At 38.6% G+C, this 288,358-nt stretch overlaps 1 protein-coding gene, 1 long non-coding RNA gene and 1 pseudogene across 6 annotated transcripts; 1 reads left to right on the plus strand and 2 right to left on the minus strand.

Moving 5' to 3' along the window:
- Positions 1-46,773: 46,773 nt before the first annotated feature.
- Positions 46,774-223,767, minus strand: Agtpbp1 (ATP/GTP binding carboxypeptidase 1). 5 transcript variants are annotated; one of them, XM_048331509.1, is made up of 26 exons: positions 223,564-223,767; positions 207,458-207,522; positions 188,142-188,266; positions 179,037-179,104; positions 175,264-175,327; positions 168,339-168,485; positions 164,440-164,571; positions 162,206-162,299; positions 157,228-157,265; positions 152,675-152,883; positions 151,314-151,491; positions 140,549-140,646; positions 136,107-136,223; positions 122,761-123,467; positions 112,368-112,451; positions 111,027-111,113; positions 110,794-110,942; positions 98,984-99,071; positions 97,930-98,074; positions 93,920-94,073; positions 92,642-92,822; positions 90,728-90,857; positions 89,505-89,636; positions 85,671-85,847; positions 84,035-84,195; positions 46,774-46,916 (listed from the first exon to the last, which is right to left on the minus strand). In XM_048331509.1, the coding sequence occupies exons 2-26, from the start codon at positions 207,487-207,489 to the stop codon at positions 46,892-46,894; spliced, it is 3,522 nt and encodes a 1,173-aa protein (XP_048187466.1). In that variant the 5' UTR covers positions 207,490-207,522; positions 223,564-223,767; the 3' UTR covers positions 46,774-46,891. The 5 variants fall into 5 exon arrangements, with proteins under 5 accessions (XP_048187466.1, XP_048187452.1, XP_048187459.1 ...); XM_048331495.1 differs by lacking the exon at positions 46,774-46,916 and adding an exon at positions 65,153-66,304; XM_048331502.1 differs by lacking the exons at positions 46,774-46,916; positions 223,564-223,767 and adding exons at positions 65,153-66,304; positions 214,189-214,342.
- LOC125341297 lies at positions 125,767-125,867 on the minus strand (annotated as a pseudogene).
- LOC125340099 lies at positions 211,236-226,591 on the plus strand. The gene is made up of 3 exons (XR_007208681.1): positions 211,236-211,359; positions 211,727-211,729; positions 226,581-226,591. It is a non-coding gene; the product is annotated as an uncharacterized LOC125340099 (long non-coding RNA).
- The last annotated feature ends 61,767 nt before the right edge of the window (positions 226,592-288,358 follow it).

Genomic DNA, 288,358 nt, shown 5'->3' on the forward strand with positions numbered 1-288,358 from the left:
GTATGAAATCCTAAAAGAATGGCCTAAGATGACACTGAGGCTTCAGGCTCCTCTGATAGGCCCCTACTTACAATGCTGCCCTCTGCTTGCTGGAGGCTGATATTGACCAGATCCACCCAGACCATTTTCAAGCCCTAGACTAGACCCAGAGCCAGGAAATCACTGTGCTTCTCCATAACCTGAGTTGTTTTGCTAGTAGATGCTCAAAGTCCCTGCTTCTGCTCAGTTTTCTTTCCATTTTTCCCTGATCTTTCCTATTCTGCTTTACTCAGAGGATTATCCAGTTGACATCTGCTTTCTTTTAGCCTTAATTTTTCCTGTCTCCCTCTGTGGGAAATAGAACCAAATAATGTGGTTTGAGAGTGCAATCTCCTTGCCTACATGCATGGGCCAATACCAAATCATCATCAGATTGGATTAAAAGATTTTTCGCTGCCTCTCTTTCTGGCCATCTGTCTCCCTGACCAACACTAAAAAACAAATGAGGTATATTCAAGAAGGTTCCCCATTGCCAATGACTAGCTTCTGCATCATTTGATTGAACTCTATATACTGTTGACTTTAATCCAGGTGCAGTATAAATTTAAATGTCTTTAGCCTATTTCATCACACTCTATTATGTTTGAGATTTTTGTAATTCTTTTTTTTTTTTTTTTGGCCAGTCCTGGGCCCTGGACTCAGGGCCTGAGCCCCGTCCCTGGCTTCTTCCCTCTCAAGGCTAGCACTCTGCCACCTGAGCCACAGCACCCCTTCTGGCCGTTTTCCATATATGTGGTGCTGGGGAATCGAACCGAGAGCTTCATGTGTAGGAGGCAAGCACTCTTGCCACTAGGCCATATTCCCAGCCCCAAGATTTTTGTAATTCTTGATAAACTGGTATAATTTACTCCAAGAACACAAGAAAGTGGAAGAAACTAGAGGAGGCTAGAATTCTTCCAAATATAAGAATGTTTGGGGGCTGGGAATGTAACTCAGTGGTAGAGTGCTTGCCTAGCATGCTCAAAGCCCTGGGTTCGATTCCTCAATATCACATACACAGAAGAAGCCAGAAGTGATAGAGCGCTTGCCTTCAGCAAAAAAAGCTCAGAGACAGTGCTCAAGCAGCAGGTCTGGCAAAAAAAAAAGGAATGTTTGCTATAAAGGTCTTATCATTCATTTTTAATTTATGTCCAATAAAATGAGCTTTACCTATGCTTGTAAGCATTTAAATAATAAAGATTTGAAAAACAAGGATAAATAACTTCAGAAGATTATCCTGCATTGGAGAGCTCTTGTTTTATTGTGTGCTCTCTAGGAGCAGAAGAATGAAGAAATGGCTTACTATACTCCTTAGAGCCATCAGATTCTACACTACTTATCAACAAATACTAATTGGATCTATTAGCTGGACACCAGCGAGATAGTAAGATTATTAAGATTAACCGAAACCCTTGCTCCTAAGGAGCTTGCCATCCATCAATGGAATCTAGGTTGTGCAATTCTCTCATAGCTCAATTTATCAACAGGCAAAGGGATGTTAACCCTTTCTATTCCATTCCTGATCTGAGCTTCTCTCAGATTCACCTTGTAATATGGAAGTCAGATCTGGCCAGAGAAAGAGGGCAGAAGCTGACTCCATCTCCACTATCTCCCCAGCCCCATCTGCTCAGAGGCCCAGGAAGATTCCCTCTCCTTGTGACCAATAATGCCCCAAGCCCATTGAATCAGCATGCCAATTCTAGATTGGCGTGCCTAGATTCCTACAGGAAGGGAAGCCCCATCCCCACGTAATGGGAGTTCTTGAACCCCCAAGAGACAGGGGTGGCACATGGCCTATAGGTAACTGAACCTGTCAAGTGCTTGGAACTGGGAGCTTCCTGTGACCATGCCCCCTGACCTGACCCTATTTAGGGGCAGGCCAGCTCAGGCACCATTATGCCATGACACATGTTCGAGTTTTGTGTCTGTCATCCACATGGCATCCCAATTCAGCTCTCCATTGGAGCTGAATTGGTTTGTTGGTACTTGGAAGTCCTCCAGAAGTTAAGTCTCTGTGCCACTGTCCTGTATTGTGTTACAGGTATTTCTGAAACCTGGGACCAGTCAATCCAGAACTTCCCCAATAAATTCATCTTTTTACTTGAGACTGTCTCTGAGTGGTGGACTCTTGGAGGGATGGGGGATCGCCCCCTCCCTTGGACGCCATTACAACCTGCCATCTCAATGACACTGATTTATTCTAGAACGTTAGGCAGCAGAAATACATGGCCCTTCCTGAAACAATGATCATCTTTCTATTAACATCGTAGAAGGAAAGAGAATTTTTGAAAGTGTCCTAGAAATATCTCCGGTTATATAATAAATACACTTAGAGGTGATATAGGGAAGGAATCATGGTTCCAAACTGAAAAATGGAGGACCCATCTATCTCTTCTTGGCTGTAGCCAAGGCCTTTCTTGCCTGTCTAAGGTCACAAGGTTTGTAAGAACCAGAATGAGTGTCCATTCAAAACTGCACACCCTGAACTGTGAGGGTGTGTCATGCATCCTCTATCCTTCTTAGTCCTCTGAGAATTACATATCATTACTATCATGTTTAATTAATGACCACTAGCCAACATTCCAGTAGGAAAGAGCACACTCAAGATAATTCAAGAAATATTAAGTGTAAAAAACTATTTAAAATTATGTATGGAAATATCGAGGAATTGAGTGATCCCTAAAGCAAAGTTATGGCAAGTGGACACTGGAGACAGAGAAAGAAGGGAAAGGAGAGGATACTGATTTCAAGGAGAATGTCATGTGATCATAATTATCTGTCAAAGGGCAAAGCAGTGAAAGCCAAGCCCACACAAAGGAGGGAGGAGGAACTAACCAGGAGAATAAATATCCCAGCCTTGCTGTTCTTCCTCCTTCTCATTGGCTGAAGCCAAGCAGCAGCTAGAAGGAGAGGAAGCCCATTGGCCCAGCAATGTTATCACCATGAGGATGAGAGAAAGGTGAGCAGAGAAAATATTCCACTCAGTGCCTGAAGTAAAAAAGTGAGACCTAGGGCTGAGAATATGACTTAGTGGTAGAGTGCTTTCATAGTATGCACGAAGCTCTAGATTGCTCAGCACCACATATATAGAAAAAAGCCATAAGAGGTGCAGTGGCTCAAGAGGTACAGTGATAGCCTTGAGCAAAAAGAAGCCAGGGACAGTGCTCAGGCCCTGAGTCCAAGGCCCAGGACTAGCAAAAAAAAAAACCTCAAAATCTACTTCCTTGGTGTCCCTCAAACAACTTTAAAATGAACTCAAGCAAGCAGGGTGCTTAGTGTTCGATAAAATCCAGCACCCATTTATGCTAAAAGCCTTGGAAAAACTGGGATTCCAGGGAACATTCCTGAATATAATCAAGGCAGTTTATGACAAAACAACAGCAAGCATTACTCTAAATGGTGAAAAACTAATGCCATTCCCTTTAAAATCAGGAAGAAGGCAGGGATGTCCACTCTCTCCCCTGCTCTTCAACATAGTACTAGAATTCCTAGCCAGAGCAATCAGGCAAGAAGAAAATATAAAGGGGATCCAAGTAGGTAAAGATGAAGTTAAACTCTCTCTCTTCGCAGATGACATGATCCTATACCTAAAGAACCCCATAGACTCTACCCCCAAGCTACTAGAGCTGATCCAAAACTTTGGCAATGTTGCAGGATATAAAATAAACCTTCAAAAATCAACGGCCTTTCTCTATGCTAACGACCCAAAGACCGAGGCTGATATCAGGAAAGCAACGCCCTCTGCAATAGCCCCCCAAAACATAAAATACCTAGGAATAACCTTAACCAAAGAAGTGAAAGACCTCTTTGAGGAGAACTTTAAAAGCTTGAAAAACGAAATTAAGTCAGAACTAAAGAAATGGAAAAACCTCCCATGCTCCTGGATTGGGAGGATTAATATAATCAAAATGGCAATATTGCCAAAGGCTATCTACAAATTCAATGCAATACCCATTAATATCCCAACACCATTTTTTGATGAAATAGAGGAAGCAATCCAGAAATTCATATGGAATAATAAAAGACCTAGAATAGCAAAAACAATCCTAAGCAGAAAGAACAGTGCTGGAGGAATTACAATACCCAACTTCAAGTTGTATTATAAAGCTATAACAGAACTACACCTACTTAATCTTTGATAAAGGCGCTAAAACAATAGCATGGAAGAAAGATAGCCTCTTTAACAAGTGGTCCTGGCAAAACTGGCTCAACACATGCAACAAACTAAAACTAGATCCTTATATATCACCCTGCACCAAAATCAATCCCAAATGGATTAAACACCTCGAAATCAAAACAGACACCCTGAAAACACTAAAGGAAGGAGTAGGAGAAACACTTGGGCTCCTTGGCGCAGGACGGAACTTCCTTAACAAAGACCCAGAAAGGCTACAAATCAAAGAAAGGTTGGACAAATGGGACTGCATCAAACTGCAGAGCTTCTGCATGGCAAAGGACATAGCTCACAAGATAAACAGAAAGCCCACAGACTGGGAGAAGAGCTTTACCGGACATTCAACAGACAAAGGGCTCATCTCTAAAATATATGCAGAACTAAAAAAATTACCTTCTTCCAAAACAAAACCGCAAAGAACCAATAGCCCCCTCATCAAGTGGGCTAAAGACTTACAAAGAGACTTCGCTGATGAGGAAATGAGAATGGCCAAGAGACATATGAAAAAATGCTCTACATCACTGGCCATAAAAGAAATGCAAATCAAAACAACATTGAGATTCCATCTCACCCCAGTAAGAATGTCATATATCAAGAAAACCAACAATAACAGTTGTTGGAGGGGATGTGGCCAAAAGGGAACCCTACTTCATTGTTGGTGGGAATGTAAACTGGTTCAGCCACTCTGGTAAGCAGTATGGAGGTTCCTCAGAAGGCTAAATATAGAACTCCCCTATGACCCAGCAGCCCCACTTTTGGGTATCTATCCAAAAGACCACAAACAAAATCACAGTAATGCCACCAGCACAACTATGTTCATCGCAGCGCAATTTGTCATAGCGAGAATCTGGAACCAACCCAGACGCCCCTCAGTAGACAAATGGATCAGGAAAATGTGGTACATATACACAATGGAATTTTATGCCTCTATCAGAAAGAATGACATTGTCCCATTTGTAAGGAAATGGAAGGACTTGGAAAAAATTATACTAAGTGAAGTGAGCCAGACCCAAAGAAACATGGACTCTATGGTCTCCCTTATTGGGAATAATTAGTACAGGTTTAGGCAAGTCATAGCAGAGCATCACAAGGCCCAATAGCTATACCCTTATGATCACATAAGATGATGCTAAGTGAAATGAACTCCATGTTATGGAAATGATTGTTATATCACAGTTGTAACTACTTTCAACGTCCTATGTGTATCTGTAGCTTCTATTATTGATGATGTTCTTGTATCACCTTCCTGTGGTTGTACCTACACTATTGCTGTAATGTTATCTGAGTATATTGGAAACCGTGTATACTGGTATTGGAACTAGGAAATTGAAAGGGAATACCAAATTTGAGAGACAAAGGGTAAAAAAAGGCAAATAACTACAAAAGCAATACTTGCAAAACTGTTTGGTGTAAGTGAACTGAACACCTGGGGGGGCAAGGGGGAAAGGGGGAGGGGTGAGGTGGGTATGAGGGACAAGGTAACAAACAGTACAAGAAATGTATCCAATGCCTAACGTATGAAACTGTAACCTCTCTGTACATCACTTTTATAATAAAAATTTGGAAAAAAAAAAAAAGCAGGGTGCTTAGAAAACAAATGCAGAAAGTCTCATTTTTTCTAGCTATGTATCTTCAGATGCCAATTAGCATCCTTACCTTGTCATCTGAAAACATAAACATATTAGTAACAATTCTCCAAGTGCATTAATAATAAGGTAACAATTATATTAATAACTTTAATTTGATCTTTAATTTATACCTTTAATAATTTATTGTGTGAGCCATATAATAATTAAAGAATGTTATAAAATTCATATGATACATTAATGAACAATAAAATAAAGCACAAATAAAGTATCTAAACTTTATACTACTTTTTTTACTTTTCTTTTCTTATTTGATCTGAGACCAGGACTCAAACTCAGAACCTGAAACTTTTGCTCATTGGCTAGTGCTCTACCAACTAAGCCATGCTTCCAGCCCCATCTTTCTACTACTTTAAAAAATATTTTTTATTTGAGATTTATAATATGATGTTATAGGACACATGCAGATAGTAAAATGGTTACTATAGCAAAGCAATTTAATGTATTTAACATCTCACATGGTACATTTCTTGATAAGGGCAGTGAAAATCTACTTAAAAAAAACTAATACAGGGCTGGAAATGTGGCCTAGTGGCTAGAGTGCTTGCCTCGTGTACATGAAGCCCTGTGTTCGATTCCCCAGCACCACATATATAGAAAACGGCCAGAAAGTGGTGCTGTGGCTCAAGTGGCAGAGTGCTAGGCTTGAGCAAAAAGAAGCCAGGGACAGTGCTCAGGCCCTGAGGTCAAGGCCTAGGACTGGCAAAAATAAAAAACAAAAAAAACTAATACAATAATTTTGATGAACTTTAGTCCTCATGCTGTATTTTTTATCTCTAAATCAGTTTAAACTACACACACACACACACACACACACACACACACACACACATCTTTCCATTACCCTTTTCTTATTGGGAGCCATACATGTATATACATATATATGTATGTATATGTATATATACACATATACACGTGTATATTTGAGTACAGACATATATGTATACCCACACACATATATAACACATACAACTGAAATTATGCAATATTTTTCTTTATGTCTGACTTCACTTCCATTTAGTCTTCTTGGTTTATCCATGTTGTGATAAATGGCTGGATCTCATAGTTTAAGGCTAAATATTTCATATAGCTCATGAAAGTCTATTCATGTATCAATGCACACTTATTTCCATATCTTGGATATTGTGAAGAATGCCGCAATGGACCGGGGAATGCAGTTATTTCATCTCCTTTAGGTGGGCGCCCAGAAGAGGAACGGCTGAATCATGTGGTCCTTCTACATGAAAAAAGAAAAAAAAAAAAAGACAGCCTTTAGCCTTAAAGGCATGGTTCTGTTGGTAGAGTGCTAGCTAATGAGCAAAAGCATCAGGTACCAAGTTTGAGTCCTGGCCCATTATCTACAGAGAAAAAGACAGACTGGTAACAAATAAGTAACCTAATGATATACTTCAAGCTCCTAGAAATACAGGAATTTGCTGTACTCAAAATTAGCAGATAAAAAGAAATAAGTAAGATTAGAACCAAATGAGATAAAGACTAAAAATCTACTCAAAGATTTGATAAGCAAAAACTTGTTTCTTTGAAAAGATAACTAAAATAGAGAAACCCTTAGCCAATTTGACTATAAGAAGGAAGGAAAGGGGCAAAATAAATAAAACTAGATATGAAAATGAAGCTATCACAATAAATACCAATGAAATGGAAAATATCTTTTTTTTTTTTTTTTTTTTTTGGCCAGTCATGGGCCTTGGACTCAGAGCCTGAGCACTGTCCCTGGCTTCTTCCCGCTCAAGGCTAGCACTCTGCCACTTGAGCCACAGCGCCGCTTCTGGCCGTTTTCTGTATATGTGGTGCTGGGGAATCGAACCTAGGGCCTTGTGTATATGAGGCAGGCACTCTTGCCACTAGGCTATATCCCCAGCCCGGAAAATATCTTGAGGGAACATTTTGAAGCCCTGTACTCAAACAAAGCAGAAAATGTAGAAGTGAATACATTTTTGATACATTTGACCTACCAAAATTGAACCAAGAGGATATAAAACCACTTAAATAGAACTATAAAAAGCAGTAATAGGGCCTAGGAATCTGGCTTACAGGTAGAGTGCTTGCCTAGCATGCATGAAGCCCTGGGTTCGATTCCTCAGCACCACATAAACAGAAAAAGCTGGAAGTGGCGCTGTGGCTCAAGAGGTAGAGTGCTAGCCTTGAGCAAAAAGAAGCCAGGGAGAGTGCTCAGGCCCTGAGTCCAAGCCCCAGGACTAGCAAAAAAAAAAAAAAAAAAGCAATAATATTGAAACAATAATAGTCTTCTAACAAAGAAAAACTCAGACCCTGACAGATTCACTGCTGGGTTCTACCAGACTGTTTAAAAAAAAATGACACCAATATTTCTCAGTTTTTCACCAGCTAGAAATGGAAAGAATGCTCCCAAACTCATTATATAACTCCTATTTCACTTACCCAAAACTGGTCAGGAATGCAACCCCCACCCATGAAAAACCCAGAACTATAGACCAATGTCCAGATATGGTCATAAAAAATCTTCAGTAAAATACTTGCAAACCAAATTCAACAACACATCAAAAAAATTGTGCACCATGATCAAGTTGGTTTCATTTCAATTATGTAAGGTTGCACATGCACATATCAATAAATGTAATACAGTGCATAATCTGAATCAAATACAAGAATTATATATCATCTCAATTAGTGTGAACAAAGTCTTTGACAAAATTCAGCATTTCTTTATTTTAAAAATGCCAAAGAAAGGGCTGGGGATATAGCCTAGTGGCAAGAGTGCCTGCCTCGGATACACGAGGCCCTAGGTTCGATTCCCCAGCACCACATATACAGAAAACGGCCAGAAGCGGCGCTGTGGCTCAAGTGGCAGAGTGCTAGCCTTGAGCGGGAAGAAGCCAGGGACAGTGCTCAGGCCCTGAGTCCAAGGCCCAGGACTGGCCAAAAAAAAAAAAAAAAAAAATGCCAAAGAAACTAGGAATATAAGAAATGTACCTTAACACAATAAATACTACAGAAAACAAATCCATCAGCAAGATCCTACTACATGAGGAGAAACAAGTAAAATAATTTCCCCTAAAGTCAGGAACAAGACTAGGTTGTTTATTCATTCTAGACCAGCCTTTACAGTATTGCAACTCCTAGCCAAAGCAATAAGGAGAAAAAAGAAATTCAAATACCAAAAGACATCTATTATCCTTATTTGAAGATGGTGTCATTCTATACCCAAAGGACCCTGAGGATTCCCCACACCCCCCCAAAAAAAAAATAAAACTAAAGCTAATTGAAACCTTTAATGATAGAGGATACAAAATCAAGATTTTACCAACTCAGTGGTATGCTGAGATTGGTCTCAGAAAGGAGAAGAGAGGATGGAGACTGATTGCACCAAGGGACATTATTTGCATATGTGGACATGTCAAAACATTGTACATTTAATTGATGCTAAAAAAAAAAAAGAGGAAAAAAACACTTTCAAAACCTCTATGCTGTTTACCAGAATGGCTGAATTGATCTCTACTTTTTAAATCATTCCTTCTTTTCTTCTCACTGTCCCACATAATGTAAAAATAGATACTATTAGGCTTTGCCATTCAAGATAACCAACTAAATACTACTACTTACCTTGGCTCCCTCCCAGATTCCATTGAAATAATAAAAGAGGTACAGATTATTCAAATAAATCTATAGCAATTTCCATAAGACAGAACAGTGTCACCAGAAGCCTAGACCATAATACATTCCTAATAAGGCAAAAGGGAAAGAACTAAGGCCAAACTCAATTCATCTGAGGAACCCATGGACCCAAAGTCATCAGAAAACACCCCAAGCTAGTTTTAGCCATGTTTGTAATTCAGCATCTCTGAGTATTCCCAAGTGGCCACCCAGAGCCTGGAGAAGGAGCCTTTAGGTACCAAGAGCCCATGTTTGTCTCTGCCTTCTGAAATTACACTTCTGCTCAAGTAGCAGCCCAGGGTGGCAGCTAAGGCTCCCAAGGCTGACTTTTATTAGGAAGGGGGCTCCCTTGTCATCCAGTCCACAAACTACCACACACCTGCCTAGTCATAAACTTGGTCAAGGCAAGCAGCTCCTACTGGCCTGAAGTATTGGGGAGCATTTCAGCAGGGGACTTGGATTCTGAGTCTGTACATCAAGCAGGTAGGGGTGAATTTAAACACTGTGACATTCAACTTTCTGGCAGGATAATAGTGGGAGCATCATTTCTATTATATTATTATCTTGCATGGGAAAATGCCTTCATAATAACTTTTAATAACTTTGATAATCTCTTGTGATGGAGAAACATTTACCTGAAACTTAACATTTCCTTCAGCTCCTTTTCTAATGATTTCAAATAATATGAAATTTTTTAATGTTTCCTTTTTTAAAACACTATGTGTAGTGTAATGTCTTCTGAAATGATTTGTGTGTGAATATGCACACGTAGACATGGGCTTATTTGAATGTTCAGGAAATATTCACACAGGTGCTTTTAGGATAAATGGATTTGGTTTAATTTGTTATCTTCTTTTACTAACATTTTAAAAATTATGTTCATTTTTTTAAACCAGGTATTGATGGCTCACACCTGCAATCCTAGCTACTCAATAGGCTGAGATCTGAGGATTATAGTTCAAAACCATCCTGGGCAGGAAAGTGTGTGAGCCTTCTATCTCCAACTAACCACCAGAAAAAGCCAGAACCAGAGGTGTGACTCAAGTGGTAGAACCAGCCTTGAATGAAAAAGCTAAGGGACAATGTCCAGGCCAGCATAATATATACATACACATATATTTACATACATACATACATAAATACATACGGATTAATTTGTATAATGCACATGTATTACCATTTGTGAAGTATACTAAGACATTAACCTTACTGAGCTGAAACCTTTGGGAACTGGATCAGTCTTCCTTAAGTGGAAGGTAAGGGGCCGGAGTCTCCCACAGCTCCCACAGAATGAGGAGGAATGAGCTATGGCAAGAAGTTCAGGGGCCAGCAGCATGGAAACAGCATTGGCAGTCTAACACCGACTTTGTCCTCTTCTGTCCATCACAGTCACAGAGATGAACAACTCACCAGCAAGTGAGTTGAGAATGCAGTTTCTGAGAGCCCTAGGAATGCAGTGAACATGCAACTGCAGTGGCAGAAACCTGAGCTTCACCCATGATTAGCATCAGGGCGCCTGGGCCACATTGCCATGGAACACATTACAATGCCTTTCAACACTAAATGGCCGATGGAAGGCGCCATATAGCCTCCCTACTGCGCCAGAAAACTAGGGCTCCTTGATCACCAGCCTCAAAGCTCCAGCCTTCAGAGGAGCACCTGGAGGCCTGACCTACTAGCAAGTATAATTCTTAGGAAATTATAGAGCAGGAACTCACAAAGAATGGGTGGTTCTGAGAAAGTCAGAGGAATGGCCTCACGAAAAGACAATCTTCCTGCCAACCTGGAGTTAGGATTCAGCTTGTTGTATTCCCCTATCAAGGCCAAGTGATCTCATCTAGTCTTCTAAGCTGTTTTCATCCATTCTCTCTCTGGTGTGCTGATTTTTCAGCTCTAAAAATATAGGAAGAAAGTAGGGAGGGATTACAGACAGAGCTATATAGTTATAGGAAGGATTAAATACATGTATGTATATATATCTTTGATTATATTACCATATATCTTTAAATAGTTATGCAAATGTTTAACAAATTTTTAATTTTGCCTAGTCCTCATAATACATAGCCCTTCAGCAATTATTTCAGTTATCTACCAGCTGCCTTCTTCTCCCTTCATCTCACACAGTTCTAATCTCCTTAGATGTAGAGAACTGACAACACGGAAGTTGCTATTCCATTGAGAACACTCACTCCTGATTCCAGGACTCAGACCTGCAGGGATTAAGGCTATATGCCAGGGTATATTAAGCCTCTGTCACTGAAAACAAACTAGAGAATCAGGGTACTCAAGTGGCCATATGTGAAAGGGAGGTTTGGGGTGAAATTTGTCAGGATAAAGGAAACCCACGGGCATACCTACCTGTCCCACCCAGAGCTTCTGTCATCCCAGACTTGTCCACACAAGAATCTGAGAACCATGTTTTCACCAGCTGGCATGGCTTTCTGTATGTCTCCTTGACAAGGCTGAACCACACACACTAGAATTCTCTCCCTGCGAATTTCTCCAGAGAGTGGGCAACAAGTGAGACTTGTAGGGGAGAAATGGAGGTGAGAATAAGCCAGCCGCTGGCTCACATCAGTGGCACAAGGCAACAGCTGGACTGAAAAATTCTTCATTCTTCGTCTGAACTCTTCTTCACCCTCCTAACTCGGAGGCCAACATCACAGTACAGGACCTACAGCATCAAAGCCAAAGGCAAGGAGAGCTGAGAGGTGCCAGTCATTCCTATGGGCTCCTGCTTCTGCATGAGTCCACCTTACCCTAGCTGTCCCCATCCTACAGTCATCTCTCTCCCCAACCACCTGCTAGACAAAGCTGCAGCACCAGGTGTAAAGGCAGCAAACCCACCTGAGCCAATCACACAGCAGCCACAATTGCCATCCAGCCCTCTTTTGCAGATGAAAATCTTTCTCTTTAGGTTGCATCATCGCAGTTAAGCAAAAGGTTGAAAGTGGCTTGGTTAGAAAATCCAAAGAATGATCCAAATCTTGCAAATGCTCATGGAGGAAAAACAAAAAGGTTTATAACCATTGTAAAACAATGATAAATAAACTAATACATGGAAACAATGGAATGAGCTTTAGGATTAAAAAGAAATGAAATATCAGGGCTGGGAATATGGCCTACTGGTAGTATATGCCTTGTATATATGAAGCCCTGGGTTCGATTCCTCAGCACCACATATATAGAAAAAGCCAGCGGTGGTGCTGTGGCTCAAGTAGTAGAGTGCTAGCCTTGAGCAAAAAGAAGCCAGGGACAGTGCTCAGGCCCTGTGTGTGTCTGTGTGTGTGTGTGTGTGTGTGTGTGTGAGAGAGAGAGAGAGAGGAAGAAGAAGGAGGAGGAGGAGGAGGAAAGGAAGGAAGGAAGGAAGGAAGGAAGGAAGGAAGGAAGGAAGGAAGGAAGGAAGGAAGGAAGGAAAGGAAGGAAGGAAGGAAGGAAGGAAGGAAGGAAGGAAGGAAGGAAGAAACAAAGAAAGAAACAAAGAAACAAAGAAAGAAACAAAGAAACAAAGAAAGAAACAGAAACAGGGCTGGGAATATGGCCTAGTGGCAAGAGAGCCTGCTTTGTATACATGAAGCCCTGGGTTCAATTCCCCAGTACCACATATATGGAAAACGGCCAGAAGTGGCGCTGTGGCTCAAGTGGCAGAGTGCTAGCCTTGAGCAAAAGGAAGCCAGGGACAGTTCTCGGGACCTGAGTCCAAGGCCCAGGACTGGCCAAAAAATAAAACCAAAAAGCGAAAGAAAGAAAGAAAGAAAGAAAGAAAGAAAGAAAGAAAGAAAGAAAGAAAGAAAGAAGAAAGAAAGAAAGAAAGAAAGAAAGAAAGAAAGAGAAAGAAAGAAAGAAAGAAAGAAAGAAAGAAAGAAAGAAAGAAAGAAAGAAAGAAAGAAAGAAAGAAAGAAGAAAGAAAGAAAGAAAGAAAGAAAGAAAGAAAGAAAGAGAAAGAAAGAAAGAAAGAAAGAAAGGAAATATCAGAAAGACATGGAGGAACCTGGGTGCAGTGGCTCAAGCCTGTAATTCTAGCTTCATGGGATGCAAGGAGTAAAGGCTTATAGTTTGAAACCATCCTAAGCCCCTCCCCCCCCCCAAAAAGTTTATAAGACTGCCTCAAACAATGGCAAGCCAAGGCTTACTGGTACATCCTAGTGACACAAGGAAACACAAAAAGGAGGGTATCAGTTTCAAACAGCCGAGGCATAAAGCAAAATCCTACAGAAAAAATAACCAATGAGGGCTGGGAATGTGGCTTAGTGGTGGAGTGCTTGCCTTGCATGCATGAAGCCCTGGGTTCAATTCTTCAGCATCACATAAGCAGAAAAAGCCAGAAGTGGTGCTGTGGCTCAAGAGGTAGAGTGCTAGCCTTGAGCAAAAAGAAGCCAGAGACAGTACTCAGTCCCTGAGTCCAAGCCTCAGGACTGGTGATGATGATGATAATAATAATAATAATAATAATAACAACAACAACAACAGCAACCAATGCAAAAAGGTGTTGGCAGAGTGTTCAAGCAATAGAGTACCTGCCTAGCAAGTGAGGCCCCAAGCTCAAAATCCCACAGAAAAAAAGAGACAAGGAGAAAACTTGAATGCAAACCACTAAGTGAAAGAAGCCAATCTAAAAATAAGGCAATATCCCATATAATTCCAATTATTTGATGCTCTGGAAAAGAAAAAACTATGGAGACAGAAAGCCCAAGGATTGCTAGGGATTCTAAGAACAAAGGGTGAATAAGCAGAACAGAGAGGGATTTGGGAGCAGTGAAACTGCTTGGTATGCTGCTGAACTGATGGATACTTGGACATTTGTCCAAACTCATAGAATTCACAGCACAAAGAATGCACCCTAACATCACCACCAACAATGGGTGGCAAGGCTGTGTCAGTGGAGGCTCACCAATCCTATGACAAATGGATCATTCTGGAGGGAGGTGTTGACTAAAAACGATCAAACAAAAAGAATAAATGTTTTGCTCATTTTAGAGATTAAAGAAATGGCATGCCTAGCTGGTTCCAAATACAGAGAGGGGAAAAAAATGAAAGAATAAAGTTACCAAGAGAGATACTGGTCTTTGGGAAAGAGTTGATTAATATCAATGTTTCTAATCCTGGCACAGGCTGGACCCCCCCCCCCCACACACACACACAAACACTGTGTGTGTGACCTTGTCAGCTAATTTGCTGCCCTCCTGTCTATCAAAGGAACATTCAGAAAGGCCCTTAAGGGCGTCAATTGTAGAGAAAACAATCATCCTGCTTTGGGAGGACTTTACAGGAGAAAAAGCTGCTCACATAAAGGCAGACAAGGGAGCTGCTCTTCAGAAGTCTGCACTTTTAGAAGTTTGGAACAGGGAATGGTGGGATGGTCCTTCCGGTTGCAAACAGGGAAATACAAACGGGGGATTAGAGATTCCACTGTGAATCTATGTAGGCCAGAAGTGATTCTCCTAAAAAGTGCGTCATGAATACACTAAGTGACGCTAATACACTAAGTGAGCCACTGAGTGACTGTGAACAGCCTTTGGGGAGCTTTGTGAGGAGAGAGAACTGGATGCTGTGAATGGCATGGGGCATGTGGGGCACATCTACAGATGAGTGAGCCCAGGTCCTCCAGAGCCTTACTCAGGCTGGAGCCATGCTTCTCAATAAAGTCTGTTGAGATCTGAAGCTGCAAAGCACAATGGTTCAGAGCAGCTTTGTGAATGCACATAGAAGACTGGACTTTGTTCAACAGAGAAGTAATTTTGACTGAGCAGTGAGGAAGCCATGCTGTACATCCCATGTGGGGTTCTGTCTGTGGTCCTAAAGTCACTCTTGCCATGGCCATAGCCAGCAATGTGACCTTGGGGCCACCAGGTCACAAGAATGGATTGATACATAAGAATCACCTTTATGGAAAGCTCAGAGGAGACCATTTTGAATTCAGGAGAAAAGAGAGAGTTAGATTTTGATTGCCATGAAAGCAATTCGAAACAACTAGGAATGTGGAGTCTGTTCCCAGAATCACAGCTAAGGATCTATCTGCTAGACAGCCGATGGCTAGCTAGCAAGCAATTCACTTTCCATGTTAAAATTCACTTCAGACTAGAAAGGCAACTCAGGATCTGGCCAGGAAAATACAGCAGGGCAAAGGAAGAGCAGTTCCAAGACAGTTGAGAAGTTGGCAAAACTGCTATTATTTGAACATGGTTTATCCCTTCCAAAACCCAAGTTGAAATTTGCCATTGTAGCTATGCTGGGAGGTGGGTCTTTAAGACATAACTCAGTAGTCCCCAAACTATACTGGAGGCTGAGGAAGGAGGACTAGGAATTCCTAACTAGACTGGGGAACATAACAAAACCCAGCTTCACTCTTTGAAGAAAAAGAAAAGGAGGAAGAGGGAGGAGGGAGGAGGGAGGAGGGAGGAGGAGGAGGAGGAGGAGGAGGAGGAGGAGGAGAGGAGGAGGAGGAGGAGGAGGAGGAGGAGGAGGAGGAGGAGGAGGAGGCAAAAGAGGAGCTAGGGGCTGGTGGTCCACAATAGTTACTCTGGAGGCTCAGATAAAGGTTCCAGGCCAACCTGGGCAAAAAGTTCATAAGCCTCCATCTTAGTAGAAAAATAATTGAATATGATGGTCATCATAGTTATGGCAGAAAGTGTGACTATGAGGATCATAGTGCAGACTGGCCAGGAAAAAAGCAAGACCCTATCTCAAAAAATAAGCAAAGCGAAGGGGCTGCAAGTATGGCTCAAATAGTAGAATATCTTCTTGCCAAGCAAAAGGCTCAGAATCCACACATAAGTAGCATAAAAAAAGTGATCAGGTGGTTAAGATCGATTGTGTTCTCACAATGATTTCGTTGCCATATAATGAGACTGTCTTCAGTTTTTTTGTTTCTCCTGGCTATGCTGGATTGTCCTTTTACCTTCTGCCATGTTAAGATGCCCTCAGTAGATGCGGTCATTATGACCTTGAGTTTCTAGGCCCTGATATCATGAGCCTAAATAAGTTAATATCTCTTCTTCATAACAACCCAGCCTTGGGTATTTGGTAATCGCAACAGCAAACCGACTAAGACAGCAACCCAGGGAAAATGTTGCTGAGGTCAATCAAACATCAAACATCAGCTCCTATGTGAAAGAATATTCTCTGTGGCCACTAAGAAGGTAAATATAGAAGGCTTTAACATGTGCTCCATAAGTTCAACACCTAGAAACCACTTCTTGATGGACTCAAGGGAGAAATAAAAACTTATTAGACAACTTCAGGACAAGTGAGCAACCAAATGCAATTTTAAATTTAATGTCCCCATACAGAGCCAAAGGAGGGAGGGAGGAGAGCAGAGGAGAGGAGGAGGGGCAGGAGAAGGGGGGAACAAATATGAAGATGAAGACAAAAAAGAAGAAAGAAGGAAGAGGAGTATCAACAACGGCTTCTATTGTTGATGATCCTCTTGTATTCCCTTTCTGTGGTTGTACCTGCACTATCTCTGTATCTTATCTGAGTACATTGGAAACCGTGTATACAGGTATTAGAACTAGGAAACGGAAAGGGAATACCAAAATCAAGAGACACAGGGTAAAAAAGACAAACAATTACAAAAGCAATACTTGCAAAACTATTTAGTGTAAATTTACTGAACAACTCATGGGGGAAAGGGAAAGGGGGAGGGGAGAGGAGGGAATGAGGGAGGTGGTAACAAACAGTACAAGAAATGTATCCAATGCCTAACATATGAAACTGTAACCGCTCTGTATACCAGTTTGACAATAAAAAATAAAGAAGCCTTAAAATATACATATTGTTTCCTCAAATATTTTAACTGATGCATAATAATTATACAAAGTTATAGGGTACAATGTGCTATTTCAATACATGCATACAATATGTAAAATCAGATCAAGATAACTGAGGTAGCATTTGTGTATTTTTATTATCTTTAAGTATCTGTACCAAGAAGCTGTCATTTAACAAAGACTTTTATGAATACAAATATTTATCACTTCTTTGTGTGAGGCAGATTTAAAAACCTCTCCACTCGACATTTTGAAATATATTGTCAATGGTTGGGACATTAGAAGTTATTCCAGCTGCACCTCTGTATTCATCAGCCATCTGCTTTCCACCTCCCCTTCCCTGCCTCTCTCAGTCACCTCCCTTCCCAGCCTCTAATAGCCATTATCCCACTCTCCACTCCTATGAGACCAATGTATACATATACATAGGAAAATATAGTGTTTATTGTTCTGTGCCTGACTTATTTTCTCTTAATATAAATGTCTACCAGTTTCTATCCATGTTGCTGTGACAGGATTTCCTTCTTTTTATGGGTGAATTATATTCCATTGTGTGTATTGTCCATGTTTTCCTTATTCAGTTATTTAAGAGACACCAAGGTAGATTGCATCTCTTTTTATTGTGAGTCCATGCAAACCATGCATCTCACTGCACAATCATCCTCAGCCTCTCAGTTCCTCATCAGTAAAATAATGACAGGCCCACCTCTCTCCTAAGATTACTGGGGCAGCTGGAATTCTGTATTCAGGTCAAGCCAAAAGCAATAGCTGCTTTCTTTCCCTCAGAAAAACCCTAGCTCACTCACTCACTATATGTCTTCCTTTGTTGGGGTTGTACATAGAAACAAAAGCTTGTTTCATAGCAGGATTACATATGCTGTTATTTAGACCTGGAAAGTGAGTGGCAATATTCTTCGAGATGAGTTTTAAACAGGAATGATTACCAAGAAAGCAACTGCAACCACCTTGTGAGACATTTGATCCATGCTGCTCTCGTCTGTTTAGCTTTGTGTTCTGACCAGGAGACAGAAAATGTACCACAATGGTAGGTGGTGTGCCTAGACGGTTCAAGGCCCTGAGTTCAAAAGGCAAAACTACACACACACACACACACACACCAAGAAAAATGCATTGTGACTGTTTTATGCTCAGGATTACCATATACGTAACCCTACTAAATCAGCAGAGGAAACAGCTGGACTTGTTAACTCTACTGGATAGATAAGAAAACTGCAGCTCAGAACGAGTAAGTGGTCCAAACAAGGCCTCAGAAGGAGACCAAGTAGTTAAAGTTTCAGTTTCTGTCTGAAAGACTCCCCTATGATTCAGCATGTCTCCCCCAGGGAACTCCCGCTTCTGCCTCTGCACCATGAGGGCCATACAGACCCCTGTGTGGAGCCCGAATGAGCAACAGATACAACATGAACATCGACAAGAACATCTTCTGTGTGTGGATATCATGCAGGGCCTAGGGATGCAGAGATAAACAAGGAAATAAGCCTCTGCTCATGGCACCGAATTAGGTTTTAGATGAGGAACCTACTTGTGGTGATAAGAGAATGTAGTTAAGTCCTAAGCTAAGGGTCAGAAGACCAAAGGAGTTTGTAATGGAACTGGGACCTGGAAGTGCAAACCTTACAAAGAGCTCAGCCTGGAAAACTCTAAACTGCAAGGAAGAAAGAGGGGGGAAAAAAGTTGAACAAAATCGGTAAGACAGTAAAGTAGGAAGCTCTAGACTCTTCTATTTAGCAACAGTCCACAGACAAAATCCAGAAACAAACTGAAAAACAAGGAAAAAGAAAAAAATATAAGAATAACAGAAAACAAATTACAAAATAGTAATAGTAAATCTGTCACTATCAGTAATTACTATAAATTTAAGTTGATGAAACCCCACAATCAAAAAGTGGCAAAAAGGATTAAAAAAACAAGATCCAAATATTTGCTGTCCACAACTCATTTTAGATTTAAGGACAGAGATAGGCTGAAAACAAAGAATAGAAAAAGGTACTATATACAAATGATATACAGAAAAGAACAGGAGTGACTACATTTATGTCAGACAAAATAGATTTCAAGCCAAAAATTGTCACAACAAATAAAAGACAAACTGTAATTATAAAAGAATGAGCCCAAGAGAAAGATAACTGTGAATATATATGCACTTTTATAAATATACAGACAAGTATTAACAAGGCCAATGTGAGAAATAGATATAATGATAGCAGAAGAAACTCCAGTACCTCTCTGTTATTAGTAGACAGAACATCAAGTCAGAAAAATCTTTCTTTAAAAAAATAGGACATTTAAAAAACAATGTCAGGGCTGGGGATATAGCCTAGTGGCAAGAGTGCCTGCCTCGGATACACGAGGCCCTAGGTTCGATTCCCCAGCACCACATATACAGAAAACGGCCAGAAGCGGCGCTGTGGCTCAAGTGGCAGAGTGCTAGCCTTGAGCGGGAAGAAGCCAGGGACAGTGCTCAGGCCCTGAGTCCAAGGCCCAGGACTGGCCAAAAAAAAACAATGTCAAAGCCAGGCCCCTGTGGCTCACACCTGTAATCCTAGATACTCAGGAGGCTGAGATCTGATGATTGTGGTTTGAAGCCAGCCTGGACAGGAAAGTCTGTAAGACTCTTACCTCCAATAAATTACTCTGAAAAAGTTGAAAGTGGTGGTCTGGCTCAAAGTGGTAAAGCTCTAGCCTTGAGCACAAAGAGACTCTGGGACAGTGCCAAGGCCCTGAGCTCAAGCCCCAGAACAGGCAACAATAAAAATAAAATAAATCAAGTAAATACATTTAATAGGCATACAGACATTCCACCTAACAGCAGCAGAACACAAATTCTTGCCCAGCTCACACGGAACTTTCTCTATCATAGATCACATGTTAGTCACAATGAGTCTTAATAAGTCTTTTTTTGTCTTTTTAGCTTTTGGTGGGGGAGAGGGAAGAGAGGAGGAAGCTGAGAATGGAACTCAGAGCCTTAGCAAAGGCTCTTCCATTGAGCTAAATCCCCAGCCCCAACAAAGTTTTAAAAGATTGAAATTATACATAGTATCTTCACTGAACACAGCAGAGGGAAAACAGCAAAAGAAAAACTGGAAAAATACACAAATATGTGGAAATTAAACAAAACACTATTAAACAACCATTGGCAAGTGTCAGAATCAGGAAGAAAAATGAAAAATACCTAGAGATAAATGAAAACAAAAGTAAAACATAACAAACTTATGGAATAAGAGGAGTATTTACTACAATAAATGCCTACTCAGAAAAGAAGAAAGATCTCAAATAAACAGTTCAATTTTGTGTCTCAAAGAGCTAGAAAAAGAAGAAAACTATGCCCAATGTTAGCAGGAAATAGCAAAGATTGGATCAGAAATAAACTAAATAGAAAACAGAAACAATAAAAGATGAATGAAACTAAGAGTTGATTCTTTGAAAAAACAAACAAATTGACAAGCATTTACTTAAACTAATTGGGAAAAAAGGCATAAAACAAATAAAATCAGAAATTAAAGAGTAGACATTACAACTAATACCACGAAATTTTAAAAGTCATGAGACAGCTCCAAACAAGCATCAAATAACAACCATGAAACTTAAAAGAACTGGTCAAATTCCTAAAAACGTGAACTTTAAGATTAAACCATGAAGAACTAGAACCATCCTGAAAATTGAATCCGCAGTCAAAAGCTTAGCCACAAAGCCCAAACTGGATTGCTCCACCAGTGAATTCTACCAAATATTTAAAGACAAATTAGCACCAATCCTTCACAAACTTTTCCAAATACTAAAGAAGAGGGAATATTTCCAAGTTCATTTCATGAGGCTAGCATCTCCTTAAAGCCAAAGCCAAAGCCCCCCCCCCCCACAAAGCCACTAGAGAAGGAGACTATGCCAATATTTCTGATGAATATATATATACAAAAATCCTCAACAAAGTGCTAGTAAATGATCCATCCACACATTAAAAGGTTCTACACCATAACCAAGTGGAATTTTCCCCTAAGTTGGAAGAGTAATCTAACAAATCAACTAGTGTGATAAACCACATTAAAAGAATGATGGTAAAAAATTCACAGTCATCTCAATAGGTTCAGGAAAGGCACTTGACATTATTCAACATTGTTTTCATGAAAAAGAAACTCTCAATAAACTGGAAATAAAAAGAAAATGCCACAACTTAATAAAGACCATATATTAGAAGTGCACATCATGTTCATTGTGAAAAGCTCCAAGTTTGTAAATTAAGACCAGATCACCTCAAGAAAGCCCATCTTACTACTTCTACTCAGCTTGACTGGAAGTCCTCACCAGAGAACTTGTACAAGAAAAGTAGTGGGGTGTGTGTGTGTGTGTGTGTGTGTCTGTGTGTGTGTGTCTGTGTGTCTGTGTGTGTGGAGAGAGAGAGAGAGACAGAGAAAGAGACAGAGAGACAGAGAGACAGGTGCCAGTGGCTCACACTTATAATCCCAACTATCCAGGAGGCTAAAATCTGAGGATTGTAGTTAGAAGCCAGCCCAGGCAGGAAAGTCCATGAGACTCTTATCTCCAATAAACTATTCAGAAAAAGCTGAAAGTGGTGGTGTGGCTCAAGTGGTAGAGCACTAGCATTGAAAACAAAGAGGCTCAGGGACAGTGCCCAGACCAGGAGTTCAAGACCCAGGACCGGCAAACAACAACATCATAGAAAGCTTCAAATAGGAAAGAAAAAAGTAAAATTCTCCCTGTTCTTATATTCAGAAATAAGTATTTTATTAAAGAAAAACTCTTAGAACTATTAAATGAATGGAGTAAAGTTGCAGGATACAAAAAAATCAGCATATAAAAATCAGTTGCAAGGATTGAGGTTCAGGAGGGATGGGTGAGAATGTTAAAAGGGGTGACACTGATCAAGAGGCACTGGATTCATAAACTCCTCTGTTGAATGGAAGCCCTTTTTATAACCACCCAAAGAAAATAATAATGTATTTTTAAAAATTAGTTGCACTTTTATATACCATCAATGAACGATGTAAAAATGAAGTTAGGAAAACAATACTATTTACAATAACAATCAAAAGAATAACATAAACTTGATTAAAGAGATGTGAGACTGGTTCTGCTGGCTACAAAAGAAATTAGAAAAGACACAAATACATTGAAGGGCATCCTGGAAGCCTTAAAAACATTAAACTACCCATACTACTTAAAGCAATCTATAGATTCAATTCAACCCCTATCGATGACACTTTTATAGAGACAGAAAACAATTCTACAATATATGGAACCAAATAAGAACAAATGAGAAATCAATCTTGCAAAAGAAAAATAAAGATGGAAACATCACACTTCCTGACTTCAAACTTCATTACAAAGCTGTAGTTATCAAAATAGTATAGGAAGGACATAAACCAATGGAACCTAATGCATATCATAGAAATATATACATGTATACATACATAAATACACACATATGCATATATAAATATACGTATCTATACATATAGAAATATATATCTATATAATCAATTCCTCTTTAACAAGAGTGCCAGGATTAGGTAAGGGGAAAAGATAGTGTCTTCAACAAAAGATACTGGGAAATTGGGTGTCCAACACAAAAGAAAGCATCATACCATATACAAAGTGAATCTCCAGATGTACTAAAGATGTAAACATAAAACATGAACCTACAAAATTACCAGAATAAAATGTGGAAGAAGGTTTATAACACTAGTCATGACAATAACTTCATGAATATGGTATTAAGAACAAGGCAACAAAAACAAAAATAAACTATAAACTAGGAAGCCAGGCATCAGTGGCTGACACCTATAATTCTAGCTACTCAAGAGGCTGAAATCTGAGGATCGAGGTTTGAAGCCAACCTGGGCAAGAAAGTCTGTGACGCTCTTATTTCCAATTAATACACACACACACACACACACACACACACACACACACACACACACACACACACACAGTGGAGCTATGGTTCCAGTGATAGAGTGCTATCTTTGAGGGAAAAAAACCCTCAGGGACAAAGTCCAAGCCCTTGGATTCAAGCCCAGGACTAGCTCAAAAATAAACAAACTATGAGACTTCATTAGATTAACCAGCTTCTACGCACCAAAGAAACTATCAACAGAGTGAAAAGGCAGCCTGTAAAGTGGGAGAAAATATTTGCATCTTTTCAATTTCCACAATATATAAGGAAGTTCTAAAACTCAACAGCAAAAAAATACAATTCATCAAATGAAAAAATGAGCACTTGAGGGCAGGAAAGATGGCCTAGTGGTAGAGTGCTTGCCTCGCATACATGAAGCCCTGGGTTTGATTCCTCAGCACCACATACATAGAAAAAGCCAGAAGAAGTGCTGTGGCACAAGTGGTAGAGTGCTAGGCTTGAGCAAAAAGAAGCCAGGGACAGTGCTCAGGCCCTGAGTTCAAGCCCCAAGACTTGCAAAAGCCAAACAACAACAACAAAAAAAGCACTTGAATACATACTCCCATTAAGAAGATTTTATTTACATTTAAAGTAAATAGACTATGTTTCTTTGGTAGTAAAAGGAACATAGTGGGACTACATTAGGAGAAGAGTCCCAAAATCACATCCAATAGAGTCCTCTTGGAGGGTGGTTATTATGGTCGAAGACTTCTGTCATCCAAGAAGACTTTAGATAAAAAGCTTTTTCTTAAAAAAAAAAAAAAAAGACTCGGGCTGGGGATATAGCCTAGTGGCAAGAGTGCCTGCCTCGGATACACGAGGCCCTAGGTTCGATTCCCCAGCACCACATATACAGAAAACGGCCAGAAGCGGCGCTGTGGCTCAAGTGGCAGAGTGCTAGCCTTGAGCGGGAAGAAGCCAGGGACAGTGCTCAGGCCCTGAGTCCAAGCCCCAGGACTGGCCAAAAAAAAAAAAAAAGACTAAAAAGCTAATTTCAGGGGCTGGGGATATGGCCTAGTGGCAAGAGTGCTTGCCTCGTATACATGAGGCCCTGGGTTCGATTCCCCAGCACCACATATACAGAAAATGGCCAGAAGTGGCGCTGTGGCTCAAGTGGCAGAGTGCTAGCCTTGAGCAAGAAGAAGCCAGGGACAGTGCTCAGGCCCTGAGTCCAAGCCCCAGGACTGGCCAAAAAAAAAAGCTAATTTCATCTTTCCCCTCCTTCTGATTGCAAACTGAGTATGGATATTGTCATTTATAAGAAAAATCCTCCCTGATGGTGTGATGGGAACCCGAAGGTAATGATGGTGGTAAGTCCATCAAGACACAAGGCCCACCAAACACTCTTATTGTCATCCAATGAGAAAGAAATGCTCATCAGAGAACCAGCACATGCCTTCTACCCATACCCCACAACCTGCCCAGCCTCTCAGCTGCCTTGGCCCCCACTCTGTGTGGTTGTATGATCTGAGTCATTCTAAGGTACAAAATGTAAACATGGGAGTCCAGAAATACAAAACACATGCTTTAGGAAAGACTCATCTTCACTCTCATTTGAGGATTGGATAAATCAGCATCCTTCAAGCATAATAAATACTTCATACTTCCTCAAAAACAAGATGCAAAAATTCACTGAGTGTACTGAGGTTCATCTATTTGCACAGACATACAAACACTTCTATGCAGTTATACACTAAGAGACTGCATGTATATTGAACATTTACACAAATACTGTAGAGCTTCTAATCTGTGCCAAGGCTTGTGCTAAGATTCAAAATTGAATAATGCACAAAGTACCTTTCCTTGTGGTACTCAGGGTCCAGGACTCGATGCAGAACTACAGGCATCCTCAACCTGCTCCACAAGTATAATGGGCACTTTTCAGATTTGGAGACTGTTCAGAAATGGAATAGAGCAGCACTCTCTGGTGAAAGGTATGGTAGGCTAAATAATGGTCTCCAAAGGTGTCTGTCTACATACTAACCCTTGAAGTTTATACTTACGTTACCTTCATGGCCAAAGGTACTTTGCAATGTGATTGACTTAAAAGCATTTTGATATAAAAGATTATTCTGCACTACCCAGTTAGATCCAGTGTAATCACAAAGGGCCTTGTAAGAGGTGAGGAGAGTCAGAGTCAGATGAAGCAACAAAAGCAGATGTTGCAGGGCTGTGCTTTGAGGAGCCATAAGCCAAGGAATACAGGCAGCCTCTAGAAGTAGACAAAGCAAGGAAAGGATTGCTCACTAGATTTTCCTAAAGGAATGTTAACTACCCTACCAACACATTATGTTTACACTCTGACCTCTAGGACAGGAGAAAAATAAAATCATAATTGTTTCAATCTAATATGTGTGTCATAATTTGCTGTGCCCAAAACAGGAAACTCAGACAAATTTGAAAGAGAGTCCTGAAAGAGATTAGATTTGGAGTTTTAAAACAGTTCAATGTTTCAGGAGGCCAACACAAGGGCAAAGGCAGGAGCAGCTTAGCAGGGACCATTTTAACAGTAAACAGATGTATACAATCCACATGCTACAGAGATTTGGCTGTCATTTGTGTTTTGTTCATATGCTAAGGATGGAGATGAGGAGGAGAGGATACTAAGAAATCTGGAAAACTGTCAATTGGAGACATCAGTTATGGCTACCGTGACGCTGAGTGACCAACCACGCCACCATGGCTTCAAACATCAGCCATATGTCACTTCCCACAAACTAGTTGGTCGGCTGGGGATTCGGCTGACCTGAGTAGTTTCAGCTGGCTTAGATGGACTTGCTCAGGAGCCTGCAAACAAACAAACAAAACAAGCAACTCATGGAAAAAACAATGTTAAGTGAAGTAAGCAGGTTCAGAGAGACAAAGGGGGAATGCATGTTTTCTCACATATGTGAAAGGTAGATCTAAATTATAAACATATATACAGAGTCAAGTGCACAAATATATAAGCATATTTTCTAAAGTACGGTATTCACAGGGGAAGACTGTAATGGTGTAACTCCTTTTAACAACTAACTTATAGTTGAACAAAATGAATACCAAGAAGCTAAAGCATGTATTGTCAGGAGGTGGGGGGTGAAGTCCAAGTAAGGGGGTCAGACAAAAGGAGAGAGGAAGATGAGTGAATACAGTCATAATATTCAATGTACACATGTAAAAATGGAACCAGGTAAGTTGAGGGGAGGGGAGAGTTTGGGAGATATGGGAGGAAATGATGAAAGGGGTGACATTGATGAAGATACATTGTACTTACAAACTGACAGGTTGAATTGAAAATTCTTTGTACAACTACTTAAAGATAAGTAATTCAGGGCTGGGGCTATGGCCTAGTGGCAAGAGTGCTTGCCTCGTATACTTGAAGCCCTGGGTTTGATTCCCCAGCACCACATATACAGAAAATGGCCATAAGTGGTGCTGTGACTCAAGTGGCAGAGTGCTAGCTTTGAGCAAAAAGAAGCCAGGGACAGTGCTCAGGCCCTGAGTCCAAGCCCCAGGACTGGAAAAAAAAAAAGATAAGTAATTCATTAATTAACTTTATCTTTTCTTTTCTTTTCTTTTCTTTTCTTTCTTTTTTTTTTTTTTTGGTACTGAGTATCAAACCCAGGACGTTGCACTTGCTAGGCAAGCGCTTTGCAGTGGCAAAGCTACATCCCAGCCCCATTAATTAACTTTAAAAGTTGATGCAATCCTAAAAATAAGAACCCAAAGATGCATTGCATCATAAATTGAAATGACACCCCTTTGTAAACTACTTAAAGGTAATTTTTAAAACAAACAAATGAGTCAAATGAATACACACTTAGGAGATGATGATAGTCCCTCTGTACATCTTAATAATAACAATAAAGAATATTTAAATTCAGAATGTGGTGAGTATGGGTTAAAGCACACTTACTTTCTTTAGTTTCTCAATTGCAATGATGATTTCAAGTTTAGGATCTTTGTTCGTTTGAACTATCCCACCCATTTGTTCAGCTTAGCAATTACTTTTAATTCTTTTCATATTAGACTTAAATGGTAGTTAGGGGAAGGGAGTTAGCATAGCCTTTGGGTGGGGGGGGAGGTCAGGAATTTGCTTTGTTCACTGTTAGTATTAGGAATCCTAGATTGCAGAATCACAATAGTAATAGTAATAATAACAATAAGGGTCATTGTTTTTACTCTGTCTACATATGGAATTTCTATCTTCTAAGAGGAAATGTGACTTCACTTTGGTGCCAGTGTTCTACCTGTGCTACATAGAAGTTTGAAAAGTACTTAAATAGCTGGTTTTTACACCTTGATTTCAAGGTGGAGAGAAATTGGTCATGAATCTCTAATTTTGATCTCAGAGCAGTAGGTGCTTAATATTTTTGTTTCATTAAAGCCAATTTGAATATCATGGGTGCTTTTAATTGATAAAAAAAAAAAAGAATCCAGGAACCCAATCCATTGCCATCTAATTGCCCTTGGACTCTTCCCAGGGAATGGTATGGGGTTTTATGCAAAATTGCAAGCTACCATGTAACTTTTTTTTTAACCTCAACAAGAAGAAACTATTCCCTACCTTCTTCCTAAATTGTGCATTGTTGTGGTCCATAAATGTCAAACCTTTTCAAAGAGCTGTTTTATATAAGACAACTCAGAGCTGCAAATGTTACATATGGTAACTAAGAAATGTCTGTTGTAGACTGCCATGAATCTGAAGTTTGAACCTGTGTATTTCATTTTGGTATGCTAAAAAGTATGGAATGAATGTAAAATCTTTTTGTATAATATTATAATCTCAGTTCAAAATTCAGCTGACAATATAAAACCCAAGTGATTTCTATATATAGTAAATTGAACTATAAAGGCACGCGTGTGTGCGCACACACACACACACCATGAATAAAAACAAGGAGGAAAGAGTATGTCAGCTGTAGGCTGGTTGGTCCAGGCTGGCCTCAGCTGGGATGGTCTTAAATCTCTCCATGTGTCTCTCACATCCTTCCCATGGGTTGCCTAGACTTGTTCTCTCCTAGTGAGGATAGAAACCGAGGGAGCAGAAATTCACCAGCACATGGGCAGTCTTCAGTTTGCATGATGTTTGCTACTCTGGCAAAAGCAAGTCATACTATGTGTTAGCTGGCTAGGGCTACCAGAGGCAAGCACTGCAGAACAGGTGGCTTGAGCAAGAGCAATTTATTTTCTTCTAGTTCAATCTGAGCAGTGAGGAGGCTCCCTCAGACTCCCAGTTGTCATCCAAAATCACACACTGGAGATCCATGCATGTAAAGCATTTCAAGGTGCCATATCTTACAGAAAAGACAGTCACACCACTGAAGCTTTAGAGGACCTTTATTTTAGTATTACATGATAAAATAGGGAGAAAGAAAAGGAGGGAGAGAACAATTACCTCCTGGCAGAAATGCAGAAGTGGGAGCCAAGCTCAAAAATGGCAGCCTTCAGTGGGTTCTATATGCTCCAACCTGAGGGGGAGGGATGGGGGGAAGGCTGGAGGGGAGAAATATGCATCATCAAGTCCAAGTCTAACAACCTCTACATATTAGACAGTAGTTTTGGATGGCCAAGATGGGTGCTGTTTTTCATTCTAAAACTGGAAATGTGATTTAGGCCTCCCCAAACACAGGGACAACTGGTGAGCTGTCCCCAGATATGGTTCTCATTTTGTCTCCTTTACCCTTTCTTTAAACTTTGCAGCCTCTTACCCTCATCAAGGAGAAGGCAAGGGCAAAGAGCACTGTGTGTTCAAAAGTGAAGGGAAGGAGCTTGCTGCTCTAGTTTGGGTCTTGTTTGCTTGCATGCTTGCTTTATTTTTCAGTTTATTGTGTGTTCTGGGTATGACTCTTTGCATATTTATTCTTTTTCATTTCCCCTTACTCCCCACTCATCTACCCTTCTTCAGTTCTAGAGTCTAGAAATCCAAATCAAGATGTTGGCAGATTGAGATCTCCTCAGGGATCTCTCCCTGGCTTCTACATGGTGGTCTTCTCCTTCTACAGTTTCATAGTCTCCGTGTGTGTGTGTGTGTGTGTGTGTGTGTGTGTGTGTGTGTGTGTGTGTGTGTTTCCTCTTCTAAGGACACAGGGCATTGGTTCAGGACCCACCCTAAGATATCGTCTTAACTTAATGACCTTTCGAATGACACTACCTTCAAATATAGTCTCATTCCAAGGTACTGGGAGACAGGATTTCAACAGAGGAATCTGGAGGTCAGAGGCACAATTCAGCCTAACTCACATAGCCAAGTTCAGAGTTGCTCTAGGAAGATATAGATTCTGGGAGGCATGAAATTTAGTACCAACGATGTAATCAAACTACTACATGAGAAATTACGAATTTCAATTTAGATTCATTTAATGATAGGAAGCTTGAAGGTTGTTATTTAACTGGAGAGAATAATGACAGAAACTTGCATCTAAGGAAACTATCATTCCAAATATATTTCTTGCTGCACAGAACATTGATTTAAAAAATATTAGTAAGTGTGGATTCTAAATGTCATGGCTCTGATCCATCATACTGATTTGAGTTATCTATTGAAAACTAGCCCAGAACTTAGTGGCTTGAAACTTTTTGTTAGATTTCACAATATTATGAGCCAGGAACTGCGGTTGGACTATGCTGGGTACCTCAGAGAATCCAGAAAGAATGTTCCAAGGCAGAGCATGGAAAGTTTCCATCCCTGGAGCCCCAAACTGGCATGTATTTCAATGATGTTCTATTAGTTAAAGTAGTGTCAAGCAAGATTTCTTTGTATCTAAAAATCTGTGCTTCCAGATAGGTACCAGTGGCTCATACCTCTGAGCTAAGATCTGAGGATATCTGGTTTGAAGCTAGTCCAGAAGGAAAGTCTGTGAGATTCTTATCTTCACTTAACCACAATTTTTTTAAAAGATAGAGCTGTGGCTCGTGTGATAGAGCATTATATTTGAGGGAAGAAGCTAAGGGATTACACCTAGGTCTGTATTTCAAACCCCAATACCATCACAAAAATTAAAAAAATAAACTAACAGATAAAATCTATACTTCCCTGTGAAAACTGAGTTTATAGCATGACCCTTCTTGCACATGTCTGAGAAAGAGCTCTGCAAGAGCATAGTCACCATTTCAAACCTAGGTAATATCTTTCCACCAAGAACAGTTCCCATTACACAGTTAGTAATACTGAAGCTCAGTGTGCTCTGGCAAATTCTCTAGATCAGTTAGGTTATCAATGGTAAAATCCAAGATTGGAGCCCATGAGGGGTGCCACCCAACCAAGTTCACATGTTAACACCCTCATGCAGTGGCTATCAGAACTGGAAGGTAACTGTATTTGGATATAAGGTCTTTAAAGAGACAATTTGGGTAAAATTGGTTAGTCAATACAATTTGACCAGTGTCCATACTAAGAGAAATTAGGACAAAAATAAAAAAAAAAAACAACAGCAAGAATGCCCAGACATGGAGAGAGGTCTTGTGAGGGCACAGGGTGGAAAGCCACTGTGTCTGCAAGCCAGGAAGAGGGCCTTTCCCAGAAGCTGATGGAGCCAGTGCCTGGATCATAGACTTCCAGCCTCCAGAACAGAGAGAAACTTAAAATCGCTATTAAGATCCTCAGTCTTCCTGCTCTACCAAAATAGGAAGGACTGAGTTAAGTGTTTGTTTCCATTCTTTCTGGAAGCAAATTACCTATAATCAGTAACTCAAATATATTTTTTCACATTTTCATTCAGTGGTTGAGAAAATAAGGCTTGAAGAACAGAAGAATATGTTATTTTCTTTGTTAAGTATAGTTATCTTCCGATGAATTAACTACATAACTGATTTTTCTTCTATCTAAATTATTTTAATCAAAAATGAATGGCTTGGTTTAATAACTATTAAAATTACTGTTGGTTGTGGGGTTTGAACCCAGAGCCTGGGCACTGTCCTTGAGCTTTACCTAATGCTCTACCATTTTTAACCACAGTGCCACTTCTAGATTTTTGGTAGTTAATAGGAGATAAGAGTTGCCTAGATTTTCCTGCCTGGGTTACCTTTGAACCACAATACTCAAATCTCAGCCTCCTGAGTAGCTAGGACTACAAATGTGAGTCACCAGTGCCTTGTAATGGCTTATATCTTAATATATTTGATAAAATTTATGAGTCAGGATTAGTAAACCCAAATTTTTAGATATATAGAGAGATAACAGTGAGCAACCCTCCCACCTAGAATAACCTCAGTCTTGTAGTACTTGCTTCAGACATTCCTGATTAAAAATAATAATGATAATTAATAGTAATGCAGAAAGGAAATGAGAACAAGATGGAGGAAGAGAAAAGGAGGAACAAACAGGAAGATGCACATTTATTTCCTTCGGGCTTTGGAGAGGAGCTTGCATATTACAAATTAATAGAAGGGATAGAATTGTGAACAAAGTTCAACAAACCTTTCCGTGTGTGTGTGTGTGTGCACGTGCGCGCGTGTGCACACACGTGCATGCTGTTACGGGGGCTTGAACCTAGGGCCTTGTGTTCTTGCATGGCTTTTTTGCTCAAGGTTGGTGATCTACCATTTAAGCCACAGGTCCACTTTTGGCTTTTTGTTGACTAATTGGATTTGGATATAAGAATCTTTCATATAAGTCTGCCCAAAGCTGGCTTTGAACTGTGATCCTCCTAAAAAATCAGTCTCCTCAGTCACTCTGATCCCTACAAGGAACTGTTTGCATTATCAGCTCCTACATTCTTGCCCCTGGGGAGGCATCAAAGGAAATCATATTCATAAAAACTAGTTGAATTTCACTTTTTAAAAAAGGTTTCCAAATTAGTCCTAGGGGAAAGGCTCCTATCTGGATGTTTTTCCTAGCTTTGGAATCCTGCTTTTTTTTCCCTCCTTCACTACTTCTAGTTCTGACTTCAAACAACCAGGGAGGTGAATTAAATAGAGGACAAGCTCCTTTGTCACCATCAAAAGCAGATTCCACAAAGCAGGGAGCAAGCTCCCCATAGAGCCTGTGGAGTTCTTGCGGTCCTGTTTCCCACACTGTCAAAGGCTTTTCACCTGGGAAGGGGTCCACATTGGGGTGGGGGAGGCAGAGGCAGCAGCCCTAGTGTGTTCACAGATGGTTAGATTGTGTTTTAATGCCATCTGTTCATTAGAGAAAAGTAGAGCTTAAAAGAGTTTCTGTCAAAGGAGGGAAAGGACTGCGAACCTCACACCAGTAGCAGAGAAAGCAATGTCTTCAAAGATGAGATAAACTGTGGGACCATACAGCACTGCTGGAGAAGGGTGCGTTTATTTTGGAACCTTGAACAGGAGATTCTACAGTAACAGACAGGATAAGGTCGCTTACTGTCTTATTTGTTAGGTTTCGCTATATTTCTCCACTTTGAGATTCAAGATAGCAGCTTAGTCCCTGACTTCAGAGAAGGGTATGCCATTCACAATAGCAGGAGCAACCTGTGCCCCATTTGCCTTTTCTTTCCCTGACATCTGCACTCCTTGAGAAGGAGTCTGAATGTGGAAGCCCCAAAGGCACTCCTGAACTGGTATATACAATCTATTGGATGCCCATCTATAATACCTGTAATTGTAGTGCTGGGGATTGAATCCACTTGCTAAGCAAGAACTCTACCATCTGAGTGAGCTATGCTCTAGCCCCACAGTCTATTTGGGAGGTGAGGACAGGAGGCACTGTGGGGAAGTGAAAGAAGTCACTAGTGGGAGTGGAAGATTATGAAATGAGGGCAAGTGGGGAACTGGTGGAGGTGTTCCCAATGGAAGGGTAGATGAACCAGGGGCATTCTGTATGAAATTCCATGCATCAGTGGTTGAGGACTGCTCCTGGTGGGGCAGTACAGGCCAAGGGAGTTGCAGTGACCAGAGGAAAGCAGAGTCCACCTGCCCCTGCTGGAAGTGGCTTCCAAAAGCTTGGGAATGATGAGGACTGAAGGGATGTGGGTAGGGAATGTTTCAGGGATTATGCTGAAGGAAGGACAGAGATGAACACTCTAAAAGACTATGAGAGAGAGGAAGAAGATTGTTTTGAAAACAAAAGAATCAAGAAGAGATCACAAGTTTTCCAGGTGGGATAGTCACAACTTGGTGACATGTCATCCTTAGGCTTTAGCAGGTGACAGGACAGAATTGGTTAATCTATGCTCTTCTACTCTTGGGGCCAGGAATTCTTGATTCCTAGTGCTAAGGTCTAGCCTCTTTGTGCAAGCCACAACTGCCAATCAGCACAGTTGCTCAGCCAATCATAATAATCATCTAACCAATCCATACACATGTCTAACAGGTTAAAACTGACACTCAGCCAGTCAGAACCAACCCTGGACATGGACAATGGGTTCTCTCATTGTAACAGCTGATAACTCTAGCTATGGGTAAGTCAAGCCCTAAACACAGACTTGATGTCAATGAGCTTGGATTTCAGTGCCCAGTCTCAATTCTGCATCCTCCCCTTCTATCCTATTTCTTTTAGCAATGCAATGCCTTCATAAGGCCCAAGGCTCTTGGCTTCATAATTCTCATTCAAGAAAAAAACCATTTATCAGTCATTTTCTTTTTTTTAATTTAAATTATATTGTAGAGGTGGTGTATAAAAGGGTTACAGTTATGTAAGTCAGGTAGTGAGAGTACTTTTTTTTTAACAATGATCAGTCATTTCCATCATAATATAAATTCAAAGACTTCATAGCTTCAGCTCTAATGTAGGAAAAAAATGCAGGATCAGGCCTTTCCCCCTGAAATAACTCCATAGTGGCAGCCCACAGGGTAGGCCAAAGCGATCCCACTTCAAAGATTTTAGAGAGATTGCTATTGTCTGCCTTCTCAGATCTGTCACAGCTGTGACAGTCTTTATGTCCTTCATGTGTCCATTTGGTTATGGACTCTGGGTATTTCAACAACCTACCTACATGTAACCCAATAGCCAGTTAGGAACACAAATCTAGCTGAAGCAGAAAGTCCTGGTTTCACAGGTTGTTGCCAGCCAGAAACTATTATGCCTGTTCCCCCAGGAGGTGTGCAGATGAGGGAGGCAAGGGAGCCATCCTGTGTGTTCTTCTGCAGCAGCCTGTCTTGCTCTGGCCTCTCCTTTTAGTTCCTGCACTACAGCTCACCTGCAATGGCTCCTCCTCTGAAGCCACCCAACACAGCCTGTGCCAGTTTCTCAACCTTCTTACACCACCTCCTACCACCCTATTCTAGATTTTTAAATTCATTTATTTATTATCAAAATGGTATACAGAGGGGTTACAGTTTCATACGTAAGGCAGTGAGTACATTTCTTATCAGACTTGTTATCTCCTCCCTCATTTTTCTCCCACCTTCCCCCCTCCCCAAATCCCCCCTGCCACTTGTACAGTTGGTTTACAGCATATTGTCTTGTAAGTATGGCTTCTGCATTGGTTCACCTTTTATCCTTTATCTCTCCATTTTGCTGTCCCCCTTCCCTTCCTTAGTTCTGGTAAACGTATATAAAATACCCAGGGTACAAAAATCAGTTATAGTGACATCAGGGGTAAAACCATGGGGAAGAAAGACAAAAGAAAAAGGCATAATTTCACATGCTACATTGAAAATAACAATAATGATACACCATTTATTTCCATAATGTGGAGTTCATTTCACTTAGCGTCATCTTATGTGTTCATATGTACTAGCTATTGAGCTATTATGATCTTCTGCTAGGACTATCTGAGACATGTACTAATTATTATTACCAATGAGGGAAACCATAAAGTCTATGCTTCTTTGAGTCTGGCTCATTTCACTTAACATGATTTTTTTCCAAGTCTTTCAATTTCTTTACAAATGGGACAATGTCTCTCTCTTTTTTTCTTTGCCAGTCCTGGGCCTTGAACTCAGGGCCTGAGCACTGTCCCTGGCTTCCTTTTGCCCAAGGCCAGCACTCTGCCACTTGAGCCACAGCGCCACTTCTGGCCATTTTCTATATATATGGTACTGGGGAATCGAACCCAGGGCTTCATGTATATGAGGCAAGCACTCTTGCCACTAGGCCATATCCCCAGCCCCGGGGCAATGTCATTCTTTCTGATGGAGGCATAGAATTCCATTGTGTATATGTACATATGATCCATTCATCTACTGAAGGGCATCTGGATTGGTCCCATATTTTAGCAATGGTAAATTGTGCTGCAGTGAACATAGTTGTGCAGGTATTCAGGTCTTGCTTGTAACCCTTTGGATAAATGCCCAAAAGCAGGGTTGCTGAGTCATAGGGAAGCTCTGTGTTTAGCCTTTTGAGAAAGCTCCACACTGCTTTCCAGAGTGGCCGAACAAGTTTACACTCCCACCAAGAGTGTAGTAGTGTTCCCTTTTGGCCACATCCCCAGCATCTGTTGTTATTAGTTTTCTTGATAGTGGACATTCTTCCTGGGGTGAGGTGGAATCTCAGTGTTGTTTTTATTTGCATTTCTTTTATGGCCAGTGATGTTGAACACTTCATGTGCCTCTTGGCCATTCTTGTTTTCTCTTCAGAGAAGTGTCTCTTTAGGTCTTTAGCCCATTTATTAAGGGGGCAGATGTTTATTTGAGGATTTGTTTTGGGAAAACTTAATTTTTTGAGTTCTACAACATATATTTTAGAAATGAGGCCCTTATCTGTTGTATAGCCAGTGAAGATACAGCTAAAGGCTATCCACAAATTCAAAGCAATACCCATCAATATCCCAACACCATTCTTTAATGAAATAGAGGAAGCAACCCAAAAATCCATATGGAACAATAAAAGACCCCGAATAGCAAAAACAATCCTAAGCAGAAAGAAAGTGCTGGAAGAATATCAATATCAAACTTCAAACTCTATTACAAAGCTAGAGTAATAAAAACAACTTGGTATTAGCACAAGAACAGGCCTGAAGGCCAATGGAACAGAACTATAGGCCCAGAAAGGAACCCACAGAGCTATGGCTACTTAATCTTTGATAAAGAAGCTAAAAATAAAATAGGATGGAAGAAAGACAGTATCTTCAACAAATGGTGCTTGCAAAATTGGTTAAACACCTGTAACAAATTAAAGCTAGATACTTATATATCACCATGTACCAGAATCAATTCCAAATCAATCAAACTAGCTGGGCACCAGTGATTTATGCCTATAATCCTAGGTACTCAGGAGGCTGAGATCTGAGGGTAGCAGTTCGACACCAGTTTGGCATGAAAATCCCTCTTATCCTGTTAACCACCAAAAAGCCAGAAATGGAGCTGTGGCTCAAGTGGTAGAGCACAAAAGCTCAGGGACAATGCTCAAGACTTGAGTCAAGACTTGAGTTCAAGGCCCAGGACCAGCATGTAGGCATGCATGCACACGTGTGTGTGTGTGCGTGCACACACACACACACACACACACCAAACTAAACCACTGATTGCTATCCAAACACTCTGCTTGGTTAAATCTGACCTGTCCTTTAAGGCTCCGTGCAAAAGCCTCTACTATGAAGCCAGCCTCTTAACCCACAGGAAGCTCTTCTAGTTCTGGCCACTTGCCACTTGCCACACTCTAGGTGTTATCCTTAGGGATATGCTCACTTCTGTCCTGTACCCTCTGTGAGTAGCCTGTCCTGGTCATCCAGATGTATGCCTCACACCTCCCTGTGGCCCCTGCTGTGTTTGGGATCACCCTGATTCCAAAGCCCCTTCCATTTTCAAGTGAGGATCCAGCACAATGAGAGCAACATGTAGGAGGAATGTGTCTATCAGCAAATGTGTCCCTATGATGTCTGCCCTATCCCTGGCAAGCCCCAGGGGGCACAGTGTGGAGAAAGAACTGAACAAATTAACATTGTCTCTTATACTGTCCAGGATCTTATTTTCACCTATGGCTCCTTAAATATGATGCTCTAAAACTATATTCTTTAACTTCCCACACCAGACAGTCATTTCCTGCAGAGATGCATAGGACAGGCTAGCTCAGGGGTCCATAGATCCAGGATCAGTCTGACACATCATATGTGTGTGTGTGTGTGCACGCGCGCGTGTGCGTGTGTGCACACACGAACATGTGCACACACTTTAGACAGCTTGAATTCAGGGCATGGACGCTGTCCCTTAGCTATTTTGCTCAAAGCTGTCACTACCACTGAAGTCACAGATCCACTTTCAGCTTTTTGTGGTTAATTGGGGGTAAGAGTCTCACAGACTTTCCTACCTAGTCTGGCTTAGAAGAACAATCCTAGATCTCAGTCTCCTGAGTAGTTAGGATTAGAGGCATGAAACACCAGTGCCCGGCTGACACATCTTTATCTGGGCAATGCAGTAGTATCCCAAATACAACAGTTCCATCTTCTTCACCAATGTCAGTGAGTCACAGTCCCAGAAGTTAAATCCAGCCCATCTTAATAAAGTTTATTTTGTGGAACACAGACACACCTAACCATCTGAAAAGAGCTAAGACTGGAGTTGTATTCGAGGAAAATCTAGTGGAGCAAAACTGAGGTGGGAAGACAAACAGCTCAGGAATGGACTTGGTGACTGACACACAGAGGGCCACACTAGTGCTATAAGGTGAGGGCCCCCTGACTGGCCTAGCAGGAAGTGAGCCTGGGCTTCCAGCCCATAGCCTCCCCTCAGCCACACTGGCCAGCCCGAATATACCCTGCAAGATATCCAGATTTAAAAATACAACTTTCTCATTCTCTGGACTCCTTTCTCACCTAGATCACAATCGTCCCAGCGCTCTTGGATGGAAGCCTGTAGCCCTTTCCTGCAGCACCACCCAGCAGCTGACTCCTTACTGGGGGACATCTGCATGCTCACCTGTTCTTAGAGGAGACACATGGACACACCCTGAGCCCCAGAATTGTTCATGTATATTTCTTTTTCAGGTGCCCAACTTGGAACCCCTTCCTTAAATAGGGAAGCTTGCAGAATTCCAGACCATCAGACTTTCAGAATGATGGCTTCCAAAAATCCATCTATCACTTGACTACCTGCAACTTCAAGAAAATTAATTAAATCTTCTGAGCTTCAGTTTACTTTTCTCATAATGGAAAAGAAAACACCTATATATGAGGGAATGTCATTCTCTCACAGCCTGTCTTGAAAGCAGATCTACTTGCCCCCTATTATCCTACTTTTTTCCAGTTCATTCCATTTTTATTCCATTCTCATGGCAATAAAAATAAGAGATAAAACTGTAAATTTACACTTAAATTATACTGCAATATAAAACTTAGGGCGAAGTATAGTAGCTCACTCGCGTAATCCCACTACTTGGGAGGCACAGATTAGAAGGCTAGCTAAGATGTAAAAGACTCAATATCACCTAATAAACCAGGTATGATAGCTAACACTCATGGTACCAGCTATGCAGGAGGCATAGGTAGGAGGATATCAGTCAGAGCCCATCAAGGCATAGGGAGATCTTACCTGAAAAATAACTAACACAAAATAAAGATGAGAGTGTGGTTCAAATAGTGCCTGCCTATCAAACAAAGTCCTGAGTTCAATCCCCAGAACCCTAAAAAATAAAACTGGCATGGGAGTTCTATATTCCTGCTTCCTGTCTCTCTCACCTCAGTCAAATATTAGCCACCTATATGGAGCCAAATTTATATATGTCCAATAAACATACGTATGTGAACTTGGTTTAGATAAGAAAATTGCAAAATGTTATAATAGTGGGACTGAGCAGCCAAAGATAACTGAGCATTTGCCACAGATACTTTGTATAACTTTCAGGGAGACACGTGAAATTTCACTGTCAACTTTCCCACCCACAACAGTAAGAGACTTGAGCTAGATTCTCTTATGTCTGGATATATTATGGAATAAAGAGTTCGGGAAAAGGAAGTTGGTATAGAAGGATCTGAAGGATTTTCTCATCTGGAGCCAGTTAGCCATTGGCAAGTTAAAGCTAGCAAGCTAGCGGGCTTCCAGAAATCAGAAACCAATATTTAGATTTTTTTATTTTTTATTTTTTGCCAGTCCTGGGGCTTGAATTTAGGGCCTGAACACTGTCCCTGGCTTCTTTTTGCTTAAGGCTAGCACTCTACCACTTGAACCACAGCACCACTTCCAGCTTTTTTGTTTATTTCTTACTGAGGAATTGAACCCAGGGCTCATGCATGCTAGGCAAGCACACTACCACTAAGCCACATTTCCAGCCACTGATTTTTTTTTTTAATATATGTGTTTTCTCCACTATTACTTAGCCAGGTATAAACATAATGAGGTTTTCTCTAAACCTCTTAGAGACATTAGGTATTTATCAAATTAACTTGAACTCAAGAAGTAAAGCTTCCAGACAACTCCCAATCAAGTGGATTGCTAGTTAAAGATGGACTGGTCACACATCCAGGGATCAAGAACTTGACATTCACCTCAGCATGCTCTTACCAGCCATACTTTGTGTCCAGGGTTCAAGCAAGTTTCTTTGACCAATGACCTTTTGTTTTGGACTCCCCTGATGGCACCAACTACTCTGCATATACAACCTTGGTCTACACATAAAACCTTTCTCAAACTGATGCAGTATTCTGCATAAATGAGAATTAAGACAGATGTAATGATTTCAAATTTTAACTCTTTCTCCCACACAAAGACTTGCACATAACTAATCATAGCAGCATTACTCATAAAAATAAAACCAACTAAAAACAACTCTAATCTTTATCAAGTGGTAGATATAGTTTTTTTAGTGTGGTATATCCATCCAATGAACTATTATTCAGTCTAAAAGGAAACAGAGTATTGATACACACTATGTGGATATACCTTTAAAATGTTTTATCAAACAAAAGAAGCAGACACAAGAAACTTACCTGATTGTATTGCATCTCTATAGAATGTTCAGAAGAGGAGGATTGCAATGGTGTAATTCCTTTCAACAACTAACATACAATTTATCAAAATGAATACCAGGAAGCTGGAACATGTTGTCAAGGGGGAAAAGTAAGGAGGAGTAAGAAGAAGTGAGGCAGATAAATGGAGAGAAGAAAGGTGGGCAAATACAGGCATAATATTCAAAATGGAATTGAAGGGATGGATGGGGTTGGGAGAGATGGAGGAGAACAATAGAAAGGGTGACATTGATCATGATGCCTTATAGTCATAAGCTGACATGCTAAATTAGAACCTCATTGTCCAACACTTAAAAGTTATAAAAAAAAGTTTTTTTAAAAAAGGAAAAGAGGCCAGGTAGTATTGGTCCATGCCTATAATACTCAGGAAGCTGAGATCTGAGGATTTCAGTTTGAAGCCAGCCAGTGCAGGAAAGTCTGTGAGATTCTTACCTCCAAGTAACAACAAAAAAAGCTAGAAATGGATCTGTGGCTCAAGTGATAGAGTAAAAAAGCTGAAGGATGGCTGGGAATGTGGCCTAGTGGTAGAGTGCTCGCCTCATATGCATGAAGCCCTGGGTTCAATTCCACAGCACCCCATATATAGAAAAAGCCAGAAGTGGCGCTGTGGCTCAAGTGGTAGAATGCTAGCCTTGAGTAAAGAGAAGCCAAGGACAGTGTTCAGGTGCTGAGTTCAAGCCCCGGGACTGGCAAAAAAAAAAAAAAAAAAAAAAAAGCTGAAGGACAGCATCTAGGCTGGGGGTTCAAGCCCCAGGACTGGCAAACAAACAAAAAAAAAAGATAGAAAAGAAGAAAGAAAGAAAGGGAGGGAGGGAGGGAGAGAGGGAGGGAGGGGAGGGGAGGGAAGGAGAAGAGAGGACAGAAGGGAAGGAAAGAAAAAGGAAGAGAAGAAAAGAGGAGAAGAGAGGTAAATTAGAGACAAAGAAGACTGGTGGTTGCCTGGGGTATGAGGAAGGAGGAGGAATAGAGGAATAGGAATTACCAGTCAATATACAATGAGAGATCTTAGATGGGTGATAGAAATGCTCCAAAACTAACTTAAGAGGATAGGACTCTCTAAATTTACTTTGGAAAAAACCATTGAACTACACTTGAAATGAATGAATTATGTGATATACAAAATGTGCCTCAATAAATTATATTAATTCTAAGCTCCATAATCCAGTAGTAGAGCACATGCTTAGCATGTGTGAGGTCCTGAGTTCACTCCTCACCATCAATAAACAAAGCAACAACAAAAGAACTAATTCATAATTGTAAAAATAAAAACTCACAAGCCCATATTTACAAAATCTTTTAGGTAATAGCTCTGCCTCCAGCTTCAGTAGGTCCATGAAGTGAATGGCACTGAATCATCTCATTGTGGCCAAAAGTGTTACATTGTAGCTACAGAAGCTTTACATGCAGAGCTGAAACCATACAATCTACAAGAACTCCCCAGAAATCTTTGACCCACCTGCTGGATGTATTTGTACACACTGAGTTCTGATCCATGAGAATGGTTATCACATTCTCTTCTGTCTCTTTCTAGTGACTCCTAGACAAGAAAGGCAGAAAGAGACAGAGTTGGAGCGCTAGAGGTGAGCTCAGATAAGGTTCCTCTCAGTTCTGTGTGTTCCTCTCCTCGCACATAGTAGGACCCCTGGACTTGTGGGCTAAACAAAAGCCAGGGCATTCGAATGTCATTGGAAAATCATCATGGCCCATGCCTAGCACCTCCAAGTGGAGCAGCTGGCCAAGCCCAGCACCAGTGAGTCAAGTTTGTGTTTGCAGGGGAAACAAATGATTAAAACAGATCAAAGGCACGATGTGATAATTAGAAACATAGCTGTTCAGACGCTGCCGAGGATCACCACCCTCCAAGACGGAGAAAATGCAGCAGGCACTATTTTAAATCAGTCCTTATGCTCTTAACACCAGCTTGCCATTCCCTCCTCACTTTTGGATTTACTCTAATTTCTCTGCTGAAGAGAAATAACAGTAAAAGTAAAATAGCAGACAGTTTTTAATACATTTTAATTTTATTCAGGTATGGTGAGAACAGATTAAAGACAATTGCCCTTGAAGACACTTTGATACTCACAGATCCCAAGGGAAAACATCATGAAGCCACATAGAGGAAGCACCTGCCTCTGTCCACAGCCAGAGGGAGGAAGGGGAAGTGAGAACCAAACCCTTTATTGTGGTTTTTCCTAGTGGGCGATAGGTGATGCCGGGTAAGTTAGATTTAAGATTGGATAGATTGAATAACTTTGGCAAGTCCTAGGCTTTAAACTGTTTCTATTGTCTAACTTCTGATCATAGGTGATATAGGTGTTTCCAACTGTGAGGTAGCTGAGGGTATATACTCTGGATTGTTTGGTTTGTATGAGAAAATCACATGCTCTGAAAGAGGCAATAAGGGAAGCAGGAAGCCAGGTGAGGTGAAGACATACTATGGGGTTGTCTAGAATGAGATATATGCTGCACATAAATGCTGGGGCAGATAGTGAAACCTCAAGTTTACAGACTCTGTAAGCAGCATACTGCAGGCGTTTAAAAGAACTAGAATGGAGATGGATGGGATGGATGATGGATAGATGGCTGGATTAATGGCTGGATGGATAGATGGACAACTCACATGCTAACAGTTTCACATAGTCTAGAGATGTCACTGAAGCACTTCAGCTTTCCATTCTTTAGTTCTATGCACATTCCAAATGTAGAAGAAATCGGATTTGTCCATAAAACAATTCTTAGAAAAATCTGAGAAATAATCAATTTGCTTTCAGAGTCTGGCTCAAGTACATATACTTTACAGAATCCATTTATTCGTAATTTTTTCCTTTCTAGTTACATTTAAGCACAAAGTTCATATTACAGTTGTATAAAGGGAGTGTAACATTTTATATTTACCATGCTAATGTTCTGGTTTGGGAGAGCTTATTTGTGCTCATGGACTCTCAGATAAGGTATGGATGTCCCAGGTCAGAGATAACAGGGGAATGAAGGGAACTGAGCCTCTGAGGGGGTTCAGAGGCTTCAGAATTAACTAATCTGAGATACATACCTCAAGTCTCTGGAGACACTACCATCTCTCTCTTTCCCTCCTGTTACAAATATCACATTTTTGCCACCAATTAACAAATTTCCAATGATTTCCAATCTCAATGCAAAGAAAAAAAAACATTTCAAAAGGAAGCTTTACTAAAACAAAGCAGAAACCCAAGTCTGAAACACATCTCAGGAACCTCTCTGTGTATGCCTCCACTTTGGGTGAGATTTATGTGACTATAAGGGAATTTAAACTGTTTGTCACCACCAATCTTATTTAAAACATCTTGCTAGTTCACATAATCCAAACTAATACAAATCTAGATGAACAGAAAGGGGGAAAAGGAATACATTTTTTTTAGAAAAATAAAATAAAAAAGAAGGTAAGTCACTGCCACAGCTGAAGTCCGATTGGGGCATTTGGATCTGTCATTGGAAGGAGGTGGCAGCTCAGAAGGCGGATGAGAAGCTGAGATTTCCATGGCTCCCATGAGCAAAGCCAAAGGAGGCTCACATAGTCTGGACTTAAGCTGAATGCTAATGAAGAGTGGGGAACTAAAACACATTATTACAGTCAGTACCAGAGAGATGTTATCCATTAAACAACCCAGAAGCCTACTGCTTATTTCATAGGCCCCAGATTATTAAGAATCCTGCTGGAAACATTGGTGGTTCCATGTTCTAAATGAAGTTTGGACCTGCCTGGCAATGGAAGATTCAAGTCACTTCAGACTAACCTTCCATTGTTTCTCCTCAGGGCATCAGAAACCAGACTGAGTACAAGAAACACTGGCAAGAGGGCTCCAGAACCTGAGCAGCCAGCCCAGCCTTTGGTTATGGGAAATACAAAACCTAGTACAAATGAGAAGCTCTAGTGGGGGGCTTTCAAGACTCAAGTGCCATGGTGGTTCTTCTCCCCAGCCCCAAAGACCAAAGTCACATCTTGTGGAGTGTTGTGAGTTCACTCCGTACTGCTACAGATTGTATCTGCAATACCAGGCCAGCTCTGAAGGTACCACCTTGTATTTTCTTTACCCTGCCGAAGTGGAGGTGTGGCTCAACTGGCAGAAAATTAAACTTGTGAGAAAAAGCCAAGCAAGACTGTGAGGTTCTAGGTTCAAGCCCCAGTAACAGCACAAAACAAAAAACAACCTTTTTGCCCTGCCACTATCCCTGGGCCCCTCAGTATCTCCTTTCTGGATAAAATTGCTAACATACAAGGCAAGTGTACATTTCTTTTGCTTTCTGTAGGCTCCTACAAGCAACATGGCTTCTTTTTTTCTTCTTCAGGAATGGAACACATTTTGTTTGGCAAGGATAAGTGGTTTCTCAGCTCCCAGAGCTGGTAAACAGATGTAGAAAAAGGAATGGGGCCTCATTCACCCTCTCTTCTGGGATATGCCACCTGTTTCTGAGTCCTATAAGACAAATTCTTGTGACAACTGTCCTTCGTCACCCACCTCTCAGCCATCTATCTCCACAAGGCAGGTTGCCCAAGCAACATTACTCTACTTTGGTCCTGTTTTGCCATTAGACTACATTCCCACTTCCCAAACTCCAGCCCCTCACTTCCACTAATATCTGGGGCCTATATCTTCCAGAATTTTTTCTTTCTTGGTTTACTTGAGGATTTTTTTTTCTTTCAATCCTTAGCACCTGCCAAAAATAGAGTCCTAGGTGATTCTGGTCAAGAAGCCAGGACTGAGACTCAGAATGAAGAATTTGTAGTAGTTGTTACTCTAAAATAAGGTTTTGTACATACATTTGCATAGAGACTAGACATGAAAAGATATAAGCCAGGAGCCAGTGGCTCTTGCTTGTAGTCCTGGCTATTCAAAAGTCTGAGATAAGAGGATTGCTGTCTGAAGCCAGATCAAGCAGGAAAGTCCATGAGACTCTTATCTTCAATTAATCACCTAAAAGCTGGAAGTGGTTCAAGTGGTACAATGCCAACCTTGAGCAAAAAAAAAAAAAAATCTAAAAAACAAGTGCCTAGAGCCTGAGTTCAAGCCCCAGTATTGACAGCAGGAAGGGAGGGAGGGAGGGAGGGAAGGAAGGAAGAGAGAGAGAAGGAAAGAAGGAAAAGATATCATGGATTAAACTTCCTGAGGTGTGACAATAATGTTGTTTATTAGGAAATTTTAAATACACACACAGATCAAGACAGCTGTTTTCCTCCATAGAACATGTATGAGTGAATCTAAATTGAGGCTCTTACACATGTTTAAACTTTTTTTCATATTCAAGTAAGAAAAGCAAGAAACTTAATAAAATTCTTTATATTACTACCATTTATGTTAGTAACATAAATAAAACTTTCATTAAAGTTTTTCCATGTCAAGACATGCTAATGGTTCAGAAATCTGAGAGAAAATGGCCCCAGAAAATGACAAAGAGCTGTGTTGAATGATGCCTCCAGGAACATACTCTGCTGCCCATAGTGAGGAGGGGACATTTACACAGAATTGGGGACAGGCAGTTCAGGAAGACTGTTTGAAGGCATTTCTCAGCAATCCCACTACAGAGAGTTTATAACTAAGCAAATAAGAAAACAAATGGATAAGACATAGCCAGGCCTGCAATCTTACTCAGGAGTCTGAAATCTGAAGATCTGGTTCAAAGCCAGCCTGGACAGGACAGTCCTTGTGATATCTCCACTTAAGCACAAAAATCCAGAAGCAGCAAAGTGGCTCAAGTGGTAGAGTACTGGCTTTGAGCAAAATAGCTAAGGGACAGCAGCCAGGCCTTGAATTCAAGCCTCCCTACTGGCATTAAAAAGATGTTTTTTATACATAAGGACATTCAAGACAGCAGAGCTTTTCAAAGAAAGAAAAGGGAGGGAGGGAAGGAAGGAGAAAAAGGTAGGGAGGGAAGGAGGGAAGGAAGGAATGGTCAACTAACTGTTCCTCAACAGGGATTTATATGTATATATAGAAGAATGACAATGTTATGAATTTATAATTTTATAAAGAGCTAGAAGAGAGGAAATTAGAGGGTCCCAGCACAAAGATATGATATATGGTGAAGGAGATAGAAATGGTAATTACCCTTATTTGATCACTATGAATCATATATATATATATATATATATATATACACACACACACACACACACATACACACACACATATATCCAGTTATTACATGGTACCCAATAAATACATACAACTACTGTTTCAATTTAAAGGAAAGAATATGAAACAATTAAGCAGTAAATGTATATATGTTAACTTGCAGAGATAGCCATGAGTAAGATGGATAGGCAGATATATGCCAACAAGAAACTATAGCCCCTGTGGGGCTTCTGGATTTTCTGCTTGTTTTGGTCTTTAGTTCTTGTTTCCCTGTAATTAAACTGGTCACTTACTACTTTTGTAATTAGGGGAGAAAGGTTATTTCTGTTGGGGGAACTAAAAGATACATAAGTCCTCTCACTCAGTGTAAATCCATAGGGACACTTCAAGTACCAGGTGACCCAGCCTGTGTCCTAGAAGAAGAGAGACCCAAGGACACAGATACAGGGACACGGCCACCAGGCCGCCTTTCAGGGACTGAGGAGTTAATTGTGTGTGCAGTCTTGGGCTTCTCTGATCTTGCCAGGCTACATTTCATAGTTTGATTGAAATTGTGCCATCCAGTCTGTCTCTCCACAAACAAATGGAATATTCTGAGCTGCCAGCATTTGGAGGCACACAGCTTGCATCTTTTTATGTAGAAAAATAAACATTGTGTATCATAACAACCAAATCATGATGGATAAAACATGCCTAGGATGGGGAAGCATTTGCATGGCCCAGGCTTCCTGGACAGTGATGGAGAACAGACACCAGCAGGAAACACTTGGAAAGTGTGTGTGTGTGGACATGCCATCCAGGAGGACACTCTTATCTGGTCACATCCCCATCGTTCCTGAAAAACACAAGCATGTGTTGTTTATTGCAATGATGACATCCAATTCCCTCGGTGCTTGCAGTCATGACTCCAGTGACTCAGGCTTGTTCCTTTCCTGGACATCCTCAGTGTCTCTAAGATTGACTGAAAGAATCTCAAACCATTCACACATGGTTTTCCAACTCAGTAACTAAGATGGCTGCTTTCCTGATGAGCCTCAAATTGTGGTCCCAGGACCAGCAGCATCAGCACAAGTGGGGAACTAGGGAGAAAGAAGAACAATTAGGCCCCACCCTAGACCTGCTGAAAAGAGATGGGCACAGGGAAAAGAGTGTGTGCCAGAAACCTACAAACTTCACAAACTTTCCAGAAGTTTCTCAGTGAGTTTTACTTACATATCTTAGGCCAGAACTTTATCCTAGCCTACAGTCTCTACTCACTGCAAGGCAGACTAGGAAATGTAGTTTATTAGTAGGGCCCCTGAACAACCCAATCATTGCCTCCAGTAAACCAGGTTTCTTTTAACAAGGAAGGAGGGCATAAATACTGGGAAGCAGGGAAACACAAGTGCTTGACACTGTTGTTTTGTGTCTGTTTCATCCTTCTCTCTCCATCCCATGTAGCAAAAGGAGGAGGTTCCATAGTCCTTGACTTTGCTGCAGGTTAAGTCTAGTTCATCCCTGCCCACCTTCAGGGTAAGGGCAGAGGGAGGTTCCACCCCCACCCACCTCAACCTGCTGCTCTGCCTCCTCCCCCTTTCTTCTCTCATCTGAATAATGGTCCCTCTGTTTGAGTCTTTTATTGCTGATGCTGAAAACATGTCTCTACCCTAAGGTAAACTGCCTTTCATCACAAGAGAACTTTCTTTTTTCACTTATTATAAAGGTAATGTACAGAGGGGTTACAAGTTCATAAGTCAGCTAAAGAGCACCTTTCCTTTTGGACAATGTCACTCTGTCCATCCCTCTCTCCAAGTTTTTCCCTCCCATCCTGCCCCAAAGTTGTATAGTTCATTTTCAACATAGTCTAGTGAGTACCACTGCTGTATTTTGTTCACTCTTTGTCTCTCCATTTCTGTACACACCTTACCCTCTCAAAGACATATAAATGAACAAACAAGACAGAAAGAAAAGAAAAAGAAAACAACAACAAAGAAAACCCTCACAAGCTGGGTGCCAGTGGCCCATGCCTGTAATCCTAGCTACTCAGGAGGCTGAGATCTGAGGATCGTGGTTCAAAGCCAGCCCAGGCAGGAAAGTCTCTCCAATTAACCACCAGAAAACCAGAAGGGTACTGTGGCTCAAGTGGTAGAGTGCTAGCCTTGAGCTGACACCCCCCCCCTCAAAAGAAATACCCTCACAAGAGCACTTTCTACATTTGGGAAATAGTCACAACTTCATTCTCTCTCCCTCTGTGCTATGGGGACAGTGCTGTTTCCCGTCACCCTCTGGAGCCCTCTGCAAGGCTTGTTCCTGGCTTACCTGAGACATTTCTCCCTGTCTTTATAGAATGGTTCACCATTGTCCTTGCAGAAAATCAGCACTTGTTAAAGCCTGAAAGGACATCCCTGTGAAAGGACATCCCTCATGCTCTTGCCAACCTTTGCTGCACAACAAATCACCCCAGAACCTGATGGTTTCAAACAATATTTTGTTCTTTCTTATACCTCAGTGGGTTTACTGGACTCAGCTAGCTGTTCTCATTTGGGGCCTGTCCTGCAGTTGTAGTCAGATGACAGCTGGAACTATACCATAGAAGAATTAACTAGTCTCAATGGCAGATGGCTCCTCCCATGGCAAGTGTATGGGGCTAGAGGTCAACTGAAAGCTGGGCTGGAGTGTCCCAAGTGGCATGGACTCCTCTTGGGCTATCCTCAGATGTCTCAGTCATGTTGTGTGGGTCAAGTCAGTCATGTAGCCCAGTTTCAGAGAAGCCTTCCTGATACCAGTCCTGCTAGAATCCTGAATTACCCAGCTTCAGGTATTTTGTTACAAAGACACCCTTGTTCTCATCCTTCCCTACCGAATGTCATTTTCTGAAGAGTGATGAACTCCAGTCTCAATAGAAAAATGAATAAATAAAACAGAATCCACAGCTGTAGTCTCTACTCCTTAATCAAACAGTTCTGTGACCTTCTCTGTGCTTTATCTCACTCAGGTCAAACTCAGTGGGGGAAATTTTTTGTCACATTTATTCTCCATGTTTCAAAAATGGGGAATAGTAAAATATGGTAATGAAAAAAATCAAAGGGGAGAAGGAATTAATATTTGCTTGTCCCTTACATATGTGACATATTATATCAACTGTGTTCATTATCGATATTCATCATCCTCTGAGGGAAGTATGACATGATGAGAATTGGCACCTATTCCAGATCTATTACAAGTAGCATTGCAATTGAGCTACTTTTTAAATGAGAGGTAGACAATCAGAGAGGGTTAGTAATTGTCCAAGTTCCTAACAGCAGTGGAAAATCCTAATGTGATCACTTTTTCCAGCTGTCTATAACACAGTCCATCTGCTGGTTGTTGGGACCTCCCTCCACCAACCCTGGACTCATGAGGCCTCTCTCTGCCAATCACACCTACCCAGGGCTCACCCTCATTGATGTAGGCTCTTGCTGTGCATAAGTTTTTGTGTCTGTCTGACAAGCCACAGGATAGAAAGCTGCTACTGGCACTTTAGTGGCAGTTTCCTGGAAGGAGAGATTTAAAACTCAAGGATTTTTGAATGATCTCAATTCAGAGGAACAAAGGAAAACAAGAATCCTTCAGCTGTGGTATACTGGAGTATCTGGACACTTTTCCCCGCATGTGACATCATTTTTCTTCCAGACTTCAATGCTAAAAATAGTCCAGCAAACCCTTTGAACCACTGTCTTCCTCAAACACAATATGGAGTGTGTGTGTGTGTGTGTGTGTGTGTGTGTGCTTACCACTTTGAAGAAGGGCCTTTTGTGACATGAGACATGTTGACAAGTTGTTCCAGGGGCTGACTGATGCTTAGCAGGAACCACAGACTTGTTGGACTTATGCTACACACACACATACACACACACACACACACACATACGCACACACACAAGGCCTGACATGATACAGCCATTCCAAATTCAGCACAAGGCCTGGTCTTAAAGTTCCTATTTTTGCCCTGGCAGAACTCAGTGCCTTCTGTTCTCTGCTCTTACAGGTGAAGTAAGCCTTATCTGTTCCAGTGTCTTAATAAGGGCTTGTCCAACTAAGGCTTTATTTTCTGTGTAATAGATCCCTTCAGAGAAAGTGAGGACGTTGGCTTTGAAGCCAAAATACTATGTGGGGCATAGGAAAGTGCTGGAGTTTGGATGTGGTTTGTCCCCCAAAGGTTCATGTGCTAGAGGCTTTGTCTCTACTGTGGTGTACTTGGGAGCTGGAACCTTTCAGAGGTGGAGTATACTGGGAGGTCCATTAGATCATGGGGCTCTACCCTCTTGAATGGATTAATGTTGTCAGTCCTGAAAGGAGAGTGTCAGGTATGGCAGGAGTGGATTCATTTTCTGTGAATGCTGAATGTTATAAAAGAGCAAACTGGAACCTTCTTAAACTCTTGCTTCCTTGCTCATATATTTTCTCCTGTCTGTACAAAAATTTTTCCCTTTCCATTTCTCTGCCATATCATATAGCTAGGGGAACCTCACCCAGCTACCAAAACCTGCACTAGACTGTTTGGATGTTCCAACACCAGAAGTATGTGCCAAATAAACTTCTTTACTTTGTGAAGAACCCAAGCTTAGGTACTTTGTTATAGCAACAAAAAATAAACTAGGATGAGGAACTGGCCTGTGCATCTTACAATTTAGATCTTTTTGATTGAACTGTAATATTCTGACTAATGTCAGCTGACTTCCTCTCCTTCAGAAAACTCACACTGACAATAACCAGGGCAGGAAGTGCCATGATTAAGTATCATAATGGTCTTCTGGATGCCTCTGACAAGGCTCCACACACAAACTCCACACACAAAGTCCCTTTTCTCTATTTATGCATACATGTATGTATGTATATATGTATGTATGTATTTTTGTGGCTGTACTAGGGCTTGAATTCAGGGCCTGGGCACTGTCCCTTAGCTTTTTCCACTCAAGGCTACTCCACTACTTGAGCCACATGTCCACTTCTGGCCTTTTAGTAGATAATTGAAGATAAGAGTCTCAGATTTTTCTGCCCCTGCTGGCTCCATATCACAAGCCTCAGATCTCAGTCTTCTTAGTAGCTAGGATTACAGGTGTGAGCCACCAGTCTTACTTTTTTTTTTCCCCCAGGAAAGTGTTCCTCCAGTCTCTTTGGATGATAGCCTTGCACACTCATCTGCACAGCTTGGTTTTGCAGTCCCTCTAGTGGCACCAACTTTCACAAACAGCACTTGTCCTGTTGCTCTGAGAAGGCTGGCCTCCCACTGAGCTGTTTACTGAAGTGAGATACTAAAGAACAATCTAGAGCCTAGCTGCCTGCTACAGAACCCTTCTCTGGACCCACCAAACTTATTCATCCTATTCTGCAGAGCCCTGGGTTCAGGGAGAATTGTGCATCTGTAATCTCATAAGGACACAAAGTAAGAACACACTTGGTAAAAAACAGTTTGAAAAATCTAACCATCCTACATTAAATTTTAAGATATCCAAAATCACTCCAAGAAAAAGGCACACTGAGATGGATTAAAAAATAAAGAGAAAAAAGAATATGCACCGGAGAATGCTATGAAATTGTATAATTACCTCCTAAAAATGTCCACACTTTGTAAATAGCTCCATACAAATCTGGAAACCAAAACTGGCTCTGCTACTTGGGCTCAAGTAGGTCAATTTCCCAGTGCACCTGGCAGTCATAAAGGACAGCATTTGGCTGCTCAATGAGCTCATCTGTTATATTTGTAATCCCTTTTTCCCCCAAACTCAGACCAAACTATTACTCCACCCCAGCCATTAACCACAGAAAGCCTTAGGATTCCAACTATTCTCAACAGTTTGTGTCTTTTTGGTGAAGAAGCTACATTTTCCTCCATTTTATATTCTCCTAACCAGAAATAAAAGTACAATAAACATTTCCTCTGCTTTCACAAGAAACCTCTCACCTTGGGTCTAAAGCCCAGCATGAGAATGTTTAACCCAAGCATCATGAAAGGTGGTTGTTTTCCTCATTAAAGCATCTATGGCACAGCTTTATCAACAATGTGTGGAGCTCACTGTGAAACAGCTACATGATGGCCTGGAGACTGGCACCTGGTCATTTTTTTCTCCTCTTTTGTCTCTACTCCTCACCCTTCCCTGTCTCCATAGCTTTCCACAGCAACCTAAAATATGACCACAAATCTAGCAGATAAAAAGCAACATAAGGAGCTGGGAATATGGCCTAGTGGTAGAGGGCCTGTGTCACATACATGAAGCCCTGGGCTCAATTCCTCAGCACCACATATATAGAAAAAAGCCGGGGGCTGGGGATATAGCCTAGTGGCAAGAGTGCCTGCCTCGGATACACGAGGCCCTAGGTTCAATTCCCCAGCACCACATATACAGAAAACGGCCAGAAGCGGCGCTGTGGCTCAAGTGGCAGAGTGCTAGCCTTGAGCAAAAAGGAAGCCAGGGACAGTGCTCAGGCCCTGAGTCCAAGGCCCAGGACTGGCCAAAAAAAAAAAGTTAAAAAAAGAAAAAAGCCGGAAGTGACACTGTGGCTCAAGTGGCAGAGTGCTAGCCTTGAGCAAAAAGAAGCCAGGGACAGTGCTCAGGCCCTGAGTTCAAGCCCCAGGACTGGCAAAAAAAACAAAACCAAACATAAAGCAACATAAGTGTGTCACCTCAGTTTTAAGTCAGATGCCTAGGCACAATGTGACATGGCTGATTCTTTGTGAAATTGTACAAGATGGCTGAACTACACCTCTTTCCAGAGGCTCTGGAGACGAACTCACTTCCTAATCCATATTGTTAGGAGATCAAAAATTACAGTCTCCATCCTTTATTGATAACTGGCTTGAGTGTTACGAGCTTTTAACCCCCATCCTTTTCCCCCTGACCCCTCCTCCATCTCTGACCCTGACTTTCTGCCTCATCTTTCTAATGGAATCATTAGGTCCATCTTTGTAGATCTGGATTATTCATTTTAATGCCTTCTTATTACTAGCCTTAGTCCATCTGCAAAGCCCCTTCAAAGCTGTATCCAGGTAAGTGTTTGCAGGAAAACCAGGGATAGAGATCTTTAGAAGTCTGCCTAGTCATTTACTGAACATTCTGATTTTTCACAGCTGATATTCCTTCTTCAGCTTGATAGTGATCCAAATAATTTTAGTACAATTTCACTTATACACTTCTGATTTGAGGGTTACCCAAATGGGAACATCTTTGCTATTCAAAAAAGCTTTTACTTTGAAATCCACCAGCCTATGTGAGCCTAGGCTCTGGTGAGCACAAATGCAGCCTGCATACATAACTGACATCTGCTGGAGCCTTGTTTCCTCAGTGATAAAATAGAGAAGGTGTGCTACAGCTCTCAAAGAGTAGTTAGGACAATTTATGCATAAACTGACATGTTGACTTGAAATCCCTTTGCACAACTACTTGAAGACAGTAAGAAAAGCACTATTTATGAAAGTGATATATTTGGATATGCTTTGTACCTCTTAACTGCTTTGTACATGTGTGTACACATAGGCATACACACCAAAACCAGATTTGGTTCAAATATTGTCCTCTCTCCCATAAAGGTTTTTCCCAACTCCTTGAGACAGAGACAGAAGCCCTCCTAGTCCAGGATGCATGCCTCTAAAATAGCACTTGTCGAATACTGCCACTGTCATTGATCCATCCATTAGACTCATCCACCCTGCAGGACAGTGGTTGTATCTTGTTTCCTGCCATCTCCTCAGAACTGAGCTGAGATCCTGATGTAGTTTGGGCATGCAATACATGCTGCTGAAAGAGACAACAGCCTCTCCCAGCAATGTCTGACTGCCACCTCTGACAAGGTGCTGCTCAGTCTCTACCAAATGTCCAGAAGCCAAGGATATCTCAAAAGAAGCCAACGTCTGCTTTAGAAGGTAAACAAAGCTAGTGTTTGACATTTTTAGACCTCCATTTCCCAGTCAGTAGTACACATTCTTCCTGCATCTCATTTATTGTTACCTTTCTGCTACCTCCTACCTCATATTCTCTACTTCAATTAAAGATTACACGTTAAGGCCAAAGTTGAGCATGAAGCTCAATTTCTCTTTATTTTCTGCTTTAGTAATCCACCATCAAGTCTTATTGTTTCCAAACCCAATTTAGCAAATCCCTTTTAAAAGAGACAACAAACAAGAATGTCTAACATTTGTCCCAGAAATTGATATAGTGTATATTATATTGGTCAGCAAACAAATCTATCCTCTCATTGAGAATACAATCTCCCTGTATTCACAGTGGTCTGCTAATATAAAATATCCTTGAAATATCCCTAAATAAAACTCTTCAGTGCCTCTACTTACAAGATGGGCCAAAGATGGAAAGTGACTCCCAACACTAGTGTGAAAATTGAAAAAAAAAGAACAGATTGTTATAAATGTCAGGTTGCATTAGGTATAAAGTAACAAAAATTCCCTCCAACAGTGTAAGCAATAAAGTACAGAATAAAGGGTCCAGGATTGGTTTGATATCAATGTCCAAGTTAACAAAGACTGGGCCATTCCTCTTCCCCTATTCTCAACCCATAAGACCTTGTATTACTTTTTCTGCTATGAAAAAATACCTGACAGAACAACTTAAAAAGAGGAATTAACTACTTTGGCATATGGTTTCATAGGGCTGTGAACATGGTTGTGTGTGCTTTGGCTAAACATCTGGCAGCAAACATGTGGCAGAAGAGAGCAGTTCACCTTACGACAGATGAGAGCAGAGAGAGAAAGTAAGTTACATTCTTTCAAGATAAAATGGCACACCCAACCAAAATAAAAGAATGGGGACATAGAAAGGACAGACAGGATCCAAACAAGATCAAAACCCAAAAGAATGAACATTAATCCCTGTTGGTCCCATGACTACCATCTGAGGCACACAGTAGTGTAATGAGAGCTCCCAGGGCTTGGACAACCCCACCCTTAACTAAGGCATTAATGCTTGCAGGCCACATGGCTTGTCTCTTTAGCTAGATCCATCCATTGCCTGTGGCTTTCCTCAGCAGATGTCCCATGTTTCTAGCATTTCTAACATTCTGGAGTCTTCATGAATCTTTGCTTTCACCCTCACAGCTTCAGTAACTGCCCTCACAGGGGCTGTCAGCAGGTCCTGACCCTGTCTGTCACACATTGCCTGACCTCCCAGACCTTCTTTTGAAATCTCATCAGAAGCCGCCATGACTCCATAACTTACATTCTGCATACCTGCAAAATTATCATCATGAGGATGACACAAACACAAAGGTTTGTTGCTAGCTTAGTCCACACCTATAGCAACTTCTGCGTGCCTGAGTAGTTAAATCCAGGAAGGAAAAAAAAAAAAAAAAAGAAAGAAAAACACGTTCCTAGACAGCCAGGGCCCAGGAAGTTCTCTTCTCAAGGGAAAATATTTCAAATGCATTTACAACTTTATACCCAGGAGCCAGGAATGGGTAGGGTCTGATCAATTCCAGAGATGCCCTCAAGAATTCTCATTTCCACAAAACTTCAAACTTTATTACAAAGCTGTAGTAATAAAAAGAATTGTTTGGTACTGGCACAATAACAGGCCTGGGGACCAATGGACTAGAAGTGAAGACCCAGAAATGTACCTGCAGACATATGGCCACCTAATCAAATGTAGAAAACTGAAGTTAGATCCTTATATATCACCCGGCACCAGAATCAATTCCAAATGGCTCAAAGACCTTGAAGTAAAGCAGATACCCTAAAAACATTATAGGAAGGAATAGGAGAAACACTAGGACTCCTTGGCACAGGAGACCCAGAAGATTCAGAAGATCCACAAGACCCAGAAACACAAATCAAAGAAAGGTTGGACAAATGGGATTGCATGAAACTGCAGAGCTTCTACATGGCAAAGGACACAGCTCGCAAGACAAACAGAAAGCCCACAGATTGGGAGATCTTCAGGCTTCATATCTAAAATACAGAGCTCAAAAAATTAAAATATTAAAATTAAAACAAATCTTCTTAGAAACAACTACCCCATTAACAAATGGGCTAAAGACTTAAAGAGACACATGAAGAAATGCTCAACATCTCTGGCCATAGAAGAAATGCAAATCAAACATTACCTCAGTTAGAATGGCCATTATCAAGAAATCTGTTAACAACACATGCTGGGGATGTGGCCAAAAGGGAACACTAGTACACTTTTGGTAGGAGTGGAAAATTGTTTAACCACTTTGGAAAGCAGTATAGAGGTTCCTCAAAAGACTAAACATAGAGCTCCTCTGTGACTCAGCAATCCTACTCCTGGGCATTTAACCAAAGGACCACAAACAAAACCACACTAAAGCTACCAGTAGAACCATGTTCATTGCAGCATTATTTACCATAGCTAAGATATGGAACCAACTCAGATGCCCCTCAGTAAATGAATGGAACAAGAAGATGTGATATACATAATGGAGTTCTATGCCTCCATCAGAAAAAATGACATTGTCCCATTCATAAGGAAATGGAAAAACCTGGAAAAAATTATATTAAGTGAACCAACCAAGCCAGGCCCAAAGAAATATAGGTTACATGGTTTCCCTCATTTGTAATAACTAGACTATATCTATGACAATCTTAGCAGGGGATCACAACAGCCCAATTGCTAAGTGCATAGGACCATATATAATGAAGCATATCAAAATGAACTTCAAGAATTGGAAACAATCATCACGTTTACAATAAAATTAAATTAAAAAAAAAGAATTGGAAACAAGATTTTCTTTTTATGTCCTGTATGTGGTTATTTCTATTTTTTTTTCTGTTTTAGTTTTCTGTACCCTTTGTCTTGTATATAAACCTATCTGATCCTTGGAAGGGAAAGGGAAGCACAGAAACAGCAGGACAAAGGATGAACTAAAGCAGCACTGATACTCACTAGACACTATGTTGCAAATGAACTTTACAACTTGGGAGGGAGGGGAGTGGTAAGCAGGAGGGGGCAACAGTGTTTAAAAAGAAATATACTCAGTACATTACTTTTATACCTGTAACCACCCCCTCCATTCATCATCTTTACAATAATTTTTTTAAGTTTGAATAGGAAAAAAAAAAAAAGAATCCTCATTTCCTACTATCCCAGTGCAAAGTTCTGGACTTCTCTTTAATAACATGTATCTCTTTAACAACCATGTCCTCATCATCCAAACTTTCAACTTGCTCCTTTTCTTGTTATGTTGGTTCTTTTTATTGACCCTTTTGCTCTATTTTTTTTCTCTAGAGTATCACTGTAAATCTGGCTAAAAGCAGCCAACAATATCTACGCTACAATCTGAATATTGAGCTGCCTTGAAACCTCCTCTGCCAGATTACTCCATCACCTTTAACTTCAACCTCCCATGAAACCCAAAGACATAGACAACATTCAGACAGATTCTTTGCCAGAATGTAAAGTGAATGCCTTGTAGTCAAACTCAACTAGAGAGTCATCATTCATACCTGGACTTTATGAGCCCTGCCTTCACAGTTTTCACTCCTGTTGTTATTCTGGTCTTCTAAGCTCCTACCAGAATCACACATTTAAGCTGAGCTTATAGCATTCACATCATTCCCTAAACCTATTATTACCAACTCTCCCAAATGTTCCCATAAACGAATTCCAAAGGCTTTAAGAGTCCCCTGATCTGGTGCTGTCATAGCAGTGATCCCATGTCTGGTACTAATTTTTTTGTATCAGTTACTTTTCCTTTCCCTGAAAAAGTTTAAAAGAAGAAATTATTTATTTTGGCTCCTAGTTTCAGAGGGTTCAAGTTGATAGTTGCATGACAGTATCAGCTTAAACAAAACATCATGGCGATGTGAGCATGACTGTTCTCCTCATGGCAAAGAGGAAGGAACCAGGAACAAGTTTCCCCCAAGGACTTACCCCCAGTAATGCATTTCCTCCAGCTAGACACCCCCTTAAGGTTTCTAGGATCTCCCAAAATAGTGCTTCCAGCTAGAGACTTTAACACATAAATCTGTGGAGCACATTTCATATTCAAACCATAACAGCTCTTATGTTCTCAAGACAGATGCTACAACTCCAGGCAGGGATCAACACCCCTTTCAAAGGAAAAAGTCCTCAGTGTGGCCAGGTGCTGACAAAGACCATACTTTTGTACTTCTCTGGTTTTTATGGCAGGGAAGAGTCATTTCCCAGAATCCCTGCAACAACCTATCATATAGGATTCGTTGGCCAGAATTTGGACATGTGGTTACTTTTAGCTGAAAGGGAAGCTGGCCAAATATTTGGTTAAAGACAATAGGAAGCCAATGATTGTTGCTGATCAATCATGATCTCTCCTGGGATCCAATGCCATCCTGAATTAAATCAGAACAGAGTAGAGAAAGCAGAGACTATCCTGCCCATCAGCTAAGTGCTGTGTTATATAGGGATGAAATGCACAGGAACTTGTCTTAACAAGGAAAATCAAGTCACTTTAACAATAGAAAAGAAAAACATTTTGATAGATCTTCAAGCAAGGAATATAACTTCTAAACAAAGGACAGGGACAATAAACATAAAGGACCTGCTCACCCATGCACGCACTGAAGGGAAAAATATCAGCCCCAAGGTATTTGAATATAACTTTGCAGAAGAATCAAAATCTTAGCTGTTTTTTTCAGACGACTTGACATTTTGTGCCTTTAGTGTACCAACATAACCACAGACCAGTGTTCTGACAAGCTGTGTCACTGAAGTCCATTATCAAATCCCATTTGCTCCAATTTATCCTTTCACAGGAGCCATCATCTCCTTGCACTTCCATGCCACCACTTAAAAGCCTGATTATTAGGCAAAAAGAGTACACATTTGGATAGGGAGAGTATTTGCAATTATATTGTAAGGTGCTTCCCAAAGCTATAAATGGCATGATGGATGATATAATTATCAATAGAATATGAAACAAGCCTGAAATTAGAGTTAGCCCTGCTCAGCCTAAATGGATGTGCTGACGGAGCACACCCATCAGAAAGGCTCTGATGGAGGTGGAGAGAGGCTCAAGAAGCAGGCAAGAAGCTGGGTGACCTCATCATGTCAATTTACTTCTCTTGGACTGAATTTCTTCTAAAAAGATAATGGGACTTGATAACTTCAAAGGGACTTTTCAGCAGAAGGTCAGAAAAAAAATTGAACATTATGTAGAATAAGTGCAAGGGGGTCACTACCCATATTTACGCTTATTGAGCTGATAATGTATGCCAAGCTCTGTAAGCCTAACATCCTACAAATGTAATTAAACTCACACTATAATCCAAAATCAGCACATTTCCATTTTACACAAGTGCAACACAAGCTCTTGACAGATGCTTCTATGACCACACTAGTTCTACAACCCTCCTAGTGAGAGCATACAGAAGTGAGAGATCCCAGTTTCACCAATGAAAACCACAAGGTATGTTTATGGGTCTCAGAAAGATACAAGAACTGAGCCAGTCAGGTAACGAAGTTCTTTTGAGTCAGCTCCTCTAGTGGTTCATTGATTAAAACATCTCCAATTTCTATAAAACTTTCACACATTGTGTGAATTTCAATTTTTAGTTTTATTAAATAGTGATCCAAAGAAGTTAAAATCATAAGTAGAGTATAATGCATCTTGATCAATGTCTTTTTGTAGCCCACTTTATGCCCCCCCATCCTTACCCTCAAGTTCTGTAGTTCAATTTTTATATAATGTACTGTAGTCTAGGCCCAAATAGTGTTATTATTATCCTCTGAAACCAACCAAATGATCACAGTATTTTGTTGATGATATTTGTTTGCTTGTTAGGGCTTTAAATAGCCCATGCCAGCCTAGTATCTGCTGTATAACCTATGTGTGCCTCAAACTCAAGAGTCCTGATCCTACTTCCCAAGTGCTAGAATTATAGGTCTGTACCACTCAGACACCCAGCTGAGTAGTCTTTAATATCCTCACTCCTATTTCTTTTCTTTTTTAATTTAAATTTTATTGTAAAAGTGATGGGCAGAGAGGTTAGTTATTTAAGTGAGATAATAAGTACATTTCTTTTTGGAAAGTGTTACCCCCTCCCTCATTTCTCCCACTTTCTCCCCTCCTGATCTCCTGGCCCCTCAAGTTGTAAAGTTCATTTCCAACAGTGTCTAGTGAATGTCGCTGTTCAATTGGTTCATCCTTTGTCCCACCATTTCTGTGATTCTCCTTCCCTTCCCCAAATCAAAAGGCACAGAAATAAAAAAGTGAAAACAGATAAACAAAGAAAAAAAACAGATAACTGCAAACTGTACAATAACGTGTTTCCATTTCTTGGAGTTCAGCATCATTTTATATGGTCCATATACACATAGCCCCTGAACCATTGTGATCTTCTCCCAAGAATATCCTAGATGCATTCTACTTATTATAAATGAAGGAAACCATGCAGCCTATGTTTCTTTGGGTTCGGCTTATTTCATTTAAATACAATTTTTTCCAAGTCTTTCCATTCTTTCTGATGGAAGCATATATTTTGTGTATATATGCCACATTTTCTTCATCCATTCATTTCCTAGTCTTCTGAAATATCACCAGAATCTTCTATTAACTTCTGCATACAGAATTCTAAGCTTCTTCCAGTTTGCTCCTCCAAACTTTAATCAATTCTTTCTGCAAGTGGTTCAGGTACAATTACAGCAATGACTTGAAGTTTTGGTACCAATTTTCTGTCACTTTAAAGTACCATGAACAAAATACATATGAAAAGCAACTGAAAAGGAAAGAAGCCTTACATTGGCTCAGTTTCAGAGGTTTCAGAAAAGTCACTTGACTCCATTGCTGTGGGCCTGTGAGCCTGTGATGAGGCAAGCCATCACAATGGGGTAGGTGTGGCAGGGCACAGCTACTCACCTCGTGGCAGTCAGAAAGATGGGGAGTGGAAAATGCATACCGAAGGGATCAAGAACAACATATACTCTTTTGAAGTATTGGAATCTGAACTCAGAGTATCATGCTAGGTAGGCACTCTACCACTTAAGCCACTCTCTTCACCACCCCACCTTTTTTGACCCTTTAGTTATTTTTCAGACAGAATCTCACCTTTTGGTTTTGGGCCAGCCTCAGGCTGGTAATCTTCCTACCTATGCTTCCCATGCAGATGGGTTTACAGATACATATCACCACATTTATCTTACTTGTTGAGATGAGGGTCTTACTTTTTCCTGGGCTGGCCTCACCTTGATGATCCTCTCAAGCTCTGCCTCTTGAATATGTGGGATTACAAGCATGTACCACTATACCTTGCCCCAACATTAAAAAAAATTTTTTTTTGGGCTGGGGATATAGCCTAGTGGCAAGAGTGCCTGCCTCGGATACACGAGGCCCTAGGTTCGATTCCCCAGCACCACATATACAGAAAACGGCCAGAAGCGGCGCTGTGGCTCAAGTGGCAGAGTGCTAGCCTTGAGCGGGAAGAAGCCAGGGACAGTGCTCAGGCCCTGAGTCCAAGGCCCAGGACTGGCCAAAAACAAACAAAACAAAAAAAATTTTTTTTAATGGTACTCTGATTTGAACTCATGCTTTTTGCTTGTTAGGAAGATAGTCTGCCGCTTGAATCACAGACTTCAATCCTTTTTGCTGTTATGTTTCAAATACAGTCCTGTCTGTGCCTTGGCCAGCATGGACCTCAATTGTCTTATGTTTCCCACATAGCTGGGGTAACAGGTGTGAATCATAGCACTCATTATTGGCTGAGATGGGGTCTTGTGACCTTTTTGTGTGATCTGGGCTCAAAGAGACTCATAAATCTACTAATGAAGTTAGGAACTTCATAATCTAATCACTCTCAACACTACCAAGCTGTTTCAAGCCTTTCAACACGAGACTTCCAGGGAGACCTCATATTCATACTCTAACACCTAAGTACATCCTCTGTCCTTTGCAGCAGGCAGAACACACACACTCTCTCTCTCTCTCTCTCTCTCTCTCTCTCTCTCTCTCTCTCTCTCTCACACACACACACACACACACACACACACACACACACACACACACACATCCAGTTTTAGTAAGATTTCAGGATTCCCAGGCTAGAACAACATAAACCTACTATGGATTACTGGAGAACATATAGTAGTGTTAAGTGGTTAAGTGGAGAGGTAAGATACAAAAATGATCACTTGAAAGACCTGCGGCATACTTATACTTCTGGTTGTCATGTGTATCTTTATAAATCATCAAGCAGATAGAAACCCCTTTGTTGCAAGATGGCAGCTGTTTAAAAATCAATATACCAAAGAATTAAAGGCAAAAGTTTGGACTCCTAATGTGGACCTGTAAAACAGTCATGCTTCTGAAACAATTTTCCCCTTAACAATCTGCAAAAACAAACTTCAGTTTATGCTCAAGTTGACATTTTTCATCCAATCCAAAACTCCAGTTCTTTGGGTACAGGCTAGTTCCTGCTCCGAGACAAACCTCTGTCACTGTGTGTTTCAATGACTATTTCAGGCCATTTGTTTCTCTTCTTCTGAGCCCTTAGAGCTTTTCTGTGTGAGTTTCCCTATATCCCAGATGCCACCCACAGATGGCATGTGCAGGATGACTGGGTTATTATTACTCAGTGGAGTCCATGGCTGGTTTCTGAAAGAGCCCCCTATACTACCTCTTCAGTACATACCCAGGTAGGTATAACGGGACATGGTTAATTTGGGATTCTTTCCCCAAGAGGTAATAGTCACATCCCAACTTCATTCATCAGTTGTTTTCATTATTTAAAAAAAACTCAAGACTTATAAACAAATAGCATAGGAAATATTTACTTATTCTCAGCCCATCAACCTTTTCTTCAAAACTATGTTCTTCAAATTTTATAAAGAAAAAATGTTTTCCTAATGGAAAGCACTAAGGTTTTACATACAGCTACTGAATCTTCCTCAAAATAAGAGAAAAGAAAATCTATCCATCTTCAATTGATATTTTAGAATGATTAAGTTATGTATAGAAAAACAAAGGGATTTATAAGGATACATTTATTGTTTTATTACTGTCATTTATTTCTGTATCATGCACAAAAACAATTCCATGAGTACATTTATTATATTATCCATTTCAGTACCTACACCAATATAGTCATCTTAATGTTGATTTTCAACTTTAGAAATAGCATATTCATCATTGTTAACATACCATCTGAAGCCGAACTCCAGATTTCTTATGTGCAATTACGATTTAGACCACTGTTTTGAAATACCACACAAAAACTAGCAAAAGTGACAGTTTATTTCTTGTACTTGAACAAGACTGTGGCCACAATAGAAAAGCCAATGTAAACCCACAGGTTTTGACTTCTACTTTCCTGAAACATTTCATTAATCTAAGAAAGATTCTCAAGCTTTTAACAGTCTTTACTGTCTGGGAAAAAGCAAGGATAAAATCTCCTTCTGGAAAAAGAACATACGGCTAGTTACCAGGAAATCTGGCTAAAATTCTGTCTTTACCTGAGTGACTCTGTGGCCTTATTTGGCTTCCGTGCATCTGGTTCCTTTAACTCTGTCAATTATTTAGTCTAAACTTCCCTGGTGATAATTTCCAGCTAAAAGGTCCTTTGACAACTTTTGGGAAGCTGTGATGATGGAAAGCATCCAATTATCCCAGTGATTCTCAAAGTATAGGTCTCTAACATGACCACCTGGGAAGAACACAGGTTCTCAGAATCCACACTAGATCCACATGATCACAAAATCTGTGCTTTGGGAAAGCCTGCAGGTGATTCTCAAACATACCACAGCTTGAGAACTACTGGATTCGACCAAAGCTACATTTAAGAAACCCAAAATGGGGTCTGGGGATACGGCCTAGTGGCAAGAGTGCTTGGCTCGTATACATGAGGCCCTGGGTTCAATTCCCCAGCACCACATATACAGAAAATGGCCAGAAGTGGCGCTGTGGCTCAAGTGGCAGAGTGCTAGCCTTGAGCGGGAAGAAGCCAGGGACAGTGCTCAGGCCCTGAGTCCAAGCTCCAGGACTGGCCAAAAAAAAAAAAAAAAAGAAAGAAAAAAGAAATACAAAATGCAAGGTGAACTAAGTATATCCTAAACTCCATCATTAGACTCAGACCTCACCACTGCTGTAAAAGGTAGAATGCTGACCTTCAGGTCTTAGCACTGAAGACATCTCAACCATGCTTTGGAAATCCTGAAAACAAATGAGGCCAACATAGGTCAAAATAGAGTGATGTCAGCTACCAAAAGCTGATGAAACTTAAACTATACCTCTAATTAGGAAAATTAAGATTTTAAAATATTTTTATTTTCCAAAAGTTATTTATGGTTTATGAAAATAAAAACTATTTTCTAAGTACAAAGATCTCACTCACCTTGTGAATATTTAATAAAAGAAATGCTCAAGTTTCTAACGTAAGTTAAAAAATGTTCCTCATCAACATAAAAAAATGGTTTATAGTAAGGAGTTTTTAGAATGTTAAATAAACTAAAAATTTTAAATCATTCTTCACATGGTAGTAACTATAGCTGCTTTTCGTGTATGACTATCTTGATTTTGAATTCCTAATTCGTGCTTCATAATCTAGTCACTGAAAAAAAGTACAATTGTAACAAAATATGGAATTGTTTTATGTATAAAAATAATTTGTAATTATAAATAAATGATAACCACTTAATACTTTACCTTGCTAAATTAGTCTAACCATTTCTAAGGCTACTACACTGTAGGACTAGCTCAAATTTACAGTTTATTTAATCTTTATTTTCTGAGATTAATATGAAGCAGGCTATATAGAGAAAAATACCTCTTTCAATTGGCCTTATAGTTTTAAATATGAATCCTCCCCCCAAAAAAACAAAGAAATTATGTACTGTAAACCAAAGTGTCCTAACTGGTACCTTAAAAATACCCTCATTGATTTGGAAAACACATAGATCTGAAATGCACTTTTAAAAATTTCTCTCCCATTTTAATAGGTTCAAAAATATTACAATGTAAGAATAAATTAAAAAGATAAATACCAAAACCTAAGCATCTAAATCCTGGAAAGCACCAGTTAACAGATAGTATTTGTGGGTGTTTGGTCTTGTTACAACAGAAACTTAGTTCTTAAATCAATTACCTAAATCACTGCATTTGTTTTATTTTATTTTTTAAACAAAGTCACTCTTGCAACATGATGATTCTAACTCAGGAAGCTATCATTACAAGAAATGATGTAAATTCATTGCAGTCTTCCAGGATAGTATGCCAGTATCAGCACAGGCTACATAATCACAGCTTATGAGATGTTACAGAAGTTCAACACACAAATGCACATGTAACCGATCCAACTATCCAACAAACTGACCACAGGGATGAAAGTTTAGGTGTACTCCTAAGTCATAATTTCAGAGGAACGAGCTACTCAAATGTATCTTTAATGATAGGTACACATATACCCACACTACCCAAATTTAAGACTAATAAATTAAGCTATGTTTTAAAGAAACTTTTTATCAATGTGTTCAAGTACTGGATCTTTATCAAATGTATAGAAAGTTTCACACACTACATAACCTGGAATCGTTAAAAGGATGACGAAGTAAATGCAACATTTGATACAGTTTTTATTTGTTTAATCTGGTAAATGTAAAATGTAATGGTTTCAAGGTAAATTCTAGATTATTCTAGTCACAATCCATCAGTAAACATGATTCAGAACAGTCTTATCTACTCACCTCAACACAAACACATCTACAGAAACCCATATACATATATATTGAATTCAGCAATTCCGGACATTCAACAACTCTAGAATTTAGATTTTATACTCTGGAAGCCTCAAAATTATCCATTTGACTCAGGTACTATAAGGAGATAAAAACTCATGCAATAATACTTGAGTATTTTTTAAAGTAAATCCATTATTTGATAATTCAATGCTATATAAAATGCACTGAATATCTAAAATAAAACAAGTGCCAATTTCATCATGAATTAATAATATATTTATTGTCTTGCAACCAAAAAGCCCGTTACTTTTGATCTTTTTTGAGTTAGTTCTCTAAAACTCATTTCTCCCAAATTTCCTGTATAATATAAAAACCAAGATATTTCATTTCTGCTTTACAGTTAACAGGAAATGACAGGGTTCATTGTAGTTATGTTCTGGGTAATTCAGAGTCAGAAAGTATTTCCTCTTGAGCAGAAGGTTCATAATCTCCCGCATTTTCAGCCAATTCAATATCTAACTCATCATTACTTTCTGCACTGTAATCAACTTCTTCAAGGAATCGAGGTTCATCTTCATCCAAAACGTAAGTGGTAGGGCTGCAGCCAAAACATACAGAATACGCAAGACTTGATGAGATTTTAAGGTTTGAGTGTAAGATCATTTCACCATATTAGAATAACACTGGGTTCAACATAATATGATCATTAATTTAAAAAATCTTATCCAAATGATCAAGTTGTTCAGAGATCTTTAATAGTTGACAGTTCCTGGAACTGACAATAAGGAGTGAAAAGATGTCCAAGCATGATGATTCATACCTATCCTCCCAGCTACTTAGGGAACAGAGATCTGGAGGATTGTGATTAGAGGTTAGCCTGACAAAAGGTTAACAAAGCCCCATTCAACAAACAAACCAGACATGCAGCTAGCTATGCAGGAGGCAGAGGTGGATGGACAGCAATCTGAGCATGGCCCAGGAAAAAATGTGAGACATTATCTAAAAAACATCTAAAGTAAAAAGGGCTGGAGGTTTGGCTTAAGTAGTAAAGTGCTTGCCTTGTATGAGGTCCTGGTTTCCAACCCTAGTATCATAAAAAGGGGAAGATGTACAACTTGTTTTTCAGTGGTAAGAGCACTGAAACATCCTACCATTAAATAGATTTTTAAAAACTGGACTCCTCTCATTAGGTTACTTCTTTCAAGGATTTCATCAAATTGCAGGCTATTAAACCAGGCTGTAAACGGGCAATAGGCAATTCCAATAGGCTTTACAAGAAATTATCATTTCCTAATTCATTCCTATAATAATGCACTGAGATCATTTACATCTTTAAAGTGATTAGCTGCTATTAAACAGTTCACATACCCAGCCCCCATCATTTCCAGAGGTCTAGAACAAAAAAAAAAAGCAAATTCACAAGATATTTTCCTTTGGGTTATAGAACACAATATTTTCTTAAAAACATGAAGTACCTCCCAATATTTCTTTAGGTAGACTAGGATTAAGACAACTTTTCCACTAAATTCTGTAACATATTTTCCTTTTGGAGGAAAAATGCTTTTCAAAATTCTGTCCTACTTCTGTGCACATTTACACTCACATGTGCACACATCCCACACCAAGAAACACTACAGAAACAATGTAAATCTACCTTAATTTCATACAGATGTGTGTCAGTTTATATCCTATTTGTTTCTAAAAGGGATTCCTGATAGGTGAAGCAATTAAAGGCTAATAAAGTCAGACAATGAAAAGAATCAATGATCTGTTCAGAGAAGCAGGTGTCATTATACATCTGAAATGAGAGAATTCCTGCAACTGAGTATTAAAGTCAACTAGATATTTGAAAGTGATGGTAAAAAGTGAAAGCTAATGGATTATGTGGTTCTAATTTTCTGAGAGGAGAAAGCTAAATTCATGCAGCAAAAATACATTTTTTTCTTTTAATGGCCTTTAATCTTGCTTCTTACAAAAACAAGAAAAATGAATTGAAAAACCACATTGACTAATATACAACAAACTTCCTCTTTAAAGTTCAGAACTTGCACATGATAAAGCAGTCCTGATAAATGAAGCCTAATGGCTTGGTGGACTGTTTGCGGTTTTACAGTATGCCTACCACTCACAGTTTTTAATTATAAAACATGTATTTAATATGAATCTGTTAGGCCTTTGGTGGGGGGAGAATCTCTAAAAACAGATTATTTGCCTTTTTTTTTTGGCCAGTCCTGGGCCTTGGACTCAGGGCCTGAGCACTGTCCCTGGCTTCTTCCCGCTCAAGGCTAGCACTCCGCCACTTGAGCCACAGCGCCGCTTCTGGCCGTTTTTCTGTATATGTGGTGCTGGGGAATCGAACCTAGGGCCTCGTGTATCCGAGGCAGGTACTCTTGCCACTAGGCTATCTCCCCAGCCCTGATTATTTGCCTTTTAAAGTGACAATAACCATCTTTCTTTTGACCTTGACCTTGATGTGAGTGTAAGGACCTAGTTCTATATGAGAAACTAAAGTTAATCAGTTAAATGCAAATATTTCAAGATTAGTGGGTTTTTTGGTCTTTTTGTTTGTTTGTTTGTTTGTTTTAGTATATAACTCAAGGAAACAGAACAAAAGATGTGTCATTTTGGAGCAATAAAAATGTTCCTAAAGCATATCAGGTGCTTATGAACTTTTAGGTCAAAGAAGCTCAACCTGAATAGCAAGTCACAGTTGGGGCTATCAGTCCAGAAGACAATTTGATCCTGTCAACTCTTTATTTTGGCTCATGCATCCTTCTTTGACCGACTTTGACCGTTGCCCCATTCATAGCATCACCCATTCTGATAAGCATATGGCGTAAGAATATGAAACTGTTTACTCCTGTTATTCCACTCCTATAACCCAAAGTTTCTGGCCCTCATACTTGCCTCCTGTCTCTCTAGGTCCTAAGAAAAAATCATGCCCTTAGTCTGTTTTATCAATTACCTTCCATAGCAATGACAGTGTCATACTTGCCTCCTGTCTCTCTAGGTCCTAAGAAAAAATCATTCCCTTAGTCTGTTTTATCAATTACCTTCCACAGCAATGACAGTGTCACAGTGCTAGCTAGATTAGCGGCAGTAATAGGATTGAGTGTATAAACTAGACAAGGAGAGAGGGGAGTGGTGTGTGTGTGTGTGTGTGTGTGTGTGTGTGTGTGTGTGTGTGAAGGGATGGGATAGGATACCAATGAAGTCAGGTTTAAGAAACTAGAAGAGATGAGAAAATGAAAGGTAAAGGATTGCAATTCTTATGTATTTTCTGTGTCTTAAATGTTTTTAATGTGCCGCTGCAACATTCCACAGAAACCAACCCTTATAATGTTATTAAAATTTCCATTTTCACCAGCTTTCTGCTGCACTCAACTATGACAAAAATTCTGAGACCTTTCTATTTTGGTTTGCTTCATTCTTCAGTTTCTTTCTTTTTAAAAAAAATTAACTATATACCCACTGCTTCCTAAGAATGAGTATGTATTCCTCGTCCTCTATACATTCCTCAAAAATGGATAAAAATGCTTGTGGCTGTTTCTCTTATACATGTCCTGTATGAGTGAATTCATTCATTTTAATCTATATTCTGAACATTTCCAAATCTAAATTTCTAGCCTTGATTTCTCTACTGAACTTTTCTACACACATGAACCAACTATAGCCATGTTCCATAACTATTTCAAATTCTCTGCTAGAAACTCTCACTGTTCCCTTCACCTACTCCTCTTCTAATAGTCTCCTATCATTCCCTCAGGAAGTTGTATGAATCTCAGGTCTGCCTTCAATCTCCTGACTGACTTCCCCTTGTCCCCCCGCCCTACACCATATGACAGACAAGCCTTGACTGATGCTGGTGCCTTGGCACAGGCTGTACTTCACACCTTTCTCCTCAGATGACTCAGATTTCCTCCAAAATTCAGCTCACACTCATTCTCAGATATTCTTCCTAGGCACTCACTTTCTCTACAGTCCCTTTGGGTTCTAATAAGCCTTCCATCTGACCATGTATTGCATGCAGTTGAAACCACCCATTTGTGTGCCTGCTTTATCAATTCTAAAATTTAAGCAGCCCAAGAGAGCTGTGGCTTACCCATCGAACCATCTCCTGTCAGCTCCCCAAAAAGGTCTGACACTTTGAAAAGGTTGACAAAAATCACCAATATTTATGTTATTTCATCCCACTAATTTTTCTTTAGAAAAAATTTTAAGTGACAAGACTAACCCCAGAAATTCATCTTTCTCATTAAAAATTCCAACTTATGTTTTGAGTACTGCAGAATTGGGCAGTGCCTTCATATGCAGCACTTAATATGACCCTCATAACAATCTTCATTTAAGTACTTTGCAGGTAACTTGCCCTGGGGTTATAATAATCCCTTTACATAAGAATATAGAAATTAAAATATTCTTGCAATTATAAATTGAAAAGGAGTAATCAGCATTTCTTTATTCTCCATCACTATTAGTTTCTCCATCACCTCCTGTTCTCATGTTCTTCACAAGTTTATTTCTTTTGCCCTGCTTTTCTTCAGCTGCTGTTACAATGTCTTAAAACCCTTATATTCTAGATTTTAATTTTGAGCATAATATTAAGCCTGAAACAACTCAGCAAGACATTTTATTCTAAAAGATAATAGCATTTTTGTCCAGAAGCAAATCAGGTATGCTGCTTCAAGAGAAGTAAAATTTTTACCCACAAAGCTGCTTCATAGAATAAATGTTCTCTATAAAGAACAGAAGCAACACTGCCTCATACAGATTTAGAAAGTTTTCTGCATACTCTTGAGTTAAACTATCAAGCACTATACAAAACATAAAAAGTTCACAATAATCTTCAAATATATGCTACCTACTTCTATTAAACCTCTTTGCTATTCAAGACATCAAACTACTGGGCATGGTGGTGCACAATTGTAATCCCAGCTCTCAGAAGACTGAGGCGGAAAAATCACAAATTCCAAGCCAGCTTAGGCTACATGAAGATACTCTGTCACAAAAGAAAACAACACAAAATAAAGCACCAGAATGCAAGCCTATCTAGACATGACAGTAACAAAATGGTGAACTGAATACACAGAAATTCTATGTTTCTGACTCTATTCCTACTAATCAGCTGTCCAGTGTCTTACTCTCTTTCAAGTGGAAAGCAGAGGTAACAATATCAGCCTCATCTATCTCACAAAGGTATCTATATAGCTCCAGTTAGGTGATATCATTTATAAACTAGTAAGCTTCACAAGTATAAACTGTTATTCTGACAGTAATAAAACCTATCCAAGTAAAGAAAAATGCAAATGACCCTTTCTCAATTCCTTAAAGAGCCCAGGCCAATGGCCAATCTCAAACCATCAATACTAAAAATACTCCCTCTACCTTTGTAACTATGGAGCCTCTTTAGATAGACAGACAGACAGACAGACAGACAGACAGATAGATAGATAGATAGATAGATAGATAGATAGATAGATAGATAGATAGATAGATAGATAGATAGATAGATAGATAGATGATAGACAGAGATACAGATACAGTTTTTGGTTGTGGGGCTTGAACTCAAGGCCTGAGCACTGTTCCTGAGCCTCTTTGTGCTCAAAGACAGCGCTCTACCACTTGAGCTACAGTTCCACTTACAGCTTTTGAGTGGCTAATTGAAGATAAGAGTTGCAGGGGGACTTTTCTGCCCAGGCTATCCTTCAAATCGCAAACCTCAGATCTCAGTCTCCTGAGTAGCTAGGATTACAGGTATGAGCCACGAGCACCTAGCTTAACCTTATATTTGTAAAACAATATGTTTAAAGACAGTACAATAAAGATGCCATGGGGAAATTTTCTAATCTGATGCACAAACAGAAACATATTCTATTGCCAAAATATCCAACTTCCAAATTCCTTATTGTGTCCAGTTTTCTTGTGTTAAGATATAAGATCCGTGAAGAAAATTACCTACATAAATGGCTACATGGTATTTTACTCATAATTTGATGCCTATCTCATGAGCAATAAATATACCATGTCTTAAATATTACACAGCAAACAAAATTATCTGTAGAAAATACAAGAATTTATGTTAAGTCATAAGTGACAGTAACATATACAAATGTATACACATACATGCACATACACAGAATTTGTGTAAGGGACAGCTAATAAGTTTATTTATTTGCAAAAAGGGCGAGGAATGTTCTAATTTATTTATACTTTTGTTGGAAAAATGTATAAAGTGCTTCTCAGAAACAGTAATTAAGTCACTACATTCCAACTTCCTTTTGCTATTGATCTAAAAAAACATTTACTACACATAAGACTGTTAAATACATTAATTATTCAATCGTACACAAGAACTTCAAAACTTTAAATCAGTATACTTTAGTAATTTTGACTGTACACTTGGAGGATATAAAATGGAGTGATAGGGAAATTTTAGAACAGACCCGGATCCAATTCCTGATTCTGTCAAGAATTACTAGTTGATGACACTGGATAAATTCTGAGCTTCAGTTGCACCCAAATATAAGAGGATCACATGATCTGTTTCTAATCATTAATTCTCAGAATTCTAGAAACTCTAGGATAATCAAACTTAACAGAAATATGGAATGGACATGTTTGCTAAGGGTCCAAAGACAACCCCAGGATTAGTGGTTTGCTAGAAAGACTTGGCATACAGTTGTATTCATACTTATGACTCAATACAATGAAAGGATACAAAAAGCAAAGAGAAAGGTGCATGAAGCAAAGTCCAGTAGAAACCAAGGCAAAGCAATGGCAGCTGCTAGAAGCAGAGAAGTCATCAGAGCTTTCAGCAGTTTCAAAGGATTTCAGGCAAAAACTGGAGTTCTGAGCTGCCAGGTTTCCTGAAAAAGTGGAGTTGCAGAGATGTGACTCCAACATTCAATTTTCCACAGAAGCATTTGACAAATTTTTAAAACCATATATAGTGAAAGAGGCTAAAAAGCAGCAAAACAAGATGAAAAATAAACTATAAAAATCTTGGGGCAGTCTAGTGGTGGGAGGAGAGGAGGGGACCTAGGCCTTGAATTGTGACCTCTAGAGGGCTGTAACCTGGGGAGCGGGGAGGCTGTGTCAAGCATTAACTAGTTTCACACCTTTGTGACCTCTTGGCAAGCTAGTTCAGTGGCTCACTGGGTTGTAGACAACAGTTCTATTCTAAAAGCCTATCAGAGAATAAAACCAACACTCTTTGATTAAAAATATCTATAGCCTCTTGAAATGTTTATATACACAATATCCAACATTTGAGAAAGTATTACCAGGCATATCAAAAAATAGAGCCAGACGGGGGAAAATCCAATAGAAACAGATCCATAAGCAGTCTAGCATGGGAGCTATCAGACATCAACTTTAAAACAACTGTAATTAGTAAGAAATTAGAAAATAAATCCAGGGGCTAGAGGTGTGGCTCAAGCTGTAGAGCAGCCAAATAAACAAGCTAAGAGAATATACAAAAGCCTTGAGTTCAAGGTCTGGTACTAACTAAATAAATCCATAGGGTGTGGAGAAATAAAACTTAAGAGAAGTTAGCAGCAAAGAAAAGCATTCAATAATATTAGGATGAATGCCAGTGGTTCACGCCTGTAATCCTAGCTACTCAGGAGGCTGAGATCTGAGGATCAAGGTTCAAAGCCAACCCTGGCAGGAAAGTCCCTGAGAATCTTATCTCCAATTAACCACCAGAAAACCAGAAGAGGCACTGTGGCTCAAGTGGTAGAGCCCTAGTCCTGAGCTGAAGAGCTCAGGGACAGCGCGCAGGCCCAGAGTTCAAGCCCAATGACTAACCCTCCCCCCCCCCCCCGCCCCAAAAGTAGAATGATGACAAAGGGGTAAAATTAATGAGCTTACTTTCCAATTCCAACTTCCTTCCCTTTGCTAAGTATCAGCAGCAGGGGAAGCCAAGGAGGAAATGTTGATTTACAAGCCCTAGAGACAGTTACCTTTTTTCTATGACTGTTTTAGAAAAATGAGATTTTTTTTTCATATTTTTATTGTCAAAGTGTGGTACAGATGGGTTACAGATTCATATGAAAGACAGTGAGTACATTTCTTGTTCTACTTGTTACCTTGTTCTACTTGTTACCTCCTCCCTCATTTTTCCCCCACCTCTCCCCTCCCCTTTCCTATCTCCCCCACCCAAGAGTTGTGCAGTTGGTTTACACCAAATGGTTTTGTAAGTGATGCTTTCTGAATGGTTTGTCTTTTTGTCCTTTGTCTCTCGATTTTGGCATTCCCTCTCCCTTCCCCAGTTTTAATACCTGTATAAACAGTAGCCAGGGTACTCAGATAATCAGAAGGAACGACACTGCCCCATTCGTAAGGAAATGGAAGGACTTGGAAAAAAATCATACTAAGTGAGCCAGTTACTTTTAAAGAATGAGTTTCTGAATGCAACTGGTTTGTACCAAAGGTTTTATTAGAACATTCGAATATCAGATATCTTCTTCAGCCCATGTCCTCCTAGTTCACAAAGATGGGAAATAAAACCAAAAGGCAAAAATCAAATCACTATCCAGAAAACAAGGTGGGGTTAGGAAGAGATAAGTGAAAGTATATTAAAAAAATTGTGGTTTCCAGACCCCAAGAAACATAGATGCCATGGTTTCCCTCATTGATACTAATTAGTAAATGTCTAGCATGGTACTAGCAGAGATCATAATAGCTCAAGAACTATGTACATATGATCATATAAGATGATGCTAAGCAAAATGTACTCCAAGATATGGAAACAAGAGGTTTTGATTGTTGTTATTATTTTTAATGTGCTATGTGAAATTTTTTCTTTGCTATGGTTTATCCCTTGTTGTTACTATATTTGATTTCAGTACCCTGAGTACTGTACATATGATTATCTGAATTAGGGAAGCGAAGGGGACCATCAAAATGGTGAGAGAAAGGATAAAGGGCAAACCAATACAATAGTAATACTCACAAGACAGTATGTTGAAAATGAACTGCACAACTTGGGGGAGGGGAGGCTGAAGGGAGGAAAGGTGGGAGAAAAATGAGGGAGGAGGTAGCAAGTATAATAAGAAATGTGCTCACTACCTTACGTATCCAGTTCTCTATCACCTTGACAGTAAAATTAAATTACAAAATAAAATAAAATAATCTTGAAGGGGGGAATGAAGAGTTAGGGTGAACCCCATTTTCAGGCAGCCCCTGTTTTGTTGTCTGTTTAAACTATGAGCAAACCCAGGGCAAGTTTATTAGGGCGCAGCCGGTCAAGAACTCTAACCGCCTGGGAATGCTTAACTCTAACCGCCCCCAGAATGCCTCGAGCCCTGAGCCAATCAGATTTGTACTCTATCCTAATCTTTTTTTTTTTTTTTTTTTGCCAGTCCTGGGCCTTGGACTCAGGGCCTGAGCACTGTCCCTGGCTTCTTTTTGCTCAAGGCTAGCACTCTGCCACTTGAGCCACAGCGCCGCTTCTGGCCGTTTTCTGTATATGTGGTGCTGGGGAATCGAACCTAGGGCCTCGTGTATCCGAGGCAGGCACTCTTGCCGCTAGGCTATATCCCCAGCCCCTCTATCCTAATCTTGCTTGAACACCTGATTGCTGTAACTTTGGTTTTTGCCTTTATAAGCTCTGTGAAATCTCAGCTCGGGGCTGCCTCCTAACCTCCGCTGTGTCGGTGGGGAGGACAAGGCCCCGAGCCACGGCTCGCTTGAATAAAGTCTTGCCTTGCTTTTGCATTTCAGAATGTCTGAGTCTCGGTGGCCTTCTTGGTGGTTGTTTCGCGACTTGGCATAACAATCTGGCTTCTGAACTTATAAAATATTCCTCAACTTTAAAAAAGTCACCCTCTAGAATTTTGGGGGAAAGGAGGCTAAGTCTTTTTAAGACAGTTATTTTCTTTTCCTATCCCTCCTCTGATGATCAATGATTAAGAATAAAAGATAACTTTGGAGGGTACAGCTCAGGATAGAGAGCATGACAAGACTGGGTTCAGTCCCCAGTGAGAATGAATGGGAGGGTATACTCTGAGGAGAAATAGGATCTTCTGAGAAGATACGGCTAAAGAGGAATGGATGAATTCAAAGAACATACACACACACAAAAAAAAACAAACACACAGAAACAAAAGTATAAAAATGTATTCAGAATAAAAGGCAGGTAATACAGTGAAAAGATCTAACATAGATGAAAATGGAGTCAGAACAACTTATGGGAAAGAAACAGGATTTGAAGACAGAATGGCTAAAAAGTTTACAAAACTGATAGAAGATAAATTAAAAGACCATGTAAATCTAAAAAAAATTAAAATTAAAAATTGTTTCTAAAATAATGTTGAGTGAGACAAGCCTAGAACACAGAAAACAAAGGGGCATGATCTCCCTGATATATGACTGTTAACAAAGGGAGACGGAGAGACAGTAGAGACCAAGTCTGTGAATACTGTATATGTTCTTGATACATTGTATTTTGTATATATGTCTACCTGACCTAGAGAAGGGATAGAAAAACAGGACGTAAGATATCACAAGAAATGTACACACTGCCCTACTATGTAACTGTACCCTTTTTGCACAACACCTTGTAAAAAAATTTGTGTTCAATTAATAAACAAATAAAAAAATTGTTTCTATGTTATACTACTAAATATCAAAGACTGAGATAAATCTTAAGAGTTGCTTCATCCTAAAAGACATATCACTAGATTGGCCAACTTGAAAACTCAAGAGATAACTTGACAATGAGCGACAAGAGGACAACAGAATAATACTTGCAGTGTGTTAAATCAGAATGTAACTAGATTCTCTTTCTTAACAAAAATACTCCTCAAAAAAGTAAAGTAATAACAGTATTATTTGAGAGGAAGAAAAATGACTTTAAGTAAAATCAAAAGGAAGAAATAAAGAAGTGTAGAAAGAAAAAAAGAAGGTAGAGGTTGTGTGGTGAGATCTAATAACTTTGATGAGACTATGTAAATTAATGTCAGTAACAAGCCAGGCACTGGTGGCTCATGCCTGTAATCCTAGCTACTCAGGAGGCTGAGAACTGAGGATTGCAGTTCAAAGCCAGCCCAGGCAAAAAAGTCTATGAGACTCATCTCCAATTAAATCCCAGAAAGCTAGAAGAGGAGATAAATATCAGGAGAATCACAGTTCAAAGTTAGCATGGGAAAAAATATCATGACACTCCCATCTCAACCAATGGGAGCAATGGTGTATGCCTGTCATCCCAGCTATAGTGGGAAGCATAACAAGAAAACTATGATCTAGGCTGGCAGAGAAAAGTGTAAGCTAAAATAAATACTTCCTCCATTAAATTGTTGATTCCAGGTAATTTTGTCATAGTGACAATAAAACATAGCTAATATATCTTATCATTTGCCCTTTCTACTTAAGACTTGGAAAAGTGGCCTCACCTGCTTCTGATCCCATATACAACCATCAAGAGCCAGCTCTTCAATGCTACTTCATACTCTCTTTAAAATAAAAATTCCCTTTTGCTTACTAGAGCTCTTGTCTGCTTCTTAAATATAAACAATTCCAAGCATCTTCCAATAGAGCTTTCTTGCCCCCAGCTTTTGAGTTTTAATGAAATCCATATACTATTTCCAGGCTTAAAAAAAAATAAACTTCACCCTCACTTAATATACTTTACCATGATCTGGGCACTGGTCGCTCATGCCTATAATCCTAGCAACTCAGGAGGCTGAGAACTGAGGATCAAGTTCAAAGCCAGCCCAGGATAGAAAAGTCTGTGAAAGTCTTATCTCCAATAAACTACTCAGGAAAAGCTGGAAGTGGTGCTGTGGCTCATGTGGTAGAATGCTAACCTTGAGCAAAAGGTCCAGTTCCTGCAGACACAAAAAAATATGCTTTGCCAAGGGCTTCAAAACTTCCAAATAACCTAAACGACAAAGTCTAACCCCTCCCACTGGATTTAGGGCATTCTCTCTCTTTTTCTCCTCTCTTTCTCCTCTCTTCTGACTGACTCACACACACACACACACACACACACACACACACTTACACATACACACTCCACCCTATAGCAATCCCCCACCAAATTTTTAAATCTTATGTTAGATACCGATCAGTATTCAACTCAATATATATGTCACTCCATATAAGACACTCTGTTTGGCATATAATACAGTGCTAACAGATATAGATATGGTCCCCAGAGTTACCTAGGTGTTAGTCAGGTGAAGTACAAGAAAAAACTTCTCTTAAATAGTTGGCATGGAAAATATACACTTTCAGGCCCCTGCTATACTGGCTCCAAATACATTTTATTTGATAAAAGTAGAAAAGGGAAAAATACAGAGAGATGTAGAAACAAGATATGCATATCTTTGGGCCACAGGTCTGCTGAATCCTTGTCCAATAGCAGGCAGCAGGAACATCTTGAAAGCAATGGGAAAGCTTACATAGTTCCTTTTGGAATTAACCCCATACTCCTGAAACATAAGCAGGTAAAGTAAGGTCTCCCACTCACAAGAGAAACTGAAAAAAAAAAATAAGTCTAGACATCTACTCAAAGCCACAAATTTTATAGTTATAATTAGGAAGTCAGAAAGGATGCAGAGCACTAGAAGAGGAACTCTCATGAATTCAACACCTTGTCCAACAAAATCTTCATTCCAGAAACATGGAAAATCTGAAATGCTAACAGAAGTCTGTGGACTACAAGGCTCAGGATCCAAAGTAGATACTTCACTATAATAAGAATAGCAAATTCTACAAATGATTTTGAATGCTATGAGGTTCTTCAAAGTAGAACAAAAGCCATAAAATAAACAATATAAAATTAAAACAAGCAGAAACAAAAAAGAACTAGTTGTATGTGAAATATATTGTCATTAAAATAAAAACATCCCTTGAGATAAACTCTGAGTGGAAACAATTGAAGAGTAAACTATAAAGTGCTACTGAAGACTAGACCAAGACAGGGACAGGAAATGGAAAACACAAGAGTTCTGGAATACAGAATAAACGACATTATTAAAGAGAAATTAGCTGAGAATTTTTCAATATTGAAGAATCTAGATGTTAAAAGTGTATCTGTAGTAAGATACATTAGCAATAATTCACTTCTAACCATAATACACTGAAAGTGAACAGTTCTGAAGATAAAATGTTAAAATAAGAGGATGTATAGATATTCTAGCAGAGAAACATTACTGGCAAAGAGATTGACTTATTTTAGAACCAGGGTATAGTCCATAGACTAGTGTAGTCCACAAACTTTTCACTACTGGTCAATGGCAGCATAGAACAAAAATTAAAATAAAAGTATTCCAAAGCTTTGACACAGAATTATACGTACGGTGAATATCATATCAGAACTTTTATCTGTATTCTTTGGAAAATGGAATATGTACTTCATTTCTATGGTACTTTATTATTATCATATTTTAACTGAAGTATCAATCTAGAACAAATGGCAGAGTCCTTTGTCATAGTGTAGAAATGTGCTTCCAAAAATTAAAAGTTGGTCAGGGCAGTTGTAATGGTATAAACACAGTAAGAGTAGAATGAAGGACGTAGGATAGGGAAGTGTTGTTGTCTCAAGCTGGACATCAACTAAAAGTATTTACGAATGAGAGTGAGTACTGCATACAAAGAAGCTAAAGAACACAATACAGGGAGCACGACTAGTCTGAAGGTTGTTGCAATAGTCCATGTAAGAGACAATGATAGCCTTGACCTACGTCAGAGTAGCAATGGTAGAAAGGGAAAGATCTGAGAAATACTTGAAGGAAAAATCAAGACATTCTGGTAGTGAATGTATTAGATTAAAGGAAGAAAAGAGGAAGGAGGAGAAAAGAGACAAAGATGCCAAGAATATGATACAATGATATGGCTAAGGATGGACAGGTTTGTTTGGGATAAAGTAGGAGAGCAGAGTGACAAGCTGAGTTTTAGATAAGTTAATTTTGTGTTCAAGGGTATGTAATCAAGAGGGCTAGAATTGACAAGAGTGGTCTGAGAGTTGTCAACATGCAAACAGAATAGGAAGTGACAGAAATGACTATCACCCATGGAAAGCAAGGAAGGGTAAGAAGATATGTGAGGCAAGAGTGAGACGGAGACAAAGAAAGAGATGACAAAGAGAGACAAAGAAAAAGATGAAGAAGAAATGCTTACTGGAAAGTTTGTTATCTTCTACAACCCCTGTTATTACTCCTTCAACAATAAACTCGTGACCCAGTTGTGTCCACTATCATTCCCAAGATAATTGTTAATTGAGACTATTTATGAAACACTAAAAGAAGACTATCAAAAAGCTAAGACAAAGAGGTAAAGATTGGAAGTATATAAACCCCACCTCCCCAAATAATAGTATAAGAACTTGCACTTATTTATAGTTTCTGAGAAACAACAAAGACATTATAACAAATAACCAACTATTGAGAAATAAAACACAAGCCAGGTGCCAGTAGCTCACACCTGTAATCCTAGCTACTCAGGAGGCTGAGATGTGAGGATCAAACCTGAAAGTCAGCCAGGGCTGGAAAAGTCCAAAAGACTCTTATCTCCATTAAACCACTCAATAGCCAGAAGTGAAGCTGTGGCTCAGAAGTAGAGTGCTAGCCTTGAGCAAAAGTGCTTGCCTCGTATACATGAAGCCCTGGGTCCATTCCTCAGCACCACATATATAGAAAACGGCCAGAAGTGTCACTGTGGCTCAAGTGGCAGAGTGCTAGCCTTGAGCAAAAAGAAGCCAGGGACAGCACTCAGGTCCTGAGTTCAAGGCCCAGGACTGGCCAAAAAAAAAAAAAAAAAGTTTATCTGACCCATGGAAGGGAAAGAGAATCACAGAAACAGCAGGACAAAGGATGAACTAATGCAACAATGATATTCACTTGAAACTATGTTGGAAATTAATGATACAATTTGGGGAGATGGAGGGTAAAGGGAGTAGGGATGGGTAAGTAGGAGAAAATGAGGGAGTGCTGTTTTTTTAAAAAGTACCTTACTTATGTAACTGGAACCTATTTATCCCCTTTACAATAAAAATTAAAGTAAAAACTATGTTTTAAGAAGTGGTGCTATGGCTCAAGTGGAAGAGTCTAACCTTGAGCAAAAAGAAGCCAGAGACAGGGCTTAGACCCTGAGTTCAAGCCCCAGGACTGGCAAAAAAAAAATTTTTAATCCATGTTTTAAAAATTCTTTGGCATGTTGGGACCTGAGAGGGATGAGGAAAATATTCAAGAGAGAATAGTGGGGATGGGAGATTGGTAATACATTAAAAAAGTTAGCCAAATAAATAAATATACTAAAGATAATACTAGGTTTCAGGGCTGGGAATATGGCCTAGTGGTAAAGTGCTTGCCTTGTATACATAATACTAGGTTTCTTACTGTTAAAGTCAACGATAAAAATGATAAATTTGAAAACTAGATTGGATCCTTAAGTGTAGGTTTATAATCAAAAGTATCACTGTAAATTGAGAGCTTTCAGATTTCTGACTGACTATATGCATTCATGTATATGTAAATGTGTATACATGTATGTCATGCATGTAAATACTTAAGTATACTCTATAGCTGTGACTACTTTAGAGAATTGGAGAGCAGTGATACTAAGAATAAATACAACTTGTAACTGGATTTCATATAAATACCATTTTCTACCAAATGGAATCAGGGAACCTTGAATAAATGACTTATTCTAATTGGATAAGCTACTTGCAAAGATGAACCTGGAAATCCTGTTATACTGGAAAGTAAGGGAGTCCTCAAAGATTGTGGACATGACAAAAACATACTGAAGTTGAGAGGACCAAATCAGAGTAATACTGAACATTAAAAAATATAGTAACAGGGCTGGGGATATAGCCTAGTGGCAAGAGTGCCTGCCTCGGATACACGAGGCCCTAGGTTCGGTTCCCCAGCACCACATATACAGAAAACGGCCAGAAGCAGCACTGTGGCTCAAGTGGCGGAGTGCTAGCCTTGAGCAAAAGGAAGCCAGGGACAGTGCTCAGGCCCTGAGTCCAAGGCCCAGGACTGGCCAAAAAAAAAAAAAATATATATATATAGTAACACTGAATCAAAGTGCAAATCCTAAGTCCAATATGTACTTTTAATGAATAATTGAAATTAGATGAGAAACAGGACACTTAACATGGTCACAAAGTACATTGCATTAAAATACTTACCAAGTACCAAAGAGGAAAGCTAACTTCAAGGTGGCAAAAACCATCTTTTCTTTTTCCCTTTTTCTTTCTTTCTTTCTTTCTTTCTTTCTTTCTCTCTCTTTCCTTTTTTGGGGGAGGGGGTGCTTAGAGTGGGGCTTGAACTCAAGGCCTCATACTCTTGGTTGGCTTTTTCCACACAAAGCTGAAGCTCCACCACTTGAGCGTCACACCTCCACTTCTGGCTGTTTGCTAGTTAACTGGAAGTAAGAATCACTTGGACTGGTCTGCCCTAACTGGCTTTGAACTAAAATCCTCAGTTCTCAGCTTCCTGAGTAGCTAGGATTGTAGCTGTTAACTACTGATACTCAGTGGCAAACACCATCTTAATTAAGGATCAAAGGGAATGCTTAAAAAATGGGGCAGATTAAAACTATACAATAGAATGCAAGGGAACAAACACATCATCCATAATACTCTTGCCAAAGATACATAATCTGAATCAAACAACAAGGAGACAGACAAACTCAGATTGAGAACCTGTAAACCTCAAAAGCATCAGGATACACAGATCAAGGAACGATTAAAGATATGCACAAAATTGAAAAGAAATGAGAAAGAAGAATGACAGCATGGAGGAAGATGTGACTGGTCATTTAACACTAAAAGATAAAGAGCTAGAGGAACACTTCAGGAGAAAACCACTTGAATTTAGAATTGTCTATTGTTAGATTTATATTTTTATGTACATGATGTGATTAAAAAACTAGTATTTAACCTTTCTTGTGTCACAGCCTCCTCCTACGATATTTTTAGTGTATTAAATATAATCACAAAGAAAACTAATTATGTTGGAATTATTAAAATATTAAAAATTGCATTTAACATAGCAATATATATAGCACTATATTTCCTCTCTATATATTTTTTTTCTTCAAAATATGTATTTGAGTCAGGATCATGCCTGTCATCATAAATATTTAGGAGGCTGGGATCTGCCAGCCTGGGCAAAAAAAGCCTATGGGACTCCTATCTCCATTTAGTTATCAAGAAAGCTGTAAGTGGATCTGTGGCTCAAGTGGTAGAGTGCTAGCCTTGAGGAAGAAAAAAACAATTAGAGACAGCGCGCAGGCCCTAAGTTCAAAGACTGGTGTACATGAGTTCGCATATACACTTGCATGCACGTGAGAGAGCGCACATGTGCACATACACACACTCCATTTGCAGCAGGGCAAAAGTGGTCCATATCTATGATCCTAACTCCTCAGAAGGCTAAGGTATGTGGATAACAGTTAAAAGCCCCCAGTCAGTGTAAAACTAGTTAAAGGTCTATTAATTACCAGAACTATGAAGTATTCATAATCAAAATGGTATTTGGGAATATCTAAAGTACCACAATGTGTCTGAGGACTGTTGATAATAGCACATGAATTAAAACCAACTTCTAAATCTCAATGAGAACTAGTAATATTTGAATTCACTTGCCAGTGTTTAGTGGGCACTTGGAAAAACACAGAACTGCACCTAATCCCTTGTCTAAATTATCACATTAGTAAAAACTGGCTTCCAATTAATGTTTTACTGCACTTAAAACTGCTACAGTGATTTATGCAAATTAATGTCTAAAAACAAAAAAAACCACAAAGGTTTCATAAAGTGAGACTGTTCTTACCCATTTACACCAAACCATAAAATTCAGTAATTGAGCATTGTTATTTCTTTAAAGAAATAATTTCTTTGGAATTAATCAAATTTCAGATATATTTAATTTTTAAGAAAAAGAATATCAACATTAAAAAGTCTGACAAATGTAAATAGTCAGAGGGGTACTGAATTTAGCTGTTTCCATTATATATAATCAAATGGTTATTGAACAGCTACAATTTCTCTACATATATAGATTTCAACAAAAGAAAATCGCCTTTAAAATATGAATCATGACTCTAAGTCCTCTTAATTTAAGATATTAAGAAAACCTTTAAGATCAATGAAAAAAACACTCAAAATATGAAGGTGTTTTTTCATTAAAATCTCAATATTAAAAGAATCAAGTTTATCATCATAATTTGGGACAAATACTAGATCTGTAAAATTTTATTAATTCTAAGCTTGCTCTTGGTTATCAAAATCTGTGCTTTTCCTACACTTTTAACTATTATAATGAAGTTCAATAGTACAACACAGTGTAATAAAACAAGTGTGTCCTACCTGGTTACTTTACAGCTTGATTCAATTAAGTCATTTTCAAAGTCAAGCAGGCTAGAAGGCTGATTATATTCCAATGGAGAAGTCAGTCTTTTCAATCGCATCAAACCAACACAAAATTTTGCTCCCATCTCTTCCAGTTCTCGAGTACCAATTTGTAAACCCTAGAAATAAGGTAGTATTACATGCAAATTAGAAAGTTTGCTCTCCTCTTGTTGTAGCTCATTAAAATTATAAAAAGAATTTGTAATTACATAAATAACATTAAAAGGCTGATATGGAAATAGGACCTGATACTGTAAAGTTCTTAGCAGCATGAAATTATTCCAAACAACAAAGTGAATTGTTCTAAAAAAAAATTTCTAGGGCTGGGGATATGGCCTAGTGGCAAGACTGCCTGCCTCATATACATGAGGCCCTGGGTTCGATTCCCCAGCACCACATATACAGAAAATGGCCAGAAGTGGCGCTGTGGCTCAAGTGGCAGAGTGCTAGCCTCGAGCAAAAAGAAGCCAGGGACAGTGCTCAGGCCCAGAGTCCAAGCCCCAGGACTGGCCAAAAAATAAAAAAATTTCTAAAATGCCTACTCAACTCTGGCTTCTCTATATATAATAGATCAATTTTACCAAAAGGTCTCCTCCCATTCACTATGGAGCAAATTATTTTTACCAGCAAACTGGGAAGAAAAAAACAGATAAACATAAAGTTTTATGAATGTTACTTTTACAGCTGTGTGAAACTGTATTTCAAAAAAATCCTGTTAGAGTTCCTTATAATCCACCACTTTGGTTGCCAGTGTTGAATATTGTAGTCACAGTTTCTGTATGGATGCTTGAACATTCATTAACTTATGTATACTAATACTACATGACTTATTTATAAGTCAGTAAAAAACAAAAGAAAGTATCATAAAAAACAATCAGGGCTAGGAATGTGGCTTAATGGGAGAGTGCTTACCTAGTATTTATGAAGCACTAGGTTTGATTCCTCAGTACCACGTAAACAGCAAAAGCCAGAAGTGGCCCTGTTGCTCAAGTGATAGAGCACTAGCCTTGAGCAGAGAGGCTCAGAGACAGTGCCCAGGCCCTGAGTTCAAACCCCAGGACAGGCAAAAAGGAAAAAAAAAGCAAATCGACGTAAATGAAGCAGTAGTTAATTTTCCATTTTCTATGACAATTAAGAATGCTCATTTCAGATGGGTTCCAGTGGCTCACTCTTACCATCCAGCTACTCAAGAGACTAGGATCTCAAGATCTCGATTTAGAGACAATATAGGCAGTCAAATCCATGAGACTCTTCAATTAACCAGAAAAAAAAGCCAGAAGTGGTGATATGGCTCAAATGGTAGCATACAAAAGCTGAGCAACAGCACGAGGCCCTGAGTTCAAGCCCCTAGTATAAGCAGGCACACGCATGGACACACATGCATGCAAAGAATTAAATAGATGCAACCAAATCTTATTAATAGTATCAAGCAAACTAGTTCAGAGAATGTGCTAATTATTACAGATGATTCAATTCCAATATGGCAAACTACTTATAATTCAATTTTAACATGTACATTTAATGTATGTAGTACTTGAAAACTATGAGCATATATATGACACTATTATATGTCTAGAGCTCTTGAGTTGTTCACCTTGTATTTCCCATGATCACAGCCACACAAAGTACTCTCCATGGTGTAGCTTCTCTGCACTCCTATTTCCCGCCAAACTACAACACGTGCTGTGGACTCTTTAGATTTTTCCACTACAAAGCTACAGCTGCTCATGCAAAATGCTGGGGCAATGTGGCTCAGTATCTTAGGCAACGTCTATAAGAAATAAAAGTTAGAATAAAATAAACAAATAGTACTCAATTAAGGAAACAGTGTAAGCAAGGGTCACATTTATAGTAATAATCAATAGCAGAATTAAATCATTTAAATCCTATCTACTTAGGAGGCTGAGATCTGAGGATTGCAGTTCAAAGCCACCCCAGGAAACAGTCCTTGAGACTCTTATCACCAATAAACTACGCAGAAAAAGCCACAAGTGATGCTGTGGCTCAAGTGGTACAGCTCTAGCATGTGCAAAAGAGCATAGGGACAGTACTCAATCCAGTTCAAGCCCCACTACCAAAACCTAACCAACCAAACAAAAAAAAAAAAACCCAGCTGACTGCTGGTGGCTCACATCTATAATCCTAGCTACTCAGAAGGCTGGGATCTGCCAGCCCATGCAAAAAGAAAAAGAGAGAGAGAGAGACAGAGAGAGAGAGAGACAGACAAAGAGAGACAGACAGAGATACAGAGCGAGACAGAGGGGGGATTACATCTCCAAAATAATCAGTGAAAATCACCATGCTAGAGGCATGGCAAGCAGTGCAGGCATGAGACTCTGAGTTCAAATCTCCAAATTGGCAAAATAAATAAAACAAAAACTACATCCGCTATACACACACACACACACACACACACACGTGTGTGTATATATGTTACACACATTTATAAGTGTGCTTAGAGGAAAGTTTCATAGCACACAGGTAAAAGTGACTACTCCAGTGTTAAGGGAACTGAGAAATGGCCTACATTTATTAATTTACATGTTTCTACTAAAGTGTCTCCTTCTAATTTTGTTCTCAAATTTTTACTTACTTGAGAAAGGGAAAGAAGAACTAGAGAACACCAAAAAAGGAAATGTGCTTTCAAATTCTGTGGACAATGTTATGTTACTGAAACATTTTTTGGAAAAATAACCTGGGGCACCTGTTTAAGCATTACTATGGCAGAAGAGTTGCTGCAACAAATAGAAAGCACGAAGAACTTGAAACAGCAACATCTCACTTTTGTCCACAACACACCACTGTTCAGCCAAGGCTTCAAGCATATCAATTCACAAACAAATCTTAGCTGACATACTTGTACATCCCTGAGCCCTCTAAGGCTCAAAACAGCCTCATATCAAAGTACACTAAAAGCACAGGCCAAATAAGGTAATTGTTATACATTTGTCTGTACATAAAACTCATCTATTCATTCAACAAATATTTGAGTAATGTCTACTAAGTCTGGAAAGTCATAAGGCAACCAAATAATAAAGACTGTATTTGGTCATTTTTAACTCAAAATTAGGAAGGTACTATCCATAATATTTAGCAGTATTAGAAGGTACTTCAAGAGCTAGTAGTTATTTTATTAAATTAAAATCATTTATTTTTTTCCAAAAGGGGCTATCAGAGCACATAATAATAGCTTTAGATATTTTATGTGAACCTAAAAGTTATTAAAAAAAAACACAAAAAATGTTCATGTATCTTTCAGAAACATTTCCCACAATCTGATGACCATGTATGTTTGTTCCAATTACTACTGAAATGAACTACCACTATGAAGGCATTGTTGCACTAAGTTTTTGGTTCTAGTATTGCTGAGAAATGTGATGCTGCTCTGATATATAATACTTAGTAAAAGGAAATGTGCAAGCATTTCTTCTAAGTAGAGTTTAGAACTTTCTATATACCATCAATGATCAAATGTGGGCAGACAGATATGTGAGGGAGAAAATGATCATTCCCAACTACAACAAAATTCAGAAGTAATTAGGAATAAATCAAGCCAAAATATCATATATATATATATATATATATATGGAGATTTCATTAAGAATATAAAAGACAGCTGGGCTCCAGTGGCTCACATCTGTAATCTTAGCTGCTTAGGAGGCTGAGATCTGAGACCTGCAGTTTGAAGTCAGACAGAGCAGGAAAGCCCATGATATTCACATCTCAGTAAACCATTCAAAAGCCAAGAAGTGGAACTATAGCTCAAGCGGTAGAGAGCCAGCCTTGAGCAAAAAAGCTCAGGGATGAGCCCACATCCTGAGGTTCAAGCCCCAGGACCAGTACCAAAAAAAAAAAAAAAAAAAAGAATACAAACGACAAACTCCTGTAACCTAGCTACTTGGGAAGCTGAGAATGAAGATCTCAGAGGAGGCCAGTCCAGTTGGAGGCCAGTCTAGGTAGAAAAGTTCACAAGACCTCTTTTCAACCCATAGCTGAGCATGCGGTGACACATGGCCATCCAGGGGGGGGAAAAATCCACCAAGACTCCATTCTCAGGGAAGAAGCTACCATGTGGGGGTACACACTGTCATCCCAGTGACAATGGAAAGCCTAAAATAAAGCTGATTGCAGAAGAGGTCACACATATCCCCAGACAGGAAAGAATACTCTATCTCAAAAAATAACAACACACAACACACACAACAACACACAAAAGGGCTAGAGATATGGCTCAGCAGTAGGGCATTCACACATTACTCAAACCCTAGACCTTAGTACCACCACCAAAAACAGAACAAAACAAAAAAAAACCAGAAAGACAATGTTCACAGAAAGTAATATTATACATTATCATTAACATAGTAATTATTGCATTCCTAAATGATCTCCCAATCAATTTAATCCTCTCAAACTTATCTGATCCAAATCCCAACAGTTTATCTACAATTATCCTAGACTTTATGAGGAAGAAAAAAGCAAACGAGATTTTTTTTTTAAAGGAATACAAAAGGAAAGCCAAGCACCAGTGGCTCATGCCTATAACCTACTCAGGAAGCTGAGATCTGAGGATTGCAGTCCAAAGCCAAAAGTGCACAAAAGTCTGTGAGACTTTATCCCCACTAAAATACTAAAAGAGCCAGAAGTAGAGCTGTGGCTCAAGTGGTAGGAGCATTGTCCCTGAACCAAAGATGCTCAGAGAGAGCACCCAGGCTCTGAGTTCAAACCCTAGGACAAGCACAAAGAAAAAAAGAAAAATCTGCCCTACCAGGTACCAATACTAATTCTAAATTTACCATAATTAAGATGGTGTGATCTGCAAAAAGAAAAACAAGAACGACTATGAAACACACATACATACATGTAACATATGCTTAGTAAATAGAAAGAGGAAGGATGCACTATATAGTAAAGATTTCTAAGACATCTGGTATCTATAGGTAAAACAAGATGAGACTGACATGTCACATATAAAAATAAATCCTAAATAGGCTAAAAAATATCTCATTTTGAAAAGCAAAAACTTAAAGAAAAAATCTGAAACAAAAATGGCAAGATGTCTACATTCTTAAAAAGCTGAACAGTTCATTTACATTGAAATATATGTGTGTGTGTGTGTGTGTGTGTGTGTGTGTGTGTGTGTGTGTGTATAGCTTTCTTTTTTTTTTTTTTTGCCAGTCCTGGGCCTAGAACTCAGGACCTGAGCACTGTCCTTGGCTTCTTTTTCTCAAGGCTAGCACTCTGCCACTTGAGCCATAGTGCCACCTCTAGCCGTTTTCTATATATGTGGTGCTGGGGAATCAAACCCAGGGCTTCATGTATATAAGGCAGGTGTTCTTGCCACTAGGCCATATTCCCAGCCCTTGAATTATATTTTGTACTCTATACATGATTGAAATTTAAAGATTCACGAATCATCTGTAATAATTACCCTATATCCCGTATCTTCCACAACATCACATGAACTTGCACTATCACTGGTATGCCACACTGTCTCCTTGATACTGCAGCCATACATAAACACATTCTTCTTTCGGGAATGGCCATGATAATCACAATATACCTTGGAAGATAGTATTTGAAAAATTAAAACCCTACAAATTCAGAAATTGCCAAAAAAAAAAAAAGGCAGTTAATATGAAGCCAAAGAATGAACAGCTGTGTCCCTTGATCTTTTTACTGTAAAAGTCATCATACAATAATTAATAATTCCTTGCTATATAAAAGATCTAGAATTAATTCTAGAATTGTTATGTCCTATGAAAGTGTTACATCAAGCCACAAGTGCTACTGCTTCTTTTGCATACACTACTTACCATTGAAAATATAAGTTCAATCATAGATGCCTTCATTAAAAATGTATTAAAACTTTTCAGTTTTTTGTTTTTTGTGTTTTTTTTGGCCAGTCCTGGGCCTTGAACTCAGGGCCTGAGCACTGTCCCTGGCTTCTTTTTGCTCAAGGCCAGCACTCTACCTCTTGAGCCACAGCACCACTTCTGGCCGTTTTCTGTATATGTGGTGCTGAGGAATCGAACCCAGGGCTTCCTGTATGCGAGGTGAGCACTCTACCCACTAGGCCATACTCCCAGCCCCTTCCAGTTTTGTTTTTAAAGATGAAAAATATGATTCAATTACCAGTTTATTTCCCCCTTCCTACCAGGTGTTTCTCTTTCCAAATTGAAAATTAAATAAACACACATAACACATGATCATTCTAATGAAAACTGACAAAAGAAGTAACATATACATAACCCAGAACAGCCTCACACCATAACTGCTGCACCTCATATGTGTGAATTGGAGACATCAGTTTCAAAGTTAAGGAAAAAAGTCAGAAATAAGCTTCTACTAGCCTCTTCAAACAATAAAAGTTAAATATCTAAAGCTTATAACTAGGAGCTACCAACAGTCTCAAACAAAAAAGGTTTATGAGAATTATAAACATCAAACAGAATAATATGCTACACTAATATGTTACAATTTTTATAAAATAGACATTTTAAAGAATTGCTTTTGAAATGATTAACACTTAAATTTTAGAACCAGAAAATCATGCATTAAAATACTTAGCCACAGATCTAATTAACTGATTAGCCACTAATCAAAAGAAAACCATTTTGACTACATAAAATAAAAACAAATACTGCCACTTACCAGAGGCAAACGTTTCACTGCAGCCAGGTATTGTAACAGCCCCTTTGCATGGTAAATTGTAGGATGTAAGTCTGGATTTGGACTTTGCCACTGTCTGTTCAAATCCTCTCCACTTAAAGAACAACGATGACTACACATACACAAACACAAAGGTACAAAACACTGGCACCAGGATACCTTATATATATTTCTGATTTAATTTTATGATTCTATTCCATAAGTATCCAAATGGTATAAAGAGTAGGCTCAACTGAATACATTATATTACTCATCAAATAAATATTTATTGAGCATTTGCTATATAAAGAGCTTAGATTACCTATAAAGTGTTAGGCTCTCAAATTTATAACAAAGAAGTCAAGCCAATCAAAAAATTCTCAAATCTTAGGAGTTGGTCCATATTTTGTAAAATATATTTATGTTCATATTTTCTGGGGCTGGGGATATAGCCTAGTGGCAATAGTGCCTGCCTCGGATACACGAGGCCCTAGGTTCGATTCCCCAGCACCACATATACAGAAAACGGCCAGAAGCGGCGCTGTGGCTCAAGTGGCAGAGTGCTAGCCTTGAGCGGGAAGAAGCCAGGGACAGTGCTCAGGCCCTGAGTCCAAGGCCCAGGACTGGCCAAAAACAACAACAACAAAAAAAATTATGTTCATATTTTCTATTCTGACTGCATAATAAATCATTTCCTCTATCATCATTCTACATCTTGAATATAGAGGTTTGTAAATGTGCTAATGAGAAAGTATGTCTTCTTATAAAAGCATGACTAATTTTCATGTATTCATGGGTATTAAGTATTTAAGCCATAAAGGAAAAATCTTAAACAACCAGAAAACTGCAACAGAAATATAAATAAAATTCCAATGTTTCTGAATTAAAAATAGTTCTATAACATATTAACTAAGAAATTCAAGATTTTAAAAAATTCAGTTATTTCAAAATTTGAGAACTATTCACACTACTTCTACTAAATAAAGCCCTATTGTTGGAGATGTTACATAAATACTACAGAGATTTTTTATTTTGGTCAAATTGACTAAACCTATTGTATCAAATATAAGCAACCTTCGCTTAAAAAATATCTTCTAGGGGCTGGGGATATAGCCTAGTGGCAAGAGTGCCTGCCTTGGTATACCCGAGGCCCTAGGTTCGATTCCCCAGCACCACATATACAGAAAATGGCCAGAAGTGGCGCTGTGGCTCAAGTGGCAGAGTGCTAGCCTTGAGCTGAAAGAAGCCAGGGACAGTGCTAAGGCCCTGGTCCAAGGCCCAGGACTGGCAAAAAAAAAAAAAAAAAAAAAAATTATCTTCTAGGATTTCCTATCAAAAGTATTCCTCTGTGAGAAACTATACCTCCTCCTATCAGAAAGAAGTAAACAAATGGGTCTAATACTCCATAGCAATGGGAAGAGATCCCAGATCATACAATGTAAGAGAAGGAAGACAGGGAAGGAGGGAGGAAGGGAAGAAGAGAAGGAAGAAGAAAGGGAAAGATGGAGGGAGACAGGGAGCAAGGGAGGCAGGCTAGAGTAGAGAAGGGAGAGAGGGAGGGAAGGAGGGTGTGTTCAGAAAGACAGACAGACAGACAAATTGTGGTAGGTAGGTAGGTGAACAGGAAGAAAGTACAATTTAAAAGTCCCAAGTCCTGACACTGTGATCTTTCAAAAACAATGCAAGACATTCTGATTTTATGGAATCACATTCTAATAGCAATTTTTAAGTATGTACTACTACTAGATGCAAAACATATTATCATTTAAAAGCTAACTTCAACAAATTCCCCACCCAGAATTTCTTCGTTCTAGAACAATCATTAGTTTTCTTTTCTGAATTAACATGGACACTATTTTAACAAGTTTATATGACCAGCTCAATGATCAATATTTCTATAACTATTGCTTAACTTACTTTCCATTGATGACACCATCTGGATTTAGCATAGGGACAATTTTAAAAATATAGGATTCTCGTAAGCTCTGAGCAGTAGGGTTATTACTCATGAGATACTCCAATGTTCCTTTCATAACCCAACTTGCATTAGTTTCTCCAGGATGTACCCGAGCAGATAAGAAAACATAAGGGCGATTTCCTAAGGTACACATAAAATCTCAAATTAAAATGAAACAGCTACTAAAAGTTTGTATGACATTTCACTTTGGGATGTTAGAAGTCTCTACTTTTCTCTACTTAATTGTGAATTCTAATAAAAACTCACAGCGGAAGTCACTGTGCACAGATTTTAGTATTTACTAAAGTAAATATTATTATTTAACTATTATTTAATATTTACCTTAGTAAATACTAAAATCACTGTGCACAAATATACTGTGCACTGTGCACAGTAAAACCACTGCAATATGCCTTACAAAGAATAAAGATATAATATGAAATACAACATACAATATAAACTATGCCCTGAAGGGTCAAAGAGCTTTTAATGTGACCGTAATATAATAAACAATTAGTTACTTATTTCCAAAAGACTAATCTAACATGTAAAACTGAGTTCTTTAATGTAAACTTGATTTTCTAAGTAATAAGTAGCTGGGAAAATTTAAATTGTAGTAAGATTTTTGTAAAATGATGGGACAGAGAAAATAAGCAGAGTAAAAATGCCTGTCTACTCCAAGATTTACCAAAATGAAGGAAATGTACTATTTATTTAAACATTTCTATGTCTACAAGATAATCAGTCATTCCTCTTATTTTTATACAAAATAGGTTTTTTTCCCTAAAGACCCTTTATCTTCCAATCACAATTAGAAAATATTTTTACCACAACTTTAAACCTGACGCAATATTTAAAATGTAAATGGAGGGAAAAACAAGTTGCTTTTCAGAACTTGATGTCAAAGCACTTTATAGGTTTCTGGCTGTTTTGTTTATAAATAAAAATAATCATCATTCTAAATTGATGGCAATATTACATAAACTCTTCAAACTATGTTATATTTTACCTTGAGCACAACTTCTAAGAACTAAACATCAAAAGGACCTTAGGGAACATTTCAGAGGACTCCTCACACTCAAGATGAAGAAACAGGCCAGAGGTAGGTCCATAGCAAGTGATGCAAGCAAGATCAGAATCCGATTCTTCTGAAGCCTGTTCTTCGTGTTATTTCCATTATAAAATATATGAAAAATAAAAGTAACTAACAATGATTGACATTCTGAATGAAGACTTACTGAATTGACAGATATGTTCATAACAATTAGACTCTGGCATTGCAGTTATAGTCACCAATGGACAGCTGTTTCCAGACAGTGTTTCACATAACACATCTCTTCGAAAATAGATTTGCTGAGGACTGTGTGTTGATTCCAATTTTTGAAGGTGCATCTTTATTAAAAATTTAAAGCAAAGTATATAATCATTTTAAAATTCTTGATGGTATATAGAAATAATGCATAGAGATCTCCACATTACTAGAAGTATAACTGATTCCTAAGCTCTTTATCCCAAATTCTGAAGGCCAAGTGTATGTAGTTCCACCATCAGTATCTGGGAAACCTGAAACAGGGTGATAGCTATGGCATGTATACTATTAATTATGTAACACCAACAGCAAGGTAAAACAGACAGCCTGTAATACATACATTATGATTTCTGCAGTAAAACAGGAAAAAACTTACCCTAACTGATACTCTAAATAGGCTCACATCTGAGTTATGAAAAAATTGTTTTCAAAGCCTTTTGAATCTTAAAACTGTTAAGTGACTATAGACCTATAATCATATTTATTTATCATATTAAGAGTGTAAAAAGAGGGCTGGGGATATAGCCTAGTGGCAAGAGTGCCTGCCTCGGATACACGAGGCCCTAGGTTCGATTCCCCAGCACCACATATACAGAAAACGGCCAGAAGCGGCGCTGTGGCTCAAGTGGCAGAGTGCTAGCCTTGAGCGGGAAGAAGCCAGGGACAGTGCTCAGGCCCTGAGTCCAAGGCCCAGGACTGGCCAAAAAAAAAAGAGTGTAAAAAGAAGAAAATTAGGTAGCACACATTTTAACAACCTTTTGGATTTCCAGATTAATGTACATTCACTATAAAATGTCTAGAAGACACTGAGTAAAATAAAAAATTTAAAACACCGTTTCCTTCATCATTTAGATTATTAACAAATGTAATGCATATAAAACCATTATATGTGACTTTTGTATGATTTTTTTCAGTTAATAATTTATAATGCACATGTGTTCATAATTACACCACATATTAAACAAATGAAATGCTTTTGCAAACACAAGTTTTAGTAATATTATTATGTTATACCAAAAATACATTGTCAAATTATTTATTTTTAGATATTTAGTTGGTTTTCAAGTTTTTTGCCTGTATTCATTCACATAATCACTACTTGAGAGAAAAAAAGCTGTGCAAAGCAAAGCACTGGAGACCTAACTGGAAACCTGGATAAGTAACCCATATCAGGGGAAAATAAGGAGTACTCTGAGAATTTACAATGAGGAGAGAAGAGCCTCTTCAACTATGGGCTGAGAAAAAGGCTTCCACAAAAAGTTCCATTCAAAGTGAAATTCTAAGAATGAGTAAAGGGGAGAAAACAAAAGGAAAAGCAAACTAGAAGATGACAGATTAGAGAGAACAAAAGTAATTACCTCCAAAGATTCATAATATAAAACTCATTAAAAACTGCAAAAAAAGGGGGGGGATAATGAGAAGGGATGAACATGATCAAAGTACATTATGTGCATGAGTTAGAAATAGCACAAATGACCTCCTTTGTAGAATTAAGAAGAAAAAAACTCATTATAGTTAGACCAGAAAGAACAAGGTAAGAAACAAAGGGCAACCCACCCCATAGTTTGGGAGAATTTTACTAGTGACTGAGGTAACCAAACAATATATGGATACTCTTTTTGAAAAAGCTTAATAGGCATATATTTTACTATGAATTAGGAGAGGGGGGAGAAGATCTTGGCACACTGAAACTTTAATTCCTCACCAGTGGCTTACAACTCTAATACTAGCTACTCAGGAGGCTGAGATCTGAGGATAGCAGTTCAAAGCCAGCCCAGGCAAGAAAGTCCATGAGACTCTGATTTCCAATTAACCACCCAAAACTCCAAAAGCTCAGGGACAGCACCTAGGCCTTGAGTTCAAGACCAGCACAAACATATACAAAAACAAAAAAGCCAAAAAGAAAAAAAAAAAGAAGAAGTAAAAACACTTGTAATTCCTTGGTCACTAACTTGGCATAACAACGAATTTTAAAAAGAAAAATATCTGGGGCTGGTGGCTCATGCCTGTAATCCTAGCTACTCAGCAATCTAAGATCTAAAGATAGCGGTTTGAAGCCAACACAGGCAGGAAAATCCATGAAACTCTTATCTCCAATTAATCACCAAAAGCCACAAGTGGAGCTATGACTCAAGTGGCACAGCACTAGTCTTGAGCAAAAAAGTTTAGGGACAGCTCCTAGGTCCTCAGTTCAAGCCCCAGGACCAGCACAAAATAAATACATACAAACAGACAGATATAAATGCTAAATAAATATAGCAAAAATGAACAATAGTTAAGAATTTTAGACTTCATAAAAAGGGCATGAGAAATCACTGTTTCTTTGTTGGTTTGCTTTGTTGATTTAATTTGATTTGGGAATCAAGCCACTTGTGCATATTAGGCAAGTTTTCTGGAACTGAACCAGATCCCCATCCCACTAAAGATATTAAATAGAATTTTTATTAGGATATTTACCATAAAGGAGCCCGCTAGCCATCATATGGAGAAAAAGAACAAAGAAAGAGGGTAGAAGTAAAGTACTAAAATCTTAAGTAACAAAAAGGCCTGCAGAAATCAATGGGGGAAAAAAGGAAACATAGAAAGACAGACAGGGAAAAAAAGGAAGAATGAAAATGTAATAAATTAGAAAAAAATTAAAATGTATTAAAAAGGTAACATTAATATATAATCAGGTAAATAAAATGTTCAAAGATACATTTTACAAACACTATTCTTTTTCTAGGATGAATAACCCCCAAAATAGATGCTATGTTATTCAACACAAAAGATTCCCACACACGTTTGTTATAGGTTGTAATCTTTATTAAAATACAATGATCTGGGTACCAGTGGCTCTCACCTGCAATCCTAACCACTTGTGAGTTGGAAATCAGTGGGATCTTGGCTCAAGGCAGCTTAGAGAAAAAAAGACTGCAACACTCCTTCATCTCAACTAACAGATGGGTTTGTCAGCATGTGTCTGTCAATCTACCTACTGGGGAGGATCAAAGCTCCAAGAAAATCAAGTAAAAAAAAATGTGAGACCCCTATCTCAACAGAAAAAACTGGGCATGATAGCAAATGCCTATCATCCCACCTACAGCAGGAAGTGTAATAAACAGGAGAATCAAGGTCCCAACTGGCACAGGCAAACAAGGGAGACTATCTCAAAAATAACCAGAGCAAAAAGGGTTGGAGGTATGTCTCAGAAGGTCAAGTGCCCACCTAAGCAAGTACAAGTTCTTAGTTCCAACCTTACTACAACAAAGAAAAACTATAATGATAATACTTTAAGTGGCTTTGAGCTCTCTACCCTATAGATTGCTTTCATTCTTTTTCCTCTCTCTAGTATCTTGGGAGCTCCTTTATTGCTCATACCTTCTTGATGCTTGACCATCAGGATATTTTATTCTGAGAATAAATCTTCCACAGTTGGTCATTTAATTACTTGGTTCAGATTGTTTAGTTTGGTTTTACAGTGCAAATATTAAAGACTCTCAAGAGGCCCTACAACACAACTCCTATAAGAAAAAAATATCACATATCCTAAGGAATATCCTAGAATTATATAACAGGATCATTTACTAATAAAACTTTCATCTTTACACATGAAAAATTTCAAATTACATCCACATTTTTCTACTCTTATATTTTGTAAGATTCAATGCTTCTGGTTAAATAAAACCTTGTTAAATTTTGCAAATCATGACTCTTAAGCTGAAGTTAAGACCTACAGATTTCTATAAAAGATGGGAAGTAAAAAATCATGTCAATGTCCTTCATAATTCTTTCATTAAGGACCCCTCCCATTAATGTTTCCAATAAATACAGTAGTATTTTCTAAAATTTTCAGTAATAAACCTTTTTCTTACTTTATTATGTCTTTTTAAAAAGCAACATTTCTTCAGTTATCTGACACAAATTCAATCATTCTACAATTTAATTCAGAGTTCTCACCTGTAACGTTGAATATGTATATGGATAGTGATAAGCAAAGTAACAGACATCATCTTTATGTGGAAAATTAATGGTGAATGTAATCGTATAGTAGGATTTTCCCTTTTGCCCACCTGCAGCAACTGAACTTCTTGAGAAGTGATTTCTGCAATTGAAAACAAAAACCATGTTGACTTCACCCACTTCAAAACTCTGATTTTTCTTACAACTTTTGTTAAATAGAACTTAAGAGGAACAAGAAAAAACGAAAAATTAGTCCATAAAAGTTTAATTTAACCAGTCTATACAACAGAGACTTAGTACTAATAAAGCAGCCAACATTACTTTTCATGTCCAGATTTACTAATCAGATGAAGCTATACATTAAACATCATGGAGAAAAAAATGTAAAACGGGCTGGGAATATGGCCTACAGGTAAAGTGCTTGCCTCGCAATCGAACCGAACCTGGGTTCGATTCCTCAGCACCACATATATAGAAAAAGCCAGAAGGAGTGTTGTGGCTCAAGTGGTAGAGTGCTAGCCTTGAACAAAAAAAAGCCAGGGACAGTGGTCAGGCACTGAGTCCAAGCCTCAGGGCTGGCAAAAAAAAAAAAAAAAGCCAGTCTCCAGAATTAGAACCAGGAAGTAAACAAAAAAAGGAGTCCTTAGTTCCCTTCTACCACCTTCTTTTTAATCTGAATTAAAAGAATGAGACAGAAAAGGGCTTATGTACATCTGTCCTCCTTCTCCTTTGAGAGGTGAAGAAACTGCAAGGTTCCTTGAATAAAACACAAGTAGTAAGTGGCAAAAGGAATTCCTGAATGTTACCTACTGCCCCTGTATTCTGGGTAGGCCATACCTACCTTAGCCAGGGGAGAACAAGGATTAGGAGTTGCTATAGGACACCTGTGCCTCCTAACTCAGAAAATATACAGGCTACAGACAGAAACCACCATTACTCTTTATTCTCATTTCCTCCAAGCAACAGGAAGTAGGTGTTTTTTTTAACCCCCACTTCTCTCTATTTTATCCGGTTACAGTAAAATATATCCTTAAAAATAGAGAATATTTACTTGTAGTAACAGATGTCACTTCCTACGCGTATCCACCAGGGTCTGGCATTTAGTGCTTCCCGAACCGAATACATGAGTGGCTGCATACCTTTGAGAGAAATAGAAGAGGGGAGATTTTAGAAAACAGAGAAAATTCTTTTCAGAATTCCTAGCCAGACAGTAGTGGCTCATGCCTGTAATCCTAGCTACTCCGGAGACTGAGATTTGAGGATTGTGGTTTGACGCCAGCCTGGGAAGGAAAATCCATGATATTTATCTCCAATTAATCACCCAAAAAGCCAGATGTGGAGGTGTGGTTCAAATGCTAGCCTTGAGCAAAAAAACCTCAGAGACGGTGCCCAGGCCCTGAGTTCAAGCCCCAAGACCTGCATAAAATCATCATTATCACCATCACCATCACCATCACCATTACCTACCACCGCCGCCGCCGCCACCACCACCACCACCACCACCACCTTTCTGTTCTAGAAAGCACTGAGATTCAGGAAAGCTAAAAGGGATTACATTTTGTTTTTGTAGCCATTTACTTAAAAATTCAGTGAAACTTCTTAATGTCAACCAATAAAATGCCTCAGTTTTCAGACTAACAGAAACGAGATTTCAACGTTTGAGTAAAAAGTCACTGAAGCCTTTCTATTAGTTCTTCCATTAAATCAAGGAAAAATAACATGTCCCTTTTAACAAGTGAAGGAGTCAAAGCCATACAAAGGAATATTGAGCAATCTTCCCTGCAACGACCTCTCCACAGGTTCCTCATGGAGGTCCAGGAGAAAGGTCACAAAAGCAGGTTGGACTTTGTTCCCACAAAAATCAGATGCAATACACAGCCTATTTTTTTGGACATTGTTAGAAATATTTCTTCCTCAGGAACCTTAAAATCATCTTATTAAGTTACTAAAACAACCTATTAGGTTTCTGACTATAACTGTACTAAAACCTTATTTTAATTTTAGAGAGACTGACAACTTTCAATGAGAACAGATTTAACTTTCTTTAAATTTTAACTTAAGAATATAAATAAACTTTTATTGGTACATACATGTTGTTTTACTTATTTGCATTCTCTAACACATTTCCCTTTCTATTTCTATTTTAGCAATGAAGAATTATTCATATTCCATAATTCTGTATTTCTCTTATATTCACACTATCCAATACACTAATTTTACTTATTTTTAATTTGTTTTTTGCCAGTCCTGGGCCTTGAACTTAGGGCCTGAGCACTTTCCCTGGCTTCTTTTTGCTCAGGGCTAGCACTCTGCCACTTGAGCCACAGTGCCACTTCTGGACATTTTCTATATATGTGGTGCTGAGGAATTGAACCCAGGGCTTCATGTATATGAGGCAAGCACTCTTGCCATTAGGCCATATTCCCAGCCCCTTATTTTTAATTTTTGACAGTCCTGGGACTGGAACTTGGCATGGGCACTGTACCTGAGCCTCTTTGTGCTCAAGTCTAGCACTCTAACATTTGAGCCAGAGTGTCACTTCCAGATATATCGGAGGAGTTTATTGGAGATAAAGAGTCTCACAGACTTTCCTGCCCAGGCTGGCTTCTAAGCACAATCCTCAGATCTTAGCCTCCTGAGTAGCTAGGATTATAAGCTCATGTAACTGGTGTCTAGATTTGAATTCATTTTTACTAGATTTTTAGTAGTTCTCTAAGGGTTTTTAGGTATATACTCAGGTTATGTGTATTTTAAAGTAATTATTTCCTTTTCAAGTACTTATTCCATTCTCAATTTTCACTGCATTTCACAAAATCAAAAGTTGAAAAAATGATGAATATACTAATAATTAACTGTTTTGCCCCTAATTTTACTGAAAATGTTTTGCCATTCAAAGCAGTATTTGCCATTTTTTTTGCAAATCAATTTTACCGTGCATATAAAAACAGCAAGCACTGAACAATTTATATGTGCCAGCTACTTCCATGTTGTCACATATATTAAAACAGTCATTAAACCTCCCAGCTCCTGGGTGGTGCTGTCATCATTATATTTTGTGTAGTTTCACTAGTCTTTATTATTATGGGGGGGGGGGGAGAGTGGGGCTTGAACTCTGGGTCTGGAAGCTGTCCCTGAGCTCTTCAGCTCAAGGCTAGCTCTACTACTTGAGCCACAGTGCCACTTCCTGTTTTCTGGTGGTTAATAGAGTATCACAGGCTTTCTTGCCCAGGTGGGCATTGAAGCATGATCCTCAGATCTCAGCCTCCTGAGTAGATAGGATTACAAGAGTGAGTGAGCCCCTGGTGCCCAGCTAGTCTTTATTAACACCTACTAATAGAATGCCATGCCTTTTCTCCTTTAAACTACTGATGCAATAAATAATGTTAATGGTTGCCTAGTATAGCCCAAGGAAGTGTTATTTGGTAGTAACTATATTAGCTAATATTTAAAATTCTGATTATGAATCAAAAGCTGCTCTTTTAAAAAATTATCTTTAGAAATCCTGGTATTGAGATTATACTAGCTTCAGAAAAATGAATTCAAATTATTTTATTTACATTATTTATTTGAATAACAAGAGTGCAATATATCTTTAAAGAAGAACTATTAAGTTAGGTGGAAACACCTCAATATGGTGACTAATAAATATATTTTTTGTATTTATTTACTTATTGTATTTATTTCACTTTTTGAAAAAGAGTTTTCCTGAATAGTCTTGAACTTGATATGCATCCCAGGATGGCCTCTCAATTCTCATCTCCACCTCAAGTGTTGCTGGAACTATACAGATGTGCAACCATATTGGACTTTTGCTTTACTTGTCAACAATTACAGTCTGAATGTATACATTTTTCTAATCATTTTTGGTATTTCTATGTTTTGCTTTATTTGGATATAATTACTTTTAGTATTAACTCTGGTCACTTATGTTTTTTAAAAAAATCCTTAAAATGGGTAATAAGTGCTCATTTTCATCTTTTTACTGTAAATAATACAAATATCTTCATTTTAAGATGATACTGGCATAGCTATATTCCTTAAATCTAAAGTGCTCACCTTTGAGCTACTTTCCACATTAGAGCTATTTGATATACTGCTTTCTAACAGAATTTTACGTGTGTGTGTGTGTGTGTGTATACACATCCATACATGTGTATACATACATACCACCTAAGGTGAAAACCATTAGCCACAGGTAGCTGTATCCATTAACATAGGTAGCTAAAAATAAGCCTAATTTGACTAAAGACATCAATTTTAAAATATCTTATTCATATATTTATTTATTTGTATTCCTAGGTTTGGAACTCAGGGCACAGCCAAGCATTCTACCACTTGAGCCCATCCCAAGCCTTTTTTGTTTTAGCTACTTTTTAGTCTAGAGTCACATATTTTGCCTAGGCCAGCCTCAGACAGCAATACTCCCAGCTTACATTAAATTTTGGGTTTATATTTGAAACAGGGCCTTACTTGCACAATTTTCCTGATGTTATTTTATCTATTATAGAGAAAATTCATGGGCCTTTTCTTCTCCTACCCCTAAGAATCCATCCCACTTCATTTTTAAATGTAATTCCTGGACTTATGATTTAACTTATGATTTAAATTTGGATGAGCTGCTCTCTAGGAATGCTCCTTAGATACCATCCTTGTTTCTCTTCACTGAACTCTTAGATTAGTTGCACAAATTATGTCTCAGATTTTTCTTTCTTAAATCTCAATTCTCAGATGGCTATAGTATATTTTCAAATATGGTATAGTCTCAAAATGAATCCTAAAGAATTTAAAAATCAAGCTTCTTTACATTTTGCAAACTTTTACATCCTTGCCTATTTTTTGGCTTCTTAGTATGTCAAACTTGGAAAGGGGTATTTTTAAATTCTCATAATTGTCTTCTAATAGAGTTGTATTTCTTAGTGCATTTACTCTTCCTATGTGAGTGCCAACTATAACTTCACTGTATAAAAAGATTTGTGGGGTCTTCATGGATTGCAATTTATAAAAATGTAATACCAGCCTTTGACCTATTTGCTAATTCTTACCTATGCATTAATATTAGTTATTTAATTTTATTTGTATTTCTAGTTTATCTTCATCTAATCATTCATTTTCAGTCTTTGCCACTGAACACACAAAATCACAGCACCAAACTATCTAAATATATGACTTTTGGAAATATTTTGATTCACTCATACTTAGTAATGTCCTAAACATATTTCATTTTATTCTTTCATCTTATTTTCTTTCTACTCTCTTTCAAATTCTTTCATCTTCATCTTTTTACTTTCACTGGTTCCATTTAATTTCTACATTGTTTTGCTTTTCCTTTTACTCTCTCCTTCCCTTCAATAAAAAGAATGTTTCTATCTAACATTTTGTAAATTCTAAGGGTGAGAAAATATTTCACATGCAGAAAATTGATCATGAAATAAACTGGCCTCTTCTTCACACACATTTTTTCCATGTTTACCCTGTCTTCTTCACAGTTCATCCAACCACACATGCAAAGCATCTACTAAATGCCATTCTAATGTGGACAATGGTTAACACATTGTTCTTTTCTCCTGGAATCAGCTACACACATGAACAAAATACAATTTTAGAGAGAACCTTAAAGTGAGGTACCAGTGGCTCACACCAGCTGGGATCGAAGGATCCCAGTTTGAAGCCAACCCAGGCAAGAAAGTCTGTGAGTTCCTCATTTCCAATTAACAACAACAACAAAAAGCCACAAGTGGAATTATGGCTCAAGTGGAAGAATGCCAGGGTGGTAGCCTTGAACAAAAAGAGCTCAGAAACAGAGTCCAGACCCTGAGGTTCACATTCTAGGGATAATGCCAAAAAGTGGGGGGGGACCCCCGCAGGGGGAATGGAGGAGACCCTCAAAAGTAAAAATGGACAATATTTGTCAGGAATTAATAAAAATTGGGGTAAAGAACACGTTCTCTTAACTCTTAATTCTGGAAAGAGCTACTATGGGGATGAGAGTAAAATACTACAGACTACATTTCAAAATTCCACACTGTTGCCTGTTTCCAAACATATTCAATGTACGCATGAAGGTGATTCAAAATCCTCCTGTATCTAAGAAAGACAGACCAGGAAAGAAAGCAAAAAAAAAAAAAGGGGGGGGGGGAGGGGGGAACGTTGCTAAAGCTCCAAATTAGTAAAAATACAATGCTGCCATCTAGTGGTAATTTAAGCGAATCTCTTTTCTCATTACAAATTTGGGTGAGAAAAAAAAATAGAATTTTACATAGTTGCATAAACTCTCAAATTCATCGTTCTCCTTACAACTAAGAAAAATACTAAGAAATATAAATACGTAAAATCTTTTAAATATTTGTAAGAAATGTAGGCATTAAAAAATAATCAACTAAAACATCTCAAAGAACTAAGGAAAAAAAAATGGTCAGCCTTTTTCCCAAAGAGAGACCTCTGTTGAGCTCAACAGCAAGCTTCAATCAAAAAGAAAGAAAATTTACAGAAAACAAGTATTTTCCTAATTGTGTTGAAAATAAATAGTTCCAGGTCAAAAATTTCTGTTGCAAAAAATTTCTCTAGTCATCAGCACCATCCCTGAAATAAAGTCAAATGAAATGACTACAATATTAACTTCATAGCTAGTCACAAATGCTTGAGTGTTGAGTTCTAATTCACCACAATACTGGTCCCTTTCTTCTTCTAAATTCTACTGATATTCAGATGAATCACCATTTGTTTTATGGACTGTTAACCTAACAAACTCAAAAACAGAGTTGTTGTTGTTGTTTTTAATGCAGCTTCTATTTACAAATATATGGTAAAAAAAAAAAAAAGAAAGAAAGCCCACAGTACACAACTTTTTTTGTCAGAACCAAGGAGGAATCTCCACTGAAATTTACAGAAGATGGACAAAAACTGAAAAAATTTCAGTGCATAATGTATCTTTGTGGGTACATAAGGTACATTTTAGAGTTCACAGATACACTTGAAAGCTCATGCCTGTAATCCTAGAAATAGAGATAGGAGGATCAAGTTTTATTCCAGCACAGGGGAGGAAAAACCTTAGACCCTATCTCCAACAAAATGCTTAGGTCTTGTAATCCCAGCTACTTAAGAACTGTAAAAGAATTGTTGGAGCAAAAAGCCTGAGACCCTGCCTAAAAAAAATAACTTTAGAAAAAAAGGGCTAAGGGTGTGGCCCAAATGAAAACAAAAGTTAAAAATAACAAAGAAAAAAAACCAGAAGGCATTAAAAAAACACAACAATGTAACAATTTTAAATAAATTAAAATCATCTATGTCAAGCCTGGCGCTGGTGGCCCATGCCTGTAATTCTAGCTACTTACTGGAAAAGGAGTCTGTAAGACTCTTATCTCCAATTAAATAACAAAACAAACAAACAACAACAACAAAAAAGCCAGAAGCAGAGCTGTGGCCCAAGTGTAGCACAAAAGCCTGGGGACAGAGCCCTGAGATCAAACCCCAGGACCAACATCAAAAAAATAGAGAAATAAATAAATCATCTAGGTCAAATAACAAATTCAATCAAGTATAAACTCTTTCATATTTACTAAAAATAAAACAAACACAATTCTTGGATCAAAAAATACCAAAACTATATATAATTAGAAGCAACATAAGGAATAAACACTAGATATTAATATTAAAATTTAGACTGGATACAGAGTTAAGTTGCAACCTAGTTGAATTTAAAATTCTTTGATCATCATACAAAAACAAACTAAAAATTAGGAAAAGAAAAAAAATAACCTGTGAGGAGGCAAAAAAAAATTTTTTTTTTAAAAACAACAAAAAACTCCTTAAGGATATGAGTAAACCAAGAGCCAGGTTTTTTGTTTTTGTTGCCAGTCCTGGGGCGTGGACTCAGGGCCTGAGCACTGTCCCTGGCTTCTTTTTGCTCAAGGCTAGCACTCTACCACTTGAGCCACAGTGCCACTTCTAGCCATTTTCTATATATGTGGTGCTGAGGAGTCGAACCCAGGGCTTCATGTATATGAGGCGAGCACTTTACCACTAGGCCATATTCCCAGCCCAAGAGCCAGGTTTTTACAGTAATAAAACAAGAAAATGGGGGGGAGGGATGAAAGTGAGGTTGTTTGTTTGTGCCAGTACTAGGGCTTAAATTCAGGGTCTGAGCACTTTCTCTTGGGTTTTTCACTCAGGCTGGAGCTCTACCACTTGAGCCACACCTCTATTTAAGACTTTTTGCCTGTTAATTGGAGATAAGAGTCTCTCAGATCTGTCTACACCGGCCGGCTTCAAATCTCAATCATCACATCTCAGCTTTCTGAGTAGCTAAGATTACAAATGTGAGCCACCCAACCCCAGCTAACAAAATTATACTGTAAGCACAAAGAAAGAGAGAGAGAAAAAAAAGCAAGAGAACAAGTAAAATCACATTTTGCAGGTGTCATACAGACCTCTGGTACATTATGAAGATCTCAATGTCACATAAGAAAATATAAACATTGTCTCAGTGAAAAAGCTAAAAACCAGACACACAAAATCATATAAAGCTGAAAAACTTGCCCAATAGAACCTCTTTCACCTAAAACTGGGCAAAAATCAGAGTTTTATAAAGAGATACTACCAATCCAAATTTCATGAAAATATACTATCATTATTTAAACAGCTTTAGAGCATAAGGTGTGCAAATAACTGAGACAGTCCCTAGAAAGGACACTGACTTGTCTAACTTGTGACCAAAGACATATAATCTTTAAACGGGTGTGTAATGTTTATTATTAAAATAGGTAGCTGATAAGCAAGAACACCATGTGGTATTCAGGCAAGAGAGAAGTTTATTCCCAAACTGCTGGCCTGTGGCTGAGATGATGCCTGGCCAGAGAGGACTGAACCACAGAAGGGCCATCCATGCTTTATCTAGGGTAGGAGCGGGAGGTATAACCAGGTGACCTCAGAGGTATGAATGTGACCTTTGAGAAGGGGGAGGTAGTTGCCTCCAGGTATACCAATTATCTAGGTACCCCAGGTAAGGGGCACAGACTTAAACAGGTGCAGGGGGGGGGTCTGCATGGAGCCCTTCTGGGGGTGGACCTTACAGGTTGAACATTAAGAGATCAATTCACATGGACAAGTGAACTTATTCTTAAAAATCTAAGGGTGGCTTAATATCAGGAGCATAATAATGTATACAATACAGCAGGTTATGGCATTATAGAGTTAATTATATTACTGTTTTTAAAATATGATCACTATCCTGAGTCTTAATGAAATACTGCACTGTCACCATTTTTTTCTTGTTACTAAATTTCCTCTGAAACCATTTTAGTGGGACCCTAGTAGGGTACTCTAAGTTATCAATCCAAACCTTTCTGTATTGTACAGTTATTTCTAATCATTTTCTATTTTAATATTGCTGAGGTATTATTGTACACAAATATCTGCTTAAATAAATCATATACAACATCATTATTTAAAGGATGGCATAAAAAAACAAATGCTGAAGTGATTATCTCTGGGAAATGCATCATTATTAATGGTTTTCATTTTCTTCAGAACACTATTCTGTTTTCCAAATTCTCTACAAAATGAGTTTGGAAAGTGTCAAAACACATACAAGAATATCCAAAGAAGAAAGGGGAAGGAAGAGAGGAAATTTAAAAATAAATCAGCCATCTGTCTATTGCTTTGAGTCAGCTTTAGCCACAAATTTTTATTCCCTTTAAAATTTCTAAAGTCACTGATGGAAGAGATTACTTTATCTACCACATGTATGTATGGTTTGTTATTTTGTTTGTTTTTTAAAAAAAGAAGTACACTCATCCTCATTTTTTGTTCCATTTGTTGGAGGATGTGGAACAGGAAGACCCATGAGAAGGAAGAGGAAGGGACTGGTGAACACATTTTCCAATGACAGCCATTGATCTGTGTGTATCTCATTCAGCTTGAGATATATAAAGATGACTGATGACCTATGATTTTTCTTAAAGTATGAGTAGGAAAATAACACATTTTGTAAGTGTCTGTTTGGGGGAACAGTCAACCCCTTGAGTTGTAGGCATGGTGCTTGGGCCCTATTTCCCAGGAGAAATGCAAAGATCATACCATTGCTTATAGTGAAAGGTAACATTGTCTGATTTTTGTTCTACTTTCTTGTGTAGATACTGTATATAAAGGACAAAGGAGTCTTAATTTAGTCTTTCTGGATGTTAGAGAGGTTGCCAGTATATGACAGAAATAGAACTAGTAGATAAACAAACTTTGTATGTTTGTGTTAAAATTCCTAGAAAAGGTCCAAAGACACTAGCAGGTTACTTTATCTGCTACATGGATGTATGGATTCCTTTTGTTGTTGTTTTAACAAAAGAAGTACTGTTCTAAATTTATACTTTCCATTTAAGTTTAAAAACTTTAAAATGTTGAATACTGTTTCTAATGAGCATATATAAATGTAGTAAAAATGCCATCTATTTACAGCACTATTCAAAAATATGATTATCATATCATGAATAAATATGCCATAATATCTTCTCTTAAGGAGCACTAGGAATGCAAATAAAAATCACATTTAATTAACTATTCTTGATTCCCTTCCCCTTCCCCCCAATCTCCGCCTGTACCAGTGCTTGAGCTCAAGGACTAACCTCCCCAGCATTATTGCTCAAGGCTGGCACTCTATCACTTAAGCCAAACCCCCAGTCCAGAACTTAGCTTGTTAACTGGAGATGGAGTCTCACAGACTTTTCTGTATTAACTTTTAGAACCTGTATAGTTTAGTTCTCAGCTTCTTGAGCAGACAGCATTGTGTGAGCCACTAGTACCTAGACAGGTTACTTATTCTTAAACTTATAGATACTCATGCTATCTTTGAGTTAGCTTTTTTAAGCTAAGGGATAGCACCAAGGCCCTGAGTTCAAGCCCCAGGACCAACACAATAAATAAACACATATATACACACATAAACACATAAAATCTGAATCTGTTATCCCCAAAACACCAAGCTTACAGAAGCTTAAAATAAAGATAGCACAGCCCTCCAGAAAATAAAAAACAGCCATGCCAAGTCTGGCAAAGAAGCCTCAGGACTCCCTGCTATGCCAAAAGAAGTAACAGCCATTCAACACTTGCTTGAACTCCACAGGTCCATTCCCCATGTAAGGTCTGCCATGTAATGTCTGCTGGGATAAACAAAATCCTCAGTCATGCCTAAAGCAGACTCTTGCATCATATAAATGTCTGTTAAAAATTTATATTCACACATATAAAATTTCATGTTCATTGGTGCACTATTCACAATAGCCAAATTATAGATAAAATGTCTCAAGAAATGCAGCAGAGAATTCCAATACACCAAAAAGCTACTTCTTTAAAATGTCAATAAAATTGGTAAGCATCTAAGAAGACATAACAAAGAACTAAAGAGAGAAGACACAAAATATCATTATCAGTAAAAAAAACCAACAAACCAGGGCTGGGAATATGGCCGAGTGGCAAGAGTGCTTGCCTCATATACATGAAGCCCTGGGTTCAATTCCCCAGCACCACATATATAGAAAATGGCCAGAAGTGGCACTGTGGCTCAAGTGGCAGAGTGCTAGCATTGAGCAAAAAGAAGCCAGGGCAGCGCTCAGGCCCTGAGTCCAAGCCCCAGGACTGGCAAAAAAAAAAAAAAACCTACAAACCAATATAGACTCTGCTGACATCAAACAGTCAGAGAACATTACAAACAATTCAGCAATAACTTAAAATGTCATACCAGGTTAATACAATTATAGTTCACAGATATAATGTTTGTTTATAATGATCAGATGTTAGCTAATTCCTAATTTTATAATCAGTAAAGTATTATACCCAAAGGCCTTAAATGAGGAAAATATATTAAGATTTCTACTAATAAAACACCACAATTTCATATGTTTAAAACATTGTCTCAAGAAAAGCAGGAAAGAAACTCAATGCAACAAAAAGTTACTTCTTAAAAATGTCAATAAAATTGATAAGCTTCTAACTAAACCAACAAAGAACTGAAAAGGGAGCACACAAATTATCATTAGCAGTACTAAAACCAACATCCAATAAAGACTCTGCAGACATCAAAACAGTAAGAAAACATTACAAAAATTCATCTGACAACGTAGACAAAACAGACCAAGTCTACCACGACTCACTCAAAATGAAATAGATCATTTGTATAACTCTAAAATTAATACAGAAATTATATCTCTAACTTAAATAACTATCAATATCTCTTCTGAGCATATACAAAGATTATTTTCTGTGATGGTGACTGAACCAGGATTTAATACATGCTAGACCCTACTACTGAGCCACACACTCAACCTCAAATGTAAAACTTCTAAACAAAATATTAGCAATTATCCACAATAACCCTGAATTTATGCCACAGATACAAAAGGCCAGTTCAGCATTCTAAGATCAATTAATATTAACATACAATATTAAGAGACTAAAGTTGAAAACATACAATCTGAGCCATTAGTACATTCATAATAAATTTATAGTTGTATTCAATTTGGACAAAATCTACCATAATGTTAAATAGTAAAGGGTTTGCTGATACAGGAGTAACTCTTTACTAACAAATCAAAGTCTAACCAGTTTCAAATTTTGCATAATTGAGAATTTTTATTTCTTAAAAAATGTTATTTATTTTTTGCATTTATGTGGTAGCATGGAATTGAACCCAGGGCCTCATGCATGCTAGGCAAGCACTCTACCATTCAGCCATATTCCTTTCCCCTAAATATAAGAATTTTTATATTATATAATGCAAGAGAATGAAACGTATTTTTGTTAGTGATTCTTTTGTTCAACTTCTGTCCTACAGTGAGATGCCTATATGCCTTCATATGGGAAAGAAAATTATCTTACCATAATTAAACTGACTGTTGGACTTTTCACAGTTAATGATGTTAAATCTATATGCAATGCCTGGACGCATTCCACTGACTTCAAAGTAAAACCACTGATGATAATGATTGCTGTTTATATCCGAGTTCAGAATAAGATCATATTCATTTCTGAAAATAGAAGATAAAGACATCTGATGAAAATTAGGGAAATACCTACACACATGTAAAATGAGAACATTTGAAGTGACTTACTTTCTAATTTGAATTACTTTGCGCAGATTCCCTGATTCAAATTTGGAGTTAAACTTCAAAATATCTCCTTCTTCTGGAATGATGTAACTAAATAAATATTTTAAAGTCATTATACTATGTATATGTGTTAAATAGATAAGCAAAAACTAAACAAAACTACATTGTCCATTAAAAGTGCTCTCATTACTACTCTACACCCTCATTACTTTTAAAACACAGCAAAGAACAAACTCTGGTTACCATTTATAGACACAAAAACATAAAATAAAAGAAAACAAAAAACACTGTAATTGCAACTATAGGCTTGTTCCTACATCTATACTAATAAATGTCAATTCTAAAAACTTAGTTATCCTATAGGAAAAAAGCTAAAAAGTACAAAAGAAAAAAGAACAGCAATCATTCTAATACACCAAGAAGTTTTGCAGGTAAACATACTATTTTAAATTTAGACATCTACATTATCAGCAATCTCACTTAATTAATATAAAAAGTTACAAGTATTAACTTGATTTTAGTAGTTACATAGTAGCTACTAGGTGCCAGGTATTGTTAGTTTAAGCAGTAAATGACAAGAGGATTTGGTGGGGACTGTTGAAAACTAGCAATCCCTGCTCCTTCTAAAGGAGATGGCAATTTGTCATCCTGACAAAATGAAGGATCAACACAAGCCAGTATTTATATGAAAGAATCCACTTTTAAGTGGAGGTAATTTCATTTTCTATTCAAAAATACAGTGTTTACCTTTAAAACACACCTGAAAACAAATAAAGGCTGTGTCATGTGCAATTTAAGCAACTGAACATGATTTACCTAAGTATTATCACACTGTCAAAAGATGAAAACGTGGGCTGGGAATATGGCCTAGCGGCAAGAGTGCTTGCCTCCTATACATGAAGCTCTCGGTTTGATTCCCCAGCACCACATATATGGAAAACGGCCAGAAGGGGCGCTGTGGCTCAGGTGGCAGAGTGCTGGCCTTGAGTGGGAAAAAGCCAGGCATGGTGCTCAGGCCCTGAGTCCAAGGCCCAGGACTGGCCAAAAAAAAAAAAAAAAGATGAAAACGTAACACTGATAAAATAGGTGGAAGTTAACTTAGTTAACTTAATTTTTATCTCTTATAAATAACACTAAAATTTTACTATAAACATAAAACCTGTAAAAAGGGATTTATTTTTTGTTATTTTTAATATATATTTTTTAATTATCAAACTGAATTACAGAGAGGTTATAGTTTCATACATTAGGCATTGGATACTTTCTTGTATGTTTGTTACCTCGTCCCTCATTCCCCCCCTCCCCCTCCCCCTTTCCCTTTCCCTTCTATTTAAAAGCACTTACTTCGAGTTATCTAAGTCATATACCACTCGATCTATGATATCACTTTGATGTATTAGCCTCTCAATATCCTGGGCAATTTTTGTCCTGAAACCATACAAGTTTGGGCAAAATTCATTATATATGTCAGTGAACAACATTCTCCAAAATAAGTTCTGAACGAAACAGGTAAATTACAAAAATTTCTTTAAAATGATCATTCTGGTATCTATATATGGTAAATAAAAGTATACTACTAGGTTAACAAAAACCAGCAACAACTGGAAAACAGCCATGTATTAGAATACAATCAATCCAATGGTTAAAAAAAGCAGAGGGCAAAAGGAGAGAAATGGTAGGCTGGCCAGCCTAAAAATGCATCTTAGGCCTTTCTACATAGAAATGATGTAATTACTCCCTCTTAGGCAAACAATTTTGGACAATTAAAGTAGAATTATTAGAGATAGTAAGGATCTGAAAAGTCAGAAATTTTATAAAAAGGAGATTTTTTTTAAAGCTACTTGAGCATTTCATGTTCTGCACAATCCCTCCTCTCCTCTGTAATAGAAAAGGAAAAGTGGAAAGGAAGATTTGAGTCAGGGCTAGAAAGCAAGTGGTCCTTTTGTTCTCAGGATTCTCTGGACCTGATCTAAATCATTTAGCTCAACAAAACTGACACTCAAAGTTCCTAAAATCCCTACCACTGCAGTAGAAGACTAAGCCACTCTCAGTACTTCAATATTTTAAGCCAAGTAAAAGTCTATCCAGAGGCATCAAACTATAGCCCAACAGAACAGCTCAGGATCCTGAAGCCACATTCTGGAACCTCATGTAGACTGGCCACAAAAATCTTGACAGTGTTAGAATAACATAGGTACTTCCCATACTTTAACCTGTTCTTAGAAAGTTGAGTCAACTATGAATTTATTTAAATTTCAAGTTTCTTTGCTCCATCTAAAGGTAAGGCAGAACTGTGGCTTAGAGATGTACTAAGAGCAGAGTATTAAAAAGTTTGACAAAATAGTTGTAATATTAAATCTAAGAATATGCTAAACAGTGAAAGATTCCTTACCTTCAGGACAATCTGAAACTAGCCTATTTCCCAACTTTGCAGTATTAAGGGACACTAAGAGTATTATAGTTTATGGATAGAGTTCCAGTCTTAAGTGTCTCCAAAAAGGCTTGTGTGTTAAAGGCTTCATTATCAGTCCATTAATGCTACTGTCTGAGGGTGGGGGAAGCCTTAAGGGCTTAGTGGGAGGAAGTTAGGTCACTGAGGCAGGCCCTTGAAGGGAATACTGGGACTATGGCTGCTTCTCCACTCTGCTTCTCTGTCATCGTGAGGTAAGCAGCCTCGCTCCACTATTGATATTTGCCCCACCTTGATATTCTGACTCACTGCAAACCCAAACACAACAGAAAAGCCAATCTAGATGGATACCATGAGCCTAACTAGACCTTTTCTCCTTACAAGTTCTTTCAGATGTTAAAGTGAAATATGAACATAAAAGTTTAAATAAACCAAAAGCCTCTTTTACTTCAAGAATTTAACATTATCAGAAAGATATTAAAACATATGACAGTTATAATATAAAAAGATCATTAGAAAGTAAGAAAGTGTTAAAAAAAAAAACCTTAATCTACTACACAATTACTTCAATGTTTATTCAATGAAAAATCACTCACTATATACCAAGTAGCTATTATGAACAAAAACATAGTATCAAAGATGTTCAGTGAGATAACTTGAAAATACCAAATTCTTTCCAAGAACTAAAAGAACAACAACCAAAAAAGAAAAAAAAAAAACCCACAACTTTTTAAGCCTGGTGCCAGTGGCTCACGCCTGTAATCCTAATGACTCAAGAGGCTGAAATCTGAGGATGGATGTTCAAACCAAGTCAATGCAGCAAAGTCCATGAGACTCTTATCTCCAATTAACCCTCCAAAACCAAAAATGGTGCTATGGCTTAAAGTGGTAAAAGGCTAGCCCTGAGCGAAAAAGCTCAGGGACAGCATCCACAATCTGAGTTCAATCCCCACAACCAACCAAAACAAAAACACTTCTTCAAGTACTATATAATAAATTCAGAATTTACATTAATTAGATCTTCAACAGAAAAGTCTCATATACATGTGCATATATTCAAATATACCATATGAAAACATTAAAGTGTGAATTAAAGACTAAATATAGGGCTGGGATGTAGCTCAGTGGCAAAGCACTTGCCTAGCAAGTGCAATGTTCAGGGTTCAATCCTCAGTACTCCCCCAAAAAAGACAAAAAATAAAAAATAAAGACTAAATACAGGGCTGGGAATGTGGCTTAGTGGTAGGTAGAGTGCTTGCCCGCCATGCATGAAGCCATGAGTTCAATTCCTCGGTACCAGATAAACAGAAAAAGCCATAAGTGGTACTGTGGCTCAAGTGGTAGAGTGCTAGCCTGGAGCAAAAAGAAGCTTAGGGAGAGTGCCGGGCCAAGTTCAAGCCCCTGAACTGGCACACACACAAAAAAGACTAAATTTATGCATTCATTTAGTAAGTAAATTTGATACAAAAATTAATACTGATGAAGTATTTATTTATTTATTTATTTGTTGTGCTGCTCCTGGAGCTTGAACTCAGGGCGGGCATGGGTGCTGTCCGTGAAATTATTTGCTCTTAAGCCACAGCTCCCTCCACTTCCAGCTTTTTTGGTGCTTAATTGGAGATAGAGTCTCATGAAATTTTCTGCACAGGCTGGCTTCAAAACGATGATTCTCAGAGATTTCAGCCTCTACAGTAGCTGGGATTAGAAGCATGAGCTACCAGCACCCAGGTTATGTTGTGGGTTTTATCAAAATTTTATTAAAAGACTGATTATAACAGCTAAGCTCTGTCATCAGTTTTCATATATAAAGCAGAGTCTTACAGGATCAAATAGTTGACAGAAGTGAATGAAGCTGACTGGTGAAAACAGTTGACAGAAGTGAATGAAGCTGACTGGGGAAAACAGAAGAACATGGGTCCTAAGAATAAGCTGACAACAGCCAAGTTTGAAAAAGCAGACGTTATCACATCTAATTAAAAAACAAAAAACAGAAACGTGAAAGTAATAGAATTCTCTGAAAATAGTTATTATCCATGTCTTCAAAGAATAAGAGCTAAAGTACTCTTTACAGATGTGATCATTACATATACATACACATATATTCATATTTATATATACATATATGATTAACAAGAGACATAATACAGACTAAAGCTTATACGTTGGCTCTGCAAGCAGTTCATATTACTCAACAATCCTAAATTCCAACACATATTTGAATAAAAGAAATAGCACCTTTCTCATAGGGCTGTTATGATATTGAATGACACACAAGTATATACTGCGTGTAAATGCTTAGTATTCAATTCTGCATCTGCTTCATAATATTTAATAAATGTCATCTGTTGCTTTTGTTCCTATCGCTATTTTCCTATTGTTCATATTCCAGAAGTTCTTTTGTTTCTCCCAAGGTCCAAAACTTAATATTAACTAAGTCTATGATTTGTTTCTTCATGTTGCTTTTCCACAGCTCTTCTACATTTTAAAATTTCAGAAATATATTGATATTATTGAATTATCAAATATGACACTAGGACTTAAGTGAAAAGTCTGCCTTTGAACAAAACCCATATCCTCCATTCATCCAATCAGGTAACTACTTTTATTACTATCCTTCGGATTTTGTTTTACAAAAATGTAATCTTCAATGGTTTTACTTCTTCCTGAATAACATAAAACACTTTATTTCATTTAATAATACATCTTATAGCTTTTTTCTTAACAGTACATACTGTTCTTTGTTTTTTAACTACCATATTATTATTCATTATTATTATTTTATTATTCATTAAATATATAATTTATTTCACTTGTCTCATTGACACTTGATTTATTTCCTATCTCAAAACAACACTTCAATGAAAAATTATATCATTTCATTTATATGGAAGTTACATATGTGTGTGTACGTGTGTGTGTGTGTATGTGAAGATCTCATAAACTCCTAAAAATGGGATTAATGGCTGTTTAAGAAGTTACAATGTTAATAATAACAGATCCAGTCTGATTGTCATAGATGACTGTAGGATGGTCAATTGACAGACTCACCCTCAGTGTATGAGAGCCTCATCAATAGAATATGCTGTTCAACTAGATATTAGCCAATTTGATATGTAAGAAATGGTATTTAAGTACTTTTCATTTCTCTTATTTTTAGCCAATTAAAACATTCTGTTCTTAAAACGATACTTTCATTTTGATGAATGCATTTTTAGAAAATAAATTCCTTTTAAAACATGCAACATTTTACATAAAATAATGTACAAGAAATTGTATATTTAGTTGTAATCACATCTATGAAAAAGTAATTAAAAGAAAATAAATTAATGCGCAAATAATGGTTTTCTTTTCAAAGAAGACAAAAAAGTGACCTTCCTTATTTCATTTTCTCAAGTTGTAATTTTATAGAATAGGAAAACAGGGAAAATTCACCAAAAATGTTAACCATACTTTCAACTAAAACAGATGTTTCATTAAAAAAATTTTAAATCCAGCTTAAGCCAAAACTATGGCTTCAAGTAATCACTGGTGTGTTTATACTTTTTACTATGTCATTACTTCAGATATGAATCTTGTAATTAATGACCTTCTTTACCAAATGAAATAGATATCTTAATAGTTTGTTAATTTGGTATTGAATTTTTTATTTCAAGATGGAGGTCTTACTATGTTATGTTACTCAGGCTGGTCTTTAAATCTTGGGCTTAAATTCTCTTGCCTCAGCCTCCCAAGTAGCTGGCAATGCAGGTATATACCACCAATCTCAGCTTACTAAATAACTTTAAAGGAATCTAATCTTCCTTGCCCAGGAAATGAGAAAACAGTAAATCTTCATTAAATCTGATATTCATTTCTAATGACAATACATTCAGATAGAGATCAAAAGTTGTCAATAATGCACACAATGTTGAGCAATTGCTCAAAATGTAACTTAAAGAAAGCCAGGCACACTTGCACAACTATGTTCATTGCTGCACTATTCACCACAGCCAACATATACAAATAGCCCAGATGGGCCTCAATGGACAAATGGATCAAGAAGATGGAATTTTATTCATTCATTAAAAAATATGTTACAAAAATCAGGGCCAGAGAGACAATGTATACATGTTTTCTCTCACATGTGGAGGCTAGAACTAATTATTAACTGCACAGGTAAACACACACGGGGTAGTACTCAAGTATAGACAAATGTACTAAGTGAAGCATGGTGTTCTGGGGGGCAAATTCAAAGGGTGTAATGCCTTAGAAAAACAGTTCACAAAATAAATACCAGGAAATTGGCATTGACAGTTTGAGGTGGAAGACAAGGAAAGGAGTATAGGAAGCGGAGAATGCAGTCCTAACAGTAAATACATAGTTTATAAAATTTAAACAATCGAGGGAAGGAGTTGGGTTGGGAAGGATAGAGGAAAATGATTTGTTGATAATCAGTTCATAGGATGAATGGTAACTCCTTTCTACAACTATTTAAAGAAAATAAAAATATAATAAAAAAAAGAAGGGTAGGCAAGTTAGGATACTCAAACAAGAACTGACACGCTCAATTAATTTCAAAATACAAGTATCTCTGAGTACTTATAAAATATTTACTACCAAGGGGTAACAATGATCAAGACACATTATATTCATAAACTGCTTTGTTGAATGTAAATGCCTGTGTTGCACAAGTACTTAAAGATTATATATATACATATATACACACATGTATGCATGCATACAAATATACACCTATGAGTCAGTGTCCGGTCCTTGAGTTTAACCTTCAGGACATAATTAATTAATTACAAAAGGAAAAAAATCCAACCTACCTCCTATCCACAATAATCAAGCCTTCAAACTACCTAACTACAAAATCAGAAAATATTCTGTTAAGTATCAGGGTTGTTTGGGGTTTTTTTTCTGTAAAGCCCTAGTTTTTGTTATAACCACTCAACTCTACCACTGCTACACTAAAACAGCCACAGAAAATACTTATTTTTAAACAATGGGCATAGTTGTGTTTCAATGAAACTTCAGAGATACAATATGAATCTGATATAGTATTTATATGTCCCAAGACATTTTTTTCATTGAACTCTTAACCATTTAAACGAGCAAAAAATGTGAGCTTCTTAGGTGAATATGAATAGGCAGTGGGGTGGATTTGGTACATGGGTCTTAGTTTACCAATTTAAGCGAATAAATACGTATTTCATTTTTCTATTTTGATCAACTAATAAATAAATTTTAAATCACAATCCTTGTGATTAATCTTGACTGTATTAAGATATAACAAGGAAATTAGTAAAGAACATCTCCAGGTATGTCTGAGGGTATTGCTAGAGACAATAGATTTTACAAAATGAACTAATCCAGAAGTGGCACTATGGCTCAAGGTGATAGAGCACTAGCCTTGAGCAACAGAGCTCAGGGGCAGTGCAGTGCCAAGACTCCAAGTTCAAGCCCCACAACTGAACAACAAACAAATAAACAAAAACCAATCAATGATTAATCTCTGGAGGGAATTTTAATATGATGGCATTATTGGGAGGTGGTATAAAGCAGTAGGTGGGGCTTTTAGAGAAAGTTGTTCACTGGGATATGTTCCTGGGCTATATCTTACTCTAACCTCTTCCTATATTCTCATTCTCTCCTTCCATCCCTATGTTTTCTGGTCACTGTTGCACATGGCATTTCACTGCCCACCCTGTTATAATGAACTGACTTCTCCGATACTGAGCAAAAGTCCCTCCTATAAGCTGTTCTCAGGTATTTTGGCCATGAGAACAGCTAACTAGAACAACATGGAGGTATAAGGGGAAGAAAATGATTATGAAGTAATACTTGACTATAATACATGTCATACATTATTTTCCCTGTTAATATTAGTTGCTAATGAGAACTGTCTCAAACTTGAAACTCAATGATCTAATTCTCAAGTTAGTTGAGAAAGTTAATAAACAGAGAAAGAGGGAGTAGGGAGGGAAAGAGAAAGAGAGGAGAGAGTGAGGGAGAGAGAGAGAGTGCACCAAGACAAGACTAAAACTTTTTTTCAGAGGGTATCTTCCCATGCCCAGATGTCTCAGCACACTGAACAGCCTCAGCAGTCCCCATCAAGTCTAATCCAACTGTTTAAGTATTCATGCTATATTATGTTTTGTTGTTCTATTCTCAAACTGATGTTATTTGAAGGAGCAAATAATTCTGAAGTTTCCAACTTATTACTAAAGAAATAACAGTAAAAGAGTGAAGTAGACAGAGGAACTAGACCTTCGAAACCTTGCCTTTCGAAACATATGCCTTTGATCATCAAGAATATATTGTTTGCCCCACTTCCACATAAGCAATTGATAGGTATCTGCAGTGTGTATGAAATAAGGAGAGAAAAATGTAGAAATTCTTTATGTCTAAATAATGTTCAAAAACTAAGTTGGGGGCTGGGGATATGGCCTAGTGGCAAGAGAGCTTGCCTCATATACATGAGGCCCTGGGTTCGATTCCCCAGCACCACATATACAGAAAACGGCCAGAAGTGGCGCTGTGGCTCAAGTGGCAGAGTGCTAGCCTTGAGCAAAAGGAAGCCAGGGACAGTGCTCAGGCCCTGAGTCCAAGGCCTAGGACTGGCCAAAAAAAAAACAAAAACAAAAACAAAAAAACTAAGTTGGGAACATGTTAAAAAAACAAGTAAACCTAAAGTTATGAACATCATTAGAGAAAAATGCAGTAGAGATAAATATGAGAACCAGACTATTACAACAAAATATAGAACTTTTGCATCAGTACAATCATTCTCAGGATCTGCTATACCATATTACAATAGAGAAAAGTCTTGCCTCTTATCAGGCATCTGACAAGGAAATATTGACAAGTATTAAACTCAATTTGTGGGCTGTGAATAGGGCCTAGTGGCAAGAGTGCTTGCGCCATATACATGAAGCCCTAGGTTCAATTCCTCAGCGCCACACAGAAGTGGCACTGTGGCTCAAGTGGCAAAGTGCTAGCCTTGGACAAAAAGAAGCCAGGGACAGTGAGTGCTCAGGCCCTGAGTTCAAGGCCCAGGACTGGCAAAAAAAAATAAAAACATAAAAATAAATAAACTTAATTTGTGATAAATAGAATTAAAAGGTACCCATTATAACATACAGTATATAAATCAGTCAAACTTGGTAAGTAATCATCACATAAAGTATATGATAACACGTTGAGTAACAAAGGCTTTAAGGTTGCTTCAAAAGTTATGAATAATTTCTTTAATAACGAATAAGAAAAATAACTTTTTTTCAAGGACTCTTTGTATAAGGAAAGAAATATCTGAAACTTTTGGAGAGGGATGAACCATTCCATCCTTAAAAGTGCTTGGAGCCCAGTCTTATTTTCTCATGGAATATTTTCCAGGAGCAGATAATGGTTTAAAATTACTGAGATTTTCAGGGCTTGTATTACCTTGAGTTTCCTTGTGTTCCCTCTCCCTTGTACTTTAACTTACATACCAACCTTACACATAACAGGGGGTGGGCTGGCAATATGGTCTAGTGGCAAGAGTGCTTGCCTTGTATACATGAAGCCCTGGGTTCCATACCTTAGCAGCACCACATATATAGAAAACGGCCAGAAGTGGCACTGTGGCTCAAGAGGCAGAGTGCTAGCCTTGAGCAAAAAGAAGCCAGAGACGGTGCTCAGGCCCTGAGTCCAAGCCCAGGACTGGTAAATATATATATACATACACATACACACACACACACACACACACACACACACACACACACACACACACACCAAGACTCATCAAACTCTTGTCTTTCATCATTCCATTTACCTCATACAATCAAAATTAAATCTTAGCCAGGCACTTGTTGGTCATGCCTATAACCCTGGTACATAGGAAACTGAGACCTGAGGATCACAGTTCAAAGCCAGCCTGGACAGGAAGGTGCATGAGACTCTTACTTCCAATGGTTCAAGTGGCAGAGTCCTAGCCATGCCCACAAAGGCTCAAAGACAGCACCCATGCCCTGCGTTCAAGCCTCAGGAGCTGTACACACACACATGTTTAAGTAAAGTTCTGATGCTATGTTAAATGAGATTCCATAACTGTGGACTTAGGGATTAATGAACAGCACTAAACATACACTAGTCAAGTAAAAGTGATAAATCTAGGTCTACAGATAAAAATAAGATGCATTTGTTGCTTTAAAGAAGTTTATATTCAACCGGGCACCGGTGGCTCATGCCTATAATCCTACTCAGGAGGCTGAGATCTGAGGATCATGGTTCAAAGCAAGGCCAGGCAGAAAAGTTCAGGAGACTCTTATCTCCAATTAACCACCAAAAAAAACAGAAGTGGCGCTGTGGCTGAAGTGGTAGAGGCTAGCATTGAGCTGAAGAGCTCAGGGACACTGCCCAGGCCCAGAGTTCAAGTCCTACCACCGACCAAAAAAGAGAAGAAGTTTACATTCTTTTTTTTCTTTCTTTTTTTGGCCAGTCCTAGGACTTGGACTCAGGGCCTGAGCACCATCCCTGGCTTCTTTCTGCTCAAGGCTAGCACTCTACCTCTTGAGCCACAGGGCCACTTCTGGCTTTTTCTATTTATGCAGTGCTGGGGAATCGAATCCATGGCTTTGGGCATGCTGGCAAGCACTCTACCACTAAGCCACATTCATAGACCCAAGAAGTTTATATTCAAAGGAAAAGCAAGAGCAAGGCTCTCCTTTGTTAAATACTATATTCTTAATAAAGAATATTTTTGGTTTTGTTGAGAACTGATAAGCCATCATCATAAATTCATCACAGACCAGTTCAGACATACTAGACAGGTATTTTATAGGCCAAAATTTGAGAGTTGGAATTAACACTATTTGTTATATTTAATATTACTTGATATATTACTAATCAGCTAATATTACTAACTGATTTTATGAAGCTCAAATTTTTAGGGTGCATATTCACAATTAAATTTTTAAATAATAGTGTCTACTTGGTTACACTTACTTTTAAATCATATACCTTAACCAAGTTCAGTATTAAATTACTAGATATCACTAAGCAAAGTAATCTTTCAAATATTTAGATTCAGCCTAAACATAGAATTTCTAAATTATCACATTCTGGCTTCATTTGAGTAAGTAATAAAGTAGTGCTACAAGGACAATTTCAAAAGCAGGGTTAATATATTTACAAACATACATAGATTAACCTATATGTGTATTTACACACACACACACACACACAAATATAGGCAAATTTTAATTCAGAGTAGTTTTCTTCTTAAATATTCCAAGTAATTTTAATAGGTAATATGTTAGCACAATATTCTTATCTGTAAAAGACAAGAAATCTCTAACTTACCGTTGCACACCATAAGGCCTCTCTAAAATGGGCTCTTTGAATGGAGGTGGAGTGTGACCAAAATAATCAGGATAGGCCACCTCTGAATATTCTGGGACAGACTTCGTATTTTTCACAATCTCAATATACAGGTCAGGGTCATGGAGCGTTGGTACATCAGGAACTTCAACTGATGGCTGTTCTACTGATGAGCTAGACTCAGTATCTTCATCATCTTCAGTTTCAACCACAGTACAGCAGAGCTTCCCTAAGTGTACTGTTCGTCCCTCAAAAAGAGCATTTCCACAGTTAACTACATGTGGGCATGCTTTTGTACATGTTAGGACACTAAGAGGGAGACTATAATCCTTCTTCACTCCTGCAGTCGAGCCCAGGGCTGTTTGAGAAGGAATATTCTGCAATGTGATTCGGTCCAAGGCCTTCACAATATCATTGTTTAAGCCATGGGCAGAAGAAGTTCTGTTTTGATCTCCCAGCTGCTGTAATAATGTTCTGTCATTTTCTTTAGCATTTTCCTTTGTGAGATCCATAAGGGTAGATTTTTTATCACCTTCCTCTCCTTTACAAGACACTTTCTCCTTCATTACAGCTCCCCTTTTCTTTGGATTCCCACATGCTTCTTCACCAGCTGTGGGAACAACAATAGGACCACATACTTTTCCCTCAAATACAAAGGGTTTCGGTTCTTTGGAGATTAAATCATAGTCCTGTAAAAGTGTAAAATAAGGAAAGTTTAATCTAATACCAGTATTAAAATACATTAACAAAATATCATTTTGTAAGCTACCTAAAAAATAATGCTTGGAATTTTAAAAAATGGATAAAACAGGCAATGTTTTACAATAAAAGACAAAATCACTAGTGATAAAAACTTCATAACACTTTTTTACTTTTTCTATTATAAAAGTAATGCCTCTATGTCACAGAAAGATGGAAAATATAGAAAAGTGTAAAGACATTAAAGTCTTCCAAAGTCCTGGTACAGAAAATAAACAATGAAATTATCATTATTTAATAAATATCACGAAGTATCCAATGCTGCCACACACAGAGAAGAGCATTCTATTCTAGGCCGCGAGGACTGCCAGGCCAGTGGCATCAGTGTGGAAGAATGCTTGCATGCCCAAAGATAGAATGTTTAGGCTGGATGGAACAGAATAAAGCAAGGCAAATTCCAAGTAGCCAAAGAAGGCCAAGTAATAGAGGTCTTTAGAGGCTATTATAAGAATTTTGATTTTGCTCTGCATGGGATTGAGAGCCAAGAGGATAAATACCGTAAGATACATTTTAAAAATACAGGGAGGAATGAAGGAAGGGAGGGAATACTATTCTACAGCAGCATTTTCTTGATCCATGAGTAAATGACTTCAGGGAACAGAAGGTACAATCCTACATACTTTAGGATGTTTAGCAATATATATGGGCCTCTACACATTAGATACCAGTAGCACAAGCCCATATACTGACTACCTATATCTGAAAAATAAGACTGTCCCCAGACATTTTTACATGTCCCCTGCCAGGCCAAATGGATTTGAAAACCACTACTTTGGTACTCCTCTGAGAACAGATTGGGGAAGGAAGAACAGGAGGAGAGACACTGTTGCAGTGATCCAAGTAACTTGATTAAGAGTGACTGAATTCTGAACATATTGCAGAACCTAATTTATATGCTGATAGACCACATATAGGGTAGAAAGCACAGAGAAGTTGCAGATGATGTTAAAGTGTTCCAAGAACAACTAGAATGCATGATTTTGAAATTTAATTCTGGACATGCAAAATGTAGGCTACTAACACAGAGACAGAGATTAAAGTACAATGCTAGATAAGACGGTAGAATTCAAAAAACAGTGTATGAAGACAATACATGGGGTCACAGCATACAGATATTATTCTAAGCATGTGACTAAAAATCATCAATGAAAAAAGTAAGCAGAAAAGACCAAAACTGAGCAATGATATACCTGAATATAAATGTTGATGGGATGCCAATAAACTAAAATATAAGATGTAGACAGAAATTGGTCTAGAAAGATAAAAAGCATCAAGGTGGCCAAATTAAAATTAGGATGCTAATCCTGGGGCTGGTGGCTCATACCTACTCCTACCTACTCACAAGACTGAGACCTAGAAGATCTAGGCAGTCCAGAAGACTTTGGAGGTGTGGCTCAAGTAGTACTTCCCTAATCATCAACAACAAAACCAAAGGAACAGAGTTCAAGCCCTAATACTGGCGTGCACGCGCGCACACATACACACATACACAAACACACACGAAAAAACAGGATGGCTGTTTATTCTCTTTACACTCTTCAAAGTATTTTTATATCCATATAGGATTCCACCAACCACACATAAATACTACTTTGTTAAATAATTCTATTACATTTAATTGGGGAGAGAATAGAATGTGAACTTATTTAAGAAGATAAAAAGCTGTACCCATTGAACCCATTAATAAAATTTTACTGATATAGAAAACGCTGCAAGACAAAGGTTTTGCTTCCTTAGAATGATCTCCTATGCACCAAAGTGGAATTACCATGTCAGATTTTATATGTTTTTTGTTTTCTCAACTTCAAGGTTATACAAGAGGGATTCAATTTAACATGTCTATTTTTCACTGTCCAGCATTTCTTCTTGGTAGTCATCTCTTTCCATTATTCACTCCCATCCTATCTTCTCCTTTTCTCCAGACTCATTTCACATTTTCTTTATCACATATACACACTGGGTATTCAGGTTATATTTCTTCCCTGTTTCATTTTTGTTCATTCATTCCTCCACCCACCAACCCAATTCCCCACCTTACTCACTCTCATTTTAGCTTCCTGAAACTATTAGTTGTTCAAAAGGCTTACTCCTTATACTTTCACTGCTGCATACACTAAATTCTATATCTAAGCATATGTCCCTCTGTGCTTTCATTGAAGCTTGTATTTGGTGTCCTATGATCCATACATCAAAGAAAACACCTTCCCTTTTTGTACCTGGGCCTGGCTTTAAAATATGGAATGCTCTCATTGTACATGTCATCCTCACGCAGGGACACAAATAATTTTCTCTGTATCATTCCAATTTTAGTATTTTTCCTGCTGAAGCAAGCACTCTACATTCAATTTTAAAGCCTAATATAAACTTTCCTGATGCACTCACAAAATTCTCAGATTAATGTATATTCACAGCAACTACATATGTGAAGATTCCAAATGCTGTCTTGCCAATATAGATTGCACATGGCTTTTAAAAAAAGAAACAAAAAACTTTTCTACAATATTTAAAGAATATTATTTACTATTATTCTAATTTACATTTCTTTAACTACTAAAAGAGCAAGTGATTTTCCATACTTTTGTTAATCGCTAGCAATTCTTCACAAGTAATTTGTTTGCAACATATCTCTTTTTTGTTGCGTAAATCCATGTAAATTTGAGATATACACACACACACACACACACACACACACACACACACCTTCTAGATAACTCATTTTTGCAAATGTTTTTCTGGATTTGCAATTTACCTTTTAATTTAGGTTAATTTAGTAAAAACTAAAGGTCTTTTTCTTTGGGACTGTCAAGTTTTCATCATATAAAAACAAAGGATTCAAAGATAATTCACATTAGACCCCATAAAATCCATACTGATAGTGGAAGCATGAAGAGAAAAGAAATAAGTAAATTTTCATAGAAACACCAGCTGGAGGAAATATGATGGGCTATGTACTATCCAGAAAAAAAATATTTACAATTGCTATATAAGATATTAAGATATTTTAAGTATGTCAATAAATATATTAAGAAAGCAAGGATAAAGGACAAATATTAAATGAAGAGATGTTTCCATGAAAATGAACATCAGGCATGAGTGTACTGATTTTATTACAATATCTATATCATTAGTCAAAGTGTCACTTAAGGTGTTTCTATTTGGGATGGCATATTTGAGCTCATATTTTTGTAGCTCTGATCGAGAATTCCAGGGTGTGATAATTTGGAGCTAAACTGAGTCTGATCATTGTAAATAAAGCAACTAAATTTGCTCTCTTTTACTTATTAGTTAAATAGAAACCAAGACACTTGGGAAATTATCAATATATCGGAAGCTGTGACATTTTTACATTATAAGGACTCTGACCCCTAATTTTACTCTCTGCTATTCATTTTCATATATAGTTTAACTAGTATTTGAAAAAAAAAAAAGGTTTTTAAAAAATCTTTTTTCTTTTTTTGCCAGTCCTGGGACTTGAACTCAGGTCTGAGCACTATCCCTGGCTTCTTTTTTGCTCAAGGCTAGTAGTACTCTACCACTTGAGTGAGCTACAGAGCCACTTCTGTCCTTTTTCTATATATGTGGTGCTAAGGAATCGAACCCAGGGCTTCATGTATGCAAGGCAAACACTCTACCACTAGGCCATATTCCCAGCCCAAAAAGGTTTTAATAATATAAAAAAAATCACAAAATATTCCATTTCTTTGTGTTTTATAATCTTCTATCCTATGCTATTTCTATGATAACTTTTTAAAAAAAGACTGAAGTTCACATTACAAAAATATTTGCCAAACCTGGTGACCCTGGGTATTTTCACCTCAAAGAAAATGAAGGAGACAAACCAAAACTATTGTAAGATAAAGCTAATCTAAGATAAACCCTACCAAAGATTGAACCCTCCAACATTCAGTCCTAGAAATTACCCTCCCACAAAACAATCAAGGATAAGGGAAAACAACTCTTTAAGCCTTAGGACTAAGATGGTGGAAAATGTTACTACTCACAAATTGGTACCAAAAGCCTGCTATCACATCACATGGATTTGCAAGCCTGAATTCACATTATCAAGGTGTTCCAAAAACCTTCAAGGAAGAATTTAACAGTGCCTGTCAAAAGCAACAACAACAAGACTAGAGTATCTACATAATTTTCGCAAACAAAATTATAAAGAAAATGTAGTTAATATTTCATACTTAAATCAGTAAATATGGTAGAAGAAAAAGAAGAGGGAGGAAGGGCAGGAGGGAGGGAAGAAGAGAGGGAGAGAGGAAGGGAGGGGAGAAGAGAGAGAGAAAGAGAGAGAAAAAAGAAGAGAAAGTGGGAGTAAGAAAGGTAATGCTTTAGACACAGTTGAGCATGGTGGCACATTATCTGCAACCCCAGCACTAAGGAAGCAGAGGCAAAGACAAGCCTGGGCTACAGTGGAGATTCTATCTCCAAACACAAGCAATCTACAAAGTTTAGTACATAGTGAATCCAAAAAAGAGAATGAGAGAACGGAGTTCAAACCCTAATAATGGTAACTGGCAAATTGCTCTGATGAAATAAACTAAATGTAGCATAAAGAAAGAGAAAGCAGTGCCAAAAAGAAGTTAGAAAGCATGGAAACATGAAAGGCCTCCAACCAATTAGAACTGCAAAAAAAAAAAAAAAAATCAGAAGAAAGGACAAGAGGCATTCCCAATTCTATAAGAAAACAACTTAAAGAATCCAAACACACCAATTCCAAACAGGAATTGAAAGAGGAAAATACACACACACACATATATATACAAACACAAACACAAACACACACACACACACACACACATCTTCATTTCTGGGAAACTGAAAAATACAAAGTCAAAATTTTATCTTAAAAGCCACCAAAGCATTTTTCTGATTAAGTGAAAACACATACGTATTTTCTATACAACTCAGCAATTTCACTCAGACGTATTTATCCCAAAACAAACGAAGACAGTATTTCCACTAGAGTTTTATATACAAATGTTAGTACCAATTTATGTTAGTACAAACTACAAATAAACTAATATTCAGCAACAAATGAATAAAGAAATAGTGGAATACCCACATTATGAACTACTAATTGATAAAAGAACCACTAACATGTAATACGGTGTAGGTAAATCTCAAATACATAAATTGAGTAAAAACAGTCTTACACTAAAGACTAATAGTATGATACCACTCATAAGAAATTCTAAAATAAGCAAAACTAACCACCAAGGACCAGTAGTTGGCTAAGAAGGAAATGAGCAGGATAAGAACTACAAATAATAGTGTGGGACGATGGAAAATAATTCTGTGTCTTGACTGGAGTGGTAGTAGTCAAAACAGATCTATAGAAATTTGTCAAAATCCATTAGGCTTAATTGTGTATAAATTCTATTTCAATAACACTGACTTTGTAAAGGTAGCTAGAGAGGGAAAAATAACTTTTAAGAATACAAAATAAAGATACTTTAAAGCTAAAGAAGAGATTGTAAGATATAGTATATGTACGACCACACATTTTTCAGACAAAAGAAAATAATTCCAGATAAAAGTTGTAGTAAGCAAATATAAAAATTTGTAAAGTGTTAAAAATAGGAAGGAGTATGCTGTAAACAAATAACTAAATTTAATACAGTGAATCTAATAGATATGGTTGTTTTTAAGTTTTTCTTCTGGAAACAGAAAAACTGGTTTGAGAAATGATCACAGTTCAAGAATTGTGCTGCCACTCATCATACAATGAAAGAGGAAAGAATGTCATTAACAGAATGTAAAGACTAACTAGAATTTCTGCATATACATCAATATTCAAATTTAGGCTTCAAGTATATTCAACAAGGTTTGATTGAAATAAAACAGAACAACACTGCAGAGCTTCTCAGGGGTGAAGTAAGAAAAAAATAGTCCAAATGAAGGCACAAGAAAAAAATGAAATACATAATCTCATAATATAAACCCAAAATATTAAAATTACATGTAAATGATCTAAATGTTCCATTGAAGGAGAAAAGTCAGACTTAATTTTAAAAATTCAACTATATGCTCTATAAAATATACAGAACTAATGAGAATTGAAAAGTATGAAAATTTTGAAAGATACCCAGCAGCCAGGTATGGGTGGCAACTCTACTGATAGCTACTCAGAAGGCTAAGATCTGAGGATTTCTGTTCAAAAGGCAAGGGCAGGAAAGTCCATGAGAGTCTTACCTACAATTAACCACCCAAAATCCAGAAGTAGAGCAGTGGCTCAGTGGGGGAGCAACAAAAAGGCTCAGGGACAGTGCTCAGGCCCTTAGTTGAAGCCTCAAGACTAGCTCCCACACACCCCAAAAAAGGAAAAAGGCAAATAAGTAAAATTAACATAACTAGGGCTGGGAATATGGCCTAGTGGTAGAGTGCTTGCCTCGTATAAATGAAGCCCTGGGTTCGATTCCCCATTACCACATATATAGAAAACAGCCAGAAGTGGCCCTGTGGCTCAAGTGGCAGAGTGCTAGCCTTGAGCAAAAAGAAGATGGGGACAGTGCACAGGCCCTGAGTCCAAGACCCAGGACTGGCAAATAAATAAATAAACAAAATTAACATAACTAAATGTTTTTGTTTCAAATGCATTTGTCTTCAAGAGTTAGATATAAACATACTAACTTCATAATTTATCATTCCAAAAGGAAGTAAGCTCAATTTACATTTATACAAAATAAATAGGCCTTGGCAAGATATATAACTAAACTAAAATTAGCAGACCTTGAAAAGAAATATGTCACAATCACACACAAAGCCTCAACATATTTCTTTGTAATTGAGAAAACAAGTAGAAATCCATAGACATAAAAAATTTCTGAGTACAAATATCTTGTCCAAATAAATTTATACAAATAACAACTGTAGAATTCTAAACACTTCAAGAATAGTAACCAATTTAATACTATTCAAAGTGATTAAAAAAAACAAGATGCAAAACATTATAATGACAGAGTATATCATGTCCTCTTATTACAATGTGCTTGTACCACAATATCTTACTATAAAGTGAAAGGTAATGAAACTAAAAGGTAATGAAAATACTAACCTCAAAAGTGCTCTAATTTACTAAAACAGTAATTATGGTATATATACATAATGGAATTCTACTCATTCATTAGAAAAAATGATATTGTACCATTTGTAAAGAAATGGAAAGAACTGGAAAAAATCACATTAAGTAAAGAAAGTCAGGCCCAGTGAGACAAGGTATGCATGGTTTCCCTTATATGTAGAAGCTAGATTTAGCTTATAAACTTACAAGTAAATACACTGGGTGCTATGCAAATGTATACAAATGTATTAGCTGAAAGGTGATAGATTCAAATGAGAATTCAATAGTGCAAGTCCTTAGAAAGGCAAAATCAAAGTTCAGAAAAATAAAGCATCAGGAAGCAGGTGCTCCAAAGGGGTGGGCTGGGGTCAAGGGGAAAGAGGCAGACAAAGGAGGAGACAGTGGGGAAAATGAACTTAAGAATCCAATGTATTACCTACAAAGGAATGAATGCATGGGGGGGATGGGTGTCGAAACGGTAACATTAATCAACTTATATTGTATTCATAAACTGCTTTGTTAAATAGTAACACCTTTGTACAAATACAATAAAATAACAAAAAAAAACACTAAAGGTAAATTTATAACAAACATAGAAATGCGTAATAAAAGGGGGGGAAGCTGAACGTTATCGGATATTTACATTAATAAAATACAAAAAGAACAAAAAGAAAAGGACAAGAAACAAAATTTGGCACTTTATACATATTATTTAAAAATAAACCATATTCTAAAAAACAATAAGAAGAAGAAAAAAATTATGCTAGTTGCTGAGTCATGCTTGTAATCCTACTCAGGAGGCTAAGATCTGGAAGATCATAGGTCAAGGGAGCCCATACAAAAAAGTTTGCTAGACTCCATTTCCAAAATAGCCAGCCAGAATCAGTGCAGAAGGTGTGGCTCAAGTAATAGTATAGCCAACTATCAAGTATACAAGTGTGAGACATTAAATTCAAACCCTAATTTTAAAAGGTGAATATGCTAAAGGTGATTATAGAAACTAGTTAGCACAAAGGAAGATAATTATCTGTACAACTTATTTGGCTCTTTAAATTTTTTCCACAAATAACTTTTATAAAATTTTAAATCCATAGCTGGGTACCAGTAGCTCATGCCTATAATCCTAGCTACTCTAGCAACTGACATCTGAGGATTGAGGTTCCAAGCCAGCCAGTGCTGCAAAGTCCCCATGACACTCTTATCTTCAATTAACCACTCAAAAACCACAAGTGCCAGAGCTGGAATATGGCCTAGTGGCAAGAGTGCTTGCCTCTTATACATGAAGCCCTGAGTTCAATTCCCCAGCACCACATATATAGAAAACGGCCAGAAGTGGCGCTGTGGGTGAAGTGGTAGAGTGCTAGCCTTGAGCAAAAAGAAGCCAGGGACAGTGCACAGGCCCTGAGTCCAAGCCCAGGACTGGCAAAAAAAAAAAAAAAAAAAAAAAAAAACAGACCTGCCACTGTAGATCAAAATGGCAGAACACTAGCAATTCAAGAGCAGCACCTAGGCCCTGAGTTCAAGCCCCATGATGAACAACAAAAAGGAAAAAGAAAAAGAGGAAGAAATTAAATCCAAATTAAAACAAGGGGAAAAGCAAAGAAAAATAACGAAACTCCATATGGTAACTGTCCTCATGTTACCACAACACATGTGGGGGGTTGGGGGTGGTAAAAGCTGTGGAGAAAAAACGTTTGTTTCTTCTAATATTGTACCTTTGAGAAACAAGAGCAAATAACTACAGTTGTCACTATGAATAAATAATCATAGCTTTAAAAGTCATGATAAGATGCTCTAAAAGCCTATTGATAATCACTCAAAGAATATTGTATGTTGCTTTCAAATGAGATTCATTTTATCTCTATTTGGCCACTGACTACTACTGCCTTAAACATCTGGAAACAAAGTACAGGATGCAAACACTTCCACTTATGTTAAACTTCAATAATTATGAAAGCAATGGGCAAATCTGAGTAGGAAAAGATGTAACTGAAATGAACGGTACAATGATGGCTGAATGAAGTCCTTTCAAACACTTCCTATCTTGAGTCAATTCATCTTTCTAACCCACAATAGAACATCACTTAAATATTTCTACCTATTATTCAAGCATATACTTCAAAAACAGACTGAAGTATACAGGAGCATGAATTCTTCTCAAACTTAAAAATGGGAAAGATAATCAAATATCAGCACAACTAAATTAGAAATGAGTCCAATTATACAACAAAGACAATCTGTTTTCTTTAACACATACTACAGAAATATTCTATAAAACTTAGTAATAAAATACACAATGCATTAACAAATGTGGGCTACCTGAAATAGTTACTTGAAGTAGCTTCTTTGACTTAAACAATGAGTAACTCAGAACCTTTAAAAGGCTCTTACATTCAAAGAAATCTATGTTTACAATCCAACTCAGGCCACACCTAGTCAGCCTGAAAGTAAGAAAATGCTCAAAAACAGCCAATCTATAGAAAAAGTTAGCTCCTCATAATATTAGGACACCATGTAGGAAACCACTAAGCTTAGCCCTATTCTGGATAAGACACTATATGCCCAGGACATAGGAAATCTAAAGATTCTACTTATGATCTAAAGAAAAGGTAACTTGTAAACACCAAATAAATAAATACATATACATATATTCTCATATGTGCATAATTACATATGACATGCAATAGTCAATACTCTGCCCCAACCTCCAGTCAGCTTCACTGATCTTTTTTTTTGGCCAGTCCTGGGCCTTGGACTCAGGGCCTGAGCACTGTCCCTGGCTTCTTCCCGCTCAAGGCTAGCACTCTGCCACTTGAGCCACAGCGCCGCTTCTGGCCGTTTTCTGTATATGTGGTGCTGGGGAATCGAACCTAGGGCCTCATGTATCCGAGGCAGGCACTCTTGCCACTAGGCTATATCCCCAGCCCCTAGCTTCACTGATCTTAATGATTAACCTTGATGTGTTACTGAGAATGAGTATTATCCTCAACAGTCACTTTAAAGTAGTTGAATAGAGACTTATGTTGAGGTTTGGTGCATTCTGATCCCATTTTGTATTCGTGATAAACAAAAATGTAATAGGAAAAACCCTTAGAATAATCAGTATTTTAACTTTATTCATAAAGGCTGGGACTTCAAAGTATCAATAGAGGATGCTGAAAATTCATTTTACTTTTACTTTGGTCAGATGACTGTGATGATTTCTTAATTTCTATATTCGAAATCTTTTGAATTAAATATATAATTAAAGCCTAACATTAAAAAATAGTGTAATTCAGCAATATAATTCAAGAATAAAGTTTTATTTTCTAGATAAAATAGTTTATTGTATCAATTTTTTTGGGGGGGGGGCAGTCCTGGGGCTTGAACTCAGGGCCTGAGCACTGTCCCTGGCTTCTTTTTGCTCAAGGCTAGCACTCTGCCACTTGAGCCACAGCACCACTTCTGACCGTTTTCTGTATATGTGGTGCTGGGGAATTGAACCCAGGGCTTCATGTATACAAGGCGAGCACTCTTGCCACTAGGCCATATCCCCAGCCCTATTGTATCAAATTTAAATGTTACTTTATCAAATTTAAATGTTACTTTATAATGGTAAATTCCTTTAAGAGAATATTTAAATTATGTTGCATACTTATATAGAGGCGAGCACTCTTGCCACTAGGCCATATCCCCAGCCCTATTGTATCAAATTTAAATGTTACTTTATAATGGTAAATTCCTTTAAGAGAATATTTAAACTATGTTGCATACTTCCTACCCCCTCCAAGACATCAAAACATTGTAATCATGTATTAATTATGTAAATTTTTACTTATTAAACATTGTGCCTTACTTTATTAAGTTCTGTTGAAATCCAGCTCTATATTTCAGGAAAATAACAGTATTTTATTCTTAATGAATAAGAATTTACTCAAAAAATCTAAAATCCTCATATTTGCATTTGCCTATTATATCATTGCTTATCTGTTTATTGAACTTACTCAATACATCAATCCATAAAAAAAAAAAAACTCTGCCCAAACCCCTTGCCTAGATTTGTCATCAATGGAGTTTTATCTTCAGATAGGTCTTAGGTGAACACAAGTGAAAAACAGCAGCCAGAGTCACCTGTGGTTCTCACACCTATAATCCTAGCTTCTTTTGAGGTAGAGATCTAGAGTAGTAAAGTTGATAAGCACCATCTGAACAGAAAATCTGGCCACAGTGGTTCAAGTTTGTCATCTCAGCTACATAGGAAGCATAAGTAGGAAGATTTGAATTCAGGCTAGCCTGAGCATAAATGTGAGAACTTTATGTCACACACACACAAAAAAAAACTCAAGTAAAAAGGGGATGCTGAATTCAAGTCTCACTATCAAGGGGGAAAAAAGCAGCCAAGTAATTCCTACAAGGTTGAATGGCTTTCTCAAATGCCTCTTTCTGTTCTTTTAATCTGTACTTCCTTCCTTCCTCTCTTCCTTCCTTCCTTCCTTTTTTTTTTTTTCCTGACAACTATCACTCCCCTAAGTTCCCTCTATGGTTCCTAGTTCCAAAGTAACTCCCAACAAATTCAAATCTCTAGGGAATACCAACATATAGGAACAGGGGGAAAAGGACACTTCATCTTCTCCTGGATCCAAGACTCATTCCCATTGAGAAATCTAAAATATTATAGCTTTATAACTATGACATGCAACCCCTAACCAGACAGGGTTTGTATATTCCTCAAGCATAACTTCACATGAAAGTCTTTTTTCTTTAAGCAAGTAGAATGGAACCTGGGGAGCAAGAAAGTTTGCAGCAAAACTCTAATCGAAACTCTGACATTACCTAGTTCAAGCACACACTTTAAGATACTGAGTAGTTCCAATTACCAAAGGATCCACCACAAATAAGCAACAGAGAATAAAAAATCAAATCTAATTGCCAAAAATTCAGTCAACTGTCTGCAGTCAACTGTCTCAGTAATAAATGAAAATAAGAAATGCTAATAAGTCACCTTTCTGATGAATCAATTTCGATAGATTTAGAAGACTTCAAACTGTCAACCTCCCGTTTTCAACTTAGATTTAGAAGACTTCAAACTACCATCCTTCCATTTTTTTCCTGTTGGTATATATAGCAAACTATAGCAAGGGAGGGTTAACCACACACATACTTGTCAAGGGCTAGTATTTACCAACCCTTAATCGAAAGACAATTAACAAAAGAAAAGATTGTATCAACATTTAATAGCATCATTGCAAAGAATATAAAACAGAATAAAAAAATTCCACCAGGTTGAAGTGATAAACCAAAAGAGACAAGGAACTTTAAAAGCTACTTCCATCTTCCCTCAATTTACAAATAAGCAATTTGCAGCTTAGAATATTGACAAAATTATCCAATGTTACTCAGAAAGGCAACAGTAGTTTCATGTTTTTATTAGTAAGAAAGTGATTATTGCTCTATTGAAAAATAAAAGAACTTTTCAGCAAAATCCATACATATAAAAAGTTAAAATTTTCTATAGTTATACCTGAAAATCATCAGTAAGTTCAGGGAAAAGGTGTTCATACATTTTTAGTTCTTCTATTGTTCTCCCTGGCACTTGCTGAGGTTTTAATTTGTTAATATCTGTTTCAATATCATCATTCTGAAATAAAAACAGCACACCATTAGTTTTTTAAAAAACACAAAAATTAGAGAATATATTTTTATTTTAAATGTGCCAAAATATTAATTACACAAGATAAAAGAATAACCACTAAACACAGGTTGCATTAATTGTAGCAAAAAAATCCAACTGTGTTTTTATTCTTTTTGGTGCTAATGTTGTTGGCTTTAATTTTATTTTCATTACAGGTTTTGTCTTTGTTTTTTTTGTCAGTCATGGGGCTCGAACTCAGGGACTGGGACTTGTCCCTGAGTGCTCTTGCTCAAAGCTAGCATTCTACTACTTTGAGACAGAGCACCACTTCTGGTTTTCTGGTGATTAATTGGAGTTAAGAGTCTCAGACTTTCCTGCCCAGACTGGCTTTGAACAGTGATCTGCAGATCTCAGCCTCTGAGTAGGATGATAGGCATGAGCCACCAGCACCTGGCTCATTATGGTTTTTTAACATAGTAGTGTATTTGATCTACTTGAGACAAACAGCTTGTGTCAAGATTAACTCTTTGTATGTTTTATCAATCTTCACATCTTCATGTTACACATATTAAAAGGCAATAAAGCTTAAGAATACTTATTGTTTGCAACAATAAAAGTAGAACAAGAAAATCTGTTTAGGGATGTTGTTTTTTAGGAATGGAGCAAGAATTATGATAAAAGAAATGAAACTAATTGGAATACTGTGTAAACAAGTGTGCAAATATAACAATGAAATCCCCTCCTAAATAGTTAATATACAATTATTTGAAATAAAAAAGATATGTACCAAAAAAATAAAAGGATATGCATCCAGAGTCAATTTGGTCCAGAATCTCTCCAGAGGAAAGTTGACACAACCAGTCACAAAAGAACAATGGTCAATTCACCTAGTGCCCATACTAATTTCTAGCATCCTCAGTAACTGGCCTGACACAAATACAAACTCATCATTACCTTCAGAGATGGTTGAAGAGAGAGAATATAATTACCTGTTAATTTTTAACTGAAACTCATTTTTGAAATTTTTTATTTAATACCAAAAATCTTTCAATCTTAAAGAAAATTTATTTGACTGTTTCAGCTTTCCATACATGTATCTGACTTTATTTATACATATTAACTAGGAGTTTAAGTAGAAAAATACAGTATATTTATTATTTTATATTTGGAAATTTAGCTATTATTTGTTTAACAGAGGCACATAATTTTTAAATTTTACTTGAGTAATATTAATCTCCATTATGTAACTATTATTATATAAATATGTAAATCCGTCTTTAAGATATACATAACATTATTAAAATTGAATAGAATATATAATATAGAATATATAATACATTCAAAATTTTTAAATAACATACACAGTCTCTTTCTCTAAACATACTACTTTAATGTTTAGTATTACATTGTGAAAATACAGCCTTATATAGTGGCTAAGTTTAAAAAAACTTTTAAAAAGTTGTACAATAGGCAAGTGGAGAAAGAAAACTAGCAACATTTGAGAGCTTGACTGTAGAGCAAGTTTGAGAAGAAACAGAAGGGATGGGTTCCTGATAAACCTATCACAAAGAAAACAGGTGTGCCTGCGACTCCTAAATATGCTTCTATAAGTTAAAGGAACAAAGAACACATTAAACGTTATGGCCATCTGAAGATGAGCCTTCTAGAAACTCCAAGTCTCTTCCAGAAATAATCTAGAATGAAAAATCTGGGGGCAAAGAAAATTAAATCACTATGGTGAGGAAAAAGCACTTCATAACCTACAAATCCATTAAAACACAAAGTACTATAATGCCCACTATACTGCAGAAGGAACATACCTGAATTATGACAGAACTCATGAGATTCAGACTAACGTAGGAAAAAGTAAAGAAAGTCCAAATTCAATAAGCCAGCAAGAGAAAGAGACCATGGCAAAAGAAAAAGGAAATTAATACAGCTCAGCAGTTTTAAAAAGCCAACAACTTAATAACCCTTGAGGAAAACTACTACTCTTCCTGATAAAGAGAGTGGAACTTTACCAGATGGACTTCTGATCCTAGCTCTCCCTGATACCCCAGTGACTAGTGCAAGCCAAAAACTCTTTTCAAAGACGGCAACGTCACAGCAAAGAACCTTTCAGATTAAAAGAAGCTAAAGAGATGAGACAAATAAAAGCAATGTGTGAAGGTGGAGGTCCAGGCTTTAGAGGAGAAGACTATCTTATATAAAATATTGTTACGATCAAGTGACATAATGGAATACAGATGGCCAAGCCGATTAAAGTTTCATATCACTACACACTTATGGAGTTGACAACGTTATGGCTATATTGATATGCGATGGGTAAAGGACCATGGTACATGACATGTATCTTACACTTTACATGAGTGCATATTTATGCATACATTCACAATTTTCCAGCAGCAAAATACGTAACTGTTGTAATTCCTATTGAATTCTATTCCCCCATCAATATCTACCCTTTATATCTGCAATTATCACAACAGATAGTGTTAATGAGAATCCTGAGACACAAGAATGTATTACACTGAACATGAAACATGTAAGAAAGGTTTTCTAGCAAAATGGAACCTTGTTAATTTTTTAAGTATTTTTATTGTTATTATATCCAGGTGGGGCTGGGATGAAGTTCGGTGGCAAAGTGCTTGCCTATCAAATTCAACATCCTGAGTTTGATCCTCAGTACCAAAAAGAAAAGAAGAAGAAGAAAAAAAAAAGTGATGCAGAGAGGGATTACGGTTTAATAAGTCAGGTACATTTCTATTTGGACAATGTCACCCCTTCCTTCACTGTCATCCAGTTCTTCACAACCATCCCCACCAAAATATTTTTAACATAGTATCTAGTGAATACTATTCATACATTTAATCACCATTTGTCAAAATAAAGCATTTTAAAGATAAAGATTTATCTGAGAAATTTGGCATTCATCTGGAAATTCTATCCTCAAATACTTTCCAAGGAATCCAATCTATTTTTGAAATAGTACCTATAACAAAAGTAACGTTTTTACATGGAGAATTTAAATATTTAGAGCCTCACATTTCTTTCACTTCGTTTCACAACCAAAATTTTTATTACCCTACAGTTCTTACCCTGACCATCCAAACTTGCACTTTTTTCCTCCTTAACGCTAGAATGAAGACATCAATTTCAATAATTGGACTAATTTGCAAAAAGATGCCTTAGTTGATGAAGTTTGGTGGTAATTAAATTGCTTTTATATCTACTACTAGGACAGCTATCATCCTGTATCTTGGATTCTGGCAAGTCAAATATTCAGGGTGTCCCAATTTTAATTTTAAAGCAATATTCCAAGATTTTTTTTTTTTTTTGGCCAGTCCTGGGCCTTGGACTCAGGGCCTGAGCACTGTCCCTGGCTTCTTCCCGCTCAAGGCTAGCACTCTGCCACTTGAGCCACAGCGCCGCTTCTGGCCGTTTTCTGTATATGTGGTGCTGGGGAATCGAACCTAGGGCCTCGTGTATCCAAGGCAGGCACTCTTGCCACTAGGCTATATCCCCAGCCCCAAGATTTTTTTTAAAAAGATAGTCAGCAGTCAAATTAACCTCCTTTCTCCCAAAACCAAGAAATAAGCTAGACAGCTGATGAAGTAAGTAGAAACAATTTTTCTCCAAATGGTATAGAAAACACTAAATAAATTAAATGACTAAATAAATAAATACCAATAAGTAACGGTCTCTAAGCTTCTAGAGATGCCATAAAATCCTAAAAATTCACCTGCCTCTTTCATCTAACATCTAATGAAATGTATTTTCTCAATTCAGTAAACATTTTTTCTGATTCAATAAACATCTTTTTCTTTTCCAATTAACTAAAACTTAAGGATTATTATGTAGATACTAGCTCTTAACCAAAAGGAAAGAAAAATATTAGCTATACTATGTTTTCCTATTCTTTTTATAGTCTCAAAAGATTGTTCACAAAAGACAGTGCATTTGTAGTAAGTTGCCACAACAGAATATTAAGCCACTTTCCTTAGATTTCAAAATCAAAGTCAGGCTGGCTCAAGTGATAGGGCATAAATCTAACAAGCATGCAATCCTGAATTCAAATCTTACAGTGCCATCAGAAATCAAAGTTAGAGAGTTAGATTAAATCTATCTAGTCAGGAGAAAAAAAATCACCTTTCAGACCAGTGATTTAAAGCAAAATTCATTCTTCAATCATTTACAGTCCATAATCATCCATAATAAAATGTTTTAGACAAAAAATTAACCTTCCACTATATGGCTATTAACCAAATCTTTGTTTTATAGCTGAAGCATATAATATATAAAGTTGGCTAATGATAATAAAATGTACTAACCTTAAAATTTTGATCTAGGTCATCTTCATTTTCCATTTCATTTTCGGCTTCTAAATCAATATCATCGTTGTCATCACTTTCATCTACTACGTCATCCACTGTGATACAAAATGTGCTATAAGTAGGTCAGAGGTAAGCATTCTACAACATGCACATCCAAAGGTAAAATGTTACATATATTGCACACATGCCATATGTAAACATAGTATTCCAATTGCCAATAAGAAGTGAGATTGCCTACTAAAAACGTCTCTAAGGCTATCCCAGCTTCTGAAAACCCTCTGAAAAAATACATCAAAGTGCTTTAAACTTTGGAAACCACTATAAAAAAACTAAGTGTCTTGTAAAATAATAATTTCAGTTGTAAACAAAATAATTTCTTATGCTTTAACAGTCTGAATAAAATATCTTGTTTCCTATTTATGATCAATTTCAGTAACTCCCTTCAATCCTTTTTAATTCCCTTCCTATTTGTTTCAAGGACTATGAGCCATGGACTGTATTATATGTATATTGACTATTTTGTATACTGGGAACGGAGGTACTGCATTCTGCTTGCTAGGCACATGCTCTACTAATAAGCCACACCCTGTGCCCAATTTTTCAATGCTTTTGTTTTTTTGGAGTGTCATTTCCCACCTAAACTGACTATTTTCTGCTCCTGACTATATCTAGGATGACAGGCACACGCCATCACATCACACTGCTTCCATTTGAGATGGAGTCTTTCAGATTTTTCTACAAAGGCTGGCCTGGAACTATGATCCTTCTTATCTCAACTCCCTCCCATGTAGCTAGGATGACATGTGCACACTGCCACACCCAGTCATTGGTTGAAAAGGGCTCTTGTGTATGTCTAGGCTAACCTAAAATTGTGATTGTCCCCATTCAAGGTAGCTAAGATTACAGGCATGAGCCATACACCAGTTTTCGGGCATACTGGCATTTATTAAGGTGTTATTAATAAAACAGAAAGCAAGAAACAGTAATTATGAAAAGAAAATAGATGCTAATGAAGGCACAAACTTCAAAATGCTATGGGTAAACCAGAAATGCAATAACTAATTGCAAACTGGTTGGGGCCTAGGGGTTGATCACATCTTCAAATTTCACAGCAGCATCTTGAAAAATGTTAAGAGACTGCTATACAAACATAATGGTGAGAAAGTACAGCCCTTAAGAAGAGGAAATAAAAATACTAAAGGAGATTTCTTTGAACAATAAGAAACAATCCTACCATACAAGGTGGTTAGGAAAGTATTTATGGAAAATAGAAATGAAGAAGTGAAGGATATAATATAGCAGTTCAAGTAGTTTAGATCTTTAACCTATAGAAGACGTGAGATTTCACAAGACAAATGATTTGATTCAGCCTGAATTTGACAGGTGTGAGTACAACTGGTGAAATAACTAATAGGCGGGAAAGTCAATAAAGGTCTGGATCAATCAAACAATAATGGGAATGAAGACTACATATTAAAGAAAAACTCATGGAACAAAATGCCAAAGGACATGGACCATGGATATGAGGGAGATGAGAGAAGACCAGAAAAAAATACTTAAGATTCTCATTAAGCAACAGTACTCAATCCTATAGGGTCAATTATTGGGCAGGAGAGGACAACATGATCAAATTCATTATACACAAGCATGAAAATTTTAAAATGAAACCTACTACTTTGTACATAAACACTAATAAAAAGAAAATAAACATTTATTTTCTAAATAAAACTTACCTTAAAAGATAGATGTATGACACAAAAAGGATTTCTAACTTAGTTACAAAACTGAAACTGACTGTCCTTGTTGAGACGATACCTTTTGACATTCTTTTACATGTCTAATAATGTACCTGTCCATTGTAATGAAGAATTGTGACTGAACTTGTTCAGAGATAACAGTAAAATGTAACAATAAGTAAATATAATATGAATATAAATATAAAATAAGTATAACCAAGATAACAATAAAATATAAGTGTAAGAATGGATACAGAGAGACATATGTTTTCCTAAAATATGACTCCTATTTCCAGTGTGACTAATAGCAAGGATTATCAACTGTTCCCTCAGTATCAGTTCTGCTCTTCTTGGCTTTTAGTACTAGAACATCTTCATTTTAGATACAGGGATTCCTGCCTCCTTTGCAATAGTGATAACCATAAATTTGTACAATTCTTGCCCAATGCTATATGATACAATGTGATAAATATAAATTCTAGGTCGTGTTCTTTAGAAAGAAAACTGTCCTCTCCATTTTTTCTCATTCCTATTTTCACATTCCCATGGAAACTACCATAGAAGTTTAAAAAAACACCCTAATACAACATAGATCTTCTGGCCAGGGACCATCAGCCTATCTTCTGAATGGATATATGATGGGAGAAATAAAATCAAATATCTCTCTGTCTTGTAGCAGTGTAGCAAAAGGGCTCTGAAGACAGGACTCCTGAATTCAAAGCCTGGCTCCCTAACTTGCTGGATATCTGATTTTGACCAAGTCAGGTTACATTGTTAATTTCCTCAACTATAAAATGAAGATATCTACTTATATTGCTCTTCTGAGTATTAAAGGAATATATATGTATGCTATATATATAGATCATTTACATGTGTATACAAACATACATATATACATACTGCTACACAAGCATTTATATACATACATACACATATATATATACATACATACTGCTATTACAAAGAGATTACAAAAATGCTTATGACTATTTGAGTGACCTTGCTGAGTCTGTAATAGTAACGCTGTTAAAATACAGAGACCAAATGGCCTCAAACTCCTTTTTGGAGGTAGCAAAAGAACTAAGAATATTAGTATATAAAGTAACCTGCTCTATTTACACCTAAGTCCTAAGAGCAGTTATTCATGGATAAACAAGGAGGAAACTGATACCTGAAGAAAATCAACTTAAGGGACTGAATTTAGAAAAAAAAATCTATTGCAAACAGGAAAAATGATTGCATGAACATGGGAGGAAAAAGCTTAGCTTCGGAGGAAAAAAAATGTCTTAACTCTTAGTCAAGCCTTCAACTATTTCCTTTATATGGCATTTTCCTGTGGGTTCATACTGTAGACATGAAATGCTGGTATAACTTAGATTGTCTGAGACATTCTTTTTTATTCCCAAGATCAAATGGTATTTTTATACCATGACTGATACCAAGTATTACTACTGTCTAATCATATCATTAAAACCATGGAAAAGTGTAGTGTAGTAGCTCACTCCTGTAATCCTAGTTACTGAAGAGTGTGAGATCAGGAGGATGGTGGCTCAAAGAGTTCATCTCAAACAATAAAAACCTAGGTGTGGTAGTATACACCTGTAATCTCATCTACTCAAGTAGACTAAATAGCTAGACTCAAGTCCTGGATGGCCCAGGCAAAAAGAGAAACCCCATTACAAACGTAATGAAAGCTCAGGTGGTAGAATACCTGCTTGGCAAGCACAAGGCCCTGAGTTCAAATCCCAGGGCAAAAAGTTAAAAACAAATGAACAACAACAACAAAAATAGTAACACCAAAATACTTGTTATTCACATTTATAGTCTCCCCTCTAGATTACCCCATTTCTTAGAGTGTAAACCATGTTTTATACTTGATTCCCTTGGGTTTTCTGTGTTATAGAAAAGTAATAATGTCCACAGATTTTTGATATATCACATTCTTTTCAACTGTTAAAGATTTATCTTTTCCCTGTCTAGCTAATTAAACTAAAGCTTTCGAATTGGTATTAAATAAAAATGGTCAAGAGATGCAATTTCTAACATTCCATTACTGTTCTTGATATTTAATATTGAGATTGTTGTTCAAAAATATTTCTGGTTTCCTTAGCAACTTTTATTTCAAATTGACATGGTTTCTATAAAATCTCATCATGGAGTTTACTGAAACATTCATTTTGTTTTCTTCTTTTGTCCTACTGATAATAAATTTTATTAAAGTCACAATATTACAGTGAATTTAAATGACCTAGGTGTCCTCTTCAGTAAAAACTGCTCAATTTAATTTGCTAGTATTTTAGGACTTTTATAAATACTTTGATAAATTATATTCAACTGTAGGTTGTTTCAGGTTTTTCTTATCCAAGTTTTGCATTCTAGCTTCTAAAAGTTCCCCTTTTCTCTGTGCTCTGTCAAATAAAAGTCAACAGCCCTTGTCTTCTTCACTGAAGAAACTTGATCTCACATTCAATTCTAGGGTTTTTTTTTTCATTACTTAAGTAAAATTTAATTACTTGTATTTTACTGAAATAGTGTCCATTTCCATCATATAGTCAAATGTAGTAGCAGGTGTTAGCTTTAACAACCACTTGTAGATCAACTTTCACCTCCTCCAATGTGTCAAGGATAAAGAGGACACTGTATTTTTATCCATTTTTCTTTGTCATTTCAGTGATTGCTACTTATCTTTGCTCTATTATTAGGCACATGTATTACTTAAATTGGATAAAATAACCTTTACTGATTGTTTTACACATTTTTTTCAATCTGTACCTATATTGTGAGTAATGTAATACCTTTCACCTCATTTGATCTGGGAAAAAAAACACACATATACTTTCAAGCTTTCCATTCTGCAGTTTTAGGGCTACAATAAAAAAAAGTATCAGCTAGATGGACTTTTTCTTCTGTCCAATATGATTCCTTGTCTTTTAATAGGATTACTTTATCCATTTAGATTTCTTATTACTGAATCTGAGTTGCTTTGTTTCTGCTTTGTATTTAGTTCTCTCAGTGTTGTGCATCTCTGAATTTTCTTGCTTTCATATAGCAGTGATGGACTCATTTTCTCTATTTATATAGAGCATCAGTGCTCAGTCTGTGAGCCAATCTATGTATTCCTAGAGATGGAGGTACCCAGTCTAAGTATCTTAGTTCTAGATGCCACTTTTACGTTTGAAAACATGTATTTCTATAGTTACCATTTTATAAATATAAAAACAATATTTTAGAAAAGTTTATTTGTGTGAAAGACTCATTTAATGATTACTGTACATTATCTATCTCTTTACCAATGATTAGCTGATATGGATCATAAGTTACCATTTATAAAATTTAATGCAATCACTCTTCTGTGTCTTTTGCATTCTTGACATTTGCCATTATCACTTGACTAGCTAGACTAATATACTGCATAATCACTTCAGGAAGGGTACTGTGTAATATACTTCTGTACCCCTTAAATATCTAAGAATGTATCACTTTCACACATAGCAATAATAAAGGTTCTGGAATCCTAAGTCTGTTTCATTATCTTTAGATATCCAAGAGAGTAAGTTTTGAGGCTAGATTTATCCATTAAACAAATACTAAGTGCTCACTTGGTATGACTCAGGCAAGCTAATGGATAAAGACAAAATGCAAAAAAAAACAAAAAACACTCCTACTGTGATAAATACATATATTCCATTTTGGTCTCTAGTTCATGGAACACCACTCCTCAATCAAATCCCTTGGAATTTCTGAACTGACAAGAGACCACTTTGTTCTATGAGATGTCTCTTGGTAGGATACTAGATACTCTGAAGATGTAGGCTGGTGGCTAAAATCTCAAGGTAACTGCAACCCTTCTCCTCGACCTCAAAAAAGATTCGGAGTTGATTTAATCACCAATAGTTCATGATTTAATTAATCATGCCTATATAATAACACTTCCATAAAAACTAAATGATGAGGCTCAAAGCACTTCTGAGTTAGCGAAAACATCAAGGTGCTAGAAGGGTTGTGTGCCTGATAGATCCACAGCCTTCTCCCATACCTGACCTTATACACCTCCTCCCCTTGTGCCAGACTATATCCTTTATAGTAAACAAATAAATGTAAACACAGTGTTCCTGAATTATGTAAGCTGTTAGTAAATAATCAACACTGATCAGAGCTGGAAACTTCTCCACCAACATTATAGCCAGCAGGTCAGAAATAGAATTGAAACTAATTAAGAGAATGTCCATTTGGTATCCAGAGAAGTAGAGAATTGGTTGGTATGAGTCTGGTGTCAGAAATATAAGTAAAACTAGATCATACCTATCTTAGTAGAACATAACATTTTGGCTGAGGAAAATAAAGATTATGACACATGAAATACCTGAGAATAATGGAAAACAGAATGACAGTATTTTCCATGTTTATCATATAGTTACTATTAGTCTTCCCATCTTAATCAAGAATGAGAAGCACACAGAAAACAAGCCAGCAGAAAAATACCACCTCTCTCATTTCTTCCAAGGTCAGGAGAATTTAATACACTTCTAGTCAGGTGTGTCTGCCTATTAATCTCAGCATCAACCAAAAGAACACTATTTGAAATTTGTTCTACCTCCTTCCAGGATTATGATGAGCAAGCATCATAGAAAAGCACCAGTAGCACACGCATATGCTCTCGCATTTCTCTCTGTCTCTCTGTCTCTGTCTGTCTCTGTCTGTCTGTCTGTCTGTCTCTCTCTCTCTCTCTCTCCTAGTTAGGACCACCACTGAAATGCCCAATATTTACACCTCCCTAATCCTAGTTTGAAATTTATGAGACACTCCAGCCAATCTTATCAGCTCATTCCTACAATCCTAGCCCACACGGGAGGAGAGAAGTTCAAGGTGAGCCCAGGCAAAAAGTTACAAGACACTCTTTCTCAATCAGTAAGAAAAGCACCCTGGGGGTTCACACTTGTGATCCCCACTACATAGGGAAGCATAAGTAGGAGAAACAGCCTGAAGCTATCCATGGGGAAATCTGCAAGACACTGAAAAATATATAAAGTAAAAAGTGCTGGAGGCACAATTCAAGTGGGAGAGAATACCTGCTTAGTAAGAATCAGAGCCCTAAATTCAAACTCCAATACTACAAAGGAAAAAAAAAGTGAGATGAATGTATGCTAATGGGAAAGAGATTAATTCTACCTTCTCTTGACTGACTCTTCAAATTAACTATGAAAGGCATCTCAATTTAAAGAACACTCTGCATCTCTCCAAGGGAGAGTAGAGACTTAATGCTGAATCTTCATCAGTCTACTCATATCTCTACTAAACGTATAGTAGGTTCTTTTGTTTTTTCATGATGATGCCCCTCTTATCTTATTTGGCTATTTAATACAGTTTTTTTTATTTTTTGTTTTCAAATTTTTATTATCAAACTGATTTACAGAAAGGTTACAGTTTCATACATTAGGCATTGGATACATTTCTTGTAAGTTTTTTTATTTTTTAAATAGAAATTTAAATGGAAAGGAAAGAAGGAATTAAATGACTGCATTTACTTAGCTATCATACTCATAAGGCCAACATTACATTAGGTCTTACACTTTTAACCTTTTAAAAGGAAGATTCTATTCATGTTTTGATATTTTGTGCCAACTAAATTATATTCAATTTTAAAATAAACACCAGGTACAATGACTCATGCTTGTAATCTAACAAATTTGAGAGGCGGAGACATAATGATTACAGTTGAAGGGTAGCCTAGGCAAATAAGTCAGTAAGACCATTTCTCATTCAATAGGCTAGATACGGTTCTACATAACAGTAATCCTAGCTACTCAGAGTGGCATGGTCTAAAACTGGGGTAAGAAGCACAAGAACCTGTCTGAGAATAACTAAAGCAAAAAGTTCTAGAAGTATGACTAACAGGGTAAAATGCTTGCCTAGTAAATACAAGGCCATGAGTTAAAATCCCAGTACTGCCATAATTAATTACAGTCAAGCCTAGGACAATAATATATCACTATCAGGATTACAAAGCTAATTATAATTACTTGAAAATGCTTTTAAAACGCTATTTCATATAAGTATTTATATAAAAATAAAAGGACTTTAATATTTTTCAAAAAAGTAACCAAAAAATATTAAAGAAATTCTTTTTTTAAGTTAAACAACATTTAGTGGAAAAACAGTAGTCAAAATTGTAAACACAGTTAAACATATTTAACAGTAATACTAAAATAATCATTCCATTTCTTCACTGCTGAAGCCATGAGAGAATGTCTTTTGTAATCAGTTATTTTTTTATCATGCAGAAATGTATTGTTATTTTTACCTTTGTTATAACATTTCTGTAATACAGACACAGTGATGTTTATTTAAATATTATTACAGTTACTGTGCATGCTGTTGGCACACTCATATTCACAGCTTACAAAGTAAAAACTCAACTGTATAAGATTGGTTCTGAAATAGAAGCATTTTCATTAATACATTCACCAGTTAGGTCTGTCTTCTAAGTCAGGAAAAAAGAAATATACATTTTTTAATTAAAAAAAAAGAACAAACAACTTGTCAGCAGCAAATTTCAGCTAAATTGGAAATTAATGTCCCCAGGAACAGAAGCACAAAGTCAGATCTCCAGCTGAGATGAAAGTACAAATTGCAGAGTTAAGAACTTCAGAGACGGGCTGGGAATGTGGCCTAGTGGCAAGAGTATTTGCCTCGTATACATGAAGCCCTGGGTTCGATTCCTCAGCACCACATATATAGAAAACGGCCAGAAGTGGCGCTATGACTCAAATGGCAGAGTGCTAGCCTTGAGCAAAAAAAGAAGCCAGAGACAGTGCTCAGGCCGAGTCCAAGGACCAGGACTGGCAAAAAAAAAAACAAGAAAAGAAAAACCTTCAGAGAATATACTGTATAGTCATTTATCACCAAATAAATATTTAAAATAGAAATCTCAAATTTAATAATACAATTTTTATCTAAATAAAATCTATTAGGAGGCATCAATGGCAAGTAACACCATCAGCTAGCTTGGTTACTCACCAGAATGATGGAAATATAGCTCTCATCTCTAAATGTCTCTTTCAGTCCTTTTGGAGAGCCAAGCTGAAAGGATGCACTACCTACCCAACATTGGGAACACTGAGAATATTTGAGGGGATGAGAGCATTCTCAAAACAGATTCATGGTTTGTAAGTAGGGCACCAAAATAGTAGCCCTGAGAGATACACCAACCTACCATAGCTAAGATGGAGGACCCATCAATTCAGCCAGTGTCATACCAGACAGTACCAGGGCTTGTGACAACATAGTGTGTTTTGAGAGAATAATATACTTTAGAGAAGAAAAGGTCAGTTTATTCAAGTAACTAAATATACTATAACTCAGCCTCATAATTAACTGCAGTATATTAACCCAGATACTTTCTCTTTCCCATTTCAATAACTATTACAAAAAAATTCCAGGGGGCTGGGAATATAGCCTAGTGGTAGAGTGCTTGCCTCATATACATGAAGCCCTGGGTTGGATTCCACAGCACTATATATATATATAAAGCCAGAAGTGGCACTGTGGCTCAAGAGGTAGAGTGCTAGCTAGCCCTGAGCAAAAAGAAGCCAGGGACAGTGCTCAGGCCCTGAGTTCAAGTTCCACGACTGGAAAAAAAAAAAATCCAGGCACCAGTAGCTGGCTCACACTTTTTGTTTTTGTTTGGGGGGGGTGGGGTGTGAAGTCCTGGGGCTTGTGACTCAGGGCCTGAGCACTTTCCCTGGCTTTTTTTTTTTACTCAAGGCTAGCACTCTACCTCTTGAGCCACAGCACTACTTCCAGCTTTTTCTGTGTATGTGGTGCTGAGGAATGGAACCCAAGACTTCATGCATGCTAGGCAAGTACTCTACCACTAAGCCATATTCCCAGCCCCTGACTCACACATATTATAATCCTACCTACTCAGGAGGCTGAAATCTGAGGACTGCAATTCAAGCCATCTGGACAGGAAAATCTGTGAGACTCGTATCTCCAAAAAATTACAAAAACCTAGAGGTAGAGCTTTAACTCCAGTGATAGTGTACTGGCCTTGAGCAAGAAAAGCTCAGGGACACTGTTCCAGGCCCTGAGTTCAACCCTACAACAAACACCAATACAAACAGAAAAGTTCCTAACAATATGACTGACATGTAAATGCTTCTTTTATAGCACACCTATAGTATTACTTTTTTTTTTTTTTAAAAAAAAAAAAGCAGCCTATCTCTATCTCTAAGAAGCTTGCATTTCCTCCAGGCAAGTTATGTTCAAATTTTTATCTTATACATAAAATGTAACTATTTTAGTAATTACAGTTCTTTAACTAAAGAAAAAAAGTTCACTAAAAACTACAATGTAAACCCAAATATACACCTACAGTTTTAACATTACCATCTCCTACTGTGATAATTTAAAGGAATCACTATCAACTAATGTTGCCCTGATGCTTAAATTTTTTCACAATTCACATTTATACATATGCAGCAACACATGCCAAACAATTTTTTTCTTTTTTTTTTTTCTGATTGTGGAGCTTGAACTCAAGAGCCTGGGCAATGTCCCTGGGCTCTTCTGCTCAAGGCTAGCACTCTTGTCACTTTGAGCCACAGCACTGCTTCTCAAACCATTTTTTCTTAATCACTTAAACTTTAATATCTTCTATTAAGAGAAATATTTACTAAATAAAATGTTCATTAAGGCCTTTTTTTTAAAAAGACCTTTTATTGAGTAGTTTGGACAGAGGTAAAATAAAATATCAACAGAATAAAAAATCCCTGGGCTGGGGATATGGCCTAGTGGAAAGAGTGCTTGCCTCGCATACATGAAACCCTGGGTTTGATTCCCCAGCACCACATATATAGAAAACGGCCAGAAGTGGCACTGTGGCTCAAGTGGCAGAGTGCTAGCCTTGAGCAAAAGGAAGCTAGGGACAGTGCTCAGGCCCTGAGTCCAAGGCCCAGGACTGGCAAAAAAAAAAAAAAAAAATCCCAAGAAGCAATGAAAGACAGAAGTAAGCCTGTGGGTCCTACCTTCAGGAGGTAAATTGTAGAGCTGGGCCACAGGTCCAGTCACAGGAACAACAGGCAACTTGAAATTGAAAGAACTTTTAATCGTTGGGAGTGGCAGTCGATTTTTGGGGAAGCATTTCCTCATTATCAGACTGGAGGTGTTGACAAGTGGATCAAGAGTCCTGACTGCCAAACATTCCTGTTTTTAAAAAAAAAGAAAAATATAATGGGTCTTTGGTGAAAAGCTGAATCAAGGTTTATATTCAGAAAAGACTACAGTAATAATTTTCTAGAGAAAAATAACACATAGCACAGTAGTAAAACACAGGATAATTATAAAAGAATTTCCTGTGTAGAAGTGTGTATTTGTAAATAAGAACTTCACATAGCAAATTCAACAAGATTAAAGTTCCTTTAGTATGTTTCCAATGCAGAAAGCAGTCCCATAGTAGACACGGAAAATCAACAAATAAATATGTGACTCATTTAGGAAACATTTAGCAATTCTAAGGCAAAACCTTAAAAAAATACTTAAAGAAAGAAGATAGAAGGATTAAAAATGGAAGAGAGGTATGAGAAATAAAGTGAAGAAACATTTGACTGAGCCTTACTCTGAATTCTGAAACTTGAGAAATGGCACCTCACAGTAACTTGGCCAACAGAAGACTGAAAATATCAATTGAAGCACAGGGGATTTGAAATTATATCCTACAACAATACTGTTTATGACCAGTGACATTTACATGGCACTTTGATACACATTTCACATCTAACCTGTATTACAGGTGAGAAATTAAGGTTTCTTTCCAATAAAAATAGCCTCCTGAAAATAAAATGTGAAGGTTAGTTTGCAACATCTCTACTCAACAAAAATGCCAGGCACAGGGCTGGGAATGTGACTTAGTGGTAGAGTGCTTGCCTTGCATGCGCGAAACCCTGGGTTTGATTCCTCAGCACCACATAAACAGAAAAGGCTACAAGTGGCGCTGTGATTTAAGTGGAAGAGTGCTAGCCTTGAGCAAAAGGAAGCTAGGGACAGTGCTCAGGCCCTGAGTTCAAGACCCAGGACTGGCAAAAAAAAAAAAAAAAGCTGGGCACAGTAGTTCAATTGTCATCCAAGTTCCACAGAAAGCCTAAGTAGGAGGATTATTGTCCAAGCTTGTCCAGGCAAAAAACACATTCCCTACACCTGAAATATAACTGAAAGCAAAAATGACTGGTTCAGGGCATGGCTCAAGTGGTAGAACACCTACCAAGCAAGGATAAGGCACTGTATCCAAACTGCAGTACAACAAAAGAAAACAAAATGTATGAGTACTTTCTCATTAGTTCAGTTTTCTTAAAAATAAAATCATAAACTAGGATAATAAGAATAAAGTTACCTGTGATGTATTATACAGGATTTTCATCCCATTGGCATCAATAAATGCTTTCCTTCCCAATTTGATGTTTGTAACACTTTTTAAACTCTGTAAAATCCCTTTCCGAACAAGCATGTTTCTATGCCGATTATCATGGCGATGCCAATCTACATAAATTGTTAAAAGCACTTGGACATATCCTCTGTCTACAGCTCTTCTGGCATTTGTTTCTTTAATAAAAGAAAATTGAGAAAGAATATTGTTAAATTATAAGAAAAAGAATAAATGAATTAAATATTAACCTCATACTGTGATGAATTATCCTTTTGTACACAAGTTTTCCAACAAAATAGGATAAGTTCCAGAAGTCATTACATTTTTTTCAGATAATTTCTTGCCTAAATACTGTTTAATGGTTTAGAAATATTAAACTCTCTTACTAACTGGGCACAGTAGTACATACCTGTAATCTCACTACTCAAAAGGCTGGGGAAAAATATCAAGAGTTGGAGGCAAATATGTGCTACATAGTAAGATTATATCTCAAAAACTTTATCTCTTTACTACAATGAAGGCTACATTTTTTTTCTAAATGGTAATCCCAATAAAAGCTTCATATATTTTTAAACTTCTAAACAATTACTGTGACCATATACCAAATGAAACTGACTCACTACCTGTAAATACAATTTTACTAAAAGTCTTTCTCACTTTTTAACTTGTATTACAATCTTTGTGTTCATACTAAAATGAATCTGATTGAAATGCATTGGAAATTTTATGATTCTAGTGAATTTCATTGCTCTAACTAATCCCAAATTATGCAAATTCCTACTTCGCAGCAACATTAAGTTAAAACTGTCACTTTTTAGTACCTGGAAACAAGACTAGAAAATAGTGCTTTCTAGACAATAAAATTTTAATTTAATGGAAACTACATTAAAGATTTTACCAAAAAAAATTACCAACACAATTTCATCAACAAATTTAATCTAACTTTATTATTTTTAAAGTGTTATTATTTAAGAGTAACCAAAAAGCACATTTTGCTAAGCTAGCAGTTAAAGAAATAGTATGGTAGCAACACACACAGCTATCTAGCATCACTTCAGGGTGTCTATTATAACAAGTGCAAGATTCATTGGTTGGAATACCAACGCATTCAGCTTGTTTAGAAATTCTAACCTCTTCTTAATCTCAAATGTATGTATAAAATGAACCTAGTTCATGTCATGTACACTAAAATGAGGCTAATTTTAGTTGTCTGGATTATTAAAGTTCCCAAATGTGCTACAGTAACCTAAAACATAACACTAAGGTATGGTATTATTAATTTCCTTTCAGAACTATATTCTGACATTACAAAGATAAAAGAAACTACTGGGGAAAAAGCTTTCTCGTGTGATAGTTTTAAAACATCTACTGCATATAAAAAAATATGCTAGTTTTCTAGAGCAGTGACCATTTACACAATCAATGTAATTGTTTTGACTAAGAAAAATGTCATATTTTAAATGGATTCATACTTCATCTGCACCACTTGAAATATGTAAGCCTTTGGTTATTTAACCAGGAGTATGATTTTGTTGCAAGTCACTCTGATCACTGTCTACACTACTACAAATTTTTGTATCTTTGTGCCAGAACTCTCCATAGACTAGATGATATTTATGGCAAGTATTGAAAATCTTTAGGAAGGACCAAATAAGAAACTTGACTGTAATTCAAACACAGATGCTGAGGTGACTCTTAAGAGGAAATGAACAGAACTGCCTTCTATCTCACTAAGCACAACCAAAAACAAATTAGTAAAGGGTTATTTATTCATGTGTTCAGGATACAAAACCCTCTCTAAATAAAAGACAATATAAGTTTATCTTGGGCTTCAGCATCTATTCTATACTCCAACATTGGCAAATGAGCTTGCCTGTCTTTATTTTCTTTACTTTATATCCTTCCATATTTATCTTACTAGTCAAATTTGCCTTCTTAAAATAAATGATTAATACCTACTCCCCCTTAAAAAAAAAAACACCTTGTTTTTTTTAATGTAAATGAGAATTATCTGATGAGAATGCTCTAAGCTTTACAAAGATGCGGCATGAAACAAATACTGTTTTGCATTACTTAATTTTACCCGTGTCATGAATAATTTGAAAATAAATTAAATATAAACTACTTCTCAGTGAATCTTTTTTTTTTTTTTTTTGGCCAGTCCTGGGCTTTGGACTCAGGGCCTGAGCACTGTCCCTGGCTTGTTTTTGCTCAAGGCTAGCATTCTGCCACTTGAGCCACAGCGCCACTCTGGCCATTTTCTGTATATGTGGTGCTGGGGAATTGAACCTAGGACCTCCTGTATATGAGGCGAGCACTCTTGCCACTAGGCCATATCCCCAGCCCTTCAGTGAATCATTTTTATCCTGATAAAGTAAACGGGTATACTTGCCTACCACCTTCCTTTGAAAAAGTATAGAGAAAATAAAACAAAAATTAGTATTTCAAACTGAAGATTCCAGAGTTCAGTCTGGTATCTTCTAAGAATTTGAAAATTTCTGAGAACAAAAATTTCTTAGCGATTTTTTTTCTCAGTGATTCTGAAAAATAATCTTTAAAGTATAAAGAACTATCCTAATCCACTCCAAATCAAAAGTAAACAGTCTTACTAATTTAAGAATCTTTAGCTGGGGGATCTTGTGGCTCACATCTGTAATCCAGCTACTCAGGAGGCTAAGATCTGAGGATCTCCATTCAAAGTCAGCTTGGGCAGTAAAGTCTGTGACACTCTTATCTCCAATTAGCCAGCAAAAAGTCAGAAGTAGAGCTGTCGCTTAAATGGTAGAGCATTAGGCTTATGCAAAAAGCACAAGGTCAGAGCCCAATCGCTAAGTGCCAAGCCCCAGGAAGAAAAAAAAATAGTTTTTACACTGTTTCAACTAGAAAATCAGAGTATATCAAAACAAATTCATCCATATGTGATTTTCATATAATGTTTAGCAAATCATATGAAAAGAAAGCTACAGTTAACCTTATTACATACCACGTATTTCATTGCAAGAATAAAATAGTTACATGAGGACTTTAGCATATAATACTAATATTTAAAGTGATTTTTAAATTGAATTCATTACAAAAACTAGATCTTAAACATTTTCTATTATTTAAAAAATAAAATTCTAGCAATTAAAAACTCAGAAAAATTAGTCCCATTAATTTTTAGCCAATTGTCTTTTGTTTGTTTGTTTTTTGCCAGTCTTGGGCCTTGAACTCAGGGCCTGAGCACTGTCCCTGGCTTCCTTTGGCTCAAGGCTAGCACTCTGCCACTTGAGCCACAGCGCCACTTCTGGCCATTTTCTATATATGTGGTGCTGGGGAATCGAACCCAGGGCTTCATGTATACAAGGCAAGCTCTCTTGCCACTAGGCCATATTCCCAGCCCCCCAATTGTCTTTTTTTATTATATCTTTGGGACAATGGGGCATGTGAAAGCCATCAGCATATATTTTTAAGCCTAAATGTCAAAAAAATTAATAAACCAATCATCTATAAAAGTCCAACTGACAATATTTAAAGTGGAAATAATGAGTATCACAGAAAGAAAATAAATACATAAATGTAAGATGATTATTTTCCAAAATTATCATAACATCTATATTTCAGTGCTTTAACTCTGAAGATAAAATGTTTCATTTTGTAAGTGAATTTATTAAAACTTTAATAGTCACTTTTTAATGTCAAAGCTGGATATATGGTATAAACAAAATTTCTAATTAAAGGTTCTAAGTTCAAATCATACATGATACACTGAGACAGTAGTCTCTCAAGACATTTCCCATGGCCTATTAATGACAGATCCATTTTTTTTTTTAATGATACTTATGGGGCTGGGAATATGGCCTAGTGGTAAAGTGCTCACCTTGTATACATGGAGCCCTGGATTAGAGTCCTCACCCCCACATGTATATAGAAAAAGCTGGAAGTGGCGCTGAGTGGTAGAGTGCTAGCCTTGAGCAAAAAGAAGTCATGGACAGTGCTCAGACCCTGAGTTCAAGCCCCAGGATGGAAAAAAACAAAACAAAAAAATGATACTAATACTTGTTTTATACTATTATTAGGACTTTATGCCTATAGAAACAACTTAGAAAAATAGTTTTTATTGTACTTAGAAATGTACTCAATAGGGCTGGTAATGTGGCTTAGTGGTAGAGTGCTTGCCTAGGCTGCATGAAGCCTTGAGTTCAATTCCTTAGCACCACATAAACAGAATATGCTAGAAATGGTGCTGTGGCTTCAAGTGGCCGAGTGCTGGCGTTGAACAAAAGAAGCTCAGGGATAGTGCCCAGGCCCTTAGTTCAAGCCCCAAGACTTACCCCCGCCCCCAAAAAAGGAAGAAAGAAAAGCATTCAATAAATACATAGCATCAGTTATGATGTGTTCCAATTACACAAAATGAGATCGATTTAGATATTAGATTATTTTAAAACTATATTCTAGATCTACATTTCCAATTTCTTGAACATAGTAAGCAGAATGTTCATAAAAATAGTAGCCATTATTTCTAGTATTTAAAAACTTACTTGATTTTAGCAAGGCGGCAAGAGTGTCTAAAGCAACCCTGTCAACACAACAAGAAAACACAAACAACAACAAAGCTAGTAAAATTAATCTATAAGAGTGAATTCATATAATCTTGTCAGATTACTAATTATTCTATTAACTATTCCAAAAATTATTCTTCTTAGAGATCAATTATATACTATGCTTTTGTATGTATCTGTCCTTTCAGCTTCAATACAAGGACTGAAATGCTCAAAGTAATCCAAGAAAGTTTTGAGAAAAAGAACATTAACACTGTTGAAGCCTTTCTCAGAAGTTAGATTAAGTCAATTATCTGTATTTGACACTGGAACGTTAACACAGGAGCTATGCATAATATTAACACTTATACAAAGCAATGGAAATAGAAACAAATTTTAACACAGATTAATGTTGTATCTACAAACTCTATAGATATTTTCTTCCTCAAAGTATTTCAGTTCAGTCCAACTATGATGTGCATAACATTATAAATGATAACAATTATACATCATTATCGAACTTTGGAAGTTTGGGGACAAGAATGACCCCTTTCAGCCATAAGGTAGACAAGAGAACTATTATCTCAAAAGCACCCCTAAAGGATGAACCTAAAACTTAAAAGATACATATATTTTCTTGTACATCACTTACTCAGTTACACACAGTGAAATCAGCAACCACTTATCAGCTATAATATCTATCACTGTGGAAAACCTGTAACTGAAGTAGTATTTACAATATGAATTACTGAAGAAAGGGCACTTCATTATTAAAAGAGAGCTACTTCATACTATTTTACCTCTTAGTAAGGTTTTAGCAATTATACTTAGTTTGAATTAAAAATAATGTCTGTTATCCAAGTCAACTAAGTATTTCACTCATCAAGCATTTGTTGAATGCCTACTAGATGCCCACAGTAGCAAATTCTTCATGGGTATAAAATCAGAAAACCAGCATCTCTTCTACATATACATACACACAAATAATGTAATAAATGTACATGGCTCTGAAAAGACTAGTTAAGAAATTAAAACCCCCCAAAAAGCCAGTAAAGTAAAAGTTGCATACACCTATAAAAAGATGAGGTAGCATGACCAGATAATTTAGAGTACAACTGACTAGAAGCACTAAGATAGATGCTGGCTAACTGTAAGACTTGGAAGAATAACCCATAACTAGGCACAAAGTAAGTGTTCAACAAATGCTAATAAAAGTAAGTTCTGAACAGATACATTTTGGTTTGACCCAAAACAAAACAAAAACAAAAAAGTAATTTAAAAAAAATAGATTGAAAAAGAAAACTACTGTTCAGTAAGACCTGAAAAAGTGCTAGACCCTATTATTGGTGGTTGCTTTCTTTTTTTGCTTTCTACTTTAGTTCTTAAAATAAACCTGGCTTATACAATCTGCAAAAGGATGTGGCTTAGTTAAAAGAACATAACTAAAACTCAAAGAGCTTCTACCACCCTGTCTTAATTAAAGTTAAGCAGGAAAAAGATGTAACCAAAATGTAATTACCAAGGGCCAAGACACCTGACCAAAGCAGAAACTTCAGAAAAAAAATTATCAGAAGATTAACAGAAAGGAAGCAAACTACTTTGATAGAAAGAGCTCATCTCACACTGAGAAAACACAAAAAATGATCAATTTCAGCCTTAATGGAATGAAGTTCAAGCACATTAATTAAAACAGAAATTGGAACTGGGCATTGCTGGTTCTTCCCTATAATCCTACCTACTCTGGAGCCTAAGGATCCATGTTCAGAGCTAGCCTGAGCAGACAAAAATCAGTGAGACCCTATCTCCATTTAACCAGCAAAACAAAACAGTGAGGAGTGGAGCTGGCCCAAATACTGAAATTCCTGCACTATTTGGACCTTTACTAAGAAAGACCTTTACTAAGAAAGAAGAGTGAAAGTGCCAGGTGCCGGGGCTCTAAACTATAATCCTAGCTACTCAGGAGGCTGAGAGCTGAGGATCATGGTTTGAAGTAACCAGGGCAGGAAAGTCCATAAGACTCTTATCTATAATTAACCACCAAAAAGCCAGGAGTGGAGCTGTAGTTCAAGTGGCAGAGCATAGCCTTGGACAAAGATAACTCAGGGGCAATGCCTGGGGCCTGAGCTCAAAGCCCAGGATACACACACACACACACACACACACACACACACACACACTCTCTCTCACTCTCTCTCTCTCTCTCTCTCTCTCTCTCTCTCTCTCTCGAGCTCAAAGCCCAGGATACACACACACACGCACACACACACACACACACACACACACACACACACTCACTCTCTCTCTCTCTCTCTCTCTCTCTCAAGAATTATAGCATATAGTTAGAGATAGATATAGAGATTGAGGAAATTGGAAAAATTTTGCAGCTCCCAAGGACAGATCCAGGCAATGTAAAGAAGTGCTATATCATTAAGTGACAAATATATGAGAACACCCTACTAAAAAGATTCCCTCAACTCAATGAGCTTAATAAAGCACTGAGTACCGTATCTAAAGTATTTTGATTTAAAAGAGATACCACATGTAACCAAGTCACTAAGTCTATCAGACTTATCACAGACTTTTTAATCACAAAATATGAGAAACATACTTTAGAGTTAAATGACCCAGCAAAGTTACCTAATCCAGAATGTGGGCCATCCATAGAAATATCATATAAGTCCTTCAATAAATCCAACAGAACGAAATTATTGAGGGACATTTACTGATATAAGACATACAATCAAATAAAATGTTCAGAACTTATTCAGACCTGATGTGAATAATCCAACTATTAAGTCAGAAAACAAATGATACTAGGCACAAAAATAATATTGTGGCTACATAACATTTTTAAGAGTCTCTGTCAGTAAACGATTAGGGTAAAAAATTTACAGACAAATGTAATGGTGGATATTTTGTTTTAAAATATTCCAAACTAAGCCAAGAACTGGTGGCTCATGCTTGTAATCCTACCTACTCAGGAAGCTGAGATATGAGGCTCTCTACTGGAAGCCACCGTTGGCAAGAGACTCTTATCTCCAACAAAATCTAGAAGTGGAAGAGCACTATTGCCTTGAATAAAAAAGCTCAGGGACAGCACCCTGGCTCTGAGTTCAAGCTGAAGAACCACTGCCAAAAGAAAAGAAAGAAAAAAAAAAACCATAGGGAAAGATGTAAAATGTTAAGAACTAAAACTGGAAAAAATGTTAACTGTAGAAATCAGTTGACAAGTACATGAAGAATTCATTATATTGTTCTTTCTTTTGTATAAGCTTTAACACTTCCTAAATATGATGAGTAATAAGATATGTATCTTGCTTGGACTCTGACTCAAATACGTCAGGTGTAAAAGTGCAATTTTGAGACAACGGGAGAACATAAACTGGACTGTTGTTGTTTTCGGATGCTCTTGGGGCTTGAACTCAAAGTCTGGGCACTGTCCTTGAGCTTCTCTTGCTCAAAGACAGCACTCTACCACTTTAGCCACAGTGCCATCTCTGGACTTTTCTGTTTATGTGGTATTGAGGAATTGAACTCATGACTTCATTCGTGCTAGGCAAGCACTCTACCACTAAGCCATATTCCCAGCACCACAAACTGGATTTTAGATTGTAAGGAATCAATTTTGTTGATATCGTTGTAGTATAGTGGCCATTTTTTAAGGCTTTATAAACTGAAGTATTTACAAGAGAAATGATGTTGAGCTCCAATGGCTTACATCTGTAATTCTAGCTACTTAGGAAGCTGAGATCTGAGGTCCGTGGTTCAAAGCCAGCTAGAAAAGGAAAGTCTGTGAAATTCTTGTCTCCAATTAATGACCAGAAAGCAGTAAGTGGAGCTGTGGCTCAACAAGCAAATAAACTCAGAAACAGTCCTCAGGTCATGAGTTCAAGCCCAGGTCAGGCAGAAGAAAAAGAGAGACAGAGATAGTAGGACCAAGAGATGATAATAGTAAGAGAAAATCATCCCAGAAAAATATCTAGGCTTTGATTTTAAGAATACTCCAGGAAGAAAGATAGTGAGTTCAGACAGTCTGGGCTAATGATCTCAAAATAAAAATACAAAGAAGGGCCTAGCTCAAGTTGTATTACATTCGCCAAACAAGCACACAGCCCTAGTTCAATCCCTACTACCACCAAAATAAGGAAAAAGGAACAAATACTATAGAAAAAAAAAATATGCAAACCAAAGTGCAAAAGGAATACAAAAGCATTGGATTGTGATAGTTGCTGAATAGTAATTTAATAATTAATTTAAACAAATACAGTATGACTCTACTATATATGTTTTAAAAGGCCCACCAAAAAAATGTTGAAGAACAATCTCTATGGCATGGTAGGACATACTTATTACAATCCCTGTACCTAGGAGGCTAATTTCCAGATCAGCATGGACAAACATAGATAGCTTTTTAAAAAAAATTACGAATAGATTTAAGAAAATACTAGAGATTCCAAATAACTATAAACTGCTTTTGTTTTGGGGGGTTGAAAGTTCTATAAAAGAATAGAAACATATATACTTCTTAAGACACATAAATATTTGTATAAATCTCAAGACAAAAAATCCACCAAAAAATACATGATTTTTAACAAAACAGAAATGTACAACTTTAAGACCCAGTCAGGTAATTCTGAGAATGAAGGAAGCAGCTATTAAAACACTGCAGAATAGGTTTGGGAATACAGTAGGCAGTCAATAAATATTTCTCAATGAATGAAACAAATTACTTCTCCTTATACTAACAATGTTTTAAAACCTATATTTCTATAAATAATATGTTTGTTGAATTTCAAATATTCTAATTTTGATACATTCTTGAAAGATTATACTTTTGCTTAAGGAAGTCTATTATATTAAAATCGTCATTAAGCAAAGAAAAAACTATAACCACAATGAATTCAGTCTGCTTACTGTATATAACAAGGAGAACCAAAATAACAAAGGATATACCTCCACATTCAAATCATTTACTCACTTCATAAGACCTGAATTCTTCTTACTAAATGGTCCGATGATTTTAAATAGCAATTCCACAACTCCACTTTTCCCTAAAGACACTGAATTCACAGCTGAAAGGGAGAAAAAGATACAAAAGAATATGAAAATTTCAGTAACTATTGTGTATACTTAGGAATATAGCCAAAAACATACACAAAGGGTTTAGTAAAAGTAAACTCAAGTCACTCTGAGTCACTCTAAGTCTACCTTAAAGTAAGCATTTGAAAGAACAATTTTTTTGCTTTGATTCTATAAAAAGTTTTAGGGGCTAGGAATGTAGCTTAGTGGTAGAGTGCTTGCCTAGCTTGCATGAAGCCCTGGGTTCGATTCCCCAGAATCACATAAACAGAAAGGGCCAGAAGTGGTGTTGTGACTCAAATGGTAGAGTGCTAGCCTTGAGCAAAAAGAAGGCAGGGACAGTGCTCAGGCCCTGGGTTCAAGCCCCAGGAATGGCAAAAAATAAAAAATAAAAGTTTTAAGGGAATTAGGTTTATACCAAAAAAAAATTTTTGAGTCCTTCAGTTGCTCATTTGTTTCATAATTAAATTATTCAACATTGGGAATAAGAGATAATAAACCATCTCTGTGCTCAGAAAATACAGTGTAGAGGAATGACAAAAATTACAAAACAACTGGCAAACTACTTTCTAAATAGTTAAGAATGTAGGCTATCTGGGTTATACTCCTGAGGAATCCCTAATTCACAGTAAGAAAGACATTTGGGGGGAAAATAATTCCTGGTCACAATCTTTAGAAGTTGGTTCTCACAGAAATTGGCATTAAAGAGTAAATTGTTTGAGAAATATCTGGACAATAAATCTAAGATAATCATGGGTATAAGCAGTTACATGTTGTTAAAATGTAAGAGCATCAGACAGTTACAAACTAATATAATGAGAAATGAAGGTAAGAAAAATTATAAAGGGCCCTACAAGTTGTTGATTCTTTCTGGCAAAGAAACTGCCAGAAAGAACAATTACCTGGCATTGTAAACAAAAAAGTTAGGATGTATAGCACTCTGGAAGAAAATGGATTTGAGACATGTTCATTAGAGTATGGTCTACATTAGATACAGAAGATCTTAAATGAGCCACTGTAAATATGGAAGAAGAATTGTTGTTGGTATTTCACACAGAATGTACAAATGGTTACTGGGAAAATTATGCCCAACAATATCAATTCTGAACTAGCATTATTTCTTAAAATAATACACTATTTGCTAGCTTTCTAAAGGTTAACTCAATAAAATGTGCTACTGAAAAATGGAACTCTTAATGTTTTATAGAATAATCTTAGTTGCCCATTGTTCCATTATCATTTTTAATTGTATGCCTGCCTTCCTTTTTCCTTGATCAGGTTATTTGATGGTTTTTCTCATTTACTTTCATCCAATTAAGTCTGACCAAGTATGCTGCTTAATCAAATTATTTTTTCCAATATTTAATTTTTTTTTTTACTTTTAATGTTCCAATCCTATGTTTATTTCTCTGTTCTTACCTTCTTTGGTTAGGCATCTTATTCATTTTTTTCTTGTTTTATTAAATAGATGCTCAATATTTTAAATGTTTTCAATGTTCAAAGAACATATTTTTCCTCTGAACATACCTTCAGTCAAATTCTATACACCTACATCTAGCACTGTGTGGTGACAAAAAACATATATTCTATATAACACACTACAATAACATATATTCTATACTTCTTAGTTTTGTACTTTCATTAACCACCTCATTTCATGATCATAGAATAAAAGAAAAATGAAGACCGCATGGGTCTGAAACCTAATATGGCTAAGTGAAATTTTGTTTGTGAAAACATTGTATATGAAACCTTCTACTTCCATATTATTTCTTTTTTTTCTATTATTTATTTTGTTCTGCTACTTCCCAACTAGTTGTGAAATATAGCCAATCTCAGCACACAATGCTACTAAAGGACTTCCTTCTCCACTTTTATCTGTGGAAATCAAAAGGGATTTTCCAGCTGCCATCTTCCATAGGCTGCCTACTTGACCCTTAAATTCAATCATCTAGGAAATTAGGGAGAATTCTTACCTCACATAACTTCCATTGCCTTGGAGCTAAGTTATAAGAGCCATGTTATAGGTTCTCCTTTTCATAAATCTCATAGGTTCATAGTTAAAGACTTGAATATTTTCATTTTGTGTAACTTTACAACACTGAGTTAAAGGAAAGCCATGCTGATACTCACAGTTGGCAGAATACACTCGTAAAAGCTGAAGACAAGGAAGAACCAAGCGGTGGTTAGGCAAATGCTGTTTGACCAAACTCAGGGTTATATTCAGAGCCCCAGTAATTCTAGCTTTGACTCCAAATTTTTTATCTGTTAAAGAGAAAAGAAAGAAAAAACTCATTCATATAAAACTTTTCAGTGAAATGAAGTTATAAAATGATGAAATTTTTAATGTATCATTAATACATATTATTAAGCAGTGAGTTAACATGATTCAAACCTATCATCATAGCCAGGCATTGGTAGTTCATTATGTAACTCCAATTAACTAAAAAAAAAAAAAGGCAGAAGTCAAGGTGTGGGTCAAGTAGAAAATTAGACTTGAGCAATTAAAGCTAAGCAAGAGCTCAAGGCACTAAGTTCAACAATCAGTTTTAGGGAAAAAAACTGTAGTAATTTTTCTATTGGTGTTTGATATTCATACTTCTGAAACACAGTTTTCAAGAAATTGTTGCAGGGTATACGAGAAGAGAATGGGAAGACAGGTGTTAAATAACCCAACACTTAGGTATCATGAAAGGTAGAATTTAAGTGACCTACTACATAATTATGTCTGGTTCAACAATTCCCAGGCATACTATGATGCATTTTGACATTTACTATATTTGACATTTAATAATTTATTACATTTTTTGCGTGAGCTGTTTGTTTCTTCATTAATTTATATACTTTGTAAGTTATATATTTCATATTATTAAGGAATATTGACAGTAGACATCTAGATTCTTTTCTATTTCTACATTTTGTTTTCATTTTTGTTTTTTGTGCTAGGCCTGGAGTTTGAACTCAGGGTCTAGGTGATGTCATCAATGAGACTTTTTGTTCTAACCCAGCACTCTAACATTTGAGCCACACAGCGCTCCAGCTGGTTTAGTGCTTAAATTGGAGATAAAATCTCATTGACTTTCCTTCCCAGAAGGCTTCAAACCTCAATCATCAGATCTTAGCCTCCTGAGAAGTGAGAATTACAGGTGTGAGCCACTGGCACTCAGCTTAAAGGAATATAATCCTTAATTTTAAAAAAAAGGAAAGCAAAGTTATTTTCAATTGGACAAATTTATAAGGTAGTATCATAATCCAAAACAACTTTATGTGATGATCAAATCAGAGCAGTTAAGCTTCCTATCTCCTGAAATTCTTTTTTAACTTTTTTTTTTTTTTTTTTTTTTTGGCCAGTACTGGGGCTTGGACTCAGGGTCTGAGCACTGTCCCTGGCTTCTTTTTGCTCAAGGCTAGCACTCTACCACTTGAGCCACAGCACCACTTCTGGCCATTTTCTGTATATGTGGCGCTGGGGAATTGAACCCAGGGCTTCATGTATACAAGGCGAGCACTCTTGCCACTAGGCCATATCCCCAGCCCCCTGTTTAAACTTTTGATTAACATAAAATTATTGTGCCTATTATATGAAGTACAAGGTGATATTTTAAGCTGAATAGAATATATACAATCCGGAATTCACATTTTTCACATTTTCACAATCTTATTACACTGGGTCTGAAGTAAACACTTCTTTTTGTTTTTTTTGTTTGGATTCTTTTTGGCAGTACTGGGATTGAACCCAGGGCTTCTTGCTTGCTAGGCCAATGCTCTACTGCCTGAGCCAAATATCCAGCTGTTTTGCTCCAGTTATTTATTATTTATTTTTATTTTTTGGTGCTGGTATTGGGCTTGAAATAAGGGCCTCACCTTCTCCTTTAGCTTTTACACTTGACAGGTGCTGTATTTGAAACCACTATGAATCCAGCTTTTTGCTGGTTAACTGGAGATAAAAGTCTCATGGAGTTTAGTGACCGGGGTGGCTTCAAACCTCAATCCTCAGTCTGCTGAGCATCTAGGTTTATGGACACGTGCCACCAGCACTTTCTCTGGTTATTTTTTGAAACAGTGTTTTGCTTTTGTGCCAGATCTAGTATGAACTGTGATTCAATTTATACTTCCCACCACAGCTGAAATGACAGATATAAACAACTTTATCTGATGAGATGTAGTCTCCAAACATTTTGCCAGGGCTGGCCAGGGAATGCAGTCCTCCCAATCTCAGCCTCCTGAGTAATAGGATGACAACCATCATAACTGCAGAAGAAATCAAGTTCCTGATTTTTATGCTCAAAAGGAAATTGAAATAGCTAGCTACTTCATAGGAAAACTTACTCTCACCTCACAAGAAAAAAGTAAATATACAGAAAAACATTTAGGAATTACATGGGACAATACACTTCTATGATTCCGGTATTCAGAGTCAAGCAGCACATTTGTCTTCTCAAATGTGGAAGCTAGATCTAACATCTGACTGGACATGATAATCTAGACAGGACTCTAGACATTCACACACAGATTAAAGGAAGCTACCCTCTTAGGAATCACATACATATATCAGCAGGCACACATAACATGTGTGATTGACATTTGTCCCTAAGCTTCTGTTGCTCAAGGCTAGCACTCTACCACTTGAGTCACAGTGCTACTTCCAGCTTTTTCTATTTATGTGGTACTGAGGAGGAATCAAACCAGGGAATTCATGCATGCTAGGTAAGCACTCTACCACTGAGCCACATTCCCAGCCCTGAAATGAAAAAAAAAATGGTAAAAAACTTTAGATAGCCATATTGATCTTGGTAGAGATATGCAAATACACATTTCTATGAAACAATATTTTACTGTTTTAAGTTAAGCTAAAATTTCTTCCTCCTTTGTTTCATAACCCATTCTTCTTAATTTTGTTGTTGTTGTTTTTTGGGTTTCATTTTGTGGATCCTGTGGCTTGAAATGGGGTCCCAAGCTCTCTCCCTGAGCCTCTCTGTACTCAAGGCTAGCATTCTACCACTTGAGCCACAACAACACTTCAGCTTTTTCTGACTAGTTTACTGGAAATAAGAGTGTCACAGACTTTCCTGCCTGGGCTGGCTTTGAATCGCAATCCTTATTTCTCAGCCTCCTGAGTACCTAGGATTATAGGCGTGAGCCACCAGAGGCCAGCTTAATTTCTATTTTTTAATATTTTACACATTTTTGTTGTAATAACCAGTCTTAGTCTTTCAAGTCTATTTTGATCTTTTAAATCAGATTTTAGATTCCTGAGCACTGAAAATGTATTTTGTCAGCCTAAATATATTAATGAAAAGCAATGGAATTATTTTATCACCAGTCCATAACCCTCTTAGATTCAACAAAACTCGCCTTTTGTGTCTCTTTTACATACATATATCAGCAGGCACACATAATATATGTGATTGACATTTGTCTCTTTTTTCTACCTCATACAAAAGAACTCATGAATTTGTGGTCCTCAGCTCTTGCAGGTTACGAGTTAACTATAAAAGCATTCGACTATCAAAACTTTAAAAAATAGGGCTGGGGATATGGCCTAGTGGCAAGAGTGCCTGCCTCGGATACACGAGGCCCTAGGTTCGATTCCCCAGCACCACATATACAGAAAACGGCCAGAAGCGGCGCTGTGGCTCAAGTGGCAGAGCGCTAGCTAGCCTTGAGCAGGAAGAAGCCAGGGACAGTGCTCAGGCCCTGAGTCCAAGGCCCAGGACTGGCAAAAAAAAAAAAAAAATAGTATTTTAGATTTTAAAAATCAATTTTAAAACAGGAAGAATCAATGTTGGAAGACAACTGGAAGCTGAGCACTAGTGGCTCATGCCTGTAATCCTAACTGCTCAAGAGGCTATGATCTGAAGAAAGATGATGTCCAATTAACTACCAAAAATCCAAAAGGGAATCTCTGGCTAAGTGGCAGAAGTAAGCAAAAAAAACTAACAGAAGCACATAGGCTCAGCATTCAAGACCCAGTACCAACACACACATATACCACTGTTGGGATACAATAATTATGCAAATGAAACACTTACCTTTTGGTCCAATCTTTGCAAGAACAGAATGAACATGTATCATTAACTCTTCATGTGGGGGAGATTCCTTGCTGGCATTCACAAGTAGTTGTAACAATATTTGTGAACCACCTCTGGCAACTAAGAAACTTGCTCTCCGACCTCCACCTAAAGAATATTTCTTTTTTTAGATTTTGAATAACAAATCCTCCCAATAGTAGGTATCACAACTGTTAGCATTCAAGAAACATTTAGAGATGATTTCTAAAATCAAATATTACTTAAGTCACATTTTGTAATTGTATAAACAATAGTTTTATCTCCTTTCTTCAGTTAAAAAGTAACAGATTAAGGATAAAAATACCCTGGTCCCATGGCTCATGGCATATAATACTTAGGAAGTTGAGATCTGAGGGTTGTGGTTCCAAGACAGCCCTAGCAGAAAAGTCCATGAGACTCTTATCTCCAATAAGCTACTCAGAAAAAATGTGAAGTGGTGCTATGACTCAAGTGGTAGAGTGGTAGCAAAAGAAAGTTAGGAACAGCACACAAGTCTTGAGTTCAAGGTCCATGACCAGCCAAAAAAACAAAACAAAACAAAACCAAAAAAAAGTAAAAACAAATTATATCAAAATTGTGGGTCCAAGGCCTTGAATGTAGAGGTGAATACTTAAAAACATACCAAGTACAAAAGATGACATAATATGCCTCCAGGATAAGCTGAAATGCTACCTATACTCCTATGGCATACCTATGCCACATACTCTCTCTTTGCCATATATCTTTTCTATTAAATGTTCCTACCATTTTTTTAATGTTCAAATCTTACCTGAATTCTTCTCTTGTCAGACAAAAAGACTTGAGGGTCAACATAGCTGCCCTAGATTTCTATTAACAAATTTGGTACACTGGTCAGAAATTTTCAGATTAAGTATGTCTTTTGCTGACTTGGATTCACCAAAAGGTAACATGTTTTGGTACCATGACTCAGGTACTCAGATTTCCTATTATCAAATCTTCTTGTGCCTGCCTCAGTGTCTTGGATTCAACAAGTCTGTTTCTGCAGGAAGTAAGAACTGCCCTCCTCTATCCATCTATGTCAAGGACACAGCCATTTGCTCCACTCTGCAAGCACTTTTCTAGTGCTTAGACTCTGACTGCTTTCTTATCCTCACCTAATATTAGTCAGGGTGGCTTGGCTAGGCATGACTTGCTTTGAGACTTCTTCCAGGTACTGCCACTGCCCTCCCTTGGGGTTACTTACTAAATGCCACATGCTTCCTTCATCTACAGAGTTCTCACTTAGATCTCCACTCTGCTTTTTTTACGTTCAGGTGTTGCCCACTCCCCTACTGTTCCAATCCTCTGAACATGTCTGAAACCTTTGACAAATTCATACTTGGTATGGTTTTCTACCTTTATTGAAGCATTTCCCTTGTTGCTGCTTACTGTGCAACTTATTTAAGAGCTTTTCAAATACATTACAAGATTTTTGCCATCAGAGTATTCAACAGAGGGAGGATAGCTAATAATAGGATCAGGAGCCTCTTAGCTCATGTCCCTATCTGCTGCCTTTGGTGGGTTGAAATTAAAAAGGGATTGATAGGAAACTACTTACATCAGGCAGAACACGATGTCCTTACCCTGCATCTGATATAACTGCTAACTGGAGAATGGGATACACCCTGAGCCAATCCCTTATATTTAAGAAAACAGGAAGAATAATGAATTACACTGAGGACAATCTACATTTAGCTCCCTAGAGGCTACCATCTATTTGGTGTGACATAAGATACAGCTCCTGCCACCCAGGCTCCTTCCTGAAGACGTTCAACAGTACAACTGCTATCTTCTCATACATGGGGTTAAAAGCCAAAAAGTATGGCTAAAATTTCATATACTCGCCAGTGCAGTAGAAGGGCATAGACTGGGACCACAGTTTAACTTCCTTGGGAAAAGGGTTCACAGGCAAATCATATAGAAAAGAAATTACACAGAAAAGAAAATGGGGCCCCTCTGGAGATCATCAATTCACTTCATACTGCACTGCAGCTAATCATTTTAAGAACACAGTTAAGCTAACTTTAATGGGAAACACAGTGGATAATGCAAAAACATGTATGGTGGAACGAGTTCTAATACTGCTCCTCTAGTTTAGTAATAGGGGTAACTATTACTCTCCTTTCTGCAGCGGCTGCCAACAGATTTCTGTGTGTTCTGTGTTTGTGCTTGTGTATTTGTGATTTGGGCTTCTATGTATTGTGTAACCTGGCTTATATAATACATCTAGGAATCCTCCAAAAATCCTGTGATCATAAACTCATCAGAAAAGACAAAAGAACAACAGCACTGTAATGGCCCGTCATGCTTCTTCCACTAGTTTTGCCTTGTTAATATTAGAATGACAGATACAAACAAGCCTGTGCCACTTGTTTGTAAACAACTGATGGCTAAAAGTTCTACCTAGGAGTACTCCAAATTAATATACTTGATTGCAAGTGCTATTTTGCTATTGTCGTTTTGTGCCAGTCCTATGCATTCGACTCAGGATCCAGACACTGTGTCTAAGCTTTTGTGCTAAAGTTAGCATTCTACCACTTTAGCCACAGCTTTACTTCTGGCTTCTTGGTGGTAAAAGTCTCAAGAGCTTTCCTGTCTGGGCTGGGTTTGAACCACAATCCTCAGATCTCAACTTCCTGAGTACATAGGATTACAATCACAAACCACTGGCACCTGGCTACAGGTGTTATTTTCATGTATTGGGCAAAGAATTACACACACACACGCACACACACACACACACACACACCACTGACTAGATCTGATTTTCATTTTTGAACTCAATTTCTACATGTGTTTAAAAATATCTAATCTAAAATTTATTGTAGATGTGTGTAAACATCTTCAAGATGTTCTTATTATTAATACATAAAAGATACTGTCATTCTGGAACAATAGTTATCTCAACCACGTCTAACCAAACTATAAGCATTTAGAAATTAACTCTGGCTCAAGCTAAAGAAAGGACAGTTTTAAACTCAAAGAACAAACAAGTCTTGGGATTGGTTATTTAAGCAAATGATTATAATCTAGCTCATCCTAGATTCAACTACTTTATAAGATATGAATTCCAAGAAATGTGTTTGTTAGGGGGAAGAACACAAAGTACAATGCCTATGTGCCTCTGGTCATATAAAATGCTATTTCCAAAATAAGCTTCAGGAAATGGAAATGAGGTTTTTTCTTTGTTTTTGTTTTCTTTTTGACTGCTTTGTTCATTTATCTGTCTTCGGAAGGGCAAGAGGGAGCAGAGAAATGGAGGAACAAAGGGTGAATAAATGTAGCAGTGGTACTCACTAGATACAATGTTGAAAATGAACTAGGCAACTTGTGGATCTATGTTGAAAATGAACTATGCAACTTGTGGGTTGGGATGGGAGGGAAAAACAGAAGAAGAGAATGGGTAACACTCTCCAAAAACAAAAGCACTCATTACTTGACTTATGTAACTATAACCCTTCTGTACATCACCTTTATAAGAATAGTAAAATAAATTTTTAAACTTTAGGTTTATGTACACCCATGTAAATAATTTGAAATTACATGAGCTTCCATAATGTAAATATGCTAGGATTACAGGCGTGAGCCACTGGCATATCTAGGGAATTGTATAAGACACCACAGAGTTGGCTGACTTACAGTTTTCCACTGAATTTGAAACCAAAACCAAGGACTTAAAATTAAGCACATGTGGAAAGGGAGAGAGGGAGGGAGAAGCCCTGGTGATTCAGGCCTGTAACTCTTACCTACTCAGGAGGCTGAGATCTGAAGATAAAGGTTGGAAGCCTGGCCAAGCAGGAAAATCTGTGGGACTCTCACCTCCAATTAACCCTCAGAAAACCCTTAGTGGCACTGTGGCTCAAAGTGGTAGAGCACTGTTAGCCTGGAGCGATAAAGCTCAGGGACAGTGCCCAGGCCCTTAGTCCAAGGCCCATGAATGACAAAAAAATAAATGTTTAATGATTATTGCATAGAAAAAAAAATGTAAGATTACTTTTCTTCCTAGGTACACAGAGTATTTTATTTTGTTTAAAAACAATGTTACTTGAGTTGAAGGTTTTATAAAGCTTATTTCAAAATACAAATTAGTAAGAAAGGACAAAAAGAAATTACAAAGTAAAAAAGATATGGGAAGATATGTTGCTAGGGAAGAAAATTAAAAATGAGAAAGAAAATGTTTTTGGATTAAAACAAGTTTTTGGACAGTAATGTTTGTCCTAACTGTGTACTCCAAAATGGAAAAAGAGGATGAAGACAAACCCAAAAATGTACAAAAAAGTAGTAGGAGAGTATCAGTATGCCATGTTGTATATAAAGGATAGAATTTATAAAATATTTCTTCATATCTAATTAGGTCAACTATAATTTAAAAGGTTATCTGAAAGTTTATCTAAGGTCAAGATTAATGCACTAGTGTAAAACTAGCACCCAATTCTCTATGCCTATAACAATGAGAATGTCTTTTTTTTTCATGTATGTTCAATGAGACTGTCTTAAGGATATTAATCCACTCAACATTTTCAAAAACATAGGTTAAAGGAAGTATTATCAATCAAAATAATTCCTGTGTACTATTGATCTTGTCAAGCTTTTGGCAATATGTAAGAAACTGAGTCTTGACTAAATCAAAGTTCATTTAAGTTTCTATTTATAACCAAGTTTTCTAAATGGCCATACTTAAGTATGTAGAATTGTAATCTAACTGTTACTGGCTACCTTGTATACCTAAGTATTTCTGTTCCCAAAGATACAAACCTTCTTACAAAGAATGCAAAGCTGACACTATACTAAACAAGTGCCCTGTAATTAGTGATAACCTCCGCCCCATTACTGGCTTATGTCTGTATTAAAGCTCAGTGGCCCTGTATGCAATCAAATTAACTAGATTGTTTAACTAATTACTAACAGTTTCAAAAATTTTTACCATGGCTATTCTTATTTTTAGGTCACTACAAATTTGATCCTCCTCTATAGCATGTACAGTTAGGCCCATCTTAAATGACACAAGTACTTGTCAAGTTCAGTTCGATTTATTCAAACTTCATGAATTCTATGTAAGTCCTGCTCAGGAGCTACTTATATCAAACCCTATCATTAAATTTGTCCAAAAAGGGTCTTCCTGGGTCTCCCAACTGATCTGTCCGTCAAGCCCTCCGATGTGAGATCAGATCAACTGGGGCATCTCATCCCAGAACAAGGAAAGACCTACTAGGACAAAGCTTATCTGAGCAAAGAGAGGCATATGGAGACTGCTAGGGAGATTTTTTAATAGAAGGAATGTGGTCAGATTCCAAATGGAGTCACTTGTGCTTGCCCTTTCAAGAGTAAAGCTAAAGTCAGGCATCAGTGGCCTCCTAGCTACTGAGGAGGCTGAGATCTGAGCATTGCATTTCAAAGCTAGTCTGAGTAGGAAAACCTGTGAGACTCCTATCTCCAAGTAACTATCCTAAAAACCTGGAAATGGAGCATTGGCTCAAGTAGTAAAGTGCTAGCCTTGACCAAAGAAGCTCAGGGACAGCACTCAGGACCTGAGTTCAAGTGCCAGGACCATGTCAAAACAAGAACAATTATTTTTTAAGCCAAGAAATTTTTTTAAAAAATAGTTCAAAGGCATGACTGTCTGATGTCCATGCCTGTCCACCTTGCAACTAGACAGAAAGTTCATGCTTTTTTTTTCTATCTGTCATGGGGCTTGAACTCAGAGCCTGGATGCTGTCCCTGAGCTCTTTTGCTCAAGGCTAGCCCTCTACCACCTTGAGCCACAGCACCACTTCTGATTTTTGAGTGGTTTATTGGAGGTAAGAATCTCATGGACTTGGCTGCCTGGGCCAGCTTTGAACCATGATCCTTAGACCTCAGCCTCCTGAGTAGCTAGGATTACAAGCATGAGCCACTGGTGCCCAGCTCTTCACCTTTCTTTCAGCCCTCATTTTGATAGATCCACAGAACTCACTCACATACACCTCCTCCCAGTGGACTCGTTAATGTTTTAACTAACTTTCTTTTTTACTAGAATCCATCAAAATGTAGACAATAATAAAATGACTCCACCAATAAAAGTTTCAGACAACCTCTACCAAGGACCCCTAGATAAATCCTCTGCAGAGTACCCTGACTCCCCACATCATCTCACAACCCTAACAAGTCACCTCTTTTGCCTGACAGCAGTTAGGGGAAAATAAGATAGGAGAAAATACTACTGTATGTTATTAGAGGCCATAAAATGTCATAAAGTGACATAAAGTGACCTAAGGATTAGTCACAGGCTTCAATCCTAAGATGGTTAACAAACAGTTTTAGCACAAAAGATATTTAAATTATCTACTCAGGCCTGTGAAACTATGGCCTAGAGGTCAAATGTAATCAGTAAACCTCTGCAACCCTTGGGGCAGTGATTACCCCAAAGACTGTTCCAGAGGAGGAAATTTATGCTCCTGAACCAATCTCTCCTACAGTCCCTTTACAGCTATCAAGAATCCAAAAAGGGCCAGACCATAAATATTTTATTTTAATAAGGCCCCACTTGACCAATCCTGAGACAATAAACTGTCAGGCTACCTGCATTCACCTCTGTATCACTTGGACTGTTTTAACTACCTTCACATACCTTGCCTCCAGATCAATCTCAAAGATGGCAAAAAATAGCTAAGATAGACTGAAGTGCTCTCTTCCCATGGCATGTCCAAGCCACATGCTCTTTCTCTACTATGTTTCTTCTCTAATAAATTTTCTCCTTTAGTTACAAGCAACAAGACTAGGACATTTCAGTTGTCAAATTCTACAACTCAGAATAACTTCTATCTGGAAAATTCCAAATAAAGTACATATAATACACAATTAATCAAGCTTTACAAACAGAAATTAGACCAAAAGAAAAAAAACTCACCAGCTGATACCAGTTCAAGAAGAATGCACAAGATATTAAGTGTAGTCTGAAGATCTTTTGTGTTCTGAAATAGACGATGTTTTGTTAAAATTCAAAACTTGTGACTTCCAATTTTTATACATGTTGGAAATTACTTGTATTTTACAAATGGCTTTTCCAATTTTTCCTAGGAACAAGTATTTTACATTTCCTTTATTCTCTTGCCTTTCCCTTTTTATTCTCTTACTACTTTATTATCTTCATTTCGAGCTACTATTTTATTAATATCATTTATGAAAATTTAATCTGTATTTGAATTCCTGGTCTTGCTACCAAATAGATAATAAAAGTAAATGAATCAAAACTAGTGCAGCCATTTTCATCAGCAGTCTGGAATTCCTGAAAAAGCCTCTTCCCTATGACCCAGCCATACCACTCCTGGGCATCTATCTCCCCACGATATTACACGCCATGATACCATAAAGACTCTTGCACATCCAAGTTCATTACTGCATTAACACAATAGCCAAGCTACAAAAATAGCCTACATGTCCTACAATAGATGAGTGGTACCTATAAATAATAAAATTTTACACAACCATTAGAAAGAATAATATTATGTCATTTGCAGGGAAATGGATGAACCTAGAACAAATCATGTGTAGAAGTGAGTCAAGCTCAAAGAGGCAAACAGCAAATGCTTTCTCTCTTATGTAGAACCTAGATCTAAAATACATGATAAATTATACAGGCCTCTAGGCATTCACTCTTAGGGGAGGAACACAAAGATGAAATGCCTCTGTGCCTCTGACCATATAAAATAATATTTATTGAAATGAGCCAAGAAATAGAAGCAAATGGTTCTTTTTTTCTTTTTTGTCTTGTTTATTCGTTTTTCTGCCTTTGAGGGGGACATAAAAATGGAGGGATATAGGGGGAAACAAATGTAGTAGTGGTACTCAATAGAAACTATGTTGAAAATGAGCTATATAACTTGTGGGTAGACAAACTGGGAGAGAAGGAGGGAAAAGGTGACACTGTCCATGTGCTCATTACATAATTCCTCTGTACATCATCCCTGTAGGAACAATTATTTTAAAAAGTTAAGTAAATGAATCAAAATGTAAAAGGAACTAGTAACCAGAAATGATGATACATTCCCATTTCTCCAGTTAGCTAAGCTACTCAGGAGGCTGAGAGTAAAGTATCACTTAAGACTAGTCTGGGCAATATGGTCTCACACAGAAACAAAAAGAAAAACAAAAGGCACTACTGGGTGTATACCATATGATGACTTCTCAGTTCCCTAGCTTCAATCTCAGAAAGCAATGATGTTACAAGCTTCTTCTGTATCCTACCAAAATATATGTAAGACAAATCCATATGTGCACGCATGTATATAGACTTCTCCCCCAAAAAGTACTGCTGTACAAACAATATTTGACACCTTAGCATTATACTTATCAATAAAGAGTTTACCTGTTTTTTTGGCAGTACTAAGGATTGAACTCAGAGCATAGAGCTTCCTAGGTAAGCATTAGCAAACAATCTACCATTAAGTCATATTCCCATCTAATTTTTGTTTCAGTTATTTTCAGATAGAATATTGGGCTAATTATTTGCCTGGGACAGCCTTAAACTGAAATCCTTCCTCCTATATATCCCACATATTTAGGACTACATGCAGAATCAACACAGCCAGCTTACTGTTGACGTAGAGCTCACTAACATTTGGCCCAAGCTGGCCTCAATCTCACTTCCTAAGTATAAGCCAATATACCTAGTCCCTTCTCTTCATTCTTTTTAAGTGCTATAGGATAACTTCCATTACATGGCTATTCTATTTGCTATGTATAATCACCTTAACCATGGGATATTTAGACTGCTTTAGAATTTTATTAAAATTCTATAAAATAGTTTATTAAATGTTTATTAAAAGATTATGACTAATAACTAAATACATGAATTATTATGTGAAAATATATGTACATGAACTAAATTTCCAGAATTGGTTAAAGGACAAAAGCATTTATTTATTTTGATATTAACAGCTGTCTCCTTGAGAATAATTTACACCCCAATCAGTGATATAGAAAAATAACAATTTCCTAATATCCAGAGTATAACCTAAAAAGTGAAAAATTACCAGTTCTTTAATTTTTCCCCTGGTCAATTTGTAACAGTGCTTTATTATGACAAAGAAATTAAACCAGAGATGGTGGTCATGGCTGTAATCCTATTTAGGAGGCTAAGATTAGAAGGAGCTCAGGCAGCCTATGAAAAAATTCCACTTGACCTATTCTCAATATTAATGGGCATAGTGACATATGACTCGTTTTCCAGCTATACAGGATGTATAAACAGAAGCATTACAGTCCAGGCCAGCATAGATTTTTCTTTTTTTTAATGTAAGACCACCCTCAAAAAACAGTGAACACTAAAAGATGGGGGTAGAACATCTGCCTAACAATAAGCACAGGGTTCTGATTTCAAATTCGTCTGCCCCACCTAAAAAAATAAAAATAAATTCTATAAATATTTTAACTCAGTTTCCCAAGTATCTATGATGGGTTTTATAGTTTCTATTTTATATTAATAAAAACCCTTTTGTTATAAATTTAAAAATCTCTTTGATTCCTCTAATATTATGATGTGTGTGTGTGTGTGTGTGTGTGTATGTGTCCAGTCCAGGGGCTTAAACTCTAGAACCTTGGCATTGTCCTTGAGTGCTCTACCACACAGCACCACTTCTGACCTTTTTGAGTGGTTAACTGGAGGGGAGTCTCGTGGAGTTTCCTACACTGGCTGTCTACAAACTGCAATACTCAGATCTCAGCCTCCTGAGTAGCTAGGATACAGGGGTGAGCCACCAGCACCTTGCCCAGGTTTTTATCTTTGCTTGATATGGAACTTACTTTGGTGGACACAGAAACTAAGAATTTCACATTTGCTTTTCCAGATGGCTATCATTTGTCCCAGCACCACTTATTAACTCCTTGTTTCCTTACTGATCTGAAAAGCCACCTTCATCACATAATACTAAATTCCTCTAATCATGTCGATATATTTTTGGATTTTATAATTTAATTACATTATATATAATTTCTAAACTATTTTAATTACTAAAGCTTTATATAAAGACTTCTGATAATAAACAGATTTAGTTACTTCATACTTATTGGTCCATATTTCTGCCATTTTTCCCAATCTGGATTTTAGAAACAAAACTGCTAATAACTATATTGCTCATACTCTAAACTGGCAGGCCAATGTAGGAAAAATTAATCCCTTTTCATCATGTAAACACTTCCTATTAAAGAACACAAACTCATTCACTGTTAACAATACAGAAAATATGGAATTCTGATTTCATACATTCCACTGGATTCTGCTAGTCTACTAAAAAAATTTAATTTATACCTATACAGAAATTCAATTACCATAATAATTTACTCAAACTATAAATGAAGTAAATAAATCATGAGTAGATCAACTAACAATGCCACTGATGAAACACCCAATATTAACTATGTTAAGCTAAAGACAGACTTCCAGATAATGTTTTAATTTTTTTTACTACCAATCAGAATGGCATGCTAAGGTTATAATACATTTAGAAGATTAAATAACAAAATATCTATACTACCATTCCAAATAATTTAAAACATAAAACAAGTTTTCTTTCATTCATTTTTATTTCTAAGGAAAATATTTATAATTTGTGTCTTGTTTGTGCATCCTTCAGTATTGTTTCCTATTAATAGCTGAATAACTAAAGGCTCTGAATAATTTACCTCTAATGTTGACAGCAGGACTTCCATTCCTGTAGAACCTTTTGCTGTCATTTCTTTCCTTGTTTTTTCTGAAACACAGAAGGCAACATCTTTAAATCTATACAGATATACAGATATACATATACAAATATGTAGATACATTTATAGGCACATATATGTATTTACAATGCATAATGTTGTTAGTAATCCTATTCTATGGATCTAATTCCAAATTTCAGTCAATAATACCTTCAATGTATTTCTTCTCAGCTTCTATTATAATGGAGTAAGAGAGTCCCTGATAATCCATTCAAAATCTTAAAGTCAACATTAGTACGAGTAGATAGGAGTTATAATGGTAAGCATCATTATTTTTATGAACAGAACTAGAAAATAGTTCGTTAAATGAGTGAAAGCAAAAGCCTAACACTGTTTCCAGATGTTATGATTATATTTAACATACATCAAAACTCTGAATCGCATAAAAAAAATGAACAAAGCTAAGGAGGAACTTGAAGACAAGATCACTGAAATATCATTCCTGTTACTGGGAAGGGAAAAACTGTATAATATAAATATTTGTTATTTAAAAGTTCCTAGATTTTCTCACAATTCTCCTTTGATTCATGAGAGCAAAATTAGATAAGGTAGCATTTATGAACTTAACATTTATTAACATTTATTACTTAAAATGTGCTATTTATTATTTCCTCTACTTTACCTACATTATTTCATTAATGCCTTGCTTTAAGACCAAGACTCTTTTCCTTCATCAAGAATTTGAGTTTAGGGGCTGGGAATATATATGGCCTAGTGGCAAGAGTGCTTGCCTCGTATACATGAAGCCCTGGGTTCAATTCCCCAGCACCACATAGAAAATGGCCAGAAATGGCACTGTGGCTCAAGTGGCAGGGTGCTAGCCTTGAGCAAAAAGAAGCCAGGGACAGTGCTCAAGCCCTGAGTTGAAGGCCCAGGACTGGCAAAAAAAAGAATTTGAGTTTAGCTGGGTACCAGTGGCTCATACCTATAATCCTAGCTACTCAGGAGGCTAAGATCTGAGGACTGTGGTTCATGCTACATCAAGAAGGAAAATCCCTGTAAAACTCTTATCTCCAATTAAATACTCTCCCCCCCCCCCCCCGCCAAAAAAAGAAGTGGAGCTGTGGCTCAAGTAAAAAAAAACACTCGCTAGCATTGAGCAAAAAAAAACAACTCAGGGATAGCATCCAGGCCTTGTTAAGCCCCAGGACTGTCACCTAAAAAAAAAGGGGGGGGGGGAGGGAGAGAGAGGGAGAGAGAAGGAGAGAGAGGAAGAGAGACGGAGAGAGGAAGAGAGACGGAGAGAGGGAGAGAGAGGGAGAGGGAGGGAGGGAGGGAGGGAGGGAGAGAGAGAGAGGGAGGGAGGGAGGGAGGGAGGGAGGGAGGGAGGGAGGAGAGAGAGAGAGAGAGAGAGAGAGAGAGAGAGAGAGAGAGAGAGAGAGAGAGAGAGAGAATCTATACAAAGTTACTAAGTGAATGAATAAAACAGACCAGAAGACCCAAGTGTTTTAGACTCTAAAGATTAGGGTCTTTTCAATAATGTAATGTCTTGTGTAAAGAGTAACAAGAATTCTTTTAGGGCTGGGAATATGGCCTAGTGGCAAGAGTGCTTGCCTCGTATACATGAAGCCCTGGGTTCAATTCCCCAGCACCACATATATAGAAAATGGCCAGAAGTGGCGCTGTGGCTCAAGTGGCAGAGTGCTAGCCTTGAGTAAAAAGAAGCCAGTGACAGTGCTCAGGCCCTGAGTTCTAAGCCCCAGGACTGGGGCGGGGGGGGGGGGGGGAAGAATTCTTTTAGCAGAATACTATACAAGTGATTTGGTACCCTGCCTCAACTTTTTCACACCTGAATACTAATACCACATATTCTTTTTTTTTTTTTTTTCCCCAGTCCTGGGGCTTGAACTCCAGGCCGGAGCACTGTCCCTGGCTTCTTTTTGCTCAAGGCTAGCACTCTGCCACTTGAGCCACAACAGTGCCACTTCTGGCCGTTTTATTTTTTTTTCAAATTTTTATTATCAAACTGATGTACAGAGAGGTTACAGTTTCATATGATAGGCATTGGATACATTTCTTGTACTGTTTGTTACCTTGTCCCTCATACCCCCCTCCCCCCTCCCCCTTACCCTTTCCCCTCCTGAGGTGTTCAGTTCACTTACACCAAACAGTTTTGCAAGTATTGCTTTTGCAGTTGTTTGTCTTTTTTTACCCTGTGTCTCTCAATTTTGGTATTCCCTTTCAATTTCCTAGTTCCAATACCAGTATGTGGTACTGAGGATCGAACCCAGGGCTTCATGCATTCGGGGCAAGCACTCTTGCCACTAGGCCATATTCCCAGCCCCCACATATTCTTTTAATGTGAGACAACAATGTCATTCAGTTCACATGTTAAGATTTAAAAAGTAGAAAACAATTCACTTTTAATCTAGTAAGTACTCCAGTGAAGTTCCAAGGGTTGTATTGTAGTAACACATTCAATTTTTAAACTTACAGAAACCTGACAATTTTCACAACAGATATTCTCACAAGTGATATGAAGATCTATAGCTGATCATACCTATAATCCCAGCACTCTGGAGGCTGTGGCAGAATGATTAACTAATTCGAGGCCAATTTGGGCTACCTACTAAATTCAAGGCTAGCCTAAACTACAAAGTGAGACCCAGTCTCAAAAAAAGAAAATTAATAATCTGTAAAATACTGGTAATCTCTACTCCCTGCTGCCATACTGATAATGCTTAGAAAAATGACAAATTTGCTTTCCTATAAAAGAGAGTACTTGCTTATGTTGGGAAATTAAATTTCTCTTTTTTTAAGTGTGAGTCCACTGACAACCTAACCTACCCTTTACCCTCTACTTAGCCCAGGTGCCTCCACAAAAACAATAAACTCCTAAAAGAAAACAAAATATTATTTCAAAGATCCACTATATCCTGATGTGTTATTTTAAAGACCAGTGATTTAATAAAGGCAAACCATTTTTAAGTACGATTGTATAAAATAGGCTGGCTTGGTGGTAGAGTGTTTGCATAGCATTTATGAAGCCCTGGATTCGATTCCTCAGCACAACAAACAGAAAAAGCCAGAAGTGGCACTGTAGCTCAAGTAGTAGAGTGCTAGCCTTAGCTAAAAGAAGCTCAGGGACAGTGCCCAAGTCCTGAGATCAAGCCCTAGGACTGGCAAAAAAAAAAAAAAAGATTGCATATAATAACTTCAGAAGATAAAGTTACTCATTACTAATAAGCCATTAATTTTCCCCTCCATGGAGTGAGGGAACTCTATCTTCTTTTGAACATAGTAGTATAACCTCCAACACCCTTTTCTTACTAACACCATTGTGCTTAGGTTTCATACTAAGTGCAAACTAGGTGTAACACTAAGTTTTCTACTCCAGATTCCATCATGATCTTGGACTTCAATATTAATATGGATAATTCAAACACCTAGTGCTATGGAACCATATTAGAAGAAAGTCTCAATATTTTACTAGAATTAGACTATAATGAAAGGCAACATCTTAATCTCTATGGAAACCATTAGAAAAATACTAAAATTGTCAGAAGTTAAGAATGTCAACACACAAAAATGCAGTAAAAAAAATGAAAGGAAAAATGTAAAAGGTGTGAAATACAAATGGCAGACTGGAGGCACAACTCAAGTGATAGGATATTTCCCTAGGAAGCACCAAGTCATAAGTTCATACTTAAAGAAAAATTTTAAAATAGAAAATAGAAGAATGGCAGATGAAAATTCTGTTATATCAGTATATACATTAAGTTTAAAGTACAATAAATTATGTTATCTTTAAGAAACACTTTAAATTTTTAAAAATGAACAAGTTCTAAGTAAAAAGACGGATAATGCTATAATATGCAAAGAATAATAATAAAACTGCTAGCGTGTCTACCTTATAAGTCAGGAAAAACACTGTTAAGTCTGAAAATTTTGCCAGAACCCAAAAGGGATATAATTGAAGTCAAACCATCCAGAAGATAAAACAACTCTTAGGAGTATACATATCTAACAGACTCTCAAAATAAATGAACTAAGTCCTATCAAAACTAAGAGAGAATATACAGTTCAACAATAACAGATGAGAGATTTCAATACTCAACTCTTGATAATAGAGCACCTAGACAGGGTATAGAAGATATGAATACTTATCAACCAAGTTGACTTAAATGACATCAATAGAACACTCCACCCAACAACAGCAGAATATACATTCTTTTCAAGTGTACATGCAGCATTCTTTAGAAGAAAACATATAGAAGTTATAAGTTACAATAAATTCAAAAGAATTGAAATCATACAAAGTAAATTCTCAGCTACAATGGAATTAACTTAGAAATAAACAAAAAACATAGGAAATCCTGAAATACTGAGAAAATAACCTAAACAAGTCACAGGTCAAAGAAAAAAAAGGGAAATTAGAACATATCTTAAAGTGCAAAATAACAAAAATGCAACATGTCAAAATTCATAAAATGTACTTACACCAGTGATTATGGAGAGATCTATAAATATTTTTATTTCTAGGTACTGAAAATTCTTAGAAAAGAAAGGTCTCAAAGCCAATAACCTAATTTCTGTAACAAAATGGAAAAACAAGCTCAACTTGAAATCTAAACAGATATTAGCAAGTAATATATAAGAAGACCAATGAACTAGAAAAAGAGAAAAATCAGTGAAATCAGAAGTTAGTTCTTTTAAAAGATAATAAAACTAACATATGTTTAACCAAGTTTTCTCAACCTCAAGCACAGCTAACATACTCGAATAACCTCCTATATACCACATAATGCTTAGCAACATCCCTGATCTCTAATGAATAAATTCACCAATTCGTTGTTGTTGTATTGTTGTTGTACCAAAAATAAAATCTCTAAACACTTCCTGGAGGAAGCAATGTGGCAAAATTGTCAAAAATATAAAAAAGATGAGAATAGAGTAGGATATGAAGTAGGGAATGATGAATGTTCAGGGTTAGATGTAATATTACTAAATAGCTGATATATGCCTTCTTTTGCTCAAGGCTACCACAGAGCCACAGCTCCACTTTCACCATTTTTTGGTGATTAAAAAGTCTCATGACTTTCCTGCCTGGGCTTGTTTTGAACCCAAATCCTCAGATCTCAGCATCCTAAGTAGCTAGAATTACAAGCATGGACCTGGCTTGTTTTACAAATAAGCAATATATCCTTAGAACAACACAAGCTGTATGAAAGAGTAAATTTATCTCACAGGAAAGTACAACAGGCTCTTTTTTATAGGGTAGGGGTGTATCAGCAGGAAGAGTTTGAACAAGGCAGGGTAATGAGGATGAATATGGTCTAAGTAGTTTTGTTTGCAAATAGAAAACTAGAACAATGAAATTAGCTGAAATTATTTTAAGAATTGAAGGATAGGGGCTGGGGATATAGCCTAGTGGCAAGAGTGCCTGCCTCGGATACACGAGGCCCTAGGTTCGATTCCCCAGCACCACATATACAGAAAACGGCCAGAAGCGGCGCTGTGGCTCAAGTGGCAGAGTGCTAGCCTTGAGCGGGAAGAAGCCAGGGACAGTGCTCAGGCCCTAAGTCCAAGGCCCAGGACTGGCAAAAAAAAAAAAAAAAAAAAAAGAATTGAAGGATAGAGCTGGGCACTGGTGGCCCAGACCTACAATCCTAGGTACTCAAGAGGCTGAGATCTGATGATCAAGTACAAAGCCAATCTCAGCAGGGAACTCCATGATGCTCTTATCTCTAATTAACCACCAGAAAACCTGAAGTGGCATTGTAGCTCAAAGTGGTAGAGGGTAGCATTAAGGACAAAGGCTCAGGAACAGCACCCAGGCTCTGAGTTCAATACCCATGACAGACAAAAAAAGAAAAGGGGATGAAAAAGGGAGTTATAGAGGGGGTAAGGTTGTATACATGTATGGAAAGGACAAAGTGAAACCCTCCCTTCTGAAACTAATGTATGTTTTATTAAAGAATATTAAATGAGAAAAAGAAAAATAAGCATATCTCACTCCCTTCCATGCTTAGCCTTTAGTATGACATTTCTAACAACTTGGTGTGCTTCCTTCTTTATAAATGATTCATTTTGTACAAAATGGAATATATCTATAGGTATATGAACCAAAGAAATTTCCATACAAAATTTAAACCTCCAAGATAATTCATACAGGGGCTGTGGATATGGCCTAGTGGTAGAGTGCTTGCCCTGCATACAGGAAGCCCTGGGTTCAATTCCTTAGCACCATATATATAGAAAAGAGCCAGAAGTGGCACTGTGGCTCAAGTGGTAGAGTACTAGCCTTGAGAAAAAAGAAGACAGGGACAGTGCTCAGGCCCTGAGTTCAAGCCCCAGGACTAGAAAAAAAACAAACAAACAAAAATATAATTCATATAGTTTCACACATAAACAGTAAATATACATACTATGCTTTTTTCAGTGTTCAAATAAAGTTTGTAGTAACTCAGACCTGCATATTCATGTATATATAAACTATGGCTGCTTTTGTTCCACAAGGCACAGATGAAGAGATGTGACAGGTATTGTCTGGCTCATATTTCCTATAGTAAGTACCCTCAGGCTTTTCAGAGGAAAGTCTGCCGTACCCTGCTATAAAGAAATAGCTTTCAATTTGCAGGGAAATGGGACAGGACTAGAACAAGTCATATTGAGTGAGACAAGCCAAGAACAGAGAAACTAATGTCACATGGTCTCCCTGATATGTGGGTGTTAGAAATAAATAACAAAGAGACATGAGAAAGAAAACAGGACACAAGATACCAATTTACTACAGAAAGACCAAAAAAAGGCAGTCTTGGGAGAAAGTCACCAAAAACTAAAACCCAAACACTAATTCTTATGTACATAAATTAATATCCAGACTGAAAAGAACTCCAAAGACAAGGAAGCAAAGGACTTCTTCTTAATTAGTTTTATAGTATTTAGAGGACCCTATATTCTTTACCTAATATACAGTGTATACACAAGCACATCTGAGGAAAGCTAGGAAGAGGGCATAGAATAAGTGGAAAACGGGTGAAAAAAAATACAGTAGAGAGGGCCCAACAGATGCAATGGACATTGATGAGAGCAAACTAAGCAACTCAAGGGCAGCAGGGAGGAGGGGAAAAATGAGAAAAAAAAAAGAAGGAACAGATTACACTAAGCAAAAGGAAAGAAATGTATATATCACCCAACCTGGAAGGAATTGTTTTGTTAATAAATCATCGAGTTCATAAGCACTGTAGACTAGAATGACAATGTCCATCATGGGGAAGGTTAAAAAAAAATGATGAAAGCAAGGGAGTGCTTGGAGGGAGGGAAGGCAGGAGAAAAATGAGGAAGGGGGTAACAAGTATGACAAGAAATGTATATGTATTCACTACCTTAAGGACGTAACTGTAACCCCTCTGTACATCATTTTGACAATAAAAAAAGGCTAAAAAGGTGTGGGGTGGAGGGGACTAATAAACACAGGCCAACACAGACAGACACATACACACACACTCACAAAAAAAAATAGCTTTCAAGTGTACCTCCTCTAGAATACCAACACTCTGTTAAGTGTCTCTGCTTTTCTGCTTTTTGTCCGCTTCTTTGCTTACTCAATAAAGCTCCGCCAAGTTTTCTTACCATTAAAAAAAGGAAGAAATAGCTTTCAATTTTAGAACTGTTTAGAAAACTTTAACAATAATCAGGCTGAATGAGCATTTATATTAATATTGGTGCTTTGTTCTGTTTTGTTTTTGTGGGTCATGGGCTTTCTGAACTCTGAGCCTGGGCGCTGTCCTTGTGCTCTTTTTGCTCACAGCTAGCACTCTACCACTTTGAGCCACAGTGTCACTTCTGGCTGTTTGGTGACTAATTGGAGAAAGGAGTCTCATAAACTTTCCTGCACCAGTTGGCTGTGAAAGTAGAAACTCTAAACAGCAGATGCATTTTAAATTTTAATAAACATTACTAGGTCATTTTCTCCAAAATTTGTAGCAATTACTGCATCACCTACAATCTATGACAACAACCTACTCTCTGTACCTTCAATAGCAATGGATGTTGTTATTTTCTCTAATTTCTATTTATGCTACCATGCCTGGCTTCTGCCAAGGTTTTGACATAAATTTGGTAACATGTGCTTCATAAAATAAGATAAACAATGCCTAATTACAGATGGTATCTACTCAACATCTGCAACATTATTTTTAGATGATTCTCATATAAGACGGCAAACCCATGATATGTTATCTTTATTTCAGAAATGGTATAACCAGGTCCTAAAGATTCAATAATTCCTTCAAGAAGACTAGACATTACATGACAGAATGAGAAATTGACAGTGAAAACAACACTAATATCCAACACTGAATGCTTCTTAAATATCTTTTTGTCAACATTCCTTAAGGAGCACTGGAATTAGGTACTACTTGAAAATGGGGGCAGGAGTAGCAATCATTCGTGGTGGGGAGGGTAGGTATGTGGGAGTGTGTGGGGGTGTGTTTAGTAGAAACAATTCTGTAGTGGTGAATCTTGATTGTTAACAACATGATTGAGAGGAGAATAGTAAAATACACCTCTGGATATGTCTGCAAGAGGATTTAGGGGGTGCATATCTACCCTGATGTGGATGGCACACTCCAAACAGCTAAGGTCCATATGGAATAAGGGAGGAAGGAAAGAGCCCATTAATATAGTATGTATGTTCTTGCTGTGTTTCTGGCATCTAGTAGAGACTCAACATTGCTCCTTCACATTCTGCCACCAAGATGTTCTGCCTCATCATGACACTGAAACAATGGAGCCAGCCAACCATAAACTAAAATCTCAGAAGCTGTGATCCAAAACAAAGTTTTCATTCTTTAAATTGTTTCTTGTAGGTATGTGGTCACAGCAATGAAAAGATGTAACAGAAATTCACTCAAAGTCAACTTCCTCCAAAGTTCTTTAGCTTTCAAAGATTTTACTTTGATTAGATTTGAAAATGTTCAATTTTTACAGGAAATCATCTACTTACCAAAAATTTAAACGTGTAGCACCTACACTTAAAAAATTAAAAAGAAACATTTCAAAAACAGAAGAATTAAAACTTACCTTGGCTTTGAGTCAAATGAAGAATTTTTGATGTAACATATCTGGCAGTATCTGATTCTGCTGGTTCAGTATTGATCTTCTCTAGCTGAGCCAGGAGTCCCACAATCCTAGAATTATTAGGAAGGCTAAAAAGAACATTGTATCAGAGTAGGTTCTGCTAATCACAAACTGAATATGATAGAGACTATAGTCTTTAAAAACTTTTACTCTTTTAGAAACATTAAGCTTTTACATGTCACATACTATTACTCTGCTTTGTAAATTTACACTGCTAAATTTCTGATCTGAGTGCAAAACACATTGTATTTCTAAAGTCACAAATCACAAGACTAAAAGTCACAAATACACAATCAACCCTGTCCAGTAATGTTATATCACACCCTGAACATTCACCATTCCCTTCCACATATCCTACTCCATTCTCATCTTTTTTCGTAACTGTTATAAAATCAAATAAGAATATGCATATCTTTCCAATCAGATCCCTTAAATGTATCTGGTATTCCAGCTACACCCTGTTCTCAATTCATTATGTAAACATTTATAGACATAGACTTAGTCTAGGTATTTACAACATACAATAAAAAAGCAAACAAAAATTTCTGTCCCGCATTGATGAAAGTGAACTATGCAAGTAGTAGGTGGAGATGGGAGGGCGGGAATGGGACAGAATGAGGGAACAGATGACATTTTGGTTAAAAAAAAAAAGGGGGGGCTGGGGATATAGCCTAGTGGCAAGAGTGCCTGCCTCGGATACACGAGGCCCTAGGTTCGATTCCCCAGCACCACATATACAGAAAAAAAACGGCCAGAAGCGGCGCTGTGGCTCAAGTGGCAGAGTGCTAGCCTTGAGCGGGAAGAAGCCAGGGACAGTGCTCAGGCCCTGAGTCCAAGCCCCAGGACTGGCCAAAAAAAAAAAAAAAAAAAAAGGGTACTTATTGGGGCTAAGAATATGGCCTGGTGGTAGAGTGCTTGCCTCATATACATGAAGCCCTAGGTTTGATTCCTCAGCACCACATATATAGAAAAAGCAAGAAGTGGCGCTCTGCTCATATGGTAGAGTGTTAGCCTTGAGCAAAATGAAGCCAGGGACAGTGCTCAGGCCCTGAGTTCAAGCCCCATGACTGGCAAAAACAGAAAAGGTACTTATTACCTATATATGTAAATGTAACCCTATAGTATATCACCTTTAAAACAATGATGTAAATTAGAAAAAAATTGTCCTGCATAAAGAAAACATTCTAATATAAGAGATAAACTGTATAGTATGTCAATGTTCTGGAAAAACATCAGGTTAGGGGTCAGAAAGGTATACAAGAAGAGTTTTAGACAGATTGGACCAGGAAGACCTCATGGAGATAGGCCTCATTGAAGGACAGTCCCGAAAGTGAAAAAAAATGAGCCATGCAGATTCCTGCATTAACAGTGAATCACAACCACCAACTGCAGAAACATGAGGTGGCTGGTATGATTAGAATAGACTTAACAGGAGGAAAACAACTAAGGCATAGGACAGAGTTGAGGGTGGAAATGGGAAACGGCACAGGAAAACAACAAGCCATTTAAACTTCTGTAGGCAACTGTAAGGCTCTGGCTTTGATAAACAAATGAGAGGGGAAATGTCTAAGTAGAATGATGTGTTTTCATTCTTTTTTTCTTTTTCTTTTTTTTGTTTTTTTGCCAGTCCTGGGCTTGAACTCAGGACCTGGGCACTGTCACTGAATTTCTTTTGCTCAAGGCTAGCACTTTACCACTTGAGCCACCGTGCTACTTCTGGCTTTTTCTATATATGTGGTACTGAGCAATAGAAATTGGGGCTCCATGAATGCTAGGCAAGCACTCTACCACTATTCCACATTCCCAGACCATGTTCTCATTCTTAAAAGGCTCTCTTAAGTTGATAAATGAGACTCAATAATGATCCCTCCATTTACACACTTGACACCACCCACTACTGTACTCTCAAAGTATGTGCTACTTCAGTTATCTCTGATTAATCATCTATCTTTCTTTCAATTGGATCATACCTATCAGCACACAGTGTAGATCTTCTAGAGCTATCTCCCATTTCTATGCTCTACCTGGGAAAAGGTCCATAGTTGTTTTTTGCATTTACTCAAATATTGTTCACTTTTGAACCAATTGTTTGCCTTCTGCATCTGGAGACTGTAAAAAGCTTCCCGTGAACACTTCTATATCATATTTAGCATTTTAGGACCATCCAACTTGTGCTTCAATGACTTTACACTCTCCAGGTTTTATTCCTATCACACTTCTTTTAGAGTTCTACACTTCAAAGTCACCTCCTACCGCTTTGTCCCTGTCCATCTTCTCTTCTTTCTCTCTACTTTGCCATGTAACCCCATAAATAATATAACTACTACTTACATACTGCTTGACTACTACATTCAATTGTGGCATACACTTGATAGCTTATTTAACCTAATAAACACATCTACTCCTATGAATCTATCCCTTTCCAACTTGGGGGGGGGGTGCACGCGCGCGTGTGTGGCTGTGTATGTCTGGCTGTGCATGCGCCTGTGTCTGTATGTCTGTGTGTGCTGGACCTGGAGCTTGAAATCAGGACTTAGGCACTGTCCCTGAGCTTTTGTACTCTACCACTTGAGCCACAGCTCCACTTCCAACTATTTTGGTGATTAACTAAAGATAAAGAATCTCACAGATTTTCTTACCCAGGCTAGCTTTGAATCACAATTCTTAAATCTCTGCCTCCTGTGTAGCGAGGATTGGAGGCATAAGCCATGGATACCCCACTCCTTTCAGTCCTAACTTTCCCAAATTCACACAGACATTTTGTTACTTAAAATAAAAATCTGTCTGAACTCTTTTCGTCATGCTCCAACCCAATACCCAAACTCCAACTCTAATAGAACATCTCAAACATTCATTTCTCCAGATCTATTATTAATATATCTGTCATTACCCAAATCCAAGCAATCATTCAGTGTCCTAATTAGTCTACTTCCCTTCTTGATGCCAAATAATCCACTAACTTTCTGTTCTGAAATAATGATAGCTTTATAACAAGTTGCAAAACTAATATAGTAGTCCCTTGTAATTTTTAACCATTTTCCTCATTTTGTGTAACTATTGGATAATATCAAAGATTTGCATCCTGTAGTGGTCTCAAGATACTTCAAAGTCTTTGAGTTTACATTCCATTTTACAACTATTTTCTCAAAATATAAATTTTCTTGGATATTGCCAAATCCCCAAAGCTACCATCTTTGCAACATAAACTATCCTAAGTAAAAACACGGGATATAATAAAAATCTATCTTCAGGGGTTGGAAGACGGCCTAGTGGCAAGAGTGCTTGCCTCGTATACATGAAGCCCTAGGTTCAATTCCTTAGCACCACATGTATGGAATGTGGCCAGAAGTGGTGCTGTGGCTCCAGAGTGCTAGCCTTGAGCAAAAAGAAGCCAGGGACAGTGCTCAGGCCCTGAGTTGAAGGCCCAGGACTGGCAAATTATATGGTTTTTCATCTTCAAATGTAAACTGAAGACAAGTAATAAAGATGTTCTTACAAATAAGACAAAGGCATGGCAACCCAAAAACTTCATAAAATATACTAAAATTTTAGACTTAAATAGGATTAATTTCAAATAATATGGCTTTATTTTCAAATTCCACAGTCAGAAATTCCCTTATTTAGAACTACTATTTTTGCTTTAATCACACTTTTTACTATTTCTTTCAAACACTATGCACAGAGTATTTTCATCTATTATATATGGGCTATATACTTATCCATATATACCATATTATAAAGTAGAAAACTTTTAAATGGTTATTAATTCAATTAAAATAGCAATACTCTTTTTTTTTTTTTTCGGTGGGTCATGGGGCTTGAACTCAGGGTCTGGACACTGTCCCTGACATTTTTCCCTCAATGCTAGCTAGCATTTTACCACTTTAAGCCACAGCGCCACTTCTGGTTTTCTGGCAGTTAATTGGAGATCAGAGTCTCATAGACTTTCCTGTCCAAGCTGACTCTGAACCACAATCCTCAACCTCAACCTCTAAGGAGCTAGGATTATAGGCTACCAGTGCCCAGCAGTAGTAATACATTTTTATGAAGCATGTTACATAAACAACACATTTTTTGTTGGATTTTTTGTTGTTGTTGCTGTTGTTTTTTGCCAGTCCTGGGGCTTGGACTCAGGGCCTGAGCACTGTCCCTGGCTTCTTTTTGCTCAAGGCTAGCACTCTTCCACTTGAGCCAAAGAGCCACTTCTGGCTTTTTCCACATATGTGGTGCTGAGGAGTAGAACCCCAGGGCTTCATGTATACGAGGCAAGCACTCTACCACTAGGCCATATTCCCAGCCCATAAATAACATATTTTTATGAAAACAAAAATGTAAAAAGAAATATGACTCTATCTTATATTAATTCTCTATTAGTGTCTGACTCAATAGAAAACAGACTTTCCTTTCTACTTCTGCACTCAATCTGATATAACAGCATCTGCCATGTCTTCTTAGAAAAATCTCATTTTGACTCATGAGAACATGAGGGGAAACTGTTTGAACTCAAGCCACAGTGTCAGACCTACAGGGCTCATATCCTAGGAACCTCTGGGCTGGATTACACTGCCAAAACAAACAACTCTACAATCCCCTTCATTTATTCAACACAACAAAAATGTAATTCTTGCTCATACTACAATTACACATTGTTCAGTGTAATGAGAAACACAGAGAGGTGTCATATAGCACATTAGCTCTTAATAGCTATCACATGAAAACCACAAATACCACTTCATGTCCCACTAGTCAAAACCAAGTTACACATTCAAAGTGATCAAAGCAAATATGATTCTTCATGTGCCCAAAAGGAAAAGAAATATACTATTTGAGCAATCTACAACTATCACATTAAATGTGGCCATGTATAAAAATTTTAAGCAGACACAGGAAGAGGAAATTTTCTAGGTTTTGCCTTTGGAATAGGATGCACATTCTTTCTCTTTTCTTAATTTCTATGGGATCATGAAAATGACTTCAACCCATAGATAGAAGCAATTTATTGAAGAAAGCAAAGCTACTGTACTACCCTTGAGCCACTACTTCTACATTAAGAGAGAAATAAATTTGAAGATCTTAGCCATTTTATTTTGGAGTCTCTGTTGTACCAGCTTAGCCTATACCTAAACTAACACACTAATCTCATCTCCTTTTTTCTTACAGTATCTGTTTATCAATCATTAGATGAACTGAATTTTCCTTGACCAGTAATTTGCACAAACTTTTGTTCAAAGGGGGGGAGTTAAGAAAAGGCCAATGACATCTCTTGATTCAATGGCAATCTCCTTTGCTGCCATATATAAATTGTATTAGAGAGAAATTATGACTTTTGTTTTTTGTTTGGTTTTTGGTGTTTTGGTGTTTTTTTTGTTTGGTTGGTTTTTTTGCCAGTCCTGGGCCTTGGACTCAGGGCCTGAGCACTGTCCCTGGCTTCTTTTTGCTCAAGGCTAGCACTCTGCCACTTGAGCCACAGCGCCATTTCTGGCCGTTTTCTGTATATGCGGTTCTGGGGAATTGAACCCAGGGCTTCATGTATTCGAGGCAAGCACTCTTGCCACTAGGCCATATCCCCAGCCTGAAATTATGACTTTTATAAATTAAATAGTCCAGCTAGGTGCCAATGGCTCACACCTGTAATCCTGGCGACTCAGGAGGCTGTTATGTAAGGATCACAGTTCAAAGCCAGCCCAGGCAGGAAACTCTGTGAGACTCTTACCTCCAATAAAGTACTCAGAAAAAGCCAGAAGTGGAACTGTGGCTCAAGTGGTAGAGCACTACCCTTGAGCACAAAGAGGCTTGGAGACCATGCCCAAGCCCTAAGTTCAAGCCCCAGAATCAACCAAAAAAGAAACTAGTTTTCTTGGCTTCTCTGAACCAATTCAACTTTCAAGAAAGCGTCTGTTTCCATTCTGCACAATTGTTGCAGAAGAATTCAGGGTCAACCCCAAGCCCTCAACAATTATATTTTTGCTGGCATTTTTAATGATACACTACTCTATGGTCTATGTTTGAACATAGCTTCACTTCTAAACAGTTTCTGCCCAATGTCCCAGTTATATTTGGAAGCTCTTGTACAATTTGCTAAGTTTGGAAGATGCTCTCTAATTTTCCCAATAATTAAATTTTCAAAGACTGGAGTTGTTTGAGTTTGCTTATTTTTTTTATTTCTAAGAAGAAATTACTTATCAGTGATAAGTAATCTGAAAATTTTAGTCATCTTATCCAACTCCTGGATTGTGTGAAGAGACTAGAGTATAAATCAAAAGAACCAAAAGGAGAGGCAAAGGAAAAAGAAAAATAAGCAAACTATTACAGTAGGAGGGAAATGATTAAACTGTAGTCAAGGCAACAATAGTACATATGAGGAAATATATGGATGAATAATATGCATTGAACTATAGGCATAAAACTGACAAGATTTATTGATAACTTGGACAAAGGTGCTAACAGGAATTAGAAAGTATGACTCAGTTTTATAACTTACACTTGTGCTTGGTTAGGATGTCATCAACTGTGATAGAATAACATGAAACGGCTTGCAAAGGCTCAATATGAAAAATACATTATTTTGAAGAGTACTGTAAGAATTCCAGGTGGCAATAGTCAGCTGGCATTTAGCCACAGTAGGGTTGCTGTCTACTTCAGATGAACCATAAAAGAACTCAGATAAGACTACCTAAGGAAATTATGGAAATTAAGAAAAGGATAAGCTAGGCACCAGTGGCTAAAATCTATAATCCTCACTACTCAGGAAGCTCAGATCTGAGGATCATGGTTCAAAGCCAGCCCAAGCAGGAAAGTCCATGAGACTCTTATCTCCAATTAACCAGCAAAAAAACAAAAGTGGAGCTGTGGCTCAAGTGGTAGCGTACTAGCTTTCAGCAAAAAAGCTCAGGTATACCACCCAGGCTAAGTTCACGCCCCTGTCCCAAAACAAAGGGAAAAAAGGGCTCAACACTGAATCCTGAACATATTTAGAGGTATTTCTCAGAAAAGGTTCCAAGTAGATTTAGAAGCAGTGGCAAATGAAACATGGACTCTATGGCCTCCCTTATTGGGAATAATTAGTACAGGTTTAGGCAAGCCATGGCAGAGCATCACAAGGCCCAATAGCTATACCCTTAAGAACACATAAGATGATGCTAAGTGAAATGAACTCCATGTTATGGAAACAAGTGATATATCACAGTTGTAACTACTTTCAACGTCCTCTGTGTATGTGGTTTCTATTATTGATGATGTTCTTGTATCACTTTCCTATGGTTGTACCTACACTATCTCTGTAATCTTATCTGAGTATATTGGAAACCGTGTTTACTGGTATTGGAAGTAGGAAATTCAAAGGGAATACCAAATTTGAGAGACACAGGGTAAAAAAAGAGAAATAACTACAAAAGCAATACTTGCAAAACTGTTTGGTGTAAGTGAACTGAACACCTGGGGGGGGAGGGAAAGGGGGGAGGGAGGGGGGCATGAGGGACAAGGCAACAAACAGTACAAGAAATGTATCCAATGCCCAACATATGATACTGTAACCTCTCTGTACATCAGTTTGATAATAAAAATTTGAGAAAAAAAAAAAAAGAAAAACAAGAGACCCCCATATTACCACAGAAACTAACTGAAGAGTGTGGGTAAAAATATGAGGGGCCTGGGAATGTGGCTTCAAAGTAGAGTGCTTGTGTGACATGCACAAGGCCCTGGATTCTATTCCTCAGTACCACATAAACAGAAAAGGCTTGAAGTGGCGCTGTGGCTCCAGAGGTAGAGTACTAGCCTTGAGTAGAAAGAAGCCAGGGACAGTGCTCAGGCCCTGAGTCCAGGACTGGCAAAAAAAAAAAAAAAAAAAAAAGGAACATCAGTTGCTACTTGGAGGTTTAAATAAGACTGTTAAGAAATAAACGCATTTAAGAAGAGCTTAAGGGGGGCTGAGGATATGGCCTAGTGGCAAGAGTGCTTGCCTCATATACATGAGGCCCTGGGTTCGATTCCCCAGCACCACATATACAGAAAATGGCCAGAAGTGGCGCTTTGGCTCAAGTGGCAGAGTGCTAGCCTTGAGCAAAAGGAAGCCAGGGACAGTGCTCAGGCCCTAAGTCCAAGGCCCAGGACTGGCAAAAAAAAAAAAAAAAGAAGAGCTTAAGGAAATACAATAAATTAAAAACTGAAAGTAACATGAGATTTCCATATGTCAGGATGGAAAAACAGGAAATAAATAAGATAAACTCAACAATGATCCCCAACCTTTTGGTCTTGAATATTGTCGGCAATATAAGAAAAGAAAACTCACACAGTGAATAGCAGAGTTCTGAAGCAACTGGAGAAGGCAAAGCTAACACTCCAGAAAAACCAAGGAAGCTAGAATTTTAAGGGAAGACTACCAGCAAAGAGAGATGCAGACAGATTTCTGCATAGGGTTCTAGTCAAATATACAATGGAGTACAGATCAGTACTTAAATGGAGGAAACCACTCAAATTAGAAGAACTACCTAACAGGATTTAAGATAATGTTCCCAAGTACTCACACAGAGAAAAGTGTATGCTACCATGCTGAAAATGGAAAATTTCATGATTAGCACATCATTGGCAGGAGTCCATACAAGGACTTTAGCTCAGTAGTAAGGAATAATTTAGTCACAGAATGAGAATAACTGGTGACATCTGACAAATGACTCAAACTGCTTCAAAGTAATTTAACTACATTCTAGGATAAAGTACTAGAATATTTTCAAAATACAAAAATGTTTAGAATAACACAAGCTAAGTCACTGATCAAAAATTACCAGGCACAGCCAGGTATCATATACCAGATACACTTGATACACAGGAATATAGACTTAAAAATGTAAATTCCCAAAATATAAAACATCTGAAAGAAAACATTAGGAAAAATAGGCTAAGCATAAACTTAACACAAAAATTGCATGTAATCCACAAAAGAACTGGGAATCAACAGCCAATTATGTCCTTCTGATGATCTTTAAAAAGTACTGTTTTTAATATTGAAAAAAGAGACTATTTAAAAAAGTTTCTACTTCAAATACTTGATTTAAAAAAACACCTTGTATCCTTAATATATGAAGATCTTCAAAACTCATTAACAAGAATAAATAAATGGCTAGGGGCTGGGAAAATGGCCTAGTGGAGAGTGCCTGCCTCGTATACATGAAGCCCTGGGTTGGATTCCTCAGCACCACATATATATAGAAAAAGCCAGAGGTGGTGCTGTGGCTCAAGTGGTGGAGTGCTAGCCTTGAGCAAAAAGGAGCCAGGAACAATGCTCAGGCCCCGTGGTCAAGCCCCAGGACTGGCCAAAAAAAGAAAAAAATAATAAATGGCTAGAAAACTTAAGTCACAAAATAAAATAAGCTGAAGGAAACTAAGTGCATAAAAATGCCGCTCAACAGTACTAGTCATTAAAGAAATTAAAACTGAGCCAGGCGCCGTGGCTCACGCCTGAAATCCTAGCTACTAAGGAGGTCTAGGATCTGAAGATCTCAGTTCAAAGCCAGCCTGGGCAGGAAAGTCCATGAGACTCTTATTTCCAATTAACCACCAAAAAAAGGAAGTGGCACTGTGGCTCAAGTGGAAAGTGCTAGCCTTGAGTGAGCGCAAGGTGCCCAAGCCCAGAGTTCAAGCCCCACAACTGACAAAAAGAAAAGAAAAAATGAAAACCACAATAAGACTTCTACACCCAAATTAAAAGAGATAGGGGGCTGGGTAAGGTGGCTTGGTAGTAGAATGCTTGACTAGCATGCATGAAGCCCTGGGTTTGATTCCTCAGTACCACGTACACAGAAAAGGCTGGCAGTGGTGCTGTGGCTCAAGAGGTAGCCTTGAGCACAGAGATGCTCAGGAATAGCACATAGGCCCTGAGTTCAAACCCCAGGACTGGCAAAAAATAAAAATAAAAAGAGGAGCTAGAAAGAAATAACCATACCCATGTATTGGTGGTAATGTGAAAGTAAACCCCTTGTTTAATACTGGGGGGGGGGCTGGGAATATGGCATAGTGGCAAGAGAGCTTGCCTTGTATACATGAAGCCCTGGGTTCGATTCCCCAGCACCACATATATGGAAAATGTCCAGAAGCGGCGCTGTGGCTCAAGTGGCAGAGTGCTAGCCTTGAGCAAAAAGAAGCCAAGGACAATGCTCAGGCCCTGAGTTCAAGGCCCAGGACTGGCCAAAAAAAGAAAAATACTGGAGGGAACATAACACAGTAGAATCATTCCAGAAGCCAGGTGTTTTGGCAGTTTCCTAAAAAAACAAACCAGGGAGCTGGGAATGTGTCTTAGCAGTCAGTAGAGTGCTTGCCTAGCAAGCATGAAGCCATGGGTTCAATTTCTCAGCACCACACAGACAGAAAAAGCCACAAGTGGCACTGAGGCTCAAGTGACAGAGTGCTAGCCTTGAGCAAAAGGAAGCCAGGGGCAGTGTTCAAGCCCCAGGACTGGCCAAAAAAATATATATATATATTGGTGGCTCTCACCTGTAATCTTAGCTACCTGAGAGGCTTGTGGTTAAAGGCCAGCTTCAGCAAAAAGTTTATAAGACCTCATCTCAACGAAGAGGTGGGTATGGTGATTTGTGCCTATCATCTTAGCTACATGGGAAGCTAAAACTAAGTTTTCCAGGCAACCTGGGCAAAAAAAAAAAAAATCCACAAGACCCTATCTCACTGGGGGGCGGGGGGGGGGGAAGCTAGACAGGCAATATATGCCTGTCATCTCAGCTCTGGCAGAAAGCATATATAGGATTTCAGTCCAAGCCTGGGCAAAAAAAAAAGTGAGACTCTGTCTCAAAATTAATCAGAACAAAAAGGTACTGAGTTCAAACCTCAGAACCTCAAAAAAAAAGTTAATATAGATACATCAACCATTGTATTACTGGTCAGCAAAGAAGCATAAGCTCATACCAATGTTTATATACAAATATTTATAACAACTTTATAATAGTCAAAAATTGAAAACTCAGTTGTTAAATGAACAAACTGGTTTGTGAAAATCTACCAATGGAATACTACAAATAACAAAGTATGAGTGACAGATATTCTATTGGTTAGTCAGACTTTTCATTACTATGACAAAATGTCAAGCAAGAAAGATTACTTATTTTGGCTCATTGATGCAGAGGTTTCTCTCCATTATGGTGACAAAGACATAATGGCTCACTGCTACTCACATCATTACAGTCAGAGAAAAAAATACGCATGCTCTCGGACTTACTCCATTTTTCCCTATACATGGGTTCTGCCAACATCGAGGCCATATCTTCCCCTACTAGTTAATCCTCTCTGGAAACATTCCCACTAACACTATTCCCCTCATTACTTCTCAGTACATTCAAGATAATCAAGATTAACCATTTAAAAAAAAAAAAAGATTAACCACTAGCCACACTCCAACAGAGATGATTCTTGAGCAAATATGAACTACAATGGTGTTAAGAAAAAGAAACCAGATTCATACTCTAATCTTCTCAAAAAAAGGAAACATAAACTATATGTTTCCACTTATATAAAGATAAAAGAGGTTTGAAAAATCCATAATCAATAGTAACCTAAGAAAATAATAAGTACCTGGTTGAAGGACACAGTGAAATGGGAGGATTATCGAAGGGCAACAGAAAACATTTGGATATGATGAATGTTTTAGTATTTTGACAGATATGGTAAAATAGGTAAAAATATATCAAACTATATACCTTAAACATATGTAAAGTCTGCCTGTTAATTATGCCTCAATAAAACTGTTTTAAAAATTATATGTAAGCCGAGTGCTGTAATCCTACCCCCTCAGGAGGATCAAGGTTTAAAGCCAGCCTGGGTAGGAAAGTTCATAAGACTCTGATCAGAACTGAAGGTATAAGTCGAATGGTAAAGCACTAGCCTTGAGCAAAAAAGCTCAGGCGCAGTGCCCAACTCCTAAGAATTGGGACACATACACAAAAAAATGATAGGTAGCCAAATGAGAAATAATGGCAAAGTGAATGAGGGGGGAAAAAATTAACAGGAGTGGTTAAAGAATGTAAAATGAAATATATAGTATAATTCTTGCCTTTTAAGTAAATCAAATAAATAGCAAATCAAATAGTAGCCAAAGAATAATTCCTAAATATTGGATCACCTTGTGTTTAAATATTAGGGAGTAGAGGAGTTACAAATTCAAGAAAACAAAATAAATAGATTAAAAGCCCCTTAGAAGAAAGAAGATGAGTAAAATCTAGAACACAAGTAACAGAATGGGTCATGCTCTGTTGCACAAATAACAGGAGAGGAAGTAGAGGATGAGATCCAATAATAGGAGGCACGTAAATGCAGGGCAAGACATAGGAAGGTAATTCTATTTCTCTTAGACATTCTCAGGGTATATATATGATTTATATCAAAACTTCAAAGGTTTTTCAGGACATAAAGAAAGTATAAAAGTTTTTAAAAAGTGTAAAATAGCTGTTACAAAAACAAGGAAAAGGTACTTTCCAGACTAGGTCTCTATACGAGTCTGGTTAGTAGTATGGCAAAGTCACTCATCCTCCAACATCAGTCAGAAGAACAAAAAGAAAGTCATCAAGAATAAGGACCTTGAGAGTTTTGGGAAGATGGTGGAGGAGCAGCAGAGCCCTATCTAAGCTCCCTCCGAGAACCCAGTTTTACTACTCCAGAGAAACGTTTACGCCTAGAAAGACAGCCCAAGTAAGTTATAACAATATAGAGATTCTGGCCAGAAAGGAAAATTCAAGGCAGCAGAGCTGAGAACTCAGATCTGAGCTCCGAGTGGCTCCTGCCTCCATGCCAGAGCCTCTGCAGCGCCTGGCACTCCACACAACTACAGCACACAGTGGTGACCAGGAAGAAATCCTCCAGACGGTGCCAGACAAAAGCAGATTGCAGGCTGAGTACCAATGGGCAGAAATTGCAGGGAAAGCATGAGTACCCCACGAAAGACATTCTCATTCACACCCACAGAGCAGCATTTGGAAGGTGGCCCGTCCCCCACCACCAGAGTGAAGCGCCTTCTTTGACTCTAGCATAGACTGGGTCAGAGCAGACTGGAAATAAAGCAGGCCAGGGGAAAGCAAGGAAGAAGGGAGCCATCTTTGAAAAGAGCAACTCAACAGTGAGAGCCAGCTCCACCCAGGAGGTCTCCCCGCACAAGTAGGAGGTTCTTTCCCCAGGGCAGCGGCTCACAAATTCAGGTAAACTCAGCCAAAGGTGGCCCACCCTGCTCCCCAGGCACTGCAAACTCCTCAGCAGCTGGAATTTCCAAAATCAAACGGAAAGCAGCAATTTCCAAAATCAAACAGAAAGCAGCAGCAAGGAGCTACTGGCCGCTCAGAACAAACAGACAGGAGAAGCAAAAGTTCCCAGGACTGATCAACAAATGTCACCATCAGAGGGTGCCCAACACCGACACAGCCAGCTCTGCCCAGGAGAAGGTCTCCCCACCCAGGTGGGAGAAACTTCCCCAGGATGAGAAACTTTCAGCCAGGTAAACAAAGCTGGCAGCATAGCCAGAGGCAGACATTAAAAGCAACAACCCCACAGCAGACAGGAAAGCCAGCAAAGATGCTACAGCAGAAAAGTCCCACCACGAGTGCAGAGACCAGGCAGCAAGAGCTCCACAGGACCCATATCACTTGCAGACAGGACCAAGCCAGACCACGGCTCAGAACACAGAATGTTCTGAAAGGGCCGGGACCAGACAGCAGCAAAGGAGCTGGGCAGCACAGAATCAGAGAGCAGAGGCCAGCTGCTGCCGCAACACCCTACCACAACACCCTGCCCCGGAGAGACCCCAGAGCACTGAGGGACACAGGAAGACACCAGAACAAATGAGTAAATCACAACGAAATATTACAAATTTCATGAAAGGTCAAGCCAACTCGCCAGCTCCCAAAACCAGCGCAACCGAAGAAGAGATGGAGTACTTCAGACTGATAGCAGAAATGACTGAAACCATCAAGATTGAATTCCAAAAACAATTTCAGGAAAACAGAAAGGAATTCTCAAAGAAACTTCAGGAAGTGAAAAAAGAAATGGAAAGAATAGAAGTAAAAACAGATACAGTCCACTCCTCATTTAAAGAAGATCTTAACATCCTGAGAACCAAAATGCATGAAAAAATAAAATCAAAATTCAACATATTAAAAGAAGAAATTACCACATTGAGAGCTGACCTAGCAACCATAAACAGCCCACTTTCTACAATGCAAACTACACTGGAAGCTACTTCTCAAAGGATTGATCATATGGAATCTAGAATCTCATTTCAGCTGATAAGGGTCAGAAGATATGACACTCCAAGAAACTGTCAATCTTCATGAAAGACTAATCAAGGAGATAGAGGACAAGGCGAAGAGATATAATCTGTGTATAATTGGAATAGATGAAGGAGAAGAGTATCAGAGCAGAGTTATACAACACATATTCAATAGAATTATTACAGAGAATTTCCCCAATCTCAAAAGGGAAAACCTTACCCAAATAACAGAAGCATATAGAACACCTAGCATACCAGACCCTAGAAGAAACACCCCCCACACACACATCATAGTCAAGGCTTCAGATCTTAACAACAAGGAACATATCCTGAATGCAGTCAAAACAAAGAAAGAACTATACTGCAATGGATAAAAAAGATCAGAATCACAGCAGGCCTCTCCACACAAACTCTCAATGTATGAAGAGCCTGGAAGAACACCATCCAAGTCCTTAAGGCCAACAACTGCCAACCCAGACTTAGATACCCAGCAAAATAAGAATCTACTTTCAATGGAGAAACCAAAACCTTCCACAATAAAGAAAAATTAAAGAAATATATGAACAAAAAGACATCCCTACAGAGAACTCTAAGAGGAGAACATCACCCAACAGAAAGCCAAGATCAAGGAACCCCAATAGTCAGAAGCCAATAAGAAAGCATGTTAATAAACACAAGAAAGGAAAGAAGCAAAACACAGGTTAATAGGAAAATGGAAGGGAAAAAAACACACCTATCCATAGTAACTTTAAACATCAATGGACTCAATTCTCCCATCAAAAAAGAACAGCAGAGTGAATCCGAAAACAAGACCCATTCATCTGTTGTCTTCAAGAGATCCCTCTCACAGGAAAAAACAAAAACAGGCTCCGAGTAAAAGGATGGAGTAAGGATCTTTCAAGCAAACGCACCTACCATCCTGATTTCAGACAAGCTAAAATCTCATTAAAATCAGTTCAAAAAGACAAAGATGGTCACTACATATTAATATAGGGAAAAATCCAGGGAGAAGATATCACGATGATAAACATATACTCACCAAACAAAAGAGTCCCTAAATATGTCAAACAAATTCTTTCAGAACTACAAAAGATAGACCCAGATACAATAATAGTGGGAGCCTTTAATACTCCACTCAGTCCAAGAGACAGATCCAACACACAGAGGATTAGCAAGGGAGCTGAAGACCTAAGTAACACCATATCCCAAATGGATCTGACAGATCTGTACAGAGTATTTCACCCTACAGAGAACCAATACACATTCTTCTCAGCGGCCCATGGAACACACTCCAAAATAGATCATATCATAGTCCATACAAAGAGCCTCAGCAAATTCAAGAGTATTGACATTATTCCATGTATTCTATCTTATCACAGTGGAATCAAGCTAGCCCTTAATAACAAGGGATACTGCAGAAACTACACAAATACTTGGAGGCTAAGCTCCTCACTACTAGCTAACATTTGGGTCACAGAGCAAATTAAGGATGAAATTAATGAGTTCATAAATCACAATGACAATGAAAATACATCACAAAGAAACCTATTGGATACAGCAAAGGCAGTGCTGGGAGGCAAGATCATTACCCTCAGAATGGAATCAGATCAGGTGAGTGACTTCATGATGAAGTTAAAATGGCTGGAGAAACAAGAAAAAATTGAATCTAAAAACGACTTGGAGGAGTGAGATAACAAAGACCAAAGCAGAGATAGGGCTGGGAATATGGCCTAGTGGCAAAAGTGCTCGCCTCGTATACATGAAGCCCTGGGTTCTATTCCTCAGTACCACATAAATAGAAAAAGCTGAAAGTGGGCTGGGAATATATGAAGCCCTGAGTTCGATTCCTCAGCACCACATATATAGAAAATGGCCAGAAGCGGTGCTGTGGCTCAAGTGGTAGAGTGCTAGCCTTGAGCAAAAAGAAGCCAGGGACAGTGCTCAGGCCCTGAGTCCTAAGCCCAGAACTGACAAAAAAAAAAAAAAGCTGAAAGTGGCGCTGTGACTCAGCAGGTAGAGTGCTAGCCTTGAGCAAAAAGAAGCCAGGGACAGTGCCTCAGGCCCTGAGTTCAAGCCCCAGGACTGCCAAAAAAAAAAAAAAAAAAAAAGCAGAGATACATGAAAATTGAGAATAGAAAGACCATCCAAAAAATAAATAAAACTACAGAAAACTACAAGCTGGTTCTTTGAGAAAATAAATAAAATTGACAGACCCTTTGCAAGACTTGCAAAAAAAAAAAAAAAAAAAGAAGAAGAGACTCATATCTGTAAAGATCAGGGATTCCACACAGGAAAAATTACAACAAATGCACAGGATATTCAATCAATTATAAGGAACTATTTCCAGAACGTTTACTCATTTAAGAATGAAAATCTTACAGAGATGGATCAATTCTTAGACAAGTATAAACTACCCAAACTGAGTCAAGAAGAAATAAACCAATAACCTACAAGGAGATGCAGGAAGTAAGAGCCTTCCAACAAAGAAAATCCCAGGCCCAGATGGATTCACCAATGAATTCTATAAAACCTTCAGGGAGGAGCTAATATCAATGCTCCTCAAACTCTTCCACAAAATAGAAACAGAGGGAGAAACCCCAAACTCATTACATGAAGCTAATATCATACTCATCCCCAAATCAGGCGAAGACCCAACAAAAAAAAAAGAGAATTACAGTCCAATATCACTTATGAACATATAGGCAAAGCTCAACAAAATATTAGCTAACAGAATCCAGAAACTGATCAAAAAAGTATACACCATGATCAAGTAGGCTTCATCCCACAGACACAAGGCTGTTTTGTTTTGTTTTTAATTTATTTTGTTTTGTTGCCAGTCCTGGGGTGTGGACTCAGGGCCTGAGCACTGTCCCTGGCTTCTTTTTGCTCAAGGCTAGCACTGTACCTCTTGAGCCACAGCGCCACTTCCGGCTTTTTTCTATATATGTGGTGCTGAGGAATAGAACCCAGAGCTTTATGTATATGAGGCAAACACTTTACCACTAGGCCATATTCCCAGCCCATAAGGCTGGTTTAATATTTGCAAATCAATAAATGTAATTGACCACATTAACAGAGCTAAGACCATGAATCACATCATCATTCTCAGTTGACGACCAAAAAGCCCTGACAAAATACAACACCCATACACGTTAAAAGCCCTGGAGCGAATAGGAATAGAAGGAACATTCTTTAAAACAATAAAAGCCATATACAACAGACCAACTGCTACTATCAGATTAAATGGGGAGAAGCTAAAAGCATTTCCCCTAAAATCAGGAATAAGACAAGGATGCCCAATCTTCCAACTTCTATTCAATATTGTGCTGGAATCCCTAGCCATAGCAATAAGGCAAGAAGAGGGCAGTAAATGGTTCCACACTGGAAAAGAAGAAATCAAACTACCCCTATTTGCAGATGACATGATCTTATACCTGAAAGACCCAAAACACTCAGCCCCAAACTCAAAGTAGGTTACAAAATCAACCCACAAAAATCAGCAGCTTTTCCATACACCAGCAATGTACAAGCAGAAAATGAAACTATGGAAACAATACCATTTGCAATAGCTAAAGAGTAAAATACCTAAGGATTAACCTAACCAAAGATGTGGATGACCTATGAGAACTATAAAAATCTAAAAAGAGAAATCAAAGAGGACAGCAGATTTTGACCCCTTTTATCAATCTCAAGTCAGATCAATATGCCAAGTGCTACTAGGAATTATTATTTACTCTAGATGAATATTACTTGCAGTGATTCCAACTTGGCCTAAAACAACAAAAATACCAACAAATATCTAGTGAAATCTTTTTTAAGAGGAAAACAATAAATGAAATTGACATTAGAAGCAAGAGATTTAAAAACTCTTAAGTAATGACATTCTTATTAGTGACATTCTAGTAGTCAAATAGTTTAGCTGGTTAGTGCAAAAAAAAGTTACTTATTTGACTAACCTGAAAAAGACTGATTTTTCTTTTGAAATACACACCAAAAAAAAAAAAAAAAGCCGAAATCTCTTTCTATTATAAGTATACATGCATGTGAAACAACATAATTTGTTCTGGTATACAATACAATTAGTAACTACAAAATTTACCAATCTTAAAATAAATCTGATCTAGGGCTGGGGATATAGCCTAGTGGCAAGAGTGCCTGCCTCGGATACACGAGGCCCTAGGTTCGATTCCCCAGCACCACATATACAGAAAAAAACGGCCAGAAGCGGCACTGTGGCTCACGTGGCAGAGTGCTAGCCTTGAGCGAGAAGAAGCCAGGGACAGTGCTCAGGCCCTGAGTCCAAGGCCCAGGACTGGCCAAAAAAAATAAATAAATAAATAAATCTGATCTAAATAACTAGATCTACACTACTCATTATATAAAAGACTTGGAATGTATCTACAAGTATGAAACTGTACACATTTAAGCATAAAATTCAATATTGCTAATAAAGAAGTAGTCTTTGTTATTATTAAGCTGTAATTTACTTAGCCACTTACTCTTGGCAACCCTCTAAAAACATTATCATTAAAATAATTGTACAGGTGAACAGCTGGACAATCTATTCAAAGCTGTACAGTTAAGAAAATTCCAAACCCAAACAGGTACAGAGTGTGTGTGTGTGTGTGTGTGTGTGTGTGTGTGTGTGTGTGTGTGTGTATGTGTCTTGGTTTGGGGGCTTGAAGTCAAAGCTGGTAACTCCAGATTAGCTTTTTCACTCAAGGTTGGCACTCTACTACACCTCCACTTCTAGCTTTTTGCTGATCAGTTGGAGATAACGAGTTTTTTGGATTTGTCTGTCTAGGCTGGCTTCGAATCACAATCCTCAAATCTCAGCCTCCTGAGTAGCTAGGATTATAGGCATGAACCACCATAGGCATGTACTTTAACTGGAAAGTTAAATATTAATTAAATAAATTTATATCAAATCTACAGAACCTGGCATTACTTACACATAAATATTTTAATGTAATAATTTATGGATATTAATGTCAAGTTACAATACCTTTTCTCTGTTACCACTTTTAATTTGCTCATCTTGAGTTACTTCATTTCACCATGGCAGATAATCTAAAAGAAAGATGTTAATGATATTAAATATTTCTGTCTTCTATACTTTAGACATTATAAAAGTAATATAATTGAAGATTTGTATCATCGGCAATACAAGGTAACACTGGAAATTAATGGAATGAGTGAGTGTTCCATGTTTATGGCAGGTTAATTTACTGTGTTATGTATACCTATTAAGATAGAATCAGTTGCAAAAATGTTACCAAAATTCTGAAACTACAAAAGTGCAGAAACCAAATCGGGAAGTTATGATCTTCATGTTAAAATTTCTTTTAAGACAGTTCCAATATTCTTCCTTTATATAATCAAACCAACCATACCATCTGTGATTAGTAAACTGAATTAATTCACCAGCATTCACACACAGCTCAATTCTGGTAATTATGTGGGATTATTTTTAAATGAAAACATTTTTAATTAACAAAAATTGCTTAGAGAAAACACTTTCTCTAATATTGTCTTATTTAATGTTTACATCCTTGGAAAGTATTCCATACTTTAAAAAAAAAAAAACATATCTTGGGGCTGGGAATATGGCCTAGTGGCAAGAGAGCTTGCCTCCTATACAAGAAGCCCTGGGTTTGATTCCCCAGCACCACATATGTAGAAAACGGCCAGAAGTGGCGCTGTGGCTCAAGTGGCAGAGTGCTAGCCTTGAGCAAAAGGAAGCCAGGGACAGTGCTCAGGCCCTGAGTTCATGGCCCAGGACTGGCCAAAAAAATAAATAAAAATAAAAAACTCACCAAAAAAAAAAAAAATCTTGATTTTAAAATTTTTATTTATTTATTTATTTATTTATTTATTTATTTATTTATTTATTTATTTATTTATTTTGCCAGTCCTGGGCCTTGAACTCAGGGCCTGAGCACTGTCCCTGGCTTCCTTTTGCTCAAGGCTAGCACTCTGCCACTTGAGCCACAGCGCCACTTTGGCCGTTTTATATATATGTGGTGCTGGGGAATCAAACCCAGAGCTTCATGTGTATGAGGCAAGCTCTCTTGCCACTAGGCCACATTCCCAGCCCAAAACATATCTTGAGTTACACAATTTTTTATTTTTCTGATTACCTTTAAAACTATTCACCCAAACTTACCATGAATAACTTTTCATTTTACTTACCAACAAATGAAATAATTATTACAAATCTAACAAGTCTATCACATCCTTATATGATATTTACTATATGCTAAATCTAAGGGTAAACCAGCATTCAAAAAAGCAGATTTTAGGTTGTTGCACTTGGTAAATTTAGAAGACACAAGTACTCCAAAAGTTTTTCTTCACAAACAAACCATTCAATATACCAAATTAATTAAGTCAGTGTATATCCAAAAGATTAAAAAATACTCATGTGTATTCAAATGTACTGTCACTGTAATAAACATAAGTAAGTCATTTCTACTTGTTGAGTGACATGACCTCTAAAATTACATTAACAATATGGGTCATGAAAGGTTAACTGTGACTTTTGAGTTTTTTGGTACAGTCTTTCTCCAAGTAGGAGGTGGCCTCCAATTCACAATCTTCCTGCCTCAGTCTCCAAAATGGTAGATTAAAAATATGCACCACCATGCCTGGCTGTCATTAGATTTTATTAAAATTGAAAAGGTAAATGTTGGGCACTTATACCAAAGCTGATTCTATTCAACAATTAAGAAATTATTCAAATTTGCAACTCAAACTAAAATACCTTCACAGTCATTTCTCTCCTCTCTTTCCCAGGAATGAATTCAACTAAACAGTAAACAAGAAAGAAAGAAAAAAAAAAAAAGAAAAGAACAAGGAAGACAGACATACAAAGAGAAAGAAGAGAGACAGAGATTGAGATGAAGGAAGGAAAGAAGGGAGGGAGGGAGGGAGGAAGGGAGGGAGGGAGGGAGGGAGGGAGGGAGGGAGGGAGGGAGGGAAGAGAAGGAAGGAGAAAAAAGGAAAGAGTTTGGAAAGCAAGAAGGGAAGGAGAGAGGGAGGAAGGGAAAGAGATGAGGGGAGAGAAGAAAGGGGGAAAGGAGAGTTAGGGAGGAACCATGGGGTAGAAGGGAATGGGTACTCTATACACAAGAACCAAGAAAACTAAGTGCCAAAGCTAAGTAAACTTTTTAATTTTACGAGTAACTTTCTACCTCCTCAACAGATCCATGATCCAGTATTATGGAAAATGTTCAATAACCAGACATTTAAGCCCTGGAAAACAATCTAAAGAAATATATATAAACTACCTCAAAAACTTCTTCTTTATGAAAGTTAAGTACCCTCTCACACAACAAAAAATAAATAAAAACCCTCAACTCTATATTCCTTGAACTAAACCAGTGCATTCCTCTACACTCTGCTTTTTACTACTAAAACCTAAGAGCAATCCAGAGTAAGGAAAACCCTTTATGAAAGTTTGTGCTCAGACAGCATGATGTAATAGAAAGAGCAGGTAGCTAGAAGCAAAAATGTTACACTTCACTAAGTGCCTTGTTTTTCACAAACAACTGTAACAAAGCAAGAGGGGCCAAGGAATCTTAAAACATATGCATGAATGACACTGACCACACATTTTGCATTCTATTTTTCCCCCTTTCTGGGTCATTTAAGCATCACAAATCATGTTAATGTTTTTGTATCTTTAGGAAGGAAAAAGCAGCTACTGGTCCATCCTCCTCCTGAAAGCAGCAAGTTCATAGTCACTGCCAACACGTCCCAGCAAGTTTCCCTACCCCAGTCTATCAACACTGCTTACTATCCATAGTAAGCAATGACTTCTATGTTACTAAATCCAATTGTGTACCAATCATCTCACTTGTCCTCTCAGCAGCATTTGATACAGGCATTCTTCTCTAAAATACTTTGTTCATTTGTCTACCTCACTGAAAACTTGCAAGTTGACTTTACTGAAAGACCCAGGGCTTTCAGCTATTTCGTGCCTTCTTCTAACTAGTCTTTTCCTTAGTGATTTCACTTAGTTTCCTGAATACTTAACATTTCATCTAACATCATTAATCATAAATGTACCAAAGCCAGTAATCTCCTGACCTCTTCTTTTTTTTTTTTTTTTTTTTTTTTGGCCAGTCCTGGGCCTTGGACTCAGGGCCTGAGCACTGTCCCTGGCTTCTTCCCGCTCAAGGCTAGCACTCTGCCACTTGAGCCACAGCGCCGCTTCTGGCCGTTTTCTGTATATGTGGTGCTGGGGAATCGAACCTAGGGCCTCGTGTATCCGAGGCAGGCACTCTTGCCACTAGGCTATATCCCCAGCCCTCCAGACCTCTTCTAAGTATGCTCTAAACCTTGCTTTCTTCATCTGATTTAAAAAAAAAATTTCTATCTTCCAATTGCTCAATCCAAACTTGGACTTCACTGTTAGCTCCTGTTTTATTTTTTTTTAAGAAAAAAAACAATACTTTATTTCCCTGTTCACACTAAGCCATATATTCAAAATGTGTTTCAAAATACTTAGCCAGATCACTAATCCCAGTCACACTTCAGTTCAAATGTTCATTAAAAATACAGTCGAGGCTGGGGATATAGCCTAGTGGCAAGAGTGCCTGCCTCGGATACACGAGGCCCTAGGTTCGATTCCCCAGCACCACATATACAGAAAACGGCCAGAAGCGGCGCTGTGGCTCAAGTGGCAGAGTGCTAGCCTTGAGGGGGAAGAAGCCAGGGACAGTGCTCAGGCCCTGAGTCCAAGGCCCAGGACTGGCCAAAAAAAAAAAAATACAGTCGAGCAACAGAAATGCGTTATGAGACACCTTCTAGAGAGAACAGCTCCATTGCTATATATAATTTATTAACTTTAGAGTTTAGTTTCTCAATATTCAGCAAGTTTGTTTAAAAGTTACTATGGGCATTGTTAGCTCCTGTTTTATATCCATTCTCCATCCAATCCATCAGGAAGTCCTGATCATTCTACTCTACAAGTACATCCCATCTGCAACCACCATACACCACCACCACTCAGTCCTCCCATCCTTCAACCCCTACATTTTATTCTCACCATACATCCTGAGCAAGCCTGGGGGGAGGGGGGTTGTCAGGGTCTCTTATGGCTTGAACTCAAGATCTAGGTGCTGACCCTGAGCTTCTTTTGCTCAAAAGTATGTGTGTATCTGTGTGTGTGTGTGTGTGTGTATCTGTGTGTGTGTGTTTGTCTATCATGTGGCTTGAACTCAAGGACTGGGTGCCCCTAAGTATTTTTTTTTTGCTCACGGGGGGGGAGGGTGTGTCTTGTGGCTTGGACTCAAGGACTGAGCTTCTTTTGCTCAGTGTGTTTGTATGCGTATGTATGCGTGCGTGCGTGCGTGCGTGCGTGCGTGTGTGTGTGTGTGTGTGTGAGTTGTGAACTCCAGGGCTGGGGGCTGCCCCTGAGTTTCTTTTCCTCAAGGATAGCACTCTACTACCACTTGAGCCACAGCTCCACTTCTGGCTTTTGTGGTAGTTTATTGGATACAAGTCTCATGGACTTTCCTTCCCGGACTGGCTTTAGATCTCAGCCTCCTGAGTAGCACAGGCATGAGCCACTGGCACCTGGCTTGCACCTTTTAAGCCCTCAGCACAAAGAGAAAAAATAACCATGGTGAAAATCTTGTCACCACTCACCCCAATGGTTTAAAGGAACATCTACCTCCAGCCATCACCTCACCTACCTATAACTCCACTGACTCACTCTATAGACATGCTTGCTGAGCTTCCTGGCTTTCCTCCAATATGTCACTCTCACCTTGGTGTCTTTGTTCAAGATGTTTCTTTGGCCTGAATTACTACTCCTCTGCCAAACATCAGAATAACTATCTCTCTCTGCTCAATTATCATGAAATCTTTATCATGAAGGTATTAAGAAAAGAGTCTTTGGGGGCTGGGGATATAGCCTAGTGGCAAGAGTGCCTGCCTCGGATACACGAGACCCTAGGTTCGATTCCCCAGCACCACATATGCAGAAAACGGCCAGAAGCGGCGCTGTGGCTCAAGTGGCAGAGTGCTAGCCTTGAGCGGGAAGAAGCCAGGGACAGTGCTCAGGCCCTGAGTCCAAGGCCCAGGACTGGCCAAAAAAAAAAAAAAAAAAAAAGAAAAGAGTCTTTGGGAGATAATTAGGTCATGAGGGTGGCATCCTCAGATATAGTAATTAGTATCCCCATAGAAGAAATTCCTGAGAGCTAGCATGCCCCTTTCATCTATGAAGCAGGGAATTGGCCCTCACCAAACACAGAAGCTGTGTCTTCATCTTAGACTTTCCTATCTCCAGCACTATGAGCAAGTATGTTGTTTATAAGATACCCAGTTTACTAAGTTTTGCTACAGAAGCCCAAATGGAATAAACGTTTTGAAAACTATTCCCAAGTGGTTACACACAAAAATCAATTCTTAAAGGAAAAATCATTCTTTCTGTAAACTTACAAATGTTCGTTCAGTACAAGTACCATCATACTATGTACATCAATCTTATTAATCTAATCTACCTCAGACCCTTATCATCTTACCTGCACCAATGACTACAAAAGCAGCCATAATCAACACCTATATTTCCTCAAGATTGTAAGGAAAAAAATGACAGAAATCTAAGAATCTAAACATAAATACTGAAGAATTCACATGATAATCATAGTATTTCAGGTGGTCCCCGCTTGACTTTTTTTTTAATGCTTAAACTCAGGACCTTGTTGATTGGAAATAAGAGTATCATGAACTTTCGTGCCCAGACTTCCTTCAAACTGACATCTTCAGATCTCAGTCTTCTGAGTAGCTAATATTACAAATGCATCTCCCTGAAAAATGTCATTGGGCAGTTTCCACTGTTAGAAACTTCTGTGAAACATTACTCTAATGAATAATGATAATTTTCACTGTTAAACACTAGAATTATTCTTGGTGAACTGTGGGCAACTGAGGAAAGCATGCAGATGAAGATGGTTCTATAAGGGAGGCTACAGAAACAAAAGCAGCATCTTCTGTCAGCCAAAGAAAGCCACAGACCAACATTCCTAATCACTGATACAAAAATTCTCAGCAATATTAGCAAACCAAATTCAGCAACAAACATGCAAATTAAAAGCACAATGAGCCACAACTTTACAAAGGAGAAAAAAGGAGACAAAAACATAGAAACTGGAACACGTGTACACTGTTGGCAGGAATATATGAAATGTGGTATAGAAGTATAGAAGTTCCGCCAAAATCTTAAAAATAGCATCACCCACATGACCCAGAAATTTCATTTCTGACTATATAACTAAAGAACTGAAAACAAGGTCCAGAAGTGATATTTGTACATCTATATTCATGGCAAATCGCAGAGCAGGTACAAGTATCCATTGGCAAATGAATGGATAAACAAAATGTGGTATCCACATGCAACATGACACAATTCCGTCAAAAATGGAAGAAGTTATGCTAAATGAAACAACTCGATCACATGAAGACAAACCGCACATAAATATACTCATATAATATACTTAAAGTAATCAAATTCATTGAGATGGAAAGAACAATGACTCTCACTAGGGGTTAGGTGAGGTTGGGGGAAGGATTCAGTGTTAGCAGATGGGGAGTTTCAGTTTGGGAAAATGAAAACAAATCTGGAGATGAATGGTAGTAATAGCTCCACAACAATGTGATGTATATGATGCCACTGAACTAATTACATGAATTCAAGAGGTTAAAGTGGGTGGTAATGATGGCTCATACCTATAACCAGCTACCAGGATATGGAGATCCAGATGATAATTAGTTAGATGGGAAGGGGTGAAACCTCATCTCAACAAACCAGCTGGGTGTGGTGGTGATCTGAAGATCCCAGATACTGGGTGGCATAGGTAGGAGGATCTAAATCTGAGGCACCAAACAAAAAATGCAAGGTCCTATCTGAAAAACAACTAGAGCAAAAAAGGGCTGAATGGGCTGGGGATATAGCCTAGTGGCAAGAGTGCCTGCCTCGGATACACGAGGCCCTAGGTTCGATTCCCCAGCACCACATATACAGAAAACGGCCAGAAGCAGCGCTGTGGCTCAAGTGGCAGAGTGCTAGCCTTGAGCGGGAAGAAGCCAGGGACAGTGCTCAGGCCCTGAGTCCAAGGCCCAGGACTGGCAAAAAAAAAAAAAAGGGGGGGCTGGAGATGATGCCTCAAAGGCAGAATGGCTGTGTAGAAACTGCAAAGCCCTAAGTTCAAACTCCAATACTGCAAAAAAAAAAATTTTTTTAATGGTACCTCTTAAGCATATTTTATCATTTTAATAAATAATTATTAAATCAAAGTATGTTCAAAGCTGGGAAAAACATCAATATGTAAGTAAATATCAAAATGGAATTAATTTAAAAGGAAACTAATTCTCACCAAATGAAAAAAATCTAGAAAATGTGCCTACTATATATTAATAAATCTGAAGCATTGCTGACAAAATATTTGGTCAGGTAGTACATACCTGAAGTCCCAGCTATTGGGGAGAATCTAAAGTTGCAGCTTTAGCTACATAATGACATCTTGTCTCAAAAAAATTAATAATAGTATTCTATTTAGTTCACTAAATTCTACTATATGCAGGAAGTATCCAGATTTTTAACATGATTCTGCTACAAATCTGAGGTTCTCAAAGATGTTATGCCTATATTAAAGATTCTGATCTGATAGACTTGGAGCCACACTTGACTGACTAGGACACAATAATAGTGGTAGAGAGATGGAACGTTGTAGTCAAAAGCCAGTTATCTTGGGCTATCTTAAACCCTTTAATAGCCAATTGCCTTAACTTCCATATCTGCCCCAACATTCCTAGGACTAACAGATTAACTGCTTGGAATTTATCACCAAGTTTTTCAGTCTTCAACAACCTTAACACTGGTATTATTATTACAACCAAGACAGTATTTGAAGCCTATGGCAAGATTTCTCCCACTTTGCTGGAGCCTGCCTACTCAGTGCTCCCACAGTGTAGTAGATAATGGGATTTCAATTATTCTGTGAAGTACAAAAGTTCACATAACCTCTTCCACAATGAAATATGTCTTTCAAACAAACGGAAAGCATGTTCCCAGGCAAGGGTACTCACTCATATTTGGCTCCTTTTGCCTTTAGAGCAGCAATTTTTGATTTAATGCAACATCTTTCATTGGTATTGTAGGTTTTATTCCCAATGTAACACACAGCTATGTAAGTTTCATAACCTTAAATCACTTTCCCCATACCTGTAACATGGTTTATCTTTAGCATGAACTAAGGAATAAATTAACAGAGATTATGAAGGTAAACCAAGTTGTTCTAGTTTATAAGCTGGATATGAATTAAGCTTTCCGCATTGTGCTTCACTATTTAATACTTTAACTCCCCAAAAACTAGTCTTGAATTTAAACAGGAATGGAGTACCAAGTCTGATCCTTATTTTTACGTGTTATCTTTCTTTTTTGCCAGTCCTGGGGCTTGAAACTCAGGGCCTGAGCACTGTCCCTGGCTTCTTTTTGCTCAAGGCTAGCACTCTACCACTTGAGCCATAGCACCACTTCTGGGTTTTTCTGTTTATGTGGTTCTGAGGAATTAAACCCAATGCTTCATACATGCTAGGCAAGTATTCTACCACTAGACCACATTCCCAGCCCACATGTTATCATTTCATATTGTAAATGAAATTAGATTGTAAAAAAGATTGTGACATCAGCAGCTGGTTACAACCATTAAGAAATTCCCCAACTTTCTATGAATAATCTTCGTGGTACCTAATTTTTTTTTAATAAGGCCTTTATTAGGATTCTAAAGTCTTAGGTTGAAACAGACCAGAAGCCAGGTGCTAGTGGCTCACATCTGTAATCCTAGCTATTCAAGATCTGAAGATCATGGTTGGAAGCCAGGTCAGACAGACTAATCTGAGAGATTCCTATCTCCAATTAACCATCAAAAGGCTAGAGGGGAAGGTATGGTTCAAGTGGTAGAGTGCCAGCCTTGAGGGAAAAGACCAAACAATAGCCCATAAACTGAGTTCCAACCTTAGTACTATCACAAAAATAAAAACAGGAACAAAAACAAAAAACAGACCATAAAAAAATTAGACCACAGACTGCCCTACCTAACCAAAGTTTTGTGGAATTCTCTTTATGATTTAAATCCCGAAGTCTCAAAGTGTGGTCCATTGACCTCAGCAGTCTAGACACTCTTGGGGAGGGGAGTCCTCCACAAATCAAAACTTTTTTTCTTTTTTTTTGGCCACTCTTGGAGCTTAGATTCAGGGCCTGAACACTGTCCCTGGCTTCTTTTTGCTTGGAGCTAGCACTCTGTCACTTGAGCCACAGCGCCACTTCTGGCCATTTTCTGTATATGTGGTGCTGGGGAAACGAACCCAGGGCTTCACCTATACAAGCCAAGCACTCTTACCACTAGGCCATATCCCCAGCCCAAATCAAAACTATTGTCTGATATTAAATTTAAATGTTAAGTTACTGGTATTTTAGAACAAGTAAGGTACAGTGAAATTGAGGGAGGGCTGTTGAGACTTGGGGGAGAGGGGAATGGCAGTATTTGAGTGTGAACTTAGCAGCTTGCACTTGGGAAAGCATTCTATCCTCTAAAAGGCTCCAAGGCCTTTTGCTCTGTTATTTTTCTTCCCAGAACCTATGCTTATTAAGTACCTCCCACCTATGCCTTCCAAGTAGCTGAGAATACAGGCCTATAGTACCACCTCAGCTTGTTTGTTAAGATGGAGTAATTTTTTGCCAGACTGACCAGGAGCCATGATCCTCTCAATAGCTTGTATTTTGCAAAATGCGTTTTTCATCCTCAAGCATAATCATTTATTTTTTTAAAAAAAGAAGCCCATTCACGTCTGTATGTCATTAAATAGCATATTGTCTCAACCTCTGAAGTTATATCCTTTCAATATTCTACCTGACAAGATGAAACATATGAATGAAACATTTCAGCCTTATACTTAATTCTAATAGGTGACGGGTGCCTCAAGGCAAAGCACTTCCCTCACTGCATTGCAAGCTTGAATTAGCCTCCTTTTTCTTTAACAATCATCATTATGAAAGAATGTTTAAAATACTTTACTTGTTTAAATTTGAGTATCCTAGTAAAGTTTTTCTCAGAAAGGAACAAAACAAATTTGCCTTCTGCTTCAAAGAAACAACTGGCAGTCATAATTGTTACCAATAATAAAACTTGAGCTTTTTGTGAGTGTTGTGTGCCAGTCTTGGGGCTTGAAGTCAGGGCCTGGGTGATGTCCCTGAGCTTCTCTTTGCTCAAGACAGCTCTCTACGACTTGAGCCACAGAACACTTTTAACGTTTTCTGCTGAGTATCCCTATTGCAGGTAAGAGTCTCACGGACTTTATTGCCTGAGCTGGCTTCAAACAGCAATCTTCAGATCCTAGCTTCCTGAGTAGCTAGTTCTTGGAAAAACCTGAGCTTTGAAGCAAACATCAGAATGTGGGAAAATTCATACTCACTGTCATGTCTCAACCTGGCCAGCTTCTCAGTAACCAGTTATGGGATGGGCAGTAATAAAAACAAACGACTTTCTTGGGTACTATATAACCAAATATGTCAACATTTGGAAGATGTTCATAACTCAATGAACCAATATTTACAAATGACCCACAGAATTATATTACAAATTCAGTCATGGGTATTCACTGAACAAATATTTACAAATGACTAAGGAATGATGTTACAAATTCAGTGTAAGATCTATTCAGATTTTAGACCAACAGATTTGAATACAAAGCCATGGGGAAAAAAAATCACGAAATATAGTAAGAATATGCAATTCTCTGAAAGGGCTACTAATAAGATCTTCCCTCTTCCAACCATTAACTTCATGCAGCTGGATTTTCTTTACATATACAAACCAACATAAACAACATACTGCATTAGACTGAATGCAAAAGCAAAAGACGATTAAAAATAGTTAAAATAATCACCATTTGTACAAAAATTTACAGAAAAGAAGGTTGGAGGCGTAGCTCCTAGTATAATGGATCTCATTCAGAGAAACACCACAAAAAAAATAAATCACAGGTAGTAGGGGAAAGAAACAAAAAGAAAAAATACTGACTAGATATAAAATTGTCACTCCTCAACTATCTTACTTGTTGCCTAAAAACATATTATTTACATTAACATGACGTAGTTTAATAGTTTATAAGAGCCATTTTAAGAAAATAGAAAAAATAATTTATTTTCATTTATAATACAGTAAATGTAATTCACAAAAATTTGAGGGGAGCCAGGTACCAGTGGTTCACGCCTGTAATCCTAGCTTCTCAGGAGGCTGAGATCTGAGGATCGCAGTTCAAAGCCAACCTAGGCAGCAAAGTCGGTGATACTCTTATCTCCAATTAACCAACCAGAAAACCGCAAGTGGCTCACTCTGTGGCACAAAGTGGTAGAGCACTAGCCTTGAGCTTAAGAGTTGAGGGACAGCGCCCAGGCCCAGAGTTCAAGCCCCACAACCAACCCAAAAAAAGAAAAAATCAAAACAATTGAGAGTGGTCCTTAACCTGAGGGGAGACAATATCGTTTGTTTTGAACTAAAGGCCTTATGCTTTCAGACAGGTGCTCTACTGTTTGAGCCACACATCCAGCACTCTTTGCTTCCACTATTATGATCTTGCATTTTTTGCAAAGCCAGGCTGGACCACATTCCTCTCATTATACACTCTTCAGGTATATAATGACACTGGTACTTACAACCTTACCCAGCTTTGTTTTTGTTTGTGCTGGTCCTGGAGCTTGAACTCTAAGCCTAAGCACTGTCCCTGATCTTTTTTGCTACAGTTACACTCCCACCCTTTTGGTGATTAATTGTAGATAAAGAGTGTCAGGCACTTTTTTTCTTTTTTCTTTTTTTTTTTTTCTTTGCAAGTCCTGGGGCTTAAACTCAGGGCCTGAGCACTGTCCCTAACTTCTTTTTGCTCAAGGCTAGCACTCTATTACCTGAGCCACAGGGCCACTTCTAGCTTTTTCTTTATATGTGGTGCTGAGGAATCGAACCCCTGGCTTCATGTATATGAGGTAAGCACTCTGCCACTAGGCCATATTCCCAGCCCTGAGTGTCAGGGACTTTGAACTGAGGTCTTCAGATCTCAGGTCTCTCTTTGCTAGGATTATAGACATGAGCCACCAGCACCCGGCATCACACTCAGCTTTTTATTGGTTGAGATGAAGTCACTGAAAACGTTCTGGATGGGCAAGCCTCCAACTGTAATCCTTCCAACCTAAGATCCCCTCCTCAATTTTTGAAGAGTGACAGATGCTGAAATGCAAAGTATCTAATTTTAGAATGGAGGCTGGAGGCAGATTTTAAGTGACAGAGTGCCTGCCTAGCAAGTGCAAGGTTCTCAGTTCAAATCCCAAGCCTTAAAACAAGAACAAAAACAAATGGAGTACCCATGCAAGTATCACTGATTTAAAAATCTTACATCCAAAATACCAACATTTAAAACTTGACCAATATGACATCAAGTGTAGAATTCTCAGGTGACCTTTGATGTATTAAAGACAGTATGTCATATTAAGCAAAATTACCATTGGCCTATGTATATAAGGGAATACAAATGAATTTATCTAATTGTGTACAAACAAGTATTCCATAATTTTTTTAAAGAAATCTAAAACACCTCTGGCTCTGGACATATCAGATGAAAATATTCAACATGAAGCCAGGTGCTAGTGGCTCACGCCTGTAATCCTATTCAGAAGGCTAAGATCTGAGGGATCCTGGTTTGAAACCAACCTGGGCAGGAAAGTCTGTGAGACTCTTATCTATTACTAATCATAGAAAAGCCTGAAGTGGGCACACTACCCTTGAATAAACAGGCTCAGGGACAGATGCCACTCCCTGAGATCAAACCCAGGACCAGGACACACACAAAAATCAAGTCATATCTAATCACTGTAAACCAAGAAGCACATAAAATCATTAATTGAAAGAAAAATATTTCCTAAAGAAAAATTACATGAAAGCTGAAAATTAAGACAATGTCAGATCAACTCCCCCTACACAATACCAATGAAAAAAACAAAACATGCTAAATAAAAATAACTTTGCATATACTGGAAACACCATATGATGTTCTGATCAAATAAATAAACATATACCCATTAATATATAAATAGATAATTCTGATAGCAGCATAGGACAAAAAGCAATACCCAATTGCAAAATCAAAAATAAGTGATTAAAATAGCAGCTACCACTACTAGGAAGGAGACAATCCAAGGTTCTGTCAGAGGGACAAGCAAGGATACTTCAGCAGCTCTCCAGCAACATCCCAGGGCACCCAGCTCAAGAGCTCGCCGTTCTATTTAAAACTGACTTACATGTGTCCAAGTCAGGAAAGTAAGTCTAATCTCTCAGGCTCAAAGGAGAAAATGTATCATGGCAGAATTAGTCTGCACAAACACAGGCCCGTCTGCCCAATCTTTTTTTCAGCCTAACAGGCCTCTAGAAGACTGAAGAAAATGTGTAGTGATAATGATACTTACTGAGCACTTACTATGTCGTAGGCACTGAGGGCTAAACACTTTTCTATGAAGTAACACATTTTTGTGCTCAACTTAAAGGTTAACACATTATCCCATTTTAAAGTCAAGAAAATCAAGGCACAAAGAGGATTGAGTATCTTGTCCACATTTAGTCTGGCTGATGCTCCAGCTCCTTAGACACTACACTGTAGTATACAAGCATAGTAACCATTAACAATACATGAAGTTTAAGGTTTAGTGACCACCAAAAATAAATAAATAAATTTTAGTGACCGCCATGAGTGCATGCCCCAGAACCAGCACACACAAAAAAATTCAGTGCCAGTCTTAGACAATTTTATTGTTTACACTGATACACATTGGCCCACCAAGGTTCTCAACTTGCAAAGCACTCTCTGCTGGTTACTCATTATTTACCACAACTCAACTTCCAGATACTAAGAAAATTCAGGCAACAATATTATATTGTGAAAATGAATATTGTGGAGATGGTTTAAAAATAAAATCCAGGCGTGGGAATATCGCTTTGTGGTAGAGTGCTTGCCTACCATGCAGGAAGCCTGGGATTTGATTCCTCAATACCACATAAACAGGAAAAAAAAAATCCAAAGCCAGGCAACTCATGACTGTAATCCTAGCAACTCACTCAGGAGGCTGCTGGGCTACCATTCGAGGCCAATGCAGGCCAGAAAGTGTGTGAGACTCTTATCTCCAAAAAACTGCTCAGAAAAAGCTGAAAGCGGCACTGTGACTCATGTGGTAGAGCACTGGCCTTGAGCAAAAGAAGCTCAGGGACAGCCTCCAGGCTAGAGTTCAAGCCCCAACACTAGCAAAAAAAAAAAAAAGATTAAAAATATACAAAATGTAGAATACAAATGTAAAAGTTTCACAAGTCCAGCACTTTATTTTATTTTTTACTAATAAAAGTATATCATTACTAAAAATCAGTCTAGCTAGACTTTATTCTAAAGAGAATGCCTCAATTCAAGCATATGGAGAAAGCTTCATAAAAACATACATCAAAACATTTAATGTTTTCCAGTATTGATCAAACACAAGGATAACTTTGTCTATTCCTCTGTTTGAGAGTTCAACTAACAGTGCAGTTCTAATATAAGACGAATGAATCAAAGACAGAGCGCTTTGAGATCATTAACAATGAACTCAGAACTTCACCATACACACTGAGTCAAAACAGTGTAATGGTGAACCACAATAATCTTTAGAAGGTTCTACCTTCAGGATGAGACATGCAGGGTGGGTCAATGAGGCTGCACTATCTCACTGCAATCCTTCATGGAAACGCCTATGGGTCTTCCAGGGCTTGCTTTGGTTTTAAGCACATGTTTTAAAATATGTGCCACTTAAAGTGCCTTAAATTATTTTTTTTTTTTGGTCTACTAAGCTAAAAACATTCCACAACATGATTACAAAAATTACTTTCTGGCTATCAAAAAAAAAAAAAGAAAGAAAAAGAAAAAGAAGAAAAAGAATCTAAAAAGTCCAAAGGTTAGAAATTCAAAGGCTATCTATATTTATAAATTGAAAATGATGTAAATATTATACACAAATGGAGAGTTATGTGACAAGAGTCACATATGATAACCAAAGTCCTTTCTAACTATGAACTGCCTGTCGTGTATTAGAAGGAAGCATGGCTAAAATTGCTAACACAACAAAAAGAAGAGGAAAAAAAAAGGAATAAAGGCAGTACCGCCAACTAAAATTCCCAATGTTACCTACCTTCAGGTGCTTGAGCTATTTAGTTTGAATAAAAAGGGGAAATGCGCTTGAAATCATCAACACTTATATCAAAAACACTGTAATAGATACCAAAAAAAACAAAAACCTCCATTCTTTATAGAATGGGGTAAATTCCCAGGAAAGCAACCCCCCAACCCAAAGCCGTCCTGGTGCTAATGGCTCAGAGCTCACGCAGAGGAAAAGCCCCCAGGAGCCCAGCAAGCCTCCGCACAAGGGTTGCCCCAGGCCCCGAACCCCAGCACCTGAGAGCCCGCAGCTCCGCACTGACATGTCAGGGATCGCACTCAGGTTTCCATCAAAGCCACGGGGTTCACGCCGTAAACTGAAAACACACTTCTGTGCACCACACGCAGCTACTGGACGGCCTCAGACCGCACGAACCCCGCCTGGCAGGCGCTGGTGCGGCGCGGCGGTGCTCACCGAGGGACCTGGAAGGCAGCGGCTCGCCACCGCCCCCGGCGGGGTCCCGCGAGGCGATGCCGGGACCCGCACTCCGGACGGAACACAGCCTCGGCCGGAAACCGGGGAGAAGACGAACGCGGACGGCCAGGGCCGGCGGGGGGCGAGGGGCGGAGGCCCGGGGCCCGACCCGCCAGCCCGACCCCAGGCAATGCCCCAGCCCGTCACCGTTTTCCTCCCAGACATAGCCCGCCTCCCACCCCGCGTCTCAGACGCGCGTTACACCGCCCGTCCAGTGAGGGGCTGCGGGGCCCTGGGGTCGCTCTCCTCCTTAGCCCACCGCCGCCCGCCGCCCGCCGCGCCCGCGCCAGCAGCGGGAGAGAGCCAGGGGCTGTGGGCAGAGGCGCGGACCGCTGAGGGACGCTCACCGGCTGGAGACAGGGCGCTAGCGCGGACTGCACAGGGCCACCACGACGGGCCGGGCAACTAACTCCGCGCCCGCAGCACCGACGGCTGTTCTCCAGGTGCGCCGCTGAGCCCTCGCCGCCCGCCGCCGGGTGTTTTCATACAAACCCCGGTAGGCAGGAGCGGCGAAGGCGGCAGAGGCGGCGGCGGAACCTGCCCGCATCCCAGGCAACGTCAGCGCGGCGCCCCGCCCACCGCACGCCCTGGATGGCCGGCTTCGGCGCGCGGGTCTGGCAGCGCGCGCGTGCGCAGGGGCCGGTGCGAGAGGAGTGGCGTGGCTCAGCCAGGGCCCGGAGGGTGGACGCAAGGCGCGTGCGCGGGGGAGATTCTGGCGTTGAGAAGCCGAATTCCCACCTTGCTGCGAGCTCTTTAGTCTCCTTATCCTCAGCTCCCAGCAGCAGTGCACCGGGCGTGGCCGCCGCCTATCAACAGCCTGCAACCTTCTTCACATCCTCCCTTTCCACATCTAAGTCAGTGCCCCCCCCCCATGAATCACCCACTCTTCGCGGGCATTTTTTTAGGGGCACCCGGACAGGTGCCTCTTCACTCTCCAGCTTTTGACATCCAGGTCGCATCAAACTCAGAAAACCATACATCTTTCCTGACTCCTAGGAGATCCACAGGATCTAGGCTAGAAGGGACTTTGCAGCTGGGGCCCTCATCCAAAAAAAAATAAATTAAAAATAGAAAACATGGAATTGTCCCTTGTAGCCAAAACTCATAAACCAGATGCCTGTACTGCAGTGAACAAAAATGTCCTGCTGATTTATTTTTTTGAGGAGGAGGCAGTGTTTTGTTTACTTTTTGTTGCTTTTCAATTTTTTAATTATCTTTAAACAGTTGTACAAAGGGATTTCAATGCAACATATTAGTTTGTAAGTATAATCTGTCTTGATCAATGCCAACACCTTTCATCATTCTCTGTCTCTCCCAACCGGTTTGGGTTTTGCTTTTTTTTTTTTTTTAGTTGTGCCTACACTAAAGGTAAAGAGAGGGAGAGAGAGAGGGAGGGAGGGAGGGAGGGAGGGAGGGAGGGAGGGAGGGAGGGAGAGAGAAAGGGAGAGAGAGAGGAGAGAGAGAGAGAGAGAGAGAGAGAGAGAGAGAGAGAGAGAGAGAGAGAGAGAGTTGAAGACTATAAAGAGCCAGAAAAGAAAAACTGCAGGCCATTGTGGCTGGAAAAGTGCCAGAGAGCTGCTCAGGGTGAAGGACCAAAGGTGTTGGTTCCCCAGGCCCATCAAGGGCTGAGAATCCCCATACTGAGGCCTGAGAGCTGTAATAGTTGCTGCTAGATGGCTGAGGATCTCAGCTCCTGAGGCCTGTATGGAGAGCTGCAGCAGGAAGGCACAGCCACCACTGCTTAGTGCTATGATGATGCTGCTCCCTGCTATCACAAGCCAAGCATTACAAATTCTACATGACCTCTAACCCTTGCTTGAGGCACTCTGTACATATTAGTTTCACAACCCAGTGAAATAAAAAGCTGCTGCCATTACTATTTTTATTAGAATATTGATTTAAAAAAATCCGTGGGAAGACAAAGCCAGTGAAGGACTGACCCACCATATTATCCCAGGCATACATGAACATCAGGGAAAACCTCAAGTAGGCAGGGCAATCTGACCAAAGCCTAGCTATCAACATCCTATTGTGGGCTTAACCTGTAGGGAACTCTTGAGACCAAGCTGTGAGAACAGGAAAGAGTTAAGAAGCTGGAATGCCACAAGGCCTAGAACTGGACCCTGGGAAGCTTCCTCAAACTTTCTAGCTTGAGAATTTGAATAAGGGAGTCAATTACCACTACATATACTTACCCTATTTTCTGCCCACACCTGCAGTCACCCCCTCTGTACTGAACTAAAGTAAGTCTGTCTCCTTGCACAGACCCCATAAAAGCCTAACTCCAACCTCACCGCCTTGCACAACTCCAATCCCACAGGAAGGTTTGTTGCTCCTCTCTGTGCCTCGATAAACTATCCTTGCCTGTCATATGGAGAGTCTGGCCTCTTCCCTACCTTTCTTCTCCATTTTCCTAATAAGCAGAGCAAGATTATTGTGGTACTTTAAAGCCAAAATTGGTGCATTTCTTGCTCTGACCTCATGAAGACTCACTAGGATTGCATTCCCAGAACAGAGTACTCAATGCACTGTCTATATTTGGCTTTATTCCCCTATTGTATAGTTAACAAATCTTGTTTGTGCTATTGTAAATCAGCACAGTGAAAACATCTATAATGTTGTGTTGAAATCCATGAGTTCTGGGTTATCAGTAAGGTTGCTTTTTGCTATGATGGTTTTGATATTTGGGTTTGGGGTTTTAGAGTTGTAGAAGCAATAGTAGTTCACTAATGTACCGATTAAGTGATTGATGATGTCTTCATTTTTACCTTGTATTGTTCTGAAATTCATCATCCTCCTGTCTTAGTCTCCCAGTTGCAGTAATAACAGGCCTCCACTAGAAAGCCCAGCTTGGACTAGGTTTTACAACTGTCACATATCCACCTTTAGCACAGGTCTTCCCTCATCATTAGTGTTCAAGAAATAGACCTTGAATTTCTCGTAGATAGATTCTGTGACTCTTTCAAAACCAAAAACAGTAAAACTTTGGGCCTTTTATTTTTATTATTTTTTTTCCAGTCCTGGGGCTTGGGACTCAGGGCCTGAGCACTGTCCCTGGCTTCTTTTCTATTATTAATTTATTTATTTGTCAAAGTGATGTACAGAGGGGTTACAGTTTCATAAGTAAGGCAGTTGAGTACATTTCTTATCAAACTTGTTATCTCCTCCCTCATTTTTCTCCTGCCTTCCCCCCAACCCCCTCCCCTCCACCCAGAGTTGTACAGTTTGGCTTACAGGATGTTGTCTTGTAAGTATTGCTGCTGCATTGGTTCACCTTTTACCCTTTGTCTCTCCATTTTGATGTTCCCCTTCCCTTCCCTAGTTCTGATAAGCATATATACAATACCCAGGGTACCAAAATCAGTTACAGTGACATCAAGGGTAAAACCATGGGGAAGAAAGATAAAAGAAAAAGGCATAATTTCACATGGTATGTTGAAAATAAGAACAATAATGATACATCACTTATTTCCATAACTTGGAGTTCATTTCACTTAGCAGCATCGTATGTGTTCATACTAATATGTTGGGCTCGTTAGCCTCTCCCGGCTCGGGTACTTACTTCTTTCTTTCCACACTCCCTTTCACGCCCTCTCCCCTAGTCATCCGACCCGCAGATAAGCTAGGGTGAAGCAGGGGAGTCAGCACTGACCTGTCGCGCACAAGGCCTGGCTGAGAATGTATGCCCGTCTCCTTACCAATAGACGAAAGTCTGACATACACATGCCTCGGGGTTAGCTTCTTAGAGCGAACTAACTTTATTGAGACAAGGGTAACGGGAGATGATTCCGAGGGAAGGGGGTTGGCCAGGATGTCGATAGGCTGAAAGGTATCACCTGACCCCCAAGAGCTATCGTCACTCGAGCGCACCGAGCCAGGGCGGGGTTGGTAGGCGCCGGGCTGGCTAGGGGGTTGGGGGGCTGTTTGCCGAGCCGGTTTCTCTGGATTCCGATCCAGAGAGGGAAGCCGGGCCACATTCCCCAGGGCTGGGGAGGGTCATCAAGCCCCTTCCATCAAGGTGAAAGACTGATCCCAACACTAACATAGCTATTGAGCTATTATGATCTTCTGCTAGGACTATCCTAGACATGTAGTAATTATTACTAATGAGAGAAACCAGAGTCTATGTTTCTTTGGGTCTGGCTTATTTCACTTAATACGATTTTTTTCTCCAAGTCTTTCCATTTCCTTACAAATGGGGCAATGTCATTCTTTCTAATGGAAGCCTAGAATTTCATTGTGTCTATGTACCACATTTTTGTGATTCATTCATCTCCCAAGGGGCATCTGGGTTGGTTCCATGTTTTAACAATGGTAAATTGTGCTGTGATGAACATACTTGTGCCGGTAGCTTTAGTGTGGTCTTGCTTGTAATCTTTTGGGTAAATGCTCAGAAATGGGGCTTCTGGATCATAAAGGAGCTCTATGTTTAGCCTTTTGAGGAACCTATACACTGCTTTCCAGAGCAGGTAAGTAAGATTACACTCCTATGTCAGTGTAGTAGGGTTCCCTTTTGGCCACATCCCCTTCCCCACCTACCCCCACCCCCCAGCATCTGTCATTCTTAGTTTTTTTGATAATGAACATTCTTACTATGGTGAGATGGAATCTCAATTTTATTTCTATTTGCATTTTGTTTGTGGCCAGTGATGTTGAGTACTTCTTCATGTGCCTCTTGACCACTCTTGTTTCTTCTTCAGAGAAGTCTCTCTTTAGGTCTTTAGTCCATTTATTAAGGGAGCAGTTGTTTCTTTGAGGATTTGTTTTGGAGAAACTTAATTTTTTAAGTTCTACGTATATTTTAGATATGAAGCCCTTGTTTGTTGTATGGCCAGTGAAGATCTCCCAATCTGAGGGCTTTCTATTTATCTTGCAAGCTATGTCCTTAAATATGCAGAAGCTCTGCAGTTTGATGCAATCCCATTTGTACAGCCTTTCTTTGATTTGTTGTATTTCTGGGTCTTTATTAAGAAAGTTTTGTCCTGTGCCAAGGAGCCCAAGTGTTTCTCCTATTCCTTCCTGCAAAGTTTTCAGGGTATTGGCCTTTACCTTGATGTCTTTGATCCATTTGGAATTGATTCTGCTGCAGGGTGATAAATAAGAATCTAGCTTTATTTTTTTTATAGGGGTTTAACCAGTTTTGCCAGCACCATTTGTTGAAGAGGCTGTCTTTCTGCCATCCTATTGGTGTTGGGGTTTGGACACCCCCTTTCTCCCCCCACGGGGAGAATGGTAACCACAAACTCTATGAAAGAGCACTCAGCCTGGCCCTCCGCCAGCGGAAGGCCAAAGGCGTGCTCACATGGGCAAGCGCTAAGTTGAGGAAGGGTTGCTGAAGCTTCCCCTCCCCCCAGTCCCCCCACATGTTACCAAGGGCGGAGGCGAAAAGGAAGGCATCAGGGACACGCTGCGGTGGTGGGAAGCGTCTCAAAGACTTTAATATGGAAGGGCACTTATATAGAAGTAATGGCGGGAAAGGAAGGGGGCTGGCCAAAGGGTCAGTCATAGGCTAGGGACCACGTTCATCAAGTGACATCACGAAACTTCCCTTTGTGGGCGGGACAACCCCATCATGGTGGCACGCATGTGTTCACCTCCCAAGGGGTGGAGGCCAGAAGGTGGGAGGGACTTCCATTGTCCCAAGGCTGATGGGAGGGCAGCCTTTCCCAGGCCATAATAATCCCCAACAATTGGTTTAGCTTCTTTATCAAAGATTAAGTGCCCATAGGTCTGCAGGTTCATTTCTGGTCCTCAGGCTTGTTCTTGTGCTAATAACAAGCTGTTTTATTATTATATCTTTGTAATAGAGCTTGAAGTTTTATATTGATAATCCTCCAGCCCTGTTCTTCCTGCTTAGGATTGTTTTTGCTATTCAGAGTATTTTGTTGTTCCATATGAATTTTTGGGTTGCTTCCTCTATTTCATTAAAGAATGGTGTTAGGATATTGATGGGTATGGTACTGAATTTTTAGACAGCTTTTGGTAGTATTGTCATTTTCACGATGTTAATCCTCCCAATCCTAGAGCATGGGAGGTTTTGCCATTTCCTTAGTTCTGTTTTAATTTCCTTTTTCAGGTTTTGAAAGTTTTCATTGTAGGGGTCTTTCACTCCTTTAGTTAAGGTTATTCCTAAGTATTTTTTTGAGGCTATTGCAAAAGGAGTTGCTTTCCTGATTTCAGCCTCACTCGTTGCATTGTTGGCATACAGAAAAGCCATTGATTTTTGAGGTTTTATATTATATCCTGCTACTTTGCCAAAGATTTGGATCAGCTCAAGTAACTTGGGAAAAGAGTCTATGGGATTTTTAAATACAGGACCATGTCATCTGCAAAGAGAGAGAGTTTTACTTCATCTTTTCCTATTTGGCTCCCCTTTGTATCTGCCTCTTGCCTTATTGGTTTGGCTAGGAATTCTAGTACTATGTTAAAGAGGAGTGGAGAGAGCAGACAACCTTGTCTTCCTCCTGATTTTAAAGGAAACTGCCCATGGCTTCTTTCTGCTCAAGGCTGGCACTCTACCTCTGGAGCCACAGCACCACGTCTGGCTTTTTGTTTATATGGTACTGAGGAATTGAACCCAGGGTTCCATGCACTGCTAGGCAAGCACTCTACCCTTAAGCCATATTTCCTAGCCTGCTTTTTAAAAATTCCATTTCCTGGAGTTTATTTCAATAAACATCATTTTATATGATCATATGCACATAGCTTTTGAACCTTTGTGATCCTCTTCTATGAATCTCACTGGGTGAATGTCAAGAGTCCTGATTTTTATCACGTCCAAGTATATTGTTCTTGTCTTTTATCACCTAGTATGTCTACTTGAGGAATTTTAGGCACATTCTAGTCACAATAAATGAAAGAAAGCATGCAAACTCTGTTTCTTTGGGTCTGGTTTACTCTACTTATTACATGTTTTTGTTTTAAGTATTTGCTTCTTTTGATTTAAGCAATGGAATGCAGAATTTATCCCACTGGTCTTTTACTATAACTGAAGTAAATTTGAACTAAGAGTACAGAATAATTAAAATCCTTAGTCTTTGAAAGAGATCTATGATTCTTATTAAGAGATAGTGAAACCAATTCTTTGAAGAAGGCTACACTGACATTATTCTTCATTCCTCTTACTTGTATTGTAGGACTTCCTACTTGATAGGTAATTATATCTCTTCATTTGGACACCAGACAAACTGACACATACACACACACTCAACTACAAGGAGTCATTTGCTCACCCATTTTTATACTTTCAAAGCCTAAGATATATCTGGAGCAAAATACATGATCCATAAATATTTGTTATAAAACTGTTGAAAAAGATAAAGGGCTCAAGCGTCATCTGCACACACTTGTGCATAGTCATACAGTAGTCTATTTCTTTTTTCTTATTTATTGTCAAAGTGATATACAGAGAAGTTACAGTTTCATACATTAGGCCTTGGGTACATTTCTTGTACTGTTCGTTACCTCCTCCCTCATTCCCCCCTCTCCCCTCCCCTTCCCACTTCCCCCATGAATTGTTCAGTTAGTTTACACCAAATGGTTTTGCAAGTATTACATTTGGAGTTGTTTGTCTTTTTATCCTTTGTCTCTCGATTTTGATATTCCCTTTCACTTCCCTAGTTCTAATACCAGTATATACAGTATCCAGTGTACTCAGATGAGATACAGTGATAGTGCGGAGACAACCACAGGAAGGGGATACAAGAGGATCATCAACAATAGATGCTACGGTTTCACATGGTATGGTGAAAGTAATTACAACAGTGATATAACAGACATTTCCAGAATATGTAGTTCATTTCACTTAGCATCATCTTATGTGTTCATAAGGGCATAACTACTAGCCTAAACCTGTGCTAATTATTCCCTATGAGGGAGACCATAGAGTCCATGTTTCTTTGGGTCTGGCTCACTTCACTTAGTATGAGTTTTTCCAAGTCCTTCCATTTCCTTACGAATGGGGCAATGTCATTTTTTTCTGATAAAGGCATTAAATTCCATTGTGTATATGTACCACATTTTCCTGATCCATTTGTCTACTGAGGAGCATCTGGGTTGGTTCCATAACTATTTCTTTCATCTTCATATTACAAACAGTAAGTTTGCCAAGTTTAGAATTTTACCAGCTAGTCTTCTATGTTCAATGTTTATCACCATCCTTTGTGTCTCTCTGTAGGATGTATTTGATGAATCCAGAATAGAATTCCTCAAAATCATAGACTTTCCAATGGTTAATCAACTAATTTCAGATAAACATAATCTTTTTTATTTAATTTATTTATTAATTGAACACAAATTTTTTTGACAAGGTGTTGTGCAAAAAGGGTACAGTTACATAGTAGGGCAGTGTGTACATTTCTTGTGATATCTTATGCCCTGTTTTTCTTTCCCTGCTCTAGGTAGACATATATACAATATACAATGTATCAAGAACGTATACAGTAGCCACGTGGCCAAGCCCAAAAAAATTCGCCTAGGGCTTTAAATGTGATGTCGACATTAGACAATATGTCAACAGTAGTCTTATATGAATGTACATACATAGCTTTTGAGCTATTGTATTCCACTGAGAGGTCGATTTTTGACCTTTATATGTTGAGTAGTTGTTTGGCTTTAGTTACATACTGTTGGGTCGCTGCCCCAATCCTGTGGGAAATACCATTTGACAAGCAGTTTTAGGTTTCACAGACTTGGTCTCTACTGTCTCTCCGTCTCCCTTTCTTAACAGTCATATATCAGGGAGATCATGCCCCTTTGTTTTCTGTGTTCTAGGCTTGTCTCGCTCAACATTATTTGTTCGAGTTCTGACCATTTCCCTGCGGATAACAATATTTCACCATTCCTAATCACTATGTAGTATTCCATTGTGTAAAGGTACCATATTTTTTGGATCCATTCATCTGTGGAGGGGCATCTGGCTTGTTTCCATATTTTGGCTATTGTGAATTGTGCCGCAATAAATATGGAAGTACAAATGTCTTTTTGATATCTTGGGACTTGCTGTTTAGGATAGATGCCGAGGAGTGGTATGGCTGGGTCATAGGGTAGGTATATGTTGAGCTTTTTGAGAAACCTCCATACTGTTCTCCAAAGTGGTTGTACTAATTTGCACTCCCACCAACAATGGAGAAGCGTTCCTCTTTCCCTGCATCCCCTCCAGCATTTGTTGTTGCCCTAGTTCAGAGTATAGGCCATTCTAACTGGGGTGAGGTGGTATCTCAGGGTTGTTTTTATTTGCATTTCCGTTTCCACACTGGGATGTTGAATATTTCCTCATATGTTTCTTTCCCATTTTAATTTCTTCTCTTGTGAAGTCTTTCTTTAGCTCCTTTGCCCATTTCCTAATTGGTTTATTGGGCTTGGAGGGGCTTAGTTTTTTGAGTTCTCTTTAGATGACAGATATTAGGCCTTTGTCTGTTGCTGTGCTGGTAAAGATCCTTTCCCATATGGTTGGCTGTCTTTCTAGTTTGGTGGCTATGTCCTTAGCTGTGCAGAAACTTTTTATTTTGTAGTAGTCCCATTTGTCGAGTCTCTCCCCTATTTGTTGTGCCCCTGGGACTATATTCAGGAAGTTCCTTCCTGTTTCTATAACTTCTAGCTTCTTTCCTACTCTGTCCTTCAGTAGTTTCAAGGATTCAGGTCTGATATTGAGGTCCTTGATCCATTTTGAGTTGATCTTGGTGCATGGTGATATGCTTGGGTCTACCTTAAGTTTTCTGCATATGGCTGCCCAGTTCTCCCAGCACCAGTAGTTGAAGAGGCTATGTATATTCGATTGTATGTCTTTAGCTCCTTTGTCGAATATCAGCTGACTGTAAGAGTGCGGTTTTATTTCCGGATCTTCAATTCTAATCCATTGGTCTTCTGATCTGTTTTTATACCAATACCAGGCTGTTTTTGTTATGATGGCCCTGAAGTAGAGCTTGAATTCTGGTATTGTGATACCTCCTGCACTGCTTTTTTTTGCCTAGAATTGCTTTGGCTATTCTAGGTCTTTTGCTGTTCCATATGAATTTATGGATTGCTTTCTCTATTTCAGTGAAGAATGTGACTGGGATTTTGATAGGGATTGCATTGAATTTGTATAACAATTTGGGCAATATGGCCATTTTCCCTATATTAATTCTGCCTACCCATGAGCATGGGAGATCTTTCCATCTCACTGTGTCTTCTTTGATTTACCTTATTAGATTTTTATAGTTTTCATTAAAAAGGTCCATCACGTCCTTGGTTAAGTTGATCCCTAGGTACTTTATTCTTTTTTTGGCTACTGTAAATGGAATTGTTTCCATAATTTCCTTTTCTGTTTGTATATTGCTGGTGTACAGTAAAGCTGCTGACTTTTGTGGATTAATTTTGTATCCTGCTACTTTGCCAAATTGGTTTATTAGGTGTAGGAGTTTGGGTACTGAGTTTTTTGGGTCCTTCAGATATAAGATCATGTCATCTGCGAATAGGGATAACTTGATTTCTTCCTTGCCGATGTGGATCCCTTTGATGTCCTCCTCTTGCCTTATTTCTATGGCTAGGGATTCCAGCACTATGTTGAAAAGAAGTGGGGAGAGTGGGCATCCTTGTCTTGTTCCTGAGTTTAGGGGGAATGATTTAAGTTTCTCCATTTAATATGATGTTAGCAGTTGGTCTGTTGTATATGGCTTTTATTGTTTTGAGGAATGTTCCATCTATTCCTGTTCCCTCCAAAGCTTTTAATAAGTATGGATGTTGTATTTTGTCAAAGGCTTTTTGGGCATCGACTGAGATAACAATGTGATTCTTGATTTTAGTTCTGTTTATGTGGTAAATTACGTTGATTGATTTACGGATGTTGAACCATCCTTGTGACTGTGGGATGAAGCCTACTTGGTCATGATGTATAATTTTCTTGATCAGTTTCTGGATCCTGTTAGCTAATATTTTCTTGAGGAGCTTTGCGTCTGTGTTCATTAGTGATATTGGTCTGTAGTTCTCTTTTTTTGTTGGGTCTTTGCCTGGTTTGGGAATGAGTATGATATTAGCTTCATAGAATGGTTTGGGATTTCTCCCTCTGTTTCTATTTCGCGGAAGAGTTTGAGGAGTATTGTTATTAGCTCCTCACTAAAGGTTTTGTAGAATTCGTTGGTGAATCCATCTGGGCCTGGGCTTTTCTTTGTTGGGAGGTTTCTTGATTACCTCCTATATCTCACTGTAAGTTATTGGTTTATTTAGTTGATTTATTTCTTCTTGGCTCAGTTTGGGCAGTTTATACTTCTCTAAGAATTGATCCATTTCTGTAAAATTATTGTTTTTTACTGAATAGAGGTTCTGGAAATAGCTCCTTATGATTGTTTGAATATCGTGTGTACTTGTTGTAATTTTTCCGGTGGAGTCCCTGATTTTACGTATATGAGTCTCTTCTCTTCTTTTTTTTCTAAGTCTTGCGAGGGGTCTGTCAATTTTATTTATTTTCTCAAAGAACCAGCTTTTAGTCTTATTTATTTGTTGAATGGTCTTTCTATTTTCAATCAGATTTATCTCTTCTTTAATCTTTGTGGTCTCTCTCCTCCTAGTCATTTTAGATTTGGTCATTTCTTGTTTCTCCAGTTGTTTTAGTTTCATCGTGAGGTTATTCACCTGCTCTGCTTCCATTCTTTTAATGTGAGTGCTGAGGGCAATGATCTTGCCCCTTAGTACTGCCTTAGCTGTGTCCCATAGGTTTCTTTGTGATGTATTTTCATTGTCATTGTGGCTTATGAATTCATTGATTTCATCTTTAATTTGGTCTGTGGTCCATGTGTTGGATAACACTGTGGGGTTTAGCCTCCAAGAATGTGTATAGCCTCTGTGGTAACTGTTGTTATTGAGGGTTACCTTTAATCCACTGTGATCAGATATAATACATGGGATGACGTCAATACTTTTGTATTTGCTGAGGTTCTTTGTGTGGGCTATGACATGGTCTATTTTGGAGTATGATCCATGTGCTGCTGAGAAGAAGGTGTATTGGGTCTCTGTACGGTGGAAGATTCTGTATAGATCTGTCAGATCCATTTGGGATATGGTGTTACTTAGGTCCTCACTTCCCTTGCTGATCCTCTGGGTGTTGCATCTGCCTCTTGGGGAGAGTGGGGTATTTAAGTCTCCCACTATGATTGTGTTTGCGTCTATCTTGGTCTGTAATTCTGTGAGAATTTGCTTGACATATGTGGGGCCTCTTTTCTTCGGTGAGTATACATTTATCACCGTGATGTCTTGATTCTGGATTTTTCCTTGTATTAATATGTAGTGTCCTTCTTTGTCTTTTTGAGTTGATTTTAATGAAAAGTCCAGCTTGTCTGAGATCAGGATGGCTACACCTGCCGTTTTGGTAGGTGCATTTGCTTGGAAGATCTTGCTCCGTCCTTTCATTCGGAGCCTGTTTTTGTCCCTTGCTGTAAGGTGGGTCTCTTGTAGACAACAGATGCCAACTTTTTGTTTGCGGATCCATTTGCCAGTCTGCTCCTCTTTATCGGAGAGTTTATACCATTTATGTTCAAAGAGATCAAGGATAAGAGTGTTTTTTCTCCTTCCATTTTCTTGTTGGGCTGTTTTTTCCTCTTTTTTTTTTTTTCTTGTCTTTAGTGAGCTGCTCTTTCTGTTTCTGTTTCTGTCTGTGTGTCCTGTACAATCTCTGTTGGGTGGGATTCCCCTCTTAGAATTCGCTGTAGGGCTGGTTTTTTTATTCACATATTCCTTTAGATCCTCTTTGCTATGGAAAGATCTGGTTTTCCCTTCGAATGTGAACTCCAATTTCGCTGGATATTTAATCCTAGGTTGCATATTGTTGGCCTGTAGAACTTGGATGGTGTTCTTCCACTCACTTCGCGCTTAGTAGGTTTGTGTGGAGAGGTCTGCTGTTATTCGGATCCTCTTCCCATTGTAGAAAATTTCTTTCTTCATTTTGGCTGCATTCAGAATTTGCTCTTTAATTTTGAGATCTGAAGTCTTGAATATTATGTGCCTTGGGGTGGCTTTTCTGGGGTCTGGCCTGCCAGGTGTCCTATAGGCTTCGGTTACCTGGATGGGATCCCATGTGAGATTGGGGAAGTTTTCTGCAATAACTTTATTGAAAGTATGATGAAGCCCTCTGCTCTGGTACTCGGCTCCTTCTTCTATTCCAATTATGCACAGATTATATCTCTTGTCTTTGTCCATTAGTTCCTGGATTAGTCTACCCTGAAGCTTCACCATTTCTTGGAGTGTGGTAATTTTCTGGTTGTTGTCGGCTGCTTCATTATCCAAGAGAGAGATTCTGGATTCCATATGGTCAATTCTTTGTGCTGTGCATTCAATTGCGGAGTTTATGTATGTCAGAGAGCTATTTATGATTGTCAGATCAGCTCTGATCGTGGAAATTTCTTCCTTTAAAGAGTTGTATTTGGAGCTGGGGATATGGCCTAGTGGCAAGAGTGCTTGCCTCGTATACATGAGGCACTGGGTTCGATTCCCAGCACCACATATACAGAAAATGACCAGAAGTGGTGCTGTGGCTCAAGAGGCAGAGTGCTAGCCTTGAGCAAAAAGAAGCCAGGGACAGTGCTCAGACCCTGAGTCCAAGGCCCAGGACTGGCCAATAAATAAGTAAATAAATAAATAAATAAATAAATAAAGAGTTGTTTTTAAATCTATTTTTTTCATGCATTTCACTTCTCAGGATGTTAAGGTCTTCTTTAATGGAGGTTTGCATTATATCCATTTTTGCTTCCATTTCTTTCTTGGCTTCCTGGATGTCCTTCAATACTTCCATTCTAAACTCCTGGGACTGTTTTCTGATTTCGTTTCTGATGCTTTCCATCATTTCTATTAACATGGCCTCATTTGCTTTTTTATTCTCCATCTCCTCTTTAGTCGTGCTGCTTATTGAAGCTGGCGAGTTGGCTTGCCCTTTGATGAACTGTGTTATATTTCTTTGTGATTTGCACATCTGGAGAGCTGTGGGTAGCTTCCCTGGTTTGGTTTTGTGCTGGTTCCCTCTGGTCCATCAGTGGGAGCCTTGTGCCCCGGTGTCCTGGTTCTGGGTTTAGGTTTGGCTGTTGGACCTTGTTTCCCAATGGGTGAGCGTGACCTTCTTGGTTGTTGCTGAGGTGGTCACTCTCCCTGCACTTGGGGGCCGGTAGGTTCTGTGTCTTTCTCTGCGGGACAGTGTCCTGCCGCTGTGCTGTGCTGACCCTAGCATGCCCCTGTTGGGGGTTTGTTGGTTGCTAATTCAGCGTGGCATGGAGGCTTATCTCTTTTTTGGTTCTTTTTTCCACTCTGTATCTTTGTCAGAGGAGCTCACCTCTCAGGCAGTTCGTCTTCCTATGTGGATCGCTTCCGGGGCCGGTGTTGTTTGGGTGCAGCCCACCCACTTGTGCAAAATGTGCCAAACTGAGTGGGCACGGGCCGATGGAGAGCTCTGCCCTCCTGTGTAGGCGTGCCTACCAGAGCGGGTGCTGCCGCTGTGGCCCCACCCACCTGAGTGGGGTACGCCTACCAGAGCGAGCACTGTCGCCAGAGGGCCCTGCCCACCTGTGTGCTGTGCGCCCACTACAATGGGTGCTGCCGCTGTCGCCCCGTCCACCTGAGCGGGGTACGCCTACCAGAGCGAGCCCCGGGTTGTTGGGTTGTGCTTGCACCCTCCCGTGAGTCCGCTGTGGGGGACGGTATGTGTGGGGCCCAGTGGGATCAACTGTCCAGGTGCAGGTTAGTGCCCTCAGACTGTGCCTCCACTGCGAGGTGGGGGGTCGTGATCAGGCCCAGGTGTCCCTGCTTTGCTGGTATTGCCCACCAGCACCTGTGATTTTAGTTGTAAAGGTCCGCGAGGTCCAGGCGCCTCAGGTGGGGCTTGCACTGCTGGCCGTCCCCCGGCCCCTGTTGGGAAGGGGGCAGGGCCAGTTCAGCGAGTTCTGGCTCCTGGGCGGCCTTGGGGCTGCTGCGCCCTTCCCCTGCTAAACTCCTGTGACTTCCCAGCGCCTGATGGGAGCTTCCCGCCTGATTTGGGGGTTTTTTGTTCCCTGGGGTAGGGAGGGGGAGGGAGGGAGATCTAGCTTCTTTGTAGGGTTTGGGTCTCTGATAGCTGGTCTCCCATTGGGGGAGAGGGTAATGGGGGACTCAATGGTCCTGGATTGTGTGTGTGTCCCGCGCCACCGTTGGTCCTTAGGGTGTGGCGAAAGGTCGTGGTGGCATCCCCGGCTCTCCCCTTCTGCACCGCTGGGTTCCCCAGCTGCTTACGACTGTTCCCGGTGTGGACCCGAACTTCCTGTTGCCGCCGTTGCCCTGAGTCTTGGTCCACGCTCTCCCTGGTGTCCGTGGAGTCCCACTATCTGGACTCTGCACTCCCAGTGTGAGTTTTTGGCAGTTGGTCTGCCGATCGCAGGGTCCCCTTTCCCAGACTGGCCCTGTTCCGGCCAGGGTCAGCTGGTTGGGCGAGGGTGCCCCGTAGATTCTCCGGCTCCATGTAGGTTTTTGGCTCTTCTTTTTTGCTCCTTTTTGTTTTCCTGCATTTCTCCACTGCTCTGGCTGCTGGTTTTGCTGGGTTCTTGATGGGGTGTTGGGTGCTGGAGTTCCCAGCTCGCTATTCAGTTGGAGCGAGTCGGGGTGCCTCCCTACTGTGGTGGCGCCATCTTCCCTCAGATAAACATAATCTTAAACCCCATCTCCTACTGTTAAATATTTCACTTAGAAGCTATGATTTTTTTTTGCATTTTTTTTATTAAATTTTATTGACAACGGGGCTGGGAATATGGCCTAGTGGCAAGAGTGCTTGACTCATAAATTTTATTGACAAGGTGAAGTGCAGAGGAGTACAGTTACATAATAAGGTAGTGAGTACATTTCTTTTCATATTTGTTACACCCTTCCTCATTTTTCTTTCCTTCCCTAGTTCAGGTAAGCATATATACAATATCCAGTGTACCAAAATCACATACAGTAACCATGTGGGGTATGCCAAAGGAAATTCACCTAGAACATTAAACGTAACGACAACAAGAGAATCTTCCCATGTCCTTCTCTTGGAGTTCATTTTGCTTAGTCTTATCATATATAATCATATGTACATAGCTGTTGAGCTATTGTGATCTTCTAAAAGGTCTATCCTAGACCTTTTTATGTTTGTTTAGTATTTGTTTGGTTTTAGATACATAATGTAACGTCACTGACCCAAACATGTGGAAATAGTTTATTATTTTGCAGACCTGGTCTCTACTGTCCCCCCCACCCCCCAACAGTCATATATCAAGGAGACCATGCACCTTTGTTCTCTGTGTTCTAGGCTTGTCTCACTCTGACCATTTCCCTGCAAATACCAATATTTTATCACTTCTAATCGCTATGTAGTATTCCATTGTGTACAGGTACCACATATTTTGGATACATTCATCTGTAGTGGGGCATCTGGGTTGTTCCCATATTTTGGCTGTTGTGAATTGTGCAGCAATAAACATGGATGTGCAGATGTCTTTATGGTATCCTGGGACCTGTTGTTCAGTATAGATGCCTAGGAGTGGTATGGCTGGGTCATAGGTTATGTCTATGCTGAGTTTTTTGAGGGACCTCCATACTGTTCTCCAGAATTGTTGTACTAGTTTTCACTCCCACCAGCAGTGGAGAAGGGTTCCTCTTTCTCTGCATTCCCTCCAGCATTTGTTGTTGCCCTAGTTCAGAGTATAGGCCATTCTAACTGGGGTGAGGTGGTATCTCAGGGTTGTTTTTATTTGCATTTCCTTTACTGCCAGGGATATTGAACATTTCCTCATATGTTTCTTTGCCATTTTTATTTCTTCTCCTGTGAAGTCTCTCTTTAACTCCTTCGCCCATTTATTAATTGGTTTACTGGGTTTGGAGGGGGCTAGTTTCTTGAGTTCTCTGTAGATTATGGATATTAGACCTTTGTTTGTTGCTGTGCTGGTGAAGACCTTTTCCCGTATGGTTGGCTGTCTTTCTATCTTAGTGGCTATGTAGAAACTTTTTATTTTGTAGTAGTCCCATTTGTCGAGTCTCTCCCTTGTCTGTTGTGCCCCTGGGACTCTGTTCAGGAAGTTCCTACCTGTGCCTATGAGTTCTAGTGTCTTTCCTACTCTGTCCTTCAGTAGTTTCAGGGTTTTAGGTCCAATGTTGAGGTCTTTAATCCATTTTTAGTTGCTCTTGGTACATGGTGATAGGCTAGGGTCCACTTTGAGCTTTCTACATGTGGCTGTCCAGGCTTCCCAGCACCAGTAATTGAAGATGCTATGTGTTTTCCATTGTATGTCTTTAGTTCCTTTGTCAAATATCAGCTGACTGTAAATATGTGGATTTATTTCTGCTAGCCCGCTTTTTTTAAAAAAAGCAATTTATTAGTCATACAATAGGGCATTTCATCATTTGTGTTTAATATGGTAATAATGATTCCAAACATCCTCAGTCTGTTATTCATCTGACACCTACCTTACATCCAAAAACATTTTCAACAGATTATCCAGTTTTCAGACTTGTAAATACTGCATTCAAACACAATCAACCTCTTCCATCCTCTTTTTCAGCCCAACCCATTGTGATACTACCCACAACCCAATACTCTATTTTTCTTTTCTCCATGCCTTCATTTCCCTATTGCCCAACAGTTTTCTTTGGGGTTATTTAGGTTGTGTTCATATATACCTTCACTGCTTTAAAAAAAAAATTAGTCACCCTGGAATGAAAATGTGGCTTAGTGGTACAGTGCTTGCCTAGCATGCATGAAGCCCTGGAATTAATTCCTCACTACCACATAAACAGAAAAGTCCAGAGGTGGCACTGTGGCTAAAGTGGTAAAGCACTAGCCTTGAGCAATAGAAGCTCAGGGATAGTGCCCAGGCCCTGAGTTCAAGCCCCAGGACTGCAAAAAAAAAAAAAAAAGTCACCTTCTCCTTTTTTCCTCCCAATAGCCCCTTAATTTGATTCTTTTTACAAATTATAAATTATATATATGTGTGCATGCATATGTGTACACTCACATATCTACCATCATTGTATCTATACATACACACATACATATATACTTATAAATGTATATTATTTTAGGTCGACATTTCACATGACTGAACACATATGATATTATGTTTTTAATGCAGTAGTGGTATTCATTAGACACTATATTGAAAACGAACCATATAACTTGCATGTGAGGATAGGAAGTAAAACTTTGGAGTGATTGAGGGAAGTAGTGACATTGTCAAAAAAAGTATTATTTTATGTTTGGGGGTTTTTTGCTTTTTTTTTTTTTGCCAGTCCTGAGGCTTGAACTCAGGGCCTGAGCACTGTCCCTGGCTTCTTTTTGCTCAAGGCTAGCACTCTACCACTTGAGCCACAGCGCCACTTCTGGCCTTTTCTATATATGTGGTACTGAGGAATGGAACCCAGGGCTTCATTTTTATGAGGCAAGCACTCTACCACTAGGCCATATTCTTTACCTGACTTATGTAACTGTAATCCCTCTATATATCACCTATAATAACAATAAAAAGTAAAGAATATTTTGTTTTTAAATTTGTCTTTCTGTATTTGGTGTGATGTCCTACAACTACTTCCATTTTCCTGTTAATGACCTGATTTCATGTGTGTTTATGGCTGTGTAGTATTCCCCGACACCTAGCTACCTACATACTACTGCATTCATTTGTCTATCATTGAACACCTTACCTGATTTGAACCATTGGCTATTCTGAATGCTGTCCCAATAAACATAGATAATGCAAGTGTCTGTATTACATGTTTATTTACTTTCTTTCAGAGCTATGTCAAATAGTGGCAGAGTATGATCTTAAGGATTGTCTACTGTTAGACTTAAGTGACCTCCATACTGATTTCCATAGACACAGTGTCCAATTTTATCTCCTTCACATCCACCAGTACAACTCCATTCTTCTTTATGGTTGAGTAGCACTCCATTGTGTGAGCATCCCAAATTTTCTTGGTCCACTCATCCATTGATGGGTACCTGCATCGAATTCACAACAGGGCACAATAGTTGGGAATAGTTACACGATAAATACATATATGTAGTTGTTTTTATAGCACACTGTTTTTTTCCATATATGTACTGAGGAATGGTTGTAGATCAAACTTCTAGAAGTTCTAGTTTGAATAATTTGAGAAACCTATATACCAGTTTTCCTAGTAGGTACTCTAGTAGTAACACTATATATATATATATACATATGTATACATATACACACACACACACACATATATATATATATATATATATATATATATACACACACACACATATTTTATTTGTTGATCATGGGACTGGAACTCTGGGCCTGTATGCTGTCCCTGAGCTCTTCAGCTCAAAGCTAGTGCTCTACCACTTTGAGCCACAGCACCACTTCTGGTTTTCTGGTGGTTAATTGGAGATAAGAGTCTCACACGCTTTCCAGTCTGGGCTGGCTTTAAATGGCGATCCTCAGATATCAGCCTCCTGAGTAGGTAGGATTATAGGCATGAGCCACCTGTACTAGTTACATTTTATATTTTTACATTTTATGTTTATTTTATATTTTGCCCTGAATCCTTGCCAGCATTGGTTGCTTGTTGTTTTCTTAATGATAGTCATTCTCAATGGTGTCAGAGGAAATTCCCATGTCAGTTTTGAAGTACATGGGAAAACGTATTCATTAGGCATTTGCACTTATTCATATGAGGAGTATCCATGCCCTCTTCGTGTGTGTGTGTGTGTGTCAGAGAGAGAGAGAGAGAGAGAGAGAGCGAGAGTGAGAGAGAGCGAGAGCGAGAGAGAGAGAGAGAGAATGTTTGTACTTTATTAGATTTGAAAGCAGGGCATTACATAGTACTAGGAAAGCACTCCTAACATTTCAGCCACATCTTTGCCCTTAGTGTTCTACTCAGTTTTTAAATAGGAGTTTGTGCCCATTTTCCTGCTTTTCTTCTACTGTGATCCTCCAGCTTTCTCTCCCACATAGCCAGGATCTCATATGTGCACCACAACAGCCAGCTTTTTAGTTGAGATGGTGTCTTGATGAAGATTTGTCTAGCATGAGCCCAAACCATGATCCTCGTGACCTCTGCTACTTGAGTAGCTTGACTTACCTGGCCTCAATTGCTTGCTTTTTACTTGGATAAGTGTGGCTTGTGGTATTCATTTTAAAGTTTTCGGATATATTCTAGACATTCATCCCCTCCATTTGGATTTTCTCCCATCTGTAAGCTGCCTCTTCATTCTGTTCTTTTTCTTGCTGGGCCAAAGCTTTTAGAATGTGATTCAATTAGAACTGTCAATTCTCCATCTCATTTCCTGAGCTATGGGAGTCATAAAACAAGTCATGCTAACCAGTTGTAGTTCTGTTCCTGAAGCCCTATTTAAAAAGTCATTGCCTGTGCTTAGGTCTTAAAGTGTTTGCCCAACGTTTTACCCTCATTGTTTTCAAACTTCAGATCTTTGGTCCATTTTGGTTTGATTTTTTATAAAGGAATTAAATATTTATTTTAATGCAGTTTCTCCATTTGCCAGAGTCACATCAAGTTCTTATTGTGCCAAAGATACATTTTTCAAATTATTTTTGAAAACATTTTAATTATCTTCAAATAGTGTACAAAGGAGTTGCCATTCACCAAAGCAGTTTATGAATACAGTATAACTTGATCAACATCACCTGTTTGAACCTTCTCACCCACCCCTCCAAACCAATCCCTTCCCTTACTTCTTTTTTTCTAAACAATTACTTATTTATTGTCAAAGTGATGTACAGAGTGGTTACAGTTTTATATGTAAAGCAATGGGTACTTTTCTTGTACAATTTGTTACTTCCTCCCTCCTTTCCCCCTCCCCCTCCTTCTTTCCCTCTCCCCCCATGAGTTGTTCAGTTGGTTTACACCAAATGATTTTGTAAGTATTGCTTTTGGAGTTGTTTGTCTTTTTATCCTTTATCTCTCAATTTTAATACTCTCTTTCCCTTCCCTAGTATATACCAGTGTATACAGTATCGAGGGTACTCAGATGAGATACAGTGATAGTGCGGGGACAAACACAGGAAGGGGATACAAGAGGATCATCAACAAACAGAGCTACTGTTTCACATGCCATGTTGAAAGTAATTACAACAGTGACATAACACTTGTTTCTATAACATGGAGTTCATTTTACTTAGCATCATCTTATGTATTCATAAGGGCATAACTACTGTGCTCTTGTGATCCTCTGCTGTGACTAGCCTAAACCTGTACTAATTGTTCTCCATGAGGGAAACCATAGAGTCCATGTTTCTTTGGGTCTAGCTCACTTCACTTAGTATAATTTTTTTCCAAGTCCTTCTATTTCCTTACGAATGGGGCAATGTCATTCTTTCTGATAGAGGCATTAAATTCCATTGTGTATATGTACCACATTTTCCTGATCCGTTCGTCTACTGAGGAGAATCTGGATTGGTTCCATATTTTAGCAATGACAAATTGTGCTGCGATGAACATAGTTGTGCTGGTGGCTTTAGTGTGTTCTTGTTTGTAATCTTTCTGGTAGATGCCCAAGAGTGGGGCTGCTGGGTCTTAGGGGAGCTCTGTTTAGCCTTCTGAGGAATCTCCATACCACTTTCCAGAGTGGCTGAACAAGTTTACATTCCCACCAACTATATAGTAGGGTTCCCTTTTGGCCACATCCCCTCCAGCATTTGTTATTGTTAGTTTTCCTGATAATGGACATTCTTACTGGGGTGAGGTGGAATCTCAATGTTGCTTTGATTTGCATTTCTTTTATGGCCAGTGATGTAGAGCACTTGTTCATGTGTCTCTTGGCCATTCTCATTTCCTCTTCAGAGAAATCTCTTTTTAGATCTTTATCCCACTTATTGAGGGGGCTTTGGTTCTTTGAGGATTTGTTTTGGAGGAATTTAATTTTTGGTTTGATTTTTACACAGGATAAGAGACAGGGATGTGGTTTGTCTTCAGTGCAGATATCAAGTTTCCCAGCATAAATTCTTTTTTTTTTTTTTTTTTTGGCCAGTCCTGGGCCTTGGACTCAGGGCCTGAGCACTGTCCCTGGCTTCCTTTTGCTCAAGGCTAGCACTCTGCCACTTGAGTCACAGCGCCACTTCTGGCCGTTTTCTGTATATGTGGTGCTGGGGAATCGAACCGAGGGCCTCATGTATACGAGGCAAGCTCTCTTGCCACTAGGCCATATCCCCAGCCCCCAGCATAAATTCTTGAAGGGGGCTATATATTTCCCAAAGGATGTTTTTGGGCATCCTTGTCAAGAAGCACATGGGAATAGCTGTGGCTGCTTGTTTCTTCCCTTGTCTCCCTTCCTTCCCTCAGTTTCTTCATATATCCATCAGAAATTTCTAAGGCCTTGCTGACAATGGTAATATACACTATGGAGTTACCCAGCACTACACTATGGAGTTACCCAGCACTCACATAAAATGCTGGTAAGGATGCTCTTTCGCTGATTAATTCAACCATTGAGTATATACCTGAAAGTAGTTCCAAATAATATACTAAGCCAGTGCAGGCAGATCAGTGCTTAGGAGAGATGCAAAGATTAGGGCAGATGTTGCCTAATACATAAGAATGCATATATAGTAGTGTGGGGCGCACCGACTGGCCCCGCCTGTCTGCACCCCGGAGGTGTGTGGCTGTTGTGCCTGGGAGTGAGGCCCTGAAGAGCCCCACCTGCCTCAGTCCCTGGGGGTGTGCTTGCTTGCACCGCCTCCCAGAAGAGGGATCCCGGTTAGCCCCACCTGCCTTCCGGGTCCGGAACTGGAAAGGCGGCTCTAGCTGGCCACGCCTCCCAGCCTTAAGACCATGTGCAGCAAGATGGCTGCCAGCAATAACCTGGGGGCGGTCCTGCTAGTACTTAGGCCGCCCCTTAGGGAGGTCCCATGGCCTTCCACCCTTGACTGACAGCTTGGACCGCCAATCATCGCCCCTGGCTAGGTATGTTACACCCTCCTCTTCCTGCTGCTATTGCCCATATTTAAGATCGGGTCCGCCCCACTAAAACTGAGAGCAGTCTTGAACTTCTCCCGAGTCGTCTGATTGTCCAACTACCGGCGAAAGGTTGGGTTGGGCTGGGTGCGGGCAACTCGCGGCTTGTTACCTATTCTGGGTTCACCCTCGGCGGGGTGCGCTTCTCGCCTCTCCCGCTGGTTGGGAGAGCACCCGGGGTGCAGGGACCCCTGCATAGTAGATGGTGGAAGCTGAGGAGGTTGACAGGTGCAGAGGGCAGCCATGCCATTCCTGGAAACTTCATATGGAAACAGTTATTGAGGCAGAATACTGTTGATTTTCAAGAAGTATAATCAGGATGAGCTTCAGTACCAAAACAAGTGAATTATGATGGTTCCTTCAAAATAACTGGGTTACTGCTAAGGCTACCCAGCCAAGTTCAAGGTTGTACACATCTTTTTCTTCCAATTCTTTGCTAATTGAATTGGAGTCTTCTTGGCAATAATGAAGTCCTCCAAAGATCTTACTGGCAGGATGAATTTTGCAGCTATTATGATTTGTCTTCCCAGTTGCTTCAAGTTGAATACTTGGACTCAAATTCCCCTACCTTTTAATTCCTGTCTTCTTTCATCTTCCTGGAATGGTTAGTGATATCTGATTCCATTACATGTTAGTGATATCTGATACCATTACATGTTGGAAGACTTCCAGAAACTGTGTCAACTCATTCTCCAGATTGCTGCTAATTCATAGAGCAAAAGGCACTGTACTGGGCTGGTTATTATTCATAGTGTTCTCATACACTTCAGTTTAACACCTGCAATGGCAACATAATTGAAAACACTTTTTGATTACAAAGAGAACATTATTTTGTTTTCTGGAATCGTGGATGTGTTAGAACCAAAGCTAGCAATAAAAAAAATTAAGTCACAAAATTAAAATTTGTCGTCTGTGCTTTCACCTCCCTTCCTGTGGGCTTGTACTCTCAATTTTTAGCTGATTGTGTCTTTCTTTCTGCCCAGAGCATGCAGCCAGCATATTTCCAAACTCTGAACTATTCCTTGATGAGTGTTTCTCTTCTGTGTCCTGTTTTCTTTTCCTTGAACTCAATTGCTTGTTCAGCTCCAACTCCACTGTCATGAGAATACGTCATTTATTAAAACCTGTCCATCTGGCTTCCAGAAATAAACAGTAGTGTGACTTATACAGGAGAAAAATGTAAGTTATGAAGTCATCCAGACCAAAGAGATGTCAGGAATTCCTGTTGTAAGCAATTACAGGGCTTTTGGATTTTTCTTCTCTCTGAGTAATGCCAATAACAGTTAATACCTGACAAATCTATATGTTACAGAAACTACACAGAGATGGTTTGGAGATAAGTAGTTATTAAAGTTTCAAGAAACCCCAAACCCTACAAAGGTGACCTAGATGTATTATCAAGACAGAAACTCTTTCAAGGAAAGCTGTAGCCTAATAAACTATATTTTAATGCAAGTATTTGAATAAATAAAGAAAGAACAATGAGTTCTGTATGCTGCACAGAGTACACATAGAAGATGAATTAGTGAGAAATATTCCAGCAATGTTGTACTGGAGTTGACTAGTGAAATTGCAAAAACTGATTGCATGCTCAGGAAGTTGAGGAGCCATTGCTGATAGTGAGAAATCAGCCAGTGTGGGATGTTCATACAACAGAAAATTACAACTGATGTTTGTTAGGGACTTATTTTGTTCATTTGTATTTGCAAGCCTGTTCACTAGTCCCTAATTGTCTAAAGCTCTTGAAAGTGGAATAATTCTACCTGTCAGGAATGCATTTTCCCTTCTTCTTGGCACTGATTTTGTATAACTTGAAGAGTTCAGCAGACATTTCCCAGAACCTGGATTTACTATTCCTCATCTTTTTTTGCTTGAGTTCTAGCCTCACCAAACAACCTTACCCTCTGTCATGTGGTGTTGGTTGATGAGTTAGTATTAAGTTGTGTACTAGAGTTATAAATTATAGGAAGCTCTCTCAGAGGGTGTCTTGGTATAGAGCAGAGAAAGGATGCATGAACTTGGCAGATCTCTCAGCTATATTCCACCAGAGCAGCTTCATTTTCTCAAGCTCCCATATTTATCATTCATACAAACAAAACAAAACTGGGGCTGGGAATATGGCCTAGTGGTAAAGTGCTTGCCTCGTATACATAAAGCCCTGGGTTCAATTCCTCAGCACCACACATATAGAAAAAGTAGGAAGTGGTGCTGTGGCTCAAGTGGTGGAGTGCTAGCCTTGAGCAAAAAGAAGCCAGGGACAATGCTCAGGCCCTGAGTTCAAGCCCCAGGACTGGCAAGAAACATAACAAAACAAACAAACAAACAAACAAAGCAAAACTATACAGCTGCGTGAAGAATGCATACTACTACTAAGTAAAATAAAATTTGAAAACAATAGGCCAGCCTGCTAATTGTGGCACACCTGTATTTTTAGCTACTCATGGGGCCGAGATCTGAGGATCTTGGTTTGACTCTTAACTCCAATTAACTACCAAATGTTAGAAGTGGAGCTGTAACTCATATGGTAGAGCACTATCCTTGAGCAAAAAAACATGTTAATAAATAAGGGTGAGAATGTGGCTGAGTTTCACAGTGCTTGCCTAGCATGCATGAAGCCCTGGGTTCAATTCCTCAGTGCCACATATGTAGAAAAAGCCAGAAGCGGTGCTGTGGCTCAAGCAGTAGAGTGCTTGCCTTGGGCAAAAAATCCTCAAGGACAGTGCCCAGACCCTGAGTTGAAGCCCAAGGACTGTAAAAACAAAACAAAAACCTTAAGAAATGTCACCCATGGGTCTAGGAATATGGCCTAGTGGCAAGAGTGCTTGCCTCATATACATGAAGCCCCTAGGTTCGATTCCTCAGCACCATATATATAGAAAAGGCCAGAAGTGGCGCTGTGGCTCAAGTTGGCAGAGTGCTAGCCTTGAGAAAAAAGAAGCCAGGGACAGTGCTCAGGCCCTGAGTTCAAACCTCAGGATTGGAAAAAAAGAAAAAAAGAAAAAGAAATGTCACCCAGGTCCTGAGTTCAAGCCCTCATACTGGCACACATACAAACAAATAATAGGCTAGAGTTGTTTGCTCATCAGGAAAACATATTTTATTGTTAACATATTATTATTATTATTACTATTATTATTGCCCTACTGAAGATTTTAGTTACCATCAAATAGTTTTCTATCAACTGATAAAACTAGGATGTACTTACTGAAAACATTAAATTTTCTTGCTAACTATGAGGATAAGACTCATCATGAGTCATCATGAGGAATTGCTCTTCTGGGATTTTTACCAGGGCAGTTGGCAGGCCATCCTCTTTGATAGCTCTCCCTTAAGGGTAGTAGGCAGGGTACATTTTCTTTGCTACAAAGAAGCTAGAAAATTAAGTAAAGCAAGTTGAGCCAGGCTTAAGTCATGGGAAGTATGTCTTTTGAAATGACAAAATTTTAATAATGAAAGCAACCCTCTCTTTTTAAATTATGTGTAAAGTTAGAAAAACAAAGAAGCAAACAAAAATCACTTCTCCACCATCCAGATAGTTATTAATTGTGTTAATTGTTGCTACTATTATAAAAAAAAATCTGAGGTAGACTAACTTTCTGAAGAAATGTGCTCACAGTTTTGGAGGCTGGAAGTGGTAGATCAGGTGGCCCATTTGTTGGACCTCTGGTGATAGCTTAATGGCAGATGACTCTCATAACGACAGCAGTATGCGTGGGAGAATAAGTTAGCATCTCAAAACAGGATGCCACATAGTAATTCCAGGCTCAAGCTCACTTTTACAACAACTTGCTCTTACTGGGGAATTATGAGAGCTACCCTGATCCCTTCTAAATGCAGGACTATCAAAGGCCTGTGCACCTGCCATTGGGCCATCTTTTAAAGGTCCCATAAGCTCCCACATCACGCCAGGACTAAGCTTCCAGCACAAGACTTTGAAGACCAACCCATCTCCAAAGCAAGCAGCATATATTCTAGTTATTTATATAAGTGCATACAAATGACTTCTTTTTTCTTTTCCTTTTTTTTATTGTCAGTAGTAGGGCTTGAACTCAGGGCCTAGATGCTGTTCCTGAGCTTTTTCACTCAAAGCTAGCAGTTCTACCACTTAAAGCCAGATGGCCACTTACTGTTTTCTGGTGGTTAATTGGATGATAAGAGTTTCAGGGACTTTCTTCTGAGGGCTGGCTTTGAACCAGGATCCTCAGATCTCAGCCTCCTGAGTAGCTAGAATCACTGGTGTGAGCTGCCAGCGCCCAGCTTAAATGACGTGTGTGTGTGTGTGTGCACGTGTGCCAGTTCTGGGGCTTGAACTCAGGGCTAGGGTACTGTTCCTGATCTGTTGTTCTCAAAGGTCTACTACTAGCTTTTGTTGGTGGTTAATTGGAGATAAATCTCACAAGATGGGTGCTGGTAGCTCAAATCTGTAATCATAGCTCCTCAGGAGGCTGAGATCTGAGGATTGCAATTTAAAGCCATCCCAGGAAAGGAAGTCCATGAGATTCTTATCTCCAATTAAGCACAAAAAAAGCTAGAAGCAGAGCTATGGTTTAAGTGGCAGTCTTACTTGAGCAAGACAGTGACCCAAGTTAAGCCTAGGAGGAGAAAAAAAAATTCTTACAGACTTTCTTGTCTGGGCTGACTTAGACCAGAATCCTTATATCCAACCTCCTTAATAGCTAGAATTACAGATGTGAGCCACCAAGGCCTGGAAAAATAACTTTTCAAAAATATGTGCCAGTACTAAGACTTGAACTCAGAGTCTGATGCTGTCCCTTAGCTTTTCTTTCTCAAGGCTCACACTCTACCACTAAGCTACACTGTGATTCTGTGGATCTTTAAAAAAAAAATTATTATGAGACAGTGTCAGTAAGTTATCCAGGCCGGCCTCAAACTTACAATCCTTCTGCATTAGCCTCTTAAGTAGCTGCAACTACATACATACACCACCAGTCCTGAATTTCTCCAAATTGATTCACATATAATAATAATTAACTCCACAAATTTACCCATCTCTTCCTTTCAGACTTCACAGATATGGGTAGGAGATAAGGGGAACCCCCTTTGTTGGGCTGCGCCTATACCTTTAAGGGGCGGTCCCAAGAGGCTGCCTCTCCTCCCAAGCTGGGGCTGCATGGCTGTTAGCCACTCCTACCTTTTTCCCGGGTCCAGAACCAAAAAGGCGGCCCAAACCAGCCCGCCTCCCGTCTTAGAGCACATGTATATCAAAATGGCACCAGTGGAGCCCTAGGGGGTGGTCCTGTGGGCTGTGATCTCCGCCTCTGGGGGAAATTCCATGACATCACTGTGATGGACAGCCCAGATCAGCCTATCACTAGTGACTCCAGATCCCTCCCCTTCCTGCCGCCATTACTGTCATACAAACCCCTCCTCTGAGTAAACCGGTGGAATTCCAAGAAATTTTCCCGGAGGTGTGTCCTGCTTCCTTATTCTTAAGCGTGGGGGGCGGCGTCTCATGTCCACACATGGTCTGAGGCTTGCACATGAGACTGCACTCCAGCTGCTCCACCCACGGGACAGGGCCGAACACGCGCAAGAGAGGGTCTTACACCCCTTTTTCCCCTTGCACTATTAACTTCTTAATATATGTAGCCATCAGTCCAAGAATGAACAAGCTTGTCTCAGCATGATTACACAAATCAAAACTCATCTAAAGGGTGTAAACAGACTTCAGTTGTTTCATTTGCTTTGCTTTCCTTCAAGGCTAAAGAAAGCTTCTTCTCTATGATCACTATCCAATGAACAGCAAATATGTAGTAAGTCTTAATGTATGCAGTTTACTGTAACAAGTTATTTTTATAGAATTAATTATTCTGAGTTGATGGAGTATCTGCTGAGAAATGAGATTTTATCCAGTTAGGAAGTTAATAGGACTACAGGTATAGCTCCTTGGTAAATACCTAAAATGCTCATGGCCCCAGATGCAATATTCTTATATGACATATAGACACATAAGCACACAACTAAACAACACATTTACATTTTCAGTATAAAAAGTTAAAAAGAAAAATTCCAGCATAATCCTTTTTAGGAATAGGAAATGTATATTTAAGAAATCAGGTTAGATGAGGTGGCTTATCCCAGTTATTCAAGAGACTGATTGGAAGGATTATGGCTTGGGGTTAGCATGGGCAAAAGTTAGAGAGATCCTATCTCAGTAAGTGGCTCAACTAAACGGGAAGTTGTCAGTAGGAGGGTGGAGGGCTGAGGCTGGCTCTGGGGAAAAAAACTGAGACCCTTTTTGAAAAATAACAAGCAGAAAAGGTTGAGTATGTCTGAAGAAATAAAGTGTCTGGCAAGTCAAACACCAGTACAGTCACACAGAAGAAGTTCAGTATGGATGGATAATGGTAATTTTCAGTAGTGGGCGTACTATTGCTGCTATAGCAAATGATCACAAACTTAGTGGCTTAAAACAATGCAGACTGATTGATCTTTTGATGGTACTAGGGCTTTTTTGTTTGTTTTTGATCATGGGGCTTGAACTCTGGGCCTGGGTGCTGTCCCTGAGCTCATCAGCTCAAAGCTAGTGTTCTACCACTTCAGCCACAGTGCTACTTCTGGTTTCTGGTGGTTAATTGGAGATAAGAGTCTCATGGACTTTCTTGCCCTCGCTAGCTTTGAACCTTGATCCTCAGATCACAGCCCCCTGAATAGCAAGGATTACAGAAGTAAGCCACCTGCTGGTACTAGGATTTGAAGTGAAGTATCTCATATTTACTGGGCATAGTAGTATACTTGAGCTACACCTCCAGCCTTAGTTTTTGCTGATTATTTTGGAGATGGGATACAGTGAGTTTTTCTGCATGGGCTGGTTTTGAACCACCATCCTCCAGACCTCAGCTTTCTTTTTTTGTTTTGTTTTGTTGCCAGTCCTGGGCATGGACCCAGGGTCTGAGCACTGTCCCTTGCTTCCTTTTGCTCAAGTCTAGCACTCTACCTCTTGAGACATAGAGTGGATTTTTTCTATATATGTGGTGCTGAGGAATCGAACCCAGTTCTTCATGTATACAAGGCAAGCACTTTACCACCAGGCCATATTCCCAGCCCCAGACCTCAGCTTCTTGAGTAGCTAGGATTACACATAGCATACACTGGGCCACCACCACCTCTCTAGATTTATCATGTTATTGTTTTGTAGTTTAGAAATCCACTATACATCTTACTGAGATAAAAGCAAGATGTCAAAAGGGCTCTATTTTTTTCTAGAGGATCTAGAAAGAGATTTTTACTTTTTCTAGTTTTTAGAGGCCATTCATAGTTTTTAATTCATGGTCCTCTTCCTTCATCTTCAAAGCCAGAAAATACGCATTTTTCTTCTTACCTTAACCAGGAAAGGTCCTCTGGTTTAATTTCTTTTTCTTGATTAGCTTTGACCCAGATGATTCAGAATAATCTGGATAATTCAGAATAATTTCTCTACCAACATCTGCAGAGCCTCATTTCCTTATAAGTTATTATGATCACAGATTCAAGGGAGTAGAATGTGAACCTTCATTAAAGGATCCATCACTGTACTTACCACAGAAAGCAAGAGAAAAAGATCCCCAAAGGAAAGAGTTATTTCTTTGCTCTCTTGTGTTAGAAAAATTTATGGAGAAATCTCAAAATGGAGATTGACCCCACTGTCTTATCCTGGGCAAGTGATAATTTTTTCCTTTTTATAGGAACAATGCACTAACATAATTCAATCATCATTCATAAGGAAGGCAAGCCAGGGTTACTTATTTTCTTCCTGTAAAATATTTTTCATGCCTCACTGAGCAACACCTATGAATCCTCTTTGATAGGAATCCTCTTAATTACAAAATATGCCTTGGTTGCATAAGTTAAGTCTTTTTTTTTCTCTCCTCAATATTATCCCAGAACTTCTGCTCATCAAAATATGGAGTTTTCCCCCTCATCAAGTGGGCTAAAGACCTACAAAGAGACTTCTCTGATGACGAAATGAGAATGGCCAAGAGACATATGAAAAAATGTTCTACATCACTGGCCATAAAGGAAATGCAAATCAAAACAACATTGAGATTCCATCTCACCCCAGCAAGAATGTCATATATCAAGAAAACTAATAATAACAATTGTTGGAGGGGATGTGGCCAAAAGGGAACCCTACTTCATTGTTGGTGGGAATGTAAACTGGTTCAGCCACTCTGGCAAGCAGTATGGAGATTCCTCAGAAGGCTAAATATAGAACTCCCCTATGACCCAGCAACCCCACTTTTGGGTATCTATCTATCCAAAAGACCACAAACAAAATCACAGTAATGCCACCAGCACAACAATGTTCATCGCAGCACAATTTGTCATAGCGAGAATCTGGAACCAACCCAGATGCCCCTCAGTAGATGAATGGATCAGGAAAATGTGGTACATATACACAATGGAATATTATGCCTCTATCAGAAAGAATGACATTGTTCCATTTGTAAGGAAATGGAAGGACTTGGAAAAAGTTATACTAAGTGAAGTGAGCCAGACCCAAAGAAACATGGACTCTATGGCCTCCCTTATTGGGAATAATTAGTACAGGTTTAGGCAAGTCATAGCAGAGCATCACAAGGCCCAATAGCTATACCCTTATGAACACATAAGATGATGCTAAGAGAAATGAACTCCATGTTGTGGAAACAATTGTTATATCACAGTTGTAACTACTTTCAATGTCCTATGTTTATCTGTAGCTTCTATTATTGATGATGTTCTTGTATCACCTTCCGGTGGTTGTACCTACACTATCGCTGTAATTTTATCTGGGTATATTGGAAACAGTGTTTATGGGTATTGGAAGTAGGAAATTCAAAGGCAATACCAAATTTAAGAGACACAGGGTAAAATAAGAGAAACAACTACAAAAGCAATACTTGCAAAACTGTTTGGTGTAAGTGAACTGAACACCTGGGGGGGGAGGGAAAGGGGGGGAGGGAGGAGAGTATGAGGGACAAGGTAACAAACAGTACAAGAAATGTATCCAGTGCCTAACGTATGAAACTGTAACCTCTATGTACATCAGTTTTATAATAAAAACTTAAAAAATAAAATTAAATTAAATTAAAAAAAACAAAATATGGAGTTTTGCTGGGCTCCAGTGGCTCACGCCTATAATCCTAGCTATTCAAGAGACTGAGGTCTGAGAATCATGGTTCAAAGCCAGCCTGAGCAGGAAAGTCCTTGAGACTCTTATCTCCAATTAATCACCAGAAAGAGGTCAAGCACAGCATCCAGGACCAGACCATGGCCAACAAAAAAATAAAAAATAAGAAATAAATAGTTTTCCTTTCACATTCTGTGAGCTTTCCTCAGCCATGTAATAAATTAGCCAAGATAAGCAAGCTATCCTCAAATCCCAAGGTTATAAGTTCAGACCTAGGATGGGTACTATGACTCATGTCTGTAATCCTTAAGTATTCAGTAGTCAGATGAAAATGATCGTAATTTGGGCAAAAAAAAGTTTGAGAGATGTAAAATTAGCTGAGAAAAAGCTGGACATATGTCACCCCAGCTACATGGCAAGTGTAACTAGGATGGTGGGATGGGCCAGGCTGCCCCTAAGATAAATGCAAGGTTCTATTAGAAAAATAATAAAAGCAAAAGGATGCGTATTTGGCTCAAATGGTAGAATGGCTACCTTAGCAAGAATAAGGCCCTGTGTTAAAAACTAAAAAAAAAAAAAAAAGAAAAAAGAAAGAAAAGAAAAGATTTGGACCCACAGACTGCCTGTACTTCAGACATGAATCCCAAATCCAGACAAAATGGTTTTAGGAGCTTTGTGGGAGGAAGCTAGATAAAAAATGTATACACACACATACATACACACATGCATATCTGTTTTTTCTAGTATTTGATAAGCTGTCATTTAACAATAAATGATAGCTATTATTGAGTAGTTGTACAAAAGGATTACAATTCCATAAGTCAAGATATGAGTATAATGCTTTTAGGTCAATGTCACCTCTTTCTTCCATTCTCCCCATTTGCCCTCCCATCCCTACCTTCAGGTTATATAGTTCATTTTTTTACATAGTGAACATTGAATATAATGACTATATTTGTTTACCCTGTGCCTCCTATTTGCCCACCTACCAAAACACGTTTCTACTTCCTGATCCAAAATATATCTCACTGTTACAATACTACACTTACTTTTGGGGGAATACATTTCTTTATATTACATCCAAATATAAATGTGTCATTCTAAATAATGCCAAAAAGAGTCATAATAGCATCATTACCAGTGTCTCAGAGCCTATAGTAGATCATGGGAAGTCTAGAAATTTTAGGTGGAGTCTTTTAGAAAACTGAAGATCTCCACATATAAGAGAAAGGCTGAAAGCATTTCAGACAACCTCTACATTAAAAAAATCTTTAAGTAGTTGTGCAAAGGAGTTACAATTCATCATATCAGTTTATGAGTACAATACATCTTCTTAAATATCACCCTTTCTATTATCTCCTCCATCTGTGTTGACCCCTGCGCCTACCCTCAATTTACATGGCTCCATTTTTCCTATGTACATTGAACATCATGACTATATTTGCTCACTCTTCCTAGCTCCATTTGCCTGTCCCCACCCCCACCTCCTTTCCCTTTGACAAAACATGTTTCAGTCTCCAGAAACCTAGATAATTTTGAGAATTTATAATTATGACCAGTCATCATCTGAGAAGCAAACCAAAAAACAAAACATCAGACTGGCTTACAAGAATCTCTGTACAGTACTGCTGTCTCACCCAGGTGACCAGGACAAGAGTTAAGAGAAGTCCTGGGCTGGGAATATGGCCTAGTGGCAAGAGAGCTTGCCTTGTATACATGAAGCCCTGGGTTTGGTTCCCCAGCGCCACATATGTAGAAAACAGCCAGAAGTGGCACTGTGGCTCAAGTGGCAGAGTGCTAGCCTTGAGCAAAAGGAAGCTCAGGCCCTGAGTTCAAGGCCCAGGACTGAAAGAGAGAGAGAGAGAGAGAGAGAGAGAGAGAGAGAGAGAGAGAGAGAGAGAGAGAGAGAGAGAGAGAGAGAGAGATCCTCCCAGTGGGAAGATTGGCATTGGAGGATTCTTTTTTATTGTCCATGACAACAATGAGAGATGGCCAGAAGTTTGAGTCAGCACTACTACAAAGAATTGTCTTTGGGCTGGGGATATGGCCTAGTGGTGAAAGAGCTTGCCTCGTATACATGAGGCCCTGGGTTCGATTCCCCAGCACCACATATGCAGAAAACGGCCAGAAGTGGCGCTGTGGCTCAAGTGGCAGAGTGCTAGCCTTGAGCCAAAAGGAAGCCAGGGACAGTGCTCAGGCCCTGAGTCCAAGGCCCAGGACTGGCCAAAAAAAAAAAGAATTGTCTTTGTCTCAAGAGATGGCGATCATCACAGATTTAGAAGACAGAAGATTGAAAATCTGGTGAAGAGGAAGTAAGGGAGAAAGGAATATGGATGGAACTCTCTGAATGGGCACAGAATGTGAAGATACACTCCTTATGAAAGCCCACAGAAAGGCACCTGCTGTTGCTAAGGAGGCTCTTAACCAGATGGATAAAAGGAGGTCATGTCCTTCCCTCCAGCCAGCCCAGTACTTTTTCAGTGGACTCACATACAATGTGCCATGTCAGGGATGGGGACTATACTGGGGCTCAACAGTAGGGATTTGCTGTTATTAGTAATAGGATTGGTCATATCAACTGGCTCATGTTATTGATGAGTGTCTAATCTGCCAAGAGTGGGGATGAGCATCAAGCCCCTCAGACTGTTTACGGACATACTTAGTGTCTATGGCACACAGTGGTCAGTAGCTGGTATCCTTCATGGTGGAATGTCTATAGTGAGATGCCTTCATGGTGGAATGTCTATAGGGAGATGCCTTCTTGTTATCAGCTTTGCCTAGGACCCAGATTCCAGCAAGGTCACAGGACAAATTTCCAGTAAATAATTCAGTGTTTACACAGTACCACAGCTACTTATCTGCTATCCACTGAGCCATAGCTGTGCCCTCTCTGAGGTCTAGATGTTAGACACGGGACACAGATTGAGAGTAAAGAAGTCCTCTCACAGATTTAATACTGTCCTGAAATTTGTATTTCAAGGTCATTGTGCTGAGAAGAAACAAAATTTAGTCTAGTCTTGAGAGAATGAAGCTATCCCTAATGGATTGCTTGTATAAAAATCCTGAAGGTAAACATGGATGGCATTTCATTGTAATCTAAAAAAACCTAAATTTCTTGTATTTATATAAACTGTCTGTTAAAATCTGTTAACTGGGAGAGAGTGAAGGAAGGATGACATTGTCCAAAAAGGAATGTACTCTTTACCTGACTTATGTGACTGTAATCCCTCTGTACATTACCTTTATGATAACACTTCAAAAATCTGTTGTATACAAGACTGATTGTGACAGAATAATATTAATTCATGAATGAGACTTTCTAATATGTGCCTTTGGAGTAATGCAGTCTTTTCTTGCCTGTGGTCTGTGATGGCTTCCAAGCCTCAACACAAATAATTAGCATTTGTAAGTGCTTTATGTTTTACAATTTGCTTTTAAAATACACTATGTTTTTAATCCACTCAAAGTGGTTGATGACAGTTTTTTTGTGTCAGAGATGGAGCTTTAATTCAGTGCTTGGGCACTGTCCTTGAGCTCTTTTGCTGAAGACTAGTGCTCCACCACTTTGAGCCACAGCTCCAACTCTGGGTTTTGAGTGGTTAATTGGAGATAAGAGTCTCACAGACTTTACTGCTGAGGTTGGCTTTGGACTGCGATCCTCAGATCTCAGCCTCTTGAGTAGTTAGGATTAGAGATGTGAGCCACCAGTGCCTGGCAACATTGATGACAATTTTGACAATGTAACTTTTCATTGGTCTCATTGAAATACAGTGTGTGCATTGCAGAAAATAGAACATTGAGAAATAAAAAGAATAAAATCCAAATGATCTATAATTTTACCATCAAGTATTAACCATCGTTAAACTCTGTGTGTGTGTGTGTGTGTGTGTGTGTGTGTGTGTGTGTGTATGCTGGCACTTAGGTGTGAACTCAAGGTCTGGGCAGTATCTTTTAGGTTTTTGCTGAAGTCTGGCATTCTATCACTGACACTGGCTCTTAAAACTTTATTATACTTTTTTTGTCTTTGGATAGCTAAAAATACATTTTTTTAATAAAAATAGAATTATACCAATTTGCTTATTTACTGAAAAATATTCCATGAGTATGTTTTTTGTGTCATTTGTGTAGTTTTCTCTTTTTTGGCTTTACTGGGATTTGAACTTAGAGTCTTTGCCATCTAAGCCACACTTTGAAGCTCTTTTTCAGTTTACCTATTTTTTAGGTACAGTCTTGAGTTTTTCCAAGGACCAGCCTCAGACTGAGACACGATAGATCAGGGAAAATGAAGCATTGGAAATAGATCCCAGGAATTCAGAGAGAAACTGTATTAATGAATAGCTTGATTAAAAGCAGAAGTGCACTATTTTCTTTGCTTTAAGTCTTAATACTTTAAGAGGCTGCAATGCTTAAAAATTTTTTTTAAAATGTAGGAAGAAGGGGAATTCTTTTTGTTGGATCTTGCCTGATTGCCCAATGCAAATGGAGAAACACTTGTCCTGGGGGTGGGGGGACAACCACTTGGGGAAATGACTCCTCTGGCCACAAAAAGTATCTGCAGAGACAAATATTTTCTCAAGGATGGCCACCTGCCTTAAAGGAATCATTATGTGGACTGGCGCACACATACACACAATCTCAGGGTCCAGGGCTGGGAATATGGCCTAGTGGTAAAGTACTCCCCTCGTATACATGAAGTCCTGGGGTCGATTCCTCAGCACCACATATAGAGAAAAAAGCTGGAAGTGGTGCTGTGGCTCAAGAGGTAGAGTGCTAGCCTTGAGCAAAAAGAAGCCAGGGACAGTGCTCAGGCCCTGAGTCCATGCCCCAGGACTGGCAACAAAAAAAAACAACAAAACAATCTCAGGGTCCATTGTAACAGCCAGAATGATTAAGTGCACCAGGTATTAGAACAAAGGTGAACACATATACCAGAGTGAACCAAACCTTTAACCTACTTTTTTTTAACTATAAATATCCTTGCTGTTAGAACATTCATTGTACCTGTTATCAGATGTACCGACACTTATGTCCAAGTTGTGTACTATCTTCCCTTTGCTTTATTAAATAAACTTTTTTGGTCTCTACCTTAAAGTGTCTGAAAATTCTTTTTTGGTAACATCATAAACGTGGTGCCCAAGGGTCAAGTGGAAGCTTCATTCCCTTTGATATCCTGCACTGTCGTGCATCACTGTTTCCAGGAACTGGCCTTAATTCTCCTACATACATCCCCTCTCATAGCTAGGAAAACAAGTATGTATCACCATACCTGGCTTATTGTGCAAAATGGGGTCTTTCTAACTTTTTATTTTTAACTTGCCAGTCCTGGGGCTTGAATTCAGGGCCTAGGCACTGTCCCTGAGCTTCTTTTGCTCAAGGCTAGCACTCTACCACTTGAGCCACAGTGCCACTTCTGGCTTTTTCTGTTTATGTGATACTGAGGAATCAAACCCAGGGCTTCATGCATGCCAAGCAAGCAACTCTACCACTAAGCCACATTCCAAGTCTTTCTAACTTTTTAATCTAGTCTGGTCTTGATTGTGACTTTTTTACCCTCATCCCCTGTCAGGGTTGTGACCGAGAAATGTGCAAGCCGTGAAAAACGCCAAGCCCCAGTCCCCTTACTTCAAATCAGGACTCAGGACACAGACGTTTTTGGGGAGCCATCTCCCGAACTTCAGTTTAATAAAGGGAAGGGCAATTACATTTATAGCAGTAATGATGGCGGGAAGGGGCGGGACTTGGAGTGGCTAACTGGGTACTAGTGATAGGCTGATGAGCTGTCACTCACAGTGACGTCATGGGACTTCCTCTATGGGCGTCATCACATCCCACAGGACTGACGCCATTTTGACACACACATGGCCAAGGAAGAAGGTGGGGCTGGTCAGACCCGCCTTTCCGGTTGGGGGGGGGGGAGAAGGTAGGTGTGGCTAACAGCCACGCAGCCCCAGGGCAGGAGAAGAGGCAGGTTTCTTGGAACTGCCCCTTAAAGGTATAGCTGAAGCCCAACAGGGGACTACACAGGAGGTAATTAGGCCCTACAATCCCCCATCCTCCATCTCTGGCTTCCAGGTAGCTGGGATTGTAGGCATGAGCCACTACGCTCACTATAACCTGTAGTTTTAACCTCTTGAATTAGGGCACATTAAAAACTGAATAAAGGGCTGGGAATATGGCCTAGTGCTAGAGTGCTTACCTTGTATACCTGAAGCCATGGATAGAAAAAGCCAGAACTGGAGCTGTGGCTCAAGTGGTAGAGTGCTAGCCTTGAACAAATAGAAGCCAGGCTAAATGTAGAACTCCCCTATGACCCAGCAACCCCACTTTTGGGTATCTATCCAAAAAACCACAAACAAAATCACAGTAAAGCCACCAGCACAACAATGTTCATTGCAGCGCAATTTGTCATAGCGAGAATCTGGAACCAACCCAGATGCCCCTCCATAGACGAATGGATCAGGAAAATGTGGTACATATACACAATGGAATTTTATGCCTCTATCAGAAGGAATGACATTGCCCCATTTGTAAGGAAATGGAAGGACTTGGAAAAAATTATACCAAGTGAAGTGAGCCAGACCCAAAGAAACATGGACTCTATGGTCTCCCTTATTGGGAATAATTAGCACAGGTTTAGGCAAGTCACAGCAGAGGATCACAAGAGCCCAATAGCTATACCCTTATGATGACATAAGATGATGCTAAGTGAAATGAACTCCATGTTATGGAAATGATTGTTATATCACAGTTGTAACTACTTTCAACATCCCATGTGTATCTGTAGCTTCTACTATTGATGATGTTCTTGTATCACCTTCCTGTGATTGTATCTACACTATCTCTGTAATCTTATCTGAGTATATTGGAAACCGTGCATACTGGTATTAGAACTAGGAAATTGAAAGGGAATACCAAAATTGAGAGACACAGGGTAAAAAAAGAGAAACAACTACAAAAGCAAACACTTGCAAAACTGTTTGGTGTAAGTGAACTGAACACCTCAGGGGGGGAAAAGGTAAGGGGGAGGGAGGAGGGGGGTATGAGGGACAAGGTAACAAACAGTACAAGAAATGTATACAATGCCTAACGTATGAAACTGTAACCTCTCTGTACATCAGTTTGATAATAAAAACTTAAAAAAAAAAAAAAAAAAGAAGCCAGGGATAGTGCTCAGGCCCTGAATTCAATACTCAGGACTGATTAAACAAAGAACAAAAAGAAAAAAACTAATAAAATCCAGGTGTCAGTGGCTCATGCCTATAATCCCAGCTATTCAGGAGGCAGAGATGTGAGGATTGAGGTTTAGAGCCAGCCCAGAAAAACAAATCTGAGAGACTCCTAAATTGAATTAACCAACCAAAAGCCATAACTGTAGGCATGGCTCAAGTGTTAAAGCCCTACCCTGAAGTGAAAAGGCTGATAGATCCAGGCTTTGAGTTCAAGCCCTGGCTGAACAAAAATCCCAGAACTGAAATCCCAGAACAAAAGAAAACACACAAAAAGCCTAATGAAAGCCACATTTCCTACATTTCAAAAATAGCAGCCATGTATATGAGGCAAACATTCTACCACTAGGCCATATTCCCAGCCCCCAAATATACAGAAAATATTTCTCAATAACTCACAATAACAATCCACACAATCACAATAAGATCCTTTATGGATCTTGAAGTTCATATTATTTAGTGGGAACACCTTTTATTTTGATTTGAAATATAGTTTTTATTTAGATTGCATATAAATTATAAAAAGGACAAAATTATCTTCTGAATCTAAGGAATTCTAGTATACTGGATAGTGTTTTATATTTTGACTTTTTATTGTTATTATAAAGGTGATATACAGAAGGATTACAGTTACTTAAGTCAGATAATGAGTACATTTATTTTGGAATAGTCATTCCTTTTTTTGCTTTCTTCCAGTAATTAGGTCGTGTTTAAAGACACATTGAGTTAGGTGATGGTGGCTCATACCTGTAATCCTAGCTACTCAGGAGGCTGAGATCTGAGGATTGAGGTTCAAACCCAGCCTGGACAGGAAAGTCTCTGAGACTCTTATCACCAATAAACCACCTAAAAACTGGAAATTAAGTTGTGGCTCAAAGTGTTAGAGTGCTATCATTGAGCCAAAAAGCTCAGGGACAGTGCCTAGGCCCTGAGTTCAAGCCCCAGGACCACTACCACCAACAATAAAAAAATGAAGAAAAGACATACTGAAACATTTTGTTAAATTGAAAAAGAAAATCTCATTGTATTTATGATCTCTTTTTACTTTTGTTAGTAGGTACTGTGTGTGCTTTACTGGTGAGCCTTTTTTGCAGTAGTTATATGGAGATAGGCTCTGGCATGGATGGAATGTTTACCCATGTCTTTTATGTTTCCTAGTATAACTGTGATGAGAGGCATGCCCAGTATACCCAGCATCTTCCATTGAGATGAAGTTTTAGGAACATCTTTTGGCCTGCATTGTCCTGGACATGATCCTCCTCATCTCAGCATCCTGGCCAGTAAGGATGCAGGTGTGATCCAATGTGCCTGCACATATTTGTGATTTTGTTTAGAAGTTTATTATTATACTTGAGTAAGAAGAGAAAACAAACAAAATATTTCTGTAGACTCTAGGATAGAGAAATTGACCTCAAAGAAAAAAAAATTTTTTTCACTCTGGAGGGAGGCCCTCTAAAACAAAACTTTAAGATTATATAACAACATGAGTCATTCATTATTTTTAGAACATCTGCAACACACTCCACTGAGATCCTTCTGTTGTACTCAGAGAGGAAACATGGGTAGGTGAGGAGAAGCTCTTCCAGTTATGGCCAAGATCTAGTGGCCAGGATAGGCCACTGACTCTCACTCCTATAAACCTAGCCATTCAGGAGGTTGAGAACTGAGTATCATGGTTCAAAGGCAGCCCAGGGCATGAAAATTCTTGAGACTCTAATTTCCAATAAACTACTCAAAAAAAGCAAGAAATGACTCTGTAGCTCAAGTGATAGAGTTTTAGTCTTGAACACAAGAAGGTTCAGGGATAGCACCCTGTCTTTGAGTTCAAACTCCAGGAAAAGAAAAAAGAAAGGAAGAAAGGAAGGAAGAGAGAGAGAGAGAGAGAGAGGAAGGAAAGAAGGAAGGAAAGAAGAAAGAAAGAAAGAAAGAAAGAGAAAAGAAAGAAAGAAAGAAAGAAAGAAAGAAAGAAAGAAAGAAAGAAAGAAAGAAAGAAAGAAAGAAAGAAAGAAAGAAAAAGGAGGGAAGGAAGGCAGACAGGCCAGAGATTTATGGTGGTAGGCATTGAGGTTAGAGACATATTGCACCGGGCTTTTAAGACTAGCATCTATAGCACATGGAGCTTTTGTAATGCTTTTGTAATGATAGCAGGGAGCAGCAGCATCATAGCACTAAGCAGTGGTGGCTGGGCCTTCCTGCTGCAGCTCTCCATACAGGCCTCAGGAGCTGAGACCCTCAGCCTTATAGCAGCAACTATTACAGCTCTCAGGCCTCAGTATGGGGATTCTCAGCCCTTGATAGCTATTGGGCCTGGAGAACCAATACCCTTGGTCCCTCACCTTGAGCAGCTCTCTGGCACTTTTCCAGCCACCAGGGCCTGCAGTATCTCTTTTCTGGCTCTTTATTGCCTTCTAGTTTTCTTTTTTCTTATTTTTTTCCTTCCTTCCTCCCTCCCTCCCTTTCTCCCTCCCTCCCTTCCTACCTTCCTCCCTTCCCTAACCCCCTCCTTCCTTCCCTTCCTTCATTCTCTCCCTCAATCTTCCCTCCCTTATTTTCCTCCTTCCCCTCTCCCTCCCTCCCCCCCTCTCTTTTATTCTTGGTGGGGGGCCCCAGCTGCAAAGTCCCATCTAGCCTAGATCCTATGGATCTCCTAGGAGTCAGGAAAAGTGTATGGTTTTTTGAGTTTGATGCGACCTGGATGACCGGGTGCGGCTAAACAAATGCCCCGAAGAGAGTGGGTGATTCATGGGTGGGCACCGACTTAGATGTAGAATAGCAGGGATGTGAAGAAGGTGGCAGACTGTTGATTGGCGGCGGCCACGCCTGGTGCACGGCTACAGGGAGGTAGCTGAGGATGAGGCCAAAGAGTCCGCAGCGAGGTGGGAATTCGGCTTCTCGATGCCAGGATTCCCCCCACCCCCGCGAGCACGCGCCTCGCGGGCCTAACGCCAGGCCTAGCTACTCCGGCGAATCCCACCCCAGCCCTCCCAGAGCCGAGTCCCTGCACGCGCCAGCCGCGCACGCGCGCTGGAGCCGGCCATCCAGGGCGTGCGGTGGGCCAGAGTCCGCGCTGACGTTGCCTGGGATGCGGGCAGGTTCCGCCGCCGCCTCTGCCGCCTTCGCCGCTCCTGTCCACCGGGGTTTGTGTGAAAGCACCGGCGGCGGGCGGCGAGGGCTCCGCGGCGCACCTGGAGAGCAGCCGTCGGTGCTGCAGGCGCGGAGTTAGTTGCCAGGCCCGTCGTGGTGGCCCTGTGCAGTCCGCGCTAGCGCCCTGTCTCCAGTCGGTGAGCGTCCCTCAGCGGTCCGCGCCTCTGCCCACAGCCCCCGGCTCTCTCCCGCTGCTGGCGCGGGCGCGGCGGGCGGCGGCGGGCTAAGGAGGAGAGCGACCCCCGGGCTCCGCAGCCCTTCACTGGACGGGCGGTGTAACGCGCTTCTGAGACGCGGGATGGGAGCCATGGTGAACCCCGCCGCGGAGAGCCGCACCAGTGCCTGCCAGGCGGGGTTCGTGCGGTCTGAGGCCGTCCTGTAGCTGCGTGCGGTGCACAGAAGTGTGTTTTCAGTTTACAGCGTGAACCCCGTGGCTTTGATGGAAACCCGAGTGCGATCCCTGACATGTCAGTGCGGAGGTGCGGGCTCTCAGGTGCTGGGGTTCGGGGCCTGGGGCAACCCTTGTGCGGAGGCTTGCTGGGCTCCTGGGGGCTTTTCCTCTGCGTGAGCTCAGAGCCATTAGCACCAGGACGGCTTTGGGTTGGGGGGTTGCTTTCCTGGGAATTTACCCCATTCTATAAAGAATGGAGGTTTTTGGGGTTTTTTTGGTATCTATTACAGTGTTATTGATATAAGTGTTGATGATTTCAAGCGCATTTCCCCTTTTTATTCCAACTAAATAGCTCAAGCACCTGAAGGTAACATTGGGAATTTTAGTTGGCGGTACTGCCTTTATTCCTTTTTTTCCCCCTCTTCTTTTTGTTGTGTTAGCAATTTTAGCCATGCTTCCTTCTAATACACGACAGGCAGTTCATAGTTAGAAAGGACTTTGGGTATCTTATGTGACTCTTGTCATATAAGTCTCCATTTGTGTATAATATTTACATAAATTTCGATTCATATCGAGAAAACCTTTGAATTACCAACCTCTGAATTCCTGACAAATTCCTTTTCTTTTTTCGCCAGTCCTGAGGCTTGGACCCAGGGCCGGAGCACTGTCCCTGGCTTCTTTTTGCTCAAGACTAGTGTTATGCCAGATTTCCAGTCCCTAAAGACCACCAAGGAGCCAATACCGATGCAAACACAGGAGAGTCTTTATTGCAAGCTCAAGCCTTGACTCCCAATCGTCAGGGACACAGTAGATCTGGATTGAGAGTCTCCACCCTCAGATAGGCAGGATTTTTATTGTGATTACAACAGGGGCAGGGTATTTCCAACTTGGCAGATACTTGATTGGATGGCATTTAGCAAGCAAGTCTTGTCCTATTTCTATTGGCTATCTACCTGTTCAGTTATCTATTTTGGCTTTGATATTGGGAACTGGCCTCGATATCAGGAATTGACAACAGGTGGTCACATAGCACTGATGCAGGGAGTTAGTGCAGGGGGTAGAGCAAGTCACAAATGGGTTAAGCAAGCCATTTACAGAAGCAGAATATTGCTGTCAGGCTGACCTAGTACCAACTTTATTTTAACAATTGCGATCATGTTTTCCCATTACCACTAAGCAAGCTTGAGCGGGCTAAAACAATCCAGTACTTAATCATAAGTAAACCAACCCAACAGTTACCATGGCGTTTCTACTACTGTTGTGCCAAGTCATGAGACGACCACCAAGAAGGCCACCAAGACTCAGACGTTCCGAAATGCAAGGCTTTATTCAAGAGAGCTGCAACTTGGGCCTCGTCCTACCCACCAACACAGCGGAGGTTAGGAGGAAGCCTCGAGCTGCAATTACACAGGGCTTATAAAGGCAAAAAACAAAGTTACAACAATCAGGTGTTCAAGCAAGCAAGATTAGGACACAGGTATAAATCTGATTGGCTCAGGGTTCGAGGCATTCTAGGGGTGGTCAGAGTTAAGCATTCCCAGCGGTTAGAGTTCTTGACCAACTGGGCCCTAATGGGCTTGTTCTGGGTCTGCTCACAGGGCCTGCTTATCTCAGGTTCACGTGGTAAAGTGGGGCCTGACTTCAAAGTCCGGCACTTCACTACTATTATGGTTATTTCTATAGTCGATGACTATGATCATTTTTTACTGTCCATTACCATGGTGCTACCCAGGTACAGAGGGGAACAAGTGCTCCCTATATTTTTAAATGTCAAACTACAAGAAACTAGTCTCACGGGCGGGGTTGCAGCCCTCTATCATGGAGTCATCACCAGGGTTTAGAAGCTGTTATAATTTTAACACTAAAACATAGTTTCTCCAGTTTTCAGGTCAGCCCTTACACTCGCACTCTACCACTTGAGCCACAGCATCATTTCTGGATATATATATATATATATATGTGGTGCTGAGGAATCGAACCTAGGGCTTCATATATATGAAGCAAGCACTCAGAGATGTGAGGATTGAGGTTTAGAGCCAGCCCAGAAAAACAAGTCTGAGAGACTCCTAAATTGAATTAACCAACCAAAAGCCAGAACTGTTGGCATGGCTCAAGTGTTAAAGCCCTACTCTGGAGTGAAAAGGCTGATAGATCCAGGCCTAGCTGAACAAAAATCCCAGAACAAAAGAAAACACACAAAAAGCCTAATGAAAGCCACATTCCCTACTTTTCAAAAATAGCAGCCATGTATATGAGGCAAACACTCTACCACTAGGCCATATTCCCTGCCCTTCCTTTGGTTTTGTATGATAAAAATTTGACAATCCTGAAGAAAAAGACCTTCAGTTTTTACTAAATTGACCTGTCTAAATTAAAAGATAAATTGCAAACTCAGTAAAACATTTGCAAAATGAGTTATCTAGAGAAAGAGGATGTGTGTGTATTGTAAGCTCTACCCCTGAGAGGGCTCTATGCAGATGCCTAGGTCTGTTTAAGTTTCTCCCCAGTTAAGTAGATAACTGGCACACCTGGAAGCAGTTACCTCCCCTTTCTGAGACCACACCCTAATCCACCTTGATTTACCTCCTGGCCCCTTCTAGATAAGGCATTGCCTAGGGGTGACTTACTCTCTTGACAGCCACACTTGCCGCAGGCCAGCAGTTCTGTCGTACAAGATTCTCCTGCCTGAATACCATGTCCTGTTCTCCATCATTGGCTGCCTATTTAATAACTCTTACATATATGTATGTGAGTACGTATGTATCTCAAATTTACATGGATGCATACAACACAGCAAGGAAAAAATAGGTGTTACAAACAAATTACTTAGGAAGAATTGCTAGCGATGGGCAAAAGTATGGAAAATCATTTTTTTTTACTATTTAAAGAAATATGAATTTGAATAGTAAATAATATTCCTTAAATACCGATTGAAAACTCTGAAGCCCTGTGTAATCTATGTTGGCAGAACAACATTTGGAATCTTCACTAATGTAGTTGCTGTGAATATACATTAATATGAGTATTTTGAGAGAGGATCAGGACAGTTTGTGTTAGGCTTTAAATATGGAGTATAGAGTGCTTGCTTCAGCAGCAAGTATACTAAAATTGGAATGATAGAGAAAATTCTTTTTGGCCGCTGCAAGAGGGTGACATGCAAAACACAAGTATTCCATATTTTAATGCCAGGCCCAGAAACCTAAAGAGCACCTGTTTTCTTTCCTGTGTGGACGTTTGACCCCAAATATAACCCTCCCATGAAAGCACACAGGGGCATATCCTTATTTATTGAATTTAGTGTATGCAGTAGTGAAAGTCAAAGGAGTAAGTCCTTTGAACAATTAACAGACAGTTTAACAAGTGACTATCAGGAAGCTGAAATGAGATTGAATAAGGTGGGGTAATGAGTGGGTGGGTATAAGAATGAATGAACAAAAAACAACAGGGAGGAAATGTTACCTTAATATCCAGTGTGCATATATGATCAAGAAAATGTGAAATGAGGGGTAGATAGGATGGGAGAGATTAATGGAAAGAAGTGACTTCGATCAAGAAATGCTGGACAGTGAAAAATGGACATGTTAATTTAATACTATTCTACAACCTTTTGAAGTTTAGAAAACAAAAAATAGTCTGACCCTGTAATCCTACTTTTATGCATAGGAAATCATTCTAAGAAAGCAAAACCTTTTTCCTGTTATGCCAAGTTGCGAAACGACCACCAAGAAGGCCACCGAAGGAACCCAGTTCCTTTGGCTTTGTTACTCATGGCTACCACTTGAGCTACACCTCCAGAATTTCTTGGACTACCTAGATCCTCTAATAAGTCTCAGCCTTCTGAGTTGGAAGGATTATAGGTGTGAGTCACCAGCCCCTGGATTTACATCTTAATTTTATTTTGTTTATTTATTTTGTTTTTGTTGCCAGTCCTGGGGCGTGGACTCAGGGCCTGAGCACTGTCCCAGGCTTCTTTTTGCTCAAGGCTAGCACTCAACCTCCTGAGCCACAGCGCCACTTCTGGCTTTTTTCTGTATATGTGGTGCTGAGGAATTGAACCCAGGGCTTCATGTATACGAGGCGAGCACTTTACCAGTAGGCCATATTCCCAACCCACATCTTAATTTTAATTTGGCTTCCTCATGCTTTTTCTAGACCATCTCTTATTCTAGTTTATCTGCATCTCTTCAGCATTTATATTCAAGTATCCTTGACTCAGTTTTTGTCTTATTTCTTTTTTCATTGATGATTTTCAGTCATATGGCTTAGAATAATATCTGTATGCTATGACCCCAAGTTTACATATCTTCTGCATTTTTTTTGAATTCTAGAGTCTTGTCCAGCACAGTACTTTAATCGCCATCTGTTTGTTTCAGTAGCCTACACTTTGCATGTCCACAATTAAATTTCAAAGTCATGTGTTCTAGTTTTTCTTGGAACACTTCAACATTGTCTGCAATCTCTTTGTGCTTTCTACCCTATATGTGGTCTATCAGCATATAAATTAGGTTCTGCAATATGTTCAGAATTCAGTCACTCTTAAGTTGCTTGGATCACTGCAACAGCCTCACTCCTGTTCTTCCTTCCTAAACCTGTTCTCAGAGAAGTACCAGAGTAATGGTTCTCAAATCCATTTGGCCTGGCAGGGGACATGTAAAAATGTTTGGGGACATTCTTGTTTTTCAGAAATAGGGAGTGTGTATATGGGCTTGTGCTACTGGCATCTAGTGTGTAGAGGCCCTATATATTGCTAAACACCCTGAAGTATGTAGGATTGTACCTTCTATTCCCTCAAGTCATCTACTCATGTGATCAAGAAATGCTGCTATAGAATAGTATTCCTTCCTCCCTTATTCCCTCCCTGTATTTTTTAAAACTTAAGTTATGTCATGGCACTTATCCTTTTGGCTCTCAATCCCATGCAAAGCAAAATCAAAATTCTAGTACTTGACCTTCTCTGGTTTCTTGGAATTTACCTTGCTTTATTTTGTTCCATCCAGCTTAAATGTGCAGGCATTTTTCCACACTGATGCCACTGGCCAGCAGTCCTTTCTGCCTAAAATGCTCTTCCCTGTGTGTGGCATCATTGGATGCTTTGTGATATTTATTAAATAATGATAATTTACTGTGTATTTTCTGTACCAGGGCTTTGGAAGACTTTAATGTCTTTATACCTTTCTAAATTTTCCATCTTTCTGTGATATGGAGGCATTATTTTTATAATAGAAATAGTAAAAAACTGTTATGAAGTTTTTATCAGTAATGATTTTGTCTTTTATTGTAAAATATTGCCTGTTTTATAAATTCCAAGCATTGGTTTTTAAGTAGCATACAAAATTAATGATGTTTTGTTAATGTAGTTTAATATTGGTATTAGATTAAACTTTCCTTCTTTTACACTTTTGCAAGACTAATCTCCAAAGAACCAAAGCCTTTTGTATTTGAGGGAAAAGTGTGTGGTCCTTTTGTTGTTCCTACAGCTGGTGAAGAAGCATGTGGAACTCCAAAAAAAAGGAGCTGTAATGAAGGAGAAAGTGTCTTGTAAAGGAGAGGAAGGTGATAAAAAAAAGTCTACCCTCATGGATCTCGCAAAGGAAAAGATAATGACAGAACATTATTACAGCAGCTGGGAGATCAAAACAGAACTTCTGCCCATGGCTTAAACAATGATACGGCCTTGGACCGAATCACATTGCAGAATATTCCTTCTCAAACAGTCCTGTGCTGGACTGTAGGAGTGAAGAAGGATTACAATCTCCTTCTTAGTGTCCTAACATGCACAAAAGCGTGCCCACATGTAGTTAACTGTGGAAATGTTCTGTTTGAAGGACGAACAGTACACTTAGGGAAGCTCTGCTGTACTGGGGTTGAAACAGAAGATAATGAAGATACTGAGTATAGCTCATCAGTAGAGCAACCATAGGTTGAAGTTCCTGATGTACCAACGCTCCATGACCCTGACCTCAATCTGTGAAAAATACGAAGTCTGTCCCAGAATATTCAGAGGTGGCCTATACTAATTATTTTGGTCACACTCCACCTCCATTCAAAGAGCCTATTTTAGAGAGGCCTTATGGTATGCAACGGTGAGTTAGAGATTTCTTCTCTTTTGCAAATAAGACCATTGTTAAAATATTACATATTAAGAAATTACTTTGGGACTGGGAATGTGGCTTAGTGGTAGAGTGCTTGCTAAGCATGCATAAAACTCTGGGTTCGATTCCTCATTACTACATAAAGAGAAAAAGCTGGGAGTGGTACTGTGGCTCAAGTGGTAGAGTGCTAGCCTTGAGCACAGAGAGGCTCAGGCTCTGAGTTTAAGCCCCAGATTCAGCAAAAAAAAAAAAAAAGAAAAAAGAAAAGAATTACTTTGGATATTTAGGAAGAAAATTGCTCTGAACTACTCTGACTTAAAGTTTGTGTGTGTGTATGTATAAATACACATATGTTTATGTATGTAAACATATGTTTGCTTTTGAAATTTTTCATAGTTTTGAAATTGTCCTTATAGCTTTACTTGATTATGTATTCAATTGAAGCCTGAATAATAAACAGGACCCTGCGACAATTTAGGGATTATGTTTAAATTAAATCTAAACATATGAAAGATTGCTTTAGCAATGTCTGTGTAGTAATTTAATAATTGAACTTGGTTAAGGTATAAGACTTAAAAGTAAGTGAAACAAAGTAGTCAATATTATTTAAAAAATTAATTGTAAATATACACCCTAAACATTTGAGCTTCATAAAAGCAGTAAGTAACATTAGATATTTGGTAGTGTGCCAAGTAATATTAGATATGACACATTGGGGCAACCCACTGCCACTGGGAGCAGGGCAGTAATGGAATCTGGATGGTGGAACTGATGTTTGGCTTACCAGAGGCCCAGTAGCCTTCCTCCATCTTCAGATCCAACGGTTCCCCTCACCAATGTTTTTATTTGTCATGTAGCCAAAATGTGCCAGAAGTAGGGTACAAATTTCAACATGTGACAATATTTTGTATAGAAGTGGTAGAAGACCTTATTCCAGGAAGGAGAGCTTAAATGGTAAACAGCTTACAATTTGCCTAAACCTAAGTCTATCCTCAAGCTCCCACATAGTTTAGGGTAAATTTACCCCACACCCAGGATAGAAATCTAAATTCCCGATAAACCAGAACTGACTGACCTTTCCATGAAACTAAGTATTCTGAGAGTATGGTGGGAGAAGGCTTTCTTTTATTTATTTATTTATTTATTTATTTATTTATTTATTTATTTATTTATTTATTGTCAAACTGATATACAGAGCGGTTACAGTTTCATACGTTAGGCATTGGATATATTTCTTGTACTGTTTGTTACCTCCTCCCTCATTACCCCCTTCCGGGAGAAGGCATTCTGAACTCTCAATCCTTTTGGGATCTCACAGTTTGGATTTTCAAGCTCTCAAAACAAATAGTGTTAAGTAATGCCAATTAGTGAATTTTGGCCTGTAAAAATACCTATCAAGTATGTCTGAACTGCTTTTTGGTGATTTTATAATAATGGCATATCAGTTCTTAATGAAAAACTAAATACTCTTTATTAAGAATGTAGTATTAAGGAAGGCTTTGTTGGTATTGATTTTCCTTAGAATATAAGCTCTTTTAAAGAAACAGATGCATCTTGCTTTTTTAATCTGTAGATTTAGTGTGATTTATCCCTTTTACTTGAATAGTGTATGTGTAATGCTGCCACAGGTATGGAATCTCACTTCACATAGCATTGGGAATTGACTTTACTGGGAAAGATGTACGAGAGTAGGCCTGCACGTTGGAATGTACTGAACCTTCTTAGACTGCGGCATCTGGAGGCAGCTAGCCTTGTGGTTTGCTGAACGGTGAGTAACAGGCACAGGTGAAACTCTTACTCAGAGGAAACACTCTGTACAGATGTCATCTTTTAGGATACAGTATATGCAATATATCAGAAGCTTCTTCATCGTTGTTTATCCCTTGTAAAAGAGCATGTGTTTGGGAGCCAAAAGGAAACCTTTGTGGTCTGCAGCATCAGAAATCCTAGTCCTGCCAGGTGCTGGTGGCTCATGCTTGTAATACTAGCTACTCAGGAAGTTGAGTCAGCAAAGTCCTTGAGACTCTTAGCTCTAATTAACCACTCCAGACCAGAAGTGGAGCTATGGCTCAAAGTGCTAGCCCTGAGCAAAATGCTCTGGGACAATGCCTAGACCCTAAGTTTAAGCCCCAGGACTGACCATAAAGAAAAAAAAATCCTAGTTCCCATAGTGTGTGCTATCTTTTTACTGGGGACACATCCAGGATATATTTGATCTACAGTCTGCAATTGCCAACTGGATACTTTAGACTTAGAATTAAGACAAGTTGAGAATTACTGTGGCTTTTCTTCATCCTTTTCATCTCTCATACTATTTATGATGAATTCCCTCACCTATCTCAAATATTGGCATTGTAAATCAAATCTAGGAATTAGAGTCCAACATTTTTTTGTCTTTGTCCTGAAGTAACTGACATTTTCATTGACTGTGTATACAAAATTATATAACATCAAGTTTGTGTTTAAAATTCAACCTAAAATTTTAAGGTTTATTTCTTTTTTTTCTTTCTTTCTTTCTTTTTTTTTTTTTTGGCCAGTCTTGGGCCTTGGACTCAGGGCCTGAGCACTGTCCCTGGCTTCTTCCCGCTCAAGGCTAGCACTCTGCCACCTGAGCCACAGCGCCCTGCTGGCCGTTTTCCATATATGTGGTGCTGGGGAATCGAACCGAGAGCTTCATGTGTAGGAGGCAAGCGCTCTTGCCACTAGGCCATATTCCCAGCCCCAGATTTATTTCTTTATTCATTCATATTTTTAAATTATGTTTTTTTGTGCCGATTCTGGGGCTTGAACTCAGGGCATGGGCACTGTCCCTGAGCTTTTATGCTCATGGCTATCATCTACCACTGGAGCCACAGCTGTGCTTCTGGTTTCTGGTGGTTAATTGGAGATAAGAGTCTTAGAGACTTTCTTGTTCAGCCTAACTTTGAATTTCGCTCCTCAAATCTCAACCTCCTAAATAGCTAGGATTGTAGGCATGAGCCACTGATGCCTGGTTAAGATTTATTTTTGATGTTATGAGGTCAATGTAATGATGAAAGACAAGAGGTTGATGAGACTTGGTATATGTGTTGTAAATATTGGTATATAAGTTAAAGTGCAAGGGAGATAAAATTCAAGGAAACACAAGCACTGAAAAACCCATTAATTTAAAACTGTTACCTTCTCTTGGAACATGTGCCATGAGGAAATAGGACTGGACTCCAAGCACCCTTGAGGGTAGAGTGAGCCATGCCTCTCCAAAAGATTCAGAGATCCTTTCCCTATACACCTTGAAGGAAATGTTATTTTGCTTTCTTACTTCATATTGCCTAGGATATTGAGAGGCTTATACATCAGAGTGATATCATAGCTCGAGTGGTCTATGACTTAGATAATCCAAATGAAGTGTTTTTAAATCCCTTTTTACTATAAAATTTTAGTGTTATTTCTAAAAGATAAAACAATTACACTTACACATATTTCATCTGTGCTGTTTTCATCTTTTGATAGTGTGATAATACTTAGGTAAATCATTTTCAGTTGCTTAAATTGCACGTGTCACAGCCTTTATTTGTTTTCAAGTGGGTTTTGGAAAAAAATGAAATTACTTCCACCTGAGGAAGTGGATTATTTCACACAAACTGGCTTGTGTTGATCCTTCATTTCCTCAGGATGAGAAATTACCATCTCCTTTAGAAGGAGCATGGAATTGCTAGTTTTCCATGATCTCCACCACTCCTTGTCATTTACTGCTTATACTAACACTAAGTAACCACTAAAATCAATAACTTTTTGGTATTAATTAAATAAGATTGCTGAAAATGTAGATCCCTAAATTGAAAATGTTTTCACCTGCAAAAGTACATGGTTTATAATAAGAATGATAGTTACTTTTAAAAAAAAAATCTTTTTCCTTTTAATTTTTTTCCTATATGATAATCAGTATTTTAGAAATGACAATTATTAAGTGAGGCAAAGTTTTTATTATATCAGTATAAATATAAGAATAAGTCTGTAGGTGAAAGTGTAGTAGTTTGGTTGTTTTGTTTTGTTTTCGGTCTATAAATGTTAACAAAAGTTCTTTGCTGTGTTTTAAAAAGAATGAGGGCAGAGAATAGTAATGGTAACACTTTTAATTGGCAATGTAGTTTTTGTTTTATCTATTTAAAATATATACATAATATAATGACTAAAGTATTTAGTTACATTATTCCAGAAGGAGATATTTTGAAATTTAACTCCAAATTTGAGTCAGGGAATCGTGTAAAATAATTCAGATGTTCTCATTTTACATGTGATCAGGTATTTCCCTAATTTTCCTCAGATGTCGTTATCTTTTATTTTCAGAAATGAATATGATCTTATTCTGAACTCGGATATAAACAGCAATCATTATCATCTGTGGTTTTCCTTTGAAGTCAGTGGAATGCGCCAGGTCTTGCATATAGATTTAACATCATTAACTTTGAAAAGTCCAACAGTCAGTTTAATTATGGTAAGACAATTTTCTTTCCCATATGAAGGCATATAGGCATCTCATTGTAGGACAAAAGTTGAACAAAAGAATCACTAACAAATACATTTCAATCTTCTGCTTTCTATAGTTATAAGGATTCATAGGTTTATTATGTAGAATTTGAACCACATTAGACTTGATTTGTTAGTGAAGAATTACTCCTGTATCAGCATGCCCTTTACTATTTAACATTATGGTTGATTTTGTCCATTTTGAATACAACTACCAATTTATTATGAATGTGGCCGTGGCTCAAATTGTATGTTTTCAACTTTAGCCCCTTAATGTTGTATGTTATATTAATTGATTTTAGAATACTTTTTTTTTTTTAACAGTGCTGGGCCTTGGACTCAGGGCCTGAGCACTGTCCCCGGCTTCTTTTTGCTCAAGGCTAGCCCTCTGCCACTTGAGCCACAGTGCCACTTCTGGCCATTTTCTATATATGTGGTGCTGGGGAATTGAACCCTGGGCTTCATGTATACAAGGCAAGCACTCTTGCCACTAGGCCATATTCCCAGCCCGATTTTAGAATACTTAATCAGTCTTTTCTGTCTGTGGCATAAACTCCAGGGTTATTGTGTATAATTTCTAATATTTTGTTAAGTTTTACATTTGAGGTTGAGGGTATAGCTCAGTGGTAGAGTCTAGCATGCACTAAAATCCTAGTTCAGTTACCATTACAGAAATAATCTCTATATATGCTCAGAAGGGATATGGATAGTTTTTAAAGATAGAAATGCAATTTCTGTATTAGTTTTAGGGTTATTCAAATGATGTATTTCATTTCGAGTGAGTTGTAGTAGACATGGTCTGTTTTGTCTAAGTTGTCAGATGTATTGTTTGTAATGTTCTCTTATTGTTTTGATGTCTGCAGAGTCGGTATTGGATGTTGGTTTTATTACTGCTAATGATAATTTGTGTGTTCCCTCTTCAGTTTTTCCTCAGTTTTGTTGGTGTAGTTAGAAGCTTATCAGTTTTATTGACATTTTTTTTTTTTTTGGTGGTGGTAATGGTCATGGGGCTTGAACTATATGGGCCTGGGTGCTGTCCCTGAGTTCTTCAGCAAAAGACTAGTGCTTTACCACTTGAGCCACAGCACCACTTCTGGTTTTTTGGTGGTTTATTGGAGGAAAGACTCTCATGTACTTTCCTGCCTGGGCTGGCTTTGAACCTCAATCCTCAGACCTCAGCCTCCTGAGTAGCTAGGATTATAGGCATGAGTTACCGGCCCCCAGTCAATTTTTTAATATGAAACTGTGGTGTTTCATTAGTAGAAATCTTAAATATGTTTTCATCATTTAAGGCTTTTGTGTTTACTACTTTAACAATCAGAAAACTAGGAATTATCTGATATCTGATCTTTATAATCAAACATATCTGTGGAATATAACTGTCTATAAACGTAGTGTGAACGTTTTAAAAGTATCAGTGGCTAGGAATATGGCCTAGTGGTAAAGTGCTTGCCTTTTATACATGAAGTCCTGGGTTCAACTCCTCAGCACCACATATATAGAAAAAAGCTGGAAGTGGTACGATGGCTCAAGTGGTAGAGTGCCAGCCTTGAGCAAAAAGAAGCCAGTGGTCAGGCCCTGAGTTCAAGCCCCAGGACTGGCAAAAAACAAAACAAAACAAAACAAAAGTATACATCACGTTGCAAGTATTCTACTAGTAGCAAATTTTTTATGTAATAGAAAATTTTTTTTTGCTATACTACAAAACAAAGCACTCCTCTCCTATGCCTCCCCCCCAAACAATACCTCACATTGGCACTTGAGGAAAAATAGATCAGACAAGTAATAAACTTAAAGGTCATAATCATTTATTGTAAAGATTGAAAAGCTTTTTTTTGTTTTTTTGCCAGTCCTAGGGCTTGAACTCAGGGCCTGAGCACTGTCCCTGGCTTCTTTTTGCTCAAGGCTAGCACTCTGCCACTTGAGCCACAGCGCCACTTCCAGCTTTTGCTATATATGTGGTGCTGAGGAATCGAACCCAGAGCTTCATCTATATGAGGCGAGCACTTTACCACTAGGCCATATTCCTAGCCCAAGATTGAAAAGCTTTAAACAACTGAAGCTTGAACATCTACATTATCCTCTTCAAATAATTCCTTTTAGGTTTTTAAATGCATGAATATGATAATGCTTTTAAGGAGCACTTCTGGATATTCAAGCTATTCAGAGTTCAAAGATTATTTCTGATTGTCTTCTTGTGGAATATAGGAAAGTGTACTCTAGAATTGCTTCACATGTGTGGGATGAAAGCTTTAGCTATTTATATAATACAGTAATTCTAGAAAGATTAGGTAGCATAGTATTTGGTTTAGTTAGGAACATGGTTCAAAGATTTTTAAATATTTTGGCCAGTCCTGGGCCTTGGACTCAGGGCCTGAGCACTGTCCCTGGCTTCCTTTTGGCTCAAGGCTAGCACTCTGCCACTTGAGCCACAGCGCCGCTTCTGGCCGTTTTCTGTATATGTGGTGCTGGGGAATCGAACCTAGGGCCTCGTGTATCCGAGGCAGGCACTCTTGCCACTAGGCTATATCCCCAGCCCTTAAATGTTTTAAGTTATCTAACTTTCAAATGGTGTAGTATTTTAAGTATATGTATTTTTGGTTAAAATTTCAGTAGTTACAATGATGTTCATGAACAGTGATAGGAATATTAGCTTACATTAGTTATACAAAAAGGTTTTTTATTGTGCTGGAAATGTGGCCTAGTGGTAGAGTGCTTGCCTAGCATACATGAAACCCTGGGTTCAATTCCTCAGCACCACATATACAGAAAAAAAAGCTGGAAGTGACACTGTGGCTCAAGTGGTAGAGTGCGAGCTTTGAGAAAAAAGAAGCCAGGGACAGTATTCAGGCCCTGAGTTCAAGCCCCAGGACTGGCAAAAAAAGTATTTTATGGTCATATTATCACATATTTTTACAATATATTCCAGTCACTCTCATATCCTTTAACCTGCTTCCTTTCCTCCTTCCCCTTCCCAAAACATTTCAATAGATTTTATTGTTCTATTTTCATAATTGTAGTCTTTTTTAACCATATTTATGCTTTTCCCAAGTGTATTTCAAATTTTTCCTGTATTTTCTTTTACTCTTCCTCCATCTCCTAGTAGTTCCTTAGGCTCATGCTCTGTGTTTACTCATGTATGTAATTATGTAAATGGACATATATTAGTATGTATATATGTTCATGAGTATGTGTGTGTTGTAGGACTAGCTTCAACATATGAGTGAAAACATACATATAAATGTATACATATAAATATATATGTATACATATAAATACATACATAAATACATAACATACATATAAATGTTGTAAATATATATTCATATACAACATATATGCTTATAAATGTATATATTATATATAAATGTATATGTAATGGAACAGACATATATACATACATACACATACATAGACAGTCCACTTTTGAAAATCTGTTATTATAAAAGTGATATACAGAAAGGTCAGCTTCATAAGTTAGGTATTGAATATATTTTTGTTTGCTTGTTTTGTTTTTTGCCAGTCCTAGGGCTTGAACTCAAGGCCTGAGCACTGTCCCTGGCTTCTTTTTGCTCAAGACTAGCACTCTGCCACTTGAGCCACACCGCCACTTCTGGCTTTTTCTGTATATGTTGTGCTGAGGAATCGAACCCAGGGCTTTCATGTACATGAGGCAAGCACTCTACCACTAGGCCATATTCCCAGCCCTGAGTATATTTTTGGACAATGCCCCCCTTTCATTACCTCCCAGTTTTTCCCTCCTAAGCCCACCCACAAGTTGTATAGTTTGTTTCAAAATAGTGTCTAGTGACTAGACTACCACTTTTGCATTTGTTCACCCTTTGTCTCTCCCTTTCTGTGCCCCCTACTCACCCTCCCCAGAACAGATAAATGAACAAACAAGACAAAAAAGGAAAGATTAAAAAAAAAACCAACACCCCTTGTTTTCATTTCCTGGAGTTCATTTCCATAAATATTATTTTTTATTATCAGAGGCACAAAAGTATCATGTCTTTGTTTTCCTCCCTAAAAATATCCTCCTTTTGTCTCACTGTGTGTGAATTCTAGAGTCCTGTACAATTTATCATGTTCTGGTTTATATTAGCTCTTGCTTCTGCATGTGAAAAAAAAGTGCTGTTTTTCTCTCTGTCCTTGCTTACCTCACATAGCATGATTTGTTCTAGGTCCATTTATCTCCCTGCAAATGGCATAATATTATTCTTTCTAATTGCTGTGTAAAATTCCATTGTGTATAGTTACCACATTTTTTTTAATCCACTCATTTAATGTAGGGCATCTGGATGTTTCCATAACTATTGTCAACAGTGCAGCAGTGAACACTGGGATATTGTCAATAGTGCAGCAATGAAGTTTTATAGTGTGAATGTATATTTGTAAATAGACATATTTATATGGTATAAGATTCTGCTTTAGGCATGCCTGTGAGGGTTTCGCTTATCTCAGCAGACCTTACATGGGGAAGAGCCCGCAGAGTTTAAGTAGATTATAAATGGCTATTACTGCTATTGTTTGGCACAGAAGAGAGTCCTTGGCTTCTTAGCTGTCTGACTAGGCATGACTGCCTTTTATCTTATGGAGGGCTATGCTGATCTTTTTTCTAATTTATTGTTTTAGAAGTGATATACAGTGGGGTTACATTTACATGTATCAGGTTACATAGTTCATTTTCATCAATGTTCAGTTCAGCCAGTATGCTCCAATGTTGCATTTTTTCACCCTTTTCCCTCTGATTCTGTGCTCTCCTCCTACCCTCCCACAGATATGTACATGAATACACTATATATAAGGTAAAGAATACAAAGTCTTCAGAAAAAGAAAAACAGAATTAAGAAAGAAGTTCTTAGCTGGAAGTGGTGCTGTGGCTCAAGTGGTAGAGTGCTAGCCTGGAGCAAAAGTAGCCAGGGACAGTGGTCAGGCCCTGAATTCAAGCCCCAGGACTGGCAAAAAAAAGTCCTTTGTTTCCCTATATTTGGAGTTCATTTAAGTATGTATATTATTTTATGTACATATAAAGAGGCTTTTGGGTATTGCACCTTTGTGATTTTCTCCTAAGCCTATGCTCTTTTGGTCTTACTATACGTGAGTATCTAGTATTCTGTGTAATTTGCCATATCCCAGTGCATTTTAGATCTAGTTTCTGCATATCAGGGAGAACATTCTCTTTGATCTTGGCTTAGCTCACTTAACATGATTTGTTCTAGTTCCATCCATTTCCCTGCAAATGACATTATTTTACTCTATTTAATGGCTGTGTAAAATTCCATATAGGTAAATGAATTTGTGTAAAATTGCATAGAAGTACCACATTTTTTTTTATCCACTTACCTATTGTGGGCATCTGAGTTCTTTCCAGATCTTGGCTAATTTCGACATACATTTTTTTTTGCCAGTCCTGGGGCTTGAACTCAGGGCCTGAGCACTGTCCCTGGCTTCTCTTTGCTCAAGGCTAGCACTCTGCCAACTTGAGTCATAGTGCCACTTCCGGCTTTTTGTATATATGTGGTGCTGAGGAATCGAACCCAGGGCTTCATGTATACGAGGCAAGCACTCTTGCCACTAGGCCATATTCCCAGCCCCTTTGGCTAATTTCAAATAGTGTGGTAATGAACATGCATGTGTAGGTGTCCTTATCATATGCTGGCTCATGAGATGCTCAGGGTGGATGCTCAGGAGTGGTATGGCTGTGTCATAGGGAATGTCTATGTTTAGTTTTTTGAGGAACCTCCAGACTACTGTCCAGAGTGGTTGTACTAGTTTACATTCCCAGCAGTAGTGCAATAGGGTTCCATTTCCCCTACATCTGCACGAACATTTGTTGTTAGAATTCAAAATGTTGGCCAATCTAACTGGGGTGAGATAGTCTCCAGAGTTGTTTTTATTTGCATTTACTTTATGGCCATGGATGATGAGTATTTGCTCATGTGTTTCATTGCTAGTCTGACCTCTTCTTCTAAGAAGTCTCTTCTTAGCTCCCTTGCCCATTTAGTAATTGGTATATTAAGTTTGGGAGGGGTTAGTTTCTTGATATATATATATATATATATATATATATATATATGATATTAGGTCTTGGTCTTTGATGTATTGCTGGTAAAGATCTTTTCCCAATTGATTGTCTTTCTAGTTTAGGAACTGTGTCCTTGGCTGTGCAGAAACTTTTTATTTTAATGTAGTCCCACTTTTCAAGTCTCTTTCCTATCTGTTGTGCCCCTGGGAAATTCTTCCCTGTACCTATAAGTTCTAATGTCTCTCTCTTGCTCTCTTGCAATAATTTCAGAGTTTCAGGTCTGATGATGAGATCTTGTTCCGTTTTGAATTGATGTTAGTTCACAGTAACACTTTTAGTTTTCTGCAAATGGCTGTCCAGGTTTCCCAATACCAGTTGTTGAAGAGGCTGTGTTTTGTTTTTTTTTTACTGTACATCTTTGGCTCCTTCGTCGAATACCAGACGACTATAACTATGTGGTTTTATTTCTGGGTCTTTTAATCTGTTCCATTCATCTTCTGGTCTGTTTTTGAGCCAATAGCAGTCTGTTTTTGTTACTATGGTTCTATAGTAGAGTTTGAAATCTGATACTGTGATACTACCGGCATTGATTTTTTTTCTTATTTATTGTCAAAGTGATATACAGAGAGGTTACAGTTTCACATGTTAGGCCTTGGGTACATTTCTTATACTGTTTATTACCTCCTTCCTCATTCCCCCTCCCCTTTCCCCCTTTCCCTCTCCCCCCATGAGTTGTTCAATTGGTTTACACAAAATGGTTTTGCAAGTATTACTTTTGGAGTCGTTTGTCTTTTCATCCTTTGTCTCTCAATTTTGATATTCTCTTTCACTTCCCTAGTTCTAATACCAGTACATACAGTACCCAGTGTACTCAGATGAGATACAGTGATAGTGCAGGTACAGCCACAGCAAGGGGATACAAGAGGATCATCAACAATAGAAGCTACAGTTTCACATGGCATGTTGAAAGTGATTACAACAGTGATATAACAGTTGTTTCCATAACATGGAGTTCATTTCACTTAGCACAGGTTTAGGCTAGTCACAGCAGAGGATCACAAGAGCATAATAGCTATGCCCTTATGATTTTTTTAAACCTAGAATTGCTTTGACTATTCTAGGTCTTTTGTTGTTCCATATGAATTTGGATGAATTTTCATATGGATTGTTTTCTCTATTTCAGTAAGGAACATCATTGAGATTTTGATTGCGATTGCATTGAGTTTATGTATCAATTTTGGCAGTATGGCCATTTTCAGAATGTTGAATCTACCTATTCATGAAAATGGAAGGTCTTTCCATTTCCTGGTATCCTCTTTGATTTTTCTTTAGTTTTTGTTATAAAGATCTTTTATATCTGTGGCTAGGTTTTTGGGTCCTTTAGGTATAAAATCTGTCCGTTGCAACTAGGGATCATTTAGTTTTTCCTTTCTCTATGTGAATCCCTTTAGTGTACTTTTCTTGCCATATTGCTCTAAGAATTCAGAACTATATTGAAGAGGAGTGGAGAGAGTGGACATCTTTGCCTTGTTCCTGATTTTAGGGGAAATGATTTTAATTTTTTCCCATTTGGCATGGTGTTGGCTGTTGGTCTGTCCCATATAGCCTTTCTTGTCTTAAGGAATGTTCCTTGTATTTCTGGTTTCTCCAAAGCCTTTTAACATGAACGGGTGTTGTGTTTTGTCCAATGCCTTTTCTGTATCTTTGAAATGATCATGTGGTTTTTTGACTCTCTTGAATTGGTGAATTATGTTTATTGATTTGTGCATGTTAAGCCAGCCTTGAATCTGTGGGATGAGGCCTACTTGGTCATAATGTATGATTTTTAAAATTAGTTTTTGTATTCTTTTGGCTAATATTTTTTGAGGAGCTTTGCATCTGTGTTCATCAGAGAAATTGGTCTGTAATTATCTTTTTTTGTTGGATCTTTACTTGGTTTTGTGGTAAGTGTGACATTGCCTTCATAGAATGAGTTTGTTTTGTTTTGTTTTGCCAGTCTTGAGCCTTGGACTCAGGGCCTGAGCTCTCTCCCTGACTTCTTTTTGCTCAAGGCTAGCACTCTGCCACTTGAGCCACAGCGCCACTTCTGGACATTTTCTATATATGGGGTGCTTGGGAATCAAACCCAGGGCTTCATGTATATGAGGCAAGCATTCTTGCCACTAGGCCATATTCCCAGCCCCATAGAATGAGTTTGGAATTGCTCCTTCTGTTTCTATTTCATGGAAAAGCTTGAGGAATATTGGTATTAATTCTTATTTAAAAGTCTTACATAGGGCTGAGGATATGGCCTAGTGGCAAGAGTGCCTGCCTCATATACATGAGGCCCTGGGTTCAATTCCCCAGCACCACATATACAGAAAATGGCCAGAAGTGGCGCTGTGGCTCAAGTGTCAGAGTGCTAGCCTTGAACAAAAAGAAGCCAGGGACAGTGCTCAGGCCCTGAGTCCAAGCCCCAGGACTGGCCAAAAAAAAAAAAAATGTCTTACATAGGGTTGGGAATGTGGCCTAGTGGTAGAGTACTTGTCTAGCATGCATGAAACCTGGGTTTGATTCCTCAGTACCACATAAACAGAACAAGCCAGAAGTGATGTTGTGGCTCAAGTGGTAGAGTGCTAACCTTGAGCAAAAGAAGTTCAGGGACAGAGCCCAGGCACTGAGTTCAACAAGCCCCAGGACTGGCAAAAAAAAGGGGGGTGGTGGTTAGTTCAAGCAAATCCTGATGTGGAAGGACTTGTATCATTTTGTGTTTGTTTCCATGCCTTTTAACCTTTGGATCTCTCACTTTCTGCATGAATGTTAGGAGATGGATGTTTGCAATACTACATTTGAATCTTTATGCACTATCTTTATGTTCTATAGAGTTCTTGAGGGAGTGTACTTCACATAGAGATGTGAATCCACAGCAGCACAAGTTCAAAAGACTTCATAAAACCTACTGCTCATCCCCATCAGGTGCTAATGCCATTATCACCTACTGTGTGTTGTCATAGTTACTCTTGTAGGCATATAATAAGAAGTTTGGATGTATTCTGTCTTAATCATGTGGGATACAAAAACAATATTAGCTTTAAAGCATGTATATATTTACATGTCTGTGTATGTACATTCATTTTCTGGTGTGTTCTGGTACCATAGGTGAACTCTGTACCTTAAGCTCTCCATTAGTTTGTTTCTTCACATCTGGATATCTACCACTTTCAGTAAGCCATGCTTTCCAAATAGGTTTGTGCTGGCAAATTGACAATTTAGGCTTATAAACATTTCTGTGTGGGCTAGTTTCTAGCTGCAGTCCTCTGATCTCTGCCTCCTGGGTTTATTCACTTTCATTGTACCAAGACTAGCCTTAAAGTCATAATCTTCAGCCTTTCCCATGCTGAGATTACAGACATGTGCCACTATGTCAAGCTAGTACTGGTTGCAGTTCATAAATCAACAGAGTACAGGATTAGAAGAAAAGGAAATAATAAAGGTTTGTGACATTTTCCAGACTAAATAAGGACTGGGTAAACTGCTATGTATGCATAGCTATAGTTCCATAATCTGCTTGGGAAGATGACTGTATTTAAATGAAAGCCCAGCAGCATGAGCTTTGATATGTGTGTGCTGGCTAAGGTATGACTTTGGCCCAATGATGCCTTGGATCCACATATTATTCCATGAGTTCCTACTAATCTACAGGTTGTATTCCTTGCTGTCCTGCATGTTCCCTCCCTCCCTAGATACTAGAAGAGCTTGGTGATATAGTCTAGAGTTGTAGAGAGGCATGCATTCCCTCACATGTAGAAATGTGGAGGGGAGAATTACAAAGAAAGGATAAAAATGGAACTGGAGGTGTACCTTAAATGGTTGGGTCCCAGCAATGAGAGGAGGCACCGAACAACAGTGTGAGCACTTAAGATCAAACCCTAAAATTTGATGCATGAAAAACAAATGTGAAAAAATACCTCCATAAAACTCTTTAAAGCAGTTCCTAACTGAATGAAAGCTGGTTATGAAGGGGAGTTGGTATATAGCTAAAACTACAGATGTGAGAAAGCTCAGGTGCATGTTACCCTTCATTATTACTTGTGCACTTTGAATTTACTTTAGAAGAGATCTTTCTGCCATAATTTATCTTTCAGTCTTTCTGTAATGATCTTCACTTACTAAAAGTCTCCCCAAAGGAGGAAATAGCGCTATTAACAACTGGAGCCATGTGTTCAGATCTAAATTTCTACTAGTTGGTTTGAGAGTTTTATGTATATGTCTGCCTAGGTAGCTAGCAATCTCCATTCTCAGTCTTGAGTAGTCAGGATCATACACATGAGCCACTGTTAAAAGCCAAAAGAGGGGCTGGGAGTATGTCCTAGTGGTAAATTAAAGTGCTTGTCTCATATACATGAAGCCCTGGGTTCAATTCCTCAGCACCACATATGTAGAAAAAGCCAGAAGTGGTGCTGTGGCTCAAGTGGTAGAGTGCTAGCCTTGAGCAAAAAGAAGCCAGGGACAGGGTTCAGACCCTGAGTTCAAGCCCCAGGACTGGCAAAACAAAACAAAGCCAAAAGCCAAAAGACTCCAATTTTCATTATTGTTTTTCAGATGGGCAGCATTAGGAATCTTGATGCACCTAATACATTTTAATTTCTAAATAAGTATCACTGTACACAACCTAATGAAACATAAAGCTTCCATAGCTTCTTATGTGTATCTAGAAGTTGATAAAAAAAGAATCTGTGTGGACAGAAAGCAGAGTGGCTACTTAAAGCCATGGTTTGTCCCTTTTTTTCCTCTGACCTCACAAAGACCCAAGTGATGAAGCTCACAGCACTTGGTACTTAAAGCCCTGTGTGAACCTGGGTTTTGTCCTCTTGTGCAGATTACTGCCGGCCTTTTCTACTTCAAAAGCATACATCTGTTTATTCAATACCTACTGGCGAATCAACCGTGTAAGCTTGCTTATTGTCTTGAAGGTTTAGAATTCATGTTTGGAACTTGAGGGGTAACTGGTAATTCACTTATGTATTGTTTGATTGATTGATGAATGGATGGGTCTTCATATGTGCCTCACATTGGTATCAGAGTCCTTATTCTCCTGCCTAGCCTCCCAAGTCCTCTGCTGACAAGCCTCCACTAGCATGGCCAGCTCATACTATATTACAGAACTGTCATGTAGTCACCTTTAGCAGGGGTGTCTGTGCTGAAATTCACCTTAGAATTGTGTCCAATGTCTTATTTCATCTTTAAGGATTCTCATTCTGCAGGAGATGTTTACAAATAACTGCCTCTTGTTCACAGACTTCCATAGTTTCACATTTTGCATATCTTCAACCCTTCTCAAAGTTAACTGGCTAGACACCATACACCCACACTCTGCTCCCCTCCCCCCCCCACACACATAAGGAAGTATGGATTTTGGACTGTATTTGCCTATGACACACTGTGGATATGGATGTATTGTAAGGCTCTAGAAAAAAATAACTTGTGAGACTGAGTTTGATCTGTCTCCCCTTTCCACCATGTGAGGACAGACCAGAATCCAGTGCAGAGGGGAAAGGTCACTCTGCCCACACACTGGAATTCCTGGTGCCTTGATTTGGTTTTGCCGACATCTAACACTGGTAAAAATCAGTTTATTTACAAGTCACCCAGTCTAAGACATTTGGTTCTTAAAGCAGAAAGGAACAGAGACCCCTGGAAATGACCTC

The sequence above is a fragment of the Perognathus longimembris genome, chromosome 1 (genome assembly GCF_023159225.1).
Source record: "Perognathus longimembris pacificus isolate PPM17 chromosome 1, ASM2315922v1, whole genome shotgun sequence".
Taxonomy (NCBI): domain Eukaryota; kingdom Metazoa; phylum Chordata; class Mammalia; order Rodentia; family Heteromyidae; genus Perognathus; species Perognathus longimembris.

What these genes read in the sequence shown, in the direction of transcription:
- Agtpbp1 (XM_048331495.1), bottom strand. Translation starts at nt 207,489, where the DNA reads ATGAGCAAATTAAAAGTGGTAACAGAGAAAAG. An exon ending in TCTTGAACTGGTATCAGCTG is followed by an intron (nt 168,486 to 175,263) that starts GTGAGTTTTTTT and finishes AATATTCTTTAG; the next exon opens with GTGGAGGTCGGAGAGCAAGT. An exon ending in TATGACTTAGATAACTCGAA is followed by an intron (nt 111,114 to 112,367) that starts GTAAGTGCTTTT and finishes ATATTTATTTAG; the next exon opens with TTACATCATTCCAGAAGAAG.